This window comes from Miniopterus natalensis, chromosome 2, assembly GCF_054644295.1.
Source record: "Miniopterus natalensis isolate mMinNat1 chromosome 2, mMinNat1.hap1, whole genome shotgun sequence".
NCBI classification, from domain to species: Eukaryota; Metazoa; Chordata; class Mammalia; order Chiroptera; family Miniopteridae; genus Miniopterus; species Miniopterus natalensis.
In genome coordinates this window covers 95745730-96034087 of record NC_142082.1, presented here as the reverse complement: position 1 = coordinate 96034087, position 288358 = coordinate 95745730, and the positions used below count along the sequence as shown (strand labels likewise).

The window sequence follows — 288358 nt, the reverse complement described above, 5'->3', positions numbered from 1 at the left end:
CCCAGGGTGGGCGTAGGGGTTGGTGCATGGGCTGGTGCGGTGAAAATGTGTAAAGTTATTTAGGGACCTGGCTTGAGAGGTTCAGAGCCATCCTTCACCAGACAAGAGATGTGTGACTTGTTTCTCCCACAAAAATGGTTGGTAATTAAGTGTCCCCACCTATACGGTAGGTATGCTACTTGTTAGGTCATATTCTCTCATGTAACAGGATTAGTGGTAGTTCTTAAGATATGTCTCTAAGGTTGTGAAAGAAGAATCGAAACTTCTTAAAGACCCACCTTCTGAAATGTTTTATTAGAGGAGAACAGGTGGCACCTGGAATGGCCTTGCACTTAGGCGTGGAGAGATACACAAATCTGTTTTTGGCTTTTTCATTAGACAGACTTACTGCCTTAATGTGTCCTGTGACTTGAATGTTCATCCGGCCTTCAAGGTTTGACTGGTCGTCTCTGACCTCATGCCCCCATGTGGCATCTTTCCTGTCTTTTAGCCATCAATCCTCCCAAACAGACACTCCTGCCAGGCACATCTGCTTGCATAGTAAAATAAGAGCATTTTAAAAGCAGACTATATACTTATCTGGGGATTATAAACAGTTGAAGCCTTTCTTTGCGCTCCCACAACACCAGGTAAAGTGCTTTGCACATAGCAGGTGCTGCTCATGAATGGTTGCATACTGATTGGCAAAGCCCAGCCAGCGTAGCAGGTAATCCGGGAAACAACTTTTCCTTCTGAAGCAGGACTGCCCACGTTTTCACGCCTACCTGCAACACTGGTGCAATGCAACACTGTCTTTGTTAAGACATTTCAGGACAGAACTCACACCTTACTTTGTATCATTGTCTGTCCCCAACCTAGGACCACCACCCAATGCACAAACCACACCCTTGCTTCTGTATAATTGACGGAGAAAACCAATCGACTTCAAAAGGTGTCAAGTCAGTACACAGTTGCTGATTGAGAGAGTGAGTTCTCTAAGAAGGATGTGGGTGGGGGAGAAGGTAGAAGTCTAAACACTGAAGGCCTTTCAGAAAGAGGAATGGGAGCCAGTAATGGGAGAGAAAAGAGGGGAATGAAGAGGGGGAAGGCTAGCCCAGAAGGGAGACAGAGAGTGGTGGTGCAGCTGACTGGGTAGGGACAGAGAATCCAGAGAAATAGAACCAGTAGAAGGAAGAGGAAGAGAAAGAGAGAGAGAGAGAGAGAGAGAGAGAGGGAGGGAGGGAGGGGGGGAGGGAGGGAGGGAGAGAGAGAGAGAGGGAGGGAGAGAGGGAGGGAGGGAGGGAGGGAAGGAGGGGGGGAGGGAGGGAGAGGGAGAGAGGGAGGGAGGGAGGGAGAGAGAATGGGAAATTTTAAGGAATTGTCTCATAATTGGTCATTTTCTCTTTCTCTCTGCTATGGCTGGCCAATCCAGAATCTGCAGGGTTGGCCATCACGCTGGAGACACAGGCAAGAGTTTATGTTGCAGCTGGAGTCCAAAGGCCATCTACTAGCAGAACGTCCTCCTTGAGGAATGTAAGGTCTTCAACTGATTGGATGAGACCCACATTATGGAGAATTATCTGCTTTACTCAAAGTCTGCTGTTTTAATTGGTAATCACATCTTAAAAAATACCTTCACAGCAATAACTAGACTAATGTTTGGCCAAACATCTAGGCACCAGCCCAGCCCAGCCAGGTTGATACATAAAATTGACCATGACTGGTGGGTTCATTCTACTTCCTAGCTGATGATTCCTGCCACTGGCAAAGCTGTGGGGCCACCCCAGTGGACAAGGTCATTTTTCCTTCAAGGGGCTTCTGGTGGAGCTGAGGAGCCAGTCAGTCCACAGCAAGTGCTGTACCCGTGAGGACTGTGAAAGGGCGGCCAGAGCAACAAGCACCACAGATGAGCCAAGGACGTGAAAACAAAGCAAGGGTTTCTGAATAAAGAAGAGACTTGTTAAGATCCTAATTTTGTGATATGCTAATAAAAAGGAACTGCTACAAAATGTTAACAATTACGTTATAAGTTTTAAGTGATTTTACAAACAATTTTAATTTCCCTCAATGAATATGTGATACATTTATTATAAGAAAAATAAAGGTGGAAAAATAAACTAGAAGAGACTGAGGATATTCAAGGTTATGACTTTCTTCATCCTTTTAAAAAAAAATAACAAAGACTGTACTGGAGACATTGATCTATGAGTGCACCTTCTGGAAAAGAAGAAATCACCCACTGATAAGCTGTCAAATGAACAACGACGCATGTTTTTAGAGCAATGGACTGTATTTTGTTGTGTTTACTTTTCCCCTTGACCCTTCTCCAAATTTTAAGTCTCAGGATATGATAATTTCAGCATAGGTGTTTTACCAACAAAAGGTTTTTGAGTTGAGGGCATAGAGGTAGGAGTTAAGGAATTTAGCAGAGAATATTAGAATGCAGCATGAGTAAACTAACATGAATTGTGATAGTAAAGTAAAAATGGGCAATGTATTTCAAGTCTACGCCCAACTCTCCCTATTAGTTTCCAGGTGAATGTTTCTAGTCACTTACTTTCTACCTTCTCTTGACAATGGTCAAAGTCAGGGTCCTTTCCTGTAAAAGGCACTTGACTTGAGATTTCTTTTAAACTGTTTCCACGCAGGTTCAGTTCATTTAGGGACAGCAGTACTTGGCTCTGGGGTCCCTAACTCAACTTGCACTGAGTCTGAACATATTCTCAGTGGATTTTTTGTATTGTTTCAGAGACAGCACTCTGAGTGCTGGGTGAGATTAGAGAAAATGTTGGGGAAAAAGGCCCCACCTGGGGAGAGGGAGGGAGGAGCTGGGTGACTAGGAGTTTTCAGATCCCTCTGCTTTCCTGATTCCTTAAATCCTTCCTGAAAAGCTCCAGCATTAGGAATGTCTTCTTTCTCTCTGCCTCCTGGCCAGATCCAACCATACTCCAAGGATGAGATTATAATCATAATTTTCTTTTTTATTGAGATATAATTGACATATAACAATGTTAGTGTGAGGTATACAACATAATGATTTGAAATGATCACCACTATAAGTCTAGATAACATTTATCAGCACACATAGTTAGAAAATATTTTTCTTGTGATGAGAACTTTCAAGATTTACTTTCTTAGCAACTTTCAAGTAGGAAATATAGTATTGTTAACTATAGTCAACTTGCTGTACTTTACATCCCAGGACTTATTTATTTTATAGCTGGAAGCTTGCACCTTTCAACCCCCTTCATCCATTTTACCCCCCCCCCCCTAATAATAATGTTCTTGCCTTTTGTTAATGAATACCATGAGTCAGGTGTTTTCTCTACCTTTCAACAGTCCCACAAGGGCAGGGAATACTATCCTCATTTTATAGGGAGGCAGTTGTGACTTAAGAGGCCTCCCAGCTGGTCAGTGCGAGAGGTAAAATTCGGACCGAGCTTCGTTCATTCCCTGCAGGCTAAGGCTACCCTCTTGAATGCTCCCTCCTGGAAGCTGTCCCCTCTGCTCTTCCTGTGCGACTGTGGCATAACCTACCAGCTGGTTGCCAAGGTTCTGAATGCTCTCTGCCATCCCAGCTGTGCTATCCCTAATGACAGCCGTGGCCCCAGCTTCTACTTGTGACCAGTCCTGGGTGGGTTAAGTTGCCACCTTCAAGAGGCAAAGATGAACTGTGATGACACGTGAAAAGTCCTAACAGGACTGGGCACCTCAGCAGGTGCTCATGGAAGCCCCTTTCTCCCTTTCCTTCTTTTTCTACTCCATTTTTTTCTCTTCCTTCTTTCTCCTCAGTTTCCTCCTGGATAAAGTGGGAATGTTTAAGCCTTTTGCAGAATTTCTGGGATCTGAAATGAGGCCATGTGTCTAAAAGGCATGGTACAGTGTCTGGAATGTAACTAGGTTTTAGTCTTTGCCCCACTCCATTCCGATACATTACTCACTCACTCAACCAAAAAAGTCAGCAGGCGACAATCCACGTTTGTATCACCTTCACCTCCCTAACCCTGTTCTCTTTTGCCTTGCCAGGCTGTAATTTGATGCTGCTGAACGATGTGAGTTTGGGGAGACAGTGTCCAATCCCAGTGGGTGGGGCTGTTTGAGGTTTGGTGGCACCTTTGTTTCTGGCTCCCTGTTGTGTGAGACCACTCTGGGCCCCTGGAAGGGGCTTTCTGGCTGCTCCAGCTGCCTGCTGTCTGTGTGCCCAGGCTGCAGCGTGGAGTCAGCATCGGGAGACTTTACAGCATCCCCAGGGGCACATCAGGGGGCAGCCAAGCAGAAGCTGGGAAACCTTCGGAAGCAGTTAGGGGTCTAGACCTTAACTGCATCTCTGTCAGTTTAAAGATTTGGGTGATTTAATAGTCCGGAGAACATTTTCTGTCACAGTTATTCCTGCCCAACTCATCCTGTTTTGTTACTAGTTGCTTCTACTACTTAGGATAAAGTAATTCCATTTGAGAAGTGAACCTTGAAAAGGAAAGAGCAGTTTTTAGGGGCAGCTCCTGTGGGAAAGTCAGGTATTAAGTTAGCCTGCTCCTATTTGGTTGGGTCTTTGTTCTGTTACTTTATTTTGAAATATTATAAATTATTAGAAATAGCCCTCATCTCTTAATGTAAATATATAGAAAAGCCTATTCTTCACTCTTTCCATCTATTCTGAATCAGTCAAGTTTCTAAAGTATTTAAAAGAGATAGAGCCATTGCTTTCAACAGTCTATTGACAAACAGGACTAAACAAATATGTTTTGCCTAATAGAAATTCTTAGGAAATTGATGTAAAATTTCTGTAGCAATTGTTCTTACCCAAATAGATAGCTTCTAAAAGATTTTAACAGTTTGTTCTCTAGTTTGATACTTCCCCTAAATAGAAGCTTTACACTCTTATAATTTGCTTAGCAAATTTCTTTCTTTGTAAGTAGTGAAAAGTACAATTTTAATCTATTTGGGATATTTATCACTTAAAGTATTTTGAATTTGTGCAAGGCAAAACTAATGAGGTTTTATGCCATAGTCTTGTCCTCCTATCAGTAGTGAATGACCTTGTTTTTGCATTCTATTATATTCTATGATATATGTTTTCTCATTTATGCGACATACTGAGAGCTGACTGTCTCGTGCATGGGTTTGAGCAGCATGGAATTGCCTGTGCAGCCCAGACTCTGAGCTCCTCCTTTTCTTGTGTCTAGACAGCAGCTCATCTCTTTCTTCTCAGATCTAGTGACTTGATATTAGAACATCACAGACAAATACAGACTCATGTGCTGTTGCACCCTCTTTCTCTTTCTGTTATAGTTGAGAAGAGTAAGATAAGAGGAAACTGGAAAAGGTTTAATGCTGGATAGCCAGTTTTCCACAGTCCATGAAAGGAGTTGGCTTTATGAAAATTGGTGACTTCAAAGTAGAGATGATTCTCTTCCTCCCTGAAGACTTCCCCTTCTTCTGTGTACTCCCTCCCTACTAACCCCACACACAGTCTCTAGAGATGGGAGGTCTCACCTGGGTGAGTCTCCTAGGCATCCAGAGGAGGCTGGATATTTAGGTGTGGGAAGCAGGTTGGGGACAGTATCTGGCCCAATAGTGCTTCATAAATGTTCATGGACTGTATGAAATACATAAAAGGTTCAATGGCATCCTAAAAGCCTTTGGGGGACTTCTGGCTTCTGGTCCAACATGTAAAGACCTTGGGAGTTATCATTCTTATTCTGGCAACAAGAAAAATGTTAAACAAACTGAAAATCAACAAATCAGAGGGTTGAGGTCACAGGGCAGCCACTTCTCCAGAAGAGGACAGAGAGGCAGATACATAGAGTCACAACTCACCAAGGACAGAAGCTGCTACTGGAGCCAGGACTGCTCCTGTTACCCAACACATCATGTCCAGTTTTCAACAAAAAATTACAAGGCATCCTAAAAAGGCACAAAAAACAGCCTGAGATACAAAGCAAGTATCAGAACCAGGCTCAGAAGTGGAAGAAATTTTGGAATTATCAGACTGTGAATTTAAATAACTGATTAATATGCTAAGAACTCTAATGGGAAAACTATAAGCAGACAGATAGAAACCCTAAGAAAGAAATAAAGGTATTTTTAGAGATGAAAAGTGCTGTGACAAACAGACAATGCTGTTGGTGGGCTCATCAGTGCACTGGGCACAGCAGAGAAAGGAATCAGTGAGCTTAAGCATATGTCAACAGAAATTTCCCAAACTGAACAACAAAGAGAAAAAAAATGAAAAAAAGAAAGAACAGAATGTCCAAGAATTGTGGGAAATCACAAAATTCTACCATATGTGTAATGGGAGGACTAGAAAGAAAAAACAGAGAGAGAAAGGGGTAAAAGAACTATTTGAAGTAATAAGGACTAATAATTTCCCCAAATTAATGATGAACACTAAACCATAGACCCGGAAAACTTAGAAAACACAAAGAAGAATAAATCCTAAAAACTGCACACTTACTTAGGCACATTATATTCAAGCTGCAGAAAGTCAAAGACAAAATGAAAATCTTTATTGAAGCCAGAGGAAGAACATCCACCTTCCTTACAGAAGATAAGAACTCTATCAGACACCTCTTCAGCAAGATGCAAGCAAGAAGAGAGTAGAGTAAAATATTTAAAGTGTTGAAAGAAATTTAAAAAACTATCAACCTGGAATTCTGTATCCGGTGAAATTATTCTTCAAAATCGAAGGAAAAATACAAACACTGTGTGATTATATGAGGTACCTAGAATAGTCAAATTGATAAGGATAGAAAGTAGAGGGTGGTTGCCCTGGTGGAGGAGGGACGAAAGTTTCTGTTTAATGGGGGAAGAGTTTCAGTTTGAGAAGAGAAAAAAGTTCTGAAGATGAGTGGTGGTAAGTTGATGGCTGAAAAACACACAGATGTACTGAATGCCACAGAAAGGTAGACTTAAGAACGGTTGAAACTGTAATTTTATGTTATGTATATTTTACTACAATTTTAAAAAATGTTTTAATGGAGAAAAAAAGAACAAAAAGAAAAAGAAAAAAAGACTTTCTCAGACAAACAAAAATTGATGGAATTTGTCACTAATAGACTTGCCTTTTCAGAAATGTTAAAAAGAAATTCTTCTCAGAGAAGGAAAATGATATAGGTTAGAAACTTGGTTCTACATAAAAAAGAAGAGTATTAGAAAAGGCAATCTCATAAAAAGGGGGGGGGGGAGAGAAGTATAATTGATATGCTGAGAGGAGAAAAAAATGTAATTATATAAAATGCTAAATTAAAATCAGGGAAGACAGAAAGGAGGGGAAGATCAAAAACAAAAACAAGGGCAATGAATAGAAAATAGTAACAAAAATAGTTGCTATTAAATCAATTATATCAATAATGAATTTAAATATGAATGGTTTAAACAAAAAAGGGGCCACAGACTAAACCTGACAAGGTCATGGGAAGCCTGCATGGTGGCCTTACAAACTCAGACCTAAAGTAACCACACAGGATGGTTTGAAAACTTCCTAACTAAAAGCAGTTCATGGTGGGTAGTTCTAGGTTGGTATTTTTCCCTAACAAAGGTCAATCTGCACCTTAACTGAGCCTGTCTGTTGTCTTTTTTTGCATCTATGATAATATACCTGATAACATACCTTTGGAATATCAAAGTAATTTTCTTTTTCCAGACCCCTCAAAGCACAACCACTACACCAGAACAGAGACCAAAACCCCCTTATTGCTATTATTATCATGTTAATTGTTAACTGTTAACTATCTTATACACACAGATGTGAAAGAAGTATGTGCCCATTCCTTTTACTTTTTATCCAATCCCAGAGGTTTCCCCTCTTTGCTTTCTCCCACCTCCCTAATCTATCACCAGTGCATTTCATGTAAACCCCTTACACCTCCTTCTTTGATTGTAATGTATAAAATATGGTGCAAAACTGCCATTCTCTGGAGCATTATCTCAATCCATTGAGATTTTGCTTCCCAGCAATTATTGCTAGTTTGGCTCAAATAAACTCATAAAAACTCTTACAGGTTTGGAGGTTACTTACATTGACAATACCAATTAAAAGACAGAAACTATCAGACTTGGCTCAAGAAAAAATTGTCTGCAAGAAATCCACATTAAGTATAAAGACACAGATATTTACTTTTAATTTTTAAAGTAAAGAGGAGAAAATTATACCATGCTAATACAAATTAAAAGAAAGTTGAAATAGCTCTATTAATTTCAGACTAAGTGGACTTCTAGATCTAAATGTAAAATCCAAACTTTAAAACTTTTAGAAGATAGCTTAGGAGATAATTTAAAGGTAACTTTAGGTTGGTGATGACTTTCTAGATAAAACACTAAAAACATGATTCATGAGAGAAAATATTGCTAAATTGGGCTACATTAAAATTAAACACTTCTGCTCTGTGAAAGACGCTGCTAAGAGAATGAAAAGACAAGACGCAGATTGGGAGAAAATATTTGCAAGGCACAAATCTAATAAAATATTTGTACCCAAATCTACAAGAACTCTTACAATTCAACAATAAGAAAACAAACAACTCAATTTTTAAAATGAACAAAAGATTTGAACAAGACTCCTCACCAAATAAGATATAGAGACAGAAAATAAGCATATGAAGTGATGTTTCACACCATATGTCATCAGGGAAAATGCAAATTAAAATAATGAGATACTACTATGTACCTATTAAAATGGCTAAAATCCAAAACAATGAAAAGACCAAATGCTGACAGGGATGTAGAGCAACAGGAACTCTTTCATTGCTGGTGTGAATCAAAACTGGTGAAACCACTTTGGAAGACAGTTTGGTGGTTTCTTATAGTCTTACCATGCAATCCAGCAATTGTCTTCCTTGGTATTTACTCAAAGGTGGTGAAAACCTATGTCCACACAAAAACCTGCACACAGATGTTTATAGTGGCTTTAATCATAATTGCCAAAATTTGGAAGCAACTAAGATACATTGCAGTACATCCAGACAATGGAATATTATTCAGTGATAAAAAGAAATGAGCTATCAGGCCATGAAAAAACATGGAGGAAGGCTACATGCATATTACTAAGTGAAAGAAGTCCATTTGAAAAGACTACTTGCTGTCTCATTCCAACTCTAGGACATTCTGGAAAAGGCAAAACTATGGAGAGAGTAAAAAGATCAGTGGTTGCCAGGAGTTTGAGGGGAGGAAAGGTTAAATAGACAGAGCATGGGGGATTTTTAGGGCAGTGAAACTACTCTGTATAACACTGGAATGGTGGAGGCCTGCCATTGTACGTTTGTCCAAACACATAGAATGTACAACACCAAGAGTGAATCCTAATGTAACCTATGGAATTTGAGTGATGATGATGTGTCAATGTAGGTTCATTGATTATAACAAATGTCTCACACTAATGCAAGATGTTAATAATAGGGGAAACTGTGTGTGTAGGGGGAGAGGTGGTACATGAGAACTCTCTATACTTTCTGCTCAATTTTTCTGCAAACATAAAACTGCTTTAAGTAATAAAGTCTATTAGTTAAAAATAAAAAAAGTCCTGACTATTTTTATTATTAATTTTTAGTCCTCACTGGAGGATATGCTTATTGATTTTAGAGAGAGGGGAAGAGAGAGAGAGAGAAAGAGAGAGAGAGAGAGACATCGATGTGAGAGAGAACATCTACTGGTTGCCTTCCTGGACAACCCTGACCTGGGACCAAACTTGCAACCTAGGCATGTGCCCTGACCAGTAATCGAACCCACATCCTTTTAGTATATAAGATGACATTCCAACCAACTGATCCAAACCAACCAGGGCAAACCCTAACTCTTTAGCTTAAGATCTTGCATTAATTAGCACAAAAATACTCTGTAACTAATAGCATTTACTTACAAATAAAACATTAAAATGTTTGACAGCTTGTTCTCTTAGTAAATATATTCTTTATTACATTGCTTCCTGTAGTAATTTTCTTGTTCACTCATTTAACAAATACTTGAACACTTACTGTGTGCCAGACCTAACACAGTACTGGGCGATGTTGAATGAAGGAGTAAGTAAATGAGTGAGTGACATTGGCCTGTTGGAAAAGCTTAAGCCCTTTCTTCTTTCTTCTCTGCTCTGCCTCTTCTCAGGCCTGCCTTTACGTCAAAGGTGGTTCCACTCTCCACAAACAGGATTGTTCTTTGACAATTCCTATGTTGTAATGATTAGAGGGTTTAGAGGCATGAGATTTTCATAGCAAATCAACAAAGAAACAGAAGCAAGTGGACCTCGAGATAGTGCTTGTTAGAGCTCTGTTGGCTGTCACACTCCACATTTGCAGATCTGGGTTTCTCAAAGCATTGCTTTTGGATGAGCAAAGAAAATTCGGGCACAGTTATTTGTCTACTAAACAGTCACAATCTCATTCAAGAGAAGAGCTGAAAGCTAAGCCAAGTGATTTGCACAATCTGACCTGACTTCAGTCTTTGGTTCAATAGGCTGGACCTGTCTGGGTCCAACGGTGAATCTTTGACCCAATGTCTAAGCTAGTGTGTGTTCTTAGGCTCCTATGTCAAAGCTCCATAGTTAAACTCATCCAGGCGGATGGAATTCTCTATCTTAACTGATGAAATGAGACTGCATTCTATTTCTCTTTTTAATGTTTAACAAAAACTTTGCACAGTTACAGAAATCAACCACATCATCTTACTTCAGCTACTAGACTGGTCAATATTTGTCTAAGTCTTACTGTTGATGACATGGAGTATGTCCTTGACCTGTTTCTGTCCCAGCCCGAGCCAGAAAAGCAGTTTAACGTCATTCATCCCATAGCTAACATTTTTGTATTAGGGCGGCACCAAACTGTAATATCCTTTCCACAAGATTACAAAGTGGAAAGCCATTATTGCGTGTGTGGAAGGGTGAATAATATCTCATGACCAATGGGTAGTGAAAAGTTTGATTTCATTTGTCCCTTGTGTTCCCATTTTTCATTACAGCTGGGAAATGGAAGGCAGGGAAGTAAAGACTTTAAAATTGTATTATTATTTATAATGGTACATTTTATTACATAGCAGGGAAAGGAGAGATGGGAGAAAGGAAAAGCATAGTGATGAGTAAAAACTGCAAGTTGTTAAAGAATTTCCCCACATCCCCCCTGCCCTTTGAGTTCTCTGTCAATCTTCCTGTGACTGGCTCAACCCTCATCCTCCTTCACCACCCTCCTTTCCCCAGGCAGCTGCCACATCAATTCTGCTAACTTCTCTCATATCCCTACTCTCTATCTTTTGTTCTATTTTTATTTTTTTAACTTATTGATTTGAGAGAGAGAGAAGGAGGGAGGGAGAGAGAGAGGGAGAGAAACACGGATTTGTTGTTCCACTAATTTATGCATTTACTGGTTGATCTTGTATGTGCCCTGACCAGGGATCAAACCCGCAACTGAGCTACCCGGTCAAGGCTTCTACTCTTTACCTTTTCAATGACTTTATTCAGGCCCTTGTCATCTCTTCATTGGATGGGTCTTTCATTCATTTCATTCAGTTAACAAACACTGGTTGAGTATCTACCAGCTTGTGAGGCCCTGGAGACACAAGTGTGTGTGACAGACGTAGACCCTCTGTCATGGGACCTCCCATGGGAGCCTGGCAGAGAATGGAGACATTGAACACGTGTCCTGAGTATTAAGAAAAGGGAGGCTTGGTGCTCTGAAGGTGGATGAAGACAAGTGAACAAGGCTGTGGGTTGAAGGAGTGCATCCAGTGGCTGTGACATTTGAGTTGAAACCTAAAAGAAAGTTTTGGATGGTGAAGAGATTTTTCTAAACAGGTCTAGCCATACCCCCCACTCCTGACACCCGGAGCGCCTCTGCTCTCTGAAGGACAGCTCCACACCTCCGTGCGTGTTACTCAGACCGCACACTCACTTTCTACCTTTACCCATGCACTCTGATTGTAGTTTCTGTTTCCGTCACACAGTGTTCCATTAGGGCGCTTTGCAGTCTTTCATCCCCAGGTCTTTGTGCTTGCAGCTCCTTTCATTGGGATTTTGCTTTCTCCATTTTGAAAATCCATTCTTGTTCTTCGGGGCTCAGCTTAGGGGCTGCTTTTCTTGATTCTATAGTGATTTTCCCCCATTGTTCTTTGGGTTATTCATACAATTACTTTGTATTAACTGTTCTGCCACATGTTATATTGAGAGTTTATTTGCATGTTTTTAGGATAAAAGACCCTTGAAAATAGAAAAATCATCACCTCCTCTAGTTCCCAGCACCAGCACCCAGCACCAGCTCAAAGTGCCTTGTACAGAGCCGGTTTTCAGTGAATTTTTGTTAAATTGAATAAACACACTTCCTCAATCCAATTAATGATTTAAAAGACTCTGCCTACATTAAGAAATCATCTCTGCAAAATTACAACCCTATTGGTATGATATTGCTGTAACTTTTTTGCATGTAATTAAAAATAGTAGCTAACACCTAAGTCCATGTAATTTAGTACAGCATCAGGAGTGACACTGAAATGTTTTCTAAACTTGTGCCCAGTGAACAAGGTTCAGGAAGATGGCAAAGACTCCACTGTAGTTGTGATGGACAGTGAGCTCTACTCCTCCCTACTGGACAACCATGTGGACTATTTGTCTTGAGAACTATCTGGAGAAGTCCCTTTGTCATACTACCCAGCAATGCAAGGAGGAGGGAGTCAACGATGTCTTTATACTATTAACTGTTCTGTGCTGTATGGTTTATAAAGAGCTTTCACACACATTATCCCATTTGAAAACAACTTTCAGAAGTAGATGAGGTAGATGTTTTCATTTTACGGAGGAAAAAACTAAGAGTTCAGAAAGGTTCATTCATTTCTTCATTTAACAAATATTTATTGGATGTGGCTGGGCCAGCTCATGAAGTAAGGCACTCGTTTGGGCATGTATGGGTATTTGGACTCAACCTTCTGACTTCTAGCCCATGCCATGCTCTTCCCATCACCCCACATGAATGAATAAACATCAGTAGGAATAAAATGCCAGAGTGGGCAAGAGTAACTCAATTCTGTAAATTTTAGGCATTAGAGATGACATAGCTAGAGTCTGTTTCATACCTTGTCTCTCCTCTTAGACTGAAACTTGAGCTTCAAGTAAAGAGGCCTCTTATATCTGCTTTTCAGTATTCTTTGAAACCCTCAACACAGGTGGAATCTTCAGCATGATCCCACAAAATATTTCTAAGTTGAATTTTTTTGTGTGCCCAGGACCAGCCACCTATTTGAGCTACTTGAGAACTTAGTTGCTTAGATGTCTTTGGTCTGTATTTACTGGTCAATTGCTTTTTTTTTTTTTTTTTTAAGGTGTGGACCACTGGATTAATAGCCAAGAGTTGTATGTGAGATCCTGTTTAATATAAACTGGATAGTTTTAACCCCTTGATATAAGACATTTCCTCATGGTGGGGTCTTCATAGAGCCAAATAAACACTGAGACTCGAAAGGCATCAGCCTGCTCAGAAGTGCACAGGGCAGGAGTGCGAGTGTGTTGGCCAGGCAGTGGCAACTTCCCTCTCAGTTGAAGTCCATAGGTCTGTTCACCCACCAGCCTCTCTGCCCTGGATGATGGCTCAGGGGCAGAGACAAGTCTCATTGCCAGGTATGGGGGCTACCCTGAATCAGGAGCCTCCTTCCCCACAGGAGCCACTGATGTAACTTTCAGGGTCCCCACAGGAGCATGCTCCAGAGCCAAGGATGTCAGTTGTTCACATACTCCAGTCCTGATGCAGTTATCAGTCAGGTTGTCTCTACCACACTATGCTGGCTAGTGAAATTGTTACATAGTCCATCTCTATCTGTCTCCGGGAGAACAGAGCTCAGAAATTAATCACAGGTCACATTCTTACACAGGAGGGGAAGACTTTGTTAATCTTTTGCCCGCATCCCCATCAAGACCTAGATATTAATATTTTCTTTTCAGATCTCGGGAATAACACAAGGATGTATAAATGCATTTGAAATGTTTAAAAAAAAATGTAGGTTAATGCTATGATTTTGCCATCCTACTCTTGCTAAAGTTAGATTTAGGGTGTATAGCCCATGTCTCCGATGTCCAGAGGTAAGCCCTGTTTTCTTCAAAGCAATGTAAACGGCAGTGCTTGGTGACATGCAACCATCTGCGGGTTTTCACCGGCAGAGTTGCTCAACATTCCTGTGCTGTAGTCTGTGTACCTGTGTTGCAAGAGCGCACAGGGAACTCTGCAGAGTCAGCAACAATGCAGATTGCTGACGAGTCTGATGGTGGTATGCTGTCACAGAGGCACACCCAGGAACACAGCCCTGGCCTGGAGCCATACTGTAAGAGGGGTGCTGATTTCTTGTTCTCACTCAAGTCCAGCATCCAGGCAGGATCATAAGCCCTGAGTAGGTTCACCCTGTTTAGGTACATCTCTTAGCAAAGCCTGAAAGTAACTGAAGTCTCTATAGGGATTGATGGGAAGGATGGGGCCATGTGTTTATTGGGCATAAATGAATACTAAATTATTGTTGGGGAGAAAGGGGTGGGACAGAAGACAAGACCCATGATTATAACAATGCAGAGAATGAAAAATGTCGAATGGGGGATACAGACAAAAGACTATAGGGTTTTAAGGGCTGAGTATATGAAGAACATACTATTTTCAATCAGGCTTAGTGGCAGGTAAATCAAGAAATGGCAAGAAGTGAAGACTGCTTTGAGGTGACCCAGATATTGGGCAGTTTTGTGAACATGAAGATGGTTTGAACAGGCTCCCAGGGTCAAGGGGCTGATGAGGTACCTTCCTCATGGTACAATGGTTTTACCAATGGATATTTTCTTTAGCTTTTGGTGACCTACTGGGAACAGACAAGTGACTGTATTGTGACTGTGAGCTTGTTACACCCATTGCATTTGTTTACTTAGTGCTGGTATCTTATGATGTAACTGATTCAGGTCTTTAAGTTCTTTGAGATGGGAACAACCAGTTGTACTGTAGTGGCTTCTTGCACAACTGTAAATTATAACATTGGCGATAAAGACCCCACAAGCACCAATTGTGCATGGAGACATCAGACACAGTGCTTGGGAATGTGTGCTAAACATTACTCACAGTTTCTAACCCTAAGACCATCATGTTTTTATTTGGGAAGCCAGGGAGATCCAATCAACAGATGTGTCAGCAAAAGTCATTAGATGGATAGTGATGGCCTTTTGCACTGGAAGGATGTGGAGTAGATAGTGAGTTACAACTTCCTGAAGGAAGTAAAATGCAAAATAAAGCAATATTGTAATGTAACAAATTGGGGTGTATAGAGGGGATGGATGAAAGAACAGGGTTATTGGATTTGTGTCTGACTGCCTCTGTGATAAAGCCCCTATGAAACACATCAGTTCTCTCAGGGCTTGGCCTTGTTTTCCAATTTTTCACAAAGTCAGGTTATCTTTGGCATCTTTCTTTTGGTCCAGCTTACCAATAAAATTACTTCACTTAATTCTCACAGCCAGGAGTTGCCTGGAAGGATGACAAAACCACTTACCCACCTTTCATTTCTGCCCTTCACAACTGTCCCAGCAGATTTGGATGAGCTTCTGGGGTGGTCCCCTTAACCCTGGTCCTTCCTGGTATGACATTTATCTCTGTTTGATTGACAGAGATTTACACAGATGTGATGGCCTATGGTTACCAGTGACTTTTGGAAATATTGTATATACTCCTTTAGCTGTAGTCACCCTTTCTTAGGACTTGCTGACCAATTTCCCTTGCATATTTAACCATTATTTTGCATATGTGTGTAAATCACATGTTATCAAGTGTATCTTCTCAACTTGATTTTAAACTTCACAACAATCCTTGCACTGGAAGTTGCTATCTGCAGTCTACAGTCAAGAGTGATAAAAGTGCCCTGGAGAAGTGCTGTGCCTGAGGTGCACAGCTAGTACATGGCACTCAGCTAGGACTTGGACTCTAGTCATCATGCAAAGAGTTCTTCATCAGGAATCCATAGTCTGCCAGATCTCTGGTTTATGAGCTCCATGACCTTGTATACATAATTTGTTTCTACGTGTTTGTGTGAATTTTTCTAGGGAAAGTGTCTGTAGAATTCATTAAATTTTCTAAGAGATCCGTGTCTTCAGAGATGAGTGTGGTATAATGATGCCCACTACTATAGTTCACATCTCTGTCTTCCCCAGGTATTGACTCCTAGAGAAGATCAACTCTTTCTGGTTTAAATTTCTGGCCTTTCTGATGTCTCTGCAATGTAGTGTCAGATTCCATTTATCATGTGACTAATTTTGCCCAGACGATTGACTTCTATGATACTGGTTATAAAATGTTTCTAATTATGGTCTTTCTTTCCTCTGTCATGTGTGATACAGCATGTACCAGACACAGATGAAGGGAACACAAACTTTGAGCATAAGGATTGGAACCATAAAAGGCTGTACCTCCTGGAGTATTTTTTATACTTGGAAACAGCAGTTTCTCTGTTCGGAAAGCTGACACTTTATTATACTTCCTACAGTGTACTGTGCATAATAAGATCACAGCTTATCTCCGTGTGCCCACCCTTTGAAGCACCCCTCCTTGGGTGTTCACAGAGAACCAGCTCTGTCTTGGCTCTGTCTGGGCAATGAGAGCTTGAAAATTACCCTGACATTCCACAGCACTGGTGTAATTTCCTTAGCATTTCACCAGTAAAACTATGCCCTGGCAGATGATGTCTAAGAGCTAATTACCTGAGACCAGTGGAAAAAACAAGGTGGGTGGCCAACTGTGGGAGAGAGGTAGGTTCAGAGAAAGTCTGAGGATGACAGAACCAAGGAGTTCACCCTTTCTAAGCCTGGTTGTAACACCGGAGGGTGTGATGGCAGCCTGGGCAGAGCAGGGGGAAATGGCATCTGGACACAAGGAGTCACCTGGCTTCTTGGGGTTAACACAGGCTTAGTTCAGATCTCCAGGACCATTCTCTCTCCTGTTCCTTAGTATGTTGAGTGACAATCTCAATGGACAATATGAATTAAAAAGGGAGAAACAGAAAAGAGTAAATATCTGAGTTTGTATTTATAATGAGCCAAATGTCTGTAGAACTTGAGGAGAAGATGGGAAAGCGAGTTAAGCTAGCAGATTTAACTAATCCCTGGTGCCCTGGTAGGTCATTCCTAACCTCTTCCCAACTCCAAAAAAGGCCTATTTGTTAGTTATCATAAACTCAAAGGAGTACTTAGACACTTGAGAGGTGACTGTCCTCTTCAGAGCTGTCCAAGTAGAAGTTACAGAGTCTGGTCAACAATGGAAACTGTTTTACATCTTTTCTTTTCGAGTTATCATTTACATTGTTTGTCGCTGTGTAACAAACTGCTCCAAAAACTGAGTGATTTAAGAAACCAATGATTTGTTATTTCTCGTGACCCTATGGGTTGGTGGGGCTCAGTGGGATGGCCCCTGACCTTCCCATGTGGGGTCTCCTGTGCAGCTTCCTTATGCCAGGAGCTGGGCTGGGACCTGGACATCCAAGACCACCTTCCACCCTCCATCTCACTCTCTGAACTTGGCAGTGTAGCCTGAGTGTCTTATGTGCCAGATGATCCCCAGGTGAAGTCTGGAGCTGCCTGAGTCAGCTCTGCCACATTCTGTTGGTCTCAGTGAATCACAAGGGCAGCCCACAGTCAAGCAGCGGGACGCAGCCTTCATCTTCAGTCCATCATGGTTACCTGCTTTCAGAGCACATGCTAATGATGTGTAGAGCTTATCAAGCACATGTGCACAACTATCTAACATAGTCCATGGGCAATTATACCCTCACCCCTGAGAGGACCACATCTCTGAGCAGGAAAGGAACTTGCCTTGCATCCTGTGGTCAGTGAGAGAAGAAGCCAGACTTGTCTCCTGACCCCTGGGCTCTATGTCCTGCATATCCTCTGGGGTGAAGCCTTACCCAATGGGAGGGGATTGGAGTTTTGAAACCATTGGAAAGTCACTCTGCATCAGGGTTGATAAAAAGGGGAGTGATGATATGGGTAAACACTCTTGTTACTTTTTTGCTTGGCCCCTAAATGACTTCTGAGTGTACATGGGACACTAGTGTAGTCACAAGAGGTATGTGTCCCCCTGTCTGGGCCTCATGTCATCCTGGTGAGTATGACATGTGTGGAGGCTTGTGTGGTGGGCCAGGCTGGTCTGCCTCTGAAATCTCCAGATCTGTGTTGGTAAACCACTACCACTGTGTTGGTCTGAAGTTATTTTGCTCTTCAAACTAAACCTCAGGAAAATTCTGAGAAGGGAGGAAAGCTTTGAAATGAAAACACTTTATCATTTTCATTTTTCTCCCTAAACAAGGGTCTCCAGTTTTTCTTCCTTTGCCTCTTGTCCCTAGTACCTAGCTCTTCTAATCACCCCTTTTTGCTGCCACAGTGGAGACAGATCATTTCCTTCTGTGACCCAGTTATTAATAATGTCTGTTTCTACTTCTGTCACGGGATTGTGGTAATGTTTTCACCCCATGTTGTGCTCAGTGTTATCCTTCTTATTTAATGCACATGGTTTTACTGTCATTCTTGTGACAACGATGCTTTCATGGGGCTGATTTTAGCCTCTCACTCTCTTAAGGTCAATTATTTTAAAACATTTTCTCACAATGTTTTCTGTATATTTCACAGAATAGAAGTTGTTATATGATTAGACAGCTTCTCATGTGTGACCTACAGTGACGAATTTTTTAGTAAGTACATGGACCAATCATTTGTTGACTCTCTCAACAAAGATTAATCAGGTCCCTTCTGTGTCCTAAGCATTGGGTCATAGTGGTGACAAGACACAGTCCCACAGAACTTCATATTTTGTGTTCTGAAATGATGAGGTGCCATTGCTGAAATCTTGTGGTTTCTCAGAGTTTTCTTACAACAGTGACATGTATGTTTGACAGCTGCTGTTTTCTTTGCTTTAAGCAGGTATTAGGATCCATAACTAAGAATGTCACAATTTTAGACAGTCGGGTGCAACTAAGTGCTCAGAATGCCGGGGGTGGGAGGATGGGGGGGTGATAATGGAGGGCTGGCAGGTTTGAGAGTTAAAGACAAAGTTTTCGGTGAACTTGATCATGACTCCACTTCAATCTAGACCGTCTCTCTTTTAATTACACATCGGATAGATTGCAGGGTGATGGACGACAGGTGATTGGACAGAAAGCAGACAATCAGCACCAGTAAGGGACTGAAGTCTTTGCTTCATCTTGGGATGTCCACTGTGGGAGCTGCTGGCCAATCTACTGGCCACCCCTCCCTCCTGAGGGCCTTGGTTGATCATCCCAACAGAAAGCCATCTCTCTCAGCTCCTGTAGAACTTTACATTCCACCTAAGGCACTTGTTCCAACCTGCCCATTCTATAGTTAGTTTTGTACTTTACCTGTCCTAAGTTTGATTAAGTTCCTTCGGGACAAAAATTCTTCCTTTCACACATCTCTCCACTTGCTGCCATAACCATGTCCAACTGTCATCTGGGTTTCATTTAATCCAAGATTGCATAGATCCTTGGGAAACATATTTTAGCATTGTCTTATACAACCAAACTTGCCCATAGTGAGGCCCTTTGGGGACTTTCATAATAACCACATGCTTTTGGGTGGGGTTCAAAGTCTGAAAGCTCATTCAATTATGTATGAGCTTGGAATGGGGTTCTAATCTATAAATAAAGGAGATGAATTTTACAATTCTAGAGAAGCTGATTAACCCAATTTTACAAACAAAGAGAATTTAGCTAAAAACCTTCCAGACTTCCCCAGAGCTGTGTGTTTTATAAAGGTAAGTGAAAGGGAAAAGTCAGCAAATGGCTGGGATCCATTCGGACAGCTTACCCAAGCATTTCAGGTGACAAACCTTTCCTTCCCCTTAAATTTTCCTAAATTCTTCTCTATTATTAAAACACCATTTAGATCTAATTTTTAAGTCTTTGGAGGCTTTGAGTTTCAATCCAGTCTCCAGGCTCCAGGAATGTCATAAGATGTCATTAGCAATAATGATACTGCTCTAGGATTGTCACAGGTGATGCCCATGGCTCTTTTCAGCTTGAAGGTTCTATTGACCAGGTCTGTCTCATTTAAGATCAGATACTTGCTGTTTATACTGGTAAAGCTACATTCCAAGATTTAAATGTGTAAAATATGGGATTTAATTGCATTTCACACAATTTAAATACTAATGAAAATATTAACTATTTTAAAAGCTCTATCAAAATAATAAATGTACACAGTTTAAACATTCATGAAGAACCAAGGCTTTAACGGAATATTTCAGCCCTCTGCCCAACCCCTCTGCTCATTGCTATACTTTGCCCCAGAGGCAACCAACACCTTTAATTTCTTACAGCTCTCCTGATAATTTTCTCTATATTTCTAAACAATGTGCTTATTATGCTCTTTACTGTTTTATGGATTTTAGACCTGTTGACATTTTCATTATGATATTTGAAGGTTTAGTTCTTATCTAAACCCCACCACTCCCACCCAACGTACACATCCCTTCCCTCCATCCTCATAACATAATAATGGCTCATATTTTGCTTAAATAAATATTGGTTACTTACGTTATTTCAGCTATGTACATAATCACTTCTGAACTAAGTTGTGTTCTGTGTTGATATTTTCTTTCTCTGCCAACCTTCCCCCACCCTTGGAGTAAACAATGACTGTGTTTTCTATTTGCTTAGTTTTGTATGTCTCTATTGTTCAATTTTTTTCTACTCTTCCAACAAATCTGTCACATGCCCAGGAATAATTTTTTCAAACTCACAGACCTAATTCTGAACACTATCTGTTCTGCTTGTTTCGTGGCCTCTCCCTCCTTCCCACTACTCCAGTCTGGACAGGTCCTGGAGGGTGGCCACTAGTTGTCACCCATTGGCGCCTTTTGCCTCACTCCTGGTCAGAGCCTCTTCATTGAGGATTTCATGTCTTCTTCTTTCTTGGTTTATATCCTCGTCTTGCTGAAGTACATCTTCTAGTAGGTTCCTAAGAAAGGGAACGTAAATGGATAGGAAAATTTTTGTGTCCTCTGTGTAAAAAAAAAATCTTTATATTACCCCAAAGTTGATCTGTCTTACTATTCTCCACTGTCTTCTCCTTTCCTTTACCATTTTCTTTGTTTTTATGAGCTCATACTTTTTTTTCTTCACTGTCATTTAATTGACATTTAAGATAGGAGTGGAGATAAATAAGGACATTTAGGCTCAATTGACCATAAATCACAAATATGTGCATGTGTGTTTTATGAACTTATTATCTCAGTCCCACAGGTCTTCAAATAATTGTGCAAGGTACAGCAAGGTGTGCAGAGTAAGCTCATTTCTGTGCCCTGCCTACCCTGTAAGAGCGGCATGACAGCACAGCTATGAAAGATGATAAAAAGATAATCAGAGAAGTTAAGTAACTTTCCCAAGGCCACACAGTTCATGATCAGAAGAACTGAAATTTGAACCTAAGTCTGAATCAAAGACTGTTCTCTTTCTACTTTACCACACAATAACCAAAACCCAAGAGACAATGGCACACATCCCCATATATGGATCAGCACTAGAAGTTACCATGGCTGCTTGATGATTAGGATGGGTTTTGAGGAAGAAGCAAAGATGGGCAAGATGGCAAAGATATGTAGGAAGTGTAGTTTCAGGTAGAGTGAGTCATGGGAGTAGGTAGAAGGTGCTGGCAACACTGAGAAGCAGCAGCTGAAGGGCAGCATGTCTGCCAGGAGATGGGCAGATAAAAGAAAAAAGTGATAGAATCCAGTCCCGGGAGTGGGCAAGCTCCACTCCTGTAACCCTCCTGGCCTTAGCCAAGTTACTTCTCTAAGAAAGGGCTTCACTTGTAAAATTGGGATGACGATAGCTTCTTCAAAGTCTTATTTAGAAGATTAAATCTTATGTTCAAAATGTGCATTTTGTTATCTTTAAAACACTTAAGAAATAGAAAGTATTCTTATCAGCCTAGAAGGGCCAATGTGCTTTAAAAAACCTGGACTGCCAGTCTGAGGAATTTGTCCTATTTTTACAGGCAAAGGAGAAACAGAAAATAATTCTTATATGGGAGTGGTGGTCCAATGGATAAAACAAATCTGCTGACTGAGGTCTAACTTTGTGGTGTGGGGTGCCGCTGGCAGTAGCTCTGTAGTGTCCCTAGGGCAGCTGGGAAGTGTAGTGGCATCGAGCTCTGTTCACGGAGCAGTGTTTGTTCTCAGGAGGAGACCAGTGGAAAATTTTGAGCTGCAGTTAGAAACCAGGTGCATGGAAACTGAAGATGTTCCTTTAAAAGAAAAATCTCAGTGCTTTTTAAACTCAAATAGCAGCATCGACCATTATCTGCTTTTCTCTCTTGCCAGCTCTTGAGTTTTCTTGGGATGTTATCAGGGCAAGTGTCAGAACAATGTCCACTTCTGTTTTGTTTTTAACCTGAATTACAAATTACCCACCAGCTGATGTAGGCCAGGCAAGAAAGCTTCTCCTGAATGCTGGACTTATGCAAAAATGTGGAGGCTTGGTGGTTGTAGTTCTGGGGTTTTTTTGTGTGTTTTTTTATTCCCCTCTCCTTTTCCCCAGTGAAGGTACTTTTTATGTTCAGTTTTTGAGGACTACTGAAGATTGTTTGAGAACTTGCCTGCAGAGTAGTACTGACATTTTCTATTGCCAACTGTTATTTATTATTCTTAAAAAAAAAAAATCAAACAAGCAAAAGCTATCCCTCCAAACAAACTTTAAAACCAAAACAAAACACACAAACCCACAACTTTCATATAGTTCTTTCTGAAAAGCAAGATGCTTTTGGTCACCACTAAAACTTTTTAAAAACTTCACATTTCAAGATATAGTAAAGATAGACTTTATCTGATTATTTTTATTTTGGAACTATGTTTCTCTTCCTGAAAGAGGGTTCAAATTAAAAGAAAACCTTTTGGTTGTCTTCTTTTATCTAGTTCAGTTTTCAGGGGTCTGATAGGGTGTCTGATGTACGGTGTCCCCAGCACACTCACTGTATGTAGTTCATCTTCTCACCTCTTTGCTCTGAGAATACTTTGCCCTTGACCTGTTGTCCTGCTTACCAATGACATATGATTCCCTCTTTTCCACTACACAGCAGGCTGTTTGGGGGCAGGGCTGTGTGGTCTACAGCTTTGTAGCCCAGTGCCAAGCAGGGATTGTTGCCTGGCAGGAGCCCAGAGTCTATTAAACATGAGCTGAGCATCTGTGGTAGCAGGGTGTCCAGTGGCCATTAGGAAGAACACGCTGGCCGTATTGACAGCAGCTCTGAAAGAGGAGTCAGAAAGTGACCTGCACAAAAGCCCAGGGGCTCCAGGCCTGGCTCCATCTCCCCGGACTCATTTGTTGCACAACAGAGAAATGGCAGCTGGTTAGGTGTGTGAGAGTCCTCCTTAACTCTCCCTCATTAGTCTGCCATTTCCTGAAGGTCAGGGTCTGCTCTTAATCATCTTTTTATCCCTACATCTAGGGTGTGATAGGTAAATGGTGGAGGGAAGGAAGGAGACAGGGAGGGCAGAAGGGGTCTGGGTCCTTGCTACGGGGCTTGTTCCAGACCTGAGTTCCCACTGGCCCTTAGCGCGCCTTCCCAGCTCCCAAGACAGCAGCACAGGGTGGCCTATAGTAACTGTTCTTGGGAAGGAGTCACAGGGGGGGACCCACATTAACATGCCCTAAAAACCCAGTTCCAGTCTCGGGCTATTTCAAAGTGGAAGATGGCAAAAATGTTTTTGTTGAAAAGCAAGTTGTTCCTTTTCCTAACTTTTATATCCCAAGGCTAAAAAATAGCATAAAACAACTTTTAAAAATCTATTTCAATGTGTTCCATTGTTTCCTGAAAGAGGGTCATGAAGGATACAAGAACATTCATGTGATTCACTCATGAACGCATCATGAGCTCTTTCAAAAGAACGTTTTATTTAGGAAGAAATTATTAAGAACTTATGGCTTTAATACAAATTATATTTAAAATTTTCATACAGGTTTAATAGTTGGTACAATTTTACTTGCTATCTCCCCCTAATTCCCTGCAGGCAACATTCAGAAAAGGCAGGGCCATATGTACACAGGTATATAGATTTGCACACACACCTTTAAACTGCAGAGTCAGGATGAGAGTTTTTCCTATGAAATACAGGTGTTCAACAATCTATTCTAAGATACTTTTAATCCACTTTCATTATCAGATCATCTCTTCTAAATTTTATCATTACACCACAGTTCCAGGAGGAAAAACCTAACGTAAGCTCTGACTTGGTTTTTAAAAACACGCTTGGGATTTAATATTCTAGTAGAAGAAAGTTTGGCTTCTGATACTATCCTTAAAACAGAGGACATAGTATTTACTCTATTTCTGTAAGGTGAAGACAGATATTTCCTAAAAGGCCTTGTTATTTAGGCCAATGTTAGTGCTTTATGTATTATTTTACTCCCTAAGGTCTGCAATTCTTTGCATCCAAGTGAAATGCTCTGTTTACTGAACAACAGCCACCCCTTAACTATGCAGACTCTTCCAAAGCATACAGGGTGAGTATAAAACATTGGGGATAGACAATCAGAAGTCTTAGCAAAGCTAGCTTACCCATCTCCAGATGTCAAACCTAATAACATCAGGGTACGATCAGTACACAGGGATTATCTCTGAGCTTCTCTGCACTGTTATCAGTCTTCACTTTACGGAGGGGGAACAACAAAATAATAGTACCTACCATTTATCTATTCACACATGAGTGCTTATCCTATATGGGTTACATCCTTGTTAACCATTACATTTTACAGTCTTCCTGGTGAGACACACATCTATGGGTTCGCCTATTTGTAGCATTCTCATGGCTTACAAATAAAAATTCTAATGTGCTTCTTTAGGAGGATGTGTGATTCCATTTAGTGTTTGATAAATACAGCCCATCTTAGTACTTAATGTGGATTCTTTTTCTGTTTTTACACTTTTCCTAATTTTTTGAATAACTATTGTACTCCAAAAAGCTTTAATCAGCAACATTTCCAGTGAATGAGTCGGGACATGCCTCATTTAGGTGGAAACTAGGAAGTCACCAGCCTCTCTCCCTCATATGAGCCATGGTTCTGATACATCCCAAGGAGGAGATCAGCTTTTACAAGTTGCTGCAGGAAACAGTCATTTTTCCTTAGCCAAGCAAAAATTCTTTTGATTTTCTAAATCTGCTCTGTCTGATTCCATAGCCACTTGCCACATGTTACTATTGAAGTTTAAATTTTAATTAATTAAAATGAAATAAAATTAAAAATCCAGTTCCTTAGTCACAGTAACCACATTGCAAGTGCCCAATTCCCACATGCAGCTGATGGCTACCAGCTTGAACAGCAAAGATATAGAGCACTTCCATCCTCCTAGAAAGTTTTACTGGGAGCTGTCCAGATTATTTAGACTATCAAGCACCAAGTTCTACAGTTTAAACTGAGGGTGGCTTTGACAATCTAGAAACCAAAGGAGAATTGTCCTTCAGTGATTTTATATGAATCTGGGCCTCTGACTGCATCTTCTCACTGCCAGTTCCATTTATTTCCATCACTGGGAGTAAACAGTGTTCAGCTCATTAGCTACTGATGCAGAGTAGACAGTAAACAGCAGCTCCCGGCTGCTTTTGCCAGCTTCTCTCAGGTGCTCTGCTTGGGTGGCAAGTTGAAACCTTCAAGATGGCCTGGGTGCCCAATGCAGCTAGTCTTCAGCAAGCCTGGTGCAAGAAAGCCAGGGCGTTTAGTGCCCTCTTTCCAATGAAAACCCTTGTTCATTGTTGACCAGACTTAAAAGCTATTTTCCCTAGATTTATTCATGATCACATTCTAGTTTGCCTCATCTCCACTGTGTCCATATAGTAATAAAAATTTGGAGGAGTCTGTAGGTAGGATGGGAACACAGCCCTCAGGGCCACAGTAACTGTTCACAGATGCCACCCTGGCAGCAACCACAGGGGCCAGCGTTTGTGTGATGGAGGCTGGAAATTGCCCAGGGAAATTTAAGTTGTGTTTGAAGCTTCAATGCTCCAACCACCTAACATCTTGGCTTCTCTATATGTTTGAGAAACATGACTTCACCTTGAGTCATTGAACTAAGTTGAAAATCTTTTTTTTTTTAATCCTCACCCTAGGATAGGTTTATTGATTTAAAAAAAAATTTTTTTTTTGAGAGAGAGACACAGAGAGAAACATCGATGTGAGAGAACCATTGATTGGCTGCCTCCCATATGCACCCTGACAGAGGATTGAACCTGCACCCCAGGTATGTGCCCTAACCAGGAATTGAACCCACAACCTTTTGGTATACAGGACGACACTCTAACCAACTGAGCTACCCAGCCAGGGCCTTTCCCTCCAACTTTTATCTCCCCTGACTAGAACCTCCAGAAGCCTATAGCCTTCGCTCCCAGCTACACAGCCTCTTTCTCCCAGTCTTCCTTTACTTGAAAGAGTATTTTGTGTGTTTTCTTTTTCTTGCTTTTTATTTTCTTTCTGACCCATTACAGTCTGACTTCCACCCCACAACTCTATGGAAACTGCTCTTCTTAAGGCAACCCATTTCTTCCTGGATAGGAAATACAGTAGGATATTTGGTGCCCTTAATTTTTACCTTCCTCTGTCATTTGATATGGGATGTTATTTGCTTTTCAAAGGCATTATTCTCATGGTTTGTATGATAACACTCTCAGGATATCAGTCCCTCTTGGTGGAGTGTGTACCCTCCTCCTCATGGCTAGTTCTTACTCACCAAGATCCAGCTAGAGAACTGCCTCCTCCTGGGAGCCTGCCTTGACTGGGCCCTCCCTGCTGGGTTTGAGCGTCAGCACACTCCCATAGACCCAGGAGAGCAGAGCCACTTGTATGTTCTCACTCCAGCCCATTCTTCTGTTCCAGCCATTCACTGCATACCTGGCTATCAGGTGTTATTGTAGTGACTTATTGGCCTGGGCCATAGTTTTCTTCTCTTTCTTGTTTAAAAAGGCTACATAGACAACACATAAATATATTTTAGTACAAGTTCAAATAATGGAGAAATGTATAAGTCATACGTGGCAGTCCCGAAACGCCACCTCTAATCCTACCTCTCTTCCTGAAGTAATCTCTGCTGGTCATGATCTTCTTCCCAGGCCTTTCTGTGCACTCACAGTCATATTGTATATGTACACATTAAATCTTTTTGAGACATATTAGGGTCTCCACCTGTGTGCCACACCACATAGGCCATGGTTTTCTTACTAAAGGACTGAGTTAACTGAGCCCTAAGGTGTCTATTGCTTGTCTCTCCAAGTAAATGGATACCCAGATGTTTTGTGGGCAATTGTTTTCTAAAAATCTCACAAAGAATTTTACTGTATTTTCTAATTAAGAGCCTCTAGGAATAGTGTTCTTAATTTCACCTTATGCTGCCAGTTTACTGAATATGTTTATTACCCTTGGAGTCTCTTTCCAGACAGTCATATAATGCCCAAGTAATAAGACAAAAAATAGAACTATAGTACGTTTTAAATAAAAATTTTTTAAAGGCAGACTGCCAAGGGCAGCCCCTCAGGTGGATGTGTCTGGAGTGTTGACGCTGCCTTACATTCTCCTACAAATGGACCTTGAGAGCGAGTGTGGAGGTTCTAGCATGGAGGCAGCTACTCCTATGCTCTTTGCTGAAAACAGTCCTCCTATATCTATGAGGCAAGGTCGTCCTCTTCATTGAGTGCAGCTTCTGGGGATGCAGATGGAGTGGGTAGGAGGGGTGACACCAGAGCAGCTGAATCCACTCTGGTGGACAATGGATGACTGATCACCTTCATATCCAGAACTATATATTTTTGATTTAAAGAAATATCAGCAATTCTAAAACTCTGAAACATAGAAAAGGCTATTAATAGAAAAGATGATTCTTTTTATTTCTATTAAAAATAGATGCTCGGTTGGAGCATCGCCTGGTGCACCAGAAGGTCACGGTTTGGATTCCTGGTCCGGGCACATACCTAGGTTGCGGGTTTGATCCCCAGTCAGGGTGAGAACCGGAAGCAGTTGAACGATGTGTCTCTCTCACATGGATGTTTCTCTCTCTTTCTTCCTCTCAAAAAATAAAAAAGAAGAGGTGAGCTGATTATTCTTGTCATCTTGCTATTTTTAAAGGAAATAAAATAGTGTATCTTTGCTTTACAATATGCCAATCAAGATAGATTTCAAGGTAAAAATAGTTACTTGATGTTAATATTCTTTTATTCCCTCATTAGTAAAATAAGTTATGCTTATATATTCCCAGTGTCATATCAGCTCATCATTTCCAAAATTAGCCAAGTTTTTAGTGTGTTCGTATATTATCTATTGCTATTTGATTTTAAACCCTATCCTTTAAGGAGACTGGCCTATTTGGGATACTTACAAATCTGAAGATTAAACTATAATAAACTTGCAAAAGAAAGTTAACACTGTACTTATTTGTAACAGAGGGAATTTCTGTTCTTTTAAAAACTCAGAAAATCCTTGTGAACTGTTGGCAAGAATATAAAAAGGTGCAGCCACTATGGAGAACAGTTCTTTAAAAATTAAAAATAGAACCATATGACCCAGCAATTCTACTTCTGGGTGTTTATCCAAAAGACTTTAAAACAGGATTCCTTTTTTTGTTATTGTTGTTACTAAAGAGAGCTTTATTTCTTTTCCATTCTGGAAATATTTTATTTATTTTTATTGCTATATTGCCTGAATTAACACCACCAATACAATATTGAATAGAAAGGTGAGAGAGGGCATCCTTACCTAATTTATGATTTCAGGGTCAAAAAATTCAGTCTCTCATCATTAAGCATACATTGTCAATTTGAAAAAGTTCATTTCTTTTCGTATTTTTTTGAGAGTTTTTATGAATGGTTGATGGTTTTTGTCAAATAATTTTTCAGCATCTATTGACATATCCATAAATACTTTATCTATTTTTAACTTTCTTAACTTACATTGATTTGATTTGATTTTTTTTTTTGATCAAAGTATGACAGGTGCCCCCCTTTTTCCCAATTGACATCCCTCCTCCCCACTCCAGCCACATCCCCAGGCCTTCACTGCACTTTTGTCTGTGTATATAAGTTCTTTGATTAATCTCTTCCCATCCATTCCCCAATTACCACCTTCCCTCTGAGATCCCTCAGCCTGTTCCATGCTTCTATGTCTATTTTGTTCATCAGTTTATTTTGTTTATTACATTCCACATATGAGTGAGATCATGTGATACTTGTCTTTCTCTGACTGGCTTATGTCACTTAGCATAATACTCTCCAGTTCCCGCCAGGCTGTCCCAAAGGATAAGAGATCCTTCTTTTTCACAGCTGCATAGTATTCCATGGTGTAACGGTCCCACAGCTTTTTCTTTTCTTTTCTTCATTTTTTTTCTTGTAAAGCAAAATATTTTATTTTGTTGTTACCCAGGAAAGTAGGTGTTTGGGGTGGAATTGTCCCACCCAAAGGGCATATTTAAATCCTAACTTCCAGTAATTCAGAATGTGATCTTACTTGGAAACAGGATCCTTCCAGTGGTAAGCAAGTTAAAATGAGGTCTTTAGGGTGGGCCCTAATCTAATATGACTGGTATCCTTATTTTTATTATTATTTTTTTTAATTTTATTTTTGTTTAAAATATTACAGATGTCCCTTTTTCTCCCCAATGACCTGCTCCACCCCATCCCTTCCCCCTTCCCAGTCCCTCTCCCCACCATTGTCCGTGTCCTTGGGTTGTGTATATTTGCATATAAATTCTTTGGTGACTCTCTCCCCCTCCACCGACCAGCCCTCCTCCATCCCTCTGACATTCATCAGTCTCCTCTATGCTTCCATGTCATTGAATCTATTCTGTTCATCAGTTTATTAAGTTCTTTAGATTCCACATATAAGTGAGATCATGTGATATTTGTCTTTCGCTGCCTGGCTTATTTCACTTAGCATAATATTCTCCAAGTCCATCCATACTGTCCAAAGGGTACGAGATTCTTTTTCTTTACAGCTGCGTAGTATTCCATGGTGTACATGTCCCACAGCTTTTTTATCCACTCATCTACTGATGGGCACTTGGGCTGTTGTAAATTGCTCTGCTATGAACATAGGGGTGCGTAAGTTCTTTCTGATTGGTGTTTCGGGTTTCTTAGGATATATTCCTAGAAGTGGGATCACTGGGTCAAATGGCAGTACCCTATTTAATTTTTTGAAGAAACTCCATACTGCTTTCTTTAGTGGTTGCACCAGTCTGCATTCTCACCAGCATTGTACTAGGGTTCCCTTTTCTCTACACCCTTGCCTGCACTTATCTAACATTGATTTGTTGATGTTAGGCATTCTGGCAGGTGTGAAATGATACCTCATTGTGGTTTTAATTTGCATCTCTCTGATGATTAGTGACTTTGAGCATTTTTTCATATGTCTCTTGGCCATCTGTATGTTTTCTTTGAAGAAGTGTCTATTTAGGTCCTTTGCCCATTTTTTAATTGAATTGTTTGTCTTCCTTTTGTTAAGTTGTATGAGTTCCTTATATATTTTGGATATAAACCCTTTATCAGATACGTGATTGGCAAATATGTTCTCCCATGCAGCGGATTCCCTTTTCATTTTGTTGGTGGTTTCTTTTGCTGTGCAGAAGATTTTATTTTGATGCAGTCCCACTTATTTATTTTCTCCTTTGTTTCTCTTGCCTTAGGAGATGTATCAGCAAAAAATATTGCTTCTAGAGATGTCTGAGATTTTGCTGCCTATGTTTTCTTCTAAGATTTTTATAGTTTTACATCTTACATTCGAGTCTTTTATCCATTTTGAGTTTATTTTTGTGTATGGTGTAAGTTGGTGGTCTAGTTTCATTTTTTTGCATGTACCTGTCCAATTTTCCCAACCCCATTTATTGAAGAGACTGTCTTTACTCCACTGTATGTTCTTGCGTTCTTTGTCAGATATCAATTGGGCATAATGGCTTGGGTTGATTTCTGGGTTCTCTGTTCTGTTCCATTGATCTATATGTCTGTTCTTGTGCCAGTACCAGGCTGTTTTGATTACAGTGGCTTTGTAGTATAACTTGATATCTGGTATTGTGACCCATCCAACTTTGTTCTTCTTTTTCAAGATAGCCATGGCTATTTGGAGTCTTTTTTGTTTCCATATAAATTTTCAAAGTGTTTTTTCTAGATTTGTGAAATACTGTATATTCTTCCACTTGTTTATATCTTCCTCTATCTCTTTTTGTAATGTCCTATAGTTTTCTGCAGTACAGGTTTTTTACCTTCTTGGTTAAATTTATTCCTCAGTATCTAAAATTTTGTTGCAATGGTAAATGAGATTGTTTTTATAGTTTCTCTTTCTGAGAGTTCATTGTTGGTGTATAAACACCCATCAATTGATGGTATATAACACCCATCAATTTATGGGTGTTAATTTTGTTTACAGTTACCTTGCCCAATTCATTGATTGAATCTAGTAGTTTTTTGGTGGAGTCTTTATGATTTTCTATGTACAATACCATGTCATCTGCAAATAATGACAGTTTTGTTTCCTTCTTTCCAATTTGGGTGCCTTTTATGCCTTTTATGTTTTCTTCTTGTCCAATGGCTGTGGCTAGGACTTCCAGTACCATGTTGAATAAGAGTGTTGAAAGTGGACACCTCTGGTTTGTTCCTGTTCTTAGGGGAAATGCTTTTAGTTTTTGCTCATTGAGTATGATGTTGGCTGTAGGTTTGTCATATATGGCCTTTATTATGTTGAGATATGATCCCTCTGTTCTCAGTATGTTGAGAGTTTTTATCAAAAATGGGTGTGGGATTATGTCCAATGCCTTTTCTGTGTCTATTGATATGATCATGTGTTTTTGTCTTTCAGTTTGTTTATGTGATGTATCACATTTATTGATCTGCAAATATTGTACCAGCCTTGCATCCCTGGAATAAATCCCACTTGGTCATGGTGTATGGTCTTTTTAGTATATTGCTGGATCTGATCTGCTAATTTTCTGTTGAGGATTTTAACATCTATGTTCATCAGGGATTTTGGCCTGTCATTCTCTTTCTTTGTAGTGTCTTTATCTGGTTTTGGAATTAGGCTAATACTGGCCTCATAAAAAGAGCTTGGAAGTTGTCCTTGCTCTTGGATTTTTTGAAATAGTTTGAGGAGTATAGGTGTTAGTTCTTCTTTGAATGTTTGGTAAAACTCCCCTGTGAAGCCATCCAGACCAAGGCTTTTGTGTGCTGGGGTTTGTTTTTTTTTACTGCTTCAACTTCATCAGCAGTTATCAGGCTATTCAGGTTTTCTGACTCTTCTTGATTGAGTTTTATAAGGTTCTATTTTTCTAGGAATTTGTTCATTTCATCCAGGTTGTCCAGCTTGGTAGTGTATAATTAATTATTCATAGTATTTTCTTACAGTCCTTTGTATTTCTGTTGGGTCCGTTGTTAATTCACCGCTTCTGTTTCTGATTTTGTTTATTTGGGTCCTCACTTTTTATTTCCTGATGAGTCTGGCTAAAGGTTCATCAATCTTGTTTATCTTTTCAAAGAACCAGCTCTTGGTTTCATTGATCTTTTGTATTGTGTTTTTAGTCTCTATGTCATGTATTTCTGCTCTGATCTTCATTATTTACTTCCTTCTACTTACTCTGGGCTTTTCTTGTTATTTTTGTTCTAAGTTTTTAAATTGTAAGTTAAGAGAGTCTTTTAGAATTTTTTCTTGTTTTTTGAAGTATGCCTGAAGTGCTATAAACTTCCCTCTCAAGACGGCTTTCGTTGTGTCCCATAAGTTTGGGGTTGTTGTGAGTTCATTTTCATTTGTTTCCCCAAAGTTTTTTTTATTTCTTCCTTGATTCTTTGGTAACCCATTCATTGTTTAATAACATGTTATTTAGCCTACATGTGTTTGAGTGTTTTTTAGTGCTTTTATTGTAGTAGATTTGTAATTTCATTCCATTGTGATCTGTGAAGATGCTTGATACGATTTCAGTCTTCTTGAACTTGTAGAGACTTGTGTTGTGTCCTAACATGTGGTCTATCTTTGAGAATGTCCTGTGTGCACTTGAGAAGAATGTATATTCTGTAGCTTTGGGGTGGAATGTTTTGTAAATGTCAATTAAATCCATCTGATCTAGTGTGTCATTTAAGTTCACTGTTTCTATGTTGACTTTTTGTCTGGAAAACTTATCCAGTGAAGTCATTAGGGTTTTTAAAGTCCCTTACTAGGACTGTGCTGCTGTCAATCTCTCCCTTAAAGTCATCCAGAAGTTTTCGTTATGAATTTAGGTGCTCCTATATTGGGTACATATGTTTATCATGATTATATAAATTTGTTGGATCAATTCCTTTAGTATTGGGTAGTGACTTTTCTTGTCTCTCATTATGGACTTCAATTTGAAGCCTAGTTTGTCATATATGAGTATTGCTACCCCAGCTTTTTTTCATTTCCATTTGCATGGAAATTTTTTTTCTATCCCTTCACTCTCATCCTGTGTATGTCTTTTGATCTGAGGTAGGTCTCTCATATACAGCATTTATTTGGGTCATATTTTCTTATCCACTCACCTGCCCTATGTCTTTAATGGAGCATTTAATCCAATTATATTTAAGTTTATTTTTGATAGATAGTTATCTATTGTCATTTTAATTCTTAATGCCTATGTTTCTCTCTCTATTTCTACTTCTAATTATAGCAGTCCCTTTAATATTTCCTGAAATGCTAGTTCTGTGGCGATAAACTCCTTTAGCAATTTTTTGTCTGGGAAACTATTTCATCATCTATTTTGAAAGATAGTCTTGCTGGATAGGGTAGTCTTGGTTTCAGATCCTTGTTTTGCATTACCTTGAATACCTCATGCCATTCCTTTCTGGCCTGTATAGCTTCTGATGAGAAGACATCTGATAGCCTTATGGAAGCTCTTTTGTAACAGATTGCTTTTCTCTTGCTGCCTTTAAAATTCTCTCTTTGTCTTGAATTTTTGGCATTTGCTCCACCCACTGGGAAACCTCTTACCCCACTCTGTGGAGTTTACCCTTTGCTGTGGTATACAGCCTGAGGCTTATTAAGAGACTAAAGTGAATCAGCCTGTAGGCAGAGGCAGACCTCTAGGAGCTTTGAGTCTTTGCCTGATCTGCTCAGGGAACTGGGCCTTGGTAAAGCAGCATTTGGTGTGCATCTTGATCCTGTCCTAACACACTCAGCCCCAGCAGAGGGAACAACAAGCCAGCCCAGCTGAGGGAACCACAAGTCATGAGTTGTTGATAGCCCCAAACATGGTACACAAGGCCAGTCACAAAGACTGTCTGACACTGACCTGGACTAGAGACCCTCCAGAAAGACTGAGAGTCCTAGCATAGCCACCTAATACATAGAAACAACCCAAATAGGCAGCCATAATGGAGATACAAAAACAAGCCTCAAATGAAAGAACAAGAGAATTCTCCAGAAGAAGAACTAAATGAAATGGAGATAAGCAGTCTATCAGATATAGAGTTCAGAATACTGATTGTAAGGATGCTCAACAGCATGAAAAAAGATATGGAAACTATGAAGGAAATTAAGAATGACATAGCAGAAATAAAGAATATATTGGAAGGAAGATTAGAAGAAACTGAGGATCAGGTAATCAAATTAGAAGACAGGGTAGAAAAAGATAACTCAATTAGGACTTGAAAAGAAAGAACAGTTAAAAAACAGGAGGACAGCTTAAGGGAGCTGTGGGATGTCATGAAACATAGCAATAGTCACATTATGGGAGTGCCAGAGGGGAAGAGAATAACCAAGGAATAGAGAATTTGTTTGAAGAAATAATGGCAGAAAACTTTCCTAACCTGGTCAAGAAAAAAGCCACAGAAGTTCAGGAAGCACAGGGAATCCCAAGCAAGAAGAATCCAAAGAAGCCTATACTCAGACACATCATAATTAAAATACCAAAATTCAAGACAGAGAGGTTCTTAAAGACAGCAAGAGAAAAGCAACCTGTTATCTACAAAGAGCTTCCATAAGGCTGTCAACTGATATCTAATCAGGAACTCTACAGGCCAGAAGGGAATGGCATGAAGTATTCAAGGTAATGCAAAACAAGGATCTGAAATCAAGACTACTCTTTTCAGCAAGGCTATCCTTCCAAATAGGTGGCAAAATAAAGAACTTCCCAAACAAAAAATGGCTAAAGGAGTTTATCAGCACCAAATCAGCACTGCAAGAAATATTAAACGGACTGCTGTAATAATTAGAAAAACTAGAGAGTGGAACATAGGCATAAAGAATTAAAATGGCAATAAATAAGGACCTATCAGTAATAACACTCAGGACTTTAAGGGAGAGATGTCAACATCAGTACAATCATAGTAGGGGATTTGAACACCCCACTGACTCTACTGGATGGGTCTTCCAGATAAAGTCAACACAGAAATAGTGATTCTAAATGGCACACCAGATCAGATGAATTTAATTGACATTTACAGAACATTCCACCTCAACGCTACAGAAGATGCATTCCTCTCAAGTGCACAAGGGTCTTTCTGAAAGATAAACCACATGTTAGGACACAAAACAAGTCTCTACAAGTTCAAGAATATTGAAATGATATCGAGCATCTCAGATCACTAGGGCATGAAATTAGAAATCAACTCCATTAAAAACACTCAAAAACATTCAAACACATGAAGGCTAAATAGCATGTTATTAAACAATGAAGGGTTTCCAATAAGATGAAGAAAGAAATCAAAACTTCCTGGAAACAAATGAAAATGAACACACAACAACCCAAAACCTATGGGACACAGTAAAAGTAGTCCTGAGAGGGAAGTTCAGAGCACTACAGGCCTGTCTCAAAAAGAAAAAAAAAAAAAAAAATTTAATAAACTATCTAACCCTACAAGTTAAAGAATTAGAAAGCTCCCCTGTGAATCTGTCTGGGCCAGTGCTTTTGTTTGCTGGGAGTTTTTTTTATTGCTGCTTCAATTTCATCAGCTGTTATTATCCTATTTATGTTTCTGATTCTTCCTGATTCAGTTTTACATGATCTCACTCATATGTGGAATCTAATAGACAAAATAGATTAAGGAACAAAATAAATCCAGAGACATAGAAGCGTGGAACAGATTGATGAATATCAGGGGGACGGCGGGGTTGGGAGAGTGGGTGGGGGGAGATTAATGAAAGAACTTATATGCATATATGCATAACCCATGGACACAGACAATAGTGTGGGGAAGGCATGGGGGGGCAGATTTGGTGTGGAGGGGATCAATGGGGAAAAAAAGGGGGGCATATCTTTAATACTTTCAACAGTAAAGATAAATTTTAAAAAATAAAAAATAAAAATAAAATTGTAGCTTTAAAAAATTAAAATTATAATTAAAAATAAAAAAATAAACATAAAAATATTTGCCTTCAAGAAATAAATTTAAAGAGATTTCTCTTATTTTATACATTATGTGAAGAATTTAGATCTATTGGTTTGCACAAGTTCCCTCGTGGAAAAAAAATTGCTCTGTAAATCTCTCTTCTCAGTGACGCTTCTTTGGATCTTTTTAATACCTGAATTATATTACTAGTTTGACTCTTTTTTTTTTCATTGAAAGTTTAAAATTTTTTAAGCTTAGCCATTTTAGTTTAAAATTTTAGTTTTGAAAAATATTTCTGTGGAGGAAATAATACATTATATTAAAATTAACTAATCCTTCACACAAATTAATTGAAAAGTTAATTTGTTCTATAATCTTAATCCCCAAAAGATAACCATACTGAACTGGTGTGTACTCCTCTAAAACTTTAGTAAAGACATATGCAAATATATTCTTTTATTTCTTTTTTCAAAAAACACTGTACTGCATGATACATACTATACTTACTATACTTGTTAGCTTATTGTCATTTTCCATGCTGCTGTATGTGGACATGAATCACTCTTTTTATAGGTGCATAATTTGTCATTCTATGGATATACTGTATATTTTTTGGAAATATTTCCATATTAATAAGCATTTAAGTTGTTTCTATTTTTTCATTTACTAAAGATGTTTCGATAACTATTCAAACACACACACACACATACATACCCTTCTGCAGTTCTTCCAGAATTTCTATATCCAAAGGATAAAATGTTTACAACTTGATGAATATTTTAAATTGTTCTTCTTAATGAAAACACTAATTTTCTACCTCCTCAGATTCTCCTCTAAACTGATCATTATTAACTGTTTTACTCAGATGTTCTTTTAACTTGATTATTAGCTTTTTTATCTAAACTAATGTGATAAATGAAAAAATAGTGTTTTAGTTTGTATTTTTTTAATTCTAATAAGATTGATCCTTTTCCAAATGTTTATTGACCATTTTTATTGTTCATAATATATATATATATATTATGGAGTTCTTTGTACAGTGTTGGTATGACAAATATCTTCTCTTACTCTGTGGCTTGCTTTTTCAGTCTCTTAATGCTGTCTTTTGATGAACCAAAGTTTTAATTTAGATCTTAAATTAAGTAAATTGCTTAAATTAAGTAACTTAAGAATTGAAGGAATAATTATTAAAATAACCCAATTTATTATTAATTATTAATTATTAAAATAAACCCAATTTATTTGTTTTTCTTTATGGCTAATACTATTGGTGTCATTTGCCTTTCACATTTAAAACTACAGTTAAACCAGAATGATTTTGCTTATGGTGTGAAGTAGGATCAAAGTTCATTATTTCCATATAAATAGCTAATTGATTACCATTTATACTAAAAAAGTCCTCTCCTCACTGCTTTGTTTGTTTGTAATGCTGACTTGGTCATAAACCAAGCATTCATACTTAACTGTTTTCTTTTTGGCCATCTTCTATTCTGTTGGGCAACTGACCCACCCTTATGCCAATACCACAACTGCCAGAGCTAGTCCTCCCAGGCTATTCTTATTCAAGAGTATCTTGATTATTCTGAACCTCATGCATTTCCAGATAAATTTTAGAATCAGCTTTTCAAATTTCATAAAAATATGTTGGTATTGCATCTTGTTACTTTGGGGAGAACTGACATTTTTATAATATTGACCCTTTCAATCAAAAACATGGTGCATTCCTCTACTTAGAAATTTGCTTCATTTTCTCTTGGTGATGTTTGACAGTCTATGTAGAGTAGAGGTCTTGGCACTTTTGTTACATCTAGTCCCAGGAACAGTCAAGTAGCATTATTAGCAGTTTCTGTAATTTTCAAATTTGCCTACTTGCTGATGTGATGTTTTCATGGTCATTTGTGTTCATGTGGAGAGTGACAAAAAATTTGAGTTACCCACATTCCCCGCTGAGGTCAAGCAAAGTGACATGCTGCCTGTTTGCTTTAACTCTGTAAACAAGTGTCTTTTTCTTTTATTTTTCTTTCTTTATTTTTCTTCTTTTTATGTTAATCCTCTGCCAAGGATATTTTTCCATTGATTTTTAGAGACAGTGGAAGGGAAGAAGGGAGGGAGACACATCAATTGGCTGCCTCCCACTCATGCTCCAACCAGGGCCAGGATCAAACCTGCAACCCAGGTATGTGCCCTTGACCAGCATCTAACCCCAGACCCTTCAGGGAACAGGTGGGTGCTGTAACCACTGAACCACATAGGCCAGGGCATACTTTTCAAAGTCAATTTAGTGCCACATTCCCCACACTTTGGTATGTTTTTTTAGGGTGGTACAGGGATAACTTTGCCATTTAAAATGGCCCCAAAGATTCCGGAAGATGGTGGCATGGTGAGAATCACCAGAGCACCCCTCCTCCCAGACACGGTCTCATTTTACTAAGATACTATGTAGCTAGCTTGGAAAAACAAGAGAAATATACCTAAGTGGACATATTTTGAGTAGGGAGCACTGAAGAAACATCACAGAGTCTGGTAAGAGAAGGGGGCATAGAAAGTGGGAGTACCTCCCCCCTGAAGCCCATGCTGGGCTCCGAGCCCCTAAGGCTTAGAGGATGCAAAGCTCCCTCCCCTCAGGAGTGCTGATTGGCATCCAAAAACAGGGATCTCAAACCTGGAGCAGAGGAGAGGGGAAGGAGAGCCCCGCACAGAGTGCAGAGGGAGCCAGGGGAGCTGTGTGCCTGAAAGGAGGAGACTTTGTTTCCTAGGAAACAAAGCTTCTAATGGCGGCCTCCACCGGTGTCTAATGCACAGGGTGTGACCACAGGAAAGGCTGTCTCAAAGCTTGTGGCACCCAAGTAGAAAGGGACCAGAGGTCTGCAGTCAGCAGCTACATACAGGGACCCTAGGCCTTCTGGTAAGGCATTGTGTTGAGCCCCAGAAAGCATTTAGTCTGTGTGGCATGGGGAAAGGAAAGAGAGCCCTCCCGCCTCCAGAGATAGACTAGAGCTACCAGTAGGAGGGAGATTTCCTTCAGCTGCCTGAACTCTTGTTGGGGAGAGTCTGGGATTCTGGGCCAGCCCTGAGGTGTGTCGTGGTGGTGCACATGGAGCTGCCCCAGCTTTACTGATATCAGTGGTGCAGGGGAGCTGTGTGGAGCTGACTTTGGGTCCCCTCCTGTGGGGTGCTTTGGCACGGGGGCTGCAGGACCTGGCAGGGAAGACTCTCTGCTTATGTGTTGCTTTGTGCATTTTTGAGTTTTTGATCGCTGAACTGGCTTCCACCTCCCTGGCTTGCATTAAGTGGACAAACCAGCAGAAGCTGGGACTGGTGTCTATACAGTAGAGTGAAATACGTGTCCGGTGCGACCAGCCAACCAGATCTGAGAAAGGAGGGGCGGAGCACGCCTACTTCCCCTGAAGCCTAGGATCACCACCCCCAATAGGAAAGGGGTTGGTTAAGCTCACTGAAGCCCCAGGTATCCCCCACAAGGCACAGTCCTGAGGGGGAAGAAAGAAGAGCTCACAGAAGGACATTACAAGAATAAGACTCTAAGGGACTATTGTTTGGGAACTGGAGGAAAAGCTGGGGGCTGGACAGGCAAAGTGTTCATTGGAATGTTTTTTAATTGAATCCACTAAGCCCAAACTGCTGAAACTGCCCATACAGAAAAGGCAACAGACTGAAGTCAGTCTGAAACTGCAGCAGGCCAGTGTACGGGGAACTAGAATCAGAGGATAAGGTAGAGACTGAGGAGCTGGCTGTGGAGCAGAGACTAACTTCCCCACAGTAAGTGCCTGACAGTGAAACCTCTAAGTAAGGGGAGTGATATCCTGAGCTACACGAGCCATCCTGCACCCTAAAGACTCTACAGAAGACTCTGGAGTAATACCATGCAACTACAATGTTCCAGAATAGCTGACAAGTAAAAGTGGCTCACAGAGAGCCTCAGATCAGCCAACTACCTAAGGACACCAAAGCCAAACCTAGACAGCCCCTCACAGTGGCTGATACACAAGTACCTCCTAGGAGAACAGAAATCAGCATACAAAACAGTGAGCCGCAAACAACATAAGCTGCCCAAAAGAAACTCACCTGATTGACTTTCTTTTTCCTTAAAAAACAAAAGGAAAAAAAAAAGTTCTTTCTTTTTAAATTTTATAATTTTTTTTAAATTTAAAAATTTTAAATTAATCTTTTTAAAGGAATTTTATTTTGCTTAGCTTTTTTGTTTTGGTGTTTTTTTGTTTTTTTGCTTTATTTTGTTTTATCTTTGCTTCCACTATCAATATTTTCTTGATATTATCTGTTTAATTGCTGGGACTTTATCATTATAATGAATAAGTTCACTCTTTTCTCTATAGCTTCCCCCATATCCTTTATTGGACTCCCTTCCTGCCTGTGCTTTACCTCTCTCTCTATCCTCTCCATCCATAAGTTAACTTTTTTCTTCTTCTTTTCTTTCTTTCTTTTGTTTTTCTCCCTTCTTTCTTCCTGTCTTTTTGTTTGTTAGTTTCTTTCTTCCTGTCTTTTTGTTTGATTGTTAATTTCTGCTTATTTCTTTATTGTATTTTTATTTTTTATTTACAACTGTTCTCCTATTCTTACTCTCTCCCTTAATTTTTTGCTCAACCTTCTTTCAAAATCTTCTCTGCCTCTTTTACCTCCCAGTAGCTTCTCTATTTTTTACATTTTAGTTTAGTTTATTATTATTTTTTAAATTTCGTTACTATTAACAATAATATACTTTTCTCTCTCTAGCTTTACTTTTCTTTCTTTCTATTTGACCTTTTTTCCCCTTTAGAATTTGTGTCCTCGCCCAACCAGGTGTGGCTCAGTAGTTGAGCATCGACCTAGGATCCAGGCCATCGGGGTTCGATTCCCGGTCAGAGCACATGACCCGGTTGTGGGCTGCAGCTGATCAATGACTCTCTCATCATTGATGTTTCTGTCTCTCTCTCTCCCTCTCCTTTCCTCTCTCTGAAATCAATAAAGATATATTTTTTAGAAAAATAGAATTTGTGTCCTCCCTTCACTCTCCCAGTTCTATTTTCACTTTGGTTCTTTTCATTGTGACTGCCAAGATATTATGTAAGATTCCTCTTGTTTCCCGGAAGTTTAGTTATGTATTGTCCTGCCTTGCCAGCAACCATACAACAGCTCACACAGCGTGATTGGGACTGAGAAACACAGTTAGCCAATCTGAGAGGAGAGTCCTCCAAAGAGAAGTCAAAAACTATCTAGACCCAATCACAACAGGAGAGACCAAAGAACCCACAAAAGAGACAACCATAGAAGGAACAAAGTTAGAGCAAAAAACTCAGAAGTATAAGGAAAACACACCTCTGGGCTGCACTGTACTCACACTACAAAATCCTTCCCAATAAGGCTGGGAGACAGCAAATATATCTAATATATAGATACAAACACTAAGAGCTAACAAAATAGGGAGACAAAGACACAATCCCTAAAATAAAGAAAAGGAAAAATCGCCAGAAAAAGACTTTGATGAGTTGGAGTTAAGGAAGTTATCAGAAATAGAGCTCTGAGTAATGATTATAAAGATGCTGAAAGGAATTAATGAGAACAACAAGACACTTAATTGTAAGGTTGAGGAACTTAAAGAAAACATAAAAAAATAGATAAATACCATAAATAAGAATCAGGCAGAAATGAAGAATACTATATCTGATATCAAGAATACACTGGAAGGAATTAAAAGCAAGCTCAATGAAGCAGAGGATAGAATAAGTGACTTAGAAGATAAGGTAGAAAAAACCACTCAATGAGAACAGGAAAAAGAAAAAACACTTAAAAAGCATGAGGACAGTCAAAGAAGCTTTGGGACAACATGAAGCAAAAAAACGTTTGCATCATAGGGGTAACAGAGGGGGAGGAAAGAGAGCAAGGGATAGAGAACTTGGTGGAGGAAATAATGATAGAAAACTTCCCTAAACTGGAGAGGGAGAAAGCCACACAAGTTCAGGAAGCACAGAGGGTTGCAAACAAGAGGAACCCAAAGAGATCAACTCCAACACATATCATAATTAAAATTACAAATGTCAAGGACAAAGAGAGAATATTAAGGGCTGCAAGAGAGAGATAAGCAGTGACCTACAAGGGAACCCCCATAAGGCTGATAGAAGATCTCTCAACAGAAACTGTTCAGGCCAGAAGGGAGTGGCATGAAGTAATGAAAAGCAAAAACATGCAACCAAGATTGCTTCATCCAGCAAGGCTATCATTTAAATTGAAGGTGAAATAAAGAGTTTCCCAGACAAAAGAAGGCTAAAGGAGTTCAGTACCATGAAACCAGCTTTGCAAGAAATGCTAAAAGGAGTGCTCTAAGAAAAAGAAGGAATAGTGAGAGAAAAGTACATCAGCATAAAGGGGAAAAATGGCATTAAATAAGTTGATATCAATAGTAACCTTAAATGAAAATGGAATAAAAAGTCCAATCAAAAGACATAGGGTAGCTGAATGGATAAGAAAACAAAACCCAAATATATACTGTCTACAAGAGACCCACCTGAGAGCAAAAGATTCACACAGGCTAAAACTGAAGGGATGGAATAAAATATCCCATGCAAATGAAAACAAAAAAAGAGGTGGAGTAGCAGTAGTTATTTCTTACAAAATAAACTTCAAAATAAACACCAAAACAAGAGACAAAGATGGTCACTACATAGTACTAAAGGGATCAACCCAAAAGGAGGAAAGAACCCTTATAAATATATATATGCACCCAATATAGGAACACCAAAATATATAAAAAATTTCTTGGTGGACTTTAAGGGGGAGATTGACACCAACACAATCATAGTGGGGGACTTAAACACCCCACTGTCAACACTGGACAGATCATCAAGACAAAAAAATCAATACGGAAACACAGACTTTAAATGACACACTAGATCTAATGAATTTAATTGACATTCACAAAACATTTCATTCCAAAGCAGCAGAATACACATTCTTCTCAAATGCACATGAAACATTCTTAAAAATAGACCACATGTTAGGGCACAAAACAAGTCTCTACAAGTTCAAAAAGATTGAAATCATATCAAGCATCTTCTCAGATCACAATGCCATGAAATTAGAAATCAACAGGTATAAAAAAAACTCAAAAGCATTCAAACATATGGAAGATAAATAGCATGTTATTAAACAATGAATAGGTTACCAATGAGATCAAAGAAGAAATAAAAAACTCCTTGGGAGAAAATGAAAATGAACAGACAACAACCCAAAATCTATGGAACACAGTGAAGCAGTCCTGAGAGGAAAGTTTATACTGCTGTACAGGCCTATCTCAGGAAACAAAGAAAAAGCTCTACCAAACGATCTAACACAACAACTAAAAGAACTAGAATGATAGCAGCAAGAAAAGCCTTAAGGAAGTAGAAGGAAGGAAATAATAAAGATCAGAGCAGAAATTAATGACATAGAAACAAACAAACAAACAAAAAAAATCAATAAACCAAGAGCTGGTTCTTGAAAAAGATAAATAAGATTGATGCACCTTTAGCCAGACTCAGCAAGAAACAAAGAAAGAAGACCCAAATAAACAAAATCGGAAATAAAAGAGGCGACATAACAATGGACCCAAAAGAAATACAAATAATTGGAAGCAAATACTATGAGCAACTATATGCCAACAACTGGACAACATGGGGGAAATGGACAAATTCCTAGAAGCATACAATCTTCCAAAGTTGAATCAAGAAGAAGCAGAAAACCTGAATAGGCCGATAACAACTAATGATACTGAAGCAGTAATCAAAAAACTCCCAGCAACAAAAGTCCAGGACCAGATGGATTTACAGGAGAGTTTTACCAAACATTCAAGAAGAATTAATACCTATTCTACTCAAACTGTTACAGAAAATTCAAGAGGAGGGAAAACTCCCAAACTCTTTTTATGAGGCCAGCATCATCTTAAGACCAAAACCAGATAAAGACACTACAAAGAAAGAAAATTACAGGCCAATATCTCTGATGAACATAGATGCTAAAATCCTCAACAAAGTACTAGCAAACTGGTTCCAGCAATACATTAAAAAGATCATAACCACGACCAAGTGGGGTTTATTCCAGGGATGTGAGGCTGGTATACCATCCACAAATCAATAAATGTGATACATCACATAAAAAATACAAAGGACAAAAATCATATAATCATATCAATAGATGCAGGAAAAGTATTCAACAAAATCCAGCACCCATTTCTGATAAAAACTCTCAGCAAAGTGGGAATAGAGGGGTCGTAGGTCAACATAATAAAGGCCATATATGACACACCTACAGCCAACATCATACTCAATAAGCAAACACTAAAACCGTTTCCCTCAAAAACACTATCAAGACAGGGGTGTCCACTTTCGCCACTCTTATTCAACATAGTACTGGAAGTCCTTGCCATAGCCATCAGACAGGAAGAAAATGTAAAAGGCATCCAAATTGGAAAGGGGGAAGTAAAACTGTCATTATTTGCAGATGACATGATATTGTACATAGAAAACCCTAAAGACTCCATCAACGTACTACTAGATTTGATAAATGAATTTGGCAAGGTAGCTGGAAACACAACATCCAGAAATCAGTGGCATTCATATACACCAATAATGATCCCTCAGAAGGAGAAACTAAAAAAGCAAAATCATTTACCATTGCAAATAAGGATTAAAATACCTAGGAATAAACTTATCCAAGGGTGTAAAAGACCTGTACTGAGAAAACTACAGGACACTGAAAAAGAAATAGAGGCAGATATAAACAAGTGGAAGATTATAACATGCTCATGGATTGGAAGAATTAATATCATTAAAACGTTCATACTACCCAAAGCAATCTATAGATTCAATGCAATTCCTATTAAAATACTAACACCATATTTCACAGACTTAGAACAAACACTTTGAAAATTTATATGGATCCAAAGAGACCCTAAATAACTGCAGCCATCTTCAGAAAGATGAACAGAGTGGGAGGGATCACTTTACCGGATATCAAACTGTACTACAAAGTCATTGTAATCAAAACAGCCTGGTATTGGTACAACAACAGACATAAAGATCAATGGAACAGAACAGAGACCCCAGAAATTGACCCAACCCATTATGGTCGGTTAATATTTGACAAAGGAGGCAAGAGCATACAATGGAGAAAAGAGAGCCTCTTCAATAAATGGTGCTGGGAAAACTGGAAAGGTACATACAAAAAAATGAGACTGGACCACCAACTTTCACCATACACAAAAATAGACTCAAAATGGATAAAAGACTTAAATGTAAGTCATGAAACTATAAAAATCTTGGAAGAAAACATAATCAGTAAAGTCAAAGACATCTCACGTAGTGGAATTTTCACTGATACATCTCCTAGGGCAAGAGAAACAAAAGAAAATATAAACATTGGTACTACATCAAACTAAAAAGCTTCTGCACAGCAAAAGAAAACAGCCTCAAAATACAAAGGAACCCCAAGATCAGAGAAAACATATTTGCCAAGGATGTATCTGATAAGGGACTAATTTACAAAGTGTACAAAGAACTCATACTACTCAGCAAGAGGAAGACAAACAATCCAATTAAAAAATGGGCAAAGGACCTAAATAGACACTTCTCCAAATTGGACATACCGATGGCTAAGAGGCACATGAGAAAATGCTCAACATCGCTAATCATCAGAGAGATGCAAGTTAAAACCAAAATGAGGTATTACTTCACACCTGTAAGAATGGCTACCATCAACGAATCAACAAATGACGTGCTGGTGAGGATGTGGAGAAAGGGGGACCCTAGTACACTGCTAGTGGGAATGCAGACTGGTGCAGCCACTAAGGAAAACAGTATAGAGGTTCCTCAAAAAAATTAAAAAGAGCTGCTTTTTGACCCAGTGATCCCACTTCTAGGAATATATCCTAAGAATCCTGAAACACTAATCAGAAAGAATATATGCACCCCTGTGTTCATAGCAGTGCAATTTACAATAACTAAGATCTGGAAACAGCCCAAGTGCCCATCAGTAGATGAGTGGATAAAAAAGCTGTGGGACATTTAAACCATGGAATACTACACAGCCATAAAGAAGAAGAATCTCTTACTTTTTGGGACAGTATGGAAGGACCTGGAGAATATTATGCTAAGGGAAATAAGCCAGGCAGAGAAAGACAAACATCACATGATCTCACTTATATGTGGAATCTAAAGAACTTAATAAACTGATGAACAGAAATAGTTCAATGATATGGAAGCATGTATCAGACTGATGAATCTCAGAGGGATGGAGGGGGTGAGTGGGTGGAGGGGGAGAGATTAACCAAAGATCTTATAAGCATATATGCACAACCCAAGGATAGGAACAATGGTGGGGAGAGGGAATAGAGAAGGAGGAGGGGTAGAGTGGAATGGCTCATTGGTCAGGAAAAGGGACATCTGTAATATTTTGAACAAAAATAAAAAACAAAAACAAAAAATAAAATAAAGTATATACAAAATTAAAAAATAAAATGACCCCAAGTCATAGTTCTGAGTGCTGTCTGATGTTCCTAAACACAAGGCTGTGATATGGAGAAAATCCATTTGTTAGATGAGCTTTTGTCAGCCTCGAGTTACAGAGCTGTTGGCTGTGAGTTCAATGTTAATAAAGCAACAACATATATTAATTAGGTGTCTTTAAAGAGAAACACACATAAAACAGGTTATGTACTGATTCATTGATCAGAGGAACCTAAGGTTTTATTTTCCCAGAAGCAATAATTCAGTATTCACTAATCCAGTGTTTGCAGTAACTTTATAAAACAGAACTACTGCAAAAAATGATAATCAACAGATATTTTTATAGTATTTTAAATGTTATCTTTTAAATTTTTCAATCTAAAATTTTTTACTGGTATTAAAAATTCAATTAATTTTTTATAACTGTACTGTGGTTTATTAAAAATATTCAGCTAAAAGACTGCATTTGCAAGTTACTGATAACTCACCCTATAACAATTCTAGAAAATGTAAAGTATTTATAGTTATTCCTTTAAAATATCTATATTTTACAATATTGTTTTGCAAAATGTTGTAAGGTATAGAAAGATAAAAAATGTTCAGTCTTATTTTTAAATGGGAGTCAAACTTTCTAATACATTATTGTGTGACCAATTAAATACTAAAAAGTGGCAATATTTTGCAAACTAATGATATAATGAATAGTTTAGAAAATTGACAAGTAACTGTAGCAAAACAACAACATTAATGAAAACTTTCACTTTCTCCCCCAATGCATTAAATGGTTGACCTTGAACTAGTGAGTTACGATTTTTGAGAAATAGTTATATATTTTTGATCATGCAGTAAGTTTGATCTTTGGAGGGGGGCTAAGAATTTTAACACAGGAATAGATTTGTGTGACTACCACCACAGGCAGGATACAGAAGAGTTTGAATGCTCCAGTAAACTTCTTTTTGCGATACTCTTACAGTTGCCCTGGCCCTAAACCCCAAGCAATTATCCATTTGTTCTCCATTTCTATAGATTTATCTGTTTGAGTATGTCATACAAATGCAAGAGGCAAAAGCCTAAAGTTTTTCACAATCTAGACTTTGCCCCATGTGTCTTGCAAATCATTTGATTTTATCTTAATCTTATTTTTCTTTCAAAAACCCAGTCAATTGTAATTTCTCTGGAAAGTGTGCCTTGACCGCTCGTCACCATCATCAGGCTAATCAAGATGTCCATTCTCTGAGCTCCCATGACATTCTGTGCAAACTTACAGGAATTTTAACCTCCATTAGACACAAAGTTTTTTGGGGACAGGGGTTATGGTTATTCAAATTTGTTTTCCAATTACCTATCATATACATACATATGTATATATAATTAGTAATTAATTATTAAATATTGAATGAATAGATGAATAACTAAGAGAGATGTTAAAGAGGATAGCATTGAAGCTCCTAACCTTGGGTATCTGGGTGCTGGAGTTAAGGAAAAAATAAAAGCAATGGCACATTAGTAACTTCAAAATACAAGAATTTGAGAAAGTTTCCTAGAAAAAAGTCACAAATACAAAGTTGTGCCCAGATTCCATTATTTATTACATATTATAACTCCACACACGTATTCAGGTAGTCCAGTACAAATATTTTAATAAATATTTTCATACTTGATGGCCAGTTATGGTAGTAACCAATAGTCATTCAGTGAGGAGAGGGTGAATTTCCCAGGTCAATGATTTTCAAGCTATGTCCCATCTTAACTGTCTAAAGAAATACCTCCAAAGTCAGTAGGACTGAGTAAAAGACTCCAAATCCCTGACTTCGGTTTTAATCAGAGTTCTGCTTTTGTTTCAGTTTGAAGAAAGAATTCTATAGCTTAAAAAATTAAAGTTGGAGCACCATTGCCTTGGATGGAGTAGCCAATGTGGCCCATGTCCATCCTTGATGTGCCAACTTCTTCAAATTGTTTCCTTTAAGGTATTCTTTAATCAGATCGTTGGCATTTGATCCTGTTCACGGTTATAATCCATTCCTGTCATGCTTTCTTGAATTTCTGCCATGTTCTATAAACTACCATTAGTTTTGATAGTTCTCTGGAGGTCTGTCATGGCAATATGGTCTTCAGCGAACTCCTGAAACTCCTTCACTAACCAACAGACACTTAACCACCTCCATTCAGAGTTCTTTGCAGTGAAAATCCTTCTCAATAAATAATTGTGTTAGCAGTCAATAGTCCTTTCATTTATATTGTTCATTTTTTTTTATTTATAGTGTTCATGGTGTAGCATAAAATTATGAGACTTGTAAAAAACAGAAATAGTACCACTTGAATTCCACAGTCAAGTTTAACTTATAATTTGAATGCAATTATGATAAACTCATAGTGTCTTTAATCCATGGTGTCTAATTCTGAGTGGGAAGGGAGGAAAGTAATTGCCTTCAAAGGAGGGTGACAAGGGATTGGGAAAATTGGGTGAGGTAAAGAAACAGAAACTCCTAACAAGCAGGAAGAGTAATTTCAGTGGGTGTAGCATGTGGGAGAAGTAGAAGTCAAATAAGTTCTGGTCAAGAGAGGCCAACAGGAAGGTTCTAGAGGTGAAACAGGTCTAAGGGATGACAAAATCCAAGATGTGACACTGCTGGTGGGTGGCTGATGGATGAAGTGAAGGTAAATTGAGGAAGTCACCTTGTGAGGCAACTACCAATAACAGAAACAAAAGATGGGAAATCATTACAGATCCTATAGACACAGCTTATCAAGATCTGTGTGATGTTGAAGAAACTTTATAACTTTGAATGGATATGTTACAAAAGAAGAAAGATCCAAAATCAATCAGCTAAGCTTCCTTCTCAGGAAGCTAGAAAAAGAAGAGCAATTAAATCCAAAATTGGCAAAAGAAAAGAAATAAGAATTAGAGCATAAGTTAATGAAATTGAAAGCAAAAAATCAGAAGAGAAAATCAACAAAACAGAAAGCTAGTTCTTTGAAAAGATCAATAAAATCAATCAGCCTTTAGCCAGGCTAAGGAAAAAAGACACATAAATTACTAATAATTAAAAGAAAATAATAATTAGATATAAAAGAGGAGACATCACTTAAAATAATAATCAGAAATGAAAGAGTAAACATAACTAAAGATCCCAAGGGCATTAAAAGGATAATCAAGGAATACTATGAACAATTCTACCCCCACAAATTTGATAACCTATATGAAATGGACCAATTCTTTGAAAGACACAATCTGCCAGAACTCACACACGAAGAAACAATCTGAATAGGCCTAATCAATTAACAAAATTGAATCAATATTTAATAAAGTGCCATAAGGGCTCATATTTAAGATAGAAATTATACAAATTCCCTACTATGTCTTCCCAAAGACAGAAGCAGAGGGCTCACTTCCTAACTCGTTCCAAGAGACCAACATTAGCATAATAACAAAGCCAAATAGACACTAAAAGAAAAAACTACAGACCAATATCTCTCATGAATACAGATGTAAACATCTTCAACAAATATTAGCAAATCAAATCCAATAATGTATAAAAAATAATATACCACAACCAAGTTGGATTTATCCTAAGTATTCAAGGCTGGTTCAACATTTGAAATCAGCTAATGTAATTTCATTACATCAATAGGCTAAAAAGAAAAATAATATGATCATATCACTAGATGCATAAAAAGCATTTGTGAAAATCCCACACCCATTCATGATTAAAAACTCTCAACAAACTAAAACTAGAGAACTTCCTGAATTTGATGAAGAACATCTATAAAAAACTTATAGCTAACATCTTAATTACTGGTGAGAAACTTGAAGCTTTCCCATTAACATCAGGAACAAAGCAAGAATGTTCCCTCTCCTCACTGCTTTTTACCACCATATGAAAGTCCCAACTAATGCAATAAGAGAAGAAAAACAAATAAGTGATGAACAGATAGGAAAGGGACAATAAAACTGTCTTTGTTTGCACGTGACATGATTATCTATGTAGAAAATCTGAATGGGCAAAAAATTTCTGGAACTAATTTAGCAAGATCGCAGGATACAAACTTAAATTTTTCAGAATACTAAAGAAACTCTTTCCTAAATACCAGCAATGAACAAGTTGAATTTAGAATTTTTTAAATGCCATATATATTTGCATCCAAAAATGATATATTTAGGTATGAATCTAACAAAATATGTACAAAATCTATGTGAAGAAAACTACAAAATGCTGGTGAAAGAAATCAAAGAAGAATTAAATAAATGAAGAGAGGTTGCATGTTTATGGATAAGACTCAATATTTTCAAGATGTCAGTTCTACTTAATTCAATCAATGCAATCCTGGATAAAATCTTAGCAGGTTATTTTGTGAACATCAACAAATTGATCCTAAAGTTTATATGCAGAGACAAAAGACCTAAATACAGTATTTAGGGAAAAAACAAAATCAGAGGACTGATGCTATGTGATCCCAAGACTTACTATAAAGTTATAGTAATCAAGACAGTGTAATATTTGCAAAAGAACAGACAAGTAGATCAGTGGGCAGAATAGAGAGCCCAGAAATAGACCAATGTAAATATAGTCAACTGATCTTTGAAAAAGGAACAAAGACAACACAACGTAGAAATGACAGTCTTTTCAACAAATGGTATTGGAAAAACTAAACATCCACATGCAAAAAGATAAATCTATACACAGACTTTACATCCTTCACAAAAAACTAACTCAAAATGGACCACAGACTTAAATGTATAATGTGAAACAAACTCCTAGAAAATGACATAGGAGAAAATCTAGGTGACCTAGGATTTTGTGATGTCTACAACACTAAAGGCACAATCCATGAAAGAAATACTAATAAGCTGGATTTTGTTAAAATAAAAAATTCTGCTCTGTGAAAGACATTGTCAGGAGAATAAAAAGAGAGTCCATAGGCTGGGAGAAAATATTTGCAGAAGACACGTATGATAAAGAACTGCTTTCCAATTTATACAAAAAAAAAAAAAAAAACCCTTAAAATTAACAAGAGAAGGCAATTCAAGATGGCAATGTAGAAAGATCTGGAACTCAAGCTTCTCCCATGATCACAACAAATACACAAGACACAACAAATACACAGTTACATATGGAACAGTTCCCTGCAAAGAACCTGAGAACCAGCTGAACAGATACTCCACAATAAAAGACAAAAGGACCTGCTGAGATGGGTAGGAGAGGCAGAGACATGATCTTGCCAAAACCTCACCCCAAGCACAATAACCCACCATTGGGAGGGACCTCAAAAACAAAGGAAAAAGTACATAACTAGAGCAGCTAAAGATCTTACTAGACACCTCACTGAAGAAGATATACAGATGCAAATAAGCATATGAAAGATGCTCCTCATCATATGTCATCTGGGAAATGCATATCAAAACAACAATGAAATACTGCTCCATACTACTAGAGTGGTCAAAATCTGGAACAATGACAACATTAAATGCTGGGGAGGATGTGGAGCAACAGGAACTCTTACTCATTGCTAGAGGGAATGCAAAATGGTTCAGCCACTTTGGGAGATAGTTTGACAGTTTCTTATAAAACTAAACATAATCTTACCATAGGCTCCAGCATTTGTGATCCTTGGTATTTACCCAAAAGAGGTGAAAACTTATGTCCATACAAAAACCTGCACACAGATGTTTATAGCACTTTTATTCACAATTGCAACTGATATGTCCTTCAGTAGGTGAATGGATAAACTGTGGCACAACCAGAAAATGGAATATTCTTCAGCAGTAAAAAGAAATAATCTATCAAGCAATGAAAACACACAGAGGAACCTTAAATGCATGTTGCTAAGTGAAAGGAGCCAGTCTGAAAAGACTACTTACTGTATGGTACCAACCATATCACATTCAGTGGTTGTCAGGGGTTGGGGCAGGGAGGGATGAATAGGCAGAGCACAGGGGAGTTTTAGGGCAATGGAACTAGTCTGTATGATACTATAATAGTGGAGACCTGCCATTGTACATTTGTCCAAACCCATAGAATGTACAACACCAAGAGCGAACCCTAATATAAATTATGGACTTTGGATGATAGTGATGTGTCAGTGTAACACATCACTCATCAGTTGTAACAAATTCACCTCTCTGGTAGGGAACATTGATAATTCTGGGGGGCTATTATGTGTAGAGCCAGGAGGTATATGAGAAATCTCTGTATCACCTGCTTAATTTTTCTGTAAACCTAAAACTGTTCTAAAAAATAAAGTATATTTAAAAAACTTTTGTAAGCCTCAGAATAAGAGGGCTGGCACAAGCCAAGCATCCCAGGTTGGGCACGACTCCCTGCTGCACAGTGCTGCTGCAGCTGAAGGCAGGTCTCTGGGGTAAGATCTCTGCACCTGCTCCTGCCCTGCTGGGGAAACTGTCAGACATGTGTGGATGGTCATTTTGATCTGTAGCCTATCTGAAATACGCAGAAATCCAGGAGTCAGATGACTTTCCAAAGATAGCCTAGAATGGAAACTGAAGGATTAAGCAGGGAGAGGGGACCTCTCCTGTTCATTGCCTGGTGAGGGTAGCCTCAATGACCAGCCCAGTAATAGACTTTGAAATCAGTTTGGTGGGTCACAAACAGGATTTTCTACATAACTAGGATAAAATAGAGTTGAAATGGAATGCATGGTATTGTTTTGTACACTTTTTGTTTTAGATACTTCTGTGTGTGTGTGTGTGTGTGCGTGCGCGCGCGTGTCTGTAGTGGGTCACAATATAAAATATATTTCTTACTATAGATTAGGTCAGAAAGGGTTGAAAAACAATGCAGAAGGTGATACTAACAAGAGGTGATTGGAAGATTGTCAGGCTCAGAAAGCCAGGTTTTGCCTCTTTTCAGGATACTAGTTTTATGACGTCACATATTCCTTCCCGCTCTGCTTTTGCCGGTCGCAATCACTGTTTAAGTCTACCCCACAAGTCAGGAGCAAGTGGACCAAGGTTTGAGGGGTGTTTCTGTGTTCAGCATGCATGTTAATTAGAGGAGTGAAGTGGGGGTGGTGAGAAAGTGGACAGCTTGTAGCACCTGCTGAACAGTTCAGTGGCTTCGAACATCTTATTTGTCAGGGAACATACCTTCATACCATCTATGAGAAGTAGAAAGTTCTAAATGGCTGTTATCACTCCAACATTAGCTCTTACCCAATCCCCTCTTACCGCCGTAGAGGCCATTGGTGACTTCAGAATAAAGTCACTTTGATGTTAGAAGAAATACAGTGGTACCTCAGTTTTCAAACGTCTCTGTTGATGAACATTTTGGTTTATGAACACTGTAAACCCGAAAGTAAATGCTTTGGTTTTCGAACATGCCTCGGAAGTCACACATGCCACATGGCTTCCGCTGAGTGCAAGATCCTGAGGCCTAACTGTCAGTTGTTGATCCCTCGGTTTTCAGAACTTGAAGTCTTCCAAAACAGATTACATTCAAAACCCAAGGTACCACTGTAGAAGGATTCTGTTCTCATGTGCCCAAGGCCTGTTTGTGGCCTCATTACAATACTGAGCAGGGGCAGGGCTTGATTACAATGTGACCTGTTCTAAACCCCAAGTTCTGTGTTTATCTTTGGCCAGTTGGCTATGTGACCCCTGCAGGGCAGATCATTCAATGAGATTTGTTTTCTGAGGCTACAACATATAGATGTTGGCCATTTTCTCTTACATGCTGTGAAAATCCCTAAGATCAAGTTTAGGATATGATACAGAAGCTATTCTCCAGAGTAAGTACACCACATTATTACAACATGACCGATCTGAAGGAAGTTCACTTATGTTTTCCCCAGTGTGAATGAAAACAATTAATGTGGTTCACAAACTCCTTTTGTTATCAAACGCCAGAAGTCACCTGAAAATAATTTCTCTTCTGAGTTCTCCTGCTAAGAATATATATATATATATAGTTGTTGTTTTGTTAATCCTCACCTGAGGATATTTTTTCCATTGATTTTTAGAGAGAGTGGAAGGGAGGGAGGGAGAGAAGAACATCAATGGAGAAAAACACATCTATTGGTTGCCTCCTGCCCCGACAGGGGCCAAGGATAGGGCCTACAACCCAGGTAGGTGCCCTTAACCAGGAATTAAACCCTTGACCATTTGGTCTGAAGGATGACACTCTACCCAATGAGCCACACCAGCCAGGACAAGAATATATATATATTTTAAAGTATATATCTTTATTGATTTCAGAGAGAGGAAGAGAGAGGGAGGGAGAAAGATAGAAACATTAATGATGAGAGAGTTATTGATTGGCTGCCTCCTGTACTCCCCCGACTGGGAATGGAGCCTGTAACCCTGCATGTGCCCTGATAGGGAATCGAACCGCAATCTCCTGGATCCTAGGCCAATGCTCAACCACTGAGCCACACCCAGCCAGGCCAGAATATATTTTTTTAAGCAGAATCACATTTATACATTTTAGTGGACACTTGGGGGTTGGGGGTTTGGGGGACACAGAGAGAAGGAGGAAAGAAGAAAAACACTAGATTTAATACTAAGGATTAAATCTGAAAACAAAAACTACCAGCAAGGTGGAGGGGGAGTCTAGGCACAAAGAGCAGGAGAAAACAATACAAGAGAAAGACAAAGTAAAAAGACAGTATCTTCATTTAAATTATCATTTTAAAACATAAAAAAAAAAAAGTCTCCCTTCCATGGGGCCCCATAAGGCTGGCTTGGCACCCAGTAGAGTGAAGGTTGAGAAGTGGTTTTGGGAGAAGGTAAAAAAGCCCTTTGTGTTCTAATGAGGGAACTCCATCCTCAAAGCAGCAGGCTGATAAAAAAAATGTAAACAGTTCTTTCAAGACTTCTTGTACATTAAAGAGTTTGTAAAATTTGTCAGTGATTTTAGAACAAAATTTTAGTGTCTTATTTTGTACCCACTCTGCAGTGTCTAGTACTGGTAATTTACTGAGCTACTAACAGACTTGGGAAAATTTAAAATGCATCAAAGAACATTATCAAGAAAGTGAAAACGCAACCTTCTGGATGGGAGACACTATTTGGAAATCATCTATCTAATAACAGCTTAATATACAGAATCTATAAAGAACTCCTATGACTCAACCATAAAATACAAACAAACCAATTTAAAAAATGGCAAAGCACTTGAATAAATATTTCTCCAAAGAAGACATACAAATGCTCAGTGAGCACATGAAAACATGCTCTACATCACCAGTCATTAGGAAAATGCAGATCAAAACCATGAAGAGATACCACCTCACACCCATTAAAATGGTTATAATTTTTTTGAAAAGGAAAAGAAGTATTGATGAGGATGTGGAGAAATTGGAACCCTTGTGCATTGCTGGTGTGAATGTAAAATGGTACAGGATTGTGGAAAACAGTCTGACAGTTCCTCAAAAAGTTAAACATAGAATTATCACATAATCCAGCAAACCCACTCCTAGGGATATACCTAAAAGAACTGAAAACAGGGACTCAAGTATCTAATAGATACTTGTACGTGAATGTTTCTAGTAGCACTATTTACTGTAGCCAACATGTGGAAGCAACACAAGTGTCCATTTACAGATGAATCGATGAACAAACTATGGTATAGACATACAATGGAGTATTATTTAGCTTTTATAAGGGATGAAGTTCACACACATGCCACAATAGAAATAAGCCTTGAAAAATATGCCAAGTGAAATAATTCAGACCAAAAAAGACAAATATTGTGTGAGTCTATTTATATGAGTTACCTAGAATAGGAAAATTCATAGAGACAGAAAGTAGAATGTGGGGAGAGGGGAGAATGGGAAAGTAGGGATTAATGGTCATTGAGTTTCTGTTTGGGGTGATGAAAATGTATTAGAAATAGACAGTGCTGATAGTTGTACAACATTGTCAATGTACTTAATGCAACTCACTGAATTGTACATGTAAAACTAGTTAAAATTGCAAATTTTATGTTAAATATATATTTACCATAATTTTAATAGTTAATAGCATAATATTCCAAAAACCACTGAATTGTGCACTTTAAAGGGGTGAATTGTTTGGTATGTAAATTGTATTTCAATAAAGCTGTTTTTAGAAAAAGATGTGAAAGCAGAGATTGGGCAAAATAACTGCTGACTCTTGCTGAGTGCTGAAACATGGGACCTTTTTCACCTAACGGTGTCTGCAGTTGGGACAAGCTTGGTGTGTGTCCCTGGGGACTTTCTGGAGTTTCTGGAGTTGTATTTACTTTTACAGATACTGCTGAATTCGGCAGAATTTTCTACATCCACTTGTATTTTGTTTGGTATTCACTTTCTTACAAAAATGGACCACCAAACCCAAGAAAACAAAAGGTCCAATTACTACTCTTCATTTCACCCCAAAGCAAAACAAATTCAATTTCCAATTTTTTAAAAAAATAGAAAGCAATGTAGGTCCTGTATTACCTCCTCTTCCATAAAACAAGTGTTTAAGATGCCCAAAAGAAAAGCAGTTTTCTCCAAGGGCAAGAGACCTTACCTTTGAGGTGTTGGTGTCAAAGTCAATGCCACTCTCACATGGGTTTTGGGGCATATCCAGGCCCTGGTCCCAAGAGCTTTTCCACTTATCAGAATGAGGTTTCCATACCATCTGCAGCAGAATTCCCTGGGCTGCCCAAATTCTTGGTGTGACATCAGGAGTCTGCATTTCTTTCTTTTTCTTTTTTTTAATATAAAGAATGTTGGGAGTATTTTAAGTAAAACTTATGATTTCAGAAGTTTTCGAGAATTCCCAGGAATTCCAGGGAATTTGGAAACACTGCTTTCTACCTTATCTCTTAAATTTCAGGATCTGTTGCCTTCATCTCTGCCCTGACCCCGAGGTGCCATCCCCTTTTTTGTTTGTTTGTTTGTTTTTTTATCTTTATTATTGAAAATATTACAGATGTTCCCTTTTTACCCACACTGATCCCCTCCACCCCACATCCACCCTACTCCCAGGCCTTCCCAGGACCAAGGTCTGTGTCCATGGGTTATGCTTATAAACATATAAGCTCTTCGATTAATCTCTCTCCACCAATTCCCCCATCCTTCCCTAACCTCTGATATCCCTCAGTCTGTTCCATGCTTCTGTGTCTCTGGATCTATTTTGTTCATCAGTTTATTACATCCCGCATATGAGTGAGATCATGTGGTACTTGTCTTTCTCAGACTGGCTTATTTCACTTAGCATAATACTCTCCAGTTCCCTCCAGGCTGTCCCAAACTATAAAAGATCCTTCTTTTTTATAGCTGCATAGTATTCCATGGTGTAAAGGTCCCACAGCTTTTTTATCCACTCATCTACTGATGGACACTTGGGCTGTTTCCAGATCTTAGCTATTGTAAATTGTGCTGCTGTGAATACAGGGCTGCATAAGTTCTTTGTGATTGGTGTTTTGGGTTTCTTAGGATATATTCCTAGAGTGGGATCACTGGGTCAAAAAGCAGCTCCATTTTTAATTTCTTGAGGAAACTCCAGGCTGCTTTCCATAGTGGCTGCACCAGTCTGCATTCCCCCTAACAGTATACTAGGGTTCCCCTTTCTCCACACCCTGGCCAGTACTTGTCATTTGTTGATTTCTTGATGGTAGCCATTCTGACAGGTGTGAAGTCATGCCTCATTGTGGTTTTAATGTGCATCTCTCTGATGATTGTTGACTTTGAGCATTTTTTCATGTCTCTTGGCCATCTGTATGTCCTCTTTGAAGAAGTGTCTATTTAGGTCCTTTGCCCATTTTTTAATTGGATTGTTTGTCTTCCTTTCGTTAAGTTGTATGAGTTCCTTATATATTTTGGATATTAACCCTCTATTAGATCTGCCATTGGCAAATATGTTCTCCCATACAGTGGATTCCCTTTTCATTTTGTTGGTGGTTTCTCTTGCTGTGCCGAATATTTTATTTTGATGTAGCCCAACTTGTTTATTTTCTCCTTAGTTTCTCTTGCCCTGGGAGATGTATCAGCAAACATATTGCTATGAGAGATGTTTGAAATTTTGCTGCCAATGTTTGTTTTCTTCTAGGCTTTTTATGGTTTCATGTTTTACATTCAAGTCTTAATCATTTTGAGTTTATTTTTGTGTGTGGTGTCAGTTGGTGGTCTAGTTTCATTTTTTTGCATGTACCTGTCCAATTTTCCCAACTCCATTTATTGAAGAGACTGTCTTTACTCCACTGTATGTTCTTGTGTTCTTTGTCAGATATAAATTGAGAATAATGGCTTGGGTTGATTTCTGGGTCCTCTGTTCTGTTTCACTAATCTATATGTCTATTCTTGTACCAGGACCAGGCTGTTTTGAATACAGTGGTTTTGTAGTATTACTTGATATCTGGTATTGTGATCCCTCCAACTTTGTTCTTCGTTCTCAAAATTGCTGTGGCTATTCTGGGTCCTTTTTGGTTCCATATAAATTTTTGGAGTATTTGTCCTAGATCTGTGAAATATGTTGTTTGTATTTTAATAGGAATTGCATTGAACTTATAGATTGCTTTGGGTAGTATGAACATTTTAATGATGTTAATTGTTCCAATCCATGAACATGGTATATTCTTCCACTTGCTTATATCTTCCTCTATCACTTTTTGCAACATCCTATAGTTTTCCCAGTACATGTGTTTTACCTTCTTGGTTAAGTTTATTCCTAAGTATCTAAATTTTTTTTGTTGCAATGGTAACTGGGATTGTTTTTTAGTTTCTCTTTCTGAGAGCTCATTATTGGTGTATAAAAATGCCAATGATTTCTGGGTGTTAATTTTCTACCCTGCCACCTTGCTGAATTCGTTGATTAAACCTAGTAGTTTTTTGGTAGAGTCTTTAGGGTTTTCTATGTACAATATCATGTCATCTGCAAATAGTGACAGTTTTACTTCCTCTTTTCCAATTTAGATGCCTTTTACTTTTTCTTCTTGTCTGATCGCTGTGGCCAGGACTTCCAGTACTATGTTGAATAAGAGTGGTGAAAGTAGACACCCCTGTCTTGTTCCTGTTCTTAGGGGAAACACTTTTAGTTTTTGGTCACTGAGAATGATGTTTGCTATAGGTTTGTCATATATGGCCTTTAGTATGTTGAGGTATGACCCCTCTATTCCTACTTTGCTGAGAGTTTTTATCAAAAATGGGTGTTGGATTTTATCAAATGCTTTTTCTGCATCTATTGATATGATCATGTGATTTTTGTCTTTCAATTTGTTTATGTGATGTATCACATTTATTGATTTGCGAATATTGTACCAGCCTTGCATCCCTGGAATAAATCCCACTTGGTCATGGTGTATGATCTTTTTAATATATTGCTGGGCCCGATTTGCTAATTTTTGTTGAGGATTTTAGCATCTATGTTCATCAGGGATATTGGCCTGTCATTCTCTTTGTTCGTAGTGTCTTTATCTGGTTTGGGAATTAGGGTAATGCTGGCCTCGTAAAGAGAGCTTGGAAGTGTACCTTCTTCTTGGATTTTTGGAAATAGTTTGAAGAGGGTAGGTGTTAGCTCTTCTGTGAATGTTTGGTAAAACTTCCTTGTGAAGCCATCAGGGCCAAGGCTTTTGTGTGCTGGGAGCCCTTTGATTACTGCTTCAACTTCATCAGCAGTTATCAGCCTATTCAGGTTTTCTGACTCTTCCTGAATGAGTTTTGGAAGGTTGTATTTTTCTAAGAATTTGTCCATTTCATCCAGATTGTCCTGCTTGGTGGCATGTAGTTGTTCATAGTATTTTCTTATAATCCTTTGTATTTCTGTTCGGTCCGCTGTTATTTTTCCTCTTTTGTTTCTGAATTTGTTTATTTGGGTCCTCTTTGTTTCTTGATGAGACTGGCTACAGGTGCATCAATCTTATTTATCCTTTCAAAGAACTATCTCTTGGTTTCATTGATCTTTTGTATTGCTTTTTTAGTCTCTAGGTCATTTATTTCTGCTCAGATCTTTATTATTTCCTTCCTTCTGCTTACTCTGGGCTTTTGTTATTGCTCTATTTCTAAGTTTTGAAGTTGTAGGGTTAGGGAGTCTATTAGAAGTTTTTCTTGTTTTTTGAGGTAGGCTTGTAGTACTATGAACTTCCCTCTCAGGACTGCTTTCATTGTGACCTATAGATTTGGAGGAGTTGTGTGTTCATTTTCATTTGTTTCCAGGAATTTTTTGATTTCTTTCTTGATCTCTTTGGTAACCCATTCATTGTTTAAAAACATGCTACTTAGCCTCCATGTGTTTGAATTTTTTTAGTGTTTTTATAGTAGTAGATTTCTAATTTCATGCTATTGTGGTCCAAGAAGATACTTGATATGATTTCAATCTTCTTGAACTTGTAGAGATTTGTTTTGTGTCCTGATATATGGTCTATCTTTGAGAATGTCTCGTGTGCACTTGAGAAGAATGTATATTCTGTAGCTTTGGGGTGGAATGTTTTGTAAATGTCAGTTAAATCCATCTGATCTCGTGTGTCATTTAGGTTTGCTGTTTCCTTGTTGATTTTTTTTCTGGAAAATCTATCCAGTGAAGTCAGTGAAGTGTTAAATTCCCCCGGTATATTATTGTCTATCTTTCCCTTAAAGTTCTCTAGGAGATTTTTTTATAAATTTAGGTACTCTTATATTTCTAACTGCACCCCTTCTGATTTTATGCAAAGATTAGAACAAGTGGTGTGAATGCTTTTGTTTTTCATCTACACTAAGAGGTTGCAGGCTTTACTCTACAGAAGTGATGTGATAGAGTGACATTGCAAGTCCCCGCTAGAAGTACAAACCTGCTATATTGAGCCATGGTATAATGCTCTTTCTCTCCCAGCTCTCCTGTGTCTGCTTGGTGACTCCTGGTTGCTGATCTGCTCTAACTGCAACAACTTGAGGGGCTTAAGTTCTGTGCTCTTGACCTGACCTTGGGCCTCAAATATGTCCATCCTCAGCTTAGACCATTCCCTGTTTCCTGCCAGGTCTCTCCTACTCCCAAGACAGCTGCTTTGAGAAAGTCATTTCCAAACTCTGACCTGTGGTTCAGGAGGATTTTAAACAAAAAGGCATTACCTTCCTTAATGCCCAGCCCCGATGTTCTCACATTCTTTTAACAGCATGACAAAAGATTTGGTTCAGTCCTCTCCTCTTGGAACAGGTCTTCTAGATATCACATCAGGGCTGGACACAGAACTGCCCAGAGGGGTGCCTGCCCAAGGAACACTGCTCACTTGAGAGCTTTTTTACTGAGATAAAGCTGAGGTCATGTCTGTGTCTTACTCATCCTTCCACCTTGCACCTGAGCTCTTCTTTAAGGGGGGCTTTTTCTCATGTGCACCACCCCTTTTCCAGTCCCTGTCGTACACTCTTCATGAAATGGTATTTCTCTATCATTTTTTTGAAAGGAAAGTTAGTTATAAATGTGTGGTGAAAAGGAGCAACCTTACTAGAAATAAGTGGTGCCTCAGTTGGATGCTCTGCTTACTGTTGGGTATGAAGCCTTCCCAACCCCATTTTAACCATAATTACACTGCAGTACAAATGTCTGACTTAAAGAATGGAGGTGTCACACAAGACATGTCACATTTGCCTGAACCCTTGCAAGTTCCAATAACCCTCTGTATATCATCCTATCCAGAAGCTCCATCTCCCAGCAGAACTTATGTGAAACATGCCTTTAGTATCATCCAGCTGTCTCCTGACTCTTGGCGATTTCGTTTTTATGAATATCTTTAACAAATGTATGGATGCCTTCTATGCACCAGCTGAGTACTGAGTACTAATATTCAAGGCTGAACAAGGCAGATCTGGGTCAGTGGGTGCAGACAAGGAAACTGATCACCAGCGTGCACTGGATACTAGGCAAGAGGGGCTGTCAGGTCCTTGGGGCCAGGTGGGGGTGTTTAACAGTCTTTAGGACCCAGGAATGAGTTGCTGAGAAGTGGTATCCAAGCTGTACCCTGAAGGCTGAGTCAGATTTTAACCATTTTATCCCAGTCCCTAAATAAGTTACTAAGCTTAGCATTCTTCCTTCCTTTCTTTACACCTGAGATAGAAGGCTCTTCTAAATAGATAATTAATGAACAAATGGGAAAACCATTGAAAGGAATCTGGAACACTCAAATCACTTGGATTAATAAAAAATATTTCAGCGGTCAAAAGGTTTGAAATCCTGGGATGTCATTTGTCCCCCCAAAGATTGGAACCATTTCCTCCTTGGTGCTGTCATTAGCCTCATCTTCATAGTGGTATTTATAATAATGCATTTGCTGTAATGTTTTGTTTTGCTTTGTTTTGAGAAAAAAATTAGCCCCGTTAGGACATTAGATTATTTCCTATTGGTGACATTCTGTCCCTGGGAAACATTTTTTGCCCTGGAGACCAGAACCCCATTAAGTAAAGAGTGTTGAAGCCAAATGCAAGGTTCATTATTTGTGAAGGAAATATAAGCAGCAGTTTCAGAGCTGAGTTTGTGATTGTTTAAAAAAACCCACAGAATTAAAAGTCCAAAGATTCTAGTCCTTCGCAAGCAGCTACTACTTTGACTCTTGGTGCTAAACAAAAATGCTAAAAACAAAGAAACAAACAAAAACCCACCACTACGTCAGAGCATTCTATTAAACAATGTCATTATTTCTCTTATTTCTCCATATTTTATAATGCAAGTTACGTAAATGTTCATTTAGTATTAGTGATGATTGTTATCACAATTTTTCCTTTCTCAGCATTGTTCTAAGGAAACGTAAATGACATTGTTACGACAGTCCACTGACAGCTTCTCAAGCAGAAAAACCAAACACTTAGGCCTCACTTTACACAAATGACCATAAAATGTTGAATCAACATTCCCGATAACACATTGGCAGTAGAACAATGCAATGAGGGGGGTTCCTATATACCCAGGTCAAATATGCCCCCAAGAGAAATACAGGGAAAGTGTGGATGGGTATATTCTCACCCAATCCAGTATTTCATCAATATTTATTTTATCCATACTATTTCACCAAGTCAGTTTAAAAATATTTATGAGGCAAAAATGGATGGTTGTCTTCTCACCATTTATTTTTTAAGGTCTGCAGCCACTGCGTTAGAGCGGAATGGAGTGGAGAACTCACTATACGCTGGGGGTGTTGGGAGCCCTTCCCTCTACCCCACAGTGACATCTATAAGCACACGGATGAGAATGTCTGCATTGGGGACAGGTTCACTCAGAGCACAGACCCCTGAAGGGTCAGCGATAGCAGTGGTGGTCCCTGCTGCCACCTTGCCACATCTCACATGACTTCCTGCCCCTCAGAGCCAGCTCCACATAGAGATTGCTAGTCAATATGGTGTGCGGTTTCCATTTCTTTTTTCTGGTCTTTTCCTGGGCAATGTGCTGCAAGAATCTATATGTAGGACATGACCTACCAAATTCCTAAAGAGGCTGTTGTTTACAAGTCTAAGGATTTTTATGGAGGGCTATTCCACTGAAATTTATATTTGTAATTAAGTGGCTCTTGTGTGTGTTGTGCCTTATACAGGAAAACAGCTAAGGACAACACGGCAGAGAGCTGGAGCCAACTGTGCACACAGCAGAGAAGCTGCACATTGAAAACATCTTGTCCTAATCTCTGCACCCAGAAGACCTGCCAAGAGCCACTCTGACATTTCCAAGGTCTTGAGAGCTGCCTAGAGAACTAGCTACCCCTGTGCATCCAGGACAATGCGGGGTGAAGAGGTTTTCATTCTCAACCCTGCTGCCCTGAAGAAGCCCATGGGGAACGTGTCCCGCAGAGAGGAGGCTGCTCACTCCCACTTTCCATCTGGGTGGCCTTAGTGAGTTACTTCACTTCTCTGAGCCTTGGTTTTCTCACCTTTAATTGGTGGTAATTATAACTGCCCTGCCCACCTCTCGGGGTTGTTGTGAAAGAGTGTTTCAAAGGGTAAGTCACAATGCCAGTGGGAGTTTTTATCATTATTACTAATCCTAATAATGACCTTGCCAGGCAGGCAGTGCACAAAGTCACTTTATAAAGGAGGAAAGAGGCTTAGTGATCTTAAAGTGATTCACCTAGTGTCACAAGCTGCCTGGGGAAGGAACACAACTAGAATTCAGACGTCCTGATACCTGGTTGAATGCTGTTTTCCCTATAACATAATCAGGGGAAGAAAATATAGCTGACCCTTAACTGACATTTTGTTTCTGGTTGATAATTTAAACGTAACCAAGAGATATGATGATTAGATCTTTTTTTGTCTCCTAAACATTGACATAAGACTTGCAGAAGTGTGCTCTATTTCCTTCCATAGTAGTTTTTCCATCAAAACTATATATAGTCTTGTTCTATATAGAGATTCTTACAGCACAATACCTAGGGGAAGAGCACAGAAAAAACCCCAGAAAACCCAAGACAACTGGTAGTGGGTAGTAGCCACTAATTATCTTTTTCTTTTTTTTTAATCTTTTTTTTTAATTTAATATATATTTATTGATTTCAGAGAGACGAAAGGAGAGGGGGAGAGAGAGATAGAAACATCTATGATGAGAGAGTCATTGATCGGCTGCAACCCGCAACCTGGGCATGTGCCCTGACCGGGAATCGAACCCTGATTGCCTGGATCCTAGGTCGATGCTCAACCACTGAGCCATGCCCGGCTGGGCACCACCAATTACCTTAATAGCTTTGTAAACTTCTTTTTGAAAGCTATTTCTAAAGTCCCAGGAAAAGTGATGCCTAAATTATTTATCATCTATCTACTATCTATATCTATCTATCTATCTATCTATCTATCTATCTATCTATCTATCTATCTATCTATCTATCTATCATCTATCTATCTATCTATCATCTATCTATCTATCATCTATCTATCTATCATCTATCTATCTATCATCTATCTATCTATCATCTATCATCTATCATCTATCTGTCTATCATCTATCTGTCTATCATCTATCTATCTATCTATCTATCTATCTATCTATCTATCTATCTATCTATCATCTATCTATCTATCATCTATCTATCTATCATCTATCTATCTATCTATCTATCTATCTATCTATCTATCTATCTATCTATCATCATCTATCTATCTATCTATCTATCTATCTATCTATCTATCTATCTATATCTATCATCTATATCTATCTATCTATCTATCTATCATCATCTATCATCTATCTATCATCTATCTATCTATCATCTATCTATCTATCTATCTATCTATCTATCTATCTATCTATCTATCTATCATCTATCTATCTATCATCTATCTATCTATCTATCTATCATCTATCATCTATCTATCATCTATCTATCTATCTATCTATCTATCTATCTATCTATCTATCTATCTATCATCTATCTGTCTATCTATCTATCTATCTATCTATCTATCATCTATCTATCTATCTATCTAATCTATCATCTATCTATCTATCATCTATCATCTATCTATCTATCATCTATCTATCTATCTATCTATCATCTATCTATCTATCTATCTATCTATCTATCTATCTATCTATCTATCTATCTAATCTATCTATCATCTATCTGTCATCTATCTATCATCTATCTATCTGAATTTTGATCCAGCCCATGCTGATTGGGAAAAAAATGCCTATGGTTTATGAAATTCATCTCTTGCTGGACCCAAGATGAATCAGTCGTTATCTAAACATAATGCCTTCCTGGTACGTAGTAGGTTCTCTACAACTATTTGTTGAATAAATTAGCTACTCAGTAGAGCTGGGTCTTGTTAGCCTGAAAGGAATAAAAAAGATGTGGATGTGGAGCTGGAAGTCGGAGGCCTGGGCCCATTCCTGGCTCTGCTGCCTAGTAGCGGTGAGGCCCTGGTTTCATCCTGGTTTTGTCAGTTAGTGTCTTTAGCCTCTGGCTCTCCTTCTATAAGTGGTAAGGGCTGGACAGGACCAGCATGGCAAAAGATTTCCATTCAAATCCCACTTGCAGTCTGGGTGGAAGCTGGTGGAGGTGCTGGTTAAGGATTCTGAGGCTGTGATCAGGCCAAGGGGGAGAGTGCCGGCTGGATGACAGGGACCACCTGGGGAATGGATGCAGGGCAGCACGAATGCAGACATCTGTCATTGTTGGTCTGAATCATCTCCAGGACCTTGTAGTTTTATGAATCTACAACAAACGAGGGTCCTGGATTTGGCAGAAGTTGAATCTTAGAAGAAACTCAGGTAGCTCTGTGTCATTTATGTTAAAAGCTTCTTCTCCTAGGGTTCTGGGTTGCAAGAAATAAAGAATTAGAGAACTACGTTGGGACATAACCAGGCTCATGGTTAAGAGAGCTCTCTGCAAATTCTCCCAGAATCTCTGGAAGGGAAGGCAGTGCATACTCAAGACACTATTATCTCTCCCGATTATAGAGAGGGGATTTGAGGCACAAAAGGTAGAATTATCTGTCTTGAGTCATCTGTAGATCTGGGCACATATTTAGGTCATTTCACTCACTTATGCTTTCCTTCCTAGTGAACCGAGTTCTAACTAATTCAGGACATAAGCACCTCACCGCTTTCATTCTCGTTACTTGTCCTGGCTGCAGGGTCGGGCTTGCTGCTGCTCCATGAAAGGACTTGCTTATTGCTCTCACCCTGGTGACTCTCACCCCATCAACACTCTTCTGCTCAGGAGCTTCAGTGGATCAAACCCACAGCTTCCTAGCTCTCTCTACTATCTGTTTCTTTATGTCACAACTTAGAGAACCATCTGTTAAGGGTGCTGACAAACACATATTAGCCACTCTCAATGTCAAACTGATGCTATGGTCCTGGAAGGGATTTGTCACTTGGACAGAACCGCCTTTCAGAATGTGCAGACTCTAAGGTAATGTTCCTGGAAGCCCCAACATCACATGGCAGGAAAAACACAGGCATGGAGTGGAAGCTGGGTTTCAATCTCAGTTTTACTGTTTATTAGCTAAACGACTTGGTTTCCTCCTGAGTAAATGGGAAAAATGAGGATCATTGTGAGAAAGGACAGAATTATATGAAGTATCTGTTACAACGACACGCAGCATGGGGAGCCAATAGTGCTTGTTTCTTCTTCCGTTACAAAAAGAAAATTGTCACACAATAACTTCAAAATGTCACCCACCAAAATGTCCCAAAGTTACAAACATTTGGAGCACTCACAATTGTGTGTGTTGTTTTTAGCAGTTCCATCTGTAGTGATCATAGCCAGAAGCTTCCAGAGCTTGGAGCTGGCCAAGAAACTAGGTGGGAGGGCAGAGGGAAAACTGGCAAAGAGGAAACCATTTTAAATAAATCAACCCTAAATATAAACCAGTATGCTAAATAGGAGGTAAACCATGTAGGCCAGGAATGCTGCAAGAAACTCCTTTAATTGCTTAACCACTCCACTGAGATGTCATTAGAGGAAACCAGGGCTTTTGTAACCAAGAACAGGAAGAGAGTCCTGAGGTGGGGCGGCCACCTGAACCAGCAAAGTGATAGTTCTGGAGTCAGGCTGCTTTTCTGGTGTGGGCCTTTCTATCCTGCCACAGGGACCAGGGCTAGCTGTCCTGAGAGGTGCATCCCCAAGAGTGTGAGGGGTGAGCATATGATCCTAGACCCTCATTTGAGCTCCCTGTCACTCTGGGTCTGGGGCTGAGGCCAAGCTCTGTGAGGATGAATGGACAGAAGCTGCTGCCCTGGCTCATGGCCACCTCACCTCTCTCTGGTGTTTCCTTATCTGTAACGAGGGCTTGGACTAAGTGGAGGTGAAGACCCTTCCCTATGGAAGGTTGTGAGGGTTTCCACAAACCCCCACCTGAGTGACTAAGCTTGTAGCTGCAGATGTCCTGGTCTCTTAGCCCCTTTTGAAGAAAAGTTAACTGAGGCTCAGAATCCTTAAATACTGATTCTATGTGCTTTGCACTGAGAAGTTTCTCAGTAAAAGCTGACCTTGTAACTGAAAGAAAGGAAGCCTAATAGATGAACAGACACAATCAATCATCTTTGGTTAAGAAAGGCTGTGATGCCCGGCCGGGCATGGCTCAGCGGTTGAGCATCGACCTAGGATCCAGGCGAGCGGGGTTCAATTCCCGGTCAGGGCACGTGCCCAGGTTGTGGGCTGCAGCCGATCAATGACTCTCTCATCATTGATGTTTCTATCCCTCTCTCTCCCTCTCCTTTCCTCTCTCTGAAATCAATAAAGATATATTTTAAAAAGAAAAGAAAGGCTGTGATGAGCCAGGGTGCTGTGGGCAGATTCTTCCACAGCTCAGTGGTGGGGATTAGGTGTGTGTCCTCTGGAAAGCAATGTGATACATGCATATGGAGCCATAACAGCCCCCTACCCTTGACTCAGTGATTCCATGTTTTAAACCTATCATAGGAAATAACAGGAATTTTGATAAAAATTCATCAGAAAGGGCTCAGTGCATTCGTACTGTTTTTCAGTGTACATCAGTGTGTCAACAGGTTTGTGTCCATCGCTGCCCACCTGTGACCTGAGGGCTCTGAGGGCTCTGCCTCAGAGTCAGGACAATGGAGAGGCTCAGGCTTTACTTACTCTCTGAGCAAGAGCCTGAGGCACTCTGTGTGGGGCATCGGCAGGGATGTGGTGAGTACTGAAGATGGTACAACTTGGTATCTACTCTCACAGAGCTTCACATTTAAGGGGAGTCATGACTCAGGCACTTTCATGCCTGTGATACACACTGTGACAGGTGGCAGGACAGAGGTGTCTAAGTCAGGCCAGGGAGCAGACAGGTCAGAGGTGCGCAGGGAGAGGGGACAGGACAGGCAGCAGCCTAGACTGTCCAAGGGCAACAGTGGGGAGGGAGCAGAGAAGGCACCTGCTGGCTCCATGAAGAGTCCAGTGATTACTTGGGTGTCTGAGGACCACCCCTACACTGCCACTAAGCCAAGTATAGATTGGACAACTAATACCATTGAGACAGAAGTCCCTTTGTCAACTGACATGTCCCATGTCTAAGAATGCTTTTCCGGAGACCCCAACAAGTCCTTGGAGGTAGCAGCCTAGAAGAGAAAGAAGAAAACAAACAGTATTTACTAAGCTCAGTTCTCAGCACATGGAACAGATGTAAAAGTGCCATGTCCCAGGCCAGCCCAGGATCAGGGGCACTTGTGAATGGAGACCAGACAGTCACAGGGGGTGGGGTGAATCCTGGAAGAGAGGAATAGCTCCTCCTCCATGTTTTCTTTCCTCCTGGCTCCTTTTTGTTTCCCTCCCTCCCTCCCTCCCTCCCTCCCTCCCTCCCTCCCTCCCTCCCTCCCTCCCTCCCTCCCTCCCTCCCTTCCTTCCTTCCTTCCTTCCTTCCTTCCTTCCTTCCTTCCTTCCTTCCTTCCTTCCTTCCTTCCTTCCTTCCTTCCTTCCTCCTCCTTACCCAAGGGCATGGTGTTGGTTTCTTTATTGATTTTAGACAGAGAGAGAGACATCAATGTAAGAGAAAAACATTGATCAGCTGCAACCAGAGATCGAAACTGCAACCTAGGTATGTGACCTGACTGGGAATCGAGCCCACAACCTTCTGGTGTGAGGGATGGTGCTCAAAACCAACTGAGCCATTCGCCCAAGCTCCTTTTTGTTTTTTAGTGTGGTAAAAGGTACATAACATAAAACTTACCATTTTAAGGGAAAGGTTCCGTGGCCCTAACTACATTCACATTGTTGTGCAACCATCACCACCCTCATCTCCAGAACTTTTTCATCAGCTTCTTTTAAAAGGATTTTCCTGTCTTTTTCTTTCTCCTGCCTAGGCACCCAACTAATCCTAATGGAATTTGTTTAAAATTGTATTATTGGATGTACTGAATAAAATTCTTTGCAACCCTTCATTTTGAAATCTTTCATAAAAATCCCACCAGTGGATTCATTATAAGTTACTTTTCACTTTAAACTGGTCCTTGGTGGACTTTCTTTCTCACCTGGGAGAAGGAACAACCTGTCCACAAAAGTAATTTCAACCATTGGAGAGTGGACCCCATGTGCTGAAAAAAGAGACACAGATAACACAACTTCCATGTAGACAACACTGGACTTCCTTCCTCGAATATTCAGTGGGTGGGTGGGCAGGCCATACCTAGAAGACACATTTCACAGCCCCCTGCACAGCGACGTCCACTGGCCATGCAAGACCACTGCATGGATTCACAAATGGACTTGCTGTGTTTGCTGAGAACTGTCTTCCAAATGACAATTCAGTTATTCCAACACTATTAACTGTCTAATCCAGTGATTTTCAACCTTTTTCATCTCATGGCACACCTAAACTAATTACTAAAATTTTGCAACACACCAAAAAATATATTATGTTTTTTGCCTGTCAAAAAATAGGTATAATTTTGATTCATTCACACCAGATGGCTATTGTTGTATTGGCTGTTGTCATTTTTTATTTGACAGTCTAAGGGAAAAGAGGTCAGTGCCCCTGACTAAATAGTCAGGTATTGCATGTTGAAAATCGTTGGTCTAAACATTATAAATGAATTACCATATATCCTGAATTTTGTTTCTAAATTTCCTATTCTGGTCTGTTTATCTAGCTAGTCCTACACGACCACCATCTGTTTTATTATTACAGTTTTATAAAATGACTGAAATATTTTTCTTCACTTAAAACTTTGGTTTGAATATTCTTACATTTACTTGTACAGGTAGAATTTTAATCTAGAAACACATTACAAAAGCATCACATTGGGATTTTGATTGGGATCACATTAAACATTTATGAGTTAATTTGGGATAGTGTATTTTGCAAAATTAATTTTTTTCATCTAGGAACATGGAATATGGCTCTCCACTTAGACAAGTCTTCTTAAAGTTGATTGAGATAGACATGTCTTTTACAACCTAGTAGTAAGATTGACAATTTAAAAAATTATATTAACAAAACGTGATGAGTGTTGATAGAGGAAATGTTAAAATGTCCACAGGACTTTGCAAATCAAATCACCAAGTCACTGTATGATCATAAATCCATCATTAAGTGTGCTCATTCATGCTCACAGATGCATAAGCTCACACGTGTCACTAGGTGCCTGCCCATGCACTTGCCTGTCCCAGTTCCTCAACTTGGAATGCTGTCGTCATCCTCCATCCTCTTGCTTGCCCCTGCGTTGTCTACGTAGTGATTTTTTGTCCTACTGGGTCATCACTTTGATGCTTCTCTCAATTCCAGTTCAGGGCGCCCTGCTCAGTTCTATCTCTGTCCGTTGTGCTCCCACTATGGCACACACCTTGGATTCCAGTCACCTTTCCATGTGTTCTGACCCCGCACTGGGGGGACCCCCCTGAGAAGTGGCAGTGCTTAGCCCAGTTGTGAGGCCTTCACAAGTATTTATTGTCCTGGGCTAGAGGCTCTAGAAGAAATTTGCAGGGACGCTACCATACCCAGTGCTTTCTTTTTGTTTCTCCCACCTTCTCTACCAGTGAAAGCTCCATGTGGCCCAAGTTCGTGGGTCAGCAAACACTTCATTTCCACTGGCCAGTGTTGTCCTTGGCAGAAAATGGAAGAGCCAACAACCCTGGGTGGAAAGATGGAATAAATGTATGTGGAGGCTTGGTGGTAGGGGATCTCTAGAGCAGATTTGTATTTCAAAACAACTCAGGCTCAGACACTCATGTTCCACTTTCTTCCAGAACTGCTCCCTTTGCAAAACTCTGCTTAAAACAAGAAGAGCATAGAATAGACTGGCCCTGCCTTCCTCTCAGCAGGTGCACAGCAAGGGCCCTTTATATCCCTGGGACAGGCCCAGACTTCAGGGAGAAAGATGCTGCTGTGGCCCATCCAAATATTAGCTGTGGACACTTTCCCACTTTGAAAACATGAGACACCATGCATTCAGAGCCTTGCCTTCCAGAGAACACAATTGCATCTCCTTTTCTTCTTCCAATGGATTGAGGCTTGACACTGGCCATAACTTTATCTTCACATATTTGCTAAGGGTTTGCTAAGTCAGGGCTTATTACTGCTGTTCTTTGGGCAACGTCTGCTGTCCAGTGATCTTCTCTGCCTGGGCCCTCAAAGCAGGAGATAAACCACAGACACAAGAGAACATCCTGAGGGTCCACAGGACTTCTGCAAAGCTGATGAACTTCATCAAATCTGTGGGGGAAACTGGCCCTAAACTGATGTTAAACAAACAAGTGTTACCTCCTGCACCTGGTACTAAGATTGTTCCAAGGTCCAACTGCAATCTGTAACCAAAATCAATATTTTTCATGTTACTATCTGATCATACAAAGAAGGTCAATTTATCAAATTAGAAAAATGTTGCACAATGGGTCAACATTGAGTCATGGCTATTTTTTCTTTTTAATCCTCAGTCGAGGACATGCTTGGAGAGAGGAGGGTTGAGAGAGAGGGAGAGAGAGATATAAATATCATATCAGTTGCCTTCGGTATATGCCCCAAACTGGCAACCTTTTGATGTGTGGTTACAATGCTCTTATCAACTGAACCACTCAGCCACGGCTGGCCTATCAGGCTTGATTGTCATTTTCCTAGGGTAGGTTTTTGTTCATTCATTTGTTTTCATTTTAAATATGTTTTTAGTGATATTTAGAGAAGAGAGGGAGAGAGAGATAGAGAAACATCAATGTGAAAGAGAACATCTATCGGCCGCCTCCTGCACAACCCCTACTGGGGACATGCCTCCTACTGGGGATTGAGCCCCAACCCTGCGCATGTGTGACTGGGAATCAAACCAGCAACCCTTTGGTGCATGGGATGATGCTCAATCAACTGAGCCACACTGATCAGGGCCTCAGGGTAGGTTTTAAAGTCAAATTGGAGAGTATGTCAAGAGAAGTTAGGCTGCTATTCAATTCAGTGTATAGACTTAATTGAATTTTATTCCTTTTGACTTGGCACTGCTGTGGCATAAGGTTACAGAGAGAAGCAGGCATGGTCAGTGCCTGTCAGCACTAGCTATGAACCAGCTTTTAACCAAGGTGAGTCTATGTGTTTTTTCCATTGCTTTTCAGAGAATGGAAGGGAGGGAGGGAGTGGAGAGAGAGACAGAGAGAGAGAGAGATCAATATGAGAGAGAGACGTCAATTGGTTGACTTCCATGCACAACCGGACTGGGAGCAGGGAGAGAACAGCAACCCAGGTACATGACCTTCACCAGGAATCGAACCTGAGACCGTTTGGTGTGCAGGCCAACTCTCTAACCCCTGAGCCACACTGGCCAGAGCAGACTGCGTGCTTTTACCCACTGGAACAGTGAATTGAGATTGTAATTTGGATCATAAAAACCTCTATAATCTAAAAGTAGAAACAATCCAAATGATCATCAACTGATGAACTGACAAATAAAATATGGCTTCTCCATATAATACAATATTATTTGGCCATAAAAAGGAATGAAGTTCTTTTTTCCCCCCTCCCCCCTACATCCCCTCCCCTACAAGCCTTCACCACACTATTGTCTGCACCCATGGGTTATGCATATATGCATAAAAGTTCTTAAGTTATTCTCTCCCCACCGACTCCTCCATCCCCACCTTCCCTCTGAGATCCCTGTCTGTTCCATGTTTTTATGTCTCTGGATCTATTTTGTTCATCTGTTTATTATGTTTATTACATTCGACATATGAGTGAGATCATGTGGTAGTTGTCTTTCTCAGACTAGCTTATTTCACTTAGCATAATACTCTCCAATTCCCTCCAGGCTGTCCCAAAGGATAAGAGATCCTTCTTTTTCACAGCTGCATAGTATTCCATGGTATAAAGGTCCCACAGCTTTTTTATCCACTCATCTACTGATGGGCACTTGGGCTGTTTCCAGATCTTAGCTATTGTAAATTGCTCTGCTATGAACATATCGGTGCATAAGTTCTTTCTGATTGGTGTTTCTGGTTTCTTAGAATAGATTCCTAGACATGCGACCACTGGGTCAAATGGCAGGTCAATTTTTAATTTTTTGAGGAAACTCCATACTGCTTTCCATACTGGCTGCAACAGTCTGCATTCCCACTAGCAGTGTACTAGGGTTCCCTTTTCTCTACACCCTTACCATCACTTGTCTATCACTGATTTGTTGATGTTAGGCATTCTGACATGTATGAAGTAATACCTCACTGAGGTTTAAATTTGCATCTCTCTGATAATTAGTGACTTTGAGCATTTTTTCATATGTCTGTTGGCATCTGTATGTCCTCTTTGAAGAAGTGCCTATTTTTTATTTGTATTGTTTGCCCATTTTTAAATTTGGATTGTTTGTTTTCCTTTTGTTAAGTTGTATGAGTTCCTTATATATTCTGATAAACCTTTATCAGATCTGTCGTTGGCAAATATGTTCTCCCATACAGTGGGCTCCCTAATTGTTTTGTTGATGGTTTCTTTTGCTGTGCAAAGATTATATTTTGATGTAGTCCCACTAGTTTATTTTCTCCTTAGTTTCTCTTGCCCTGGGAGATGTATCAGCAAACATATTGCTATGAGAGATGTTTGAAATTTTGCTGCCAATGTTTGTTTTCTTCTAGGCTTTTTATGGTTTCATGTTTTACATTCAAGTCTTAATCATTTTGAGTTTATTTTTGTGTGTGGTGTCAGTTGGTGGTCTAGTTTCATTTTTTTGCATGTACCTGTCCAATTTTCCCAACCCCATTTATTGAAGAGACTGTCTTTACTCCACTGTATGTTCTTGCATTCTTTGTCAGATATAAATTGAGCATAATGGCTTGGGTTGATTTCTGGGTCCTCTGTCCTGTTTCACTAATCTATATGTCTATTCTTGTACCAGGACCAGGCTGTTTTGAATACAGTGGTTTTGTAGTATTACTTGATATCTGGTATTGTGATCCCTCCAACTTTGTTCTTCGTTCTCAAGATTGCTGTGGCTATTCTGGGTCCTTTTTGGTTCCGTATAAATTTTTGGAGTATTTGTCCTAGATCTGTGAAATATGTTGTTTGTATTTTAATAGGAATTGCATTGAACTTATAGATTGCTTTGGGTAGTATGAACATTTTAATGATGTTAATTGTTCCAATCCATGAACATGGTATATTCTTCCACTTGCTTATATCTTCCTCTATCACTTTTTGCAACATCCTATAGTTTTCCCAGTACATGTGTTTAACCTTCTTGGTTAAGTTTATTCCTAAATATCTAAATTTTTTTTGTTGCAATGGTAACTGGGATTGTTTTTTAGTTTCTCTTTCTGAGAGCTCATTATTGGTGTACAAAAATGCCAATGATTTCTGGGTGTTAATTTTCTACCCTGCCACCTTGCTGAATTCGTTGATTAAACCTAGTAGTTTTTTGGTAGAGTCTTTAGGGTTTTCTATGTACAATATCATGTCATCTGCAAATAGTGACAGTTTTACTTCCTCTTTTCCAATTTGGATGCCTTTTACTTTTTCTTCTTGTCTGATCGCTGTGGCCAGGACTTCCAGTACTATGTTGAATAAGAGTGGTGAAAGTGGACACCCCTGTCTTATTCCTGTTCTTAGGGGGAACACTTTTAGTTTTTGGTCATTGAGAATGATGTTTGCTGTAGGTTTGTCATATATGGCCTTTAGTATGTTGAGGTATGACCCCTCTATTCCTACTTTGCTGAGAGTTTTTATCAAAAATAGGTGTTGGATTTTATCAAATGCTTTTTCTGCATCTATTGATATGATCATGTGATTTTTGTCTTTCAATTTGTTTATGTGATGTATCACATTTATTGATTTGCGAATATTGTACCAGCCTTGCATCTCTGGAATAAATCCCACTTGGTCATGGTGTACGATTTTTTAATATATTGCTGGACCCGATTTGCTAATTTTTGTTGAGGATTTTAGCATCTATGTTCATCAGGGATATTGGCCTGTCATTCTCTTTGTTCGTAGTGTCTTTATCTGGTTTTGGAATTAGGCTAATGCTGGCCTTATAAAGAGAGCTTGGAAGTGTACCTTCTTGGATTTTTGGAAATAGTTTGAAGAGGGTAGGTGTTAGCTCTTCTGTGAATGTTTGGTAAAACTTCCTTGTGAAGCCATCAGGGCCAAGGCTTTTGTGTGCTGGGAGCCCTTTGATTACTGCTTCAACTTCATCAGCAGTTATCAGCCTATTCAGGTTTTCTGACTCTTCCTGAATGAGTTTTGGAAGGTTGTATTTTTCTAAGAATTTGTCCATTTCATCCAGATTGTCCTGCTTGGTGGCATGTAGTTGTTCATAGTATTTTCTTATAATCCTTTGTATTTCTGTTGGGTTCGTTGTTATTTTTCCTCTTTTGTTTCTAAATTTGTTTATTTGGGTCTTCTCTCTTTGTTCCTTTTTTGTTCTTTTTTTTTTTTTTTTTTTTTACATCATTCTATGCTACCTTTTTTCTTTAATTTATTTTTATTGTTCAAAGTATTACAGGTGTCCAACTTTTCCCCCAATTGACTCCCTCCATCTCTCTCCCACCCCCTCCCCAGGACTTCATCCCATTATTGACTGTGTCCATGGGTTCTGCACAAATGTATATAACTTCCTTGGTTAATCTATTCCCACCCTCCACCCCCCTTCCCTCTGCCCTATGAAATATAATCATCTGTTGCATGCGTCAATGTCTCTGGATCTATTTAGTTCATCAGATTCTTTTGTTCATTAACTTCTTCTTAAAAAGACCCTTCAACATTTCATGTAGTGCTGGTTTGGTGGTGATGAACTCCTTTAGCTTTTTCTTATCTGTGAAGCTCTTTATCTCACCTTCACTTCTAAATGATAGCTTTGCTGGGTAGAGCAATCTTGGTTGTAGTTCCACGTTTTTCATCACTTTGAATATTTCTTGCGACTCCCTTCTGGCCTGCAAAGTTTCTTTTGAGAAATCAGCTGACAGTCATATGGGTGCTCCCTTGTAGGTAACCAAATGCTTTTCTCTTGCTGCTTTTAAGATTCTCTCACTGTCTTTAACCTTTGGCATTTTAATTATGATGTGTCTTGGTGTGGGCCTCTTTGTGTTCCTCTTGTTTGGGACTCTCTGTGCTTCCTGGACTTGTAAGTCTATTTCTTTCCTCAGGTAGGGGAAATTTTCTGTCATTATTTTTTCAAATAGATTTTCAATTTCATGCTCTCTTTCTTCTCCTTCTGGAAACCCAATAATACAAATGTTGGGCCGCTTTAATTTGTCCCAGAGGCTCCTTATACTATCTTCATATTTCTGGATTCTTTTTTCTTTTTGCTCTTCTGGTTGGGTGTTTTTTGTTTCCTCTTGTTCCAAATTGCTGATTTGATTCTCAGCACCCTCTACTCTACTGTTGATTCCCTGTAAATTATTCTTTATTTCAGTTCCTGTAGCCTTCATTTCAAATTGGTACTTGATTATGTCATCGATGGTCTCAGTTGTTTTCATAATACTCTTACTAATATGCTTGAGCATCCTTATAAACATAATTCTGAACTCTGTATCTGTTAGCTTGCTTGGTTCTATTTCATTTAGTTCCTGTTCTAGAGATTTCTTCTGCTCTTTCCTTTGTGACATGTTTCTTTGCCTCCACATTTTGGCTGCTTCTAGTTGTTTGTTTCTATGTATTAGGTAGAGCTTCTATGTCTCCTGGAATTGGTAAGGTGGCTTTGTGTAGTAGGTGTCCTGTAGGGTCCAGTGGCTCAGCCTCCCTAGTCACCTGAGCTGGGCCTTCTAGGTTCTCCCCTGTGTGGGCTGTGTGCTCTGATCTCTTGTAGTTGAGCCTTGGTGGCTGTTGGCATCACTGGGAGGATTTGACTTCCAGGCCAGTCGGCTGTGGGGACCAGCTGCAACTACAGCCAAAGAGCTGCTGTGCTGGAGACACCCCTATGGAGCAGGATTTGCTTCAGGGGAGCTTTGGTGTTCACCAAGTGCACCCCTTGAGTATGTCACTCGCGGATATGCTATGGTTGTAATCCAGCATGGTCGAGTCTCACCACCAGGTGCACTGTCTCTGTGCCTCCTGGGAGGTGCAAAGTCAGCCTCTGCTAGTGCCTTGCCCAGGGCCAGCCAGCATGAGCTACAAAGCAAACCATAGTTGGCTGCTACTTGTGTTGGCTTGGCTGTCTCCCAAAGAGGCCAAGCTATGCACCAATGCAGGCTGCCACTAGTGCCAGGCTTGGGGCCACTTATCAAGACATATGGGGCAGCTGCTGCTTGTTTGAGAGATTTTAGGAAAGTCTTAAGCATGAGGCTGGAGAGGCCACTTGCACAGAAAAGCCACTGGAAATAGATTGGATGAGCTTGCAAGTAGGGAGGGCTGAGGTCTCTGGGAATCACCGGGGCAGGACCAAACGTGTGAGTCAGGTGCTGGCGAGTCAAATATGGCTCCTGCCTACCGGCTCTGTTGGGGGAGGACTTGCCAAGGGAGCAATGGCCTCTGCCAGCTCTTCTGTCTGGGGGAAAGCTGCCCGTCCAGCTCTCACCCCAATTTCAGGCAGGTTAGTTCCTCCCCAAATGTCCCACGTTCCTTTCAAGCTGCTGCCCAGCACTGGAGCTCAGAGGGAGTGCTCTGAGTGAGTCCGTGCATGGGCCCTTTAAGAGAAAAGTCTGGGACTCCCACACCCTCCATGACCCTCGGGGACAGCCCCCGCTGGTTTTCACAGCCCAAAGTTGTGGGGACTTCTCTTCCTGGCCCTGGACCCCTGGGCTGGGGGACCTGCTGTAGGGCTGGGACCCCTCACTCCTCCAGGGAACCTCCACTGCCAAGGTATCCTGCCCTGATTTAAACCACAGCACCAGGTGTGGGCCCATTGCTGAGTCTCCAGGATTCGTCCCCAGTCCACCCACGTCTCCGCCCCTCCTATCGGTCTCGATGCTCCTTTAGTTTCCTGTTAAGCTAAATTTCAGGAGGTTCTGAGTGATGGTTGTTCTGTATTTTAGTTGTAATTTTGATGTGGTTGTGGGAGGTGGCATTACAGCTGTTACCTACGGTGCCATCTTGTTTCGCTTCCCTCTCTTTATTTCTTAATGAGTCTGGCTAAAGGTGCATCAGTCTTGTTTATCTTTTCAGAGAACCAGCTCTTGGTTTCATTGATCTTTTGTATTGCTTTTTTAGTCTCTATGTCATTTATTTCTGCTCAGATCTTTATTATTTCCTTCCTTCTACTTACTCTGGGCTTTTGTTATTGTTCTATTTCTAAGTTTTGAAGTTGTAGGGTTAGGGAGTCTATTAGAAGTATTTCTTGTTTTTTGAGGTAGGCTTGTAGTGCTATGAACTTCCCTCTCAGGACTGCTTTCATTGTGTCCCATAGATTTAGAGTTGTGTGTTCATTTTCATTTGTTTCCAGGAAGTTTTTAATTTCTTTCTTGATCTCTTTGGTAACCCATTCATTGTTTAAAAACATGCTACTTAGCCTCCATATGTTTGAATGTTTTTTAGTGTTTTTATTGTAGTAGATTTCTAATTCCGTGCCATTGTGGTCAAAGAAGATGCTTGATATGATTTCAATCTTCTTGAACTTGTAGAGACTTGTTTTTTGTCCTGACATATGGTCTATCTTTGAGAATGTCTTGTGTGCACTTGAGAAGAATGTATATTCTGTAGCTTTGGGGTGGAATGTTTTGTAAATGTCAGTTAAATCCATCTGATCTAGTGTGTCATTTAGGGTCACTGTTTTCTTGTTGATTTTTTGTCTGAAGACCTATGCAGTAAAGTTAGTGGGGTTTTTAAAGTTTCCTAGTATGATTTTATTACTCTCGATCTTTCCCTTAAAGTCCTCTAGAAGTTTTTTAATAAATTTAGGTGCTTCTATATTGGGTGTATATATGTTTATCAGGGTTATATTCCCTTGTTGGATTAATCCCTTTATTATTATGTAATTACCTTTTTTGTCCCTCATTATGGTCTTCATTTTGAAGTCTATTTTGACAGATATGAGTACTGCAACCCCAGGGGTTTTTTTTCCATTTCAATTTGCATGGAAAATGTTTTTCCATCCCTTCATTCTCATCCTGTGTGAATCTTTTGTTGTGAGGTGGGTCTCTTGTAGACAGCATATATTTGGGTCATGTTTTCTTATCCATTCAGCCACCCTATGCTTTTTTATTAGGGCATTTAATCCATTTACATTTAAGGTTATTACCAATAAATACTTATCTATTGCTATTTTAATTCTTTATGCCTATGTTTCTCTATTTCCACTTCTAATTATAGCAGTCTCTTTTACATTTCCTGCAATGCTGATTTGGTGGTGATAAACTCCGTTAGCCTTTTTTGTGTGTGTGGGAAGCTTTTTATTTTACCATCTATCTTGAATAATAGTCTTGCTGAATAGAGTAGTCTTGGTTTCAGAATCTTGTTTTGCATTACCTTGAATACTTCATGCCATTCCCTTCTAGCTTGTAGAGTTTCTGATGAGAAGTCAGCTGACAGCCTTATGGGAGCTCCTTTGTAGGTAACAGATTGCTTTTCTCTAGCTTCCTTTAAGATTCCTCCTTTGTCTTGAATTTTTACATTTTAATTATGACGTGTCTGGGCATGAGCCTCTTTGGGTTCTTCTTGCTAGGGACTCTCTGTGCCTCCTGAACTTGTGTGACTTTGTCCTTGATCAGGTTAGGGAAGTTTTCTGCCATTATTTCTTTGAACAGGTTCTCTAACACTTGCTTACTTTCAACCTCTTCTGGCACTCTCATAATGCAAATATTATTATGTTTCATGTTGTCCCTCAGCTCCCTTAGACTGTCCTCCTGATTTTTAATTGTTTTTTCTTTTTGAGTGTCTGAATGAGTTATCTTTTTCTACCCTGTCTTCTAATTCAATTATCCGATCCTCAGCTTCCTCTAATCTGCTATTTATTCCTTCCAATGTATTTTTTATTTCTGCTATGTCATTCTTAATTTCCTTCATAATTTCCATATCTTTTCCCATGCTGTTGAGCATTCTTACAATCAGTATTCTGAGCTCTATATCTGATAGATTGCCTATCTCCATTTCATTTTGCTCTTTTTTTGGAGAATTGTTCTTTCATTTGGGGCTTGTTTTTTTGGTTCCCCATTTTGGCTGCCTATTTGGGCTTGTTTATATGTATTAGATAGATCTGCTAGGACTCAGTCTTTTTGGAGGGTCTCTGGTGCAGGTGGATGTCAGATGCAGTTTGTGAGTGGCCCCGAGTACCACTTGGAGTTATCAACAATCCTCACCTTGAGGTCTCCTATGTTGGGGATGGGTGTGGTTGGACAGGACCAAGATGCACACCAGAGTCTGCTTTTCCAAGGCCCAGGTCCCAAAGCAGAACAGGCAAAGACACAAAGAACTCTGAGGTCTGCCTCTGTCTGCAGGATGATTAATCTGATTCTCTTAGTGAGCCTCAGGCTGTAGAAACTCCACAGGATGGGGCAGCTGGTTGTTATCAGTCTCTTAACAAGCCCCAGGTTGTAGAAACTTCTCTGGGTAGGGCAAAAGGTTTTTCAGAAGGGTGGGACAATTGCTTCCCCCATCCTCACTCCCACCCCCAGGCAAAAGCAGCAAATTGTCTGCCTGAGAAAGATGTCCTTTGCAGTATAGTGGAATGACTTGGCACAGGAATCCAGATGGGTGTCCTCTGATCTCAATCTCCAAAGTCAGTAACCCTAGATTCTCCTCATTCAGCTCCAGTCCACCCTGCCCTCCCTCTGCTGGAGCCAAAGGTGAGGGGCTTCACATGAAACTTTGTGTGTTGGCTCTTTAAGAGGGTGCCTGTAGTTCCAGCTGTCTCTCCCTGGCAGACAGAAACCCTGCTACTTTTCACACCAGTTGTTATGTGGGCACCTTTCTCAGTTCTGGTGCTCTTGGCTGGAAAGCCCAGCCTGAGGTTTAGGCCCCAGAGTTCTCAGTGGGAACCTCCCACAGCTGAGATATCCCTTGGAACCTTCAGCTACTGCTGGTGGGTGACCAGCCAGCCCTCTCACATCTCTGCACTTTCTACCAGTTTCTATGAGGTTTCCACATTTCCTCGTTGGTTATGAGGGTGCTCTCCACCTCGTGTTCTGTGGATTACTCAGGATGGTTTTTCTATATTTTAGTTGTAATTACAGTTTGGTCCCAGGAGAGTGTCTGTGTAGCTTCCACTCAGTCTGCCACCATCTTTAATCTCCACCATTTTAATTCTTTATGTCTATGTTTCTCTCTCTATTTCTATTTCTAATTACAGCAGTCCCTTTAATATTTCCTACAATGTTGATTTTGTGGTGATAAACTCCTTTAGTCTTCTTTAATCTGGAAAGCTCTTTATTTCACCATCTATTTTGAATGATCGCCTTACTGGATAGAGTAATCTTGGTTTCAGGTCCTTGTTTTGCATTACCATGAATATTTCATGCCATCCCCTGCCAGCCTGTACTTTCTGATGAAAAGTCAGCTGACAGCCTTATGGGAGCTCCTTTTTAAGTAATAGATTGGTTTTTCTCTTGCTGCCTTTAAGATTCTCTTTTTGTCTTGAAATTTTGGCATTTTAATTATGGTGTGTCTGGGCTTGAGCCTCTTTGGGTTTTTCTTGCTTGGGACTCTCTGTGCTTCCTGAACTTGTGTGACTTTTTCCTTGCCCGGGTTAGGGAAGTTTTCTGCCATTATTTTTTCAAACAAATTCTCTATCCCTTGCTTATTCTCTTCCCCTTCTGGCACTCTTATGATGCAAATATTGTTATTTTTCTTGTTTTCCCACAGCTCCCTTAGACTATTCCCCTGTTTTTTTATTGATTTGTCTTTTTGGATCTCTGATTGAGTTATTTTTTCCTACCCTGTCTTCTAATTCACTGATCTGATCTTCAGCTTCCTCCAATCTGTTTATTCCTTCCAATGTATTCTTTATTTCTGCTATGTCATTCTTCATTCCTCACTGGCTATTTTTCATATTTTCTATATCTTTCCTCATATGAGCTGTTGAGCATCCTTAGAATCTATATTCTTAACTCTATATCTGATAGACTGTTTATCTCCATTTCACTTAGCTCTTCATCTAGATAATTCTCTTGTTCTTTCATTTGGGGTTTGAATTTTGTCTCCCTATTTTGGCTGCCTATTTGGGTTTGTTTCTATGTATTAGGTAGATCTGCTAGGACTCTCAGTCTTTTTGGAGGATCTCTGGGGTAGGCCGATGTCAGACAGTTTTTATACTGTCCTTGAGTAGTGTTTGGGGCTATCGACAACCCAGGGCTTGAGGTCCCCTCTGCTAGGACTGGGTGCGTTTGGACAGGACCAAGACGTACACCCAGGAATGAAGTTCTGGTCCACGCTACAATGTGGGTGACCCTGAAAATTTGATGCTAAGTGACACAGATCAGTTACCAAAGTCATATAGTGTATGATTCCATTTGTATGAAATGTCCAGAATGGGCAAATCCACAGAAACAAAAAGTGGATCAGTGGAGCCATGTTGGGGTCAGGGAGAATGAGAATGGTTGCTAATGGCTGTAGTGTTTTTTATGGAATGATAAAAATGTCCTAAAATATATTGTGGTGACATTGGCCCAAATCTGTGACTATATTAAAAACCACTGAATTTTATACTCTAAATGGGTGAGCTGTATGGTCTGTGAACTGTATCTCATTAAAGCTGGGTGTTTTTTTATTAATTAAAAACTTGTAGCCCGGCCGGGCGTCACTCAGCAGTTGAGCCTTGACCCAGGATCCAGGAGATCGGGGTTTGATTCTTGGTCAGGGCACATGCCCAGGTTGTGGGCCTGATCCCCAGTTGGGGGCGTGCAGGAGGCAGCCAATCCATGACTCTCTCATCATTGATGTTTCTCTCTATGCCTCTCCTTTCCTCTCTATGAAATCAATAAGGATATATTTAAAAAAAACCAAAAACTTGTATAGTTTTTGTTCTATATACAGGCCCATTTAAAACCCCATTTAATGTAATGAAGTGATGTCTTTTTAAATAAATTTTTTGTTTTTAGTTTGTGAAAAGTAAATTATCTTACCATTATGTCTCAAATTTACCCATTTGGTCAGAAGTGGGGTTTTAGACATGGTCAAGAGTATGAGGCCCCAGAAAGTCACACCACCGTATTCCCTTCCCCAGAGGACCAAAAAGGCATGAGAAAGAACAGCCAATGGCCTTCACACCCAGCAAAGGAATATCCTGACCTTGTTTTTTTCATATCCAGCCCACATCCATCTGGGCTACACCAGTGAGTATCTGACATCTCAGCTATAATAGGCTCTCCAGCAGCCATGGCTTATACTCCTCAGAAAAACCAAAGTACCCAACATAGCAACTCTCCTCTAAGACCTGGGATTCTGGTGGAAGCAAAGAACATTTTAATGTAATGCTGAGAATCACTGTGGGGGGGGGGGGGGAGTGTCATTTCAGACCTGGCCTTTCCTCACACTTCCAAGACCTCCATCACTACCCTTTTCTCAGGCATTGACTAGACTCCCGGTTCCCCATCTCCAATTTGTTGGTCCTCCTGTGTCTGCTCCTATTTTCATTCCTACTGTCACAGTGGGTGCCATGTCCTGGTTCTGGGCAGATAATTTATCCTTCCCACATCCTCAAGGACCTTGTACCTGCATTAAGTATACCCTTCTCTCTTCTGCATTGATTCTGTCTTCTCTGGATCATTCCTAATATGCTCCAGTATATAATCCCTCCTTTGTTTTTAAACTTCTTTTGATTCCAATCCTTTATCTCCTCTACCTTATCTCTCTGTCCCCTTCACAGATAGTCTCAAAAGAACTATCTATAATCACTGCCCTCACTTCCTCCCCTCCCACTCTTGCCATATCCAGTCACGACTTCTCTGTTCTCATTTTATTTGGCCTCTTAGTAGTATTTGGCATGATTCACAGCTCCCTCTTTCTTCACACACTCTTTCCTTTGTTTCTGTGACATCACACCCTCCTGGTTTTCATTTCTCCCTATTTACCACTCCTCCTTGGCCTCTTCTGCTTTCTTCCCTTTCTGGATCTGACCTATAAATGCTGGTGTGTCCCTGGTTTGTCCTGGGACCTCCCTAGGACTTTATTGCTAGTCTGGGTGGGGCTGGCAGGTAGGTCAAGTTTCTTGGTAATCCATGGGCTTACGTTTTAATACTCATATGGGGAGAGGCTGACAGGTAGTGGGCCCAAATAAGAGAGGATGTTAAAATTATAAGTGGACAAACCTGAGAATGTGCAAAGGACTATAATCCTAAATGAAAAGGTTGACTAGAAAAATATACAAAGGAAGATGACAAAAAAAGCTTTCTTGGGCTGAGAGTCTAAAAGACTTCAAAATAAGTGTGTTTTAAATGATAAAGAATAAAAATAAAGGAACCTAACCTAAAACAAGTAAACAAGCTCCTCCCATCAATGAAAAGAATAGAAAGATTTGAAAAAGACTCAAATAAAACTTCTAGAAATTAAAGCCATTTTCATTAAAATGAACACCTCTGGGATGAATTAAATAATGAATTAGGTACAGATAAAGAGCTAATTACTGAACTGGAAGATAAGCCAAAAGGAAATTACTCAGAAAGTATTGTTTAATGGCTACAGAGTTTTTGTTTCAGATGATAAAGAAATTCTGGAACTAGATAGAGGTGATAGCTGCACATCAATGTGAATGTACTTAATGCCACTGAATTGTACACATTAAAATGGTTAAAATAGTAAATTTGTTTGTATATTTGACCACAACTTAAAAAATCACCAAAAAATATAAATGTAATCATTAAAAGCATAAAATAAAATATGATTTTCAAACTAGTAAAGGGGAAATAAAGAGGGAATACACCCCAAAAAATAAAAAGAGAAAAAAGAGGGGCAAAGAAGAGACACAGTAAAAAGAGTTCAAAATAAGAAGGTACAAATAAATACAAATGTATCAGCAATGGGAATAAATATAAACAGACCAAACTCACTAGTGAAACAACAGAGATTCTAAATCTACACATTTACCCTATGTATTCCAATCACTTTTATATTTATATCTCTAGCCAACACTGTGTAACAAACTTCCATATGCAGGTTACTACTTCACATTGCTTTTTGGGATAATAATAAGCATCTCCAACTTAACAGGGACAAAACAGAAGTCTTAGTTTCTTCTCCAGATATGTTCCCTAATTTTCCTCTTACATCTTCCTCATCTGAGTAAATATTTTTACCATCCACCCAGCCGCTCAAGCCAAAAACCCATATCATCCTTGGTTCTTCTCATTTTTTTCACCATTCCTCCTCATCCAGTCCATCTGTCAGTCTCTCATGTTACTTCCCAAACACCTGGTCAGTCTGTTTCTTTCCATCTCCATTGCTATAGTCTGAGTCCAAACCATCCATAATTTCTCTAATCCCTCTGCACATCTCCTGATGTCTCTCTTACCTATCTATAAACTATTCTCTATATCAGGGATGCGGAACATCCAGCCTGCTGGCCGTATACAGCCCGTGAAATCATTTGGTCTGGCCCCGCCAAGGCAATTGCAGGAGGAACTCAAAATTCAATAAATCTAGGAGCTTTAGTCATAGCTAATTTTTAAGTTGATAATTTTGTATGGCCCACAAATGATCTTATAAATATCCAAATGGCCCTTGGCAGAAAGTTTCCCCACCCCTGCTCTATATGGAAGACAGAGTTTTTTTAAAGTATAAAATATTTATATTATCAATATTATATACATTATATTTTATTACAAAGCCAAATAATAAAATGACACTTATGAACCTACTACCCTACTGAAGAATTAGCAGAATGTTTCTGCAAAAATGAAATCTGAATGTTACCCTCCACCCCTTAAAATCTCTAACAGCTTCCCACTACACTTAGAGCACAATCCTGACTCCTTTGCTAACTCCCAAACTCCTTTTGGACTCTTACTGTCTGACCATGTTCCAATCACACTGACCTTTCTGCTCCTAGAATATGCCCCAGGGCCTTTGCACTCACAGTTCTTTATCTTGAGAGGATTGGCTCTTTGTGTCATTCGGATCTCAGTACAGATATAACCCTCCCCATGAGGCCTGCTCTGACTACCTTATCTAAATAGCATTTCCACTTGCAACCATGATTCCTGTTTTATTTCCTTCAGAGTGCTTATCACTATCCAAAGGTATCTAACTCATTTTGTTGTTTATTTTCTGTCTTCCTTGTATAAGCTCTATGAGAACAGAGACCTTGCCTGTCTTATTATTTCCAGGTGCATCCCTAGTGCCTAGGACACAGTAGGCACTCAACAGACACTTGAGTAAATATGCAAATAAATACACCTGAAATAAGTTATAATTTATGAGTTGTAGCTAACAGTCCCTTGTTAGATTTTTCTTTGAGCTCTTTGTTGTCAAGTCCACATTATTCTCATATGAATATTCCATTATAGTGATTTATCTTAAAAACTTTGAGAGCCTTATAGCCAGCATATTATTTTAGCATCCCCAAATCTAGCATGACTTGAAGCATTGGGGAAAACTTCAGGTCTGGAACTAAAGCCTAAATATCTCACTCTGGAGGGAGATCAGTCAGGACCATATTCTCTCTAATGAGTGACTTCTGGGGAGCTGGTCCAGTCCTGAGTATTTTCCCTGACTTCTCTAATGAATTTAGCCAAATTGTAAAATTCTAGATCATTTTTTGTGCTTTCTTGTGGTTATTAATAAGCATATGTCACCTTTCTACTCCCACACTGGCATAAACCATAGGCAGTTTTAGATTATGAAAGTATCTCACATTGCTCATCCCTTTAATAATCCTCTCCAGTGGTCTCCTCCATAAATTCACTTCTGTATTGAGCACCAACCAAGTACACAGTGAGCTACGTACTGGTAATAATACCATGCTGGTTCTCACACTTTACTGTGCATAACACTGACCTGTGATGTCTGGTTAAAAATGCACATTTCTACCCTGTTTGGGATGGCTCAGTTGGTTGGAGCATTGCCCTGTGCACTAAAAGGTTGCAGGTTCAATTCCGGTCAGGGCACATACCTAAATTGTGGGTTCATCCCTGATCAGGGTGCGTACAGGAGGCAACTGGTCAATGTTTTTCTCTCACATCGATGTTTCTCTCTCTCTCTCCCCCTCTCTCTCAAATCTATTTTTAAAAAACACAGAAAAACATCCTCAGGTGAAGATTAAAAAGAAAAAAGCAGAGATCTAGTCCTAGTTTGGCAAGTTTTAGGTAGGGCCCAGGACTTGCACTTTTTAATTCATACTATATCCAATGCAGGTGTCTGCCAACTCCATTCAGACAAACACCCAAGGGGAATTTGCTGGTATTTCTATGTGCATGGGAAACACAGCCCCTAATCCGAGTGTCCTGTGCAAGAGGACCCCAGCAAAACTCCCACAGAGAGGCTGGCTTTGCTTAAATAGTGAGCATCACGGCTCTTTCCTCAGCATCTTTGTTTACATAAAAATTCCACTCTATGAAGCTAATTTTTCTAAAAATATTAAATGGCTACATCCTGTCAGGGGTATTTTTTTAATTAATAAACTTTGTTAGAGCTGTTTCAGGTTTACTTAAAAATTGAACAGAAAATGCAGTGAGCCCTCTATGCCCTTCCTCTATGCACATTTCCCCTCCATATCTTGCATTCGAGCAGTGACTTTGTTATAATCGATGAGCCAATATTGATCCCTTATTATTTGCTGAAGTCCATAGTTTAAATTAGGATTACTCTTGGTGTTGTACATTCTGTGGGTTTGACAAATGTTTAATGGCATGTACCCACCATTACATGAACATTTGGATTGTTTCCAATTTTTGTCTATTATGGATAATGCTGCGGTGAACATTTGTCCACAAGTTCTTACATGTTTTCAGTTCTCTTAAAGCTACATATTCTGGAAATGTGCTCTGATCTCTTCCATGCTCTGAATGGAGCAACAAGCTGTGCACTGACTAGGGACATATTAATGGTGGGACAAAGCCCCTCCCCTCTTTAACTCCACTCTATGTTCCCCCTGGTCCATCCCCCTGTCCCTGCCTTGGCTCAGGCCCCTAGTGTCCCAGGCATCTTCTAACTACTCACCTGTCCACCATTTTGCTTCCCTTAAGTCCATCTAGACATCAGGGTGAACCATCTATAAAGCCAGCTAATGTGGCCCTGTCAGCCATCTGCTTTAAACCCCTCATGGAGTTGGTCATCTCTAGGATAAAGGCAGCACACTGAGGTCCACACAGGCCAGCGATGATGTGACCCTTACTTTCCTGCCTCTCCAGCTGCACCTGGAGCCTGGCACCTCCCGGGGCTTAACCCCACCTTCACAAAACTGCCTACACTTCTTACAAGTCCTCACTGTTCCAAGCTCTGCAGAGTACTTCCCATCTAAACACCCACTGCACATCCAGCACCCACCACCACTGGGATTCCACAGTCAACAGGACATACACCCATCCCTCTCTGCCTTTCTTCCTGAGATTATCTTCCTCCCAGTGTCTCCTATTTATCCATCCAGTCTCACCTCCCTTCTGGAATCTTCCATGATCCCTCAACTCATTTGCTACCTCTCATGGGACTGTTGCAGGAGAGCAGGAGATGGAGCTGGGGTCAAACCCCACTTGACCTCATTAACTGAGACTTCACCAAGTTAACGTAACCTTTAAGTGGCAAATTCCTCAGCTGCAGATGTGCAGGGGGCACTGGACACGGAGGAGATGACACAGGACAAGGGGTGGCACAGTGTTGAGGCACCTCAGGAAGCCTGTATTAAGCTAGTCCTCACTTTTACCACTACTTGAGCATGTAACATAATATTAATTTTCCCAATAGAATTATCACATTGTATTACTGTTTGTTTATATGTTCCTTCTGCCCTACTAATCTAAGAGATTCTGGAAGGCAGTAACTACTTATTATGACTAGCCCTGGAATCCCTCATTCCAGCACATTACTTGAAAGTAATTCATGGGTTTTCCTTCCGTGGATTATTTTAATTACCCCTAAGAAGATCTGGGAATCTCGCTGCACTGGGCAACACGGTGGTTTCCTGGTAGCCAACAGGATGATCCCAATGCACAGAGAAGGAACCTGAGTGACTGACAGGTGGGCCACACTCCAACACCTGTGGTGGTGACATTCAGCATCTGCCTTGGTAAAGGGCTCTCTTTTCATGGTGGTCTCCTCTCCCCCAATAAGCCCTCAAACCTCCTCCCTGCACTAACCAAAGTGCACACAGACCTGCTTGTTCCCTGTGGTAACAGGTGCCAGGGCCTCTGTGGGGCCAACTGACGTCTCCTACAGGCTGGTTCCCAAAAGGAGGGAGCCTGGGTCCTGGTCCAGCTTCTGATTTCATACTGGTGTCCTCAGCAAACCCTCTCATCAGGCTGAGTTCTTAAGCTTTAGTGCACAATAGAATTACCCTGAGGTCTTAAAAAAACTACTGATGCTCCCACCTGGGGACCTTCAAGGGCTTTGGAGCTCCCAGGGGCTTTTTTATTTTTATTTATTTATTTTTTTTAGCAGTGCTTAGCAAAGATTGGGAATCTGGGAGCTAAGCTCACAGAGCAAAGAGCATCTCCAGAGGTTGCCCTCCTCTGGATGTGTGGGTGACAAAGAGCACCAGCAACTGTCACCTCACTGTCACGGGATGGGAGTGGAGGGTTCCTGTCATAACATCCAGAACATTTGGGTGGTAGTCACCACAAAAACCCTTAAACAGAGAAATTACTGTTTGGTGGTGAGGTAGATTTTTCCATTATGGAATGCCACTGTTTGAAAAGCAAGCAAGCAAACAGAAACAGGGGGGAAAGGTGAGTTTTTAAAAATGAAGATGAAATTTGCCCCCAGCTCCTGCCTTGCTCTCCTTGCTCCTGCCTGCTACCTGAGCTGCATGGCAGTTCACTTTTCTTTTATCAATACTTCTATTTTGTGGGACACAGGAAGGAAAACGTGGTCCCTGACTCCAAGGAGCTTCCAGCCTAAGGGTAGAGACAGACTCCCAACAACGATCAATTCTACACAGTCTGGGAGGTGAGAACAAGGTGCTGTGGAGCAGAGGGGGAAGGAAGTTAGTCTGCTCCCACATTTGTAAGGCCATGTGCCTGGACCTGTGTGTTTCTCTTCTCCTGCTCAGGGTGGGGGCTCATTTGTGGAGTTACTCAAAGGAAGGATGCCAGATGCCCCCACCACGCTGATTCAGTTGGATAACTATTCCCCAGAGTCCCAGACAAATCAGTCTGTGCTTTGATCATGAAACAGTGGGAAAGTTTTATTTCTTCAGTGATTAAGTTAGATGCACAAGATATGGTTAATTATCAGATGGTGAGGCTTCCCCTCTCTCCTACGCAGTTGCCTTCTGGTAAGCATATCATTGTGTTGGCCCCAAACCAACCATAAGAAACCAGAGTGAGGGTGGGGAGCTATTTCAGTAGTTCCATACACATTCCTGGCTGCACAGCTAAGAGGCCATTTGGGCAGCTGCTGTTCTGGCTAAACATTGTGAGGTCCACACTCCATCATGAACTCAGTTAGAAGCACTCATAATGAAACCACTTCTCTTTTCCAGGAGATCGATATGCTCAGAGTCTGACATCACATGTCCTCAGTAGTTAAAGATACACACAGTCATTCAGAAAGAGTAAGGCAAGGGCTAAGCTTCAAAGAACAAATCCACCACAGCCTAGTTGCAGCAGGAAGAGATTTATTCTAGGCATATCCAACAGCTTACACTGCTGGGTGAAGGTTAGAGAAACAGAGTCAAGACTCGGAAAATTCTCCTAAGGCCACAGCTCAAGACCAGACCAGTGAAGAGGCAGCTATCTCTGCTGGAATCTGGAAGTTCCAGCCCTGAACTCCAGAGAGGTCACACTGTCAGGACTTGCAGCAGCTGTAGGTGCTCCAGGGCCCAGCTCTCCACCTCTTCCTCGCCGCTGGCTGGCCCTGCACAGCCCACCACCCGGCCGCCGCAGCAGAGAAGGGCCCACATCTGCTTGGGCTCCAGAGCCACTTGAGAGTGTTAAGTCAACCAAACACAGATCCTGAACTGTAACAAAGCTGGAAATAAGGATCTCACATTCGGTTTCTACTATGCAGTGACAGTAAAAAAATGCCCAATACCAGGCTGCATCTCCACACAGGCCCCTGTGAACTGGGAAAGGACAGGGACACTCAGACCTGACCCCAGACTTTAGAACCAGGACATCCTGTGTTGCCATGACTCCCTCCCCAGCCCTTGGTCTGGCAGGCAGCCTTCTCTCCTCTCTCACAGTCTACATAACGAGACATCTGTATCCTGCTGCTATCATGTGCCAGCCTGGATTCCCTCCCACTTCTCTGTTATTTTGTCCCATCCAGCCTTCAAAGTACAGCTGAAGTCTTCAGTGAAGACTCTTCAACTGCTCTGTGCTTGTGAGGTCTCTATCACTGAGTACTATGCCCTCTGGTTTCCTCCAAACGATTCAGCATGTATGTCCTCTCAGTGGTGAGGCCACTGATACCCCTACAATTGCTGCCTGTGTGATAATCATGAAAATGTTTTCCCCAGAAGCCTTAATGTGGGGTTGCTTAAGAAAGGACAACTGAAACATGAAGGATAAAAATTCACAGACCCATTGAGAGTATGTCAGACATGATTGCTGAAGTTTGAGATACTCTGTCCCTGGGTCCGGATTCTCAGTGCAGATTCTACACACAAGTGCAAAACCAGGTCTGTGAGCCCTTTCTCCATCCCTCTCCTCGCTGATTTGTATTTACTAGGACAAAATTGTGATTCACCATGAATTTGAACTAGAATAGCCAACTTTTTAAAATTTGTTTCTATTTCTTGCTCATTCCTGCCTTTTTTAGCCAAATTCTTAATTATGGTAAATATCACTGCTTTTTTTAAGCCCCACATATGATTAATGGCAGCAAAACATTATGACTCTGAATATTAAAATCTAAAGGGCAAGCAGTGACCAGAAAGTGGTTGTCAACAATTTTTGGATGGCCATTCCAAGAAATTACTCAGGAGATTACACTTTTTTGAAGAAGTGATAAGGAAGGCTTGGTGACTCACTCAGTTCTGGGGTTTGGGATATAAGAGTGATCCTTGAGTATATATAGGGTTTAGTGGTTTAAAAAAAGTGTTTCATACCAAAAATGCAGGCCTGTGGATGATGATGGAACTTCAGACACACAGTGCCCAATGCAGTGTTTGACTGAGTCCTGGGCCGCCATGTGGCAGCCTCTGCCCTCTCTACTAGCTCAGGAATTTGGTAAGTTGATGGCTTTCCATTGGAATGCATTTTCACTTTTCATCCAAGTCGGATCCTTCTTTGCCTCCCCAGTTGAACCCTCACCCCCACAGGGAGTTAGTACACATTTTAGTGTTGGCACTTTCACAGCAAGAAAGAATGAAAATCATCAAAAGTAGTAAATCTATGGGTACATATAAAAGGCTATTTTTCTTAAGTTCTTGATAAGCAAATTGTCTGTAAAATGTAGAAATAATAAAAATATGTTTATTGTATGGTTTATATATATGTAGAAGTAAAATGTATGACAATATAGTAAAGGGCTAGGGGTGTAAATGAAATAATAAGGTTCTTGCATTAGATGTAAATACTAAAGTTTGACTATAATACATTGAGAATATATAGTAAATCTCTAGAACAACCACTAAAATATGTTAAAAAAAGCTCTTTACCTTTTAAGTCAATTAAGGAGATAAAATAGAATACTAAAAATTACTTTTCACGTAAATCAAAAGAAGGCAGGAAAGGAAGAACAAACAGGTAGGACTAGGACAAATAGAGGACAAACAGAAGGTAGACTGAACTTCAACCCCATCACTCATTATACTAAATGGAAATGATCTGAACATCTGTATGCGGCCATGCTGGCATGAACAGTGAGAAAACTGGACAAATCATATAACAAGCCCTGTGCACTGCACAACTATGAGAAGAGTTTTTTTGGAGAGAGGCCTTTATTTTAGACTATCTGGTAACTTCACCCCAAACCCATAATTCAAACCATCTCCTTGGATAAGTCAGTGTCTGCTTGAATGACTCAGGTAAGTGGATCGTCTGTTGGGTCTGCATCCAGGTTTATCATATGGAGTGTGGAGTAGCAGATAAAAAAACCTGTGTCCTTGTAGGGAGAGGGATCCAGCCTTGTGCTGTCTAGGGGGTGTGTCTGGCCTTGACCCATCCCTGGTGTTTTGTGGCACTCCTGCTAATATCTGAGGTTGATAAAATTATGGCCCATTGTTTTCCACTGGCCTCGTGGCCTCCCAATCAAAGAGGGCCTCCTCTCAAGCACTTCTGGTGTCTCTGTCAGAGAAGCAAGAAGATTCTGTTGTATCTATCTGGTTGAATAAATGAAGGATTGAATGATTGAGCAAGCCCAAGAATATGCTCAAATATAATGTTAAGCTACAAAAAGAACATAAAAATAAAAATTTTACATAGACCTTTATTTCAATTTCTCAAAGAAAAATACATATGCATTTGTGTGTATTATACACAGTCACACAAGACACACACACACACACACACACACACACACACACACACACGACCAGAAAGAAACATACCATATAAGCACTGGTTATTTGGTGCAGTGAGACTTTGTGATTCTTTTTTATGTACACTTTCCTTTGTACTTTTCATACTTCCCTGTATTAAAAAAATATTTCTCCTTCTTCATAGCCATGGTGTCATGTATTTCTCCCTGGAAGACTGAACCTTAGAGAATGAATGGTCCTGTCAAGCTCACTTCCTACCAAACTTTCATTTGGTTGAATGCCAATTATATGTAAGTAAACCCAGGACCGTATAAACCCCAGCACCCCTCAGGAACACTTTGCCTGCAGTGAAGGGCACAGGATACTGCCTGTGGGAGTAACTTCATTTGGGGTTTTGCCCACCACGTCACACTGTTCACCCTTATAGTCACAATGGTGCCCCAGTCTCTAAGAAAGCTATGATCCTAGTATTCTTATGATAGACTGCTTTCCATTCTGTGATTAAACTTACATCTTTCCAACTAGTATCCCCATGATATTGAGAATGTAGCCTTTTAAATTAATCTTTGCATCAGTGGGAACTAAAATGCAGGGTCCTAGTAAAACAAAGGAACAGGCAATTCTCAGACTGAGAACATGAATTCCACAAATATTTATCCTTACAGTGATTTTTTAAAATTCTACAGCAAAGACTCAAATCAACAAGAAGTAATCTTTGAAGTAGCTCCATCAGAACAAATTCATGCACTACCTCAGTCTTTCCCTTCATCACTGTCTTTTATTTGACAAGGCTTGATTTCAGGAATCTGGGCAAGAAAGCTACACTTACAGCCAAAGAGATGTGGAATTCCCAAGAGCAATTCCTAGGAATGAGGCTGTGATATTATCTGTTCCTAGAGACGAATTCCCTTGCAAAGGACAGGCCTTAACTGATAGGAAGAAGCCAGCTTACAGTTAGTTAAACATATTTGTAAATGGAAGACAACTTGGAGATATTGGACACTGTTTTGGGGGTTCCCCAACTCTTTGCTGTTAACCCTTCTCCAGGCTGCATAATGGAAACACATTTACACTTTTCCTGAAAGTGAAGGAAAATCCAGGAAACGACAGAGAGGAAAGAACAGACTATGAAGCTGGACAGGTCTGAGTTCTGATCTCCTTTACACAATTGATAATGAAAGTACTTCCTTCCAGGGTTTTCTGGATCAAAGATAATGAACATAAAGTACCCATCAGTGTCAGGAACATGGTAGGTACTCAATCAAATGGTAGATGTTATTATTTGGGGAAAGAGAAGCTGAGATGAGACCCAGCTCTACCACATACCAGCTCTGGGTACGATATCTTAGTTCTACTGTAAAGTAGGAATAATAATGGCAAAGACAAATTAGATCACAGGTAATAAAACTAAAGCACTAGACATCACATGGTGTTATTCTGACCTTTGCAGTCTATAATTTACTATCTGATAAAGGGTGGCATTAAAGGTACTATGGTTTAGAACCAGATGAGAAGGTTTACAACAAATAAGGGCTCACTTGCAACAGCAATTCTGGTATTTTCAAAGTAAGAACGTTAATGTTATCTTCCATAACCCAGTGGGTTTTCAATTGTAGATAAAGACTTATGACATAAAGCTGTAGTTTAGGACCAAAGCTAGCCCTATAGTGGAATTAATGCTCTCTGTTAAACTAGAAAAACTAGTGGTTATCATGGCTTTTGGAAATACAATGTAAAGACTCCTGATTTGTATGTTTTGAAAACCCCAAATTCTCTTGTAGAAAACAGTAGGCACCATCAAAATATTGTGCTTTTTCAATCTGACAAACACCCTTTTATGATAGGCAAGCAACTTTTTTCCATTATGTATTATAAACAAGGTAAAGTGGAATAAAGAGAAAGGAGTTCCGGTCAAGATCGCAGCATAGGTAAATACAGTACTTGGAATATCCCACAACCATATCAAAATTACAGCTAAACTACAGCACAGCCATCATTCAGAACCACCTGAAATCTAGCTGAACAGAAGTCCTATAACTAAGGATATAAAGAAGCAGCTACTCAAAACTGGCAGGAGGGGCAGAGACAAGGAACAGGCTAGCCCATACCCTGTAGTGGTGATTTAAAATCTGGAGAGATATAGTGGATGCAGAGGTCCCCCCTGAGAAGCAAGGGGTACCAGCCCCACACCAGGCCCCCGAGCCCAGGGTTCCAGTTCCAAGAAGAGAAGTCCCCATAACTTTTGGCTGTGAAAACCAGGTCAGATTGTGGTTGAGTGAGTTGAAGGACACTGGAGTCCCAGGCAGTTCCTCTTAAAGGGCCCATGCATAGACTTACTTGGACTCACTCCCTTTGAGCTCCAGTGCTGAGACATCAGGACATAAGGCAAGGAACTTAGTTGTCTGGCATTGGCCAAGAGCTGGAGGGGAAGCTTTCTCCCGGACAGAAGTGATAGCAGAGGCCATTGTTCCTCTTCTGGGCCCTCTCCACACACAACCCGCAGGCAAGCGCCACATAAGTCTCCATCAACCTGGCTAACACCATTCACCCCACCCTGATGATTCCCTGAGACCCCACCCTACCCAACATGCAGACCCAACCTACACCATTTGCAGTGGCTTTTCCATACACAGAGCTTGTCTTGGCTCATGCTTTAAATTTTCCTAAAATCTCTCAAACAAGCAGCATCTGGCCACGGCATACCTTGTACCTCTCATAAGTGGTCCCATGCCCCACACTAGTGGCAGCTGGCCTTGGTTCACAGCTTGGCCTCTACTGGGCATCTCCAAGCCCAGCACAAGTAGCAGCCACCTGCAAATTGCTTTGTAGCTCATGCCAGGTGGCTCTAGGCAGGGCATAGGTAGCAGCTGACCTTGGCTACACCTCCAGGGTGGTCCCAGAGCCAGTGCACCTGGTTTCAGTTCACAACACTCAGATCACATCAAAGCACCACCCAAACTCCTCTACAAGGGATAGACTCAAGGAATGGACTCAGCAGGCACCAGAGCTCTGAAGAAGTCCTGCTTCATGGGGCTGGCCCCTGCACAGCTAATTCTCCACTATAGTGAAAGTCAGTCCTCGTAGCCAGTTGGCCTGAGGGTAAATCCCTCTCACTGACATGCCAACAAAAATCAAGGCTCAGGTACAACAGGAGGGTGTACACAGCCCACACAAGGGTGTGCACCTGAAGTGCTTAGCTAGAGCAACTGGAGAGGCTGTGCTACTGGCCCCTACAGGATACCTACCTTGTCTTCCTGATGGAAAGTACTATTTTCTTGAAACATAGTTGCCCCTTCAATTACATTTGGGAAATCACAAAATCATACTCAAGGGAAACTCTCAAGTCTGTTGTACAAGAAACACTGTGCAGGACTGGATTAGACTAGCAGGACATAGGAGAGGTGAAAGGACTGACTGGGAACCAAGGCAGAGGCTCCAGGACACAGATGTGATTCAACATGAGAAAAAACCTCCTAAGTCAAGATTACCACACAAAAGGTGGTAAGAACTTCTCTCTGCAGAGATTTGAGAGAGATCAGATGGGTGGTAGGACTAGAGTAATTAATGGCTGTTCACCAAAGTTACCAGGGGTTCCTGTTTAAAACACAAATTCCTAGGCCTTGAGCCACAGATTTTGATTTAGATGGTCTAGGAGATGGAAAAACTGTATTTTTAACAAGTGCCCCTGGGGGATCCAATTCACTCTGGGTGGTAGTTTCAGAACATTTGGTTTATACATTTCTTCTGCAAGCTTTGGAGGATGTCAAAGGTTGAACTGGGTGGTTGGTAATGGGTGGGGATGGGGGGATGAACAGTGCAGGCCAGTCTGAAACGTGTGGGTGTCATCTGAGAGCCTGGCTCAGCAATCAGTGAAACTAGGAAACGGGACATGACTTTCAAGCTGGTGTCAGCCTGGGGAGTGCTGGTGAAGGTTTAACCACCACCACCATCACACACACAGAGAAAAAAACACACCAAAAAAAACAGCTAATTTTTTTGCCTTGCCAAATTCTGGATATCCATACATTTAACACATTGTAGTGTATGGCCAATTTCAAGCTATCAATTTGACATCACTGAACACAGAGCTGGAAAGAGATGCCCACAACTGGCCCACATGGCCTAGGATGAGCCAGCTCTAGTCCACTGCTGAACCAGCATAGCTACCCAGTGGTCAGTCAATGGGAGAATCCTAGCACCTGGCATTCATCTAGGAATGGGTATTGAGAAGAGAGCTAAGAGTTGTGTGTTCAGGGCTCCTCCACTTGGAGTACCCCAGGTCCCAGAGTGGGTTCATGGTCCATTTGTGTGTGTTCAAGTACAATGGGTATGGATTATCAATACAAAATTTAGAACTGAGTTGAAGGCAGGGCTATGGACAGAAAAGGTGAAGACAAGGAATTTTTCTTTAAGGATAGAAGACAGATCTGAGAAGTCTCAAGGGAAGAAAGCAACAAAGAGGCAGAGATGACTGATGAAACCAAGTCTTGAAAGTGGGGTGGGAAGAGAAGATGGGCAAATCTGAACAAGTGGGTACAGATGGCCTAATACACCAGAAAGAGTCATGGACACACAGAAGAATCAGTGAGTCATGATCGAAGACATGTTCAAGTTGATAAATATTGAAGTTAGGTTCAGGCAGAATGAGGGCACACATAGCTCATCACATTATTTCTACATTTGTGTATATTTGAAATTTCCCGTAATAAAAAGTGTTTTAATCCCATAGACATACTCTTAAAACCTTCTTTTTGTGAAATACAACCTTACTACAGAAAATTTCATAAAACATAAATGCATATTAAATATAATAAATAACTAAAAGGTAAACACACATATGTAGTTACCACCCAAGTCAAGAAATAGAACATTGACAGCACTAGAAGCACCTACCCCATTTTTTTAATTTAATTTTTTTATTGACACTATTGCAAACTTCTCCCCCTTTGCCCATCTCTACTCCAGTACCTGCTCCCCACTCTGTTGGTCCTCACCACATTATTGCCGTTGTCCGTGGACTATGCATATATGTTCTTTAGCTAATCCCTTCACCTTCCTTTAACCAGTCAGCCCCACCCCCTTTTCCTCTGACATTTCTCAGTCTGTTCCATGTATTCATGCCTCTGGTTCTATTTTGTTCATTAGATTCCATATATGAGTGAGATCATATAAAACTGAATCGGGAACAACTCAGAAAACTAAATAGGCCAACAACAACTAATGAATTTGAAGCAGTAATAAAAAAAACTCCAAACAAAAGCCCTGGTCAAGACAGCTTCACAGGGGAGCTTTACTAAGCATTCTAGTTCTTATTACAGCAGTCCCTTTAACATTTCTTGCAATGCTGGTTTGGTGATGGTGAAGTTCTTTAGCCCCCCTTTTTTTTTTAAATCTAGGGAGCTCTTTATTTTACCATCTATTTTGAATTATAGCCTTGCTGGATAGAGTGGTCTTGGTTTCAGATCCTTGTTTTTCATTTCCTTGAATACTTCATGCCATTACGTTCTGGCCTATACAGTTTCTGATGAGAAATCAGCTGACAGACTTATGGGAACTCCTTTGTAGGTAACACATTGCTTTTCTCTTGCTGCCTTTAAGATTCTCTCTTTGTCTTGAATTCTTGGCATTTTAATTATGATGTATCTAGGCATGAGCCTCTTTGGGTTCTTCTTGCTAGGGACTCTCTGTGCCTCCTGAACTTGTGTGACTTTTTCCTTCACCAGGTTAAGGAAGTTTTCTGCCATTATTTCTTCAAACAGGTTCTCTATCCCTTGATCACCTTCTTCACCTTCTGGCACTCCTATGATGCAAATATTGCTATGTCTCATGCTGTCCCACAGCTCCCTTAAACTGTCCTGTTTTTTAATTGTTTTTTCTTTTTGGTTCTCTGATTGAGTGCTTTTTTCTACACTATCTTCTGATTCACTGATCCGATCCTCACCTTCCATTAATCCACTGTTTATCCCTTTCAATGTATTCTTTATTTCTACTATGTCATTCTTAATTTCTTAATAGTTTCCATATCTTTTCTCATACTGTTGAGCATCCTTACAATCAGTATTCTGAACTCTATATCTGCTAGATTGCTTATCTCCATTTCATTTAGCTCTTCTTCTGGAGAATTCTCTTGTTCTTTCATTTGGGGCTTGTTTTTTTGACTCCCCATTTTGGCTGCCTATTTGGGTTTGTTTCTGTGTATTAGGTAGATCTGCTAGGACTCCCAGTCTTTTTGGAGGGTCTCTGGTGCAGACTAATGTCAGATGCTGTTTGTGACTGGCCTTGGGTACCCTGTTTGGAGCTGTCAGTGATCCATAGCTTGTGGCTCCCTCTGTTGGGGCTGGGTGCATTTGCAAGGGATAAAGATGTGCACCAAGGTCTGCTTTTCCAAGCCCTGGGTCCAGAAGCAGATCAGGCAAAGACTCAAAGCACCCACAGGTCCGCCTCTGTCTTCAGACTGATTGTTATTCTTAGTCTCTTAATGAACCTCGGGTTGTAGACCACAGTAAGGAGTAAGCTCCACAGGGTGGGGTGAGAGGTTTTCCAACAACTGTGGTAATTGCTTCTCCCCCAGGAAAAAGCTTCCTGGATGGCAAACATCTGCCTTGGAAGGATGTCCTCTGCTGTATGGGGGAATGACCCAGCACAGGAATCCAGATGGCTGTACTCTGAGCTCTATCCCCAGAGCCAGCACCTCTAGATTTTCCTCAGACAGATCTAGTCCACTGTGTCCTCCCTCTGCCAAAGCCAGAGGTAAGTGGCTGTACATGAAACTTCGTGCATTAGACTTTTAAGAGGGTGCCTGCATTTCCAGTCATCTCTCCCTGGCAGACAGAAACCCTACTGCTTCTCACAGGCAGATGTAATGTGGGCACCTTTCTCAGTTCTGGTGCTTTGGGCTGGGTAGCCCAGCTTGGGGTCTAGACTCCAGAATTCTCAGCGGGAAACCCTCCCAGCTGAGATAGCCCTCCGGACCTTCACCTTCTGCCTGTGGGTTTCCGGCCAGCCCTCTCATGCCTCCTCACTTCTTACCACTTTAGTTCCTTGTTTATAAGGGTTCTCTTCAGCTAGTCTTCAGTAGATTATTCAGGATAGTTTTTCTATATTTCAGTTTGATCCTGGGAAAGTGTCAGTGTGGCTTCCACTTAATCTGCCACCATCTTGGAATCTCCCACGGTGAGGATTTTTAAAGTCTGGGAGTTTAGGGGAGGTGTTAGGGAAGTGCTTAGATCTATTTTTACCTTATGGGTTTTTTGCAGGATGGTCGTTTCATAATTTCATCATTCTTAAATTAATAGGTTGAATACACAGAAAAAAAAATCTATCCTATTCAACTATTTGGTTACCCTGAGGCATATGTGCATAGGAAAAGCAAGTGAAATGTTTGAGTCTTAATTAGGGTGCTTGTAATCACAGTGCTCTGTTGCTCCTCAAAGAGAAGGGATTGTGTAATATTTATTTCCAATCCTTGTCATGTTGTTTTTGCTATTGTGTACTCTTGCAGCACATTTCCCTAAGATCATGGAATAAATAGTGCTCCATCTGTCATCCCTCCGAGGTGAACTGTTAGGTCATGTCCTTTGTTACCATTTACAGGGCATGTGACAAGGTGTGAGCCAGGCTTCTGAGCTGAGGTCAGGCAATGAGCACTGCCTACCCAGTGCTCCCCATAGTGAGCCTTGGAGACCCACCTCCCTCAGGCTGGAAGGACTTTTTTGTCATAAAAATGAGGGCAGCAGTTTAAATCTTCAGCCTCTCCAATGCAAACAGGTCTGACCTGCAACCCAGATGCAAAGGTGCTATGGGCATTTTACACTCCTTCCCCAATGCCAGCATCCAAACCATGATTCTACCTGCATAGGAGTACCCAGTTTCTCCCTCTCCCTGTACCCCCTGGCCTGGTCTGGCCTACATTACAGAAGCCTCCAACATCCATCCTCCAACTTGGGCCATGATGCCTCCCTCAGTCCTCCAGGGTCCAGGCCTTCCTACCACAGTCTTTGATGTTCTGTGAGCTAAGAATGGGCTTTAAATTTAAATTGCTGGAGTGGGGGAGGGGGGGGCGGTGTCAAAAGAACATTTCATGATACATGAAAATTCCATGAGACTTCTAGTCAAGATGAAGGAGTAGGTAAACATTGTGCTCGCCTCCTCCCACAACCACATCAAAATTATAACTACATTATAGAACCACCATCATTGAGAACCATATGAATAGTAGCTAAAAGGAACTCCTATAACTAAGGATATAAAGAATCCACATCAACACTAGTAGGAGGAATCGAGACACCAAATGGGGTTGTCCCACACCACATGTAGTGGTTAAGAATTGGGTGGGATATCTCGGCTGCAGAAAGGAGCAAGGGGTCCCAGCCCCACACCAGGCTACCCAGCCTCAAGCACCAGTCAGTGCCAGGAAGAGGAGCCCCCAAAGAGCTGGCTGTGAAAATCAGTTTGGACTCCATCCAGATGAGATGGAAAGCTGCTATAGACCCAAGCGTCCTCTTAAAGGGCCCTATGCACAGAATCACTCGCTCAAAACACTCACCCTAAGCTCCAACAAAGGGACTTCAGCTCAAAAACCACCAAGGACATTGAGGGAGGGGCTCAGTTGTGTGCTTCAGGGCAAGGGCTGGAGGGATAGCAGCTCTCTCCACCATTTTGTTTCTTTTCAAAATGCAAAGCAATTAGATCACACCACTCCTGGACCTTCCCACTACATTTAAATGAAATCCTGACCTAATCTTAGGAAGTCTGTGTCCAGCCAATGCCCTCTCTCTCAATACCCTCTCAGTCCACTCCATCTGCCCCACACTGCCCCCCTGTTGCTCCTGGCCCTGCTGAGCCCTCCCCTCTGGCATGGGCTCCTACTATGCTTTGTACCCCCACACCCCATCCTAGAGTGTACAGGGCTGTCTCCTTCTTGTCACTCAGGTCTCAGAAAGGCCTTCCCAACCATTGCATAAGGCAGACATTGGGCACACACTGTCCCATCACTCGATTTCATTCTCTAATCAGCACTTATCACTTTCTAGTATGTTCCTTGTTTATCTATTCTTTTTCACAGCCATCCTCATTTAGAACACAAGCTCCCTGAAAGGAGCAACCTGGTTTTGTTTTGTATTGCATCCCCAGGACCTGAAACAGCAGATTCTAAGGCTGTTGAAGAGTAGGTGATGGCAATGGTTTTTAAGAATTTATCCATTCATTCTAGGTTATCCAATTTGTTAGCATATAATTTGTCCACAGTAGTCTCTTATGATCCTTTGTATTTCTATGACATCAGTGTGGGTTTTTTGTATTTTTTTTCTTAGAAGCACCTTTATTACAAAAGCTCTTAAACACTTCTCTACAAGTATTGCAGAATGGGTATAACTTCAATTCACTAATATAACATATCAGCTTTAATGTTTCCTCTTTCATTTCTGATTTTGTTTTCTCCCTTTTTTTCCTTAATCTAGCTAAAGGTTTGTCAATTAATCTTTTCAAAGAAACAAGTCTAGGTCTTATTGATATTTTTCCTATTGTTTTTCAATTCTCTATTTCATTTATTTCTGCTGTAATATATTTCCTTACTTCTGCTAACTTGGAGTTAGTTTGTTCTTTTTTGAGCTCCTCACAGTGTAAATTTAGGTTATTTGAGCTCTTTCTTCCTTTTTAATAGAGGCACTTATTACTATAAACTTGATTCTTAGTACTGCTTTTACTGCATCCTATAAGCTTTACAGATGACATGATCTTATATGCAGAAAACCTTAAAGATTCCACACAAAAACTATTAGAACTAATATACAAATTCAGTAAAGTTGCAGGATATAAAATTGACATGCAAAAATCAGTTATGTTTTCATACACTAACAATAAACTATCTGAAAAGGAAATTAAGATAACAATCTTGTTAGCAATAACATAAAAAAATAATATACTTAACTTAATCAAGGAAGTGAAAGACCTGCACACGGAAAACTATAAAACATTGATGAAAGAAATTTAAAGACACAAATGTTTGTTGTCTATGTACCCCCATGTTCCATCCTAGAGTGAACAGGGCTGTCTCCAGCCTATGTTTGTTGATTGGAAGACTTATTGTTAAAATGTCCATTCTACCCAAAGTGATATACAGATTCAATGTAATCCCTATCAAAATCTCAAAGGAATCTTTTACAGAAGTAGAAAAACAATCGTAAAATTGATATAGAACCACAAAGAACCCACCCTGAATGACCAAAACAATCTGGAGAAAGAAGAACAAAGCTGGAGGCACCATACTTCCTAATTTCAAAACTTATTATAAAGCTACTATATTTAAAACATTATGGTACTGGAAAAAAGACATATAGACCAATGGAACAGAATGAAGATCCCAGAAATAAACCCACACATGTGTAGTCAACTGATATTCAATTTAAAGGGTGCTGAGATCATACAACAAGGAAAGGACAGTCTCTTCAACAAACATTACTGGGAAAACTGGATATCCACATGCAAAAGAATAAAACTGGACCCTTTTCTTATACCATAAACACAAAAATCCACTCTAAATGGATTAAGGACTTAAATGTAAGACCTGAAACTATAAAATGCCTAGAAAAGCTTCAAAACATAGGTCTTGGCAATGATTTCATGAATAAGACACCAGAAGCGCAGGCAACAAAACCAAAAATAAACAAGTGAAACTATGTCAAACTAAAAAGTTCTGCACAGCAAAGGAAATAATCAACAGAGTGAAAAGGAAACCTGTGGAATGGGAGAAAATATTTACAAATCATCTATCCTGCACTTTTGTTCCTCCTCCCTAGATCTCTCCATGGCCCCGTTCCTCACTTCCTTTTAGGCTTCTGCTTAAGTGTTATCTTTCACTATGCCTTCCTTGATTACTTCTGTAAAACTGGACACTCACACACCCCACACTAATTGTATTCCCTATTGCTTTCCCCTGCTTTATTTTTTAGCTACATAACTGAGCACCTTCTGACATTTTCTATACTTTGCCTATTGATTGGTTTATTTTTGCTATCTCCCACTAGAACTACAGAAGCTTCATACGGGCAGGTAGTTTGTGCCTGTTTATTAGTGTATCCCCAACATTTGGAACAGTGACCAGCACACAGTAGGTGCTCCAAGAATGTTTGATAAATGGATCAATTGAAAATGAATAAAACTGCCCTTCTGTTTTATATTTCAGTGTTGCAAGTTTGATTAGCCTGGGAAAAGCACCTTATACTTCATCAGCTACACATGCACCTCCAAACCAAGCAAGAACCAGACATGAATATCAGGGACCCCACTGCTAGCCCCATCTTTGACATCTTTCTGTGACTTCCACAGAAACAATATACAATCTGTTCTTTTGGAGCTGGCACCACCTCCAGTCCTGAAGGAGCACTAAGCAGCTAAGCTGTAGCACACAGAAAGGGAAACCATGGGTCCTTTAAGCAGGGATAGGGACCGGGGCTTTGGGGAAAAAGACATTTGAAAGCAGAGACCAATGTGAGAGAAACTGTGTTACAAGGGGGAGGGAGACAGATAGCTTTGAAGTTCTGAGAAAAGGACTCAGAAACCAGTCAGGGCAACATCCAACTGGGCTGGTCCTTCTCACAGCCTCAGCAATGTCACGTAGCCCCTCATAGGATGGAACGAGAAGGCACTTCACCTCTGGGGTATTCTTCCCAAAACCTAATCCCAGGGTAACTAACCATGAGAAAACCCTAGACAGTTCCACACTGGAGATAGTCTACAGGCTACCTGGCCCAGACTCCTACAATTCTCAGGGTCATGGAAAGCAAAACAAGACTGAGAAGCTTCCACAGGCTAGAGAGGAGACTTCGCAATGCAATGCAGTGTGGTTTCCTGGATGGGATCCTGGGACAGAAAGAGAACATTAATGAGAAAACTGGTACATGAGCTTACATAGTTGCTAAAGCAAAAAGGCCCCAGGGATTACAAACTGAAGAGCAGAAAGGCCTCCTTTGTCTTACAATTTATCTCAAAGACTTGATTGCTTGGGGTCTGTCGGAAGTCACGCTCACATACCTGGCCTTCCGTTTAGCTCCCTGCTAGACCCATTCCTCACTCTATCCAGCAATTTCCTTAACTGTCTTCCTGTCCAGAGCCACAAATATGCTCTCTGCTGTTCTCACTTGTAAAGTCCAATTTTCTTCAGCCCTTAGATGAGAATCAAATCACCAGTTCTCTGGCATCCGCTCAGCCCATCACTTTCAGTAGCTGCCTCATTTCACACTGTGATGGCTGCAAGCAAAACCAAGAAGCACTTCCACTGACGTATCTCAGGACAAACCTGATAGCCATACAAAAATACGTTACAGCAAGTAGGGGAACAGAACTGAAACATATAAATGAGTTTTATCCCAAACTGTCCACACTCTGTCTTCCCCACCCACACCACCATAGGGGACACCAGGATGCACCTGCCTTGCTCTCCTACCGGCCTGAGCATTAAGCCAGACAGCCTCAAGTGGCCACTCCTTCTGGAACCCAAGTGGCTCATCAATGCCATGAAACCAAAAGGGCATGTCTATGTGACACCCACCAATACCTCATGTCCCCCAGCTAGGTCATTTGCATATCAGTGTTCCCAAACCTGGGTCCAGGGACTGCGGGCAGCCTTCACGTGCTCCTAAGGGAAGGAATCAGACAAGCACTGAGCACAGTGCAGAGGTTTTGAGGAGACGAGGGGGAGTATGTTGAAGGGAGAGGAGCAGAAGCTACTGGAAAAAGTAAGGTTTTGACTGTGGCCCAGAGAAATGGCCCACCAACAGGTCATAGAAGGACTGAGTCATCAGAGTTTAAGGAGAATTTACAACTTAATCAGATGAAGAAGGATCCTTTCAGGACTGACAACCTCCTTCATGTCTTGCCACATTATCTTTTCTGGGAAGTTTAATATCTGGGACATTTCAATTTCCTGGCCCTCCTCCTAATGTCCTTATCTTGTAACATGGCATAGTATCTGCACAGTTGCTGGAGCTGACACTCTGAGGCTCCGATGTCACTTTCCCTAGGTCACCAGATTACTCAGTCCTACCTCCAGAGTGATTTCCACACTCACCAGCCCCCATGCTAACCACAACTGGCTCTGCCTCCAGCTTAGTCCCTTCCATTGTCACAAGGAACTTTATGAAATCCTGATGACTGGACCACATAGGCCATTTAGGCTCTCCATTTCTTTACATAGGTCTTACCACTGATGCGGCCCCAAGGCTCTTGGCCACCATCTGGGTCTGGCCCTAGCTCTAGCCTCCCTTTTCACACCCAGGGAACCACTCCCCTTTTCCAGGGTGCCTAGCACTCTTCCCTGCTCTGCTCCCTCGGCCAGGAAGGCTGTCTTCTTACTCAAGACCCAGCTCAAAGGTTGTCTGCTATGAGGCCTTCCAGGGCACACCCAGGGGCAGGTAGTAATAATCTCCAGTGTATATGACCCTCTGGAGCACTGTCCTATTTTACTATAACATTTGACTGTCTTACAGTAAACTTTTGAAAGGCAATGACAATGTGCGAGATGCCTGGTGCATTACAGCTGCTCAGTGGATGTTGCTGCATAAATAAATATGGGGGGGGGGGAATGGGTGAAAAGGGGAAGGGATTAAGAAGTACTAGTTGCTAGTTATAAAAATAGTTACAGGGATATAAAGTACAGCACAGGGAATATAGTCAATAATATTGTAATAACTATGTATGGTATCAGGTGAATATTAGACTTATCAGGAGGATTGCTTCAAAAGTTATATAAATGTCTAATCACTACGTTGTACACCTGAAACTAATAATATTGTATGTTAACTGTAATTACTTTTTTAAACTAATAAAATAAAATAAATAAATGCATGTGATGGATGAGTGATGTGCATACTTATCTGGAAATACCACTTCCACATGGTTCCCAATCAGGGACACTGGTTCCGACACCACCACAGCCTTGGCTCCGAGGAAGACATCTCCTACTGGGTGAAGCTGGGAAGCTGGTTACCTGAAATGTAAAGGCTGGAGCATCATTTGGACTGGGAGCTGTCAGGGGCCCCATACAGGCATCCAGTGATCAAAGTCACTGTGACATGCTGGCCCTATGGGATGGGGGAACTTTTGTGCAATCTCCCAGAGTATTTGGAGAGAAAGTGCTAGGGACAGACTCCATGTCAAAGAACATGATGGGGTACTGGGTGAAGTTAAACAGGTATCTTTACTACAGAACTTGGAGTCGCTAATTTCCTATAGACATGAGTGCCCAAGGGGAGGCAGTCCATGGAGTTTCCCACAGGTGATTGCAGAGCCACAGGGCACTGTGGAACACACTTTGGAAACATTGGCCCAAATAGGTGGATTTTTACTGAATAACAGACAAAGAACCCAGAATGAAGTATTTGCCGCCTACTCATTTATCACAGTCATTCTAAGAAACATCAATCATCAGGATCAAACAGTTTCTCAGAAAGATCAGAAGAAAGAGGACACCAGTATGGAATCAAAAACTTTTATTCAGAATAAGCACTGGCAAAATGAAGGTAGTTAGTTGCCTCAAAAATGCAGGGCTACAGAGTACTCAGAAAGGGATTAGAAATAATTATAAAAATATTTTGCTACAGATTAAAATGACTTGAAGCTACAATCATTGTCTATAAAATGTAGGATATGTAATCACACTTAAAAATAAAAAGTGAAAATCTTGAGATGATTTGCTTGCCCAGATGGCAGAAAATCAACAATGCTCAGAACTCAAGAGCTGTTTTGACACCCACATCTACGGTATGGTCAAAAGTGACTATATCACTGCTAACCAGAGACCAAGCTCAGGACTTGTATGCCAAGGTACCTCTGTGGCTGCCACTGTTTCAAGCAATATGATTAAGTCCTTATAATTCCACCAACTAGGACTTCGAGTGAGGGGAGTGACAGCATTATAAAAAACTTCACTGGTCCTGGCCAGTGTGCTCAGTTAATTGGGCATCATCCCATCTACCGAAAGGTTGCAGGTTCGATTCCCAGTCAGGGAATATGCCCAGGTTGTGGCTCGAAACCCAGTAGGGGGTGTGCAGGAGGCAGCCCACTGATGTTTCACTCTCTCTATCCCTCTCCCTTCCTCTCTTTCTAAAAATCAATTTAAAAATCTTTTAAAAACAAAAAAACTTTATTGGGATGGCATCTGACTTTTCAGTTTGGCAAGTCTCATGAGGCACTGGTCCCTCCACTGTCTTCTCGCAGCTAAGTGCTCAGGATCATCTGGGACTTTCACACACATGGCCTGGGAACAGGGAAAGAAGAGAAAAGACAACAAGAAAAAAGAAGAAAAAAATAAACAAATGGGACAACATCAAACTAAAAAGTTTTTGCAAAGCAAAGGAAACTATCAACAAAACAAAAAGACAACCTACCAAATAAAAGAACATATTCATCAGTGATCCATCTGATAAGAGTTTAATATCCAAAAACCTCTTAACATAAAAAAAACAAACAATTTAACACCAAAAAAAAATTCAATTAAAAAGTGGGCAGAGGGCCTGAATAGACATTTCTCCAAAGAGGAGATGCAGATGGCCAACAGACATATGAAAAGATGCTCAACATCACTAATCATTAGAGTACAAATTAAAACCACAGTGAGATACCACCTCACACCTGTCAGAATGGCTATCATCAATAAATCAAAGAATTGCTGGCAAGGATGTGGAGAAAAGGGAACTCTCATGCACTGTTGGTGGGAATCGGTACAGCCACTGTGGAAATCAGTACAGAGGTTCCTCAAAAAATTAAAAATGGAACTACCATGTGACCCAGCAATTCCACTTCTGGGTATTTATCTATCTGGAGAAATTCAAAAAACTAATTCAATTAAACAAAAATAAACAAAAAAACCCAAAAAACTAATTCAAAAAAGAATCCTTGTTCATTGCAGAACGATTTATAATAGTCAAGTATGGAAGCAACCTAAGTGCCCACCAATAGAAGAATGGATAAAGAAGAGATGGTATATATATATATATATATATATATATATATATATATATATATATATATATATATATATTTATATATTTATATATTTATATATTTATATATTTATATATATTTATATATATATAAAAATAGAAAATTACTCTGCCATAAAAAAAAAAAAATGAAATCTTACCATTTGAGACAATATGGATGGATCTACAGGGTATAATGCTAACTGAAATAAGTCAGAGAAAGACAAATATCATATGATTTCACTTACATATGGAATCTAAAAAACAAAATAAACAAAGAAAATAGAAACAAATTCATAGATACAGAAAACAAACCGATGGTTGCCAGGTGGTAGGGGGACTTGGGAGAATGGGTGAAAAACATTAAGGAATAAGAAGTACATGGCCTGGCTGGTATGACTCGGTTGGAGATTCATCTTGTACACCAAAAGGTCATGAGTTCGATTCCCGGCTGGTGCACATACCTAGGTTGTAGGTATGAAAGGTAACCAATGTTTCTCTCTCTCCCCTCTCTCTCTCTCTCCACCCATTGCTCCCTCCCTTCCTTTCTCTCTGTAAAATCAGAAAATCAGTAAACATATGCTTGGGTGAGTCCAATTAAAAAAAAAATACAAACTGTCAGTTACAAAATAGTCATGGGAATGTGAAGTACAGCATAGGATATATAGTCAATGATAGTATAATAACTATATATGGTGTCTGGTGGGTACTGGACTTATCAGGAGGATCACTTTGTAAATTATATAAATGTCTAACCACTATGCATATACCTAAAACTAATATAAAGTAATACTGAATATCAACTGTAGCCCGGCTGGGCATGGCTTGGCAGTTGAGCGTAGGCCTAGGATCCAGGAGATCACGGTTCGATTCCCGGTCAGGGCACATGCCCAGGTTGTGGGCTCGATCCCCAATCAGGGGCGTGCAGAAGGCAGCCGATCAATGACTCTCTCATCATTGATGTTTCTATCTCTCTCTCTCCCTCTCCCTTCCTCTCTCTGGAATCAATAAAGATATGTTTAAATATATATATGTATCAACTGTAAGTAAAAATTTTTTTAAATAAAAAAGAACAAAGAAGCATGAAGAGGAGGTAATTTACCAGAAGCATAATTGATGGTCCTACTGTGCAAACTGAATTTGCTCTCCAAGACAAAAGGAGTGGAGTAAACCCTCTGTGAACACGAGCTTTCTGAATCCAGAGACTCCAGCTCCTCAGAGATAAGTCATAGTGAGCTTAGAGTTCACTGGTCACACTGCTCTGAAGATCTCCAAGGACCATGACAGAATTGTGGATGGCAAAGTTAGGGATGAGGGACCATTAAAACCGAAAACAAAGATTCTAGCTGCACATAAACGTCCCTGGGCACAGAGCTACCTCCCCCTCAGCCTATAAAATTCTCTGCCGTCAAGCCACATACCTGGTGAACCTTTTCAAGTGTGGGCCCAGAAAACTCTGGAATGGGTCCAAAAGTCTTGAGGACACGTTTTATGCCTTTACCGTATCTGTCACAGTAGCTTAACATACCTGAAACCATATGAACACAAGAATCCACAAAATCAGTCAGAACATTAGAGGACTCCCAACTAAGACCGATCCAGAGCGTCTTGCCCTGGGTCATATTAACTACATTCCTTTCTTCCTGTGAGTGAATAAAAGGAGGTGGGCAGTGCTCCTGGTTACCTGGCACTGAGGACTGAGGGTCCTCACCATGAGTCAGTCAGTCGTCAAGCTTTCCCTCCCATCTCAGAATCCTGAAAAGCAAGGGGTCCCTGGGGCCTGCCATTCTACCTCTCTCAGTGTACCTCACAGGACATTCCACTCAGCCTGTGTTCCTGCACTGATTTATTGATTATCCCATTAAGTCCTATATTCACCAAAAATGTTACCTAGAACAATGTATCTATGAGGTTACTTGTGCAAATGGCCTGAATGCATTTTCTGAGAATCAGATGTTACAGCTCACTTAAATCTGTTTCCCATTTCATGCTTGTTCCCTCACTTTTAGTCACCGCTTGACTGGGGTCTACAAGGCAGCAGATAATTTAACGCAGGCTCAGAGTGTGGCCAGTGGATGACAGCCCTGTCACCGGAGCCCGGGCTGCCTCTGTCCCCAGGCTGCACTGCTCTCCAACTGTTTTTGCAGCTGGCGCTGGGGAACCCAATCATCTTCTCAGATGCCGAGATAAGGGCCCTAGGATTTTGGTGGAGAAACTAATGAAGAGGCTCATTGGCCGGGAGAGAGGAGGAAGAAGCACAGTAACTTAGAAGCAGTTGTGGGCTCTGTGCAGCTGAAGCTAAGCTCTTCAGTTTGAGTCAGATGTACACAGAGAGAAAAGCAGAGTCTAGGGGCCTCACCTCCCAGCACGTGGAACGGGCCTGCTGGGACCTGTCTGCTCCTGGCATTCCTCCCCTCCCACTGCCTGGGAGGCAGCAGGGCTCAGCCAGTGCAGGCGTGTGTGGGGAACAAGTCCCATCAGAGGCCAGGCCTGGGTGTGCATAGACGAGGCATCTCTGAGCCTGGGCCCACTGGAGACACGGCTGGGCCACCTGCTGTGCCACCCTTTCAAGCTTTCCCTCAGGTTATACCTGTGTTAAATGAAGTGAAACATCTTTCACAACCAGAAAGACTCAGAGGTTGGTCAGTCAGGCTAAAAGGTAATAGGGGAACAAATGAACAGCAGAATTTGCCAAGAACCTCAAGCTTGGTTCTTATCCACCCCAGAAAAGCTGTTTTCAATTAATTTTAGATAAAAATCATCACAAGATATTCTTTAAAAAAAAAAAAAAAGAAACTTTTTTGCAGTTTAGTGGGGTTTTTTAAATTTTTTTTATTGATTTCAGAGAGAGGAAGGGAGAGGGAGAGAGATAGAAACATTAACGATGAGAGAATCATGGATCTGCTGACTCCTGCACACCCCCTATGGGGGATCAAGCCTCCAATCGGGGCATGAGCCCTGACCCAGAATCGAACCCGGACCTCCTGGTTCATAAGTCAATAGTCAACCACTGAGCCACACTGGCCAGGCTTCGGGGTTTAGTTTTGGTGGACCCACACTGTCGTAAAAGCCTGAATTCACTGAATTTCAATTTTATTTGCCTCAAATAGCTCTCCTTCTCTTTCAATGTGCTAAAGTAATATCAAGCTTGCTCTTAGAAGAGAAATTATTTTGAAGGGTAAAATATTCAAATATACCAACTTTTCTGACATTAGCACCTACAATTAAGTGGTGGACATTCTCTTCTTAAAATAAGGGGTTTCACTTCATTTAACACAGGTATAACCTGACAAAGATTCTGGAAGACTCCCTAAAGGTTTCAGCACTGGCTAGCTATCTTAGAGAGCTCAACATTTCCAGAACACAGAAAACCACCATTACATTTATTTCCTTTGGAAATTAAATATTTTCTTCACTTTATCTATGAGTTTATTTATTCAAACTAAGCGTGGTAAAATCTAGACACAAATACAGTTATTCCTTTTTGGGGGCAGAGACACAAGAGTCAAATGAGTTGGAAAGATATTAAATGAGAAGAAAATGGGAGGATTGGTTGGAGCTGCGTATTCATCCACGTGCAGGGAAACAGAGCCCAATGGTACCCTCCTGGGAACCAGTTCCATCTCCCTGTCGTCCTTGAGCTGCAAAAAGCCATGGATGCAATTCAAGGACTGTATTTCACCTCTGGATTACTTCACATTTTCTGAACAAGCGTTCACCTTTCTGTGCCCCTGTGAAGTCATCTGACTCTCCCAGGGGCTTTCGAAAACTTTTTTCCCTGCTTTTTATAAAATTTGTGGCTTTAAAAGGGCATTTATTTCTTTAAGATGGAATAAAATACAGTAAAACTCTTTATAATATAATTCATAATTTCCCCCCAACTTTTCCAGGAAACCAAATAAAATTCAGTCTTACAAATATAAAAACCCTTTCTATAGCATTCACTCAAGCCCATGGGGTAAGCAGCCCTGAGTCTATGGTGACCATAAGAGGCCACACAGCCGGTGTGTGGAGACCTCCACTTCATGGGTGGAGAACCAGACACCACAGGATGGCTCTCTCACTATCATAAAGTACAAGTTCATGGTTACTTAGTGTCACAATTATTTACAATGTCCCAGCAACATCAGTTATTTGCAGTATCTTCCCTTCCATTAGAGCAAAATAAGAGGTTTGAATGGGCATGTTCCAAAATACCGAGACACTTCACATTTTATCCCACAGCCTGTCCCTCCTCTGCATTACCGTGAAGTGAGCCTCCCCTATGTTTTTCCTTCTATGCTTCCATGCCCTCTATTCTGGTCAACCACGTACTTCCAACAACTCTCAGAGAGCTTAGCTTTTTACAAGACTTTGAACCTAATTTCTTAAGAGATGCTGATACAGAATGAGAAAAAATGAGAAAAAGAATTGATTATCATGAGATTGGATTTAGCTTCTCTTGCTGCTTTCTGACTTGTTCCTTGAAGGTGTTATTCCTTGTTATTGCCCTGAAGGTGAGCCACGACCCAAGGTGATGGAGTGGTGGAGGGCAATCCCATCTGTCTGTATTTACAGAGCAGGCATCTGTCTGTGTGGCCACTGTCGCAGTAGAGGCAGCTGCTGGGACACTCCCTTGGTGTTGTTTCTTGGAGAGCCTTACTTGCCACCCACACCAAAGGAGTCTGTTTTTCATACAGCCTAAGAACCAACACTCACGTGAATTCACCTGCCTTTAAGAGACAAAACTTATTAGGGAAGATCAAAAAGGCCCCAAAGCACAGTGACATTATCTAATTCCCACCTGAGTGAGACCTTGCTGGAGGCGGGTAGACAGGGTAGACAGAAATTGCCAGGAACAACTCACCTGTTTCACTGTAAATCACAGCTCCACTCAAATGAACCAGACCCACCAAGTAGGCATCTCAATTCAAAACAAACCAACAAACAGCCCTAGCTGGTTTGGTTCAGCGGTTAGAGCATCAGCCCTTGGAACTGAAGGGTTCCAGTTCGATTCTGGCCAAAGGTACATACCTCCATTGCAGGTTTGATCCCTGGCCGTAGTTGGGCTGCGCGCGGGAGGCAACCAATCCATGTGTCTCTCTCACATTGATGTTTCTCTCTCTCCCTTCTACTCCCTTTCCACTCTCTTTGAAAAACAATGGAAAAAATATCCTCGGGTGGAGGATAAAAAAAAATAAAACAAAAAAAACAACAAAAAGACAAGTATCTACACAAGTTTTCGAAGAAAGGCAAGATGGTGAACATTCATTTCAACTGGAGGTGATGTCCGGGGGCTGCCAGGTTCCAAGAAACAGTCATTTCTCAGGTAGAGCTGAACTCAGCAGGCACCCAAAAGGCTGCCAGGTATATGAGGGACCAGTCTTTGCTGACCTGCTAGTCTAAAAGCTTAGCAAGGAAACAAACCAAAGTCTTGAGATTTCATATTCCACAGCAAAAATGTGCTAATCTGTATGCATTCTGTATTTCTCTCATGTATTTGTGAATCTTTTGTGGAGAATTTTTTTTTTTAAACTGGAAGAGTAGGGAATTAAACAAAACTCTGTGTGAATATAAAATTTATTATGGACTTCATATGTCAGCCATCCAGCTAAGTGTCTCCATCTGGTTTAATTCTCACACCACCCCTGTGAGGTTGTTACTGCTGCTGCCCCATTTTACAGATAGGGATACTGAGGTGCAAAGAACACACTGGCACAGGGCTATTTAGCTTATAGGTGAAGTAGAGACCCAGGCTGACTGGCTCCATGAACCAGGTCCACTCTTCTGAGAGCTTGTCCTTTGTGGGTGTTACTTTTTAAAAGTAGCCCAAAAGGGAAGGAAGCATGCTGGCCTCCTGTTTTTCAGGTGCTATTTTATTAGATTAAAAACAAATAGGTCAAGCCTGTGTGGTTCCATGGTTGAGTGTCAACCCAGAACCAAGAGGTCACAGTTGGATTCCCAGTCAGGGCACATGTCTGGGTTTTGGGCTCGATCCCCAGCAGGGGGCGAGCAGGAGGCAGACGATGATGCTTCTCTCTCATTGATGTTTCTATCTCTCCATCCCTCTCCCTTCCTCTCTCTGAAATCAATAAAAATATTTTTAAAAAGTTAATACAAAATAAAAACAAATAGTCAAGTATTTTTACCCTTTCTAGATAAACTGTAGCCTTTAAGACTAATACCTAGTCTTAACCTGAGATGCTGGCTTTATGAAAACAACATCAAAAAAAGAACTCTCTCAACTCCAATCTTGATATATCCTGGGTGACACTGAGAGGAATCATGATCATTTCCACTGGTTCTGAGCCCTATCTTATAACTGTCTAACTCTGTTCCTTGGAATGCTCTGAAGTTGAAAACTACATCCGTCCACCATTATCATATTAAGCCAATTAGGTTTTCTTATCAAACCTGCTTTGTGTGAAAAATTGTTAATGGGCCTCCTTCCTATCTGCCATGTTGTTTGACTCCCGAGTTTCTGGTTTCATCGGCTTCAGTTTCTACTTGTTTGAGAGTCAAAGCAGTTCTCAAGTCTCTCCCTATCAGTTTCTCCTGATACCTGAATTATCTTATTTTTCTCAAGAAAAAAAGAAAAGAAAAACACAGTGGTTATCCAGCAATGTCTACATACATTTCAAATGCTTTAATATGTTCATCACATTTAAGGTTCTGGTTAAAAAAAACATTTAAAATTATCCAAGTCCGGCCAGCAGGACTCAACGGTTGAGCGTCGACCTATGATCCAGGAGATCGATTGATTTCCAGTCAGGGCACATGCCCAGGGGTTGCCGGCTCTATCCCCAGTAGGGGGCATGCAGGAGGCAGTCGATCAACGACTCTCTCTCATCATTGATGTTTCTATCTCTCCCTTCCTCTCTCTGAAATCAATAAAAATGTATTTTTAAAAAATAAAAAATAAAATATCCAAGACTTTATTTTAATGATACTTCAAAACTCTAGTTTCACTTTAATGAAGCTTGTGTCTTTACATTACCCTCCTACATTCAACTGTTATTCTATCACAAAAGTAACATGGGGTGCCAGGTGAGAGTCCCGTCTCCCTTCAGTTGCTCTCAGCTGGGTGTTAAGGAAGAATCAAGTCACCTATTGAACCACTTTTGCATGACATGCGACCAATCCACTCAAGGACACAGGTGTACACCTGCTGTGTGCAAGAATACATCTGGTAAAACTGTTTGTAATTATCCATTGGAAATTGTATTTCATTAATTACCACGGTGAAAATTAACTAAAATATTACTAAAACCTTGTGGAATTACAAAATCTAAGGCAGACTCCCAAAGGTCATCTGCTCCTACTTCTGACCTCACTGCAAGACTCCTGTCAACATCCAGTCATCTACACAGGTGAGGACCAGCCTCAGCAGCTAGGCTCATCTCCTTCCACATCAGTTCCACTTCCTAGAAAGTTCTTCCTGCCATGTCCTGATCCCAAACCTGTCTGCCTGCCATTTCCAGTCTTTCATTCTGGTTCCACCCCAACAAAAGTCGTGGACAGACGTACACACATACTCTGGTCACTTCTGGATCAGCTTCAGTTTCTTGATATTTTTGTTAAATGTAGATCATGGAGCTGAATAAAATATTCCTTTTCTCTTTCTGCATATGTTTTACAAGTTAATAATATAATTATTAAAATAACATATAATTATAGAAATTTATGACAACACAGAAAAGTAAAAAGGTAATAAAAGTTACTTATAATTTCAACACCAAAAGACAGTCACCAAATTATTTAGGTGACATTTCCCCAGATTTTTATACATGGCTTTTTTTATTCATTGTTTTAATTGGGTGTAGGTTTTATTATTTGTTTTTCAAATAATGTCTTCTTTTTAAATGGCTTAAAATCTGGTGGACAGTTTCATTCTTGGAAGTTTCTCACCCATCTCAAGTGACCTTGCTTTTAAAATCATCAGATCAGGAGCTCATACTTACTTCCCCCAAGCCCTTTGAGGTGGCTTCCAGGGTAACTGATGGCCCAGCCTGACCACTTTCCAAGGGCACCAGCCCCTTCTCCTGTAGAAGCCCCTCTGTCGTGGCACCCTACCTTCTATAGATCAGCAAATCATACTCACAAGCTGCCTGCATTTAGGCAGAAGGTAAGTCAAGCAGAGGTTCATGTGGTTATTTCCCTACTTTTTTTTTTTCTTGCCTCTAAATAATGCCCTTATCTTTCTCAAGAAAATACCACTTTATCTTCTATCAGGCTGAATGACATGTGACAAAGTCTCCATAACATTGCCCACCTCTCCTTCTAGTCCTCACTTAAGTGCTGTTCCACACAGAGCCCTGAGGTCCATAGACTTACATCCTAGGACACAGCCATCTGTCCTGCCCCTACCTGTGAACAACCAGGGCTGGCCATCCCTCCTGTACATGATACCGTTTCTATTCAGTTGTAAGAAAAGACAACCTTTAATTGTCTATGAAACCCATGAAAACACTACACTGCACAAAATTCCCATCTGAGCCCCTACCTTCTGCATTGAGATGCATGGTTTCCAGGGGTCCAATGAACGCATATCGCAGGCCCAGGCCTTGAGACATGATGAGGTCCAGGTCGCTTGGAGACACTATTCCTTCCTAAACAGAAGAAAGGGGGTGACACATGGGTGAGTCCTCCGGAAAGAACTTTTCTTACCATTACTTTTATCCTAAATGGGGCAGGATCCCCAAAAACTCTCCAAGCACTGTAATAGTGTTTTTATCGAATTTTGCATGATGAAACTATACTATGGAATCTGAAAAGAGACTATTTTGAGAAATGCCAAATACCAACTTGCTTTTTCCATAGCTGTAATCAACCTTTTCCCTTACTGTGCCCATTCTACTATCTTCCCTTCTCCACCCACAACCCATGGCTCACCTGCAGCCCTGGCAAAGGAGGAGAGGATGAAGGGAAAGGGAAGAAATAAACCGGGTACTAAAGGAAAAGGGCAAGAAGAATTGTCTACACATTTGTTAAGAACTGGGGCCGTAAGACTGGAGCCATCAAAAGAACTGTGAAGTTGCTCTCCAGGCTGTTCCTGCATGCAAGCCTGGCCTTGTTTAGCTTCTAGTGAGTTTATAAAGAATGATATTCTTTGATGAAATGCAGCCTAACAGGGTGTTTGTTTGCAAAGGTGGGGCCCTATAATCTTCTGCAAATGTGAATTGCAAAGCAAGGGGCACACTGTTGGGCTTTTAGGTTGTATGTCAAACTGACCATCAGTATGACCTGGTCTGTTAGAAATATTTGCATCATTGGGCCCTTCACTGACAGCTCAGAAAATATCTGAAGATATTTTCACCTTGGCCATTTCAACTGTCAGGAAGACAGACATGGGGGAGGCTGTCATGTGTTCCCCTAAGTCTTCACTGATCAGACCAGTAGAATGACTGTGAAATCTCCAGCTCCTATCCTGGGTGGCTTCTTTCACAAATAAAGCACTGTGGGCACAGACACGGCTCCTGCCTGGCAGCCATGCCAAACTGCCCCTGTAAGTGACTACTCACTGTGCTGCAGTGCTGATACCTCTTCCACCGGCAACACTGGTGGCCCTCACCAGCCCTAAGGAGGTGGTCCTCAGTGTAGCAAGGTCCCAGGAGAGGAGAACGAAGTGCTCAGCTGTGGAAATCTCAGTTCTGCCCTTACTCCCAGGTCACACCCCCACAAAGTACCCATCCAACTCCCAAGAACAAGCTCAGACATGTGGCCTACCCTACATGGCCTGTTACTCTGGGTTACAGAGAAAAGCCTTTACCTCTCCTTGAAGGGCTGCCAGCTGTCTTATCGGAAGTGTCTGAGGGGGCGAGGGTCATCACAGGTTCACCATGGCCCTGTGGCCAACAGGAAGGAGCCCTCTGCCCTCCAGATGGCCCTAGGGGATCTGGGCCAGGCCTTCCATGCTCAGTAACTGCTGTCCCTCCTCCTCCGAACCAGATGACTTCTCAAGTCCCAAACTTCAAAGTCACCCAAGAGGTAGAAAGGGGATTTGTATCCTCAGCCTCCATGACCTGCAGCCCAGCTGCTGAGGGAGAAACACCAGTGACTTCAGGTCTATGTGGATGTCTGGACCTCCCTGGTGTGGGGCAGTGGGTGGGACTGGAGCTGAAGAACCAAGAAGACAGAACCACCCACAAGGGGCCAGTGCAGTACAGGTATGAGGAGAAACTTCATTAGAGGAAACCATTCTCCACCTAACTTTGTAAGAGAGGTAAACAAAGACATGCAAAAACCATGAATATATTGTTCAGAGAATGATTACAAAGCAACCCCTCCAACCAACACCGTGACTATCTTCCTGATCGTATCCTTTCCAGAGACAAACACCTGACTTTTGTAATAACCATTTAAGATTTGCCATCTAAAGATGACAAATTTAGATTACTAAACCACAAAGTGTGCTTTTTGCATCTTCTTCAAAGTGGAATCATACTGTAAATTCTTTTGTGATGTCAACATAAGAAACGTTCAAATCTATATTTTTGTGAGTTTATTTGAGCCAAACTGGTGACAATTGCTGAGAAGCAAATCTTAATTGATTGGGATAATGCTTCAGAGAATAGCAGTTTTACACCTTATTTTATACATTGTAATCAAAAGAGAAGACACAAGTGGGTTCCATGAAATCCACTGGTGATAGATTAGGGCAGGGGTGGTCAATGTCTGGCCCTCGGGCCATATATGGCCTGCAAAATCATTTGGTCTAGCCCTGCCAAGGCAACCTCAGTTCCAGCCATCACATTAGAGGTGAGTTAATTAAATGACCAAATATAGCAGGCTAATTTTTAAATTGATAATTCTGTATGGCCCTAGAATGATGTTATAAATATTCAAATGGCACTCAGCAGAAAAAAGCTTCCCCACCCCTGGACTAGGGAGACAGGAGAAAGAAAAGAGGGGAACCTCTGGGATTGGATGAAAAGTAAAATGACAGACATATACATCTTTTACGTTGGTGGGTACAGGATAGTTAATAACAATGAGGGGATTTATGGTCTCCCATTGGTTATGCCCGAGGGGTCTGAAAAAGTGGAGTTAGCTTGACACTGCAAAGGTATATTATCTTAGATGCAAAAGACAATAGACAGGCTTAGTTAAGGTAAAGGTTGACTTTTGTCAGGGAAGATTCTAGCCTAGGATATGACTATCTGCCATAAGCTGCTTTTAGTTAAGAAGTTTTCATTTCAGACCATCCTATGTAGTTACTTTAGGTCTCTGAGTTTGCAAGGCCTCCATGCAGGCCTTCCCTGTGTTTGTAAGGTTAGCATGTGGCCCCTTTTCGTCCACAGTGACCTGCTTCTTTCACGCAAACTTATGCTTTTAAGCTCTGCCTATATGCATAGCTGTAGTCTGCCCATTCTCGCTGATGCATGAAAACCAGAGCTGGCTCACCCATCCTGCTGTGCATGAACCTCTGGGTCGTTTCTAGTTATCGAGTACTGTAAACACTGCTGCAGAGAACATTTTTGCTCCCTGCTCCCAGGGTGCATATCTGAGGCAAAACTGCTCTCCCCAAGCATACACATCTCTGATATGTGAGAAAATGCTGAGCTGCTTCCCGAAGTGGCTGCACTCGTGTGCCCTGCCTCCAGCAGTGTATGTGAGGTCTCATCACTCCACATCCTCATCAGCACTTGGTGGCCTCATGCTTGCAAACTTTTTCCAATATGGTTGGCTATTGTGAGACCTCACAGGGTTTCCTATTAGTTCTAAATCATCCTACTGTGAGTTCATCTGGACTCCTAACAGCAAATTATTCTGTTTACTTGAATGCTGACAAGCTTTACCCCCTTCACTTCAGATAGCACAGCTGTAAGGAGGGAGGGGCAACAAAGGGAGGAAATAATATACAGAAGCTCAAAGTGATGCCCAGAATCATTAAGAAACCCATGTTGAACCACAGGGCACCCTCCTCACCCTCCTCCAAGCTCTGGGGGCAGGAAGGGTGGCTTCTGGTTCCCTCTCCAGGCTGCCCACAGGCATCTGGGGTGGCACCTGGCACCCCAAGGGCTCCAGAATGCTGTGAAAGGCAGGGGCCCTGCAGACTCTCCCTCATCCCTGGCTACCAGGTCAACATTCCAACCCTGAAGTTCTCATGATGGCTTTCAAACTGTGAGGATGTGGACAGAGAAGCTGTCTCACACTTGCAGTGCTATTTGCCTTGGCTCTTTTATAACTGTGTTTAGTACTTTTAGGGCTGACTTCAAAAGGATTTCAAAATACCCAGAAAGGGAGCCACCCAAGGGTGGTGGTTTCTTTTTGATTTGTAAGTATCATGTGAACTAACAGTGACACCACAGAAAGCCTCAGAGGGACTCTCCATGCTACATCATCACACAGGGAGGAGCCACACCTTCTCCAGATTCCCAAATGTTCTCCACTCCCTCCTGGCTCGTCTACGGAAGGGCTCTACTTTTATCAGTTACAATTTATTAGCTGAACAAGTTAGAAATGGGATAACATTTTAATATCTTCTTTTCTTAACTCCTTCTTTCTGCCGCATTTGCATTATTGAAGTAGACTTCTCTAAGCTTGAGTTTTTACCCAGCAATTAAATCCAGAGAAAAGAAACAATTAGAAGTGGTTCAGCTGAGATGCTCACTCATTAAGATTTCACCTCACTGAGGAAGTTTATCCCTGCTGCACTCAGCAGTGAATGAAATGCTCATAGTAACGATTTTTGTTTGTTTGTTTGTTTGTTTTTAATCCTCACCCGAGGACATTCTTAGAGAGAAGATGGAAAAGAGAGAACACACACACAGTGTAAGAGAGAAACATTACTTGGTTGCCTTCTGTGCACTCTTGGACTGGGGAGCAAACCCACAACCCAGGTGTATGCTCTCACTGGCAAGTGAACCGGCAACCTTTTGGTGCACAGACTATGCTCAACCAGCTGAGCCACTCTGGCAGGGTAGTTAGGATGTTTTGAAGCTCAAGTTGCTTAATTTTGTTGTTGAGCTTCATTCTTCTGAGGGAGACCAGAGTTTGCCACCCCAAAATATGCCTTTTGGGATAGTGATGATTTCAAGCTGGTTATTTTTAAGAAACAGAAGACTCAGAAAGAAACTTGGATCCTTCCCCTTCACCTGCCAAAAGGGATTCAGATAGGAAAACCTGCTTCAGGAAGGGAACTTTAGCATATTCGCCTCAGCATATGTGAAGTAAGTGGCAGGCAGGGAGGATCCAAGCAAAAGTCTGTTTGTTGGACTTCCCTCCCTTCTGTGTCCCATGGTTTCCGGGTGGAAAGCAAAAATGTCTTGACCACAAGTTTGCTTTTTCTCATCTACCTGTGAATTGCCTGCTTCCCCTTTTGAAGTCCCAGATCCCGCCTCCCTCTCCTTGGTCCAGAATGGCATATAAGCCTAACTGCCCAGTATGTCCTCAGGTCCTGTATTCTTATGGAACCCATGTAATGTACATCCATAATAAATTTGTTCATTTTTCTCCTGTTAATCTGTCCCATGTTAATATGATTACTAGGTTGGCCAGAAGAACTTAGAAAGGTGAGAGGAAAATTACTTTTCCACTCCCATGCCACCCAGAGCCTTAGTGGCATCTGTGGCCTAAGTGTTAATATTGTCAGGATTAACTAATTACAATGGTATAAAAGGCAGAAACAAGTGCTTGAGTTGAGCCCATGGATGTGATAAACAATTCCTTGGAAACAGTACACTGCACACTGTTTAAAGGTTGAAATCCAACTCCACTTCATGGTGTTTGTGGTTCAACCAACATTTGTCTGTATAGCTATCAGTAGTTCCTCCATTTCGTGGTAAAATTCTCAAGTGACCGGTACAAAGGAAGCCCCGTGTTGTTAAAAGATTCCTAAAAGTTATACAGAATGACGAACGCTAAGATCACTATTATTTCAAAGCCTGGCTGTATCACATCTTAAAAAATCAGCAGACGAGCCCAGCTGGGTGTGGCTCAGCGGTTGAGCATTGACCTAGGATCCAGGAGATCGCAGTTAGATTCCCGGTCAGGGCACGTTCTCGGGTTGCAGGCTCGATCCCTGGTAGGGGGCGTGCAGGAGGCAGCGGATCAATGACTCTCTCATCATTGATGTTTCTCTCTCTCTCTCTCTCTCTCTCTGAAATCAATAAAGATATTTAAAAACAAAAATCACTAGGCGAGGAGAGCCTAGCCCAAGTGGTAAGGAATCCCCTTTATTGAAAAACTTCTAGCTTCTACTTCCTTTAGTTAAAATCTAAGACTTACCACAATCAACCAACTCATGGCCATGGCACACACTGTGCACCTGGCATGAATTGGAAGAAGGATAGGGAGAGATGTCACAAGACTACCATCCATTAGTAAGAAGCAAATACAAGATGGTAAATAAAGTATTAAATTACTGTGATACAAATTTTAAGTATAATTAATGGTCTGGGGCGGGGGAGAGGGGTATCAGTCACGGTCCTACCAGAGAGACAGAACCAGCAGGTTACATATGTGGAAAAAGACTTTTCCAAGGTATTGGCTTTTGCAGTTGCAGGCACTGGCAAGTCTGAAATATGGGGCAGGTGCTGAATGGTGGAAACCTCAGTTCTGCTCTTAAGGCCTTTCAACTGATGGGGTAAACCTTGCCTAGATTATTGTGAATAATCGTCTTTAATTAAACAGATTATAGATGCTAATCATATCTACAAAACACCTTTACAGCAACATCTAGCCTGTGTTTGACTGGGTATCTGGGCACTCTAGTCTTGCCAAGCCAATCGTCAGGGGATAGAATAGACGCGGTATCCTGGGTCTAGCACTTGTTTGTGGAGTGGTGGGAGGAGGAGAGAAGACACATCTACTGATTAACAACTGGCAAAAAGTTGATGGGTGCAGTGGTTCTTGATCTTTTGGATAAACACGGAGAAAGCAGGGAAGTCTTGCACAATTTAAGGATGAGATATTTGATGAATGAATCTCTTGTATTTCCTCTATTGATTACAAGTACATAGAATTATTTTTCCTTCTCTCTAATCATCCCATTCATAAATTAAATTTTCTTATTCAATTCACATGACTTTCTTGCATGCTCTCATTTTCATTTACTGTTCTCATGTTTCTTCCTGCCATCTTTCCTTGTCCAGTTCTTTTTTTTATTAATCCCCAGTTTTGGATCTCCTATTTTGTTTCGCTCTACTTTTCACCACACTTGGTCCTAAATTTTAAAGTTTTTCTCTGTAAATACTGCTATAACTTTGCCACTGCCATCACACAGACTTGCTACCCAGGAACATGGACTAGGTCATGTACAAGTCCTTCCACACCTCCCCAACCAGAGCTGTTTAGGAGTCAATCCATTGTCTTAACTGGGAAACAGAAGCCAGGAAAAGCTGTATCTTAAGTAAATGTTAGATAATGAAATGCAACTCACAGGCATGAAGCAGGTAGTGGACTTGTTCAGTGTCACTGAGGTCAGAGGCCAAGGAGAAAGGGCATCAGGAAGGAAGCCCAACTCAATCTCTAGTTAGAGCAAGGACAGAACAAACTTAAACTTGAATGAGCTCCCCATCTCCAAAGATGTTGCAAAGATGGGCTAGAGAAGAATAAACACTGGTGTAGAAATAACTCAAGTATGAGTGAGTTGGACTCTCTTTTTTTGGAAACATCCAGCCCTGGAGTCCTTGTGAATAGCACAGAGATAATAGAGTTATAGATCTTGAAGTTAAATGAAGAACTATCATGATGATTCATGGTTCTTCTGAGAAACTAACTAGAATTGTGAGTCTGCTCCCTCAATTTATATAGACTTAAACTGGCCCCAAGCAAGAGCAACAAGACCCGATCTGACCAACCCACCCACACTACCTTCAGGGAAAGATGAGGCAAATATAAGACTTTAATAAGCAGAAAATAAAAGACTGCTAAGTGCTGCCCATTGTTGCTCAAAGGCTGTGGTCGGGTTGGAGAGCTGGTCGGCCTTGTGCCAACGCTGACAAGTTTTCTTAGACACGGGGCACAAACATTCCTGCAGAATGACTCAGGCAAACTTTGCTAAGTCGTAGAAGAGCTGATTGAACACCACACTTAACTGATGCAACAGGACACTGAGTCAGAGCCATGAAATACGCACTGTCCAGAGCCCCAGGGGAGGCCACTCAGGGAGAGGAGATGGAAGTAGGAGGTGGATGTGTTGTCAGGCTGTGGGACACCATTCCACCATTCCACTGATGGCCAGAGGTGTGGGTGGAACCCTCTGGTGGCATTTTGGGTACACCTATCAAGTCATAGAAACATGATGGGGAGACCTGCCACTAGAAATTGTTCCAGAAGAGACTGTACATGCAAAGGGGCTCACTGAGGTATTATCATGGCAGAAAACTTGAGGCTACCTTAAGACAATATTAGATTTTTTTTTTTTAAATCAACTTAATGAAGTATCATGAAGCCATTAAAAATGAAAACCCCAGAAAAGTACTCTTAATAGAAACTGGACAGGGACACAGAAAAATAAAAGCCATTTAACAGGGCAGGGGAAACACAAGTGGTATTTTTCTCTTTCAATATTCTTTCAAATAAGGATCTTATATAGAAACGAATCAAAAAAGGGAAGAGAAAAAGAGGAAAGACTTCATCCTGATGCCAGGGACGTTCCAGAGCTCTTCAGGCCCCAGTGGTCATACTTGGTGTGTTTTTTCATTCTATGCTGTGCACATAACAATGCTTTCAGGGAGAAAAATAGTATTAAAGAGTCTGAAAGAATGGGAAAGGTCTTGACCTTAAAAGCAAACACAGCAAAAGGAATCCATCCTTTTGTGCAAATGTGAAGAAGTGTGTCAATTCAGCAAGGGCAGGGATCCCTTCATTGTGGGGTCTTCTGAGAACAAAGTGTTTTACAAAGAGGTTTGAACCAAAGAGTTTAAGCCCCACTCCAAAACCAGAAGCACAGTACATCCCCCTCTGTGTCTGCTCCTCCTTCAGAATTTCAGCGGGGCTTCTTGTCTCCTGGGTACCAGGTCACAAGCTTTGGAAAGCAGGGAAGGCCAGTATGAGTTGTTACCTGCAGCCGCCCTTCTCTGCCTTTTCTCTTGAGAACCCCTCTGCCTTCCTTCTATCCTCGATTTCAGGGGCCCATTATCTCCTGCCTATTAACTTTCCAACTCATACTGGAGGAGCTGAAATCCGTCATTTATATTCACCGATGGATTATCTGTTGGTGGTTGTTAGTAGCCTGGTGTCAGCAAAACAGCATTTTCATTTAGTGTTTTGTTTTGTTTTGTTTTAGAGTTACAATACTAACATAGAAGCTCTTACTTTAAACACTACTAAAGCAATCCCAGGCAGGCCAAGCAGGTGTTTGGGTTTTTTTTAATTAAGTATGTGTTTGATGTTTCCATTATGCTTGTCTGTTAATGCGGCTGGAGGTGTCTCTAAAATAATAAATCAGCACGATCTCTCCTTTCAATAGGGCTTTGTTGCTTGCCAATTTGACTACTCAGAAAGTTATCTCCCATAAAGTAATAAAAACAATTATAAAAGTGGACTACTTCTTAAAAAGACACTAGCTACTAGAAGGAGTTCTAATTAATGGATGATTCCCAGCCAGCAAACCAAGTTTTCAGAGAGAAGAGAATTCATTTCTGCAGTGCTCACATCCCCACTGACTGTTCTGGAGGGAAGTCACACTGTGCACACCTCCTTCAGCCACCAGCTTTCTTGGAAGAGTCCTGCCGTCCCTTAGCCACACATCCCATGCATGGTCTCATACCTTGAGTACCATCTAGATTGGGTCCCAACCAGATGGCTGAGTCTACATTGCCTATGAATGCCTATAAATGGCCTCTACTTAACTGACCCTCATCCAGTGGTCAGAGCTGCATCCTAGGTGTGGGTTCTGATACAGCTCTGGGACTTCTTAAAATGCCAAGACCCTTGTTATCTATTCAGTGCCTCCCTATAGATGAAAAGTATCACCCTCTCTCTGAACAAAAGGCCCCTGACAGAAAGCTCTCCAAATTTAAAGCCAAGGGGAAGCAGGTCTCACTCTATTTGGAGCATATACTGGTGAAGAAGTTGACACATCTGCTCTAAAGGGTCTGAAGTCCCCAGAGGAGTCCTGACTGAGCTGTAGCACAGAGAAGTGGGTGGAGGTAAGGAAAACGACAGTTGTGATGGGTCCATGGCAGGCTTTCGTAAACTGCACGACATGAGAGAGCTAGAGGAGTTAGAGCCAAGAGAACTCCTTAATGTCCTGGGCTGATGAACTTGCTGCCATAGACAAACCAACTCCCAGGCTCTGAGAGGCAAGAAAGACAGAGGCCAGGTGAACACAGGAACAATGGAGCTAGGGGTCTGAGCAAGGTGCAAAAGTAAGCATGCTCCATATACTGAAGGGCTGAGAGACAGTTCACTCAGCCTCATCCATACCAATGTCTGGGTATATTGCCAGGAGCTAGAACAATACAGAAATGCAGAAAAAATGTCTTAGAAAAAGTTTTTGCTGGGGTGAATTTTTGACCAGGTGGGAAAGGGCAAATGGAGATTGGGAGTTGGAAGATTCCATGTCCACTGTACCTGAACGTGAGCAGAACACAAAAGAAGGAACTACACAGAAAGAAACAACAACAACAAAAACAAAACTAGTAAAAGAAAGACAAACAAAAAAAGAAACAAAAATATAAAAGGAGACAAAACCCCACTAAACTTCACTGGAGAGATCTTCCAGACAAAAAGTCAATACAGAAACAGTGGCTCTAAATGGCACACTAGATCAGATGGATTTAATTGATATTTACAGAACATTTCACCCCAAAGCTGCAGAATATACACTCCTCTCAAGTGCACATGGGTCATTCTCAAAGATAGACCACATATTAGGAAACAAAACCAGTCTCTACAAGTTCAAGAAGATTGAAATCATATTGAACATCTCAGATCAAAAGGGCATGAAATTAGAAATCAACTACAGTAAAAACACTAAAAACATTCAAACACATGGAGGCTAAATAGCATGTTATTAAACAATGAATGGGTTACCAATAAGATCAAGAAAGGAATCAAAACTTCCTGGAAACAAATGAAAATGAACACATAACAACCCAAAATCTATGGGACACAGCAAAAGCAGGTAGTTCATAGCACTGCAGGCCTACCTCAAAAAGCAAGAAAAATTTTTAGTAAACTATCTAACCCTACAACTTAAAGGATTAGAAAGCTCCCCTGTGAAGCCATCTGGACCAGGACTTTTGTTTGCTGTTAGTTTTTTTATTACTGTTTCAATTTCATCAGTCGTTATTAGCCTGTTCAGGTTTTCTGATTCTTCCTGATTCAGTTTTATATGATCTCACTCATATGTGGAATCTAATAAACAAAACAGATCGAGGAACAAAATGGATCCAGAGACATAGAAGCATAGAACAGACCAATGAATCTCAGTGGGAAGGCAGGGTGAGGGAGTGGGTGGGGAAAGATTAATCAAAGAACATATATGCATAACGCATAGACACAGACAACAATGTGGTGAAGGCCTGTGGTAAGGGGGGATGCGGGGTGGAGGGGATCAATGGGGAAAAAAAGGGGGGACATCTGTAATACTTTCAACGATAACGGTAAATTAAAAAAGAAAAAGAGAGACAAAAATAAAAGGAGACCACAGGTCAGGCAAGGGCACAGCAGGACCCGAGTTGGGACCAGAGGTAAGACCTGCTGTGAATCCAGAAGCGATAGGAACCAATTGCCTTCCTGCAGAGTCCTGTGTAAAGCAGGGAAAGCTGTCCAGGTTGATTCCTAAAGGGAGGCCCAAGCTAGGAATGCAACAGGGAAACGGAGGTGGCTCATTTCTAGGATGTGAGGCTCAGGGCAGGGTCAGGGAAGGCGCCCAGAGATTCTCAAAGCTCAGTGTTGCCCACTGAGCAAGCCTTGCCGGCTGCCGCAAGCTAGTCCCTTACAACCACAGGCGATTCACTCTGACACTTTGTACATTATTTAAGAAAATTAAAACCCTAAACTCTTAAGTTTAAACTTTAAAATCCGTAACATGTAGAAACTCCTACAGCTGAGGGTGTGGTGTGGAGGGCAGGAGCTTGCTTCTCTCTTGGCTCCTTTTAACTCCTCTTTATATTCTGGCCCATCATTCTACATGACTCTTCTTGCCAAGTACACAGATGTTGTCACTGTCTTTACTTTACTCAAGTCTTGGCTTTTTCCTGCTGGACACGTTCCAGGGTAGCCATAGCCTGAAGCAGTGCATAGTGTCTCCAGCATTTCTCTCCAAAGAAAAACTATCACAGCCCCACCTTCCAGCTGCCTATAAGCAACTGATTGCCTTCAATGTGGTTTCTTGTGTTGAGACTCTGAAGCCACAGGAAAACTGCTGCCTCCTTGGTCTCAATATCTGTGAAATAAGTGATCGAGCTGCTCCAGTTTCTTTTTTTCATCCTCACTGCTCGGTTTTATATTGTTTTTCTTTCGAGAGTAGAAGTCCAGGTAGTGTACTTACTTGGTCACAGGGCACCTGCTCAGGGTGATACTTAAGGAAAGATGCTATCAATGGAATGATAGGGCCTCCCTAGACTGTCAAAAAGGTCAGGCCATGGAGGCAGCATATTGTCGTAAATGTGTAAGAAGAAAACATCCTGGGGATTAATGAGAATTGGAGAACTGGACCCAGGCTAATACTAGTTTATGAAAGGAGAGAAGAACCAAAGACAGTGTACCTCCACATGGCCTCAGCATGTGTGAGGGAAATGTAAGAGGTCATGATAGTGGTAAATTTACATTTTTAGATCATCTTTTCCCCCTAAAATATGTTCGCCCAATCAACCAGTATTCTTTGTGTCACCCTCCCACTCCATAAAGGAGCTTATTGTACATTCTAACTTAAGGGTAACAATTCCTAATATGCAGGTTGCTAGTTCCCTGGCCAACAACACAAGACACGAGTGCACCTGATTCCCAGCCCTGCAGCAGGAGGAGGTGGGCTCTCAATACAAGGAGACTGCCCGTTTTGCCTCATACCCTTGAGGGACCTGCTTCTGTTCACACAGGCCCATGATTAGTAAGAGGAAACCTGAAACAAAAGACTATATGAGGGTGGCTGGTATTGTGTAGCAGCCAGTATGACAAGAAGATGCTGTCTGGGATGTGGGGAGGTCAGCTCTGGTTTGGACGAGAAACTCACATCCTCTGGGCAGTGATAGCCTTGCATTCATTTGTTCTGGTGTGTTTGTTTTATTCAAAAGTAAATTAAATATTTTTTTAATCAATGTTCACATCTTTTTGGGGTAACCAGAGGTATTCAGTGTCGTAAAACTAGGACTGAAAACCATTGCTCAAAAGTGACCATGTGAGAGCCTTTACACAAAGCAGAAAGAAGCTGGTTAGAGCTACAGGTTTATCTATTATGAGCCTGAGTCAGAGGTAAAGAGAGTCACAAACAAGAGCCATAGAGAGACAGAAAAACATGGAAGGAGAAAAGACAAATATAAGAAGGTAGAATATATGGTATCTCATTGAAATTAAGATTAAGACTGCATCAGTTGAAAGTTAAATTAGTATTTAATGTTCCATTAAGGAAGAAAAACACTGCCAATAAAACCAAGATGTTGAAATGTTAAAAAAAAAAAAAATGTTTATCTTAGAACAGATGAAATATAATACATGAAGACTTTGAGGCCAAGGTTTCCCTGGGCAGTGAGCCAGGACTTCTCTGACTTTAATGTGCACATGAACCTCCTAGGGAGCTTGTTAAGATGCAGACTCCGATTCTGTAGGTCCAGGATGGGACCTGAGATGCTGCACTTCCAACAAGCTCCCAGGCCCACACTGCCATCCACAAGTCCCGGATCTCACCTGGACGTCACTGGTGTAGCTAGGATGTGCGCATTTCAGCCCAGCGCTACCTCAGGGGAGACAGCTGTTGCACACAAAAATTGTTTTAAAGGACTCAGAAAACATTGTCATCACCAATGTTATCATGATAATCCATTATATTTACTAAACTGTACTATATGTGAGGCAAGTTCTCAGGCCTAAACATATATATATAAAACCCCATCCAATCCTCATCATATCCCAGGTCATATCCATTGTCACCTCCACTTATAAATACAGACACAGAAGCACAGAGGTGGCACAGATTTGAATCCCTGCCTGTCTGTGGAATATGGATTAGACAATCTAACTTCCTGGGCTAGTGTCTTCATTTGTAAAGGCAAAAATAGCATGGTTTTAAGATTGAATGATTAGAAAATATCTGAAAATCCTAAGAAAGTAAAGTACTCTGTTAACTGAAATGATGAATAAAGGATCCCAGGTGGTTTCTGGTGTTGAGTCCTGAGTCCTAGGTCACTCTCATGAATTACACTCAACAGAAACCCCAACTGCATTTACCACCAAGAGCCTCATCTATTAATATTACTACATGATCTTTGGGATCTATTTTATTACCTGAAAAAATTCCTCATACACTTGGCATCCATGTCTGAAAATAAAGCTCAAAGAAAAAGTTCTGGAATCTCAAAGGGTCCCATCTGGGTCCCAAAGACCACCCTTCACTGACAAGAAACCATGAACTGAGCTTGTGCAGCTCAGGACTCTGGGCAACAGAGATCCAGCATAGGGATCACACTGCTCAGAAGGATGAGAAAGATCTGAGCTCAGCACTTTTCACATATCGTCACAGGCACATCAGACAAACTGAGAACCTGTTCGTGGCCCCATGACTCATGCGTGCTCACCTCCACTTACTCACCCTCTATGGAGCAAGGATTTATGGGTAGTACAAGCTCAGCTATTGTCTGGGAGAGTTTATCACTACAATACAACTTCCTGGATTGTGCTAATTAGCTTAAGAATATCACATAAAGTCACATTCCTGGCCAACAGGATCCTGTCACCCAGTAACACAATCTTGGGTTGCTCAATTGCAGCCAGACTTGTCCATCTGCCATTTCCAAGCTTACAAGGGCAGCTTCATCCTGATTCTGAAGCCAACTGGACAGGAAAAAACGGAGTGAGGTCTGTCAGACAACAATAGAACCCAGCTCCCAAATTCCCTCAGATTTCTGGGAGCCCATCTTGCTCCCAGACAGTCCCTGCCCTTGAGAAGCTGTGTGGGGACAGATTCACTCACCGGCGATGAGAAGACAGTGTGTCAAGGTCTAGGATGCAGTCAAGACAAAGTGCTTCTTATTCCTAGCACTTTCCCTTTCCCTAGAAATGAAACCTGCGGCTTGGCTCCCCTCTTGAGACCCACAGTTGACAGGCCAGCACAGGAGCCTCCCTGCCCTATCTTTCTTAAAATTTCTCTTTCATGCTTGGTTGCAAGTATTAAAATATGCCCTCTAGAGTTAGTAAGTGAAGTTGAAAACAGAAGAACCAATGAGAAAGTCAATGAAACAAAAAATTGCACCTTCAAAAAAAATCAACAAAATTGATAAAACTCTAGAAAGAGACAAGGATAAAGAGAGAGCTGACACAACACCACATCAGGAATGAAACTAGGGCTATCACTACAGACCCTGCAGCCACTGAAAGGATAATAAGAGAGTTCCACCAACAACTTTATACTCATAAATTCCACAACTCAGAAGAAATGGACCAATTTCTCAAAAACCACAAACAACCAAAACTCAACCAAGATGAAACAGAAAACCTGAATGGTTCTAGAACCATTAAAGAGGTGGAGTTTGTAATTAAAAACCTCCTGAAAAAAAACTCTCCAGGTTTAGGTGGTTTCACTGGAGAATTCTAACAAACAAAGAATAATTAACAAAAACTTTACAATCTCTTCCTGAAAATAGGACAGAAAACTTCCCAACTCATTTTATACATTATCACCTTAATATCTATGTAGTATTGCCTTCATATCAAAATAAAACAAAGATAGTAAAACAAGAAAGAAAACTACAGACCAGTATCTCTTCTGAACTTAGATGCAAAATATTCTCAACATAAGCAAACTGAATCCAGCAATGTCTAAAAAGAATGACACACCAAGACCAAGTGGGATTTATTCCAGGCACGCAAGGCTGTTCAACATGGGAATGTCAATCAAAGTATCCTCTGCATCAACAGAGTTATTAGCAAGTGGCAAAGCAGCTTCCTCTGCTTCTCTGACACCCATATCAGGACACCTCCAGGGCTGGGTGGAAATGCAGGCCGTCATTTGGGGCAGGCCCCTGCCTGTCCCACTCCAGCTCAGACACCAATGTGGAGGTGGGGCCCCTGGAAATCCATGGTTGGATTAGGTTTGTGCTGCTGTTTACACAGCCAATAGGGAACAGCACTCCTTGATCCATTGCTGACCAGCACCTAAAAAGTCAGGGCAGAATCACACAGGCCCCTATCTACTATATAAGATGCCTTAAGAGCTTTGGAATCAAATCATCTTGTATTTTTCCCACCCAGGCTGGATAGCATACCAGCCCTGGCTGGGGTCAAAGAGAAAATTCTCTGCCAAATTTCAACATGCTTTGTGAATCCAGAAAGTAATGAACCAGAGGCACCCATGTGAGTCCTTGAATAGGGCAACTCCTGCTCATCTCAGCTCACTCCGCTCACCACATCGAGGCTGAGCCTCACAGGGGCTTCCAACCACACATGAAACCCCTCCCAGAAAGAGCATGTCATGAAAATATAAAGTTTGCAAGGTCTTTTGACCTTTTTAACTTAAAATATATACAAAAATCTTCGGTTTTTACTGTAAAAGTTCCCAGATTCAGCTCCTTTTTACAATAAAGCTGCCCCTAAATGTCTTGAGATTAATTTGGAACACTCCAAATCTAATCAAGTTTAACTGGCTCTGAAATTGTGAGTCAAAGGGGTGTCATCTAAGCCCAGCCCTGGCTGGCTCCATGCACACACTGTGCAAAGATGTGCAAAGATGAAGGGGTGGCTCTGAGGGGACATTCTCACCTTTCCTGACTCAATACCTGAAGTGGAAACAGACCCCCAAGAAGCAAAGGTCTTCTTTCAAGAAATTCATGCAATAATGTCAAGAATCCTTAAACCAGCCCCCCTAATAAGCAGAAACATTGATCCACTCTTCCCAGAGGAAGTGAGGAAGGGGGTGATATCTCTATTGGGGTGTAGGAATCACAAGTGGCCATGTGCTCAACAGGATGTATCCTGCACTGGTGGAGTGAGACCCACAACTTCTCTGCCCTTGTAAGCAACTACTATGGGAACGGGTGCATGTCTAGTGTGCTAGTGGCCCTCTCGTGTCTGGGGAGGCCAAAGAAGCAGCTGTCCCTGAGTAATGATAGCAAAAGCATGTGCAATACCTCCTTCCATATTTCCTCCCCTTGAAACCTGACCCCCATAGGAGAGAAACTTCACTATCACTGTAAGACTTCCCAGCAGAGCTCAGGGATGCTCCATAGCTCTTCTGTTCCACCCTCACCCCAACCTGGACAGAGAGACCTGTGGTTTCTAGATCTGCCTTCATTCTCACTGTCTGAATATCAACTTTATTTTTTAAAAATTATTTTAATCTTCACCCAAGGATTTCTTAAAAATTTATTTGAGAGAGAGAGGAAGGGGGAAAGAGAGAAAGAAACAGTGCTGTCTCCGGACCAAGAATTGAACCTGCAATGTAAGTATATGCACCGACCAGGACTCAAACCAGCAACCTTTTGGTACACAGAACAACACTCCAACAAACTGAGCCACTCGGCCAAAGCTCAACTTAATTTTTTTTAAAGTGAATTATCTCCAAGACGTCCACCGAAGACAGTTCTTTGAGTTCTATCCACACTTTCTTAATCTCATTTCTGTAGCCTCTTCTCATTTTGTCACATTCACACTGTATCCCGTGGGATCTCAGTACTAGGTTCCTATGGGAACTCCATGCATGGGCATCCCACAGCAATCACTGCAGAGACACATGCAGGATTCCCTTTCTCAGGTGTATCATCCCCGAAAACCAGCAGACCACACTCTGTCTGTCATTAGCCCCTGGAGACCGGAAAGTTGAAAGAAGGGTGGGCAAAATGAGGCAATAACTGACAGAGCAGCCAAATTCCATGACCACTCCACCTTCCCACCTCTCCAACCAGTGAAGAGGACAGCAGAATCCTCCATGGCTCTTCTCACAATGTTTTACTGTTATATTGAATTTTTCTTGTGCCTATTATATTGTTCCCCTACTCTAGATAAGTGGAAATATTTTAAATAGCTCTCCAAAGGGGTGCTTTTAGTTCAGTGTTTCTTTCAAATGTCCTATCACCAACTGATGTTCAAAGACATTCTAAAATTGCTAAGAAATTAAAACTGCAAACTTCTGAAACTTTTTTCCTTCTGAAAATGATAACACTGGGGGCACAGGGTCTGAGTCTATGGGAAATGCAGCATGTGACCCAGAGACAGTTATGTGATAATGGTAAGTAGGGTCAAGAAACAGTCTATCACCTTGTCCGATATCAGATGATTCCGTGTAACAGAGTATCTTTGAAACAATGAATGCTGTGCTGACGGTTTATTTTCGTTGCCTTTTCACTGCACCTGAGAGAACAGCTAGCACTCTCCAGTGAGGAAACCTGACTGCAGCCATGGCACCCAGGAAGCTGTTTCCATTCTGCCTCCCCTCTCAGCTAGTAACCATCCCCAATCCCACCCCTTGCTCATCCGCTCTTCTACCTCTACTCACATTGGCCCGGCTTCTGCTCCCCACTTCCACCCTCCACCCATCAAGCTCATCCCTTGGCTACTTCCACCCTCCCTCAGACTGTCCCTACTACTATCCCCACTGACCGGAGCAGCCCAAGTACCTGCACCAGCCTCCAGGCCTCGCTGATGACCGCAAACTGGAGGCGATTCAGGACAAATCCGTCGACCTCCCTCAGGATCCTGACAGGGGACTGTCCGATCTTCTGCATCAGGGTGTAGGTCCTGTCCACTGTCGCAGGGGCTGTCTCTGGGTGTGGGACCAACTCCACCAGTGGGACAAAATACGGGGGATTCACCTTATGAGACAGGAGTGAAGACAGTCAACAGATAGCTCCAGAGTTTGGGCATCATTCTGCAGACCCTGTTCACCCATGTCAGATGGTCAGATTCCTCTGGGAAGGGCCTTGGACTCAGCTCCCAGTGACAGCAAACTTGAGAAACAGTACTAATTCACAAAGGAGAAAGAAAAAGAAGGAACTCCAGCACCAGACTGCATGGTTTTGTTTAAAGAAGCATGTCCAATAAAGGAGTTGAAATTTAGAGGTTCAGACCACCATCCTGTACATTACATCCATTCCCAAACCCCTAATCTCTAGGGGATTTCACTGCTATCAGTTGTATAGACTTCACACCAACCCAGCCACCCTGCTGAGCCACCTCTTCTCAGGACAGTCACTACAGGTCCTGCAATTCTACTGTGTCCATTAGAAAAGACTGACAGGATCTTCCAAAACTTTGGCTTTTCCTTAACTTTCCCATGTTGAGTTTCAAAGAGCAGCCTCCCCAGTTGAACCTCACCTATAAATTGCACAGCCCCGGAACCCCTCCACAGCCTAGACCTGGGTTCACAATGTAGGACAGAAGAGTCTGTCCTCAGGAGCAGGTCCTGACGGAAATGCTTGTTCAGCCCAATACTGAAACATTTGGCTCTGGTTTTCTTGGTTGACTTTGAGGAACCATTCTTGAAGATTCCCAGAGAGAATTATCAGATGTCCATAGACAGCACTGCTGAACACAACCCGATACCTCACACACTGTAGTAAACTTTCCCAAGCGTTGCTTGTAGATTGTTTTTCCTTTATACATGGGTGAAAATTGGTAGAACCTCATGTTACCAAATAACTACAAGAAGTATCCATTTTAAAATGACTCCAACGGAAAAGGAAAACAAAATGTATTTCTCCTAGGACACTGTGTAGAAGACGTGGCTGGTCCACACATAGCTATACTTCAAAGGCTCTTGCTCTCAGCCTGACTTGGTCACAGTTGCTCAGCGCTCTTAGAAAATGACAGAGGATGGTACCTGTTTTCAAAATAAATTGTAAATCAATGCCTCACCTCAATTACTTGTCTCCTGCCTTAATCACTGAATTCTTATAAAAACATTTCACCTTTTTTAAAGATCAGAATGATAAGAACTGGAAGTGTGTCTGTGTCAGATGAGCTTTATCTCACTGTACAGCAGGGATGCTGGGCTCAGGGTTTCTTCAGTGTTGTAAGCTTCATGTAGCAAAACACAGATGCAGTCAAACAGTTAAAAAGCATTTTCAAATGAACTTGCTAGTTCCCTATCTCCATCCTCCTCTCAGACTCTCCTCCTGCCCAAGCTCTCTCTGGGTGATGGTGCTCCAGGCTGCACCCATGGCCTCCCTGTGTCCAGACTTTCCAGGAGGGCTTATCAGCTCCTAGGGCTTGAGTACCACCAAGATGCTGAGACCTTACACAGAGCACAGCTCCCACTCCAGGCCTACAGTTACAGTTGTGCACTGGACACTTCCTCAGACATCTCACAACCTGTCATAAACTCATGTCTCTCTACTCCAACACCTGTTCCTCTTCCTAGCTTCCCATCTTGATAAGAACACCCAACTTAGTACCACAAGAAGCATCCTTGGTCCCTACCTCTCTCCCTTACCTCACCCACTTTCCATTAGTGACAAAAGTCTTCTCAATTACATTCACATCTCTCAAAAAAATCCATTTCCTCTGCTATATGCTTAGCTCGGGCCATCACTTCCAACTTGGGTTCTGACACTCTCCTTTCCTCACTGGCCGCCTCCTGCAGATTTCCTGTCACTACCAGGGTGACCCTTTGTAAGATGGAGCTGTGAAATCCACAGAGACAGAAAATACAGAAAGGAGAATGGTGGCTGTCAAGGGATTTGGGAGGGAAATTGGGAGTTGTTTTATGGGGACAGAGTTTCAGTTTTGCAAGATGAAAAGAGTTTTTGAGATGGATGGTGGTGATGGTTGTACAACAGTGTGAATGTACTCAATGTCATCGAACTGAACACTTAAAATGGTTAAAGTGGTAAATGTTATGTGTATTTTATCACAATGAAATTTTTTTTTAAATTAAAAGCAGAGCACTGGCAGGTTTTGCTCAGTGGTTAGAGCGTCGCCCCGCGCACCAAAGGTTGTGGGTTCAATTCCCAGTCAAGGGCATGTACCTGGGTTGCAGGCTTGATCCCCGGGCTGGTTGGGCATGTGTGGAAGGCAACCAATCAGTGTGTCTCTTTCACAGCGATATTTCTCTCTCTCCACCCCCTTCCACACTCTCCAACTCTCTCTAAAAATCAATGGAAAAATATCCTCAGGTGAGGATTAATAAAAACAAAACAAAACAAAATAACAACAATATTAAAAGCAGGACCCTGCCCTAGCTGGTTTTGCTCAGTGGTTAGAGTGTCTCCCCACAGAGGCATCCCAGGTTCAATTTCAGCCAAGGGCACATACCTCAGTTGCAGGCTCAATCCTCAGTCCTGGTTGGGGCGCATGTGGGAGGCAACCAATCGATGTGTCTCTCTCACATTGATGTTTCTCTCTCTCCCCCTCCCTTCCACTCTCTCTGAAAAGCAATGGAAAGAATATCCTCAGGTGAGGATTTTTAAAAAGTTAAAAAATAAAAAATATATTAAAACAGGACCCTGATCACACCACCTCAGCTCAGAGTCCTGCAGCAATTCCCCAGCACCCACTATAAAAGTCACAGCTACATGCATCCACCCTTTGTTGTGTCCCCAGGTTCAAGCTGATAGGCCACTGGCAAAGGACCTTCAGGTGCCTGCGGGCCTGGATGGGGTCATTCTTGCCACAGTACCTCCTCCTATGACAAGGAAACTTAATCTCTATTTCACACTCAAGAAGGATCCTGACAATCACGACAGGTACCCCTTAAATTTAACATGGTACAGATGAGAGGAGAAGAAGGAAGAGGAGAGAAAACCACTGTAAGTGATTTCACTAAAAATGAAAGAATGTCTACTTTCTGAAATGTTCTTCCCTTTCTGACAGGGACACAGAACTGGCTTTCTGCTGTTGGTCTACGAGGAAGACAGAGAAATAGCCCCTCAAGAAATGGAGAAAACGAAAGAGAAAAGGAAATGATTTCTTTAAAGGTTAGGCACACTGGTCCCCCGGCTGAGCCATGTTGGAGGCATAAGAGGGGACTGTGGCCCAGCTGGGCGGCACAGGGAGCTTTTTTCCATTCACCTCATGAAAAGCCTTGCCCAAATCTGGAACACAGCCGGGGGCATGTGATCCTGCGATAGCACAGCCCAGACACAGAGGCCTGTTTATTCTCTCTGCAGCTGATTAAAGAAGTTAACCTCACAGAGGAAAGGTAGTCTATCCCTTCTCCAAAAGATCCACTCACACCCCCACAGTGAAAGCACTCCTGTACAGGTGAACTCCTCCTCCTCTTACAATATGGGTACAGAAATGAAGGGGTTCTTGTTTACAGCTGGTTTGGAGGATTTCATCTCAGTATTTTGATAATTTAATGTTTGTCCTCCACAGAGAGAAAAAACAAAAGCAGCCCCTGTGACCAGGGAGCTGGCAATCTGGAACAGGCAGCAATGTGCAGTGTGCAGGACACAGAGACACACGCACTCTCCATATATAGCACACCCAGAGATGGACCATTCCAATGACCACCCGCAAGAGGACAAATAGGCTCAGGTTCAGGGGGGGCAGTGCAGCAGAAAAGGTGCATGCATGGCAGGGAGTGCTGGATGGGAGCACCCTGGACATCTGTGCAGGCACACCTGATTGAATCCCAGCAGCAGTCCAGCTCTGGCATGACTGGTACCTAGGTTAGAGCTGTGACTTTGGTAGCTGCTCCCACTCAGAGCCAAAATCCCTGCGGGCTGACGTGTGTCCTTCCAAGGCATTCCCATCTATGGAGCATCTGTAAGATGCAGGGCAACGCCAAGAGCCCTGGATGCACAAACAAGGCCCCATAAGCTCAACAGGACCATCACATCCTCAACTGCAATAAGCAAGGAAAAAGAGAAAACCTTTATTATAAAGTGCAGCTGAAACTATTGGTGGAAACCTAGGCTGTCTTGATGGACTGCTAACATAGATTCTAGGCACCAAGAGAGACTATGCCAAACTAAACCTTCAGACAGTCATTGGCAAACACTGCCCCACATGGCCATCACCAAGCCCTCTACACCTCTACAGGAAGGACAGGCAGACTGGGAAAGGCAGTATAAAAACATCAGATAGAAAGCATGTTGGGACACAGAAAATGGTTGTATCATCCATCTCCCCTCTTGCTGAGCCTGTTACTTTTCCCTCTCTCAATCCCATTTCAACTCCTGGGTGCTGAGAGAGCACAAACACCTACCAGTGCTGAGAGGCCCACTGGAAAGGTGCCCAAGAGAATATTTGTGATCTCAAAACTCACTGGAAGGTGACCTTTCTGTGCAAGGCTGGAGACAGCAATCTTTCAGGACATGAACAGCTTCCTCTTCCTTTATCCTGTTTCCTGCCCAGGTAGAGGAACCCAGTGAAGGGCACCGAGCTGAGGGCAGGTGCATGTAAGCTGATGCTCTGACCTGCTCCTGTCTGGCAGCAGTGCTGAACAGAAAACCCTGCAACTCCTCAAAGGTCACCAATGGGTCCTGGCCGGTGTGACTCGGTGGTTAAAGCTTCGTCCTACATACCAAAGGGTCACAGGTTTGATTCTTGGTCAAGGGCAGGTACCTGGATTGCAGGTTCAATCCCTGGCCTCAGTAGGGGAGAGTATGGGAGGCAACCAATCAACGTGTCTCTCTCACATCCATGTTTCTCTCTCTCTCTCTCCCTCTTTCTCTCTCCCTCCCTTCCACTCTCTGTAAAAATTAATAGAAAAAATATTCTCCAGTGAGGATTAACAACAATAAAAAATGGTTACCAACAGTTCTGGGTTCTGTAGGTTCTCCCAGTCCAGCTAAGGTTGAATTATCCAAGATGCTTTCTGTCCTTTCTAGAGGTCAGTGGAATGATCAAAAGGTGAATTTTTCACCAGCACAGAAGGAAAACAGGATAAAATTGCAAAGAGTGTCAACCTAGTGCTTTGATTTGCTTTATTTTTTAAAATTTATCTTTATTGTTAAAAGCATTACAAATGTCACCTTTATCTCCCCCACAGAAACCCTCCACCCTACTCCCAACCCCTCCCCAGGTCTTCACTACACTACTGTGTCCATGGGTTATGCATATATGCATATAAGTTCCCAGATTAATCTCTCCCCACCCAGCCCTGCCTTCTCTTTGCGATTCCTCAGTCTGTACCATGCTTCTACATCTCTGGATATATTTTGTTCATCGGTTTATTTTGTTCATTAGGTCCACATATGAGTAAGATCATGTTACACTGGTCTCTCTCTGGCTGGCTTATTTCACTTAGCAAAATACTCTCCAGGTCCCACCATGCTCCCTCAAAGGGTAAAGGATCCTTCATTTTTACAGCTCCATAGTATTCTAAGGTGTAAATGTTCGAGAAGGTGCTTGATATGATTTCAATCTTCTTGAACTTGTAGAGACTTGTCTCATATCCTAACATGTGGTCTATCTTTGAGAATGTCCCATGTACACTTGAGGAGAATGTATATTCTGCAGTTTTGGGGTAAAATGTTTTGTAAATGTCATCTAAATCTATCTAATCTAGTGTGTCATTTAGGGTCACTGTTTTCCTTGGTTTTTGTCTGGAAGATCTGTCCAGTAAAGTCAGTGGGGTGAGCCAGTGGGGTGTTAAAGTCCCCTACTATGAATGTATTGCTGTTGATCTCTCCCTTAAAGTCTTCTAGAAATTCTTTTTTCAGCCCATGTGAGTCTTTTGTTATGAGGTGGGTTCTCTTGTAGACAGCATATATTTGGGTCATGTTTTCTTATCCATTCAGCCACCCTACGTCTTTTGATTGAAACATCAAATCCATTTACATTTAAGGTTCTTATTTGATATGTACTTATCTATTGCCATTTTATTTCTTTATGCCTATGTTTCTCTTTCTATTTCAGCTTCTTATTACAACAGTCCCTTTAACACTTCTTGCAATGCTGGTTTGGTGGTGGTAAACTCCTTTAGCCTTTGTTTTTAACCTAGGAAGCTCTTTATTTCACCATCTATTTTGAATGATAGGCTTGCTGGACAGAGTAGTCTTGGTTTCAGGTCCTTGCTTTTTATTACGTTGAATACTTCATGCCATCCCCTTCTGGCCTGCAGAGTTTCTGTTGAGATATCGGCTGACAGCCTTATGGGAGCTCCTTTGTAGGTAATAGATTGCTTTTTTCTTGCTGCCTTTAATATTCTCTCTTTGTCCTGAATTTTTGGCATTTTAATTATGATTTGTCTGGGCGTGGGCCTTTGGGTTCTTCTTGCTTGGGATTCTCTGTGCCTCCTGAACTTGTGTGTCTTTTACCTTGTCTATGTTAGGGAATTTTTCCACCATTATTTCATCAAACAGGTTCTCTAACCCTCGCTTACTTTCGACCTCCTCTGGCATTCCTATAATATGAATATTGTTACATTTCATGTCCCACATCTCCCTTAAACTGTCCTCATGGTTTTTAAGTGTTTTCTTCTTTTTGGTTCTCTGATTGAGTGATTTTTTTCTACCCTGTCTTCAAATTTGCTGATCCAAACCTCAGTTTCCCCTAATTTGCTGTTTATTCCTTCCAATGTACGTTTTATTCCTACTATGTCATTCTTAATTTCCTTCATAGCTTCCATATCTTTTCTCATGCAGCTGAGCATCCTTATGATCAGTATTCTGAACTCTGAATTTGATAGACTGCTTATCTCCATTTCTTCTGGAGACTTCTCTTGTTCTTTCATTTGGGGCTTGTTTTTTTGTCTCCCCATTTTGGTTGCATGTTTGGATTTGTTTCTATGTATTAGGTAAATCTGCTAGGACTCCCAGTGTTTTAGATGGTCTCTGGTGCAGGCCAATGTCAAATGTTCTTTGTGACTGGCCTTGAGTACCCTGTTTGGCGCTATCAACAAATAAACGGCTTGTGGTCCCATCTGCTGGGGCTGGGTGCATTTGGAATGGATCAAGATGTGCAACATGGTTTGCTTTTCTAAGACCCTGGGTCCAGAAGCAAATCAGGCAAAGAATCAAAGCACCCAGAGGTTGACCTTATTCAGTGTCTTAATGAGCCTCAGGCTCTAGGAACTCCACAAAGTGGGGCTAGAGGCTTTCCAACAGGGTGGGGTAATAGCTTACCCCCCTCCCCACCCCCTAGGCAAAAGCTGCTTGAACAGTAAACATCTGCCAGAGAAAGATATCCTCACCCTGGGGAAATGACTCAGCAAAGGAATCCACATAGCTGCCCTCTAAGCTATATTCCCCAAGCCAGCATCCCTAGATTCTCCTCACACAGCTCTAGTTCACTCTGCCCTTCCTCTGCTAGAGCCTAAGGTGAGTGGTTGCACACGAAACTTTGTGTATTGGCTCTTTAAAAGGGTGCCTGCATTTTCAGCTCTATCTCCCTCAAACACAGACACCCTGCTGCTTTTCACAGCCAGATGTTATGTGGGCATCTTTCTCAGATCTGGTGTTCTGAGCTGGGAAGCCCAACTTGGGGTTTAGGCCCAAGAATTCTCAGTGGGAACCCCCATAGCTGAGATATCCCACTGAACCTTCAGCTGCTGCCTGTGGGAGCACAGCCAGTCCTAGCATGCCTCCACACTTCCTACCAGTCTCTATGTGGTCTCTACTTTATGTGCTTGGTTATGAGGGTGCTCTCCAGCTACTCTTCAGCTGATTATTCAGAATGGTTTTCCTGTATTTTAGTTGTAATTCCAGTTTGATCTTGGAGAGTGTCAGTGTAGTTTCTACTCAATCAGCTGCCATCTTGGATTCTCCCTTGATTTGTTTTGGTTAATGTCCTTTGGGTTTAAAATAATGTATAAAAGTAATGTGAGGTTGCCCTGGCCAGTGTGGCTCAGTTGCGAGAGCACTGATTGTCTGTCAAGGGCAGGTATCTGGGTTGCAGGTCTGATCCCTGTCCCCATCAGGGTTCGTGTAGGAGGAAACAATTGATATGTCTCAGTCACATCAATGTTTCTCTCTCTTTCTCTCTCTCTCCCTTCCACTCTCTCTAAAAATCAATGGAAAAAATATCCTCATTCCTTGGGCGAGAATTGAACAAAAGCAAAAAAAAGAAATGGGTCCATGAATAAAACATAAGTCAAGAAACAAAAATAATGTCAACAAACAAGTGCTAGTGAGGATGAGAAGAAAAGGGAACCCTTGTGCACTGTTGCAAATTTGTGCTACCTGATTCTATCTGATTTGCCCAGCCTCTTAGTGTAGCCTCTCCCTAGCCTTAACCTCCAATGGCCTAGTCGTCCTAAGGATGTGGCCATCATCCTATACTGTTATACTTCTGATGACCTGAGCTAAGCTAGCCTTTCTGTCCTAAAAGATCATCTAGGTTCTCCAAGGTCATGCTGAGCTCACAGTTGGGACTCAAACATCCTTCAAGTGATCCATGACTTCCCTCTCTGATTCTTCACTCAAACACATTAATCAAGATGATGCATTGAGTGCTTGCATGCCAACTTTAAACTCATTATCCAATATGCCTCATAATACACTTCTGGTGAATAAGTTTGCCCAGATAATTACAACTGACGGGTGGACAGGAACCAACAAGAAGGAGGCGTTCCTACTGAACTGAAATCTTAGGTGTGGGATTCAGAATCTCCATTTTAGCTAAACTTATCCTACATAGTATAAGTGAAAAATCTATAAAATCCTATTCAATGTACAAATTATTTTCATGTAGACTGTTCTTTGATAAGGGAGTTATTGGTTTAGTATTCTCTCTCCTCAGCAGGACAGTGAGTTACTTGAGGGAAAAAGTCTATAAGGAATGCTCATTCCATCCCATTATGCTTTAGGTACATAGATACAATCCTAAAAATTTGTGGATAAAATTCTTTTTAAAAATGCTAGTCTTTTACAACTCTCTAAATACAATCCCATTTACCATTGTAACAAAAAAATTAAGATACTTAGGAATAAACTTAACCAAGGAGGTAAAAGACCTGTACTCGGAAAACTACAGAACATTGAAAAAGAGACAGAAGAAGATATAAACAAGTGGAAGAATAAACTGTGTTCATGGATTGGTAGAATCAACATCATTAAAATGTTGATGTTGCTACCCAAAGCAATCTGTAAATTTAATGCAATCCTTATTAAAATGCCAACAGCATGCTTCACAGATCTAGAACAAATACTCTAAAAATTTATATGGAACCAAAAAAGACTCTGAAGAGCCGTAGAAATCTTGAGAAAGAAGAACAAAGTTGGAGGGATCACAGTACCGGATAACAAGCTGTACTACAAAGTCACTTGTAATCAAAACAGCCTGGTACTGCAACAAGAACAGGCATATAGATCAATGGAACAGAACAGAGAACCCAGAAATGGACCCAAGCCATTATGCTCAATAAATATTTGATAAAGAAAGCAAGAACATACAATGGAGTAAAGACAGTCTCTTCAATAAATGATGTTGGGGAAAATGGACAAGTACATGCAAAAAAATGAAACTAGACGACCGACTTATACCATACACAAGAATAAACTCAAAATGGATAAAAGACTTAAATGTAAGATGTGAAACCATAAAATCCTAGAAGAAAATATAGGCAGCAAAATATCAGAAATCTCACATAGCAGAATTTTCACTGATACAATGCCTAGGGCAAGAGAAACAAAGGAAAAAATAAACAAATGGGACTACATCAAAATAAAAAGCTTCTGCACTGCAAAAGAAACGAGCATCAAAATAAAAAGTGAACCCACTTTATGGGAGAACATATTTGCCAATGGTACATCTCATAAGGGGGGATTTCCAAAATATATAAAGTACTCATACAACTCAACAAAAGGAAGACAACCCAATTAAAAAATGGGCAGAGGACCTTAAGAGACATTTCTCAAAGAAGACATACAAATGGCCAAAAGACATATGAAAAAGTGCTCAAAGTGACTAATTATCAGAAAGATGCAAATTAAAACAACAATGAGGTACCACCTCACACTTGCCAGAATGGCTACCATTAATAAATCAACAAACAACAAGTGCCAGTGAGGATGTGGAGAAAATGGAACCACAGTACACTGCTGGTGGGAATGCAGACTGGTACAACTACTATGGAAAAGTATGTAGAGTTTCCTCAAAAAATTAAAAATTGACCTGCCATTTGACCCAGTGATCCTACTTCTAGGAATATATCCTTAGATACCCTAAACACCAATCAGAAAGAACTTATGCACCCCTATGTTCATAGCAGCACAATTTACAATAGCTAAGATCTGGAAACAGTCCAAGTGCCCATCAGGAGATGGGTTAAAATACAGTGGCACATTTACACAATGGAATACTATGCAGCTATTAAAAAAAGGAGGATCTCTTACCCTTTGAGACAGCATGGAGGGACCTGGAGAGTATTATGCTAAGCGAAATAAGCCAGTCAGAGAAAGGAAAGTATCACATGATCTCAATTCTATGGGACTATAATGAACAAAATAAAGTGATGAACAAAAAAGATCCAGAGACACTGAAGCATGCAACAGACTGACATATTTCAGGGGGTGGTGGAGGGTGAACCAATGAATTTATATGTATGTATGCATAGCCCATGGACAGACAATAGTGCGGGGAAGGCCTAAGGAGGAGGTGGGAGCAGGGTGGAGTGGGTCAATGGGGCACATCTGTAATACTTTCAACAATAAAGATAAATTAAAAAAATAATCAAAATTAATATGCTAAAAACCATAAAATTGTACAATTTGAATTGTGTGGTACATGAATTATATTTCAACAAAGCAGTTAAAAAATATTAGTGGATTAAACAAAATGTTGCTCCCCAAAAGCATAATGAGATATGATCACTATCCATGTTTGACATACTCACAGGATGAGCCACAATGCACTGCTTCACATGCACCAATCCAGCAAACAGCTGGGAAGGCAATAGGCACGAGGTGGAGCTGCTGAGGACAACATCATCACCAATGATTCCATCTAACTGAGCAAAAATCTTCTTTTTCAATTGTAGGTCTTCTGGAACACATTCCTGAGAAGGACATACACAAATCACTACTCATGACCACTGCACTCGGGCCCTGAGCAAATCATCTCAAGTTCTATTCATTCCAAAACGGAACCAATTAGAAAATCATAAGCAATATTTAAGAAAATACAAAAAGCTATCCCAAAATATGATAAATCTTGATAACTCTGGAAACTGGGTGATGCCTATAGGAGAGGTATATCCTTTAGTTTTGTGACCCAGCAATTCCACATCTGGCTATTTATTCAAAGAAATACAAAACACTAATTCTAAAAGATACATGTACCCCTATGGTGTGTTTTCTTAATCTTCACCTGAGGATATTTTTTTCCATTGCTTTTCAGAGAAAGTAGAAGGGAGAGAGAAAGACAAACATCAATGTGAGAGAAACACATCGATTGGTTGCCTCCTGCACTCACCCTGACCAGGGCTAGGGTTCAAGCCTGCAACCGAGGTACGTGCCCTTGGCTGGAATTGAACCCAGGACCCTTCAGTCCATGGGCTGACACTCTAACCACTGAGCCAACACCCTTATGTTTGTTGAAGCATTATTTATGACAGCAAAGATATAGAAGCAACCTAGGTGTCCATGGATAAATGACAAAGATATAGTACATATATACCATGGAATATTATGCAACAATAAAAAAGAATGAAATCTTGCCATTTGTGACAACACGGAATGACGTAGAGGGTATTAAACTAAGTGAAAGCAGTCAGACAGAGAAAGGCAAATACCATATGATTTCACTTATATATGGAATTTAATAACCAAAATAAATAAACAAGAAAAACAGAAACAGAATCATAGATACAGAGAACAAACTGATGGTTGCCAGATGGGAGGGGTGTTGGGGGAATGGGTGAAAAAGATGAAGAGATTAAGAAGTACAAATTGGTAGTTACAGATTAGTCATGGAGATGTAAAGTACAGAATAAGGAAAATAGTTAACAATATTATAATAACTATGAATGGTGCCAGATGGGTACTAGACTATTGGGGAGATCACTTTGTAAGTTATATAAATGTCTAATCACTATGTTGTGCACCTGAAATTAATATAATATTATATGTCAACTGTAATTGAAAAGTAAATTTTAAAAAATTAAACCTGTCATAATAAAAAATTCCTCCAACCACATGGGGAGGGAGAGGCTACAAACAGAACACACTCAGCAGCACCTAAGACAAAGTGCTGTGAACATCAGTGGCGTTGTTACCACATTTTCCCCTATCTCTCATCTTCATGAAATGAACAAACATGTTACATTCATAGTTCCCCAAAGGCTTCTTGAGCACCCATAGAACTTTGTTTCTAAAAAGCTAAAATTACTTGAATAGGGGTTGGGGAAGAGAATAGAGATGCAAATTTGGATTAAATACTGCAGATAACAACCATGCTGAAATTCTCATCGTGCAAAGTTGGGGTGGACATGAGATGACACTACCAAGTACCTAGAGCCAGCCTCCAGTGAGATGCGTCCCTGGGAACAGGATACCTGTGGTGGATCCCTGCCTCGGAAGCAAGTGGACCAGGAGAAGGATGCTTGCTGCTTCAATCCTGCAAGTACTAGAGGCATCCTTCTCTGCCTTCCACCAACAGCTCTGGGAAATCACACCAGGGGCCACTCCAGTCAAGGTGGTACCTAGTCACCTGGAGGCAACAACCCCTGCAAGGGGAAACATCACTATTCCAAACATCCCCTGGTGAATTCAGAATCGTGGTTCTCAGTATGGTCCACAACCATCAGCAACAGAATCAACAATGCGCTCATTAAAATGTATATTCTCAGGCTCTCCCACCCCACACACAGACCTACTGAATCAGAGTCTCTGGTGGTGGGACCCAGGCATTTGCATTTTAATCAAACATTCTGACAATTTTTGCTCCTAATGAAGTTCGAGAGCCTCTGTTCTGAGGAGTGGGTCCAAAGTGTGGTGTGCTACCAAATATATCCTCAGGGCTCTGTTCTTTCCCCTCCTCTATGCAGGACTAACCAACTGTGCCCTGATTAGTGTATTAACACTGTGGTAGTAGAAATAGCATAAAAACCAGTAAACAACCAGAAGTATACAAAAGTGGAAGTGTAATGCTGAAGTACTACTAGGTATTGCATCAAAACCTTCCTCAAAAATAAAGAATATATTTTCAGGCCTGATTTAATAATATCTAATAGTTAATAATAATATCTAATGTTTTGAAATCAGCTGTGTAAATATTATGACAAATTCCATTTCTATATCATCTACAAGATTTTAAATTTTAACTCAAAAGGGTAGGGCATCAATATTGTGTTTGTTTATATTTTTAAAAAATATAATCAAACCACGTGAAATTTTATTGAGAACAAAAGGTCATACCAGCACCACATCTGAAAGACAGGGAAAATGGAGTCATTTAAGATCTGTAAAGCCCATTGTGTTAAATTCCCTTATCAAACGGGAAAAAAGGCTACAGTAGCTGGCTGGTTGTATTGAGTAATTCGTGGATCAGTTATGTCTGCAAGTTGGGTTCAGTTTAAATAGAGCCTTGTAGTAAAGCCAGAGACTAAGAATGATGCAGATACTGTGTAAGCTAATAAAAGGGCCCTTGTGAATGGCCCTATTGTGAGCCTGTCATGCAGCTTCTCCCTTGAAACTCTACGCCCTTCTTCAGATCATTTGATTATCAGAGGCAAGAAAACCTGAACCAGAGGAAACCCAAACCTGCTGCAGTTAGTTATGTAAGGCGTTTTTACCAGCACATTGGCTTGAAGTTTTGTTGTTGTTGTTGTTTTTAATAGTAACCCAGTTGTGCTCAATTTGTTGAGCCAGGTTTATGATGTCTCCCTCATCCATGTCAAGCCTGAAGTTCATTTCCGATCTTCAATGGGGAGCTGACACCCCCCTTGTCTGAGAAAGGGAGCCTGACACACACTGTTAATCAGGACCTTCATCACTTGAGGTGGATTACAAAGCTAAGAGAGGCTACAGGCATTCTCTCTGTTCTAAGCGGGCTGAGAGGAAAGGCAGGGACAATATCACACAATGAGGCAGCTGACGGCCTAACAGCCAAGTCACCATGCTCTCTCTAAACCACAGCAATGTGACCAGGTGAGAACACCCCACCCAACCCCCAAGCACTTTCAAGTCTACGTTATCCAGAGTCCTTTCTAAAGAAAGCCACCAAATGTGAAGTGTTAGCAAAAGCTCCATCACTATGGAAAGTAATTAACTAGAGTTTGCTTAAACTCTAACAGCACTTTCAAAGCAATGACTATTATTTGTTTGTGTTTTGTTTGTTTTGAGGTGGGAGGGAGATGATATTCTCATGCAAAACCACTCCGGGGACAGGCTCCAATTTTAACAAACAAAACAAGACAAAACTTTGGGGATGAGGAAAACAGAGTGACAAGTATCACAACTATTGCTGGTACATCAAAAACGAGGTCATTCAAGTCAGCAGCATCTGATGGTTAAAAGGTGGGGTGGAGTTTAAACACCCCTTTTTCCCTTTCCGTCTTGAAAGGAAGAAACTAAATGATAGTATTATAGGTTTACATTAATTCTAACTTACTTATATTTTTAAAAGTGAATCATTTATAAATGTCCCTGTTTTATTAATAGTAAAGCAGACCTGTGACAGCACTCAACTCATTAAGGAAGCAGCAGCACCACAGCAAGTCAGCCCTGGATCACTCCCAGAGAGGAAGTGCTAGATAAGAACTCACATCTGAGTTTTACTCACTTGCTGTGCAACAACATGCATTTTTCCAAAATAAATATTTTCACGGGGAAAATGAAATTTCATTAATTTTTTTAAAATCCACTTAGGAATTTTAGGCATCCTGTTGCTAGAAAATCTACATTTGCTCATGCAAAATATCTGGAAGCAATCTTAAATGTGCTTTCCAGAAAGAAAGAAAAATTAAATTGGAAGACTTTAGTGCCAAAAGTATTTTATACGCAAAGAAGTTCTATTAGCCGATTTTAGGGAGAAAGACATGGAAGGAAAGAAAGAGGAGCTCAAATCCTGTTGTAATCATGGCAGAGGGCAATTCTTTCTCAAGTTGAAGATGGAAGTGCTCCACATGATAAAGTCTGTCTGTTAGCACTAATTAAACCTCTGGCTTCAATCAGTCTCATTATCACCAGCAGTCTCCCGTCACTATTTCTTCCAAGAGTACAATCTTAAAAATCTATCCGATTAATAGACTGTTATGGCTACACTTCTCAAGAGGTGAACATCATAACTACAAAAAAAAGGAAAATCTTGCTCTAGAAGAAATAGTATGTGTTCAGGAAAAAGAAAGGAAAACAAGTATAAGCTTTCAACATCACAGGCAGTAAATTGCTCTACACCCTGACCAGACACTCATTTTGTCCCTTAAATATCAAAACAAAGTTTTAAAAAAACACATATTATAATCCTAAACAGAGTTCTACAATAATATAGAACAAGTTACACCCAATCAAGAGAGAACTTGCCAAAGTAAAAATCAGTGTAGACCGAATTAGGGACATTACTTCCTGGGGCTTAGGTGTTAAGGTTAGCAGGATTATTGTGGTTTGCAATTAAAGAGCAGTCCTTTCTCAGGGTAACCACACACATCAACTGCTGTCCTAATGAGGTTTCTATTCCATCCTCATTCCAATGATTTTTTTATTCATACCTTTTATGAAATCACTCATTTAGAATTGGGTTATAATGTTTTATGTGAAAAAAAATTATATAATTAAAAATATTGCAGTTAAGCCTGCAAATAGCATATAGTTTTACAGCATATCCAAGTAATATTTCTCATGAGGAAAAAGTGAGATTTTTTAAATACAAAGTTTTTTATTTAACAAAGTTCTGGGAATAGCATGAAACAAAAGTTTAAAAAGGCATAAGGAATTAATTTTTGAGAAGAAAAACATAAAATAAATAAGTTGATATAAAAGACATCACATCAAATTACATCACTCACTAAGAGCACTTATTATCGGTGAGGAACATCTTTTTTTTTTTTTTTAATATGATTTTATTGATTTCAGAGAGAGGAAAGGAGAGGGAAAGAGAGAGAGAAATATCAATGATGAGAGTCATTGATCAGCTGCCTCCTGCAAGCCCTTTACTGGGGAGCCAGCGGGCAACCCGGGCATGTGCCCTGACTGGGAATCGAACCACAATCTCCTGGATCATAGGTCAATGCTCAACTGCTGAGCCACACCGGCTGGGTAGTGAGGAATATCTTTAAATTCCAGTTGACAAATGAGACAGAGAGAACTCTGTAAGTTATTTTTTTGTAATTTTTTGGATCTAATTTGGACACATGTATAATGCATTTCCATCTGTGACCTCTCTGTTTATAATACAGTAATTTTCAAAGCAGCAGAGAACTGGGGGAGAGAGAGTCTGTTAGTGAGATTCAGGGGGGGGAAACATGAAAATTAAAATACATTCCTCTTGCCCTACCTGGTCTGGCTCAGTGGTTAGAGCCCCGGCCCACGGACTGAAGGGTTGCGGGTTCAATTTTGGCCAAGGGCACATACCTCAGTTGCAGGCTCGATCCCTGGCCTTAGTCAGAGTGTGTTCGGGAGGCAACCAATCAATGTGTCTCTCTCACATCTATGTTTCTCTCTCTCTCTCCCCCCTTCCCTTCCATTCTCTCTATAAAATCAATGGAAAAAATATCCTCAGGTAAGGATTAACAAAAAATAAAATAAAATAAAAATAAAATAAAATGCATTCCTCTTGTTGAGAATAATTTAACTAGATATTTTTTGCCAAAACACTTTGTAATTGCTATGAGTAAAACAACAACTTGTGTTCAATATATTTCATTGCATGAGAACCAGTTTTATGAAAATGTTCTGATTTTTGAAAATTCAGGTTTAATAGTATCATAAAACTAGTTTTACTTGCAACCATGTATGTATGTTTGACTACAAAATAATTTTATAGTATTTGGAAGAGAAATAGCATCATCAAAGCAGTAGCTACCTGTATCTTGACAAGAGAAACCAAAAAGTGAAACCATTTATGCCTACAGTTGTGAAGTGCAACATAACTTTAAAAAGTCTGTGCTATGTATTCTAAAAGGCAGTTTTTCTCATCATAAGGTGATACACTCTTTCTAGTTGCTGGTACAAGGCATTTACAGGAAAGAAAATCATTTTAACTAAGAAGAGAGGTTTTCAACATTAGCTGGGCTTGCAAACTTCATGTAGGAATTTTATAACTTTTTTACAAGACATTAAGCTATTATTATTACTTTAAAATACAAATAATTATCTTTTAACTACAACGTTTGTTTCATTTAGTTCTGACAATCAGGCCTTATGTTCGCCTCTTCTTGATTCCTTTTTATCCACTTAATCTCTCTTCCTTATCTATGTCACTGAGGAGAACTACAACTTTAAAATTATTTTTTATTGAATTGAGAAAGGAAGGCAGAGAGAAGGGGAGAGGGAGAGGGAGAGAGAGACATCGATTTGTTGTTCCACTTGTTTATGCATTCATTGGTTGCTTCTTGTATGTACCCTGACCAGAGATTGAACCTGCAACCTTGGTGTAATGAAATGATGATCTAACCAACTGATCTACCCAGCCTGGGGAGAACCACAGTCTTTATTAATTGCTATCTATAATAATAAACATTCATTTCATTTTATTTTAAATTTCTTTTAAAAAATGGAACCGAGTTGCTTTCTCTGTAATGTTCCTTAAGTGATCTTTTCTGTATCAATAGTTGCTTAATACAAATGCTTAAAATAACCTTGTCCTCAGTTTCTAATGTAACTCTGGCCTGTGCCAATATAAGATGAGTATACCCTCATGGGCTCATACATAAATTATTAGGAGTATTATGCTGGCCTCTTCTTATTCTATTAAACATTCAGAAAGTCACCAAGCAGTGTGCTCCTTGCCAGACACTGTATAAAGAGGAATGTTCTGTCACTCCTAGGTCCTTAAATGAGTCCTCCCCAACTAACAAGCATGAAGTTTCCTAGGAAGTATCAAAGCCAAGCAAAGGTGTACTTCAATGACCTGCACTACCAGCCCATGTAAAACTGGTAAAGAGATGCTCAGAAGCAGTTCTGTTTAACAGCAGTTCTGATATTTTACCTCTCATTCAGAAAAAAGGTAAATTTAGAAAGATAGTTAACATAAATGTAAATATGTATTTCTTTGCTTAGTTATTGGTTTGTCTTGTGTGTGTTTATTGAAAAGTGACCTTTGGCCTTCAATAAAATTCAGCTAAAAACAGTTCCTCTTCAGATTTTCCCAATCGGTACAAAAACAGCTGTTAAAAAAAAAAAAAAAAGTAAACGTATATAACCCTGAAGAAAAAAGGTGGTTAGGCAAATTCATGTCAATTTTCTTTTTAAGTTAAAAACATATAGTGTGTACGCTAATAAGAATTTCTCTCATAAAAGTGATAGAGGCGGAGGGAAGATGGCGGCACTCTGAGAAGAAGCAGAGCGCCCTTGCTCCCAGCCATAGGCTTGATTTACGGCTAAAATACTGCGTAACCAGCTTGAAAAAACAAGAAAATTTACCTGAGTGGACACATTTTGAGCAAGGAGCACTGAGAAACACCACAGAGTCTGATAAGAGAGGGGGGCGTAGAAAGGGGGGAGTCCCCCCTGAAGCCTGTGCTGGGCTGCGAGGCCCGAGGGTAGAGGCTGCAAAGCTCCCTCCCCTTGGGAGTGTGGACTGGCAGCCAAAGGCTAGGATCTCAAACCCGGAGCAGAGAGAAGGGAAGGAGAGCCCCACGCAGAGGGCAGAGGGACCCAGGGGAGTGGTGTGCCTGCAAAGAAGGGACCATGCCTTCCCAGTGAAACAACGCACCTAATGGCAGCAGATGGGAATGGAGACTTTCACCAGGGATACTGACTGCAGGAAAGGCTGACTGGCAGTGTGGCTGCCGAACAGGAAGGGGACAGAGGGCTGCAGTCAGCAGCCACTTACAGGGACCCTCTGCTTTCCTATAAGGCACTGTGTAGAACCCCAGAAAGTGTTTGCACAGTGCCTGAGGGGAACGGGAAGAGAGCCCGCCCGCCGCCAGAGAGGCATGGGAGCTGCCTGCAGGGTGGATCGGGTCTCCAGCCACCAGAGCAGCAGAGATGGAGAGTTCGGGAGTTTTGACCCACTCTGAGGGAGGCAGGATAGCGCACAGGAGCTGCCCTCGCTTTACAGACATCAGCTGTGCAGGGAACCTGCGTGGGGCTGACTTTGTGACCACTCCTGCTTGGTTTTCAGGCACGGGTGCAACTGGACTTCGCAGGGCGGGTTCTCTGCCTATGTGTTGCTTTGTGCATTCTTGAGTTTTTGATTGCTGAATGGTCTTCCACTTTCCTGGCTTGCACTGGGAAGAAAGACCAGCAAAAGCTGGGATTTGTGTATGCATAATGGAGACTTTGAAAGAGAGCATCCTGTGAGATGAGCCAACCAGATCTGGGAAAGGAGGGGCAGAGCACACCTACCTCTCCTACAGGCTAGGAGCACCACACCCAACAGGAAAGGGGCTGGTTGGACTCACTGGAGCCCTGAGGCTCTCAGGGACTATTGTTTGGGAACTAGAGGAAAAGCTTAAAGCCAATTTACCAAAATTTTTTTGTTTGTTTAAAATATTACAAACGTCCCTTTTTCTCCCCAATGACCCATTCCACCCTGTCCCATCCCCCTCCCCAGTCCCTCTCCCCACCATTGTCTGTGTCCTTGGGTTGTGCATCTATGCATATAAATTCTTTAGTTACTCTCTCCCCCTCCACCCACCCTCCTCCATCCCTCTGACATTTGTCAGTCTGATCTATGCTTCCATGTCATTGAACCTATTCTGTTCATCAGTTTATTAAGTTCTTTAAGAATATTTTTTAATCAAACCCACTGAGACCAGGCCACTGAAACGGCCTATACAGAAAAGGCAACAGACTGAATTCAATCTGAACCTGTACCAGGTCACAGTGTACGGGAACTAAAATTGGAGGATAGGGTAGAGACAGGAGCTGGCTGTGAAGCAGAGACTAACTTTCCCACAGTGAGTGCTTCACAGTAAAACCCCTAAGTAAGGGAAGAGATATCCTGAACTACACTAGCCATGGTGCACCCTAAAGACTCTTCAGAAAACTATGGAGTAAGACCAGACAACCACAAGGGGGAGGCAAAATAACTGGCAAGTGGACTTGGTCCACAGAGAGCCTCAGATCAGCCAACTATCAGAGGACACCAGAGCCTAACGTAGACAGTGCCTGACACTGGCTGAATCACAAATACCTCCCAGGAGAACCAAAATGAGCATGCAAAACAGTGAGCCTGAGACAACATAAGCTGTCCAGATGAAACTCACCTGATTAACTTTTTTATTGTTCAAGAAAATAAAAAATTTTCTTTTTAAACTTTTTAATTGGTTTTAATTTTTTAATTTGTGTTCCTTTGGTTTTTGTTTTTTTTGGTTTTTTTGCTTTGTTTTGTTTTGGTTTTTTGTTCTACTATCAAAATTTTCTTGATATTCTCAACATAATTGCTAGGGTTTTATGATTATAACCAATAAGCTTTTCTTTTTTTGCCTGTATTTCTTATTGAACTCCCTCCCTGCCCTTACTTTATCTCTCTCTCTCTTCTTGTGCCAAAAGCAACTTTTTTTTTCTTTCTTTTCTTTTTCTTCTCTTTTATTTTCAGTCTTCCCGTCTTTTTGTTTGTTTCTGTTTGTCTATTTTATTTTTATTTTTTCTTTTTCAATTATTTTCCTATTCCGACATGCTACCCTTAACTTACTGCTCTTCCATCTTTCAGAATCTTCTCTCTGCCTCTTTTTCTCCCAGTTGCTTCTATTTTTTACATTTTATTTTAGTTTACTTTATTATGTTTTATTTTTCTTTACTATTAACAATAATATCCTTTACTCTCTCCCTATTTTTTTGTTTCTCTTTTGTTGTTTTTGTTTTTTTTTTTTCTTTTGTTTTATTTTGTTTGCTTTAGCATTTGTGTTCTTGTTTTGCTCTCCCAATTCTACTTTCTCTTGGGATGTTTTCACTGAGATTGTCAGGATATTTTGTAAGATGCAGCTTGTTTCCTAGCAGTTTGGTTGTGTTTTGTTTTGCCTTGCCAGCAGCTGTACAACAGCACACAAGACGTACTTGAGGCTGAAACACACAGTGAGCCAACCTGACAAGAGAGTCCTCCCAAGAATGGGTCAACAACAGTCTAGACCCAATCACAAAAGGAGAGCCTAAAGAACCCACAAAAGGGACACACCTAGAGTAAATAGCTCAGAAGTATAGGGAAAACACACCTCTGGGGCCCACTGGAAATACACTACAAAATCCCACCCCACAAGACTGGCAGACAGCAAATATGTCTAAATGTAGGTACAAACACTAAGAGCCACCAAAATGAGGAGACAAAGAAACAACGCCCAAACTAAAGAAAAGAAAAAATTATCAGAAAAAGACCTTGATGAGATGAAGTTAAGCAACTTAACCAAAATAGAGTTCCAAGTAATGGTTATAAAGATGCTCAAGGAAATTAATGAGGAGAAGAAGACACTTAATGGAAAGGTACACGAACTTAGTGAAAACATGAAAAAAGAGATAAATATAATAAATAAGAATCAGGCAGAAAAGAAGAATACTATATCTGATATCAAGAAAACGCTAGAAGGAATTAAAAACAGACTCAATGAAGTAGAGGATAGAATAAGTGACTCAGAAGGTAAGGCATAAAAAAACACTCAATCAGAACAGCAAAAAGAAAAATCACTTAAAAAGCATGAGGACAGTCTAAGGAAGCTTTGGGACAACATGAAGTGAAACAACATTCACATCATAGGGATTCCAGAGGGGGGGGGAAGAGAGCAAGGGGTAGAGAACTTCGTGGAGGAAATAATGGCAGAAAACTTCCCTATGCTGGTGAGGATAGCACAGAAGTTTCCAAACAAGAGGAACTCAAAGAGACCCACTCCAAGACATATTACAATTAAAATGGCAAATGTTAAGAACAAAGAGAATATTAAGGGCTTCAAGAGAGAGACCTATAAGAGTACCCCCATAAGGCTGACAGCAAATTTCTCAACAGAAACTCTTCAGGCCAGAGGGGAGAGGCATGAAGGTCTCAAAGTAATGAAAAGCAAGAACCTGCAACCAAGACTGTATTACTCAACAAGGTTATCACTTAAAATTGATGGTGGCCCGGCCAGGCATGGCTCAGCGGCTGAGCATTGACCTAGGATCCAGGAGACCGAGGTTCGATTCCCAGTCAGGGCACATACCCAGGTTAAGGGCTCAATCCCCTGTTGGAGCATGCCAGAGGCAGACAATGAATGACTCTCATCACTGATGTTTCTCTCTCTCTCTCTCTCTCTCTCCATCTCCCTTCCCCTCTATGAAATCAATAAAGATATATTTAAAAAAATTGAAGGTGAAATAAAGAGCTTCCAAGACAAAAGAAGGCTAAAGGAGTTCAGTACCACCAAAGCAGTATTGCAAGAAATGCTAAAAGGACTGGTTTCAGAAAAAGAAGTTTTGAGAAAAGCACATCAGCATAAAGGGGGGAAAATGGCATTAAATAAGTATATATCGCCTAGCTGGACATGGCTCAGCAGTTGAGCATCACCCTAGGATCCAGGGGATGGGGGTTCGATTCCAGGTCAGGGCACATGCCTGGGTTGCGGGCTGCAACCGATCAATGACTCTCTCATCACTGATGTTTCTATCTCTCTCTCTCCCTCTCCCTTCCTCTCTCTGAAATCAATAAAGATATATTTTTTAAAATAATAATAATAAGTATATATCAATAGTAACCTTAAATGTAACTGGAATAAACGCTCCAATCAAAAGACATAGGGTAGGTGAATGGGTAAGAAAAAAAGAGCCATATATACACTGTCTATAAGAGACCTACCTAAGAGAAAAAGATTCACACAGGCCGAAAAGGGATGGAAAAAAATATTACAGCAAATGGAAACCAAAAAAAAGCTGGAGTAACAATACTTATTTCTGACAAAATAGACTTCAAAATAAAGACCATAACAAGAGACAAAGAAGGTCACTACATGATACTAAATAGGTCAATCCAACAAGAGGAAATAACCCTTATAAATATATATCCACCCAATAATATAGGAGCACTTAAATATATAAAAAATTTCTTGGTGAACTTGGAGTGGGGGATAGACAGCAACACAATCATAGTGGGGGACTTTAACACCCCACTGTCAGCATTGGACAGATCATCAAGACACAAAATCAAAACGGAAACACAAAACTTAAATGACACACTAGATCTAATAGATTTAATTGACATATATAGAACATTTCATCCCAAAGCAGCAGAATACACATTCTTCTCAACTGCACATAGAACATTCTCAGTAACGGACCACATGTTAGGGCACAAAGCAAGTGTCTAAAATTCAAGAAGATGAAATCATATCAAGCATCTTCTCAGATAACAATGGCATGAAACTAGAAATCAACCACTATAAAAAATTCAAAAATATTCAAACACATGGAACTAAATAGTATATTATTAAACAACGAATGGATTACCAATGACATCAAGGAAGAAATCATACACTTCTTGAAAAAAAATAAAAATAAACAGACAACAACCCAAAATCTATGGGACACAATGAAAGCAGTCCTGAGAAAAAAGTTGATAGCAGTTCAGGCATACCTCAAGACACAAGAAAAAGCTCTACTAAACCATCTAACACAATAACTAAAAAAATTACATGGAGAACAGCAAGAAAAGCCCCAAGACAGTAGAAGGAAGGAAATAATAAAGATCAGAGCAGAAATTAATTACATAGATGCTAAACAAATATACCGAAAAAAAAAAAAAAATCAATGAAACTGAGAGCTGGTTCTTTGAAAAGAGAAATAAGATTGAGGAATCATTACCCATACTCACTAATAAACAAAGAAAGAGGACCCAAATAAATAAAATCAGAAATCAAAAAGGCGATATAACAATTGACCCAACAGAAATAAAAAGGATCATAAGAAAATACTATGAGCAACTATATGCCAACAAACTGGACAACCTGGGAGAAATGGACAAATTCCTACAAGTATACAATCTTCCAAAGTTGAGTCAGGAAGAATTAGAACACCCAAACATGCTGATAACAACTAATGAAATTTTTGAAGCAGTAATCAAAAAAGCGCAACAAACAAAAGTACAGACTAGATGGATTTACAAGTGAGTTTTACCAAACATTCAGAGAATAATTAACACCTATTTGCTTCAAACTATTCCAAAAAAATTCAAAAGAAGGGAAAACTCACAAGCTCTTTTATGAGGCAAGCATAATCCTAATTCCAAAACTAAATAAAGACACTATAAAGAAAAAATTATATGCCAATATCCCTGATAAACATAGATACTAAAATCCTTAAACAAAATACTAGCAAAACAGATCCAGATATACATTAAAAAGATCATACACCACAACCAAGTGGTATTTATTCCAGGGATGCAAGGCTGGTACAATATTTGCCTGCCAATAAATGTGATACATAACATAAACAAAATGAAGGACAAAAATCATATGATCATATCAATAGATGCAGAAAAAGTATTTGACAAAATCCAGCGCCCATTCTAATAAAAACTCTCAGCAAAGTGGGAATAGAGGGAACATACCTCCACATAATAAAGGCCATATACAACAAACCTACAGCCAACATCATACTCAATGAACAAAAACTAAAACCATTTCCCTTAAAAACAGGGACAAGACAGGGTTAGCCAATTTCACCACTCTTATTCAACATAGTACTGGAAGTCCTTGCTACAGCCATCAGACAGAAAGAAAACATCAAAGGTATCCAAATTGGAAAGGAGCAAATAAAACTGTCATTATTTGCAGATGACATGATACTGTACATAGAAAACTCTAAAGACCCCACCAAAGTACTACTAGATTTGATAAGTGAATTCAGCAAGGTAGCTGGATACAAAATTAACATCCAGAAACTGATGGCATTTTCATACACCTACAATGAACTCTGAGAAAGAGAAACTAAAAAAACAGTATCATTTACCATTGCAACTAAAAAAATAAAATACCTAGGAATAAACTTAGTCAAGGATGTAAAAAACCTGTACTCAGAATACTATAGGGCACTGAAAATCAAAATAGAGGAAGATAAGATATGAACAAGTGAATGACCATACTATGTTCATAATTAGAAAAATTAATATCATTAAAGTGTCCATGCTACCCATAGCAATCTATAGATTCAATGCAATTCCTATTAAAATACCAACAGCATATTTCACAGAGCTAGAAGAAATATTCCAAAAATTTATATGAAACCAAAAAAGACCCTGAATAGCTGCAGCCATCTTGAGAAAGAAGAACAAAGTGGGAGGGATCACTTTGCTGGATATCAAACTGTACTACGAAGCCACTGTAATCAAAACAACAGAGACCCCAGAAATAGATTCATGCCGTTACGGTCAGTTAATATTTGACAAAGGAGGCAGGAGCATACAATGGATTAAAGACAGTCTATTCAACAAACGGTGTTGGGAAAACTGGACATGTACATGAAAAAAAAAAGAAACTAGATCATCAACTTACTCCATACACAAGAATAAACTCAAAATGGTTAAAAGACTTAAATGTAAGTCGCAAAAGCATGAAAATCCCGGAAGAAAACATAGGCAGTAGAGTCACAGATATCTTATGTAGTGAAATTTTCATTAATACATCTCCTAGGGTAAGAGAAACAAAAGAAAAAAGAAACAAATGGGACTACGTCAAACTAAAAAACTTCTGCACAGCAAAAGAAAACAGCCTCAAAATACAAAGGAACCCCACGGTATGAAAGAACATATTTGCCAAGGATGTATCTGATTTGATAAGGGGCTAATTTCCAAAGTGTAGAAAGAACTCATACAACTCAACAAGAGGAAGACAAGCAATCCAATTAAAAAATGGGCAAAGGACCTGAATAGACACTTCTCCAAAGAGGACATACAGATGGCCAAGGGACATATGAAAAAATGCTCAGCGTTGCTAATCATCACAGAGATGCAAATTAAAACCACAATGAGGTACCACTTCACACCTGTAAGAATGGCTACGATCAACACACCAACAAATGACACTTGCTTGCAAGGATGTGGAGAAAGGGGAACCCTGGTACACTGTTGGTGGGAATGCAGAGTGGTGCAGCCACTATGGTAAGCAGTACAAAGTTTCCTCAAAAAGTTAAAAATGGAAGCCCGGCCAGGCATGGCTCAGCCGTTGAGCGTTGACCTAGGATCCAGGTGATCGGGGTTCGATTCCCGGTCAGGGCACATGCCTGGGCTGCGGGCTTGATCCCCAGTCGGGGGCGTGCAAGAGGCAGCTGATCAATGATTCTCTCATCATTGATGTTTCTATATCTCTCTCCCTCTCCCTTCCTCTCTCTGAAATTAATAAAGATATATTTTTAAAAAATTAAAAATGGAACTGCTTTTTGACCCAGTGATTCCACTTCTAGGAATATATCCTAAGAATCCTGAGACACTAATCAGAAAGAATATATGCACCCCCATGTTCATAGCAGTGCAGTTTACAATAGCTAAGATCTGGAAACAGCCCAAGTGCCCATCAGTAGATGAGGGGATCAAAAAGTTGTGGTACTTTTATACCACAGAATACTATGCAGCTGTAAAAAAGAAGGATCTTGTACCCTTTAGGACGGTATGGATGGACCTGGAGAATATTATGCTAAGCGAAATAAGCCATGCAGAGAAAGGCAAACATCGTATGATCTCATTTATATGTGGAATCTAAAGAACTTAATAAACTGATGAGAAGGAAGGAAAGCGCAGGCGGCCTTCAAATATAGCCCTGCAACCAGGAGCATGCAGCACGGGAGGGAGGGAGGACACTGGCCATAGCAGGCACTTCCTTTGGCCAGGAGGAAAAGAGAGCTGTGGTGGTGAGACCAGCAGAGTTGAGTAAACAGTGACTGAGCCAACAGATACCTAACAGAGCACATGGTTCTGCTGCACAGCTACCCACAGTAAGGCTGGGGTGTTTCTGACAAAGAGCCCTGCTGTCCCTTGAACTCTGAAAACTCACCTCCCATTGCCCTCGGTGTGGGGTCAAGGAACATTTTATCTGTAAGCCAAGAGCTACTGCAGTGGAACTGCTCTTCTCCTCTGTGACTGATCCCCTGGGTTTGGTGCTTGGGGCTGGACCCCATGGATTGCTAAGGTCCAGGGTCCCCATTACAGTGAGGAAGGGAAAAAACATTCCCAAGCAGCCTGGCAGTACTGTCTTATGGAAGCCTTGGAGATCAATCCTGGTAGATGACAGAGGGAAAAATACTGTGATTCAGCACCATCTATTGGAAAAGAGTAGAAAAACTTCTTAAGAGAAACCTATTATATAGAAGGGATATTCATACCTAGATAAAGGAGTGTAGCAAATGCCATGAATAACCACGGTAATGAGGATGATCAGAAAGAAAATGGAAAATCCCCAGGAAGAAAGCTGGAACACATGGAAATATGTGATGTAAATAAAAGAGATTTCATGATTGCAGTTCTGCCCGGCCAGGTGTGGCTCAGTGGCTGAGCCTCGACCTAGGATCCAGGAGATTGGGGTTCGATTCCCGGTCAGGGTGCATGCCCAGGTTGTGGGCTAGGCAGCCGATCAATGACTCTCTCATCATTGATGTTTCTATTTCTCTCTCCCTCCCTCCTTTCCTCTCTCTGAAATCAATAAAGATATGTTAAAAAAAAAGATTGCAGTTCTGAAAATACTAAATGGGATGTGAGAAAATACAGATAAGTAATTTAGTACATGCATAAAACATATCAATGAACAAATCAAGTACTTTACCAAAGAGATTGAAACTTCTTTAAAAAGCCAATGAGAAATCCTGGAAATGAAGCATGCAATTAAGGAGAGATAGGAATGAGCTATTAAGCACAGGAAACAAAGCCAACCAGATAGAGAAAAGAATTAGTGATATTGAAGATAGAAATGACACAGGGAAGAAGAGAGAGACCAGAACATTAAGAAATATGAAAGAGCTCTATGAGAATTATCTGACTCCATCAAAAGAAGCAATATTAGAAAAATAGGCATTCCAAAAGAAGACAGGGAAAAGGGAATGGAGAGTCTATTGAAACAAAGAGTGGATGAGAGCTTCCCAAATCCATGGAGAGAACTAGGTCCTCAAATCCAAAAAGCAAACAGAACACCTAGTTACCTCAATCCAAAGAGGCCCTCTCCAGGGGGCATTACATTTAAACTGTCCAAAATTAATGACAAAGAAAAAATTCTAAAAACAGCCAGGGAAAAGAAGAAAGTGACCTACAAAGGAAAACCCATCAGAATTTCATCAGACTTCTCAGCAGAAACTCTACAAGCAAGAAGAGAGTGGAACCAAATACTGAAATGTCTGAAAGACAGAAATGCCTAGCAATGAGTATATCGAGAAAAATTATCCTTTAAATATGGAGAAATAAAGATGTTCCCAGACATACAGAAGCTGAGGGATTTTATCACCAGAAAAACACTATTGTAGGAAATACACAAGGGAGTTATTCTAACTGGAACAAAGAACATAAGGTCACAACACTACAAGTAAGATCACCAAAAAAGTTACAGCATAAACAAGGATAATTTGTGACAACAAAAACATAAAAGGAAAAGGGGTAAAGATCTGAACTGACAAAGGAGGATAAACATCAGATGCACTCAAAAGAAAAAGACTATGTATATATGCAACTTTATTTTTTATAAACCTAATGGTACACACACATAAAAATCCCCAAACCAGGACATACTGCTTAAAAAAAGAGGACACAAAAGAAAGAAGTAGGAAACACCACCAAACAAAAACAACAGACAGCCCTAGCCAGTCTGGCTCAGTGGTTAGAGCTTTGGCCTGCTAACCAAAGGGTCCCGGGTTTGAATCGCGGTCAACGGCATGTACCTCGGTTGCAGTTTCAATCCCAGGCCCCACTAGGGACTCTTGCAGGAGGCAACCTATGTGTCTCTCTCACATTAATGTTCCTCCCTCTCTCTCGCTCTCTTTCTCCCTCCCTCCATCTATACCTCTCTCCCTTCCACTCTCTAAAAATCAATGGAAAAATATCCTCAGGTGAGGAGTATAAAAAACAAACAAAAACCCAGACAGAAGTAAAAAAGTAAAGAACCAATGGAGGCACAGAGCTACCAGAAAACAAAAGATAGAATGGCTATAGGAAATGCTCATACATCAATAATTACCCCAAATGTAAATGGTCTGAATTCACCAATAAAGAGGCACAGAGTAGCAGAGGGGATCAAAAAACAAAACCTGACCACACGCTGGCTATAAGAGACACAACTAAGCTGCAAAGACAAAGGTAGGTTCAAAGTAAAAGGGTGGAAAATGATTCCCCAAGCACATAACTTCCACTGAAGTGGAGGTGTAACCATTCTTACACCTAACAAAATAGATTTCAAGATAACAAAGATAACAAGAGACAAAGACAGACACTTTATAATGATAAAGGGGACATTACATCAAGAAAACATAGCTCATCATAATATACATGCACCCAACGAAGGAGCACTGAAATATATAAAGCAACTACAGAACTAAAGGGAGAAACAGATCAAGCCAATCATAGGTGGGGATGTTAGTACTCCATTGACAGCTCTAGACAGAGCAACAAACAGAAAATCAATGAAGAAATATCAGCCTTAAATGAAACGCTAGACCAAATGGACATAATTGACATTTACAGAGCCTTTCATCCAAGATTATACATTCTTATCCAGTGCATGTGGAACATTCTCAAGGATAGGCCATATGTTGAGTCACAGAACTAGCATCAACAAATTCAAGAAGATTGAAATTATACCAAGCATATTCTCTGGTCATGCCTTGACATTAGAAATCAACTGCAAAAAGGAAGTAAAGAAACCCACAAATAGGTAAAGATTAAATGACATACTACTAAAAAATGACTGGGTTAAAGAAGAAATAAAATATGAGATCAAAAGATATGTAGAGACAAATGAGGATGACAATACAACATATCAAAACTTCTCAGATGCAGCAAAATCAGTAATAAGAGAAAAGTTTATATCATTACAGGCCTATCTCTAAAAACAAGAGAAATCCCAAATAAACAACTTAATATCACATCTTAAAAAACTAGAAAAAAAACAACACAAGCAACCCAAAGTCAGCAGAAGAAAAGAAATCATAAAAGTTAGAGCAGAATTGAATGAAACACAGAACAAAAAGATTATACAAAAAATAAATAAAACAAAGAGCTGGTTCTTTGAAAAGATTAATAAAATTGACAAACATCTGGCTAGACTCAATAATGAAAAAGGGGGAAAGACCCAGTACACAAAATCAGAAATGAGAGAGAAGTCACCACAGATATAACAGATATATAAAGGATCGTACAAGAATATTATGAAAGACCATTATTAAATTCAGTAACTTAGAAGAAATGAGTAAGCTTCTAGAAATATATAACCTTCCTACACTAAGTCATAAAGAATTGGAAAATCTAAATGGACTGATCAGCAGTGAGGAAATTAAAACCACCATCAAAAAACTCCCCCCCAAAAAAGTCCAGGACCAGATGGCTTCACTAGCTAATTCTACCAAAAGTTCAAAGAAGACTTAAAACCTACCCTTATCAAACTCTTCCAAAAAACTGAAGAAGAGGCAATCCTTCCTAACACATTTTATGAGGTCAATATAACCTGGATACCAAAACCTGGCAAGGATGACACACAAAAAAGGAAACTACAGACCAATATCTCTGATGAATATAGATGCAAAAATCCTAAACGAAATACTAGCAATTTGAATATAGCAGTAGTTAAAAAAAAAAAATGCATCATGATCAACTGGGGTTCATTTCAGGGACACAATGATGGTTCAATACACAGAAATCAATCAATGTAATACAGCATGTTAACAAAAGAAAGGATAAAAATCATATCTTATAAATGGATGCAGAAAAAGCATTTGATAAAATACAATATCCATTTATGATTAAAACACTCAATAAAATAGAAATAGAAGGAAAGTATCTTAACTTAGTAAAGACCACATATAAACACTCAGCTAATATGATACTAAATGGTGGAAAAACTGAAAGCTTCTCCTCTAAGATCAGGAATAAGATAAGGATGTGCACTTTCACCACTATTATTCAATATGGTTCTGAAATGCCTAGCCAGAACAATAAGGCAAGAGAAATAAATAAAAGGCATCCAAACAGGAAAGGAAGAAATAAAACTGTCATGTTTTGTGGATGACATGATTCTGTATATAGAAAATCCTAAAGACTCCACCAAAAAACTATTAGAAACAATAAACACAAACTGTAAAGCTGCAGGATACGAAATCAATGTACAAAAATCTATTGACTTCTTGCACACTAACAACAAAACTTCAGAAAAAGAAATGGAAAAAAAAATTCCTTTTGCAATTGCAACCAAAAGAATAAAATGCCTGGGAATAAACTTAACAAAGAACACAAAAGACCTATATACTGAAAATTACAAAGCATTATTAAAAGAGATTGAAAAGGACACAACAAAATGGAAAAACATCCCATGTTCATGGATTGGAAGAATCAACATAATTAAAATGGCCATATTACACAAAGCAATATACAGACTTAATGCAATCCCCATCAAAATATCAATGTCATTTTTTAAGAAACAGAACGAGAAATCATCAGGTTTGTATAGAACCAGAAAAGACCCTGAATACCAAAGCAATCCTGAGAAAAAAGAAGGAAGCTGGAGATATCATGCTATGTGACTTCAAATTGTACTACAGAGCTATGATAATCAAAACAGCATGGTATTGGCACAGAAAAAGACACAAAGATCAGTGGAGCAGAATAGTGAGCCCAGATTAAAACCACATGTATATGGGCAGATAATTTTCAATGAAGAAGCCAGATACACACAATGGAACTAAAGATAGTCTCTTCAATAAATGGTGTTAGGAAAACTGGAAAGCCACATGCAAAAGAATGAAACTGGATTACAGTTTGTCCCCCAGGTACAAAAATTAACTTAAAGTGGATCAATGACTTAAAAATTATACCTGAAACAGTAAGTTACAAAGAAGAAAACATGGGTACCAAACTTAGGTAACTTAGTTGTAGAAAACATTTAATGAATTTGACCATAAATGCAAGGGAAGTAAAGGCATAAATAAATGAATGGGACTATATCTAACTAAAAAGCTTCTGCACAGCTAAAGAAACTGACAACAAAACAAGAAGAAGCCATCCAAATGGGTAAAGATATTTGCAAACATTAGCTCTGACAAAGGTTTAATTTCCAAAATATATAAAGAATTCATAAAACTCAACACCAAACAAACAACCCAATCAAAAAGTGGGCAGAGGACCTGAACAGAAACTTTTCTCAAGAAGACATACAAACAGCCAATAGATATATGAAAAGATGTTCAACATCACTAGCAATTAGGAAAATGCAAATCAAAACTACAATTAAGATACCACATCACACCTGTTAAGAGTGGCTATTATCAACAAAACAAGCAATAACAAGTGTTGGAGAGGTTGTGGAGAAAAGAGAACCCTTATTCACTGATGGTGGGAATGCAGACTGGTACAACCACTATGGAAAGCAGTCTGGCGATTCCTCAAAAAATTAAGAATAGAGCTACCATACAACCCAGCAATTCCTCTTCTGGGCATACACCTGAAAACTCAATAACATGGATTCATAAAGACATATGCACCCCTATGTTCACTGTGGCATTATTCACAGTGTGCCTGACATGGAAACAACCTAAAGGTCCTGCAATAAAGAACTAGATAAAGAAGAAGTGGTACATGTACACAATGGAATACTACTCAGCCATAAGAAAGGATGAAATACTGCCATTTGCAACAACATGGATGCACGTTGAGAATATTATGTTAAGTGAAATAAGTCAGTTAGAAAAAACTAAGAATCATATGATTTCACTTATATGTGGGATTTAAAACTGAAACTCACTGACGCAAACGGCAGTGTGGTGGTTGCCACGGGGAAGGGTATGGGAGTAAAGAGGGTCCTACTATGTGGGGACAGGAGAAGATATAAATTTGGATGGTGGGCACATAGTGCAATATACATATCTTGTAATACAGAAACCCACACCTGAACCTATATGTTCATATTAACCACTGTCATCCCAACAAATTTAATTTTTAAAATGTCTATACTACCCAAAGCAATCTACAGACTCAATGCAATTCCTATTAAAATACCAGTGGCAGATAAAAGATGGCAGCCGACTGAGTGGAAGCTACACTGACACTCTTCTGGGTCCAAACTAAAATTACAACTAAAATATAGAAAAACCACCCTGAATAATCAACTGCAACTGAAGACTAGCTGGACAGCACCCTCATAACCAAGGAGGAAAAGTGAAAACCACATAGAGACTGGTAGGATGTGAAGAGGCTTGAGAGGGCTGGCTGGGCTCCCACAGGCAACAGCTAAAGGTACAGAGTGATATCTCAACTGTGGAAAGTTTCCACTGAGGACTCTGGGGCCCAAACTCCAAGCTGGGCTTCCCAGACAAGAGCACCAGAACTGAGAAAGGTGCCCACATAACAACTGGCTGTGAAAAGTAGCCAGGTTTCTTTCTGCCAGGGAGAGAAGGCTAGAAATGCAGGCATCCACTTAAAGAGCCAACACACAAAGTTTTGTGTGCAGTGACTCACCTTGGGTTAGAGCAGAGGGAGGGCAGACTGGACTGGAGCTGTGTGAGTAGAGTCTAGGGTGATAGAAGCTAGGGATCAGATCAGTGAATTAGAAGACAGGATAGAAAAAGAATCACCCAATCAGAGATCCAAAAAGAAAAAACAGGACAGCCTAAGGGAGCTGTGGGACATTAAACATAACAATATTTGCATCATAGGAGTGCCAGAAGATGTCTAAAGTAAGCAAGGGTCAGAAAACCTATTTGAAGAAATAATGCCAGAAAACTTGCCTAACCTAGTTAAAAAAAAGTCACACACGTTCAGGAGGCACAGAGAGGCTCAAGCAAGAAGAATTCAAAGAAGCCCACACCCAGACACATCATCATTAAAATGCCAAAAATTCAAAACAAAGAGAGAATCTTAAAGGCAGCAAGAGAAAAACAATCTGTTACCTACAACAGAACTCCCATAAGGCTGTCAGCTGACTTCTTATCAGAAACTCTACAGGCCTGAAGGGAATGGCATGAAGTATTCAAGGTAATGCAAAAAAAGAATCTGAAACCAAGACTACTCTATCCAGCAAGGCTACCATTCAAAATAGATAGTGTAATAAAAAGCTTCCCACACAAATAAAAGGCAAACAGAGTTTATCACCACCTAACAAGCATTGCAAGAAATGTTAAAGTGACTGATGTAATAAGAAGAAATACAGAGAGAAATATAGACATAAAGAATTAAAATTGCAATAAATAAGGACCTATCAATAATAACCTTACAGACTTTAAGGGAGAGATCAACAGCAATACAGTGATAGTCGTGGACTTTAACACTAAATTGACGTCACTGGATAGATCTTCCAGACAAAAAGTCAACACAGAAACAGTGACTCTAAATGGCACACTAGATCAGATAGATGTAATTGATATTTACAGAACATTTCACCCCAAAGCTGCAGAATACACATTCCTCTCAAGTGCACATGGAACATTCTCAAAGATAGACCACATGTTAGGGCAAAAAAGAAGTCTCTACAGGTTCAAGAAGATTGAAATCATATCAAGCATCTCAAATCACAAGGGCATGAAATTAGAAATCAACTACAGTAAAAACACTAAAAACCATTCAAACACATGGAGGCTAAATAGCATGTTATTAAACAATGAATGGGTTACCAATAAGATCAAGAAAGAAATCAAAAACTTCATGGAAACAAATGAAAATGAACACACAACAACCCAAAACCTATGGGACACAGCAAAAGCAGTCCTGAGAGGGTAATTCATACCACTACAGGTCTACCTCAAAAAGTAAGAAAAATTTTTAATAAACTTTCTAACCCTACAACTTAAAGAATTAGAAAGTTCCCCTGTGAAGCCATCCAGACCAGGGCTTTTGTTTCTGGGAGTTTTTTGTTATTGCTTATATTTTACCAGTTGTTATTAGCCTATTCAGGTTTTCTGATTCTTCCTGATTCAGTTTCATATGATCTCACTCATATGTGGAATCTAATTAACAAAATAAACTGATCAACAAAATATATCCAGAGACAGAGAAGCATGGAATAGACTGATGAATCTTAGTGGGAAGGTGGGGGTGGATGGTGGGTGGGGAGAGATTAATCAAAGCATTTATATACATATATGCATATCTCATGGACACAGCCAATAGTGGGGTGAAGGCCTCGCATTGGGGCAAATGCGGGGGGGAGGGGATCAATGGGGAATAGAACAGGGAATATCTGTAATACTTTCAACAATAAAGATAAATTAGAAAATAATAATAAAATAAAATACCAGTGATATATTTCACAGATCTAGAAAAAAATATTCCAAAAACTTAAATAACAAAAAAAACCCACCCAAAATAGCCTCAACAATGTTGAGAAAGAAGAACAAAGTTGGAAGGATCACAATAACTGATATCAAACTAACCAAAACAGCCTGGTATTGGCAGAACAGGTATAGGGATCAACAGAACAGAAGAGAGAGCCCACACCTTTATGGTCAATTAATATAAGACAAAAGAGACAAAAACATACAATGGAATAAAGATACTCTCTTCAATAAACAGTGTTGGGAAAATTGGACAGGTACATGCAAAAAAAATGAAGCAAGACAATCAACTTAGACCATACACAAGAATAAACTCAAAATGGATAGAAGGCTTAAATGTAATTCACAAAACCATACAAATCCTAGAAGGAAACATAGGCAGCAAAATATCAGAAATCTCACGTAGCAATGTTTTTGCTGATATTTCTCCTAAAGCAAGGGAAAAAAAGAAAAAAATAAACCAATGGGACTGCATCAAAATAAAAACCTTCTGTACAGCAAAAGAAACCATCAACAAAATGAAAAGGGAATCTACTCTATGGGAGAGCATATTTGCCAATAATACATCTGATAAGAGATTAATTTCCAAAATATATAAAGAACTTACACAACTCAACACCAGGAAGAGAAACAATCCAATTAAAAAATGGGGGAAGAATCTAAATAGACACTTCTCCAAGGAGGACATACAGATGGCCAACAGTCATATGAAAAAATGTTCATTGTCACTAATCATCAGAGAGATGCAAATTAAATCTACAATGAGGCTTCACCTCACACCTGCTAGAATGGCTACTAACAATAAATGAATACACAACGAGTCCTGATGAGGATGTGGAGAAAAGGGAATCCAGGTGCACTCCTGGTGGGAATGTAGAATAGAGAGGCCACTGTGGAAAACAGTATGGCGTTTCTGCAAAAAATTAAAAATGGAACTACACCAATTTGAAAGTACAGACCTCTATTATGTTCATAGCACCATTATTTACAATAGCCAAGATCTGAAAACAGCCCAAGTGCCCATCAGTAGATGAGTGGATGAAAAAGCTATGATACATTACATAATGGAATACTATGCTGCCACAAAAAAAAAAAAAAAGGAAATCTTACCTTTTGTGACAGTATGGATTGACCTGAAGATTATTATGCTAAAGGAAATAAGCCAGTCAGAGAAAGACAAATACCATATGATCTCACTTACATATAGAATCTAATGAACAAAATAAACTGATGAATAAAACAGAAACTGAGGCATAGATACATGGAACAGACTGACAGCTGTCAGAGGGGGGCACTGGATGAAAGAAGATGAATGAATTAGCCAAAGACATATATGCATAGCCCCTGAACACAGACAACAGTGTGGTGATGGCCTGAGGAAAGGAGGCATGGAGGCTGGGTGGAGGTGGACAAGGGGTAGCAGGGATAGGGACATCTGTAATAGTGACAAGAATAAAAATAAATAAATAAAAATAAAATTACTAAATATGTTAAGCAATAGTATAACACAACTGAAGAGAGTATCAATGAACTAGAAGACAAGGTTAAGGAAATTATCCAGAATATAGAAAAAATTAAAACAAAACTTGACAGATCAACAAGGAGACTCAGACAAACCTAGCACTGTGTAAAATTTTAACACCTCTCTCTCAAATATTGATAAAAATTTCAGTTAGTACAAGAAAGAAATAAACAACGTACTTAATAAGCTTCATCTACTGGACAAATATAGAGACCCTTGCATCTAAAGACTAAAAAAAATACACATGCTTTTCAAGCACAGGTGGAACACTTAAAAAAGGTGCCTATGTACTATATTATAATGCAGGTTTCAATAATCCAAAAGGACTCATATTATATACGCCATTTCCTGTAACTACAATGCAATTAAGACAAAATTACAAACAAAAAGTTAGACTTCGAAAATTGAAAAGAAACTTTAAGTAGTTCATGGGACAAAACAAAATCCTCATGGAAGTTAAAATATACTTAGAACAGAGCAGAAATAAAATATTGCATATAAAAATTTGTGGATTGCAACTACAATAGTTTTTAAATGCAGATTTACTTTTTAATTTTTTAAGAAAAGGCCTAAATATTGATAAGCCAAGCATCCAATTTAAGAAATCAGAAATAAAACAGAATAAATCTAAGGAATACAAAAAGATGATAATAAAGGAAACAGAAGTCAATAAAATAGAATATAGGTCACATACAGGGAATCAATATCAAAATTAGTTCTTAAAAAAGATTTGTAACATTGCCAAACTTCTGGAGAAGCATCTTCAACCCAGCACTAAAAATTGTAGCTCCTCAAAGCTCAGTCCCAGATACTCTTCTCCTCTCACCCTATAGAGGCATACCTCATAGTTATGCAATAAAGCGAGTCACACAAATATTTTTGGTTTCCCAAGGCATTTAAAAGTTATATCCACATTATGCTGTAGTCTATTAACTGTGTAAGTATTATGTCTAAAAAACAATGCACGTATCTTAATTTAAAAATATTTTATTGCTGCCCTGGCAGCGCAGCTCAGTTGGTTAGAGTATCATTCCAATATGCCAAGGTTGTGGGTTCGATCCCCAGTCAGGGCACACACAAGTGTCCATCAATAAGTGCATAAATAACTGGAACAACAAATCAATGTCTCTCTCTCCCCCTTCCTCTCTCTCTAAAATAAATAAATAAATAATTTTAAAATTAAATACTTTATTGCTAAAAAATGTTAACTATCATCTAAGCCTTTAGGGAGTCATTATCTTTTTGCTGGTGGAGGTTATTACTAGATTTGTAAAAACAAAAGCAATGTCTATGAAGTGTAATAAAGTGAAGCACAATAAAACGAGGTACACCTATATTGTTACCATATGAAATCTCAACCAAGCCCGCAGCTTAGATCACTGATCTATATACTCGACTCATACATTTATTTCACCTTCTTTACATGGATGTTCCACAGGAGCCTCAAATTTACCTAATCTTGTTCCCTCTTCTAGTGCCAGCTGGTATAGAAGTTTACTAGTATAAAAATAAACTTTGGAGAGAGACAAGATGGTGGCGTACCCACTGCCTCCCACAACATCAAGATTACAACTAAAATACAGAACAATCATCACTCAGAACCTCCTGAAATCTAGCTGAACATAAGTCCTACAACCAGGGAACTGAAGAAGCAAGGAGACTGGTAGGAGAGATGGAGACACGGGCCATTCAGGGCTGAATGGCAGAAACCCAGTGGCATGTCCACACCCAGGTGCCTCAGTTTAAAACTGGAGGGATATCTCAGTGGTGGAGGTTTCCCAAAGGAGGGGTCGAAGTCTCACAATAGGCCCCCCAGCCCAGGGTTCCAGGGCCTGGAAGAGAAGTCCCCACAAATTCAGGCTGTGAAAACCATTGGAGATTGTGGCTGAGGAACACAGAGGCTGCTGGAATCCCAGGCAGCTCCTCTTAAAGGGCCAGCACATAGACTCACTCAGATGGGCTCTCTCTGAGCTCCAGCACTGGGCAGCAGCTTGAAAGGAACCTGGGACATTCAGGGAAGAACTAACTTGCCTGAAATTGGGGCGAGAAGTGGAGGGGCAGCTTTCTTCCAGACAAAAGAGCTGGCAGAGGCCATTGCTCCTTTGGTGAGCCTTGCCTCACATAGCCGGCAGGCAAGTGCCATATTTGAATCTCCAGCACCTGACTCACACCTTTGACCCAGCTCTGGTGATTCCCAGAGACCTCGGCCCTCCCTACATACAAGCTCATCCAAGCCAGTTACAGTGGCTTTTCTGTGCAAGTGGCCTCTCAAGCCTCATACTTAGGACTTTCCTAAAATCTCTCAAAAACCAGTAGCTAGCCTCAGCTTGCCCCATACCTCCAAATAAGTGGCCCCAGGCTGGGCACTAGTGATAGCCTGCATTGGTTCATAGCTTGGCCTCTCCTGGACAATGCCAAGCCCAGCACAAGTAGCAGCCATCTACTGTTTGCTGTGTAGCTCATGCTGGGTGACCCTGGGCAACTGACGTAACCCATTGATTAACCAATGTAATCAATTATAATCAATTGATGTAACCCAATTGATGAAGCAGATTAGATGACAAAGAGGATCAAATCAGTGATTAGGAGGACAAGGTAGCAGAAAACACCCAATCAGAACAGCACACCTAAAGTGCCCAGCTCCGGCGATGAGGGAGGCTGAGCTACTGGGCCCTTTAGGACACCTCCTACACAAAGCCACTCTACGAATTCCAGGAGACATAGCAGCTCCACCAAATACATAGAAACAAACAGCTGGAAGCAGCCAAAATGTGGACGCAAAGAAACATGTCACAAAGGAAAGAACAGAAGAAATTCCCAGAAAAGGAACTAAATAGATCCAAGCAAGCCACTAGATAGAAAGTTCAGGATAATGGTTACAAGGATGCTCAAGGATCTTAGAAAGACTATTAAGGAAACTAGTGACTTCATCAATGACATAATAGAGTACCAATTTGAAATGAAGGAGACACAAACTGAAATGAAGAATAATTTACAGAGAATCAACAGTAGACCAGAGGACACTGAGAATCAAATCAGCAATTTGGAGCATGAGGAAACAGAAAGCACCCAACCAGAACACCAAAAAGAAAAACGAATCCAGAAATATGAAGAAGCAAAGGAGCCTCTGGGACAACTTCAAGCGGCCCAACATTCATATTATTTGTAATGCCAGAAGAAGAAAAAGAGCAAGAAATTGAAAACCTATTTGAAAAAATACAGAAAACTTCCCCTACCTGGGGAAAGAAATCGACTTACAAGTCCAGGAAGCCCAGAGGGTCCCAAACAAGAGGAACCCAAAGAGGCCCACACCAAGATACATCATAATTAAAATGCCAAAGGTTAAAGACAAAGAGAATTTTAAAGGCAGCAAAAGAAAAGCAATTAGTTACTTACAAGGGAGCACCCATAGGACTGTCAGCTGATTTCTCAACAGAAACTTTGCAGGCCAGAAGGGAGTCGCAAGAAATATTCAAAGTGCTGAAAAGCACGAACCTACAACCAAGATTATTCTGCTCAGCAAAGCTATCATTTAGAACTGACGGGCAGATAAAGAGCTTCACAGATAAGAAAAAGCTAATGAGTTCATCGCCACCAGACCAGTACTACATGAAACGCTGAAGTGTCTTTTTTAAGAAGAAGCTAATAAACAAAAGAATCTGGTGAACTAAATAGATCCAGAGACATTAACGCACGCAACAGATGGTCATATTTCAGAGGGAAGAGGGAAATGGGGGTGGAGGGTGGGAAGAGATTAACCAAAGAAGTTATATGCATAACCCATGAACACAGACAATAATGGGGTGAAGGCCTGGGGAGGGGGTGGGAGCAAGGTGGAGGTGATTAATTGGGGGGCGGGGGGGGGGGGGAATGGGATACCTGTAATACTTTCAACAATAAAGATAAATTAAAAAAAAGAAAAAAAAGAGCCCGGCTGGGCATGGCTCAGCGGTTGAACGTCGACCTAGGATCCAGGCGATCGGGGTTCGATTCCCGGTAAGGGCACATGCCCGGGTTGCGGGTTTGATCAATGACTCTCATCATTGATGTTTCTCTCTCCCCCTCTCCTTTCCTCTCTCTGAAATCAATAAAGATATATTTTTAAAAAAAAGAAACTTTGCCTTGGTCGGGTGGCTCACGTTGTTGGTTCAATTCCCCGTCAGGGAACATACAGAAAGCAACTGATCAATGCTTCTCACATTGATGTTTCTTTCTCTCTCCTCCCTTCCTCTAAGAAAATCAATAAAAACTTATCCTCACGTGAGGATTCAAAAAACCTTAAATACTCTTTTAATCGAATGCTCTATGGGAAAATAGCATCATAATTCAAATACCCTGCCTACAAAGTTGTTTACAGTAGTAAGTCTTGTTATTTTGTAAAATGTTTCTAAAATACCAAATTTATGTGATAAAAATATTTGTAATCAGCAGTGTTAATTTTTAGTAGTCTAACACTAAGTAACAGATTTTTACTATAATTAGTATATTTAAGAAACTAAAAGATATTGAACAATTTTAGCATATATCTAGAAACTATAAAAAGAATCAAATGGAAATTCAACAACTGGAAAATATAATTAAGAAATTTTAGAGATGGACTTAAAAGCAGATGAGACTTAGCTGAGTAAATAATTAATATTTGAAAGGTACATCAGGATAAAATATCCAGACTGAAGCATGGAGAGACAAAGAAATAGAAAATACAGGGGGAAAAGCATAGGAAAAACACAGAAATGTTGAAAACTTCTAGCATACAGGGAAGTGCAGTACCAGAAAGAAACAAAGTAGGGGAGGGAGAAGAGGGTGGAAAGACAGAGAGAAAGTAGCAATACAGTAAAAGACAATCAGTTTCCAAAACTGATTTAAAAATTGTTGTAAGGTGATTATAATAATATGGACATGCAAAGAATGAGATACTGCAATGATTAAAGCAAGCCAGCCTATTTTTCAATATTTATTGAAACAGGAAAGTACGCAAGACATGTTAGGTGAATAAAAAAATAACAGCCTTCATTATAACTTTATAATAAACAAACATAAAATATTAGAAGAACACACAATAGTAATAGGGACTCTATTTTGGAGCAATAAGCATACTAACCATTTTCTTTATTCGTTTTAAAATTTTCTATAATTACTATGAGTTACTTGTACAATCAATCAGAAGAACATTAATTATTGAAAGCAGGATATGATTCTGTATTACAGTAAGATTAAAATTATGTCAAAATATATATCTAAAAATTGAAAATATGTACATGAGAATACTACCACTATTATAATCTTAGAGTGATGGAATTAAAAGTGATTTTTTTTTCTATTTTTCAAGTTTTTTACATTAACTTTAAGGCAGGGCAATGTTTAAGGACAGTGTCAAAAACTATAAAGAAGGTGAGATTTTGCCCTATTTGCAAGTCTGCCTGCCACGGTCTCATAGATGCTTGCAGAAGACACGAGACTCTTGGGTCAGAGACAAAGGACTGTATTAATCATAGGATATCAAACAGCATGAGCTTCACGTTCACACAAGTTCACCTTATCTCGAAGTCCCATGGGGGTGACGTGAAGGAACCCAGGTGGATTGTGGGTTTGTGTCCCAACTAAGGAACTCTGAGCTTAGGGAACACAAATCCTTTACAACTGGCTGTAAGCAAACCTACCTGACCTATGCCCCAGAGAGTGACGGCAAACAAAGCTGCCCTTTGCTCCAGAGGGTACACTCTCTCTCTATCTTCCAAGGCTATTACTTATAGAAACATCCCTGAAAAGCTAGTACATAACAAAAGGGTAATCAGTGCCTCTGCTAACAAGACAAATAGGGAATTGTATTCCAGCAGCCAGGTCCCCATGTAACTGAGAAAAGTGTTCTCTGGTCTCTTTTTCCCATGTACACTGAAAAGAAAAAAAGCTAATGAGTCTCACAATACATGATAAAGAGTGTTGGCCTCAGAATAAATTTAAGAATAAAGTAAAATTCCAAACCAGTCTTAAACCTCTAGTCTAAGAAAGGAAAAATAACCTTTACACTGAAGATTTTGAAGGGTTTCTCTAGCACTATCCCCAAATTAAAGGCTCTAATCAATACAAAACCCATCTTGGTAAAACAGTTAATGTGAACACACCCTGCCAACAGGAATGCATTTAGTGAGAACCTCCAAATTAACAAAATTGCAATCCTTCCGATTAAAAAAAGAAAAATCTGAAACCATGAGTCACAGCCTTAACTTAAAAGGGGATGAGTCCTGTTCTAAGAATTGAGAACCCAGGCGTGAGGACAAGCTGTGGGCAGCTTTTGTCATCCTATTGGTAATCAATTGATTCACTCACTTGGCCAGTTTTACCCTTTCTACTCACTGGGGAGGCCACTTGCCTCAAGAAAGAAGATCCCCTCTTCAACTAAAATGTGTGCAAGGACAGAGTACCAATAAGAGAGGGGCTGTCCCCCTAATTTTACCCAGCTGCCTATGTCATTCAAACTAGTCTACTGGGGATTTTAAAAAGGAGAGATTTACTGAAAACACTTCTGGTGTAAGAAGTAGTGTAAGTAATAGCCATTCTCATCTTGCATAATGCATACAGCTTCAAAACAACATAGCATATAGTTTTGTGTGTCTCACTGTGTTAACTTAAGCAATATTTTTGGCTAGTTATAGACCTGTATGAAGCCAGCTCAAAGGCAGAACCAACTGGCCCGGTTAATAATGTCTACACATCTACTCATTATTTATTCCAAGAACGGTATAAGGAAAATTCCTTGATACTCCTGTAATAAGCCAGCTAAATATTGCTTACTAAGTACTAAAAAGAAATGTCTTTCTTTTGCGACGGAACCATTTTATAATATAGTTCAAATTTTTTTTTTAGCAATCACATCTTCACATTTCTACCAAAAAGAATCAACCAGCAGCTAAAATTTTCTGCTCCATGATGCCAGAGCTTCTGGTGCTCAGAACAGATTGACAGGATTCTGTCCAATGCAGGACAGCTGACAGACAATCCTGCAAGATCTACTAATTTTCCAATCCCTTAGGACTACTATAAGTAGACATAAAGTTCTCAAAGGTCAAATGTCCACAGGAAAAATCTAAGGAAGATAATTGGAAATAATTGTGGTTCAACATCTGAGTCATTCACTATGTGACACAAATACAATTTAATTCACTGAAGTGACTGGGGGAAGAGAATTGAAATAAAAACCCTTAACCCTGGGGAAGGAGCAGGAATAGATATGTCTCCCCCAGGAGAAAGAGCGCCACATTCCCAAGCCACGGGGGATGGTTCCTTCCTAAGGCTAGTCTTAATCAGAACCACAAGGAAAGCTCCTGCTGCTGCTCCCTATCACCAAGCTAACAGATATTAAGTAACAAGTAACAGAAAAATACTTCTGGGAGAAGGGCAGTTAGAAAATATGGAAAGAGGTCCTCTCTGAGGGCAGTATAAAGGGAAGACAAAAAGCTGAGGGTGGAGCAGATATTGAGAGGAAAACACCCTATGGCCAACTGGTTCTCACCTTAAATATAAGGCATTGCAGAGAATTTAAAACCTGTCGTGCACCAAGGATAACCATAGCAATTCACAAACTTTAAATCTTGCCTAACTACTAACTAGATTAAGTCAAATCCCTGCACTGAAAGCCTAACAGCAGGAAAGGTGTGCCAAATCCCAGGGATAAAAACTGTTTACCTCACATCAACTGTCCTACTCAAGACACCTGGGTTGCAAAAACAAAAAAACTGTGAGGCATCCAAAAAAGCACACACCCAAGGGACAAAGCAGTCATCAGAACCAGGTTCAGATGTGATTCAGGTGATGGCATGATCTGACAGTGAATTTAACATAACTATAATTAATATGTCAAAGAGTCTAATGAAAAAGTAAACAACATGCAAAAGCACATGGGTAATTTCAGCAGAGAAATGGAAAGTATAAGAAAGTATTAAAGAGAACACTAAAAATGAAAAACAAAGTAACAGAGATGAAGAATGCCTTTGACTGGCTCACCAGTAGTCTCAAAACAGCTGAGGAAAGAAATCAATGAAATTAAAGATTACTCAATGGGAATGATACTAAATGAAGGGGGGGGGGGGAGACTGAGAACATACAAAGCATCCAAGACCTATAGGAAAAATATCAAATGGCCTAACACATGTTATTAGGATTCCAGAGGTAGAAGAAATATAAAATGGGGCAGAAGAAAATGTTAAAGAAATAATGGCTTAGAATATTTCAAAACTAATGAAAGTCGACCAAGAAGCTCAGATACCACAACGCAGGATAAATCCTTTCCTTCACTACTAATCCACACACATATATTATATTCAAACGCTGAAAAAGCTGAAGACAGAAAACTGTTAAAGACAACCAAGAGAAAAACGTCACACAATATATACAAGAACAAAGGTAAGAATTACAAAAGACTTTCTGGGAGAGTTGATGCAAGTTAGATAAATGGAGTAACTAAAAAAAAAAGTGCTGAAAGAAAAACTTTTTAAATATGCTTTTATTGATTGAAGAGAGAGGAAGGGAAAGGGAGAGAGAGAAACATCCATAGGCTGCATCCTGCACACCCCCTACTGGGGATTGAGTCTGCATCCCGGGCATGTGCCTTGACTGGAAATCGAACCGACAACCTCTTGCTGCGCAAAACGATGCTCAACGAACTGAGCCACACCAGCCAGGGGGAAATTTTAAAAGAAAGTTTGTAGGCAGAAGGAAAAAAAAAAATTATCATATAGAAAATTGGATGTAAACAAAGAAATGAAGAACACTGGATATGGAATAAGTGAAGATATAATACGTGTTTTTCTTTTCAATTATTCAAAAAATGTAACTGAATATTAAAAGCAAAACATTATAGCAATGCATTGTAATGGATTACATTAATTTATTTTCAAATGTTAAACAAGCCTTGCATATGTGAGATAAATCCCACTTGGTCATAGTATATTGTACTTATTACACCTTTTTGGATTTGATTTGCTAATATTATGTTTAGGATTTTTGGGTCTATGTTCATGAGAGATTTTGGTCTGTAGTTTTCTTGTAATGTCTTCATCTGGTTTTGGTATTAGGGTAATGCTGGCCTCACAGAATGAGTCTGAAGTATTCTCTCTGCTTCTGTCCTCTGAGATTGTAGAGAATTTGTATAATTTCTTCCCTGAATGGCTGGTAGAATTCACCAATGAACCCATCTGGGCCCAGTGATTTCTTTTTTAAAAGGTTATTATCAATTCAAGTTCTTTAATAGATATAGGCTTATTCACATCATCTATTTCTTCTTGTGTGAATTTGGCAGATTTTGTCTTCCAAAGAATTGGTCCCTTTCATCTAAGCTATCAAATTTGTGGACAAAGAGTTTTTCATAGTATTCCTTCATTATCCTTTTTATTGTCCATAGTATCTGTAGTGATGCCACTTCTTTCATTTCTGACATTAGTAATTTGTGTCCTCTCTTTTTTCCTTAGTTAGCTTGCTAGAGGCTTATCAACTATATTGCCTTTTCAAAGAACTAGCTTTTGGTTTCATTGATTTTTCTCTATGGATTTCCTGTTTTCAATTTTATTTATTTATGCTCTAATTATTTCTTTTATTCTACTTTGGATTTAAGTTGCTCTTCTTTTTCTGGTTTCCTAAAATAGAAGCTTACATTATCGATTTTAGATTTTTCTTCTTTTCTCATATATGCATTCAAGGTTATAAACTTCCCTCTAAGCACTGCCTTCACTGCATCCCACAAATTTCAATAAGTTGTCTTTATTTTCATTTAATTCAAAATATTTTAAAATTTCTCTGAGATTTCTTCTTGTATCCATGTGTTATTTAGAAGTGTGTTGTTTAGTCTCCAGGTATATGGGAATTTCCCAGTTAGCTTTCTGTTATTGATTTCTAGTTTAATTTCATTGTGCCCAAGAGCAGACAATGAATAATTATGAATAATTTCTATTCTTTTAAATTTATTAAAGTGTGTTTATGGCCCAGAATGTGCTCTACCTTGATAAATGTTCAATATGAGCATGAGAAAATATGTGTTCTACTGTTGTTGGATGAAGAATTATGCAGATGTCAATTATACTCAGTTGATTGATGGTATTAAGTTCAATTATGTCCTTATTAATTTTCTGGCTGCTGAATGTGTCCATTTCTGATAAAGAGGTGTTGAAGTCTCCAACTATGATAGTAGATTCATCTATTTCTCCTTGCAGTTCTATTCATTTTTGCCCCATGTAGTTTGACTCTGTTGTTAAGTGCATACGTATGTCTTCTTTATCATTATGTAATGCCCTTCTTTATCCTTGATAACTTCCCTTGCTGTGAAGCCTGCTGTCTGAAATTAATATAGCTCTCCTCATTTCCTTTGATTAGTGTTAGCATTTTTCTACTTCCATTTACTTATCTATATGTGTCTTTATATTTAAAGTGGGTTTCTTATAGAAAACATACTGCAATCTTGATTTTTTGATGCACTCTCACAATCTGCCTTTTAATCGGTGCATGTACAACATTAATATACAAAGGGACTACTGATATAATTTGTATTTATATATGTCATATTACTACTTTCTATTTGTTGCCCTTCTTCCTTGTTCCTATTTTGTCTTCCCCTCTTTCTCAGCCTTTTGTGATTTCTTTAAAATTTTAATCTTTTCAATTTGTTAATAATGTTACAAAAATACATGACTGTCTCATCCTTGTAAATAATTCAAATAAAGATAAAGTGGATCCCCATTCTCTACCTCCTCTAGTCAAATTACTGTGAATCCTTTTCCCTCCCTTTTTTTCTTTTATCTTTATTGTTGAAAGTATTACAGATGTCCCATTTTTTCCCCCATTGACGCCTCCATCCCACATCCACCCCACATCCAGGCCTTCCCTACACTATTGTCTGTGTCCATTGGTTATGCATTTATGCATATAAGTTCTTTGATTAACCTCTCTGCACCCACTCCACCGCCCCACCTTCCCTCTCAGAACTCTCAGTCTGTTCCATGCTTCTATGTATCTGGATCTAGTTAGTTCATCTATTTTGTTCATTATATTCCACATATGAGTGAGATCATGTGATACTTGTCTTTCACTGACTGTCTTATTTGTCTCAGCATAATACTCTCCAGTTCCATCCATGCTGTCCCAAAGGGTAAGAGATCCTTCTTTTTACACAGTGGCATAATATTCCATGGTGTACATGTACCACATCTTTTTTATCCACTCATATACTGATGGGCATTTGGGCTGTTTCCAGAGCTTAGCTATTGTAAATTGTGCTCCTGTAAACATAGGGGTGCATAAGTTCTTTGTGGCTGGTGTTTCGGGTATCTTAGAATGTATTCCTTCCATTTTTAATTTTTTGAGGAAACTCCACACTGTTTTTCATAGTGGCAGCACCAGTCTACATTCCTCCAGTGTACTAGGGCTCCCTTTTCTCCACATCCTCGACAGCACTTGTCATTTGTTATTTGTTGATGGTAGCCATTCTGACAGGTGTGAGGTGATATCACATTATTGTTTTAATTTGCATCTCTGAGAATTAGTGACTTTGAGCATTTTTTCCTATGTCTCTTTGCCATCTGTATATCCTCTTTGGAGAAGTGTCTATTTAGGTCCTTTGCCCACGTTTTAATTGGATTTTCTTCCTTTTGTTAAGCTGTATGAGTTCCTTATATATTTTGGATATTAACCCTTTACCAGATGTGTTATTGGCAAATATGTTCTCCCATACAGTGGGTTCCCTTTCTGTTTTGTTGATGGTTTCCTTTGCTGTGCAGAAGATTTTTATTTTGGAGAAGTCCCATTTGTTTATTAACTCCTTTGTTTCTCTTGCCTTAGGAGATGTATTGGCAAACATATTGCTTGGAGAGATGTTTGAGATTTTGCTGCCTACATTTTCTTCTAGGATTTTTATGGTTTTACATCCTACATTTGAGTCTTTTATCCATTTTGAGTTTATTTTTGTGTATGGTGTAAATTGATGGTCTAGTTTCATTTTTTTGCATGTATCTGTCCAATTATCCCAACACCATTTATTAAACAGACTGTATTTACTCCCTGTATTTACTCCTTTGTCAAATATTGAGTGTAATGGCTTGGGTCATTTTCTGGGTTCTCTGTTCTGTTTCACTAATCTTATATGTCTGTTCTTGTGCCAGTGCCAGGCTGTTTTGATTACAGTGGCTTTGTAGTATAACTTAATATCTGGTATTATGTAATCCCACCAACTTTGTTCTTCTTTCTCAGGATTGTATGGCTAATCTGGGTCTTTTTTGGCTCCATATAAATTTTTGAAGTGTTTGATCTAGATCTGTGAAATATGCTGTTGGTATTTTAATAGGAATTGCATTGAATTTATAGATTGCTTTGGGTAGTATGGACATTCTAATGATGTTATTTCTTCCAATCCATGAACACGGTATATTCTTCCACTTGTTTATAGTTTCCTCTATCTCTTTTTGCAACGTCCTATAATTTTCCCAGTACAGGTCTTTAACCTCCTTGGTTAAGTTTATTCCTAAGTATCTAAATTTTTTTGTTGCAATGGTAAATGGAATTTTTTTTTTTTTTTGTATCTCTTTCTGAGAGTTCGTTATTGCTGTATAAAAGTACCATTGATATGTGGGTGTTAATTTTGTATCCTGCTATCTTGAAGAATTCATTGATTAAATCCAGTAGTTTTTTGGTAGAGTCTTTAGGATTTCCTATGTAGAATATCATGTCATTTGCAAATAATGACAGTGTTACTTCTCCTTTCCAGTTTGGATGCCTTTTATGTTTTCTTCTTGTCTGACTGCTGTGACTAGGACTTCCATTACTATGCTGAATAAGAGTGGTGAAAGTGGACACCCCTGTCTTGTTCCTGTTCTTAGGGGAAATGCTTTTAGCTTTTTCCCATTGAGTATGATGTTGGCTGTAGGTTTGTCATATATGGCCTTTATTATGTGGAGGTATGATCCCTCTACTCCCACTTTGCTGAAAGTTTTTATCAAAAATGGGTGTTGGACTTTGTAAAATGATTTTTCTGGGTCTCTTGATAGGATCATGTGATTGTCTTTCAATTTCTTTATGTGATGTATCACGTTTAATAATTTGTGAATATTGTACCAGCCTTGCATCCCTGGAATAAATTCCACTTGGTCATGGTGTATGATCTTTTTAATATATTGCTGGATCTTATTTGCTAGTATTTTGTTGAGGATTTTAGCATCTATGTTCATGAGGGATAGTGGCCTGTAATTCTCTTTCTTTGTAGTGTGTTTATCTGATTTTGGAATCAGGCTAATGCTGGCCTTGTAAAAAGAGCTTGGAAGTGTTCTTTCCTCTTGGATTCTTTGGAATAGTTTTAGGGGGGTAGGTGTTAGTTCTTCTTTGAATGTTTGGTAAAACTCTCCTGTAAAGCTGCCTGGACTATGGCTTTTATGTGCTGGGAGTTTTTTTTATTACTGTTTCAATTTCATCAGCAGTTATCAGCCTATTCAGGTTTTCTGACTCTTCCTGAGTTTTGCAAAGCTGTATTTTTCTAGGAATTTGTCCATTTCATCCAGGTTTCCCAGCTTGGTGTCATATAGCTGTTTATAGTATCTGCTTACAATCCTTTGTATTTCTGTTGGGTCCATTGCTACTTCACCTCTTTCTGATTTTGTTTATTTGGGTCATCTTTGTTTCTTGATGAGTCTGGCTAAAGGTTCACTGATCTTGTTATCTTTTAAAAGAACCAGCTCTTGGTTTCATTGTTCTTTTGTATTATTTTTTTTAGTATCTATGTCATTTATTTCTGCTCTACTCTTTATTATTTCCTTCCTTCTACTTACACTGGGCTTTTCTGGTTGTTCTCTTTCTAAATCTTTACGTTGTAGGATTACAGAGTTTATTAAAAGTTTTTCTTGTTTTTTGAGGTAGTTTTGTAGAGCTATGAACTTCCCTCTCAGGACTGCTTTCATTATGTCCCATAGATTTGGGGTTGTGTGTTCATTTGTTTCCAGGAAGTTTTTGATTTCTTCCTTGATCTCTTTGGTAACCCATTCATTGTTTAAAAACATGCTACTTAGCCTCCACGTGTTTGAATGTTTTTTAGTGGTTTTCTTGTAGTTGATTTCTAATTTCATGCCAGTGTGGTCTGAGAAGGTGTTTGATATGATTTCAGTTTTCTTGAACTTGTAGAGACTTGTTTTGTGTCCTAACATGTGGTATACCTTTGAGAATGTCCTGTATGCACTTGAGAAGAATGTATATTCTGCAGCTTTCGGGTGGAATGTTCTGTAGGCGCCAATTAAATCCATCTGATCTAGTATGTTATTTAGGGTCACTGTTTCCTTGCTGATTTTTTGTCTGGAAGATGGGGTGTTAAAGTCTCTTTCTATGACAGTATTGCTGTTGGTATCTCCCTTAAAGTAACCTCCAAAAGTTTTTTTTTGTTTGTGTGTATATATATATATATACACACACACACTTAGGTGCTGCTATATTGGGTGCATATATATTTACCAGGGTTATATCCTCTTGTTGGCTTGATCCCTTTAGAATTATATCGTGACCTTTCTTGTCACTTGTTATCGTCTTCATTTTGAAGTCTATATTGTCAGATATAAGTATAGCTACCCTAGCTTTTCTTTTCATTTCCTTTTGCAAAGAAAAAGCTTTTCCATCCCTTCACTCTCATCCTGTGTGAGTCTTTTGTTCTGAGGTGGGTCTCTTGTAGACAGCATATATTTGGGTCATTTTTTTCTTATCCACTCAGCTACCCTATGTCTTTTTATTGGAGCATTTAATCCACTTATATTTAAGGTTATTATTTATAGGTACTTCTCTATTGCCATTTTACTTCTTTATGCCTATGTTTCTCTCTCTCTCTCTCTCTCTATTTCTAGTTCTTATTATAGCAGTCCCTTTAACATTTCTTGCAATGCTGGTTTGGTGGTGATAAATTCATTTAGTCTTTTTTTGTGTGTCTGGAAAGCACTTTATTTCAACATCTATTTTGAATGATAGCCTTGCTGGACAGAGTAATCTTGGTTTCAGATCTTTGTTTTGCATTACCTTGAATACTTCATTCCATTCCCTTCTGGTCTGTAGAGTTTCTGATGAGAAATCAGCTGACAGCCTTATGGGAGCTCCTTTGTAGGTAACAGATTGCTTTTCTCCTGCGGCATTTAAAATTCTTCGTCTTGAATTTTTGGCATTTTAATTATGATGTGTCTGTGCATAGGCCTCTTTGGATTCTTCTTGCTTGGGACTCTCTCTGCCTCCTGAACTTTTGTACCTCTTACTACTTTTTCCTTGGCCAGGTTAGGGAAGTTTTCTGCCATTATTTCTTCAAACAGGTTCTCTAACCCTTGCTTACTTTTTACCTCTTCTGGCACTCCTATGATGCAAAGATTATTACATTTTATGTTGTCTTACAGCTCCTTTAAATTGACATTTTTTAAAAAAATATATCTTTATTGATTTCATAGAGAGGAAAGGAGAGGGATAGAGAGACAGAAACATCAATGATGAGAGAGTCATTGATCAGCTGGCTCCTGAACGCCCGCAACTGGGGATCGAACCTGCAACCCGGGCATGTGCCCTGACCAGGAATCGAACCCCGATCGCCTGGATCCTGGGTCGAAGCTCAACCGCTGAGCCACGCACGGCCGGGCTGTCATTTTTCAATTGTTTTTCCTGTTTGGATCATTGATTGATTTTTTCTACCCTGTCTTCTAATTCATTGATCCAATCCTCACCTTTCTCTAATCTGATCTTTATCCCTTCCAATGTATTCTTTATTTCTGCTATGTCATTCTTTGCTACTCTATACATAAGTTTTGTTTTGTTTTCCACTCTGGCTTCTTTCAAAATTGCTTCTTTATCTTTGATTTTCTGTAAATGGTATGCCAAGGTGCGGGGCTGGGGGGGGTGAGGGCGTGTTGTTGTTTGTCATTTATCCTGCTTAGTTTTCTCTGAGCTTCCTGGGGCTGTGGAATTGGTGTCTGACATTAATTTTGGAAAATTCTCAGTCATTGTTTCTCAATGGTTTCTCAATTATTATTTCAAGTATTTCTTGTTTCTTTCTCTCTTTCCTGTCCTTCTGATGTTCCCATGTATGTTTCATCTTTTGTAGCTGTCCCACAGTCCTTGGGTATTTTGTTCTGTTTTTTTTTTTTTTTCCTTTCAGTCTTTGTTCCCTTTGCTTTTCAGTTTTCAAAGATTCTCTTGATACATCCTCTAGATCAGAGATTCTTTCCTCAGCTGTGTCCAGTCTACTAAAATTTTGCAAATCATATTTCTGACAAAGAACCTGCATCCAGAATACATAAAGAACTCTCAACACTTGACAATAAGAAAAAAGAAAAAAAAAAACCTAAGTCCCCGTTTTTAAAAATAGTCCAAAGATTTAAATAGATACTTCACCCAAAAGGATATGGATGGCAGACAAGCATGTAAAAAGATCCTCAACATTGTCAGTGATTAGACAAATGCAAATTAAAACCTCAACGATACACCACTGCATTCTGATTAGAATGGAAGAGAAAAAAGACAACATCAACTTCTGACCAGGAGGCAGAACAACAGGAACTCTCTGACAGGGCTGGTGGGAATACAAAATGGCACAGTCACTCTGGAAAACAGTTCTGTAGTTTCTTATAAAGTTGAACATATAGGTACGATCTTACTCCTTAGCTAATAGAAATAAAAATGTATGTAAATACAAAAACCAATACGTCAGTGTTTACAGCATCTTTATTAAAAGTCACCCAAATACAGCCCAGGCTGGTGGTGTTCAGTGGTTAGAGTGTCCGTCAGTGCACCAAAGGGTCTCAGGTTCAATTCCTGGACAAGGGCACGTACCTGGTTACAGGTTAGATCCCGGGCCCAGTTAGGGCACATGCAGGAGGCAATTGATTGATATGTCTCTCTCACATCAATGTTTTTCTTTCTTTCTCTCTCTCTCTCTCCCCCGCCCTCATCCCCCTCCCTAGTCTGCCCTCTCTAAAAATCAATGGAAAAAACATCCTCGGGTGAGGATTAACAGAACAAAAAAAGAAACAAGCTGCTGATTCACATAACAATGCAAATGAAACTTAAACACCTTTTGCTAAAGGAAAGAAGCCAGTCTACAAATTATATTATGCAACTTTTTAAAAATCAACCAGGATGTGGGGGAACCTAAAATGAACTTCAGACTGCAACAACTGAATTACATAACCACACTCACATGAATGGGTAAGAAAGGAGCTGAAAAATGTACAGCTTAGCAGCACTGGATGCTATCTTTTTCATCTTTGCCAATCTCGGAGGCAAAAATAATAAGCAGCTTTTCTCATAGGAGTTCAGTAAGTAAATAATCTATTAAAGAGTAGCATTTGTACAGGAAAATGTGTACACAATAAGTGTGCAGCCATATGAGTTTTCACAAAGTGAATACACTGTGTAACCAGCATACAGATCCTTTCCGGCAACCCAGAAGCCCTCTCCCTCATTGTAAGGGTGCTTCCCCAAGGGTAGTCACTGCCTTGATTTCCATAGCCAACTATTGTTTTATTTTTTATTTCCCTGAATTTTAATAAGCTTTATCATCTTTTATACATGTATTGACTATTTGGTTTCCCTCTTTGTGAACTGCCTTTGCCCATTTTGTTGTTGAGTTCTTTGTCTTTTTCTTACTGATTTATATTCCTTTCAATATGATTCGGACATTGCAAATATTTTTTTCCTGGTCTGCTCCTTATCTTTTGATTTTGTTCACAGTATCTCTTGTCCTACAGAAGTTTAACGTTTACAAATCCAGCATTTGTTCCTCTGGGCCCATCAGTTTTATATCTCACTTGGTAAAGTCCTCCTATCTTAATGTTACAGGACCTATACTATCTTCTAGAATATTTTAGCATTTTAAAAATGTTTATTTAATCCATCTCGTATTTATTTTTTTGTTTATTTTTATATATATTATATAGAAATTTTGACCATCTTTGTTAAAAAGATGGTGGTTCCAGATACCAATCTTTCTTTAGACAACAGGCTTGAGTACTAGGGCAAATGCTGGTATAACAATATCAAGCTGACGTGGTCCCGACTTCACACAGCTCATAATCAAGTAGAAAAATACTCAAATAAACAAATTACCACAATGTAGCATAATTCATTCCACAATAAGATCATGTAAATGGTTCAGCAGTAGGATAAAACCTGATAGATTCTGGTGGGAGCAGGAGAGGACAGGAAAGAAAGGAGTCACTTAAGAAGACCTCACAGAAAGCCTTCCCATCTGTCGTATAATCAGAACAGGACTTTTTCCCAAAGCACGGGTGTGTCTGTGGGCTTCGAAGAGGTCAGTTTGGTGGAAGAGATGAGGCAAGAGATAAGCAGGGAACACATCACAGAGGGGTTGGGGACCACACCAAGGGGCTCAGTTTATATCTTGTCAACAGTAAGAAATGAATGAGGGTTGGAAATGGGGGAGTATTGATCAGTAATGACCATTTAGAAAGAATCTAAAGCAATCGCAAAAGAGAAAAAAAAGAAGAGAAGGATTCTACAACTATTGCAAAAAGTGGAATCATTTATTGAATGTGAGGGGTCTGGGAGTAGGTAGTCAGGAAAAGAATGAATCCCACGCTTCTGGCTTGGGTGAACTGGCAGATGGTGGTGCCACTGGAAATCTCTTGAGAATCATGACACAGATAACTATCTTCTGAGTAGGTGGATTTTAGGACCTTTCAGCACTCATATAGTAAAAGCAATGGCCAAATCTGTTGCATGAAAACAGAGCAACAACATAAATGATGACAGGTTTGAGCACTGCCTAAAAGAAGGTTCTGGAATCCAGCCAGGCCAGTTAATGAAGAGAGTGCTGTTTTCATTGACTTGCCAACATGAATATTTTCTTAGCAACCTCCATTACCTGGGTGCCATTACATACCAACGTAAGCCATTTTGCAGCCTACATTTAAAACAAGAACTAAGTAAGTAGTCATTTTACTCTTAGCCATATTTTCAAAAAGAGATCACAAGTTTCACCCACTTGAGCTTATGTAGGTCTGTAAGCCAGGGAGGGCTCTTATTTCAAGGGAAGGCAGGTGAAACTTCAAGTTTGGCAGTTCACCTAATTCTGGTCAACTACAGAGAAAGAGCCTACTGAGTTCCTTCCTATAGCAACAGGCAAATAATGTCGTTTTTCTAATAGTTGTAGGAAATGTGCATTCACACAGCCTCATAATCAGAAATACAGCCAAGGTCAGTGAAATTGACCTTAAATGTGAAAAAGCATAAGTACTCATCATAAGAAAAAAATTTTTGTAACTATGTGTGGTGATGGATGTTAACTACATTTTCTGTGGTGATCATTTCACAATATATACAAATATCAAATCATTATTTGTATATCTAAAACTAACATAATGGCTGTAATGTTGTTGTATGTAAATTATACCTCAATTAAAAAAACTGACATTTACTTTTTCACTGTAACTGAGGCTCTGAGAAACAGACACAGATGACTACATGCTAGGTGAGTCAATTTCTGTTTTCCCTCTCCTAAAATAGAAAAAAATATACACCTAAAAGAAAAGCATAGGTAAAACTATTGTCATAAGTAACTCTAAAAGTAAGTCATTATCCTACTAATATTTAAAGAATATTTCAAACAATACCTAGTATGTGCTAAGCACTTTATAGATCTTTTTATTTGATTCTCAGAATAATTACGTATTTTTATTACCCATGTTTTGTAAGTAAGAAATCTGTTCCACACAGAAGTGAAATAACTTGCTAACCGCTCATGTAACAAGGAAGAAACAGGAGTCGGACGTGAACCTAAGCCCAGGTCTCGAATGCTACTCCCCATTAATGAACCCACCACAGTGAAGTGATCTGTGCACTTCAAATCTACCAGAGAATCCCACATGTGAGGCCTTTTTTTTTTAAAAAAAAAAAAGGAAATTTTTATTATTACAAAAGTAACACGTGTTCACTGTTGAAAATTTAGAAAACATGGCCAAGGACAAAGGCAAAGCTCATTCAAACTTCACCTCCAAAAGACAATCATTACTGGCACTTGTGTTTTTTCCCAGTGTTTTCCCTGACAAATCTCATTACTGTACAAACTGTTTTACAATCTGCTACTTGGAGAGCTCACTCCGAGTGAAGTTAAGACACATTGTGCTCAATTTTAAGCAAAAAGGAAATGCAAAAAGACTCCTCCTCCTTCGTATGCCACTTAGGGAAGCTGACCATTACAAAGATCTCAATGGCATATGTCTTTTGAACTGGAATTTGACCATTCCCTTTCTAAGCTATGTGTTAAATTTACTTCAAACTCCCACTTATTTCCCAAGCAAGGTGGGGGTTTCTCAAAGGCAAAAGCTGTGCAAATACTTGCCAAATTGAGAGCCTTTCCCACCCTATTCTTGAACAAGGGTATGTGACAGCCTGAGAGTGATGGGGTGTGATAGCCTGAATATTATGATTTACAGTTTGATTGTATAACTAGTTGTGCTTATTTCGTAGTATAATGCATGATATATTGTTACAAGTTTTTCCTTTCCAGACCTTTTGTGTTCCCTTTGGATTCAGCAGACCAGTTTATGGCTGGATGCAAACCCACAGGGTAATAAGAACAGCATAAGTCTAGAGGCACAGAACAGTCAGAGACATGTGCTGACCACAAGACTCAGAAACCATTTTGTCCCTGCATCACCAGATTGGTCAATAACAATAGCTGATGTCTGCAGACCTCGAGGGCGGCACATAGCTGCATTCCATTCCCAGTTTCAACTTACCCATTCCCCTTTATAATCCCTTCCCTTGCACCATGCTGTAAGACAGGTTTTGGGTTCTCGTATGCTCCCTGTCTTCTTGGTTGGCTGGCCTTCTCAATAAACACCTTATATGATTCAACCCTGCTTCCACTGAATTGGACACAGACAGGTGGCCTGAACCCAACTGAGGTTTCCCAGTAACATAAATTTGGCAACTCCACCAGGACTCCACTTTGAGCCCTAAGGTAAGTTCCTTCGGGAAGTGCCAAAGGACTGAGTGGCTGTCCGGATATGGGGAACTCCTTGAAAGCACTTGTGGAAACTCCCTAGCAGCTGCCAAGTTATTTAACTTGGGGACTTCTCTAGCGCCCACAAACTCTCCCAGTTGCCTTGCTGTTGGTTGAATCGGTGTTCTGGTGGTGCACCTGTTCTAGGCTGAAAGTCCTGGGCACTATAAGCCAGGAGTAGCATATTTAAGGTACCTTCTGTTTCTTGTGGATGTTGAAAACTCGAAAAGCATGGGAAATGCACTGGCAACCCCACCTGACAGCCCACTGGGCCGCATTCTGGCTGATTGGTTGACTTATGCTTATGATTCTGTGACTAAAAAGAAAATGATCTATTATTGCAATACTGTTTGGCCCATGTATGTTTTAGAATCTGGTGAACAGTGGCCACTGTTTGGATCTCTTAACTATTTTACTGTTCTGTCAACCATCAGGGAAATGGGGGAAGGTGCAATATGTTCAAGCCTTTGTCTCTGCATAATTGTACTCAGAAAGAAAAATATGGGAAATAAATCTCTTAAACCCCCCAAGTTTTTTTCTCCCAGAAGGGCCAGAGCTGCAGAAATGCCCTCAGGCAGAGGGAGGGGCACTCCCCTTGGGAAGAAAAAAAATGGTACTTTTACACTAAAGTCTCTGGAGGCCTGGGAGTTGCTGCCGTCCTGGGAACAAGCTGAGGGGTCTATTGTCTCCCTTCTCCCCCAACCTTTTCTCCAGCCTCCTAAAATTTGTCAAGGACATGTTATCCTTGTTACAAAATTTGCCAAGAAAATGCCTTGGGTAATTGTTATTTGACTTTAAAATCTCTTAGAGTTTTTAAGACATAATGAATAGATATAACTAAAGTAAAGGGTTTGGATAAAGTTTTACAATATAATTATATATATAAACATAGTGTTCCAAAGTCTTTGGCAACTTAGGTAACTTAAAACTTTGGAGTCTTACTGAGGTAAATAATAAAAATTATTAAATATCTAGGTATTTTGAAATAACAGGATACTAAAATATTAACTGGTCTGAGTTTGCCTACTTTGGGCTTCTTAATACAGGGAATCTAGAGGATGAATTTGAATCTGTGTTGCATTGTATTTGCAATATCTTTAAAAAATGTGAATGTACTGCTAACCTGAGGAATGTTAAATAATTACTTGTCACCTAAAAATTAGTTTCTAAGAGTTAAGAATTCTAACTAATTAGAAAGAAATTGTATGGTTTTGGTAAAAGAAGGCATGAGGCATGGAGATGCATTTTGAAGGGAAAAAAGAAAGTGAGTTGCTCTAAAGCTGGTTATTTCTGAATAGGTAAGAAGGTTTGTGAAAGTTGCAGAAGGGTTATAAAGAGAAATCTTAAAAGGAAATGATAGGCGATCTGAATAATAAATTTAGTTAGTAAGTGACTCTAAAGGGAGCTAATACAGAGTCTGTTTAGTCCTTTTCCAGTCTGTTAAAAGGAAAAAAGTCTTTCCTCTATTTGCTTAGGAGGAAAAAGTTTTATAAATTATTGAAATGGTTATACATTATATTAATAAGGGACTTGATTACTAAAAAAAAGGCCATCTTCCTAATCTTAGGAACTGAAGTTTTGCAAGCCTATGTTTGTATTTAATATCTCTTATTGTCACTTTGAATGGATACTCTAATGCTGTTTCATAATAATAATAATAATAAATGTCCTTTTGTCAAGTAAGTTGGACAACCTTCCCAGGGTTTGGATTTTAGGAAACTTTTTCTTGACCTAGAATTGGCCATAGGTAATCCCAATAGGCCCTGGAATGCCTCGAGGATTTTGTTTTCTCTCCTTATGAAGGAAAACTTATACTTAAGGTACATGGGAAGCTTTGTCAAGTAAAGAAGTAATAACAATTCTACTTATATACGTATATCATTGAGATAGATGTAAGAATCTCCAGGAGTATATAAATTCTGATATACTTTCATGTATAACTCTAATTGTTATTCTAGAATATTGTGTTTTGCAAAAATGCCTATTGTCAACTGCATTATAATCAAATCCATAACTATGTCATTTTAAATTTCTTCTTGTTATATAGAGAGAGTCACTGTTTTTGTTGTAATGCATTTGTAGAAATGTCACATCTTCTGAGGGATCCATGGAAAGGACTCTCACTTATTTTAAATTACATATCTCTGAAAATAAATTTTCAGTTCATCCCCTTCAAACTGGTTAAGAATTATTAGAACTCTGTAGAGTATCTGGATTTACAGAAGTACTGGCAAGAAAAATCAGGAGAAACAAAAATTGATTATGGGACTGAATGAACTGAAAATAATTATAATTTTTTTAACTTTTGTTAAAAGTATGTCTGATTTTTAATCTTTCTGTTTTTCAGACATAAGGAAACTTGTTTCTTTTCTTAAAGCAATTAGGTAAATTATATTTTTCTCCCTACCTGATCCCTCCAGAATTTGACAATTCTTAAAGAGTGAGTCATGACAATACCTTTATTTGCATGAATTCAGTAAGACCTCTGGTTTCATTGACCAAGACTTTGACTGGACTGTCATGTCTAAGAGAGACATGCCTGGCTCTGGATGTCACCAGAAAGCCTCAAGAAAATGAAGACTAACTTTGAAGCCAAAAAGAGAAAGCCTGGTACCTTGCTTAGTCATATGGTTCATGGCAGTATTTCCGGGTAAGGGAAAAAGGTTGCTTTCTTGGGAGACAGCAAGAAAAGAACCTTAAGACATTTGGGGACTTCAAGAACTTGAGGAATTCATCCAAGTCTATAGGTATTGCAGGCAAAACCTGATGGCAACTAGGTACCTCAGTGTCTTTGCCCTAAAGGTCTAGTTAAAGCTCAATTGTAGGATTCTAGCAAAGCAGATTTTTAAAAGCCTATATAGTCAAGTGCTATTCTTATTGGGTTCATACAGATAATCAGGCCAAATTGAAACCGAATAATACCGTAAAGAGATTGGTCTTAATTTGGCTCTTTAATAAAATGAGGGTGATTTTAGGGGGGAAATTGTTTCAATAGGGAAATATTAGAACTGAAATGTTCTTTTGTTCTTCTTGTTTTGTTTTCTCCTCCCACCAGACCATTTGTCATAATTCTTGTTGTTCTAGCTTTGCCCCAATAATACTAAAACTTATAACACAGTTTGTTTCCACCAGGTTACAAACCCTACTTGTATGCAGGGAAAACCACCTCTAGATACTATCACCACCTCCTTCTGTGCCCAGGCCTCACTGTCCCTCTGACAGAGAGCAAGGATCTCTTGGCTCTGAAGAAAAAATGTCACCCCCTTTCAGCAGGAAGTAGCTACAAGAAGAGACTCTGTGCCTCTTCTCTGATATAATTCAGATCCAATATCCTTAAGGGGGGATGTGGTAAGCAGTTAGACAGACATGAGCAGAGCAAGGACAAGGGGCCAGGTACAGAAGGTCATCAGGGCGGTAAGCCCCAGGTGCCCAGCAACAGACAACTGTAGGGTAGGGTGGGACCTCCCCACCAGGATGGCCTAACATATCGCTGGTCTTGCAATTTGGACCCCCTGAACTTTCCTCCCTAGAGATAACATATGGCCTCAGGAAAGGTTAGGAGCCAAAACTATGTCAGGAGACTAATCTACATTGGGACCAGATGCTATCAATTGCCCTGTTGCAAGTCCAAGTAGCCCCCAGAAGTGGGCTACTAAGTCCCTAAGAAATTGTTTTTAGCCGACCATTTCAGATCCTCCTTAAGACAGGAAACATGCAAATAGAACAAGATGTGCTTACTCAGAAATATATACAGCATTTAAGTAAATATTTAGCAATTGCTCATAACTTTGATTCCCCTATAGTCTCTCCCCTTCCACGTTCTCTCCACCCCTTTTCTGAAGGGGATCAAGTTCTTCTGAAGAAGTGGAAAGAGGGATCCCCAGGAGACCAAACAGAGAAGTGGAGCAGACCCTGGGATATAGTATTAACGACCCCACGGCTGTCAAGTTGGCTGGGATTAAACCTTAGATGCATCATACTTGCATGAAGAGAGCTCTGGAAGAAGAGAAGACCTGGAATGCACAACCGCTCAGTGACAAAGATATTGAATGTGTCAGATTTCTGTATTTTAGGAGGCAAATACATAGAACAGACTTTTACCTCATGCCTAGTAGGTGTCAGAACCCCTCTAGAGACTTTAAGGAATTATACTCTGTTTGAGAATACAGTAGTACCTCGGTTTTCAAATGTCTCCATTCACGAACATTTCAGTTTAGGAACGCGGTAAACCCGGAAGTAAATGCTTCGGTTTTCGAACATGCCTCGGAAGTCGAACAAGCTACACGGCCTCCCCTGAGGGCAAGATCCTGAGGCCTAGCTGTCAGCTGTTGATCCCTCAGTTTTCAAACGTCTGAGAACTCGAACGGTCTTCCGGAACGGATTACATTCGAAAACCGAGGTACCACTGTACACCAAAAAAATTACTTATGATGACTTATGTAACTTTGGTCCTGTTGTTGTTGAAAGGGATCGTACTATGTTTTCTATTAAAGTAGCAGGGGTGGCTTCCATAGGAGAGTATGTGTATTTTACAGGATGTTTCCTACTCTGTCTTTGAAATATCAACAGCAATTGAACTGTTCAAAAGAAAATTCCTCTATATCTTATGGAAATGGGCATGTTCGCCTTCCACCTGGTTGGTTCTTGCTCTATGGTTTAACAGCATATTCTTATGCACCTATGAATAGGGCTGGAGGCTCTTGCACAACTGGATGCTTGACTGTAATGTTGCCACAGAAGCCTCATCCTCAGCAAGTGCACCAGGAGCTCATACTAGGTGAAAACTGTGATGGTAAAGTATGTTTAGCCAAGCTGAATATATTTCTATGACCATATTTGTCACCCCAGTAATGGTAGGATTGCTAAATGCTGAAGTAACTAACCTTGCTTGTGCTATGGTAAAGCTTTAAACTATACTTCTCAAGCTATAGCAGCCATAGGTCAGGAATTAGGGCAAGTAAGGGAAGGCTTCTTTACCAAGGAATTTACTGCTCTTACTTCTTAGCTACCCAGCTGGGCTGGAATCTTCCTCATTTTTTTTGTTCTTTGTTGTGATTTGTCTAATATCTTGTTGTATTCAGCGTATGCCTCTCTTTTCTAGTGCATGTCAATTCATAAGAGCTAGAAGAGGTAATCATTGTACAGCAGAAGTGAAAATATTGGCACTACAACAATATGATTACTCTATGAACAAGATATAGAGATTAGCAAGACTGACAGATATCAGATCATTTACATAATCAGAGGAGGGAAATGATGGGGTGTGACAGCCTGAATATTATGATTTACAGTTTGATTGTATAACTAGTTGTGCTTATTTCGTAGTATAATGCATGATATATTGTTACAAGTTTTTCCTTTCCAGACCCTTTGTGTTCCCTTTGGATTCAGCAGACCAGTTTATGGTTGGATGCAAACCCACAGGGTAATAAAAACAAAGTCATAAATTTAGAGGCACAGGTCAGAGACATGTGCTGACCACAAGACTCAGATACTGTTTTGTCCCTGCACTGCCAGATTGGTCAAGAACAACAGCTGATGTCTGCAGAACTCTAGGGCTGCACGTAGCTGCATTCCATTCCCAGCCTCAACTTACCCCATTCCCCTTTATAATTCCGTCCCTTGCACCATGCTGTAAAACAGGTTTTGGATGCTCGTATGCTCCCTGTCTTCTTGGTTGGCTAGCCTTTTCAATAAAAGCCTTATTGATTCAACCCTGCCTCCGCTGAATTGGGCACAGTGACAGGCAGCCCGAACCCAGTAGGGGTTTGCCGGTAACACGAGGACGCGCCCTCTCTCCGTGTCTCAGATTATTTAACTCAGAGATGAGAGTTTCTAGAGTGACTTTCCCACACCCTTCCTAACATGATAGTTATGACCCAGAAATGGAAACTTGGCTTTTCATTGAAAGGTTCATCAATACTCAATAGCTGTAGCCTATCAAGCTAAAACGGAAGAAATGTCCCTGAATCTGTGAGCACACTTCTCGTATCTATAAGGAATTTGCACACATAGACTGTCCCAAATGAGCTCTGCATGTCCAAGTGTGCAGACAACCTCAGTGTGAAAGGAAACATGCAGCCGCGTGGTTCAGGTTTCATACTGTTGGCCACAGGAAATGACAAAGAGAAGAGATTAGAACATTTGTTTTTGTATTATGTGTAACCTTAGGCCAAGAATTTAAAAATCTAACCAAAACTGACTAAAAAAGCATGCTACTGAAATCAGTACTATAACCATTGGGGAGCCTTTCCCGCCCAATAGAAAAGAAACCAAGTTCAGCCTTTACAAAAGCACTCAGCAAAAAAAAAAAAAAAAAAAAAAGACTAACAACCCAATAGAAAAATGGGCAGAGGACATGAACAGGTGATAAACAGCAGAGGAAACCCAATTGCCTGTCAACATTTTAAAAGTTGCTTAATTTTAGTGTTTACTATGGAAATGCAAATTAAAACCATGACCTATCATTTCACACTCAACCAATTGGCAAAAATTAAACAGTGCGAGGATACCAAGTGCTGAAGAGGATGGAGAAATGAAGACAATATGGTTGGAAAATGTGTAAAATGATGTCCACTTTGGAAATTATGACAATACCTAGTAGAGCTGAAAATCCACAAATCCTACAAGCTAGAAATGACACCTTTGAGCATATATGCAAAGAACTCTCACATGTCCATGAGGAGGCTACACAGAGCCCTACACAGTACCATCATAGCTAAACTAAAACCATGAGTCCAACAAGCAGCAATGGTAATAACTGTGGCATATGCATATGAACTGAAATTAAAATAAACAAAAAGGAGTTAGTGTCAATAAGAATAAATTCCAAAACGCATAAGACTGAGTGAAAAAAGCAAACTGTAAAAATATATTTCTGTATGCGTTATGTAAATTACATGTAACATTTTAATACAACTATAAAACACACAAAATTTGTTTATTAATCGTCAGAAATGTATACTAACAGTACAAAAGTTTGTAGAGAAAGAATACCATTAAATTTGTGCTCATGGTTGCCTTTAAGGAAGGAAGGAAGGAGGAGAAATGCCATTAGGGAAGGGTTCACAGGAAACTTCAATTATATTTACAGAGTTTTGTTTCAAAGAAAAAGGGAAAGATTAGCGAGCAAATAACAAGATGTTGGGCATTTGTTAGTTCAAGTTGGTAGAAGAGTGCAAGTTGCATTATTCTCCATATTTTTGTTTTTAATTTTTTCTCAGAATTAATAAAAAATAAGGCAGCAGGGTAGAGTATTTGTGAATGAGTGCCAATATAACTTCGAGAACACATAGTCCCTATATCATATAGGTATTTCAGAGCAGAGAAAGAAAAACAGAAAACTTCCTAAGATGGTTTCAAAGCAACTTGACACAAAACCTTCCAAGGATGTCACCAGAAACCCTGTTCACACTGTGAAAACAGAGGCCCCTGACTTCTCACCCTATTTCTGGAGAAATACTTCCAAAAGCGTAGAGTGGGATTTTTTCTGTGCTTAACCATAGCACAGACATGTCACATATGTGTGTTAGTCCATCCTTAAAATAGTAACGGGACAGATAGACAGACATAAAGACAGAGAGGGAGATGCACTTACAGTGACATCTTTCTAGGTCAGTACAGATGGGGCTACATCCTTTTTTAAAGCTACATAATATGCCAGTACATAAATAACCCATGATTCTTCTACTCTTCTTTTGATAGACATTTAGATTGTTTTCAGTTTTCTATTATCACAAACAATGCTGTGACAAATAGCCTTGAATGTATACCTCTTGCAGATGAAGGCTATTTTTATAGGACAGAGTCCTAGGGATAAGAGAATAGCATCTGCCCATTTAAAACAAATGGAGTGCTGTGGGTTGAACTGTGCCCCCGAAAAAAGATATGCTGAAGTCCTTACCTCTCGTACCTATGAATGTGACCCTATTTGGAAATAGGGTATTTGCAGATATTATCAAATTAAGATGATGTGATACTGAATAAGTGTGAATCCTAAATCCAATAGCAAGTATTCCTATAATTAAAAGGAAAGGGAGATTTGGACAGAAACACAGAGGGAAGAAGTGTGTCTACAGGGAAGAAGGCCACATGATGATGAAGGCAGAGAGTGGGGTAATGCAGCCACAGGGTGGCGGTCACCACCAGACCCTGGAAGACACAGCATGATGGCCTCTGGAGGAAGCATGGCCCTGCCGACACCTGATGTCAGACTTCTAGCCTCCCAAACTGTGAGAGAATAAATCTGTTGTTTTAAGTCACCAAGTTTGTGGTGATTTGTCATGACAGACCACCCAAAGTCACCCAGAGTGGATAACAATATAATCACAATACTGCTTTATCAATATTTGAGTTTTCCAATTTGATAGGGAAAAGAGACTTAGATTTTCACATTTCACTTTGCCTTTACATATACTTCTGTGTGTGAATCAGCAATTCATAACACTTGACCATTTTAACACTGGATTTTTTTTTTTTTTTTAACATATCTTTATTGATTTCAGAGAGAGGAAAGGAGGGGGAGAGAGAGAGAGAGAAACATCAATGATGAGAGAGTCATTGATCAGCTGCAGCCCGCAACCCGGGCATGTGCCCTGACAGGGAATCGAACCCCGATCTCCTGGATCTTAGGTCGATGCTCAACTGCTGAGCCACGCCTGGCCAGGCATTAACACAGGATTTCTTATATCTTTCTTGATTCCTGTAGTTTGTACATTCGCCTTTGTAAAACTTTTTTTTTTTTACTGCTATGGATATTCTCCCAATCTCCCTTCTGCTTTTTTATTTTGTTTATTTATTGGCCTAAGGGGCGGGGGGGGGGGGAGGGTTGGTCTGTTTTTTTAAGTTTCTTTATCTTTATTTTTGAAAATATTACAGATGTCCCCTTTGACCTCCACTGATCCTCTCCACCCCACATTCACCCCACCCCCAGGACTTCCCCATACCAATGTCTGTGTCCATGGGTTATGCTTATAAACAAATTCTTTGATTAATCTCTCCCCGCTCACTCCCCCCTCCCCACCTTCCCTCTGAGATCCCTCAGTATGTTCCATGCTTCTATCTGGATCCATTTTGATCATCAGTTTATTTTGTTTACTACATTCCAAATTTAAGTGAGATCATGTGGTACTTTTCTTTCTCTGACAGCATTACTTCACTTACCATAATACTTTCTAGTTCCCTCCATGCTGTCCCAAATGATCAAAGATCCTTCTTTTTTACAGCTGCATAATATTCCATGGTGTAAATGTCCCACCGCTTTTTTGATACATTCATCTACTGATGGGGACTTGGGCTGATTCCAGACCTTAGAATTGTAAATTGTGCTGCTATGAACTTAGGGGTGCATAAGTTCTTTGTAATTGGTGTTTTGGGTTTCTTCGGATATATTCCTAGAAGTGAGATCACTGGGTCAAATAGCAGGTTGATTTTTAATTTTTTGAGAAAACTCCATGCTCTTTTCCCTAGTGGCTGCACCAGTCTGCATTCCCACCAGCAGTGTACTAAGGTTCCCCTTTCTCCACACCCGCGCCAGCACTTGTAGTTCGTTGATTTCTTGATGGTAGCCCTTCTGACAGGTATGAAATGATACCCCATTGTTGTTTTAATATGGAGCTCTCTGATGATTAGCAAGGTTGAGCATTTTTTCATGTCTCTTCGCCATCTTTATGTCCTCTTTGGAGAAGTGTCTATTTAGGTCCTTTGCCCATTTTTTAATTATCTTCCTTTTGTTAAGTTGTATGAGTTTCTTATATATTTTGGATATTAACCCTCTATCAGATCTGTCATTGGCAAATATGTTCTCCCATACTGTGGGCTGCCTTCTCGTATTGTTGATGGTTTCTTTTGCTGTGCAGAAGACTTTTATTTTGATGCAGCCCCATTTGTTTATTTTCTCTTTTGTTTCTCTTGCCCTAAGATGTATCCGCAAACATGGATTGGAAGAATTAACACCATTAAAATGTCCATACTACCTAAAGAGTAGTATAGTTGAGATTTTGCTACGGGAGATATCTGAGATTTTGTTGCCTGTTTTCCTGTAGGATATTTATGGTTTCATGCCTTACATTTAAGCCTTTTATCCATTTTGAGTTTATTTTTGTGCATGGTGTAAGTTGGTGGTCTAGTTTCATTTTTTTTGCATGTACTTGTTCAACTTTCCCAACACCATTTTTTGAAGAGACTGTTTTTACTCCATTGTATGTTCTTGCCTCCTTTGTCAAATATTAATTGACCATAATGGCATGGGTCGATTTCTGGGGTCTCTATTCTGTTCCACTGATCTAAATGTCTGTTCTTATGCCAGTACCAGGCTGTTTTGATTACAGTGGCTTTGCAGTATAACTTGATATCTGGTATTGTGATCCCTCCAACTTTGTTCTTCTTTCTCAAGATTGCCATGGCTATTCTGAGTCTTTTGGGTTCCATATAAATTTTCAAAATGTTTGTTCTAAATTTGTGAAATATGCTGTTGGTATTTTAATAGGGATTGCATTGAATTTATAGATTGCTTTGGGTAGTATGGATATTTTAATGGTGTTAATTCTTCCAATCCATGAACACTGTATATTTTTCCATTTGTTTATATCTTCCTCTATTTCTTTTTTCAGTGTCCTGTAGTTTTCCGAGGAAAGGTCTTTTATATCTTTGGTTAAGTTTATTAATAGGTATCTTATTTTTTCAAATGCAATGGTAAATGGGATTGTTTTCTTAGTTTCTCTTTCTGAGAGTTCATTATTGGTGTATAAAAATGCCAACGATTTATGGGTGTTAATTTTGTATCCTGCTACCTTGTCGAATTCATTGATTAAATCCAGTAGTTTTTTGGTGGAGTCTTTAGGGTTTTCTATGTACAATATCATGTCATCTGCAAATGATGACAGCTTTGTTTCCTCCTTTCCAATTTGGATGCCTTTTATATTTTCTTCTTGTCTGACTGCTGTGGCTAGGACTTCCATTACTATGTTGAATAAGAGTTGTGAAAGTGGACACCCCTGTCTTGTTCCTGTTCTTAGGGGAAATGCTTTTAGCTTTTGACTGTTGAGTATGATGTTGGCTGTAGGTTTGTCATATATGGCCTTTATTATGTGGAGATATGATCTCTCTATTCCCACTTTGTTGAGAGTTTTTATCAAAAATGGCTGCTGTATTTTGTCAAATGCTTTTCTAGATCTATTGATACGATCATGTGATCTTTGACTTTCAATATGTTTATGCAATGTATCACATTTACTGTTTTGCAAATATTGTACCAGCCTTGCATCCCTGGGATAAATCCCACTTGGTCATGGTGTATGATCTTTTTAATATATTGCTGGATCTGATTTGCTAATATTTTGTTGAGTATTTTAACATCTATGTTCATCAGGGATAGTGGCCTGTAATTTTCTTTCTTTGCAGTGTCTTTATCTGGTTTTGGAATTAGGCTTGCTGGCCTCCTAAAAGGGGCTTAGAAGTGTTCTTTCCTCTTGGATTTTTTGAAATAGTTTGAGGAGGATAGTTGTTACTTCTTCTTTGAATGTTTGGTAAAACTCCCCTGTGAAGTCATCTGGGACAGGGTTTTTGTGTGCTGGGAGCCCTTTGATTACTGCTTCAACTTCATCTGCAGTTATCAGCCTATTTAGGTTTTCTGACTCTTCCTGATTGAGTTTTGGAGGGTTATATTTTTCTAGGAATTTGTTCATCCTAAGTGTTTTACTCTAATTTTGATTTGTCACTTTGGCTTCAGATTCCACTTCAGATTTAGGAAAGCATTAACGACTGTCAAGAATATAAAAACAATCCTTCAGAATTGTCTGCAACATAGCTGCCTTCAGGGTGGCCCTGAACGAAAACCTCCTCAAATTTTTCTAAGCAACTTTGATCATGTTTTCTGGCCAGGAATTCCTTTGATAGGAATCCTTTAAGCAACTTAACAAATGTAAAATGTTTATGACACATTTAGTTTGCTCTTACTTTTAGAAAAGATACATCAACAACACAATAGTTCATGCAGAGGGGCAGAGAGATTTCTTTACCCGTCCTTTGTGCACATTTTAAAGTTAGACAATACCTATGCCTTGAGGGAGATCAGACTTTTAAATAGAGCAACTATTCACTAAGGATATCCAGAAATGACCTAAGGGCCAGATAAACACAGTTTTACAGCAGGACACAGTTTAGGAATAAACAAAAAACTAATCTGGAGTCACAGCAACCCGAAGCTACTCCCTACTCCCCACTGACTGGCTGCATGGTTCTGGGAAAGTCACTTAACCACCATGTTCCTCTGAACATCAGAGGAACAAGCATGGAGTCATTCAAGCAATGAACCAAAACACAGTGATGTCAAAGATTTTCTAAGGTTGGGCATAAATAAAAAGTCCCCAGGACCCCTTCAGGAGTAATGTGGAGTTTAGGCTTTGTTTGCTCCCTTATGAAAGCAAAAGTCCTAAGCTAGCAATAAAGCATCACTTTTACATCTTTGAAAAGATTTCCATGCTGACAGCAATGAAATTACATGCCTTCTTACCAGCATGGCCAAGCAGCCCTCCAAATGCCCCAGTCTGCAAACAAGAGGTGGGTGTGTGCAGGGGAAGGATTCTTAAACAAGACCTAAAAAGCACTGAGATATTAAGGGAGAGAATCGTAAATTTGCATTGAAATTTTAAGAAGATTTAAGTGCATAAAGATATGGTAAACAAAGCAAGACAGGCTGCAACCTGATTAAATATTAAAACAAAAGATTTGGTTCCTAAAATTTTAAAATGATTGCTGCAGGCATCTCACGTAGTGGAATTTTCACTGATACATCTCCTAGGGCAAGAGAAACAAAAGAAAACATAAACATATGGGACTACATCAAACTAAATAGCTTCTTCCCAGCAAAAGAAAACAGTCTCAAAATACAAAGGAACCCCACGGTTTGGGAGAACATATTTGCCAAGGATGTATCTGATAAGGGGCTAATTTCCAAAGTGTACAAAAAACTGGTATTACTTAGCAAGAGGAAGACAAACAATCCAATTAAAAAATGGGCAAAAGACCCAAATAGACACTTCTCAAAAGAAGACATGCAGATGGCAAAGAGACATATGAATAAATGCTCAAAGTCACTAATCATCAGAGAGATGCAAATTAAAACCACAATGAGATATCACCTCACACCTGTCAGAATGGCTACTATCAACAAATCAACAAATGGCATGTGCTGGCAAGGATGTGAAGAAAGGGAACCCTAGTACACTACTGGTGGGAATGCAGACTGGTACAGCCACTATGGAAAAAAGTATGGAGGTTCCTTAAAAAATTAAAAATGGAGCTGCCTTTTGACCCAGTGATCCTAATTCTAAGATTATATCCTAAGAATTCTGAAACACTAATCAGAAAGAATATGTGCTCCCCTATGTTCATAGCAGCACAATTTACAATACCTAAGATCTGTAAACAGCCCAAGAGCCCATCAGTAGATGAGTATATCAAAAAAGCAGTGGAGCATTTACACCATGGAGTACTATGCAGCTGTAAAGAAGGAATTCATACCATTTGGGACAGTATGGAGGGTCCTGGAGAATATTATGCTAGGCCAGGCAGAGAAAGAAAAACATCACATGATCTCACTTATATGTGGTCTCTGAAGAACTTAATAAACTGATGAACAGAAATGATTCAATGACATGGAAGTATAGATCAGACTGACAAATCTCAGAGGGATGGAGGGGGGTGGGTGGGTAGAGGAGGAGAGATTAACCAAAGAACTTATATGAATGCATATATGCATAACCCAAGGACACAGACAATGGTTTGGAGAGGGACTGGGGAGGGGGAGGGGTGGAATGGGTCAATGGGGAGAAAAAGGGACATCTGTAATATTCTGAACAAAAATTTTTTTAAAAATGCTGCAAATCAGTAAGAAAACTCTAAGGATTTTGTTTAAATGGGAAAAGTGTATGACAGGCACTTGACACAAAAATAAGGAAGAGGAGGAAGAGAAGGGGCAGAGAAAGGAGAAGAAGCTCCAATAATCAATATCTCAAATAATAAAAAATGTGGAATTAAAACACTGCACACAAATCAGACTGGCAAAAAGTTATATATCTCTCAAATATTTCTGATGCAAAAATAAATTAGTATATAGCCATGTTCCACATAATGATCTTTCCATCAACAACAGACCGCATGTACAACAGTGGTCCCTTAAAATTATGATGGAGCTGAAAAATTCCTATCACCTACAGCAGCAATTTTCAACCTTTTGTTTGTTTGTTTAGGTGTGGTTTTTTTTCTGTTTTCTTTCTTTTTTTTAATTTATCTTTATTGTTGAAAGTATTACAGGTGTCCAATTTTTTAACCACAATTGACCCCCTCCACCTCGCTCCCACTCCCTCCCCAGGCCTTCATCCCATGGGTTCTGCACATATGCATATAACTTCTTTGGTTAATCTATTCCCACCCTCCACCCGCCTTCCCTCTGCCCTATGAAATATGATTGTCTGTTGCATGCGTCAATGTCTCTGGATCCACTTAGTTTGTCAAATTCTTTTGTTCATTAGCTTCCTTAAAAAAGACCCTTTAACATTTCATGTAGTGCTGGTCTGGTAGTGATGAACTTCTTTAGCTTTTTCTTATCTGTGAAGCTCTTTATCTGACCTTCAGTTCTAAATGATAGCTTTGCGGGGTAGAGAAATCTTCATTGTAGTTCCATGTTTTTCATCACTTTGAATATTTCTTGTCACTCCCTTCTGGCCTGCAAAGTTTCTGTTGAGATATCAGCTGACAGTCATATGGGTGCTCCCTTGTAGGTAACCAAATGCTTTTCTCTTGCTGCTTTTAAGATTCTCTTTGTCTTTAACCTTTGGCATTTTAATTATGATGTGTCTTGGTGTGGGCCTCTTTGGGTTCCTCTTGTTTGGGACCCTCTGGGCTTCCTGGACTTGTAAGTCTATTTCTTTCTCCAGGTAGGGGAAGTTTTCTGTCATCATTTTTTCAAATAGACTTTCAGTTTCTTGCTCTCTTTCTTCTCCTTCTGGAAACCCAATAATACAAATGCTGGGCCGCTTGAAGTTGTCCCAGAGGCCCCTTATGCTATCTTCATATTTCTGGATTCTTTTTTCTTTTTGCTCTTCTGGTTGGGTGTTTTTTGTTTCCTCATGTTCCAAATTGCTGATTTGATTCTCAGCATCCTCTACTCTGCTGTTGATTCCCTGTAAATTATTCTTCATTTCAGTTCCTGTAGCCTTCATTTCAAATTGGTACTTTATTATGTCATCGATTTTCACAGTTGTCTTCGTAATACTCTTACTAATATGCTTGAGAATCCTTATAAACATAATTCTGAACTCTGTATCTGTTAGCTTGTTTGGTTCTATTTCACTTAGTTCCTTTTCTAGAGATTTCTTCTGTTCTTTCCTTTGTGACATGTTTCTTTGCCTCCACATTTTGGCTGCTTCCAGGTGTTTGTTTCTGTGTATTAGCTAGAGCTGCTATGTCTCCTGGAATTTGTAGAGTGGTTTTGTGTAGTAGGTGTCCAGCGGCTCAGCCTCCCTAGTCACCTGAGCTGGGCCTTCTAGGTTCTCCCCTGTGTGGGCTGTGTGCTCTGACCTGTTGTAGTTGAGCCTTGGTTGCTGTTGGTGTCACTGGGAGGAATTGACCCCCTAGGCCAATCAGCTGTGAGAACCAGCTGCAACTACAGCCAAAGAGCTGCTGTGATGGAGACACCCCTATGGAGCAGGATTTACTTCAGGGGAGCTTTGGTGTTCACCAAATGCATCCCTTAAGTGTGTAATTCATGGATGTGGTAGGGTTGTAATCCAGCGTGATCGAGTCTGACCACCAGGTGCACAGTCTCCTGGGAGGTGCAAAGTCAGCCTCTGCCAGTGCCTTGCCCAGGGCCACCCAGCATGAGCTACACAGCAAACAGTGCTTGGCTGCTACTTGTGCTGGGCTTGGCATTATCCAGGAGAGGCCAAGCTATGAACCAATGCAGGCTGCCACTAGTGCCAGGCCTGGGGCCACTGATCAAGCCTTATGGGGCACACTGCTGCTTGTTTAAGAGATTATAGTAAAGTCCTAAGCATAAGGCTCAAGAGGCCACTTGCATAGAAAAGCCACTGGAAATGGCTTTGATGAGCTTGCAAGTAGGGAGGGGCGGGGCCTCCATGAATCCCCGGGGCAGGGCCAAAGGTGTAAGTCAGGTGTTGGAGATTCAGAGATGGTGCTTGCCTGCTGGCTCTCGGGGGGAGGGCTCCCCAGAGCAGCAATGGCCTCTGCCAGCTCTTCTGTCTGGGAGAAAGCTGCCCCTCCACCTCTCGCCCCAATTTCAGGCAGGTTAGTTCCTCCCCAAGTGTCCCAAGTTCATTTCAAGCTGCTGCCCGGCGCTGGGCTCAGAGGGAGCAGGTCTGAGTCCATGCCCGGGCCATTTAAGAGGAGCTTCCTGTGACTCCCATACCCTTGTGACCCTCAACAACAGTCCTCACTGGTTTTCACAGCCCAAAGTTGTGGGAAGCTCTCTTCCCAGCCCTGGAGCCCTGGGCTGGGGAGCCTTATGTGGGGCTGGGACCCCTCACTCCTCCAGGAAACCTCCACCGCCAAGATACCCCTCCCAGGTTTAAACCGCAATACTAGGTATGGGCCCGCAGCCGTGTCTCTGCGATTCAGCCCAGGTTCGCCCATGTCTCTGCCCTTCCTGCCGGTCTCGATGCTTTTTCAGTTCCCTCATTGTAGGGCTTCTGTTCAGCCAGATTTCAGGAGGTTCTGAGTGACAGTGGTTCTGTATTTTAGTTGTAATTTTTTGTGGTTGCAGGAGTAGGGGAGTACAGCTGTTACCTGTGCCGCCATCTTGTTTCCTTTCTCAACCTTTTTTTAATCTCATAGTGCATTCTGTGGCAAACCAAAAAATTTATTATATTTTTTGCCGATCTGACAAAAAATATATAGGTATAATTTTGATTTGTTCACACTGGATGGCTATTACTGTGTTGGTTGTTGTCATTTTTTAATTTGACAATCTAAGGGAAAAGAGAGCAGTGCTCCCTGACTAAACAGTCAGGTATTGTATGTTTTAAAAATTCTTGCAGCACAGTAGCTGAAAATCGCTGACCGAGAGACATCATAACTGTCATAACATTGTAGTACAACACATTACTCATATGTTTGTGATGATGCTGGTATAAAGAGACCTGCTGTGCTACAAGTCATGTAAAAGTACTATATACCATATTTTACTGTACCTTTTCTAGGTTTAAATGTTTAGAAGATCCAAGGTGGTGTGAATTGAGTGGAAGCTACACTGACATTCTCCCAAGACGAAACTAGAATTACAATTAAAATATAGAAAAAACACCCTGAATAATCAACTGTAACCGAAGATGAGCTGTAGAGCACCCTCATGACCAAGGAGAAAAAGTAGAGACCACACAGAGAATGGCAGGAAGTGTGGAGGCAAGAGAGGGCTGGCAGGACTCCCATAGGCAGCAGCTAAAGGTCCAGAGGAATATCTCAGCTGTGGGGGTTCCCACTGAGAATTCTGGGGCCTAAATCCCAAGCTGGGCTCCCCAGCCTAGAGCATCAGAAGTGAGAAAGGTGCCCACATAACATCTGGCTGTGAAAAGCAGCAGGGTTTCTGTCTGCCAGGGAGAGACAGCTGGAAATGCAGGCACCTCCTTAAAGGGCCAATGCACAGTTTCATGTGCAACCACTCACCCTTGGGCTCTGGCACAGGGAAGGTAGAATGGACTAGAGCAGTGTGAGGAGAATCCAGAGGGGCTGGCTGGGGGAATACATCTCAGAAGGCACCCATCTGGAATTGGTGCTGAGTCGTTCCCCCATATGGCAGAGGACACCTATCTCAGTCAGACATTTACCTTCCAAGCAGCTTTTGCCTGGGGGGTGGAGAGCAATTGCCCCACCATGCTGGAAAACCTATGATCCCAGCCCTTGGAGTTTCTACAGCCTGAGGCTCATTAAGAGACTGAATAACAGCCTCTGTGTGCTTTGAGTCTTTGATTGATTTCCTTCCGGACACAGGGCTTGGAAAAGCAGACGTTGGTGCACATCTTGGTCCTATCCAAACACACCCAGCCCTAGCAGAGGAAATCAGAAGCTGTGGAGTGTACAAAACTTCAAACAGGGTACTCAAGGCCAGTAATAAATAGCATTTGACATTGGCCTGTACCACAGACCATCCAAAACACTGGGAGTCCTAGCAGATGTATCTAATACATACAAATAAATCCAAATAGGCAACCAAAATGGAGAAACAAAAAAACAAGCCCCAAATGAAGGAACAAAAGAATTCTCCAGAAGATCTAAATGAAATGGATATAAGCAATCTATCAGATATAGAGTTCAGAATACTGATCATAAAGACGCTCAACAGCATGAAAAAGGATATAGAAACTATGAAGGAAATTAAGAATGACATAGTACAAATTTAAAAAAAAAAAAATTGCAAGGAATGAACAGCAGATTAGGGGACGCTGAGGATAAGGATCAGCAAAGTAGAAGATAGTGTAGAAAACAATTGCTCAATCAGAGATCCAAAAAGAAAAAAACAATTAAAAAACAGTTTAATGGAGCTGTGGAACAACATAAAACGTAACAATCTTCGCATCACAGGAGTGCAAGAAGAGGTTGAAAGTAAGCAAGGGTTAGAGGACCTGTTTGAAGACATAATGGCAGAAAACTTCCCTAACCTGGTCAAGGAAAAAGTCACACAAGTTCAGGAGGCACAGAGTCCCAAGCAAGAAGAACCCAAAAAGGCCCACACCCGGACACATCATAATTAAAATGCCAAAAATCCAAGACAGAGAATCTTAAAGGCAGCAAGAGAAAACCAATCTGTTACCTACAAAGGAGCTCCCATAAGGCTGTCAGCTGATTTCTCATCAGAAACTCTAAAGGCCAGAAGGGAATGGCATGAAGTATTCAAGGTAATGCAAAACAAGGATCTGAAACCAAGACTACTCTATCCAGCAAGGCTATCATTCAAAATAGATGTTGAAATAAAGTGCTTTCCAGACACACAAAAAAGGATAAACAAATTTATCACCACCAAACCAGCATTGCAAGAAATGTTAAAGGAACTACTGTAAAAATAAGTTGAAATACAGAGAATCAGAAACATAGGCATAAAGAAATAAAATGGCAATAGATAAGTACCTATCAACAATAACCTTAAACATAAATGGATTAAATGTCCCAGTAAAAAAAATTGGGTAGCTGAATGGATAAGAACACATGACCCAGATATACGCTGTGTACAAGAGACCCACCTCAGAACAAAGGACTCACATAGGCTGGAAAAACAAAAAAACTTCTGGAGAACTTTAAAGGAGAGATCGGCAGCAATACTGTCATAGTAGGGGGCTTTAACACTGCACTGACTTTACTGGATAGATCTTCCTGACAAAAAATCAACAAGAAAACAGTGACTCTAAATGATACACTAGATCAGATGGATTCAACTGACATTTATGGAACATTCCACCCCAAAGCTACAGGATATACATTCTCCTCAAGTGCACATGGGACATTCTCAAAGACAGACCACATGTTAAAACACAAAACAAGTCTACAAGTTCAAGAAGATTGAAATCATATCAAGCATCTTCTCGGACATTTACACAATGAAATACTATGCAGCTGTAAAAATGAAGGATCCCTTACCCTTTGAGACAGCATGGTAGGACCTGGAAAGTATTATGCTAAATGAAATAAGCCAGTCAGAGAAGGACAAGTGTCACATGATCTTACTCATATGTTGAATCTAATGAACAAAATAAACCAATGAACAAAAAAGATCCAGGGACACAGAAGCACAGAACAGACAGATGAATCTTAGGGGGAAGGCGGGGGCTGTGGGGGGTAGGGGGGTGAGTCAGGAGAGTGTAATATAAGAATTTATATGTATATATGCTTAACCCATGGACAAGGACATGGGGTGAAGATTGGGAGGAGGGGTACAGGGGGGAGGGGATCAATGGGGGAAAAAGGACCATTTGTAATACTTTCAATAATAAAGATAAATTTAAAATATATATATGTGTTTAGATACACATACTTATCATTGTGTTGCGATTGCCTATAATATTCAGTACAGTAAAGTGCTGTACAGGCTTGTCACCCAGGAGCAGTTGGCTGTACCCCACAGCATAGGTGTGTAGTAGGCTGCACCATATAGATTTGTGTAAGTGCACTCTGTGATGTTCACACAAAGATAAAATTGCCTAACCACACATTTCTCAGAACATATCCCCATCATTAAGCAGTGCACGACTGTACTTCAGCAAAGTGTGTGTGTGTATGTGTGTGTGTGTGTGTGTGTGTAAAACTGACATTGAACCAGCTATACAAGATCTATGCTTAATTACATATCCTAATTACGCACCTGAGTATAAGAAAAAAGGTGCTAGAATATTCAATGTAGCATTCTTTATAATTTAACAGTTTACAATGTTTACGCACCCACCGGCAGGGGAATGAATATACAAGTTGTGGAATATCTGCATTAATCATGGGCAATGAAAATGAATGAACTCTAGTTACATGTATCAAAATGCATAAACCTCAAAAACATAAATGTAAAAAAGCAAGAGAACTCTTGTAGTAGTATAACATTTTAAAGTAAAAAACTACACAGTATAAACCAGACAGGGCAAATACTATATATGTGTACAGCTAATGTATACATGTAGTAAAAGACACTGTTAGAAAACATAAGTGACAAATTTCATATCCTGATATCTTATAGGCAAAGGACAGCTACACCAGGGAGCTTTATTTGTAGTTATTTCCTTAAATTGTATGGGTATACACAGATCTTCGTTATACTATTCTGAATATCTTTTTGTATGACTATGATACTTTATTAAAATGCTAAAAGGTCCATATTAAAAATACCTAGAAAGATAAATACTTTGTAAAGGTATTATACCTTTACAGGATTGTTTTCTTTTATTCTGAATTTTCCTAAAATGAAATATGTAACATTTGAATTTGAAAAGGAGTTAAAGATGTCTAGAAGTTTCCAGTTTTGTAACCAGTGAATACTCTGGTTCAGATATCCCCTCCTAACACACTTGTGTTGCAGGTGTGCCTTCGACAATCTCCAGCATAAACCAATGGCCACTGTAAGTCACTCCACTGGCTAACCAACTAGACAAATGAGAAACTGGCCCATCAGGCTTCTTTTAAGAGGCACAAATACTATTTTCTCCTTTTACCTTCTTTTCCAGTCTATAGTGCTATGAGAACTCTATCCCTGGTTTCTAGAAACATGAATATGAAATAAGAAAATGAGACAGCACTTATTATAAGCTTCACTTTCGTGGATAGCATCCCTGCTGTAATTCCACTCACGTCAGAGGTTTCTCAAGAAGTACTCAGTGTCTACCAGACATTTGACACTAATTTACTTTCTGATGCTTTTTCAGGTCTCATGCCTAAAATACCTTGTGGGAGTCTAAAAATGTATATGCACTTTCTTCAGGAGGTTGGCTGTCCAGGAAAAAAGTTCATATTTAGGTATTTTCTTTTCAATTTCTTAATTTCTATAATTCAAATTCAGGCCCAGCACTCCTTTGTAAATACAAATTAACTCTAAAGTTCCATATATGAATCTGCAGACAAACAAGCAGTTTCCCAGACCTTAACCTACAATAAGATTGTACAATTACCAGGAAGTCTTTCAGAAGTTCAAGTTGGGGTCAGCAAGCAGTTATCATATTTACTAGTCAGAATGCTTTCAGCTATGAGTAATCAAAAATAATTTGAGCCCTGGACAGGTAGCTCAGTTGGCTGGAGCATCGTCCTACACCCCAAAAGGTTGCAGGTTCAATTCCTGGTCAGGGCACATACCCAGGTTGTGAGGCGCATACAGGAGGCAAACGATTGATGTTTCTCTCACATCAATTTTCTCTCTCTCTCTCCTTTTCTCTCTCTAAAATCAATAAACATATCCTTGGGTGAGGAATAAAAATAATGATAATAATAATAATTGGAAATGCCCTAAGCAATAAAGAAACAGATTGGCTCACATCACAGAAAGTCCAAAGTAGGAACACATGATTCAATTAACACATGGCTGAAACATTTCCTGCTTTGGAAACCTCTTAGCTATACATTCCTTCTTGTATCTGTTTCAGCCTCAGGCTAGTGGCAAGATGACTGTGGTATTCCTTGTCCTCACAGCCAAGCATAACAATGTTTAACTTCTTCCTGTGGCTTTCTCAGGAGAAAGAGCCCACAGTCCCAGGGCACCTCTCAGTCAGCTGAGCCACTCAGTCTGACACCACCGCCTGAAAGAAAGCTGTGCTGTCATCAGCTGGGCCTAATGCCTTGCAAGGCGGTGGGAATCCTCCCCTGGTTGACTAGACAGCTAAGGCCACTCCTACATCTGAGACCACTCCTTTACACCAAATGCTATCTCATAACAGAGGTGGAATGGGTTTTGAGAGGACAGTCACAATATGCATTACATAGCATAGAAGTTTAAGACTGAATTCAATCTTTTACACCTAATGGTCCTCAAGAAGGCTATCAACAGCATGGTACCTGGAAGTTGGGTTTAAAGCTAAATCTGTCTTCCCTAGTCAACAGGGTTTCTCCTCTCTCCAATATCTTGAGAGCATTCAGTATTCCCACTAGGCAGCCCACGTCTCCAATATCAGAGAAGCAGCAAATGAGAACAGTTTCAGGAGAAACATTAGGACCCCTTCTGGCCCTTGGAAAACTCGACCATTCCCAACACACCACAGGCTCAGCCCTGGCAACAAGTTGAGCAGAGTCTGGAGCACCAACCTGTTCCAAGTGAGCAGCAGTGTCCCCCACGGTACACAGACAGCCACTGTGAGCCATTGACCGAGCCAAGGTAGGGGACAGCCAGGACCACTCAGCCTGGGGTGGGATGCACCAGCCTGCAAGGTGCTCAGTATTAAGAACAGTGACATCATCAGGACTCCACGGATTTTCTCTTTCTCCAGTGAAAGACACCAAAAAACAACTCATTGTTCTCATAATAGACAAGAAGAGATCAGCTATACTGAACCCCAAACTTCATTTCTTCCAGAGTCTCAAGACAACCACCATGAAACCATTACACACACATACTCTGGGAAATCAAAAAGATCTACAACTATTTTTAAAAGTTAGAGTACACAGCTTCTAGCCCAACAGTCCCACTTTAAGGAAAATGTCCTAAACAAAATTGCCCTCGACACAGAAGCTGTCTCAGGTATCAAAGAAGTCCTTATGTTGAAATATCAAACCAGCCCCGGTGGTGTGGCTCAGCTGGTTGGGCATCATCCTATGCACCGAAAGGGCACAGGTTTGATTGCTGGTTCAGTTCGTCAGGGCATATGCCCAGGTTGCGGCTCCATCCCCGGCGGGGGGGTGCAAGAGGCAGCCAATCAATGTTTCCCTCTCACATCGACGTTTCTTTCCTTCTCTCTCTCTCCCCTCCCTTCCTCTCTCTCTAGAGGAGGAGGAGGAGAGGAGGAGGAATATCAGACCAAGTGTACAGCAGTGCTAAACAGCGATGTATTCACTTAAATACACATGGAACACATATATATAATTGTTCCCTTTAGTGACAGCCATGTACTAAAACAAACAAAACATACACATGAGAAGAGAAAGGAAATCCAAAACTGACAGTACAGCTTGTATTAGGAAGCTAAATTTACAGCAGTCCTTCCCACCCCCCATAACAAGGACAATCACAGCTAACACCACATCGCTGTAGCTCGTCTAAGCACTTCACCTGCGTTAGTCATTTCTTCCTCACTAGAGCCTTATTGGGTAATTTCTATCATTATCTCCAAAATTGTTGGCTATTAGTTGGGGCAAGGGGTAGCTACTTAGGGTCAAAGCTTCTCCTTCCACTGCCTTCTCCTCTAAACAGAATTCTGAGGAGCCTGGGGGCAGGGTGGGGGTCCTCCAATGCAAGGTGCAGGGTCACATGGGCAGCCCTCTGTGAGGAAAGGAAGCTGAGCTCTGCCATGGGGTTGGGCTCTATGCAATGCTCCCAGTTCCCAGTCAGTACTAGAGTGGATCTTGGGTTGCCTGGGGGAACAGATGCATCCCATGACATCTGCAATATTGATGGGCCTGGGCAGAGGGAAGTGGGCAAGAAGCGGAAGCCAGCTGAGTTCTCAGCATCTGGGAGGTGGACCCCTCTTTGGACTCACTTCTGTGTCTCTTCTTGCCGGCAAAATGTTAGGATTTTCAGAGTCAAATCTAGGTCTGGAGGGGAGCGGCAGGGGAGCAAAGTCAAGGGCCTATTCTACTTAGGTAAAAAGGGAGGTAAGTGAGGTGATATAAAATTCAATTTTCAGTCTGATTTTTGTTTTCCAACTTTTAATTGAGATACAAATACGAGAAATATTTCACTATCCTCTCCATTCTAAGAAGAACCGTGCAAGAACCATGGCATATGGCAACAGCCTCTTGGCCTCAGTATTAAGGAAACATAAAGGAGAGATGAAAACCCAGGAGAGTCAAACTGTTGCCAGACCAGCTCACTGTAGCCAGATAATCTGACTCTAAAGAGCTGCTATAAATTTACATTTCATATGAAAATGTTTAAAACATCAGTGAGTCATTCAAACACACACACAAAAACGTTTAAACTGTATGTGGCCGGATTCAGCCCTTGGGTCACAGCCTAAGGTCTCTGAACTGGACTTAAGCCAGAAGAGCCTTAGGAGGCCTTGTCATCTCCCAGGACCCAGCCTGGGAAGGCAGGGTAGGAGACCACGCAGGACAGGGACAATGCCCAAGTCCAGGGTCTCTACCCTGGGTCTCTATTACAGAAATACAAACATAATGTAGTTACCCTTGAGAGTAAGGTGGGGGTGAGGAAGCACAATATAAAATTATACATAAAATTCTACATGAGAAGACAATAAGAAAGATAAAGATGTGTAATTTGTGAGGGTAACAGGACTCAAGATAATTCATTTTTCATTTCTCATTTTTATCACTGTTTATATAATAAAATAAGACTCTCGCTTATTCCAACATCTCAGGAAAGTATCAAAATCTTATCAAGTTAACTGGGTATAAGTAGCAGGGTAATTTAGTGGTCAATTCCCATGATGCTATCAGTAAAAGACATCAGTTTCCATTTCTTAATCTCTAAAGAAGGAGATTCCCTATTTATGATTAGGGAGACAGCAGGCATTTAATAAAAATATCTGCGTACAGGCAGAGAAGCATGGATATAACGTCCTGAATTCTACAAAGAACAGCAGTTTGACCTCGACTACAGCTACTGAAAACTGCTCCACTGAAGTGCACACAGCAGTGGGAGTTCTAAGGTAGTAAAAATACAGTTTCCATCTTTTCTTACACTTTCAGCCATAATAGCAGCTTTAAAGTTCTCCTAGTCATCTCAGAGCATACCTCAAGTCCCACACTGGTCTTGACAACAAGTAGCTTCACAGGGCAACCTGCCCTGCCCCCTCCCCAGGTTGTGCTCAGGAAACGAGATGTAATCTTTCCTCTGATATCTGAGTTAGGAAGAGAGAGCCGTGTTCCCCAAGTGACGAATTAATAAAGCTAAAAACATTAAAGTTGTGTGTTGCAATCAAAACAATTACCAAAAGCTAGCCCCATCCATATTTGACAATATGCAGAATTTCTGCATGGAATTCCATTTATGTAAATGACTGTCATTAGTAATATTTTCCCACAGCCAAACCAACTTTCAAGGGTCAGCTAGAGGAAAGAATGAGGGAGACACTTGGGAAGAAGTTGTGCTCTTGGCCCCCTTGCTTAGATCATGAGGTACTGCTGCTCAGAGGTGTCCACAGGAAACACAGAAACTCTCCTCTCCCCTCCCACGTCCCTTCCAGCCAACACCCCAGCCCCAAAAGGTCTTCTGGAGAAATCCTCTCCGGTATTTCCCCACATCCAGCAGGTTCCTGCTTAGGCTTGCTCTGACCTCCTATACTCTCAGTAAAGGGAAGGGGTTCCTTGGCAACCTCAATCCTCTCAATTTTGGAGTTTTCTTACTCAGCTCCTGAAGAATCAGGCATAGGGCCACCTTGCCTTGGGGCCAAGCCAGCTCAGAACTCCTGTTCTGTCTTCTCCAGCTTCTCACAACCTGGACCCTTGTGCAATGAGACAGATATTAAGCCTCATCCTTCAGCCTAAAGTTCGCCATCCCTTCTCCCAGTTCCATAATAAAAGAGGCAGGAGGTAGCTAAGTCCTCTCACTGCACCTGCTTCCAAGATAGCAAAGCAGAAAGTTCTGTCTAGCCGAAAGAATGGCCTACACTGGGCTGAGGGAATGGGGAAGGGCAGAGACCCAGATAAGAGAAAGCAGAGGCCGCAATGAACGGCATGGGGTTCTGGGAAAAGGCTCTCCCCATAGGCCAGGCCTCCCTGCACTCCCTTGTGTCCCTCCTTCCCCTGGAAGGGTTGTAGAGCATGAAGGTTATAAAGGACCTGAATCAAGTGCTGTCTCTACCACTTACTGCCTGTGGAGTCTTCAGCAAGGTCATTAATGTCTCATCTGTAAACACATCATCCACTTGGTCATCAGCAAATGTTAATACCAAGTTCATGCCATGTGCCAGACACTGTTTAGGTGCTGGGGACCCTGCAGTAAACAAAACAACCAAAAATACATGGAGGTAGGGAGGTTACAATGATTGGGAGGCCAGAGGGGTGAGCGGAACAAGGTAAGAATAAATAATAAATAATAGTACCCACCTCTCAGGGCCATTTTGGATATGAACAGAACCATTATGGATAAAGAACATGACACAGGATCTAGTAAATGGTAAGGGGTCAGCACACGGCATTTACCATTAGCAGTAGATCATTGGCCAAGAGGAAAGAAGATCCATGCTGGCCTTGGGGGTCCCCGGGTGTTGTAGGGCTTACTCAGGCAATGCGCAACATCATGGGGAAAAACCCAGGACCCTTGGGGGGGAAGAGTCCCACCTACCACCTACCAACTTCCTACCAACTTATGTGGCACTTCCTACCAACTTAAGTTAGTGGTTCATTTAAAACTGTAAACAAAGCAAGAAAATGTAAAAAGCCCCAGGACAGCCCAGCCGGGCATGGCTCAGCGACTGAGCATCAACCTAGGATCCAGGAGATCACGGTTCGATTTCCCGATTCCCCGTCAGGGCAAATGCCTGGGTGTGGGCTTGATCCCTGGTCGCAGGTGTACGGGGGCAGCCAATCAATGACTCTCTCATCGTTGATGTTTCTTTCTCTCTCTCTCTCCCCCTCCTCCTTCCTCTCTCTGAAATCAATAAAGATATATTTTTTAAAAAGCCCCAGGACAAGTCCATGCAAGGTAGGAGTAAACAGCAGGAAGAGACCCTGTTAAGGGAAGGCTTGTGTAAACTTTCTCAGTAAGTGTGAAAGGTGTAAGACAAACAGGCATTGTCCAGGAAGGCCACACCACCTCATCCTGGTGAGGTCCCTTGTCCATGCACACACTTTGCAAATGTTAAACCAGGCAAACATATCGTCCCTCCCACCCTCACAACATTTATCATTAGTCAAAGGAAAAGCTACCTCCTCAGCCAAAACAACGAGAACAGCCATTCAACGGTCCAAGATGCATTCCTTCATACAATGTGCAATCCATTGCTGGCTAATAACCAGGGCTTCAGAGCGACAGGAAGTTCTCCCAAGCAACAGGGACTGACACAGCAACTCTTGAACAACCCAACTCCTAAAAGGTGAAAGTCACCAGCTTGAAAGAAGCCTTTTGATTTTTTCCCCCCACTGTTCAAACAGGTATACTGGGCAACAAGTCTCTGAATATTGACTTTCAAATGAAAATAAACATGACCACGGCAGTTCAGAGTCAGCAGATAAATCCCAGGGTGCCTGTGCCACTGGGCAAGCAGTAGGAGGGCTGAGAGCTGCAAGACAAAAAAATTGTCTGGGGATGCTTTCCACAGCACTCACTCCTGAATGCTGGGGTCGCTGGATTTTTATCCACATGGAGTTTTGCCCCAGGTGTTCCTTATTTTTATTAATATGAGTTATCTGACAGATTCCTTCATATGCTTTCTATTATACCTCTTACAAAAGGAGGCCTCTATGATGTGTTCTGAATCATACGTAGTACCTAATGTTCTTAATAAATAATGACCACCCATCACCAATGCAAAAAGTGAAAACAGTTTGGGAAAAATAACCAGGGGCTAGTATTTTAATTGCTAAAGTATTTACTATTTTCCAAGCCTTATATATGCATGCCATGGCTACTTTCAAATGGAATTATCATGTTTTTAACTGAATGATAACATCAAAAATTATTTCCTTAGTTGGTATTTTATATTCCATTTAGTGCATTTCATACAATAAAAATGTTTATATGAGACACTTATTTTGACTTTGGGCATTATTTTAACAGCACACAACTTTTAAAGCAAAGGGACAATTAAGTTTCTATCTATGAAAAGATATGTTTAGATATAGATGGATGGACAGACAGGTTTCTATTTCTACCTATATTATATATAATCAATATTATGTCATTTCTCCAGTTTTTATTATAATATCACCTGATCTTTCCAAAGAGCTGTTCAGTGTCCTTTTAAACAGAGATTTGAGCTTGCATTTTCTTTAAGTTTAGGGGAAAGTAGTGTCACTCATTCAGTTTTACAGTAATTTTAGAAACCACATTATGAATGTAAATGTTGGGACAATGACATGTTTGTTGTTACAAATTTGGATAATGAAGTATCTGTCTTCATTTATCAATTTAATAAACATTTTAAAGATCTATATGCCAACTACTAGCAGTCTTAGAATCAAATTGTCTTCGTAGGTTGCCCTTAAGAGGGTAAGGGGGATTTACAATGTCACTTAATAATACATCACCAAGAGCCAGAAAGGGGCTGATATCTAGTAATTTCAATTTTAATGAACCTGCTCTTATAAAGGTAACTCAAAATATGGAAGAATGATATAGAGGGATGGTTAACCAAGTTTTATTTATAATAGCAAAGTATTGCGAGTAGCCACAAGATTGTTTCTAAGTGATACCTGATTTTCATTGATTGCATTCTGTTGGCTCAGGGACCTCTGTAGAGAAAGAGCATGGGAGCTGGATGTGGACAAATGGATTCATTTAGAGCTGTGAAATATGGTGTCTTCTGATATCTATATCTGGTGTGTTTTTTTTGTTATAAAATTTATAGAGTAACATCACCAAGATGATGGAATAGGAAGCCCCAAACCTCAATCCCCCACAGAGACAGAAACTTAACAATATACAGTCCAGAAAGCCTTTATGACAAAACTAGAAACCAGTGAGGAAGTCACAGTAACCCCAGGTGAGGACAAAGCCAAGAACAAGTGCCCTGAAATGAGTAAGAAAAGCTACTGTATTTCATCTGCAATAGCCCTTCCCCTAGGCAGTACAGCTCAATCAATCAGGAGAACACACTCGACTCATGGCTTCTCACTTGGGAGGGAAAGAAAAGAGTAGAATGCACATCCAACATTCCAGGGCTGCCTGAGGGACTAGTTACTGTCTTACCTGACTGACTCAGCATTGATAGGGAACTGGCACACTTTGGATGCTTGGGGCTACTGAGAACAAAAGGGAGCTTAGTAGCTTGGGGAGGTGCCAGAGAACCTGCAGTACTACACAGACACCCACCAGATGAGCAAAAGATGACAATCTCCTGAAAAAGGTTCAGTAAACCTCTCTAATTGTGAAATTACATGAACAAGCCCAGAGAAGGCACATCCCCAGAAAAGGATTAATACCACCCCAACCACCCCCAAAAATCACTAGCCAGGCTGATTAGAGAAAGTCTTCCCCTGTCTGAAGCCAGTACATAAGGTCTGGAAGAGGAGCCCGGTGCTTTTTTTAATGCACAAATCACAGTAAAAAAATAACAAGGCACATAAAGAAACAGGGAAACATAATCCAGTTAAAAGAACAAAATTAATTTCTAGAAATTGGCCCTTAAAGAAAGGAAGAGCTATGAATTACCTCACAAAGAATTCAAAATAATCATCTTAAGAAGCGCAATGTGCTGTAAGAAAACACAGACAACTGAACAAAATCAGGGAAACAATGCATGAACAAAATGAGAATATGAAGGAAGAGACAGAAACAAATTCAGGAGGTGGTGAATAAAATAACTGAATTGAAAAACTCACTCGAGAGGATTAACAAACTTGACCAAGCAGGAGAAAGAATCAGCAAACTCAAAGACAAGTCATTTGATATTATTAAGTCAGAGGAATAAAAAGAAGATAAAAAACAAAAGAAAAGTGAAGAAAGCTAAGGAAATTATGGGACACCACTATGTGAATATAGGCATTATGGGATTTTTAGAAGGAGGAGAGAGAGAGAATGGGGCAGAAAGCTTATGTGGAGAAGTAATGGCCAGAAACTTCATAAATCTGAGGAAGAAAATGTACATACAGATTCAAGAAGCTTAAAAGACTCCAACTAGGATTAACCCAAAGAGGCTTCCACACATTATAATCAAACTGTCAAAAGTCAAAGACAAAGAAAGAACTTTGAAAGCAGCAAGAGAAAAGTACCGGCCATGTGAAAGGGAGCTTCTGTAAGATCATGAACAGAAATTTCTCAGCATACAGGCTAGGAGGCAGAGGGAATATATATTCAAAGTGCTGAAAGAAAAAGCTGACAATCAAAAATACTATATCTAGCAAAACTGTCCTAAAAAAAAATGGAGAAATAAAGAGCTTTCCAGACAAACAAAAGCTGAGGAACTTCATCACCAATTGACCTCCCTTACAAGAACAGCTACAGGGAGTCCTTCAAGTTGAAATGCTAGACACCAACATGAATGCATATAAAAATATATAGCTCTCTGGTAAAGGTAAATATATAAATTCAGAAACCTGTAATATTACAACTGGGGGTGCCTACATTATTTTTTATTCTGGTGTACAATCTATAAGATGAAAGCATAAAAATAATTATAATTGCAAAACTATGCTCATGCAAACAAAACACAAAGATACGTAATTTGGTAGATTGATAACATAAAGGGAGGTGTAAAGGAGCATAGTTGTTCCATGCAGTTGAAGTAAGTTGTAACAGCTCTTTTTTTTAAGATTTTTTCTAATTGACTTTTAGAGATAGAGAGGAAGGGAAAAAGAGAGAGAAACATCAATGCGAGAGCATAGCATCGATCAGTTGCCTCCTGCACGACCCCTACTGGGCATCAAGCCTGCAACCCAGGCATGTGCCCTACCCGGAAATCGAACTGGCAAACCCCAGGTGTACAGGATGATGCCCAGCCAACTGAGCCACACCAGCCAGGGTCAAGTTGTTACAGGTTAAATTAGATTGCTATAGGATGCGGGTTGGAGGGAATCAATGGGGGATGGAAAAAAAAGAAAAAAAGAAAGAAAAATAGAGGGGACATCTCTAATACCTTCAACAATAAAAATAAATTTTTAAAAGATAGATTGCTGTAAGATATTTTATGTAATCCCACAGTAACAACAAAGAAAATACCTATAAAGAAAATGCATATAATAAGAAAAAAAATAGCAAAGTATGTCACTACAAAAAAAAAAATCAATGAAACACAAATGAAGATAGCAAGGGAGAAGAGAAACAAGTAACTTCAAGACATACAGAAAACAACAAATTGACATACAGGTAAAACAGTGGAAATGCATTGCATTAAATGCTTACATTAGAAAATAGAGGTCTCAAACAACTATCTAAGGTTATATCTTAACTAGAAAGAAAAGTATAAATTAAATCCAGTGCAAGCAGAAGGAAAGAAAGAAGGCTAACAGCAGATACCAGTAAAACATAAAGCAAAGTAACTAGAGAAAAATCCATGAAACCAACAGCTGGTTCTTTGAAAATATTAGTAAAATTCATAAACCACTAGCCAAACTAATTAAAGAAAAAAGAGAAAAATATATAAATTACCAACAGGTATTAGGAATAAAGAAGACTCGCCCAGCTGGGCATGGCTTAGCAGTTGAGCGTCGACCTAGGATCCAGGCGATCAGGGTTCGATTCCCAGTTAGGGCACATACCCGGGCTGCGAGCTCGATCCCCAGTCGGGGGCCTGCAGGAGGCGGCCGATCAATGACTCTCTCATCACTGATGTTCCTATCTCTCTCTCTCCCTCTCCTTTCCTCTCTCTGAAATCAATAAAGACATATTTTTTTAAAAAAAGAAGACTCACCAATAAAAATCCCAGGTAGTAAAAGGACAAGAAAGGAATACTATAACTTTATTCTCATAAATTCAAAAATATGACATGAGCCTGCCTTGTGACAAATAACATGGACAAATTGCTAATACATTTTATGAAGCCAGTATTACCCCAATATGAAAACCAGATGAAGAAATGACAAGAAAATAGCCCTGGCCGGTACAGCTCAGTGGTAGAGCGTCAGCTGCTCATCAAAGGGCAACCAGCTCGATTCCCAGTCAAGGGCACATACCTGGGTTGCAGGTTTGTTCCCAAGCCCTGGTAGGGCACGTGTGGGAAGCAACCAATTGATGTGTCTCTTTCATATGGATGTTTCTCTCTTTCTCTCTCCCCCTCCCTTTCTACTCTAAAAAAAAAAAGGAAAGAAATGACAAGAAAATAAAACTTCCGATGAATAGCCCTCATAAACATAAATGTGAGAAGCCTCAATGATTTTAGCAAATTCAACCCCAAAAATATAAAAAGGATAATATATCATGACCAAATGAGGTTTATGATGGGCATGCAAGGTTGGTTCAACATTCCAAAATAAACCAATAAAATTCATAACAACAGAGTAAAAAAGAAGTTAAATTCAGTTAAAAAGGAAAAAATAAAACTCTATTCACAAATATAGCTGTCTACACAGAAAATTCTGAAGAATCTACAAAAGAGCTACTAGAACTAATGAGTGAGTTTAGCAAGGTCACAGGATATAAGATCAATATACAAAATAAACTATATTACTACATACTAGCAATGAATAATTGGAACATCAATGATGAGAGAGTCATTGATCGGCCGCCTCCTGCACGCCCCCGACTTGATGAAAATTAAAAACTGCTGCTTTTCAAAAGTCACTATCAGGAAAACAAAAATATTGGGAGAAAATATTTGCAAAACACATACCTGGTAAGTGATTTTTGTTCCGAATATATACATAAGGAAATCTCAAAATTCAATAATAAGAAACCCATCCAATTTTTTTTTAATAAATAAAAGGTTTGAACAGACGCTACACCAAAGATGATATGAATGGCAAATAAACAGAGGAAAATACACTCAATGTCATTAGTGAAATGCAAATGAAAGTCACAATATGATGCCTCTAAATATATTTATGAGAATGAGGAAAAAAAAACCACCCTCATAACACCAAGATATACAGCAACTGACACTCTTCTACATTGCAAATGGTAGAGCCCCTTTGGAAAATAGTGCTCTAGTTTCTTTCAAAGGTAAACATATACTTGCCATATACCAAGCAATTCCACTCCTAGGTATTTACCCAAAAGAAATAAAAACAATGTTCATTTTAAAAAACGTGTACACACTTCTGGTGGGAATGCAGACTGGTGCAACCACTATGGAAAACAGTATGGAGGTTCCTCAAAAAATTAAAAATGGAGCTGCCTTTTGACCCAGTGATTCCACTCCTAGGAATGTATCCTAAGAATCCTGAAACACTAATCAGAAAGAATATATGTACCCCGATGTTCACAGCAGCACAGTTTATAATAGCTAAGATCTGGAAACAGCCCAAGTGCCCATCAGTAGATGAGTGGATAAAAAAGCTGTGGGACATGTACACCATGGAATACTATGCAGCTGTAAAGAAGAAGAATCTCATACCCTTTGGGACAGTATGGATGGATCTGGAGAAAATTATGCTAAGTGAAATAAGCCAGGCAGAGAAAGACAAACATCACATGATCTCACTTATACATGGAATCTAAAGAACTTAATAAACTGATGAACAGAATAGACTCAATGACATGGAAGCACAGATCAGACTGATGAATGTCAGAGGGATGGAGGAGGGCGGGTGGGTGGAGGGGGAGAGAGTAACCAAAGAATTTATATGCATATATACACAACCCAAGGACACGAACAATGGTCAGGAGAGGGACTGGGGAGGGGGATGGGACGGGGTGGAATGGGTCATTGGGGAGAAAAAGGAACAACTGTAATATTTTAAACAAAAATAAAATTTAAAAATTAAAAACAAAAAAGTGTACACAAATGTTTACACCAGCTTTATTCGTATTTGCTAAAAATTGGGAACAACCCAAATGTTCTTCAACTGGTGAATGGACAGACAAATTGTGGAATACTACTCATTAATAAAACGGAACAAATTACTGATAACCACAACAACATATATGAACCTAAAATTCATTTTACTCTATGAAAGAAGCCAAACTCAAAGACTGCATATGGTATGATTCCATTTTGTGTAACATTATGAAAAAGGAAAAACTATGGGGGCAAAAAATAGACTGAGGGCAGCCAGGGCCTGGGGAAGAGGGAGAGGACAGTAGCTGCAAAGGGCACTGAGGGCACAGTGAGTAATGGGAATGCTGTAAAGCGTGAAAGTGATAGTGGTGCCTAGATTGTATGCATCTGCCAAAACACATAGAACTGAACAGTAAAATTGGTGAATTTTATTGTATGTAAATTATACCTCAGCAAATCTGACTTTATAATTTTTTAAAAAAAAACATGGAATAGGAAAAATGAAATTCTAGTTTCAATGTACACTCCTATATATATTCTCAGGGTTGGCATCCCACATGCCCTTTGCTACTTGAACACCCCTTACCTCCACCCGCACCTGCATCCTACCAAAAGAAGGATTACTCTGAGCATCAGTGAACCAAAATGAAAGTCCACCAACCTCCCATCCTTTAAGGAAATATGTAAATTTTAAAATGGTGTTAGTAGCCCGGCTGGGTGTGTCTCAGTGGTTGAGAGTCCAGGCAATCAGGGTTCGATTCCCCGTCAGGGCACATGCCCCAGGAGGCAGCAGATCAATGACTCTCTCATCGTTGATGTTTCTATATCTCTCTCTCCCTCTCCTTTCCTCTCTCTGAAATAAATAAAGATATATTTTAAAAATTAAAAAAATAAATAAATAAAATGGTGTTAGTATTTATGAATACAGCTTCCTGTAATTACTAACAAAATCTAAAGTCCTTATCAAAATGACTAGCACTTTCTAAGTGTTAAAAGTAATGTGCTGATGCAAATTCTGATCATCTGCATGGATAATATAATTTTTACTTCTAGATTTCAGCTGTTGTCTAGATTTTGTGTAAGGATATTCCACTTAAACTTCATAATTCTATAAGCCATTCCCATGGCTCCTACAAGCTATTGCAGTCTCAAGGCTTAAATTCCAGAGATTAGATAAAGCCTCTGTACCACAGCTAATGAGCCTTAATGCTCTTTAAGCATCAATGCTTTAGACAGGCTTTTCAGAATAAAGTTGTTTTTCCAGAGTAGTAGGTTTTCTTGCCAGGCAAGATTTGATCTCAAAGTTGCACTAAGTTCTAGCAATTCAGGTTTTCATTCTTGCACAACGCCACACTTCAGCAGAGTATTAGGAAACTCTGACCCATGCTCCTGCCTGCTGGGGTTTGGGTAGAAGACAAATCAATCATGGAGATTTACACTCACATTTCTGGGATTTTCACCCTTGGGGATGCAGCATCTACAATTTAATTGTCGTTGAAGAACAGTAGCAGCAACGTGGTTTTGTTCGCTTGTTAACTCACAAGCTCTGCCTCCTGCTTTTGAACAACTCCCTAAAGTAATGATAATTTTATTTTCATAAGAAAAAATGTCTCCAAAGAGCCTAGATTAACTTTTCTTTTTATAAATCATAAAAAGGAGTTCTAAGAATTGATAAAAAGGTACAGCTAGCAAGAAGTTTCTGGGCCCTAAGATAAGGAAGCGTAACAAGGCCTGGTGAGTAGATGCCCAACAGGTGACCATGGCCTTTCAGTCCTTCAGCTTTAATGTCATTCTTAGGTTAAACATCACATGATAAACATAACAACTGTTTTCAGTTCAAAAATTATACTTCTTCTATCTGACAGAGTCCTGGGTAAATAATGCTGTAAGAAAAATTCTAAGTTTTAAATAAAAACCTTAATATAAAATACTACTTAAACAGTATAATGTCAACTATGTTAGAGAAAGAGAGAAAATAAATAGGAGAAATGGAAAGAAGTACAAACAAAAAAATATTAAAAGACTTTTTGAATAATGGACCTAATCAGTATTTTCCTAAGCCTTATTTTTCTTTAAAATATATTTTTAACATTCCTAAATTGTTAGCAACCTAATATAATTTAATAAACACATGGTATAATATTAAGCAGGCTTTGATTTGGGGGTTTTATTTGCTTGTTTTGTAAAAAAGTGAAATATGCATTAGTTGCAAAATTTGGAAAATTAAATTTGCTGCACGTCGGATAGAGAAATGTGTAAACATGCCCCCAAAAATCAGGCAAGGCAACGGATGGAAATGAAATGTCCTGTTTTTTTTCCTTACCAATTTTTTCTTCTGATTATTTTCACTCTCCTTCTAAACACCTTCCTTGGAGGATTCTAATCAGGATATAGAATAAAACCCAAACTCCTCATTTCTTGAAGAGAACACTTAAATAGCGCTGCTTTATGCCAAGCACTTTATATATATTAACTCATATCATCTAAGTAACTCTTCAGGTTGGCACTTAGCATTCCCCACTTGGCTCCACTTAACCTCCAGCCTTTCCCCACCTTTCCAACTGCCATTCTTCTCACATTGACTGGACCACACTCACAGGTACCTCAAGTTCTCTCTGAGACACTGTCCCCCACCTCTGCCCCGGCCTCAACTCCAAAAATCCACTTGTCAAAGGCTAAGGTGGGCTCCAACCCCACCTTCATTAACCCTTACCAATCCTCCTGGTCTGAACTGCTTCCTTCCCCATTATTCTTTGTGGTACTAGGAGTACAAATTATTTCTTTTTTTCTTTTCCAACGATTAAAATATAATTTCCAAGAAATTTTAAACCATTTGTGAAGAACACAGTCTCTTACAGGAATTAAGCCTAGTAGAGCTTACATCGTCTTTCTCTAGTGTCCTCTCCCAGCACTGCCTAACTCAGAGTTGTGCACAATAAATGCTGTTTCATTTAATATATGAAACAAAGACTGGCCTTAAAGAGCAGTTTTTATTACCTACTACACATAGAACAACTTATATTGTCCCATATCATCTGTTTATTGCCAAAATTGTACACAGATGGCTACATTATAAAATAATTTATTTTATAAATTTATTAAGCATTATCTATGTGACAAGTACTATGCTAAGCATAGTACTTTTATATGCATTATAAGTTAGAATATTCCCCAAAAATTATTCCATAAAAGAAATACTAGCTTAATATTCAAGTCATTTTAGAGTTATATTGTTGAGGTTCTCCATTTTTTGAAAAATAATATACTGTTTGGGGAAGAAGCATTAACCTAAACTAATTCAGTCATGCTAGTGTAGAAACCATCTGACAGAATCTATTTTTTAAAATGGAACCAGGAGACAAAGAAATTTAACATTGGCATATTAATGATTCCTGGGGCATGAATTTATAATTGCTAGGGCTGCAAAATTTGTAAATAAGCTTTATAAAGATCATATTTATTAAAAAAAGGAACACAGCAAGTTGTTATATTGTGGGACTACAAATCACAAGCGTACCACTGCAGGGAGAAAAAAAACACCTACAGGTCTGAGAATTCGTAGCTGAGTGAAGATAAAACTTCCAGTGCCATCATCATATATGGATTTTTAAAAACTGTGCAGCAAACATCTCAGAGGAAAGCAAAGATGTGCTCTGGAAAACTCTGCTAAGAAAAGAGATTCAAAAGGTCATTCTAACAGGAACAAACACTGGAATCAGATTGTGTTTGTCCTGTTAAGAGTGCAAACAAAAGTGTTTATGTGAAATGTGAAATTAGGAATATTACCAGGATAGGTCACATGTTCATACTTCAGATCACATTATATGCGTAATTATATTTCATTTCCATCATGTAAATATTACGTATCAAATAGACCCCAAAAAGGACTGTTCTAATCTTCTCACTGGAAAAACAGAGCCTTGCCTTACATTAGGGTCTCCTTAGATATGAACACAGACGGTTCTTCATAAACACCCAGTGCGCGGGGTATGACGGCAAAGTCACGCAGCTGTTCAGTACAAAGCTGCCTGACTTAAAAGTCTGTGTTCTCAACCACCGCCTCCATGCGGGAGGTTCGGTTCGCAGTGTCTGTGTTTGGGGAGGATTGCTGGACATAAATTGTGTCTCCGTCTCCAGCAGCAGCAACGTAAGAAGCACACACTTTCTTAAACACTAAGCACGTGTGAAGAGCCTTCTGTGCTGAGGCCATGCTGGAAAGCTTCCATACTCTCTAGAAGCAGGACCTCTTACAACCCCACCACTACCTCAGTGAGGGGTGAAACAGGTGGCATGTGAAAGCGAATTAAAAAAGCCTCCGATCCCTCTGAAGACTCCTCAACTCTACACAGCCTTCACCACATAAAACAGATAAACATACTAGAAAAAGTTAAGGAATTAGAAAACAGGTCCCTGCTTACATTCTGACACACATTTGTTAGATGAACTGGAGAAATTTTAGAGCCACAAAGTTGAGAGCCTAGGATTTCCTGTATTTGACTTGAATCTCAGGATAGCAGCTGGCCATAAAACACATGTGCTCAATCTTTTGAGTTTGTTCCCAAATTCTCAGCTATGTTATACACCTAAAACTAATACAAAATAATATCGAATGTAAACTATAATTGAAAAATTTTTTAAATTTTTTTAAAAAAGGAATATAATCTCTCATTCAATAGGAAAATAAAACAAAAGTGTTAGCTGTCCAGAAAATCTATTTTTGCTCAAAATCCTAACACCTCTGAAAGATAACATCATCCCAGTAGTTTAAAGAGAACCCATAAGGGAGATGTTTTGAGGATAATGTTTCCTATCACAAAAATTATAATTCTGCCCTGGCTTGTGTGGCTCAGTGTTGGCCCATGCACCAAAGGGTTGTGAGTTTGATTCCCAGTCAAGGGCACATACCTGGGTTGCAGGTTTGGTCTCCCACCCCAGTCGGGATGCATGCAGGAGAAAACCAATCAATGTGTCTCTCTCACATTGATCTCTCTCCCTCTCTCTCTTCCCTCCCTCCCTTCCACTATCTCTAAAAAAAAAAAATCAATGGAAAAAATATCTTCAGGTGAGGATTAACAACAACAAAAAAATCATAATTCTGACCTTCAAGATATAAGAGGTCCACACTTTTTTTTTAAATCCTCACCCTACAGTATTCTTTTTTATTGATTTTAGAGAGAAAGGAATGGAGAGAAAGAAACAATCGGCTGCCTCCCAGGGATTAAACCAACAACTTAGGTACGTACCCTGACCGGGAATCTAACCCACAACCTTTTGGTGTATGGGATGACACTCCAACCAACTGAGCAACCCGGCCAGGGCAAGAGGTACACACTTTTCACTGCCTTTTTTCTTCCCCTGTTCTTCCAAGAAGGTAGGAAGACGGCTCTTCCAGCCCTTACGGAATTGAGCACAGGTCCTTAACTCACCTGAATGTGCATAGCGCCCTCTACTGCTTCTTGAATATTCGAGCAACCAGTGATGAGTGACAGCTGCTGTTCTGAGGTCAGAGAGCCTTTCAGAGAGCCTGACTGCTCCAGCAACTTCATGTCTTTTCTAAAAAGAAGAGCATAATCACTGTGAGTATTCAAAAACAAATTTTAAAACAAAAAAGACAACATCCCTCATCAGTAGGGAAATACCAATCAAATCCACAAGGATAGGCAACTTCACACCCATTAGTATGGCTACTATCAAAAGAAGAGAAAATAAACCAAGTATTAGTAAGGATGTGGACAAACTGGAACCCCGTGCACTGTTGGTAAGAATGTAAAACATGTGACAAACAGTCTGGTGGTTACTCAAAAAGTTAAAAATACAACTAGCACATGATCCAGCAATTCCATTTCTGGGTACCTAACGAAAAAAATTGAAAGCAGGGACTCAAACAGATATTTGCACACTCATGTTCATAAAGGCATTGTTTGCAATAGTAAAAAGACAGAAACAAGACCCTGGCTGGGTAGCTCAGGTGGTCAGAGCATTGTCCCAATATTCCAAGGTTGTGGATTCGATCCCTGGTCAGGGCACATACAAGAAGCAACCAATGAATGTATAAATAAGTGGAACAACAAATCGATGTTTCTCTTTCTCTCTCTCTCCCTCTCTCCCCCTCTCTCTCCCTCTCCCCACCCCACCCCTTCCTCTCTTTCTCTAAAAATCAATTTTAAAAAAAGATAGAAACTACCCAAATGTCCACAGGCAGATGAATGGATGAACAAAGTGGGATCCATTCATACAATGGAACATTACTGAACCTTAAAAGGAAGGAAACCCTGTCACATGCTACAACATGGATAAACCTCGAGGAAATTACACTAAATGGAATAAACCAGTCACAAAAAGACAAATACTGTATGATTCCACTTATATAAGGTCCCATAGAGACACAAAGTAGAAGGGTGGTTGCCACGGCTAGGGGAGGGGAATTATTGTTTAATAGGTGGAGTTTCAGTTTTACAAGATGAAAAGTATTATGGAGATGGGTAGTTGTACAATAACGTGGATGTATTTAACATCACTGTACTGTACACTTAAAATTATGATGACAGTAAATTGTGGGTATTTTACAATTAAAATTTTTTTAATTTTTTTTTCAGAAAGGATAAAACAAGGCCGATGGGAGGTAAAACTAGAAAGCAGGAGTTCTTCATCCTTACCCTCAGTCAGTCCTTGGGGAGAAAGGTTGAAAGAAGGTATGTTCTAATCAGGACCAACCAGCTTCCTGGTGTATGACCTGTGCTGGGTATAACGCTCTGCTGTCACCATCTTAAAATTCTTAATAAATATTGAGCCAAATGCCCACATCTGCGTTTGCACTTGGCAACACAAATTATGTAGTCAGTCCTGCTGAAAATTCATGATGGGCTAAATAAGCAAGGTAGAGCGCATACACAAACACACACACACGCTTGCCTAAGGAGCAACTTTCATGCTTTCCAAAAAATTGTGGAGATTTTTCTGCCAATGAGTCAAATAATTTTTACATGATTTCATGTCATGATTTTTATCTTGAAGTTGTCAAAGTCCTTCAGCCCAAGAATACATCACTTCATCTCCTGAATTACATGCAAAATAGTGTCTTCAAATCTGACCAGTTCAGCTCTCTGTGCTCATATCTGGTCTCTCACGTGTGCTGTCATTTTTCAGTTGTGGCTTCTGAGCCAGTTCATCAAGAAGCTTCTATTAGTTGTACAGAGTATTGTACAGTGTCTTAGTAAGATTCAAAATTTAAGATTTATCAGTTTGATACCTAAGATCAAGAAAGAAATGATTAAGTGCCAGTAAAGAGATATTATTTTATACACCATCGAGGAAATTGCAGAAAAAAGGGTCACAAGAAAAGGTTACCCTACTAAGATAAAAAGGGGAAGTAAGGGTTTCCAAGTCCTAGGGTTTCTGGTAACGTCCAGCAAACCTCCCCGAACACAGATGCATTTTTTATTCAAATTACCACAGTGAGGAGAGCTCCATATGATTCAAAGATCATTTCTTTTCCATTTCACAACATATTTTTGATCCATCTTTCAAAAATTTTTATAATTACACAATCTTATACATATTCTAAAAACCATTTAAGCCCTGGCCAGTGTGGCTCAGTTGATTGGAGCATCGTCCCATACACCAGAAGGTGGTGGGTTTGATTCCCAGTCAGGGCACATGCCTGGGTTTTGGATTCAATCCCCAGTCGGAGTGTGTGAGGAGGCAACCCATCCATGTTTCTCTCTCACATCAATGTTTCTCTCTCTCTCTGCGCCCCTCTACTCTCTAAAAACTCCATTTACAAAAACAAAACAAAAACAAACAACAGCCCTAGCCAGTTTTTCTCAGTGGTTAGAGTGTTGATGTGTGGACTGAAGAGTCCTGGGTTCTATTCCAGCCAAGGGCACATACCTTGGTTGCAGGCTCGATTCCCAGTCCCAGGGCCACGTGCAGGAGGCAACCAATCTATGTGTCTCTCTCACATTGATGTCTGTCTGTCTCTCTCTCTGTCTGTCTCTCTCCGCCCTCCTTCCACTCTCTCTGAGAAGCAATGGAAAAAAATATTCCCAATAAGGATTAAAAAAATAATAATAATGAAAACACATTTAATTGTACTCTTTAAACAAGTTGATTGCATGGTATATAAATGATATTTCAATAAAGCTGTTGTTTTTGTTTCCCATTGCTCCTGTAACAAATTACCACAAACTCAGTGGCTTAAATAACGCACACTTACCATCTTATAGTTTGGAGGTTAGAAATCTCAGGTAGACTAATATCAAAGTGTTGGTGGAGCTGTGTTCCTCCGGGAGGCTCTGAAAGTGAATCTGTTCCTTGCCTTTTCTACATCCTAGAAGCCACCTGCTTTCCTTGGCTTTATGGCCCTCTTCCACCTTTACTCCAACTTCTGCATTTATCATCAGACCTCCTTCTTTGAGTCTCCTGCCTCTCTCTTTCCCCCATAAGGACCCTGTGATCACATTGGGCCACCCAGATAATCTCCCCATTTTGATATGCTTAACTTTATTATATCTGCAAAGTCTCTTTTCAAGTAAGGTGACATATTCACGGGTTTCAGGATTAGACCCTGTACATCTTTGGGGAGCCATTATTCTGCCTACCATTTCTGTTTTTGAAAAGTGTAAAAGACATATAATATGGAATGTATATAAATTTCCCGTAAAATTACTGTCCAAAATTATGCTTACAAAACAGAGAGAACCTGATTATGATTGACTCTGTGCTTGGCAGATATTATTCCCCCATGTTCTGAATTTCACTGGCTATTAAGAAGTCTGTTATCAATTTGTCATTCCTTTATAGACAGTCTGTCTTCTCTTTCTGGCTACTTTTCAGACTTTTTTTGTGTTCCCTGGCATTTTATAGTCTCACTATGATTCATCTAGGAAGAGACACCCTTTGTATTTAGGCTGTTCAGGACACTTGGTTCTTCTAAAATGAGGATCCATGTCTGTAGTTAATATGAAATCTAAATCATTATGTCTTCATAAATTTCTCCTTTCCCTAGTCTCTCTAAATCTTTCAGACCTCTAATGAACTACTTCACATTTTCCATTGCTTCATCTCCTGAATTACATGCTAAATAGTATCTTCAGATCTGACTTCAGGTCAGTTCACTGTGCTTATAATACCTGGTCTCATGTGTTTTGTGATTTTTGGTTGTGAGCTGAACTCTATCTGTGGGAATTCTTTCAGTCTTGGATTAATGGTACATTATTCTGGAGACAATATGTATTTTGCTTCTAACAGGCACTGGAGACACTAATAACCAAGGGACTAACCTTAATTTCTTGGCGTGGAGTTTTTAATATCACACAGGTAACATGAATTTGGGTTTCAAAACTCTAAGAGGGCTGATTTATGTATAAACTCTCAGAGAAACTCTTTCTCCTCTCCACCAGAGTCAAGATCAAGATAGATGAGCTTCCACACATGGATGAGTTATATTCTTCTTAGTTCTCCATTTCACTAACAATGTAGCCCTTTGAATACTAGCATCATTCGAGATCTCCAATTTGATCCCCCATCATCTACAGACTAAGGTTTGCTGTTAGAACCAAAGGTCCAGATTAGTAAGATAGGAAAATACTTAGAGCAGCTGTAGTTTTCACACATCCCTTGGTTTTGTGCTCTCAGACTGGTCTCTGAGAATTTATATTACTTTCTTGTCAGTTCAGCTATGCATTATAAAGAAACTATGAACTATGTACATCTCCATATTTTTAAGTGTTTCAAGTTGAAAGAATTTTCATGATATTTGCTTTGCCATATTGTCAGAAACTAAACTCTAGATTGTTTCTTTAAAGTCTAATATTCCTAGATACTTGGTATAGTTTATATTTCATGAGAAAAGGGAAATATTCACTGTCTTCATTTTTGTAATTCAATGTGAATATGAGCTATACTATACAAATAAATTTATATAATTATTAAGTGATTTCATTATGGTTCTTGTTCACATGTACAGGAACAAAAATATTACTGATGTTAGGATTGTTAATGCTAATGTCTGCTCTTTTGTTTCCTAGTTTTGCCCATTCAGAAAAAAGATATATAAATAATTCCGGAATCTAATAAACTTAGCCTTAAAAACAACTACAGATATTTCAGTGAAATGCATCAAAACACAAATAATGCTTCCTTTTTTTAGTCTAGCTTGTTCACTTTGGTAACACAGAAATCAAGGCCCAAGTTGGTTACAAACTCGCCCTTGGAGCAGGATGGGATGGAAACCATCTTCGAACTCTTTCTCTTAAATATATTAATAAGAACCTCTTCCTCTTCCTGACTCTTCCTGCGAAATTATGATTGCTCTCTCATTTAAAAAAGAAAACTCCATCTGGTGGAATTTATTTATAGGACTAACTGGCACAATTTATTGCCTTAAAATCTGAAGATTCAAGGTACTCAATATACTGAAGAGACTACAAAGAGAGGAACTTGCATCCACTTCCTCATGAATGCTGCTAACACGTGAGTCCCAACCTGCTGAGCCTGAACTTAGACCACAGGGCTCATGTGTTCCCTTGAGGGAGACCCAGTGTACCCAGCAAACCTGCCATCTCCTTTCACAATTTCATTACTAACAGGCTGGGTCCCATGTGAGCCAATACTGTGACTTCCCAGACTGGGCCAAGATGGGAAGCTGACCCAAAGGCAGCTGTGTACAAGCAGACCTGCAGCCTGGCTCCAGAGGGCAGCCCAGTGGGAGCCTGTGTTAATGGCACATGGCCAACCAATCAGCTCATCCCTCTTGGACAGTTTGAAATAAAGACCTAGAAAGTAGACTGGTCAAGGGCAGTTTGAGCAACAGATGGACAGCCAGTGGCAGAGTCACAATGGTAGACCTTAGAAAAGCAGGTCCTGAGACAAGGACCTGCTATGAAACAACCCCCCCCCCCCCCCAAACTACTGCGAGTTAGCAGAGCTTCTGTCTGACTATCAGAGGCTCAGGTATCCCTGAACAATGTCCCATTTCTGTGGCAGCTATGGCTTCCTGTATTCCTTACTCCCTCACAGTCTCACAAATGATCCTCATCGACAGATGTAATCTGAGTACTTTCATCCTTGACAACCTGAAAGAGCCTAGCACCTACTTTGCTTGGAGATTCAATGGGCCTATGGGCTGAAGGAAATGACAACACATCTAAACTGCTCAGTTTTGAACTATATGATTTATGCAGATTAGACCTGCAGCAACAGCTAAGCCTAGGAATCAATGGCACTGGTAAAAGTTAACTACATTGCCAATAAATATAAGCAGAATACAAGTGTTCATATCTCTGTAGAACTGTTTGTGGCCACTACACACACACAAAAAATCACTTTAATTCAATTGATAAGTATTTGCTATCACAGAGAAACAAGAAAGAAATTTATCAGAGTACCCTGTTCCTTTTCTAGAACTATTTTCTTTTCAAAACTTATTTTGAGAAATTTAAAAAAAAATGGAGAAAGAATAATAAACATCCCCATATTTCTACCATCAAGAATTAACAACAACCAATCGTGACATATTTGCTTCTGGTCATTTGTTAAATTTAAAATAAATTTTAAAAAACCACACATTAAAGTTCTAGCCTCCAACCTCACAAAACTGTTTTCTGCTGAACTCAGATAGGGTTTTTAATGCCAAAGCCCAATAACATAATGATTAACAATTTTGCCCTGAATAGCTCATGTGCTCAAAGGCAACTTCTTTAAGCTTCAACAGGCCAAAGCAAACTTTTAGACTTTCTTCCAAATGTCTTGAGTCAGATGAGATCAAATCAATGGCAGTACAAGGGAGGCTCTTGTTCCTTTGATGACCTACTGTTTTTAGACCTTCCCTGGGACATCCTAGGCAGCAGGGAAGAAGGCGGCCATGTAGGGACAAAAAGCCAGCAATGCAACAGCCACACCCAATAGCCTCACACAAATTAGACTCAAATGAAGAATCTACCTAAGTGATTTGGCCTCAAGGCCCTTTTCCCCCTGGGCTGGACACAGGCAGAGGGGACGGATGCATATTAACGCACTGGACAGCTGCACACTGGGTCCTGAGGGGAACCCAGATTAAAGGCTAGGAGGAGCTTTCAGACACACTCAAACAAACCCCTTGCATTCCCTTTAAGATCCACAAAGCCATATGCCACAATCAAGCCCAGCCATCTGGCAATGTTAGACTAATTAGACTAGTTGCAATATTTTTCATGGAGTATTTGGAAAAAACTTCTGCCTCAAGTTTTGCAGAAGACATACATAAAACCCTAGAAAAACTATATGACTCCCAACTGGCTTTCAGCAGCCTCACATATGCCACAATATTCAGCCCTACACTGTAAATAGTAAAGAACCTTCTAGTTCAAAGCGCATTAGTAAGTGGTTGTCGCATACCAGTGATACCTCTAGAGGTCAGCCTAGCACTAGGACTCAAAATAGTACTTGCATCCTTCAGCACATTTACATTTTTACTCAAAATTAGAGAAAAGGAAATGTTAATGATTAGTGTCGGGTAGGATATAGGTGATTTATTTATATTTATATTTTTGAAGTTTTATTGAAAAGGAACATTCATTAAGTTAAAAAGATAAAGACAATGGAGAAAGTGGAACCCTTGTGCACTATTGGTGGGATGGTAAAATGATGTAGCTGCTGTAGAAAATGGTACTGTACTTCCTCAAAAAATCAGAACTGGAATTACAATATCACCCAGCAATCCCACTTTGGGGGATATATAAAAAAAAAGTGAAAGCAGGGCCTTGAAGAGATATTTTTACATCCATATTCATAGGAGCATTGTTCACAACAGCCAAGCAAACTAAATATCCACCAGTGGGTGAATGGGTAAATAAACTGTGGTATAAACATACAATGGAATATTATCCAGCCTTAAAAAGGAAATCCTGACTCATGCTACAACATGAATGAACCTTGAAGACATTATGCTGAGAGAAATAAGCTAGTCACAAAAAGATAAATACTGTGTGATGCTGCTGCATAGGGTTCTTAAAGGAGTCAAATTCATAGAGACAGAAATTATAATGGAAGTTGTCGGGGTAGGGGTAGGAAGAATGGGGAGTTGTTTAATGGGTATGGTGCTTTAGCTTTGAAAGAGGAAAAGTTCTGGAGATGGATGGTGGTGATGGTTGTACAACAATGTGAATATACTTAATATCATTGAACTATACACTTAAAAATGGTAAGGAAGGTAAACTTCATGTCATGTATTTTCTTTACCACAATTAAAAATTAAAAAGATAAAGACAATGTTTTCTTTATTAAAGGAATGGTTGCTTTAACTGGCATTAAATTTTGTTTAAACTTGAATCTTCTAGAAGGTAAAAGAGGGTAGAAGTCAAGCAAGGACAAAACTCCACATGAACTACAATTCAGAAATAAATTGATTTAGGGACGATTTTGTAAAAAAAAAAATCTTTTTGACTAGAGTTGTTCCAATTGATTTATGTAACAATCTAGGCCTTGGACTTCCAATTACACATGGCGAATAAAAGACAGTATTTATCTCTTCTCCTGCCAGAAACCTCAATAAAATCAGACTTGAGGGAATCATCCTAACTAGACTTATTGTGACGATCATTTCACAGAATATACAAATATCAAATCATTCTATTGTACACTTGAAAATAATATGCTATGTCAATTATACCTCAATAAATTTTTTTAAATAAAAATATAGGTCCACAGGTAAAAGATACCAAGATACACAATAAATAAAGATCAAATTTTTGAGAAGATGGGAAATAATGCAAAAGCAGTAAGGTAAATGACCAGCGGAGTGAACAAAGCTGATATTTATGTACGGGGAAAGGAAAAGGCCTGTGAGAAGGAAGTCAAAGTGTCTCCCAAAGGAACTGGCAAAGGTCAGGGTTTGCAGATACCGTATGTGACACAGCACAATTGAGGAGCCTGGAGCCCATGAGTCCCTCCCCTCACTGCTCATGCAGAAACTCAACTAAAACACACCAGACACATAAGAGGGCAGGCATGACACCCTATATAAACAGGGAGTTGAGCCCAACCAGCGTGACTCAGTGGTTGAGCATCGCCCTACAATCCAAGAGATCCCAGGATTCAATTCCCAGTCAGGGCACATGCCAGGGTTGCAGACTCAATCCCCAGCAGGGGGCATGCAGGAGGCAGCCAATCAATGGTTCTCTCTCATCATTGATGTTTTTATCTCTCTCTCCCCATCTCCCTTCCTCTCTCTGAAATCAATAAAAATATATTTTTAAAAAAAAGAAAGAGGGAGTTGAGATCAAGTATACTCACTGAATGGTGAGAACCACACCCCCCCCCAAACATACACACCCCCTCCAGGCACTTTCCTTAGATGAGCAACAAGAATGCTGGGTGGAGAGTAGCAGATCCTCTTCTGGAGATAGTGTATGTAAAGGAGAAGAGACATAGAGGTACTGATGCCTGGAAATCTCTGTGAGAAAGCTGGAACCCTGCCAACTACTCTGAAAAGATACCCAGGGGCTCTTAGCCTGATCCATGCACACAAATCCCATAGAGTTTGTCAGTGCCTCTCTCTTAACAATATACCATTACCCCTCACCATAGAGCCTCTAACGTTAAAGGTAGAGGCCAAAACAAAAACAAAATTCAGTATGGAACTATGAGGAAACCACTGCAATGCAAGGAATGAAAGAGTAAAACAAAAACTATAATATCCTCAGAAAGATAAAGAAAATATTACATCCAGGACTCAGTAATAAGATAGAGTAAGAAAGAAATAGAGAGAGAAAGAAACTGCAAGTTAAATACATGGTAGTTCAAATGGAAATTTTAATGAAAGGGCTGGAGGGTCAATCTGTGGAAATATCTGAGGAAGAACACAAAGACTGAGATGGCCAACAGAAAAGAAAACAGAAAGTTAACACTTTTCTATGTGGTCCAACATCTGACTAGTGAGAGTTCTAGAAAAAACTCTGCTTGGGAAGAAAAATAAATAACTGAGATGAAGCCATCGAAGCCATCATTGGAACTGTCCTAATAACAGCCAAGTGACAGCATGATCTGTGAACATACAGATACGTCAGGTTGAACAACCCAGCTGAACCCTTGGCCTAAAAGAGAACAGGGGGGAAAAGGGGGTGGGATAGGGAAGTAGAGAGAAAACTGATCAAAGAAATAATACAAAAATATATCCCAAACAGAAGGATATGTTTCCAGACCATATATGAAGTCTATCTATAGGGAGACATGGGATAGGAGACTGCGAGTCTCGGTTATAAACTTGGTAGTGAAGTGACATCAGAGGAATGGCAGTGTGAGAGATTCCCTTGGCCTCTCCCCCTGAAATTTCACCAAGTTAAATAACTATAATTCAACAAAGAATTCCCTACTCAATACATAGGAATGTTGTGAGAGACCCACGCATTGAAACATCTAAAGGTGGGCAACCAGGAATAAATGGGGAGATGAGACGGAAGGAAAGTGCACACACAGCCTTCCAGCTGGGAGCTCATGGCTAGGCCTGGAAAGGGGAGGAAGCTGGCAGTAGCAGGTGGCTCCCTTTGGCAGGGAAGAACGGAGAGCTGGGAGGAGGGAGTCCAGCCGGGCGAGCAGAGCAAACAGTGCCTGATCAGCAAATGCCTGACAGAGCATGGGGTTTTGCCACACAGCTCTCCACTACACAGCGGTGGTTTTTCAGACAAAGAAACAGAGCGACAGAGCCCTGCTGCCCCTTGGACTCCCAAAACTCATCTCCTGTTGCCCTTGGTGTTGGGTTGAGAAGCACATTATCAGTAAACCAAGAGCTACTGAACCTCTGTTTCCCTCTGTGACTAATCCCCAAGTGGGGTGCTTAGGGCAGGAACACACAGAGGTCCAGAATCACCATGAGGGTGAGAGCAAAACAAACTCCACCACCAAGCAGTGCAGCTGTACTGACTTATGGAAGCCCAGGAGGTCAAGTCTGGGAGACCAAAGAGGGAAGAAAATCTTGTGATTCAGCGCATCTACTGGAAAATCGTAGAAAGACCTCTTCAGAGAAACCTGCTACAGAAGGCCATTAATATAGACATATATACATGCCTAGACAAAAGAGAGTAGCAAATATCATAAATAACCACAGTAATGAGGATGATCAGAAAGAAAATGAAAAATCCCCGGATAGCAAGCTGGAACACATGGAAATATGTGATATAAATGACAGAGATTTCAAGATTGCAGTTCTAAAAATACTCAACCAGATGTGAGAAAATACAGACAGGCAATTCAATGCACTCAGAAAACAAATCAATGAACAAAACGAGTACTTTTACCAAAGATATTGAAACTTTTAAAAAGAACCAATCAGAAATTCTGGAAATGAAACATGCAATTAAGGAGATTAGGAGTGAGCTACTGAGCATAGAAAACAGAGCCAACCAGATGGAGGAAAGAATTAGAGATATCGAAGATAAGAATCTAGAAATGACACAGAGGGAAGAAGAGACAGACCTGAGCATAAAGAAAAACGAAAGACCTCTACAAGAACTATCTAACTCCATCAAAAAACGCAGTATTAGAATAATAGGCATTCCAAAAGAAGCAGACAGGAAAAAGGGAATGGAGAGTCTATTGAAACAAATAGTGGATGAGAACTTCCCAAACCTATGGAGAGAACTAGATCCTCAAATCCAAGAAGCAAAAAGAACACCTAGTTACCTCAATCCAAAGAGGCCCTCTCCAAGGCACAATATATTTGAACTGTCCAAAATTAATGACAAAGAAAAAATTCTAAAAGCAGCCAGGGAAAGAAGAAAGTGACCTACAAAGGAAAACCCATCAGAATTTCATCCAACTTCTCAGCAAAAACTCTACAAGCAAGGAGAGTGGAAACAGATATTCAAATATCTGAAAGAGAGAAATTACCAGCCATGAATAATATATTCAGCAAAATTATCCTTTAAATATGAAGGAGAAATAAAGATGTTCCCAGACATACAGAAGATGAGGGATTTTATCACCAGAAAACGACCACTGCAGGAAATACTCAAGGGAGTTATTCCACCAGGAACAAAGAACATAAGGTCACAATACTACAAGTAGGATCACCAAAAAACTTACAGCATAAACAGGGATAATTTGTGACAACAAAAACATAAAAGGAGAGGGGATAAAGGTCTGAGCCAGCAAAAGAGGATGAATATCAGATGCACTCAAAAGAAAAAAAACTACTGTATATATGCAACTTTATTTTTTATAAACCTAACGGTAATCACACACAGAAATCCCCAAACAAGGACACATAGCTTTAAAAAAGAAAAAACAGAAGAAAGAAGTATGAAACACCACCAAACAAAAACAACAGACAGAAACACAAAGGAAAAGTACCAGTGGAGGCAGAGCTACCAGAAAACAAAGGATAAAATGGCTATACGAAGTCCTCATACATCAATAATTACCCTAAATGTAAATGGTCTAAATTCACGAATAAAGAGACACAAAATAGCAGAGTGGATCAAAAGCCAAACTCAACTATATGCTGCCTACAAGGCACACATCTAAGCTGCAAAGACAAAGGTAGGTTCAAAGGAAAAGGGTGGAAAACGATTCTACAAGCAAGTAAAATCTATAAGAAAGGTTTAGCCATAGTTATATCTAACAAAATAAGATTTTAATATAACAATGATAACAAGAGACAAAGATGGACACTTTATAATGATAAAGGGGAGACTATATCAAAAAAAACAAAACACTTCTTAATATATATGCACCCAACAAGGGGGCATGGAAATATTTAAAGCAACTACTCACAAAACTAAAGAGAGAAACAGATCAAAACACAATCATAGTTGAGGACCTTAATACTGCATTGACAGCTCTAGATAGATCAACCAAAGAGAAAATCAATAAAGAAATACTGGCCAAAAAGATGGCGGTGGACTAAGTGGAAGCTACAATGACACTCTACCTGGACCACTCTGGCATTACAATTAAAACATAGAAAAACCATCCAGAATAATCAATTGCAACTGAAGACTAGCTGGACAGTGCCCTTATAACCAAGGAGGAAAAATGGAGACCACATAGAAAACAGGAGGAAGTGCGGAGGTGTGAGAGGGCTGGCTAGGTTCCCACAGACAACAGCTGAAGGTCCAGAAGGATATTTCAGCTGTGGGGGGTTCCCACTGAGAACTCTGGAGCCTAAACCCCAGACTGTGCTTCCCAGCCAAGAGCACCAGAACTGAGAAAGGTGCCCACATAACATCTGGCTGTGAAAAGCAGCCAGGTTTCCGTCTGCCAGGGAGAGGCAGCTGTAAATGCAGGCACCCATTTAAAGAGCCAACACATAAAGTTTCATGTGCAGCTACTCACCTTGGGCTCCAGGAGAGGAAAGGCAGAGTGGACTGGAGCTGTATGAGGAGAGTCTAGGGTTGTGGGCTCTGGAGATAGAACTCAGAGGGCACCACTCTGGATTCCTGTGCTGAGTCATTCCCCCATACTGCAGAGGACATCTTTCTCGGGCAGATAGTTTGCTGCTTTTGCCTGGGGGGAAGCAATTGCCCCACCCTAATGGAAAACCTCTTGCCCTGCCCTAAGGAGTTTCTACAGCCTGAGACTCATTAGAGAATCAGATTAATCAGCCTGCAGGCAGAGGAAGATTTCAGAGTGTTTTGAGGCTTTGCCTGATCTATTTCTGGACCCCAGCCTTGGAAAAGCAGACTTTGGTGTGCATCTTGGTCCTGTTCAAATGCACCCAGCCCCAGTAGAAGAGACCTCAAGCAGAGGGTTGCTGATAGTTCCAAACAGGGTACTCAGGGCCACTCACAAACTGCATCTGATATCGGCCTGTACCAGAGACCCTCCAAAACAACTGAGAGTCCTAGCAGATCTACGTAATACACAGAAATAAATCCAAATAGACAGCCAAAATGGGGAGACAAAAACACAAGTCCCAAATGAAAGAAGAAGAGAAGTCTCCAGAAAAAGAGCTAAATGAAATGGAGACAAGCAACCTATCAGATGTAGAGTTCAGAATACTGATTGTAAGGATGCTCAACAGCATGAAAAAAGATATGGAAACTGAAGGAAATTAAGGATGACATAACAGAAATAAAGAATACACTGGAAGGAGTAAACAGTAGATTAGTGGAAGCTTAGGATCAGATTAGCTAATTAGAAGATGGTAGAAAAAAAATCACTCAACCAGAGATCTAAAAGGAAAGAACACTTAAAAAACAGGAAGACAGTCTAAGGGATCTGTGGGACAACATGAAACATAACAATATTCATATCATAGAACTGCCAGAAGGGGAAGAAAGGAAGCAAGGGATAGAGAACCTGTTTGAAGAAATAATGGCAGAAAACTTCCCTAACCTGGTCAAGGAAAAAGTCACACAAGTTCAGGAGGCACAGAGTCCCAAGCAAGAAAAATCCAAAGAGGCACATCAAAATTAAAATGCCAAGAATTCAAGACAAAGAGAGAATATTAAAGGCAGCTAGAGAAAAGCAATCTGTTACCTACAAAGAAGCTCCCATAAGGCTGTCAACTGACTTCTCATCAGAAACTCTACAGACCAGAAGAGAATGACATGATGTATTCAAGGTAATGCAAAACAAGAGTCTGAAACCAAGACTACTCTATCCAGCAAGATTATCATTCAAGATAGATGGTGAAATAGCTTCCCAGACGAAAAAAGGCTAAAGGAGTTTATCACCACCAAACCAGCATTGCAGGAAATGTTAAAGGAACGGCTGTAATTAGAAGTAGAAATAGACAGAGAGAGAAACATACACATAAAGAATTAAAATGGCAATAAGTATCTACCAATAAAAACTTTAAATGTAAAACAAATCTTTACAAGTTCAAGAAGATTGAAATCATATCAAGCATCTCAGGTCACAATGGCATGAAATTAGAAATCAAACTACACAGTAAAAACACTCAAAAACATTCAAACACATGGAGGCTAATTAGCATGTTATTAAACAATGAATGGGTTACCAATAAGATCAAGAAAGAAATCAAAAACTTCCTGGAAACAAATGAAAATGAACACACAACAACCCAAAATCTATGAGACACAGCAAAAGCAGTCCTAAGAGGAAATTTCATAGCACCACAGACCTACCTCAAAAGCAAGACAAATTTTTAGCAAACTAACCCTATAACTAAAAGAATTAGAAAGCTCCCCTAAGAAGCCATCCAGACCAGGGCATTTGTTTGCTGGGAGTTTATTACTGCTTTGATTTCACCAGTTGTTATTAGCCTATTCGAGTTTTCTGATTCTTCCTGATTCAGTTTTACATTATCTCACTTTTATGTGGAATCTAATAAACAAAGTAGGCAGGAACAAAACAGGCAAGGGTGGGGGAGTGGGTGGGGAGAGATTAATCAAAGAACTTATGTGCATATATACATAACCCATGGACACAGAAAATAGTGTGGTGAAGGCCTGGGGGGGCGTGGGTGTGGGGTGGAGGGGATCAATGGGGTAAAAAGGGGTGGATATCCGTAATACTTTCAATAATAAAGATAAATTTTTAAAATAAAAAAAAAAAAATATGGGCCTTACCCTAGCCAGTTTTGCTCAGTTGTTAGAGCATCAGCACATGGACTGAACGGTCCTGGGTTTGATTCCTGCCAAGGGCACAAACCTCAGTTGCAAGCTCGATCCTCCGCTCCAGTCAGGGCGTGTAAAGGAGGCAACCAAACTATGTGCCTCTCTCACATCAATGTTTCTCTCTCTCTCCGCCCCCCTTCCACTAACTCTGAAAAGCAATGAAAAAAATATTCTCAGGTGAGGGTTCAAAAATAATAATAATAATAACTTGAAAAAAGAAATATCGGCCTTATATCAAACACTAGACCAAATAATTGACATTTACAGAGCCTTTCATCCCAGAACATCAGTTTATACATTCTTCTCCAGTGCACATGGAACATTCTCAAGGATAGACCATATGTTGGGTCACAAAATTAGCATCAACAAATTCAAGAAGATTAAAATTATACCAAGCATATTCTCTGACCACGATGCCTTGAAATTAGAGACCCACTGCAAAAAGGAAGTAAAGAAACCCACAAACATGCGGAGATTAAACAATATACTACTAAAAAGTGACTAGATCAAAGAAGAAATAAAATATGGGATCAAGAGACAAATCAGAATGACAGTACAACATACCAAAACTTCTGGGATGCAGCAAAAGCAGTAATAAGAGGAAAGTTTGTATCATTACAGGCCTATCTCAAGAAACAAGAGAAATCCTACGTAAACAACCTAACATCACATCTCAAAGAACTAGAAAAAAAAGAACAAAAGCAACCCAAACTCAGCAGAAGAAAGGAAATCATAAAAATTAGAGCAGAATTAAATGAAACAGAGAACAAAAAGACTATACAAAACATTAATAAAACAAAGAGCTGGTTCTTTGAAAAGATTAATAAAAATGACAAACCCCTGGCTAGACTCACTAAGGAAAAAAAGGGAAAAGACCCATATAAACAAAATCAGAAATGAGAGAGAAGTCACCACAGACATCACAGACACACAAAGGATCATACTAGAATATTATGAAAGACTGCATGCCACCAAATTCAATAACCTAGAAGAAATAGATAAGTTCCTAGAAATATATAATCTTCCTATACTAAATGATAAAGAATTGGAAAATCTAAATAGACTGATCAGCAGTGAGTGAGGAAATTGAAACAACCGTCAAAAAACTCCCAAAAAATAAAAGTCTAGGACCAGATGGCTTCACCAGTGAATTCTACCAAATGCTCAAACAAGATGTAAAACCTACCCTCCTCAAACACTTCCAAAACACTGAAGAAGAGGCAATACTTCCTAACACATTTTATGAGGCCAATATAACCTAGATACCAAAACCTGCCAAGGATAACACAAAAAAGAAAACTACAGACCAATATCTCTGATGAATACACATGCAAAAATCCTAAACAAAATACAAGCAAATCAGATACAGCAGTACATCAAAAAAAAAAATACATCACGATCAAGTGGGGTTCATTCCAGGGGCACAAGGATGGTTTAACATACACAAATCAATCAACATAATACACCACAGTAACAAAGAAAGGGTAAAAATCATATGATCATATTAATAGATGCAGAAAAAGCACTTGATAAAATACAACATCCATTTATGATTAAAACACTAAATAAAATAGGAATAGAAAGAAAGCATCTTAACATAATAAAGGCCATATATGATAAACCCTCAGCTAATATATTCAATGGTGAAAAACTGAAAGCTTCTACTCTAAGATCAGGAACAAGACAAGGATGTCCACTCTCACCACTGTTATTCAACATAGTTCTGGAAGTCCTAGCCAGAGCAAAAAGGCAAGAGAAAGAAATAAAAGGCATCCAAATAGGGAAGGAAGAAGTAAAACTGTCACTTTTTGTGGACATGATTCTGTATATAGAAAACCCTAAAGACTCCACCAAAAAACCATTAGAGGCCTACCCGGTTTTTGCTCAGTGGTTAGAGCATGGGCCCACAGACTTAAGGGGCACGGGGTTTGATTCTGGCCAGGGGTGTGTACCTCAGTTGCAGGCTCAATCTCCAGCCCTGGTCAGGGAGAGAGGCAACCATTCTTTCTCTCTCTCCACCCCCTCCCCCGCCTTCCACTCTCTCTGAAAAGCAATGCAAAAAATATCCTCCAGTGAGGATTAAAAAAAACTATTAGAAACAATAAACAAATACAGTAAAGTGCAGGATAGAAAATCAAAGTACAAAAATTCACTGCCTTCCTGTATACTAACAAAACTTCAGAAAAAGAAATGAAAAAAAAATTCCTTTTGCAATTGCAACCAAAAGAATAAAATACCTAGGAATGAACTCAACAAAGAATGTGAATGGCCTATATACTGAAAATTACAAAGTATTATTAAAAGATTGAAAAAGATACAGCAAAATAGGAAAATATCCTGTGTTCGTGGATTGGAAGAATCAACATAGTTAAAATGGCCATATTACACAAAGCAATATACAAATTTAATGCAATCCCCATCAAAATCCAATGTCAATTTTTAAAGAAATAGAATGAAAAATCATCAGATGTGTATGGAACCACAAAAGACCCCAAGTAGCCAAAGCAATCCAGAGAAAAAAAGAATGAAGCTGGAGGTATCATGCTACCTGACTTCAAATTATAGTACAGAGCTATGATAATCAAAACAGCATGGTATTGGCAGAGAAACAGACACACAGATCAGTGGAATAGAAGAGGGCCCAGATATAAAACCATATGTATATGGGCAGATAATTTTCAATGAAGGAGCCAGAAACACACAATGAAGTAAAGATAGTCTCTTCAATAAATGGTGCTGGGAAAACTGGAAAGCCACATGCAAAAGAATGAAACTGGATTACAGTTTGTCCTTGTGTACAAAAATTAACTCAAAATGGATCAAAGACCTAAGTATAAGACCCAAAACAATAAGCCACATAGAATAAAATATAGGTAACAAACTATGGACCTTGGTAATAGAGAACATTTTATGAACTTGACCCCAAAGGCAAGGGAAGTAAAGGCAAAAATACATGAATGGGACTATATCAAACTGAAAAGCTTCTGCACAGCAAAAAAAACTGACAACAAAACAAAGAGGCAACCAACCAGATGGGAGATGATATTTGCAAACATTAGCTCCAACAAGGGTTCAATTTCCAAAATATGTAAAGAACTCATAAAACTCAACACCAAACCAACAACCCAATCAAAAAGTGGGCAGAGAACCTTCCCACTCCTCTCCCAAGACATACAAACAGCCAATAAAATATATGAAAAGATGTTCAACTTCACTAGTAATTAGGGAAGTGCAAATCAAAACTACAATGAGATACCACCTCACACCTGTTAGAGTGGCTATTATCAACAAGACAAGTAATAACAAATGTTGAAGAGGTTGAGGAGAAAAGGGAACCCGCATTCACTGCTGGTAGGAATGTAGACTGGTACAGTCACTATGAAAAGCAGTCTGGTGATTCTTCAAAAAATTAAGAATAGAGCTACCATACGACCCCACAATCCCTCTCTGGGTATATACTCGAAAACATGTATTTGCAAAGATATATGCACCCCTATGTTCATTGCAGCATTATTCGTGGTGGCCAAGACATGGAAACAACCACAGTGTCCTAAAATAAAGGGCTGGATAAAGAAGATGTGGTAAATGTACACAATGGAATACTACTCAGCCATAAGAAAGGATGAAATACTGCCATTTGCAACAACATAGATGGACCTTGAGAGTATTATGCTAAGTGAAGTAAGTCAGTCAGAAAAAGCTAAGAACCATATGATTTCACTCATATATGGGATACAAAACTGAAACACATGAACAGAAATAGCAGTATAGTGGTTGCCAGAGGGAAGGCGGTGGGGGGATAGGGTAAAAGGAGTCCTAATATATGGTGATGCGGAGAAGATTTGACTTTGGGTGGTGGGCACACAGTGCAATATACAAATCCTGTAACATAGAAACTCATACCTGAAACCTATATGATCATATTAACAAATGTCACCCCAATAAATTTAATAAAAAAATAAAATAAGCTTGGTAGTAATAGTTGTCTTTATGCATGTATTTCTTTAATGAGAATTTTTAAAAATGTAACAATCTAGGCTTTTATCTATTTCAGAACAGCATTAATGTGCTATCTACTATTTTGTGACCTCTTTCTTTCAGTCCTTGGTAGAGTGGTACTCTGGCCTATATTTACTCCCACTTCAACAGAAACCAATTAGAAAAACAGAAGGCCAGGATTTCTTCCAGGTGGGGTGACCAGTGTGTGTCACCTATCTGGGTGATGATGCTGTTGCTGTTCCCAGTCCCCTGACCTGGCTCTATCTCAAGTTCAGAGCCCCAACCAGATTGTCTGAGTGCCACAGGGCTCCAACCACACACTCTCACTACATACACATAGATTAAGTTCATGCTTCACAAAATCCCAAATGAGGTCCCTGAAGTGTGAAAGTTGAGGAACAACATCCAACAGTGCAGCGCATCTCCTGCTGTGAAGTATCACATAAACACTTTTCTCCCATTTGTTTATTTCATTTTTATTATTTTTACTGTTTCTGAAGTGGGGAGGAAAGAACACCAAAATTTTATTAAAAAGAGAGCCCCAGACTTTGTGCGACAGCACAGTGTTTTTAAAATCATGACTCATCTCCAGTTTCCTGAGGACTACTCATACAGTTACCAGCTCAGCCCCTCAGACATCTGAATCTGAAAACCTCTCAGTGAAGTACAGGGTGGGGGAAAAGTAGGTTTACAGTTGTTCATAGGGAAAATACAATAATTAATAAATAATAATATAAAACTAAACTCTGTGTTTCTCATACTGTAAACCTACTTTGCCCCACTCTGTATGTAAATTAAATACGCCGTAGAAAAAAAGAAAATTCCCTCCATTTGTCCCCCAGGATGGCTGAGGCTCTGAATGCCTGGACCCACAGCCCTAGTCACTGTCCCTGCTTTCTCCCCTCTCCTCTCTGAGGCTCTCAGAAGTTCTCTTCCCTTTAGGTTGGTGGTACCATTGGGATTTGGGGAGAGTGGAGATAACTCAGGGAGTGAAAGGTCTGCTTAGGCCTCACATTGTCAATTTCAGCAATGTTTTCACTGGAGAATCCACACCTTTCACACCAAGTAATCTTCACAGCCTACCTTCACTGTTAACGTGTATGTGTCTACATGAGAAAGCACACAGGATCATATATAAGCATGTACCTCAAAATGCTCAACAGTAACTCTTCATCCTGCCATCTGAAGATAATCAAAGCATCCTGATGTGCCCCCAATTTTTTAAATGTACAACCAGCATACATAACTTTCACAGATCAGATAAACAAAGGTATTTCTGTTGGGGGGAAAAATAAATAACTGAAATGAAGCCATCATTTGAGCTGCCCTGATGACAGCCAAGTGACAGCATGACCTGTGAACACACAGATAAGCCAGGTTGAACGACCCAGCTGAACCCTTGGACCACGGGGGTGAACTTTTAACAAGAGGACTTCCGATCACTTCTGAACTTTTCTACACCCTACTTCTAGAAGCACTTCAATTAACCTCCAATTAAGGGTTTTCTGCACTCTTCCCTCCTAGGAGCATGCTTGTGCTTTCCTCTCCCTTTCCTTTTCCCCCAACCCCAGGCACATTACCTTTACCCTTCTCTCTCCTAAGCTCTGTAACTTGTTTCCTGGGCCCATTTCTTCTACCACTTACTTCTATCTCTGTGGGGAAAAAAAGTTTTCTGCCCAGGAAATGGTATAGTTACCACTTAGATGAATCTTGTTTTTTGTCCTTCAATAAAACTGAAAAAAAGTCTCCATAAATGTCTTATACATTTTTCTTATATTTATATCTAGATTGCATACATTTTTTGGTAATTGTAGCAAATTTTTAAGTGTTTTCTAACCATATATGGTCAATGTATAGAAACAATTTTTTTCCACTGAAACTTATTTTCCCCAGCCTTGGAATTTTACCAACAAAGTCTATATTCAAATTTCACCCTTTTAAATTTCACCTAATAGTAAAGTACTCACTATCAACTTGGCTAGAACTGCTCAACTTCTCCTGGAATCTCCTATTACTATACATCACTCATCTAGTTCCCTGGGGGGGGGGGGAGTAAGTATTTTAGGTTTTGTGGGTCATATAGTCTCTTGTCACAACTACTCCCTGTAAAGTGAAAGCAGCCACAGATTATACGTAAATAGTGGGTGTGGCTGTGTTCCAATAAAACTTTATTTATGGCATGACAAAGATTGGAACTGCCAGTTCTGCCTCACTACCTACAGCAGTGGAATTCCCACAGTAGCGGGACAGCTGTAGCAAGACAGAACCAAGAACCCCAGCACCTAGAATCAGTAGAGGTAGCAACCTAACTGCGGCCAGTATATCAGTTCTCTACCATCTATTGTCACAATCTTGGGGGTTAAGAATTTTGGGGGGGCTCTGTTTGGCTCACTTGAGTGGCTACAGTCAGATGAAGGGTTGGCTGGGGGCTACTGATCTGAAATGTCTTCACTCATCCATCTAGCTGTCAGTGTTGGCTAGTACTGGCTGACAGCTGGGCCACTTGTCTCTACTGGCTAGACTGAGCTGACTGACAGGATAGAGGATGGAGGATGGATCCCAACAGCAATGTACCATTGGCCAGTGCAGTCCCTGGGCAAGCCTGGAGTCAGGGAGTGGGAGCAGCAAAGTCATGTGGCAAAGGGGGGTGAGAACAGGGATAGGAACAATGTGTGCCCATTCTGTGATCTATTATCCTCAGCTATTCCAGCCAGTGGTATGTAGGAAAACTGAAAGTCAATTTCAAACCAGAACAGACTAGTCCAGGGGAATCCAGATCAAAGCTGAGATCAAGATGTTTCAGCAAGTGTGCAGAGATCAGAACAAGTTAAAAATAAGCCCCAAGGCCCAGTTACTGGGAACACCAAATACAGGAGAGAGCAGTTCAGTTATTCAGGAGAGTGAGTCCACGGCAGCCACCTCGTTTCAGAGGTCACTTCTGATGGTTTATTAAATCTATATCTATTTAGAAAGATTCATTTTTAGGTGGATTGAGTACCATAACAACCATCTTCAGCTGGTAAAGAGGTGGCAGTAAAGACACTGAAGAGAGCAGGCTTACCAAAAGAGGGCGATTTCTGATTGGGACTCCAGCCAGATAAGGCAGCTTATTCTGCCCCAGAGTGAGTTGGTCACTGAAATGTCAACATGGCCACACCAGGAAGTCCTAGTCCCTCAAGGGCAAGACTAGCCGCCTAACTATGTGGCAATGAGCCTGGATACAAATCATGCAAAGTAAAACACTCCTGATCTATGGGTCCATGTAAAAACTTTGCTTTTTTTTCTTCTTAAAATACATTCATCTTCTCAAATTCTTACTTGAGACCTAGTATACGCCCAGCACTAGGCATATAATGCAGAACAAAAACCAAGTATCATCTGCCAATGAAGTTTTCCAAGGTCAAGCTACCTTTCTGTTCTGAGATTTAAATATGTTAAGTTTTGCCCTGGCCAGGTGGCTCAGTTGCTTGGAGCTCTGTTCCATATACCAAAAAGGATGCAGGTTCGATCCCCAGTCAGGGCACATACGGAAGGCAGCCAATCAGTGTTTCTCTCTCACATAGATGTTTCTCTCTCTCCCCGCCTTCTTCTCTCACTAAAAAAATTTTTAAAAAAAACATATCCTCAGGTGAGGATTAAAAAAAATTAAGTATGTTAAGTTTTAAGTTACTCATTTTGCTAACACTGGTAGGAAAAGAATGGTGTTGGATAACAGCTTTTCTATTTTATTTTTTTATTTCACTAAGATCTTTGGGCACGGTATGAGTTGTGATAATTTCTTAAATCTTCTACTGTTTTAGTATTTTTTAAAAAATCAACCTCATCGAATTTAAGTTCATTTTTACAAGTTCAGAATCAAGATGCACCATTTCTACTCAGTTAAGATCAATGTTTAACAGTTGTCACACACAGAATTTTTATGAAGAAGTAATGAATTTCAACATTTTATTTTCTACTACAGAATGTTCAGGTGAATCTGAATATGGGAAGTGAACCAAACTGCAAAGGTGGGGCAGCTGGCAGGAAAAAGACTACGAAAAACATGGCCAGAAGAACTGCCTTTTGAGACTCAAGAAAAGGTTCCCATGACTCTGTTAAAACAATTACTGAGCCGGTGCCCATGATGTTCCAGGCTCTATGGACAAGAAACTTGCACACTGCTATTTCTGTGCCCACATGTCTCTCACAGGGATCCTATAACATCTGAATAACAAGGAGTACTGAGAGTCCTCGTGAAGCTTACAGCCTAGTGTAATGGATGAAGAGTGTGATAAAAGGACACCCACTGGGCATGATCTGTTCTGACCCATCAGTCAATTCAACCCAACCAGGGAAATAGAATTTTTATATTTGTTAACAAAAGGTTCTGCTTATACCTTACACCAAATACGTGGTCAGGAACATTTTAATCTTGGGTTCCTGAACAAGTAAGGACTATAGCCAATACACAGTGTTGCTGTTGACATGAGCTAATGCTATTGTTAACCTGCAGGTTGACACAGTTTACTGACTGAAAGAAGCAGCAATGATTCTTTCCCGGCAGAAAAAATTTTGAAACTCAGGATTTACTTTACTGACCAAAATAATTACAAAATTAAAGTTTGAACTCAAGTCTCTTAACCTGATCTCTGTACAGGAAAGGCATTTTGAAAATCTTTTGATTTAAAAAGGGAAAGCAGGTGGCTTTATTTGAGTCACAAGACCAAAAATTTAGTACTTCCTAGGAAGGCAACATGACACTCCTCAACCTGATTTTCCTGAAGCTCTTTGCACATAATAACTTGAAAAGAAAGAGGTAGTCAGTTAAAAGATACCCTGAGATTCCCTACTTTCAGCCAAAGAGGTACAACCAGTTCTGCATATGTACATTAACTCAGCTTAAATGTGAATGAGTTGTAAAGATTAGGTCATTGATATTGAGGAAAGAGCTGTGTTGTACTCTTTTTAAGTCTTAGATACGTAAGAATTCAGTACATTTGCTTTTTCTATAATAAGGCAGCTAATAGTAAGAAATTATTTTGGAATTTTTGGCTTAAAAGTCTTATAAACTGATATCTAAAAATTCAATCTAATCAGGCACCAATAACATTAAGAAACACTAGCTTTTCTGCCCTGGCTGGGTAGCTCAGTTGGTTGGAGTGTCATCCTGTTCACCAAAAGGCTGCAGGTTCGATTCCTGGTCAGGACAAATATGGGAGGCAACTGATCGATATTTCTCTCTCCCCCCCATTCCTCTGTCTCTAAAAATCAATGAAAACATATCCTCAGGTGAGGATTTAAAAAAATAAACACTAGCTTTTCATCACGCAAAGTAGCAGAGTAACAAGAAAACCTTCAATCTAGCCTTAAAAAAAAAACCAAAAAAAAACCTACCCACAATCTCCCCATGCACTCCTGATGCCTGAAAGGACTTCAAAAGTGGCCAAAACCTTTAATGATACACCTAAAAAAAGGCCTAAAATACAAATACCCCAAGATATGGAACAAATAACTTTTCAATTAGATATCTTAGAGTTTTTTCTTGGTCACTTTGAGATGAATTGGCTTCATGAAATAAAAGATGAAATGATAATAGTGTTGAAAAGTGTGAAGCAAAGGTCAGCAAACTATATATATATAACCCACTAGCCAAACCTGCCCCACCACCTGTTATGTGGCCTGTGACATAGAGTTTTTATATGTTGAAATGTGTTTTTTAAATCAAAAAAATAATAATACTTTGTGACATGTTAAAATTATATGAACTCCAAAGTTCACCGTTAATCTATTAAATTCTCTTGGAACACAGTCACACCCACTTGTCTACATCTTGTCTACAACTGCTTTTACTCTACAAGGGGTTACTACAGAGACCATATGACCCGAAAGGCCTAAGACACTTACTATCTGGCCATTATAGGAAAAATTTGTCAACCCCTGGTCTGGAGCCCAGGCTGGGCTGGCATGGCTTAATCAGAGGTTCAGGGTCCCCTCTTCCCAGGCTGTTCTCTCCTCTAACACCAGGCCAGCTATTGAGCTAATATCTCTCAGCTCCAAACCCACTTTCCAAAATGGGGTCTGCTGTGCTCTCACTTACACAAATTATTTAATGTTGGAATAAAAGAAAAATTTAACCAAGCAGATGTAATTTTACTTATTTAGGAATGCCATAAGTTCCTTAAAGTTCTGTACAACTGTATTCCCCTTAATGGTTTTTTCCTTATCAATAAATTATTTCTTATTGTTCACTACATCACCTGCATGAAATCAAATATTAAGTTATTTGTGTTCCATACCTCGATGCCTTTTAAAAACACTCTTACTCCATCTGAGGAAATCCTCTTCTTCTTGGCTCCTTTTCTATGATTAGTCAATGTTCCCTCAAGAGGTACATACCACTGATCCTTGAACAATGCGGACGGTAGGGCATGATACACACCCCCAGTCAAAAATCCACAGATAACTTTTGACTCCCCAAAAACTTAAATTGTCCCTTGGTATGCATGGAGACTGGTTCCAGGACTCCCACAGATAACAAAATCTGTGGATGCTCAAGTCCCCTATATAACAGCATATGTAGACACAATGCATAGTCGGTCCTCAGTGTCCTCAGGCAGGCTCTCAACCATGGATCAAAAACAGTACAGTACAGGTATTTACTGAAAAAAACCTACATGTAAGTGGACCCATGCAGTTCAAATCTGTGTTGTTCAAAAGTCAACTGTAATTTCTTCTATTACAATAGAACATATGGCTTTTGAGCTGCTTTAATTGAGGTTTAAATTTTATCTAAAGACTTTTAAAGATTTCTACTTCCAACACTATGGTAGTCCAGAACCTCTGAAGGGCCTCCTGTTTACATCCTGTATAAAAAGAATTTATGTATTGGGGATTCACAAGTACAGCAAGTAAGGATAATTTTCAAGGCTCCCCTTTTAATCAAAAAAAGAAAAACAGAAAAAGAACTCAAAAAAGATATATAAATGGCAAATAAGCATGTGAAAAGGTGCTCCTTTTCAAATTAAAATGAGATACCATTATGCACCTATCAGAAGGGCCAAAATCCAGAACACTGACACCACCAAATGCTGGGAAGGGTACTGAGTAACAGAAACTCTCATTAATTGCTGTTGGAAATGCAAAATGGTAAAGCAACCTGAGAAGACAGTTTGATGGTTTCTTACAAAATTAAACATACTCTTACCATATGATCCACCAATTACACTCCTCAGAATTTACTCAAAAGATATGAAACTTCTGTCTACACCAAAACCTGCACACAGATGTTTATAGAAGCTTTATTCATAATTGCCAAACTTGGAAACAACCAGATGTCTTTAAGTAGGTGAGTGAATAAGAAAACTCTGGTACATCCAGAAAGGGAATATTAGTCAGCTAAAAGAAATGAGCTATCAGCCCTGACAAGAGAGGGGAGAGAAGCTGGAGACTGAGTTCAATCACCAATGGCCAAAGATTTAATCGATTATGCCTATGAAATAAAGCCTCCATAAAAACCCAAAAGGACAGGGTTCAGGGAGCTTCTGGGTTGGTGAACATAAGGAGATTTGTGGAGAGTGATGCTCCCAGAGAGCATGAAAGCTCAACACCCCTTCCCATAAACCTTGCTCTATGCATCTCTCCATCTTGCTATTATATCTTTTTATAATAAACAGGTGACCTAGTAAGTACATTGGTTTCCTGAGTTCTGTGAGCTGCTCTAGCAAATTAATCAAACCTAAGGAGTGGTGGTAGGAACCTCTGATTTACAGCCAGTTGGTCAGAAGCCCAGGTGACAACCTGGCATCTGAAGTGGAGGACAGTCTTGTGGGACCAAGCCCATAACCTGTGAAATCTGATGCTATCTCCATGAAGACTGATTGTAGGACACCCAGCTGGTGTCAGAGAATTGCTTGGTGGTACAGGGGGAAAAAATCTACAAGTCAGAATCTCAACTATTTAACATGGAGACCAAGAAACTTTTTCTGTAAAGGTCACATAGTGATATGTTAGGCTTTGTGGCCACATAAGGTCTCTGTTACCTTTTCCTCTTTTTTTACTTTATAATCCAATCTTAGCTCATGGGATACACAAAACAAGCTGCAGGCCAGGTGTGGCCAGCTGGTGGTGTCTGGGGACCCCTGATCTGACACACCGTATATTTCACTAATTCATTTTGGACGATCTACTTCTCACTCTTCCCTCTCCCTGTAAAATATGAATCCTCAAGATTAGAGATCTCAACCTACTGTATTTACTACTGAATCGCCAGGGCTAAGATGAGCACAGAAGAGGCGCTCAATCAGTGATTCTTTTAATGAACGAAAGTAGGAATAAGTCTGTCAGGGGGAAAATTCTTTTATTTAAAGCCCCCCAATGATTTTTTAAAGATTTTTTTTTTATTGACTTTGAGAGAGAGGATGGGAGAGAGAGAGAAAGAGAGAAACAGTGACGTGAAAGCAAAGCAACAACCAGTTGCCTCCTGCGGGCCCCCTGCCAGGCGTCAAGCCCACAATGCGGGCATGTGCCCTGACCAGGAATCAACCAGGCAACCTTTCACTGCATGGGATGATATCCAACTAACTGAGTCACACCAACCAGGGTAAAGTCCCTCAATGATTTCTGTAGTGGAGGCCATTGGTGTTCTACCCAGATCTCTGAAACCCTTTAACCAGCAGTGAGTGCCAAACCCCCAGCTTTTGAATTCTTTGTTGCTAAAGGCTTACACCTGCCCTCTCCCTCAGAGTAGATCAGACCCAGACCAGAAAACTGGAAGTACCTGGGAGTTCACATCGACCAAGGAGGGCCCCAGACAATGACTGATACAGGAATATGAAAGCTAAGCTCTTTGCCTTCAGGGGTTAAAGACTTTTACAGAGTACTTCATGTTCCAGAAATCCCCTGGAATCTTGATGAGCCTGAGACTTCTAAAACCATGTCTTCAGTTGGCTTCTTTGTCTTCCTTATCCTGTCCCCTCATTCCCACACTGGCTTCTGGGAGCACTTCCTTATCAAACCCTGGCCTAGGAACCCTCATCTCAGGAACTGATTCTGAGGATCCCGATCTAAGGCAACATAATATAAAACAATGTATATTAAATGCTCAAAGATTTAAAAAGTGGAACCACAAAGGATGAGCAAATGATGAAAAACTATTGAAAATAAACAGGTATATTTGGGAAAGTATGAAATATAACTTTTAAAACGAAAATTTAATTATTGAAATAAACTCAGTGGATGGTTTAAACAGCAGATTAGGCACAGCTAAAACTAGAATTAGTGAACTAGGAGAAAGATCTAAAAAGTGTAACCAGAATATATTCCAAAGGGACAGGGAGAAAGAATATATAAAAGAGAGGTTAAAACAGTATACAGATGATGTATTGTAGAATTGTGCACCTGAAACCTGTATAATTTTGTAAACCAGTGTCACCCCAATAAATTCAATAAAAAGGAAAAAGAAAGTCAGGGTAAGACAAAGACAAAAAAGAGAGAGAGGTTAAAAGATGTGAATAAGTTTGTTCAATATACACATAATCATGATCCCAGAAGGAAAAACAGACCCAGCAATCTCATTCTTTGGTATTTACACTGCAGACACTCTTACACTTATGTACTGGGAGACATATGCCCCAAACTGGAAACAGCTCTAATGTTCATCAAAAGGATAAAAGAGAAATAATTTATAGCAAAGTCACAGAGCAAAATATTATATAGCAATGAAAACAGATGTACCACACCTACAAGAAATAACATGGATGAATCTCAAAAATATTCTTATAAAGTACAAAAATGAACAAAACTAAACCATATATTGTTTGGGGATACAAATATATGATAAAACTATCTTTTAGGCAAGGTAATAGTAAGTACAAAATAAAGGATATTTGTTGCTTCTGGTAGGAAGTCAGGGGGATCAAACCCACAAGGCGCACACAGGGTATTGATAAGGTTCTAGGTCTCAAGTTGGGTAGCAGGTTTATTAATGTTCATTTTATTATATTCTTCATAAACTAGCAGAGGTGATCTATTTGGTTGCATATATCAGATATTATATTAAAAGTAGTATTTGCAGAATCTCTATAAAGCCAATAGTATAGAAGGGTGCTGAAGAGCTCAGACCCACCCTTAATGTATACACAGACCAAAGCTAGACCTAACTTTTCTCATAAAATAATTGCAATAATATCTGCTTCAGTGGGTTTACTATGAGAATTAATATTGTAAAATTACTAGACTATAAGCTCCTTGGTGAAAAGGGCTATATCTGTTTTGTTCCCCTGTGTATTATTAGTGAATAGCACATGCCTGGGATGCAGTAGGTATTTATGTTAATTCCTCTTCCTTCCATAGCAGGGCAGAATAAAGCATTGGTGGCTATATAGTGGTTGTTTCATTTTGGAATTTTTGTTTGTTTTTTAGATTGACATTTTATCTTGAAATTGGCTACATGTCACTATATGTAACAAGCAACTTGACTTCTCTGGATTTCAGGTTCTTAATCTCTTACACAACAGAATTAGACTCAAGTATATAATTTCTTGATGCCTATAGCCTGACATCACACCCTATATATTAGTCTTTTCAGAAAGTAAATGATAAAGAATGTTACAAAAAAATGCAAATTCGAGTTACACATTCATGGACAGCTCCTGAATAAAATGACAACTGAGACGGTCAAATTGTGTTCAGTGACCATCATCTCAGGTGGGTGGGCATCTGGGCACCTTGCCTTCTGGCACACTGCATTAGCTTCTTCTACCCAATGTGGTTATGCCTAAAACTCACCCCTCAGCATCTGGTAAGCTCACCTACTCTTACAACTTTACTACAGTTACCACAGTTAAACTGGGTCCTGCTGTCATTAGATTAATAGGTCAAAACAAACCTGAGGACCTCTGCTCCTAAGATGTAATGCCCATGCAGCTGTGGTTCTCACATGGTGAAAGCCAGCTCACCAGCTCACCAGCCCACAGAGAAGCAAGGATACCCAGGCCTGCAGCCCTGCAGGACACAGCAGAAGTTTACAAACTCATTCAGACTGGAAGCCTGAGATCCACGGTCAGTTTCCCTACTCCCATCATACATCTTTACAACCCTAAGGGTCCTTTCCTCACAATTTGAGCCTCTTCTTAGTTCACTACTCCACTGCTGCAGGCCTGGCCTTTACCAGTTCAATAGCACTGTAACAGCCATGAAGTGAAAAAGTGAAGTCACACATGCTGATGGCCTTGAGAGCGCGATAAATAAGACCTGCTGAGAGCAACAGAGTCAATGTTCCTCCCAGAGTTGCCAGCTGACTTACCTGATGTTTTCTAGGGCGTTTGTTATCTGCTGTTGCTCAATATCACACAGTTTCACCTTGAAGCCTCCACTGGCAAACAACATAGCCCAGCTTCGCCCAATGATGCCACTAAAGGGAGAGAAAATCAAGAGAGGCTCCTAGTTAACTAAGTAATAGAACAGTTTTTTACTCCTAAATCAGAATAAATTGTTTTAATTATACAATATCCTATTCTTAAAATATTTAATATCTTAAAATTACACATTCTATAACATTTGAAATGTTATCTGTTTCCACATAGGAGTTCCTGAATCCTCAACTCCAGTCCAGCATTAATAATGCACATGGATCACCACCAGACAGGTAGTTAGTACGTGCCACATACTGAAACAAAAAGTTGGAGTAGGGAGGTGGCAGGTTGTCATGGACGTGACAGGCCCCTATGGGAACCTCCATCTGACCACTGTCCTAGGCAAGTCACTTATTCTGAAGGACAGGTAGAATTTCCCATCTCCTCAAATAAATAACTGCTATCACCACCGGCACAGGAGCATGTAGTAGGTGCCAGGCAACATTAAACATGTTATGTCTCACCTCCGTTAATCTTTACAGCAATCTTACAAGGTTAGTGCTATTATTATTTCCATTTTATACAAAGAAAAACTGAGGCACAGGTGGATTAATACGATAGACGCTCTAAGTGCTAGAGCTGAGATAAATCCCAGCAGCCTGATTCTTGAGTCCTTACCATTACATTCTGCCCACTGTTTCAGATTATTGAAAATAAAAGGACAGAGGAACACGTTAAATGACATTACAGGGTTACATTCAGCAAATTCCAGAATGTGGGAAGTTTTACAAATAACCCATGTTCTTCAACAAGTAAACTGCCAGGACGCAGACCATTTCTGAGTTATGTTTGCAGAACAATGTTGAGGGAAGAGAAAATATATCCCTTGAGGACAAAGAGCAAGCTTGCTTACCTCCTACTATAAAAATGGTGGCTTCCTCAAGTTCCATGTCCCTCTCCTGAAACACACTCACTGAATCTGCAGGTCTCCACCTGGCCCCTCCACTTCACCTCCATGAGACTCGGGGAGAAGGGAACCAACGCAAGTATAATGTTCATGCTGCCTGCTCTGATGTGATTAATAAAGTTCTTTGTCTCTGACCCTGCAGTCTCATGTCCTCTGCCAGCATTCAAGAAACAATAAACAGCTAACTTACTAGCATGAAGGTAGCCTGAACGTACAGTAGGGCAAGCTTTGTCTCAGTCATGGTGTTATTTCACTGCAGTAACTATATAAGCCACTTTGGGAAGGGGAGGCTAGAATAGCAGTCACAGGGTGGGCTCCAAAATGCATTCTCCCCACTCCTCCATCTCCCCCTACTTCCTCCTTATTCAGCTAATCTGTAGTTCAGGTTCTGAGCACAGGAAGGGCCTGACACCAGAAATAGTTACAATCCCCATAGCTTCTGTCATAGCTTTTGGACCCAAGTGATTGAAAGAAAGAGCTTGGCACACCTCCCATTAACTTGAAAAATCCTGCTAATGCCACAGAAGCGCTATCCGAGCTTCAAAGCTCTCACGGGATGCTCACTTGAGCTAAGCCTTTAATACATACAAGAGATCAATGAGTGGAGCTACAGTCTTCTTATAAGGTATCTTATGTGAAACCATTTAGTGAAAAAACAGAGTGAAAACAACTGAAATAACCTCTACTCAACTTCTGGAGAAGGGAGTGGAATTTTACAGTATATTTTACTCAACATTTTTCTGCAATATTGAAATCTTGTGCAATTAAAATTTATGTATCATGTTCCTATAATTTTTTTATGAAATGTTCTGTGCTCTAGACCTGCACTGTCCAATATGGTAGACTCTAGCCATGTGCAGGTATTTAAGTTGATTAAAAATAAATAAATTTTAAAACTCAGTTTATCAAGAGTACCAAGCACATTTAAAGTACTCAACAGCCACATGTGATAGTGGCTACCATCTTAGACAGCAAGGGTATATATAGAGCATTTCTGTCTTTGGACAAGGTTCTACTGGCCAGAGCAATCTAGATCATCTGAAGAAAAAAGAAACCCAGAGTTGGAGATAGTTCCATGCATGAAGAGATTTTTCTGTTCTTCAAACACACACACACACACACACACACACACACACACACACACACACACTCCAGAGCTGCAAGGTGGTTGGTTAGAAGGCCAATTAACATTCATGCTGGTCACCCCAATTGACCAGCCATTGACCTTAAACATTTTCCTCCTATTGCCCTTATCATAATGTTTGAAACATACAGTGACTTATTTAACTGTAAAAGAAGCCCTTAATGCAGCCTAAATCTAGAATTCCTTCACAGTGGTGTGTCCACTCTGTGATAATCATCAAGCTGTATACATGATTTCTACACTTTGCTGTAGGTAAAACATAAGTCATAAAGATATTTCCTAAAAAGAGAATTCTTTTCTTTGCCACTTTGCGGTTTAAGAAAATACCATACCCTGCCCGGCCCATGTGGCTCAGAGCTTGAGAATCAATCTATGATCCAGGAGACTGAGGTTCAATTCCAGGTCAGGGCACATGCCCTGGATGCGGGCTCGATCCCCAGCAGGGGACATGCAAGAGGCAGCTGATCAATGACCCTCTCTCATCATTGAGGTTTTTATCTCTCCTTCTCCCTTCCTCTCTCTCAAATCAATAAAAATATATTAAAAAAAAAAAAAATACTATACCCTTACAAAATGACTCATCCATACATGTAAAAGCTTTTGCTCACATGCTGATCAGGTACCTGACCCTGATATCCTCAGGGATGAGAATATCAACCTCTAAAACCACCTTAGCATCAGACCCTCAATCTACTGGGTGCCCTGACATCCTGTGTTCACTACACAGTGAAACTGAGAGAAATGGTGGAGAGGAAAAGGGAACTGCAAATGCCAGGTATGGGAAACAGGAAGAGCTGACGGGCTGAACAATGGTAGAAGGGTGAGGTGCTTCAATTGCTATTTTTATAAAAGCCCAAAGTGCTATAGCTGCTTTTACAGAAAAGACTTTCTATAAAGGAGAACATAACAGAGTCATCTCATTAGTTAAACCTCCTCCCACAACTTGATTTGCTTTTTCAAAATAAGTCTGAGCACCTCTCAAATGAATCTGCATTGCAGTGGTAGCCACAAAAGAGGGGGAGAAGGCAGCTTTTTGAAGATCTGCTTTCTTAACAAGAGTTACATCAATTACTTAAACCTGAATGTCCAGAACAGAAGCCACCAGCCAAACAGAGCTGTTAAGCATTTGAAAAGTGGCTAGTGAAAAAATTCATAAACAGAAACCTCATTTAAAATGAAGTCAGGAGGCCAGAGGGGTTGCTCTCATGCCCCTAGATGGTAGAGCCCAACAGGAAGAACTCTTCATCACAGCTCTCCCAACTTCTCCTTTGTTCTCAGAAAATGCCTGAGTTTTGCCAGAAGACCACATGTCCCAAATTGCAAGTCCCTATTATTCCTGAATAAATCCATTTTGCTGGAGAAATATTTGGCTATCTGTTTGCTTAAAGTCAAAACCAGTCTGAAGTGACATGCACTACAGGTATAAAATACACACTGGATTTTGAAGATAATACCAAAAAAAAAAAAAAGTAAACTATTTCATTAAAATTATTTTATAGAAATTACATGTTGAAATAACTTTGGAAATATTATGCTAATTAAATATATTATTAAAATTAATATCACCTTTTCTTTTAACTTTTTTAAGGTAACAAGAGAAAATTTAATTATGTATGTGGCTTGCATATGTGGCTTACATTATTTTTCTAAAGAGCAGTAGTGACTTAAACAATTACCTAGTGTTATAATTCAATCATTTATCACAGTTGTTAATTTATAACAGGAAACATAGTTCCACCTCCAGATATTCTACTAAGCTAGAATCATACAGAAGTCAGTCACATCTCCAAGGGGGCTGTAGTCATCTATAAATGCAGTTGGGGGTGGGGGAGTGTTCACACTAAAACACTAGTTTCCAACCTTTCCATCAAAGATATTTTTTACAATACTCCAACACACGAAGGTCCTCATATTTGAATAGTGTAAGCCAAATAAACTAACTGATTTTAATAACTTTGTTTATGGCAAAAAAAAATCAACATGAGACAAATGTCCAAGAGGAAATAATATTTATAATATATAAATATAAAAATGCCTACAAACCCAGAAGTAAAAGATGAACATAACAAACATGAGAGGGGAAAGGCCTGAAAAAAGTATATGAACAGGCAATAACTAACTTGAAAACAGATTCTACTGCTTTAGTCTAATAGCAAGTAACATATATATCAGAATGACAGAGATTAAAGACTGACAATGCTTTGTGTTGATGACATTGTGGGGAAATGGGTACACACAAACTACTGGGGAGATAAAAACTGATGTAAAGTATCAGGAGGCAGTCTAACACCCTGTATCAAAACTGTGTTTATAGTATTTGACCTAAAAATTTTACTTCTAAAATTAATTTTAAGTTCATATGGGCAATGCACAAAGATATCTGTTCATAGTAGAATTTATATTAGCAAAAAATTAAAAGCTAACCATTTAATATTCATAATTGGTTAAGTAAATTGAACACAGATAAAGCGAATATAACAAATTTTTAACAATTGTTGAACACAGGTGGGTGTGTGGGTATTCTTTTTTCTGTACTTCCACCTTTTCTGTGTGTTTGAGAATTTTCATAATAAAAATTTGGGGAGAAATTAGTTATAGTCCATATATCAGGCATTAAAGACAAAGTTGGTTTATTTTTACTGCAGTAGGTTTCATGGCCTGTATTGCCCACATTCCCCTATAGGGCCTACCAGAAGCAGAATGCTAACACCTGGGAATCCACTACCAACCCTTACCACACACCCTCCCCACACACACATACTCAGTTGTTGATGACTAGAGGTGAAGTGAACACATGACCTGAAGCAGCCAATAAACTGGCTTACCAGTACCCAATGATTATCCGCATAGAGAAGCTGAGCCAATCAGATTTTCTCTCCTGAAAATCAGGCCCAAAATATAGAAACTGTAAGTCAGTGATAGGAACTAGAATTGAACCATTATGATGGTGGGGTTGCAGGAATGTGCAAGATAAAGAAGTGAGGGAGGGGGCAGAAAAGTGAACATGCACAGGCAAAGGGAATGTACAGAGCTGACTAATGTAAAGAGAGGTATAAAGATTGCACAGACTACACAGGCCCAGAAGGAAAGTTCACCGCCTTGGTTTCTGTTGGGCTTTCTTGTCCTCAGTACTAATTTACATCAGGCCCAAAGGCCATTGGCTTCCTGTTCTTAGAGTCTGGGACATCTTATTAACTTTTTCTAAACCCCTAGATGCCTGAGGATCATATAATGGACCCTTACCATTCTGACTATTCTAATATGCTTTAAAGCTCTTAAATTCACAAAAGTGGATTGTTACACAGTAACAAAGCATCAGGACAAAAAAGTTGGTTCAATTCTAATTTTATCATTAGTGGCACTTAGCTTTGAATAAATCTACCCTAGATACTTTTTAAAGTAACTTTCCATTCTACAGTCACTTATTTACTTGCTAAAAGTTGAAGTAAAACTGTCCCTACACTCTTGATATAAGTAGACTATGGGATATTTGTCAATAAGAACTATTAAAAATTCCCTAGGAAGAACAAATTTAGTGTTTGAGCTGACTCAAGTAATTAGAACACCCTATGGTTTTCTCTGTGTCTCCATATATACATCTGTGTTTGTGCATTTAAATGCAAAAATTAGCAAGAAAATATCTACAGTAGCACTTTGAAATAAATTCATGCCTCAGAAAGTTTCTTACAAAAAATATACATAGTCACCTAAAGTAAAATTTTGGAATAGAAAAAAAATAAAGACTAGTTCAAGGATGCATTACTTGATATAAAACAATGTTCTAGTAAGCCCTTCACATTGCACATCAGGTTTTTTTTTCCAATGTAATCGCTGTTATAAACACTCAAACATCTGTCTACTAGGACCAGGAAGGTACAGGTTCTACTCTAAGGGGAAGGTCTTAGAAGTAGAGCATTTTCTGGAGGAGATGGCTCCTGAGCTCAGTCCTGAAGGACTGAAGGAGTATGCCCAGTGAAAAGGAGAACCAGTAATATGACAAGGTTGGTCTTCTCCCCCATACAGATTCCTATTTTCAACCAAGCTCAAGGTCTAAAATGTGGGTGAACACATTGCCATATTAGCTGTTGACCTTAAACAAATAGCCTGATAGTTCTCCAGCAAAATGGGTTTATGAACAACAAAGAATTGCAATTCTAGACATGCAGTCCAAGGGCAAAGCTCGTGCAAGTCCAGAGGAAAAAGGAAAGGGGGAGTTAAGAGGGACTGTTGTAAACAGAGTCCACTGGTAATGGCTTTTCATTGGCTGAGCTGTAACAGTATTTCATTGGTTGAGTGGTTGCCCTAGGAGAAAATTCTCCTGAGCAGCAGAGTAGAAAAACTTCTTCCCTAAGCATGGTTCTTCCCGTTTGGGGTAATTGACATTGAGGGATAGGACATGAGAGCTCCCCCCTACAGGCCCTCCTGACTCCAATTTACATGAGGTGTCTGTTTAATAAACTTCAGTTATTCAGTTATATACAGGAATAAGTTCCTCTGTAGATGTGTAAAGCCAACAGAAATGTATGCCTGAGGTCTCCACCCAAATGCAAATTTGTCTACAGGATACCCATTTCCACTACCATTTTTTAAAGTTGTCATTACCAGATTTTCCCTCTCTTTATGTTCCTGCAGCCCTTCACTCCTTTCTTAACTTTTCAAAAGCACACTCTTACTCTCTCAAGCCCACCATTCTGAAGGGGCTTGCCTTGGGGTTCACAGAAAAGCTAAGTGGTCCTAAGAAAGAGTTGCCTTTAAGAAAAGATGAGTGGATAAGAATTAAATAGAGACTATATTTCTAGCAAGGACTTCTAAGAGGGAATCTGATATTGATAAATCTAGCATTGATGGAAAAACAATGGCCCAACAGGTTCCTGAAACTGAAATATGTTATTTTTTGGTCTACTGAAATCCAAGAATGAAACTCAACCAGGTTTTAGGGAATTTAAATGGATGTTATTTTTGGAATCACCTATGGGAGTGAGAGAGAAAGGGAAAGAAAGGGGAAGAGAGGAAAGGGAGGGAGAGAAAAGGATGACAGGCAGGAAAGCAGTGCTACCCCTGAAGCAGAGATAAGTGTCCTCGAGGTGCTGAGAGTGTGGGGATAGACAGGAATAGCTATCCTGTGCTATGTCCCGTGCCCATTATAGTTTGTGCTATCCCCTAATTCCTTGTCACCCTCCCTCAAGGAATCAGAAATAGGCTGACTGGCCAATGGCAGCTCCCACCCGGAACTGCACTCCTTCGCCCTGCTGAGGTGCAGAGGCAGCGCCACTCCAGCCCTGGACATCAAAAATGCAAGGCAAGCGGAGTCACCATACCCAATGCAAAGTGCACTTACACACATACATATTTTTTATATTCCTTTACTAGGCAGCCACATATACCCACGTGCCTGGAAAGGACAAGGACAGAGTTAATGCCCCTGCTCTGCGAGCAAAAGAAAGCTGACAAAAGGCAAACTGACTCCTTCCTTTAAAAGACTGTAAAACTGACGGGGGGTAGGGAGGGAGCGGGGGACGGACAGGCGAACACCTTAGTGGCATAAAGGGTCACAAAGCCACCCCAAATAAGGTGCTTCTAACTATCAACAGCAGGTATCAACATGCGGATAGTATCAACATATGGACAGAGTGATACGAGAGCTTACCGATGGTAAGGTACACATAAATGCCTTTTTAAGTAAAAATAACAGGAACTATAAAAGGAGGTGGGAGCACCAACCCGAACAATTTCGATGGAATTTAGGCTGACTGACACACCTTAGCAAACTGGGCTCCAAAGTTCTCCGTCGCCAAGCACCAGTTCCCACCCCGGCGGCACCGTGGAGACCAGAACGCGCTCCCACGCCCCCCAGGCACCGGACACCCCCTTCTGGGCTCTTCCCATCTCCGTCGCTTATTGCCTGGGACCTGGGTGCCTAGACTGCTTAATCTCGGTTTTCTCTTCCATAAGTGGGAATAGTTAACAACTCAGTTCTTCAGACAGACTTCAGGCTCACACTGAATGACCCGCAGGTTCACTTGGGCTCGCTCGCCAGCTGCATCACCCGACAGTCCCCTAAACCGTGTTTGCGCGCAACCTGCTCCATCTGCTTTCCGGCCCTCCACTGCGTCTGCGCGGAGAGAACCAACAGGGTGCTCCGCTCTCCCTCCGCGGGTCCCGCAGGCGCTGCTTACCTGCCAACTATGACCACGAGCCCAGCCGCCGAGGTCGCCATGCCTGAGCCGGGCTGGCAGAGAAACTGCGGGCGCAACTGCCAGTCTCTGGCTTTGGGCGCAGCGAACGCCGGGGCGAGGTGGGCGGTGACCCGCGCCCATTGGCTGCGCTCAGAGTCGAGCAGCCCAGGTTGGCTCTGGATTGGCTGCGGATTGGCTCAGGCGGGACCAGGGGGCCGACGCGGCTCCTAGCTCCGAAAGGGCCGGCAGGGGACAGAGCCTCCAGCTTCGTCACGCCCTGCTGGTGCGTAGGAGCTGGGGCGGAGCTGGCCGAGCAAAACCGGCTGTAGGGAATGCCGGTGGGAAGCGCGGAGACCAGACACGCAGAGTTCAGTAATTCATTATTTTTCTTTTCTCTTTCTTGTACGTCTTTATTGTTGAAAGTATTACGAATGTCCCCCTTTCTCTCCATTGATTCCCTCCACCCTGCACCCTCCCCGTAGTCCTTCACCATTGTTTATTTTTCAAGTTTCCACAGTGCATCCTAAAATCAGTGTGGCGGGGGGGGGGCACCTCCAGGCTGGCACAAGGCTCGACCAACAAAGGACCCCAAGGAAACTATCACTAGGATTTCATGTTTAAAGGTATCAATAGCCCATCAGTACACCCCAACTCAGGCTTTACACTAAGAGCAGTTACTGCTGAAATTACACTGACCCACTGTCGCCTTCCCATTAGGACAGCAGAAAGGAAAGCTTCAGACCCATGAACCTATAAAACTGGAGACTGGTTTGATTCCACTACAGTAAGCTAAGGGGATGTGAACTGTGGGTGCTATCTGAACTATACCTCCTCCTTCAAAGGAAATGTCACCCTGCCTGATGCCTGGGCCTTTTTGGAGCCCAGGAGAAAACAGATCAAGAAGAAAGGGCATCACACATAACATGACAGCAGTTTGTGTCCACACAGCACACAATGCAGGGAAGGGCCACTGTCATCCGGTTCAGTATGATTATTACTCAACTGGAAAACACCTCCACCACCAGTAGACTCATGACAAGTGGAGCTTTTCCTTTACTTGTTTTCCCCAGCCAGGAACATGGAAAAAGGGATGTCAGAGGGAAGGCTAAGATTTGAAGAACCACTTTACAAATTATCAATAAACATTTGAAACAGTGCTCAACTCAAGAAAAATGAAAAGTACACAACAAACATAAGTCATCCCTCACCCATCAAACTGGCTAAAAGTACAAAGATTGATGATGTTCCCATATTGACAACCAAGACTCTTTACTGCACAATTGAAGGCAGGCCTAAACTGTCACAGGCTTTCTGAAGAGACATATCACAGTATCTTGTTAGGAGAGCTATCACCATGAGTCCTGAGCATCCCTGCACATTCCTGCTGAGTGTCAGATGCAAGGTTTATCCATCTACTGATACTGAACAGTTTATGTAGCTATTCACAGAGGCAGTTAAAGGGGTAAAGCCACCCACAAAGTGATTATAACAGGGTTGGAGAACCTTTTTCTGCCAAGAGCCAATTGGATATTTATAACATTCACAGAACATACAAAATTATCAACTTAAAAATTAGCGAGAAATTCCAGGATGGCTGCAGATTAAGGGGAAGCTACACTGACACTCGCCCAGGACCAAACTGGAATTACAACTGAAAAACAGAAAAACTGTCCTGAATAATCAACTGAAGACAAGCTAGAGAGCACCCTCATAACCAAGGACCTAAAGTGCAGAGTGCATAGAGACTGAGATGAAGTGAGGAGTCTTGAAATACTGGCAAGGCTCCCACAGGCAGCAGCTGAAGGTTCAGAGGGATAGATCAGCTGTGCAGGGTTCCCACTGAGAACTCTGGGGTATAAACCCCAAGCCCAGAGCACCAGAACTGAGAAAGGTGACCGCATAACATCTGGCTATGAGAAGTAGTGGGGTTTCTGTCTGCCAGAGAGAGACAGCTAGAAATACAGTCATCCTCTTAAAGAGCCAAAGCACAAAATTTTGTCTGCAGCCACTCGCCTGAGGTCAAAGTGGACTAGAGCTGTGTGAGGAGAATCCAGGGTTAGGGGTCTCTGAGGATAGAGCATGGACTCCTCTGTTGAGTCATTCCCCTAGACTACAAAGGACATATTTCTGAAGCAGATCTTCACCATCCAGGGAGCTTTTGCCTATGGATAAAGCAATTGCCACACATAATTAGAAAACCTCTAGCCCCACCCTGTGTTTACACCATGCTGTGGTCTACAGCCTGAGGCTCTTGAAGAGACTAACAGTCAGCCTACAGGCAAAGGTGGATTGCTGGACACTTTGAGTATTTGCCTGATATGCTTCTAGACCCAGGGCTAGAAAGCAGACCTTGGTGCACATCTTAATTCTTTCCAAATGCACCCAGCCCCAGCAGAGGGATCCACAAGTTGTTGATAGCTCCAAATGGCACTCAAGGCCAGTCACAAACAGCTTCAGATGTTGGCCTGCACCAGAAACCCTCCAAAAAGAGAGTGTGTCCTAGCAGATCTACCTAATACATAGAAACAAACCCAAACAGGCAGTCGAAATGGGGAGACAAAAAAACAAGCCCCAAATGAAAGAACAAGAGAAGTCTCCAGAAGAGGAGCTAAATGAAATGGAGATAAGCAATCTATCAGATATAGAGTTCAGAATACTTATGGTAAGGATGCTCAGCAACATGAGAACACATATGGAAACTGAAGGAAATTAAGAATGACATAACAGAAATAAAGAATACATTGGAAATAATAAACAGTATATTAGTGGAAGCTTAGAAATAAAGAATACATTGGAAAGAATAACCAGTATATTAGTGGAAGCTTAGGATCAGATTAGCTAATTAGAAGATGGTAGAAAAAAATCACTCAATTAGAGATCCAAAAAGAAAGAGCACTTAAAAACAGGAAGACAGCCTAAGAGTCTGTGGGACAACTTGAAACAACAATAGTCACATCATAGGACTGCCAGAAGGGGAAGAAAGTAAGCAAGGGATAAACAGCCTGTTTGAAGAAATAATGGCAGAAAACTTTCCTAACCTGGTCAAGGAAAAAGTCACATAAGTTCAGGAGGCACAGAGAGTCCCAAGCAAGAAGAATCCAAAGAGGCACATCAAAATTAAAATGCCAAGAATTCAAGACAAAGAGAGAATATTAAAGGCAGCTAGAGAAAAGCAATCTGTTACCTACAAAGAAGTTCCCATAAGGCTGTGAACTGACTTCTCATCAGAAACTCTACAGGCCAGAAGGGAATGGCATGATGTTTTCAAGGTAATGCAAAACAAGAGTCTGAAACCAAGACTACTCTATCCAGCAAGATTATCATTCAAGATAGATGGTGAAGTAGCTTCCCAGACCAAAAAAAAGGCTAAAGGAGTTTGTCACCACCAAACCAGCATTGCAGGAAATGTTTCAGGGACTGCTGTAATAAGAAGAAGAAATAGAGAGAGAAACATAGGCATAAAGAATTTAAATGACAGTAGATAAGTAATAGATAAGACAATAGTCAATAATAACCTTAAATGTAAATAGATTAAATGCTCCAATCAAAAGATGTAGGGCGGCTGAATGGATTAGAAAACGTGGCCCAAATATTTGCTGTCTACAAGAGACCCAACTCAGAACGAAAGACTCACATAGGATGAAAGTGAAGAGATGGGAAAATTTTTTCCATGCAAATGGAAATTTTTAAAAAGCTGGGGTAGTAATACTCATTTCTGACAAAAACAGACTTCAAAATGACCATAACCAAAGACAAGAAAGGTCACTACATAATACTAAAGGGATTGATCCAACAGGAGGATATGACTCTGGTAAACATATATGCACCCAATATAAGAGCACCTAAATATATATAAAAAAACTTCTGGAGGACTTTAAGGGAGAGATCAACAGCAAAACTGTCAGAGTAGGGGACTTTAACATCCCAATGACTTCACTGGATAGGTCTTCCAGACCAAAAATCAACAAAGAATCAGTGAACCTAAATGACACATTAGATCAGATGGATTAATTAACATTTACAGAACATTTCACCCCAAAGCTGCAGAATGTACATTCCTCTCAAGTGCACATGTGTCATTCTCAAAGTTAGACCACACGTTAGGACACAAAAGTCTTTACAAGTTCAAGAAGACTAAAATATCAAACATCTTCTTGGATCACAGTGGCATGAAAGTAGAAACCAACTACTATAAAAACATCCCAAAACATTCAGACACATGTAGGCTAAATAGCATGTTATTAAACAATGAATGGGTTACCAATGGGATCAAGAAACAAATCAAAAGCTTCCTGGAAATAAATGAAAATGAACACACAACAACCAAAAATCTATGGGACACAATGAAAGCATTCCTGAGAAGGAAGTTTATATCACTATAGGGCTACCTCAAAAAACAAAAATAATAATAATAATAATAATAATAATAAACTAACCCTGCACCTTAAAGAATTAGAAAGCTCCCCTGTGGAACTGGACCAGAGCATCTGTTTTCTGGGAGTTTTTTTTATTACTGCTTCAATTTCATAAGTTGTTATAGGCCTAGCCAGGCTTTCTGATTTTTCATGATTCAGTTTTGCATGAGCTCACTCATATATGAACTCTAATGGACAAAATAAACTGATAAACAAAATAGATCCAGAGACATAGAAGCATGGAACAGGCTGACAAATGTCCAAGGGAAGGTAGTGGTGGCTGAGTGGGGAAGGAGAGATTAACCTAAGAACTTACATACATATATGCATAACCCAGGGGCACAGACAATAGTGTGGTAAAGGCCTGTGGGGAGGAGGTGGATGCCAGGTGGAGGGGATCAATGGAGGGGAAAAGGGGACATCTGTAATACTTTCAACAATAAAGATAAATAAGAAAAAAATAGCTATGAAAAAGCTCCTAGATTTATTGAATTTTGAGTCCTGCTTCAGTTGCTTGGCAGGGCCAGACCAAATGATTTCATGGGCCGTATGCGGTCTGCGGGCCGGATATTCCCCACACCTGCACAACTACTCACTCTTGGGGTCGAAGGAGAGTGGTTTGTTTGCTGCTCACTACAGTGTTGGCTTTTTGTTTTAAAAAGTGCTGGTCCTGACTGGGGGAAGATGGAGGCACTGGGAGAAGAAGCAGGGCATCCCTGCTCCCAGCCACGGTCTCTATTTACTCCTAAAATACTACATAACCAGCTTGGAAAAAACAGAGAAATATACCTGAGTGGACATATTTTGAGTAGGAAGCACTAAAGAAACATCATAGAGTCTGGTAAGGGGGGTTGTAGAAACAGGGAGTGCCCCCTGAAGCCTATACTGCTCTGAGCCCCTGAGACTTAGAGGTTGCAAAGGTCCCTCCCCTTGGGAGTGTGGACTGGCATCCAAAAGTGGGGATCACAACCCCAGAGCAGAGGAGAAAGGAAAGAGTGCCCTGCACAGAGGGCAGAGGGACCCAGGTGAACAGTGTGCCCGTGAGGAGGAAACTGCACCTTCCTAGCTAAACAAAGCTTCTACTGGCGGCTGCAACCTGCTTATTATGCTCAGGGTGCTGACCATAGGAAAGGCAGTCCCAAAGTGTGTGGCAACTGAGTAGTAAGGGACCAGAGGTCTTCACTGAGCAGCCACACACAGGGACCCTCTGCCTTCCTGTAAGGCATTGTGTTGAGCCCCAGAAAGCATTTAATCTGTGTGGCGCCAGGAAGGAGAAGAGAGCCCTCCCACCCTGAGCTCCTGGTGGGCAGAGCCTGGAATTTTGGACTAAGGGGTGCCGTGGTGGCTCATGCAGAGCCACCCCAGCTTTACTGAGATCAGCTGTGCAGGGGAGCTGTGTGGCGCTGACTTTGGGCCCCCTCCTATTGGGTGCCCCCTCCTGTTGGGTGCCCCCTCCTGTTGGGTGCCTTTTGGCCCCCTCCTGTTGGGTGCCATGAGGGCAGTGGGACCTTGCAGGGTGGATTCTCTGCTTGTGTGTTGCTTTGTGCATTTTTGAGTTTTTGATCACCGAACTGGCTTCCACCTTCCTGGCTTGCATTGGGTGGACAGACCAGCAAAAGCTGGGATTTGTGTCTGCATAGCAGAGTGTTTGAGGTGCCCGCCTGGTGCAACCAGCCAACCAGATCTGGGAATGGAGAGGCAAACCATGCCTACCTCTCCTGCAGCCTAGGAGCACCACCACCAACAGGAAAGGGGCTGGTTCACCTCACTGAAGCACCAGATACACCCCATAGGGCACAGTCCAGAGGGGGAAGGGATAACAGCTCACAGGAGGACATTACAAGAATAAGACTCTCAAGGACTATTTTTGGGGAAATGGAGGAAAAGCTGAAAACCCCTCTGGGGGCTGGGCAGGCGAAGTGATCACTGGAATATTTTTTAATTGAACTCACTGAGCCCTGGCTGCTGAAACTGCCCATAGAGAAAAAGCAACAGACTGAAGTCAGTCTGAAACTGCCGCAGGCCAGTGTACAGGGACCTAGAATTGGAAGATAGGGTAGAAACTAAGGAGCTGGCTATGGAGCAGAGACTAACTTCCTCACAGTGAGTGCTTAACAGCAAAACCTCTAAGTAAAGGGAGTGATATCCTGAGCTATAATAGCCATCCTGCACCCTAAAGACTCTTCAGAAGACTCTGGAGTAAGACAAGGCAACTACAAGTTTGCAAAATAGCTGACAAGAAGAGGTGGTCCACAGAGAGCCTCAGATCAACCAGCTACCTAAGGACACCAGAGCCAAATCTAGACAGCTCTTCACAATTGGCTGATACACAAGTACCTCCCAGGAGAACGGAATTCAACATACAAAACAGTGAGCCACAGACAACATAAGCTGCCCCGAAGAAACGCACCTGATTGACGTTCCCCCCCTCCCCCCCCCCGGCCCCTTAGGAAAAGAGAAAGGGGAAAAAGAAATTTTTCTTTTTAAATTTTATAATTTTTTTAAAAATTTTAATTTTTTTGTAAGAAATTTGTTTTTCTTAGCTTGTTTTTTGTTTTGTTTCTTTGTTTTGTTTATTTGCTTTGTTTTGTTTTATCTTTGCTTCTACTATTAAGATTGTCTTGATATTCTCTGCTTAATTGCTGGGACTTTATCATTATAAGAAATAAGTTTACTACTTCTCTCTAGTTTCCCCCATATTTCTTATTAGACTCCCTCCCTGCCCTGGCTTTATCTCTCTCTCTCTCTCCTCTCTTCTTCTTTTCTTTCTTTCTTTTGTTTTTCTCCCTTCTGTCTTCCTGTTTGATTGTTAGTTTCCATTTATCTCTTTATTGTATTTTTATTTTTTAATTTTCAACTATTATCCTATTCCTATTCCCTCCCTTAATTTTTTTCTTGCCCTTCTTTCAGAATCTTTTCTCTGCCCCTTTTATCTCCCAGTAGCTTCTCTATTTTTTACATTTTAGTTTAGTTTATTATTATTATTTTTTAAATTTTCACTATTTACAACAATATACTCTTCCCTCTCTAGCTTTACTTTTCTTCCTCTCTCTTTTTTTCCCCTCTAGAATTTGTGTTCTCCCTTCACTCTCCAAGTTCTATTTTGGGTTGTTTTCATTGTGACTGCCAGGATATTATATAAGATTCCTCTTGTTTCCTGGAAGTTTAGGTGTGTATTGTCCTGCCTAGCCAGCACCCATATAATAGCCTATATGATGTGGTTGGGGCTGAGACACACATAGTTAGCCAACCTGAGAGGAGAGTCCTCCCAAGGACTGGTCAGCAACAATCTAGACCCAATCACAACAGGAGAGCCCAACGAATCCACAAAAGGAACACCCACAAAAGGGACATGCCTAGAGCAAAAGCCTCAGAAGTATAAGGAAAACACACCTCTGGCCTCCACTGGACTCACACTACAAAATCCCTCCCAATAAGACTGGGAGACAGCAAGTATATCTAATATATAGATACAAACACTAAGAGCCACCAAAATAGGGAGATAAAGAAACAACCCCCAAACTAAAGAAAAGGAAATATCACCAGAAAAAGACTTTGATGAGATGGAGTTAAGCAAGTTATCAGAAACAGTTCAGAGTAATGGTTATAAAGACGCTCAAGGAAATTAATGAGAAAAACAAGGCACTTGATGTTAAGGTTGAGGAACTTAGTGAAAACATGAAAAAAGAGATACATATCATAAACAAGAATCAGACAGAAATAAAGAATACTATATATGATATCAAGAATACACTGGAAGGAATTAAAAACAGGCTCAATGAAGGAAAGGATAGAATAAGTGACTTAGAAGATAAGGTAGAAAAAAACACTCAATGAGAGCAGGAAAAAGAAAAAACACTTAAAAAGCATGAGGAGAGTCTGAGGGAGCTTTGTGACAACATGAAGTGAAACAACATTCACATTATAGGAGTCCCAGAGGGGGAGGAAAGAGAGCAAGGGATAGAGAACTTGGTGGAGGAAATAATGATAGAAAACTTCCCTATGCTGGTGAGGGAAAAGCCACACAAGTTCAGGAAGCACAGAGGGTTCCAAACAAGAGGGACCCAAAGAGATCCACTCCAAGACACATCATAATTAAAATGGAAAATGTCAAGGACAAAGAGAGAATATTAAGGGCTGCAAGAGAGAGACAACCAGTGACCTACAAGGGAACCCCCATAAGGCTGACATTGGATCTCTCAACAGAAACTCTTCAGGCCAGAAGGGAGTGGCATGAAGGTATCAAAGTAATGAAAAGCAAGAACATGCAACCAAGATTGCTTTATCCAGCAAGGCTATCATTTAAAATCAAAGGTGAAATAAAGAGTTTCCCAGTCAAAAAAAGGCTAAATGAGTTCAGTACCACCAAACCAGCATTGCAAAAAATGCTAAAAGGACTGCTCTAAGGCAAAGAAGGAATAGTGAGAGAAAGGTACATCAGCATAAAGGGGGGAAATGGCATCAAATAAGTATATATCAATAGTGACCTTAAACGTAAGTAGAATAAATGATCCAATCAAAAGACACAGAGTAGCTGAATGGATAAGAAAACAGGGCCCAAATTTATGCTGTCTACAAGAGAGCCACCTGAGAGCAAAAGACTCACACAGGCTGAAAGTGAAGGGATATCATAAAATATTCCATGCAAATGGAAAGGAAAGAAAGCTAGAGTAGCCATACTCATTTCTGACAAAATAGACTTCAAAATAAAGACCATAACAAGAGAAAAAGATGGTCACTACATAATACTAAAGGATCAATCCAACAGGAGTAAATAACTCTTATAAACATATATTACTCAATATACGAGCACCTAAATATATAAAAAATTTCTTGGTGGACTTTAAGGGGAAGATTGACACCAACACAATCATAGTGGGGGACTTTAACACCCCACTGTTGTCAGTGGACAGATCATCAAGACAAAAAAATCAACAGGGAAACACAGACCTTAAATGAATCACTAGACCTAATGGATTTAATTGACATTTACAGAACACTTCATCCCAAAGCAGCAGAATACACATTCTTCTCAAGTGCACATGGAACAGTCTCAAAAATAGACCACATGTTAGGGCACAAGGCAAGTCTCTACAAATATAAGAAGATTGAAATCATATCAAGCATCTTCTCAGATCACAATGCCATGAAACTAGAAATCAACCACTACAAAAAAACTCAAAAATATTCAAACACATGGAGGCTAAATAGCATGTTATTAAACAATGAATGGGTTACCAATGAGATCCAGGAAGAAATCAAACACTTCATGGAAAGTAACTAAAATGAACAGACAACAACCCAAAACCTATGGGACATGGTGAAAGCAGCCCTGAGAGGAAAGTTCACAGCATTACAGGCCTATCTCAAGAAACAAGAAAAAGTTCTACTAAACCATCTAACACAACAACTAAAAGAACTAGAATGAGAACAATAAGAAAAGCCCCTAGGAAGCAGAAGAAAGGAAATAATAAAGATCAGAGCAAAAATTAATGACATAGAGACTAAAAAAAAAAAAAAATACAAAAAAATCAATGAAACCAAGAGCTGGTTCTTTGAAAAGGAAAGTAAGATTGTTGCACCTTTAGCCAGACTCACTAAGAAACAAAAAGAGAGGACACAAATAAATAAAATCAGAAATGAAAGAGGTGATATAACAACTGACCCAACAGAAATACAAAGGATTGTAAGAAAATACTATGAGCAACTATATGCCAACAAACTGGACAACATGGATAAAACTGACAAATTCCTAGAAGCATACAATCTTCCAAAGCTGAATCAAGAAGAGGCAGAAAATCTGAATAGGCCAATAACAACTAATGAAATTGAAGCAGTAATCAAAAAACTCCCAGCAAACAAAAGTCCAGGAGCAGATGGATTTACAGGTGAGTTTTACCAAACATTCAAGGAAGAATTAACACCTATTCTACTCAAACTATTCCAGAAGATTCAAGAGGAAGGAAAACTCCCAAACTCTTTTTATGAGGCCAGCATCATCTTAAGACCAAAACAAGATAAAGACACTACAAAGAAAGAAAATTACAGGCCAATATCCCTGATGAACATAGATGCTAAAATCTTCAACAAAATACTACCAAACCAGATCCAGCAATACATTAAAAAGATCATAACCACGGCTAAGTGGGATTTATTCTGGGGATGCAAGGCTGGTGTAACATCCGCAAATCAATAAATGTGCTACATCACATAAACAAAATTAAGGACAAAAATCACATGATCACATCAATAGATTCAGGAAAAGTATTCAACACAATCCAGCACCCATTTCTGATAAAAACTCAGCAAAGTGGGAATAGAGGGATCATATCTCAACATACTAAAGGTCATATATGACAAACCTACAGCCAACATCATACTCAATGGTCAAAAACTAAAACCATTTCCCTTAAAAACAGGAATAATACAGGAATGCCCACTCTCACCACTCTTATTCAACATAGTACTGGAAGTCCTTGCCACAGCCATCAGACAGGAAGAAAACATAAAAGGCATCCAAACTGGAAAGAAGGAAGTAAAACTGTCATTATTTGCAGATGACATGATATTGTATATAGAAAACCCTAAAGACTCCTAGATTTGTACATCCAAATACTACTAGATTTGATAAATGAATTTGGCAAGATTGCTGGATACAAAATCAACATCCAGAAATCGGTGGCTTTCTTATACACCAACAATCAACTTTCAGAAAGGGAAACTAAAAAAATATATTATTTACCATTGCAACTAACAAAATAAGATAGCTAGGAATAAACTTAATTGACTAAGGATGTAAAAGGCCTGTACTCGGAAAACTATAGGACACTGAAAAAAGAAATAGAGGAAGATGTAAACAAGTGGAAGAATATATACCATGCTCATGGATTGGAAGAATTAATATCATTAAAATGCCCATACTACCCAAAGCAATTTATAGATTCATTGCAATTCCTATTAAAACACCAACAGCATATTTCACAAATCTACAACAAACGTTTTGAAAATGTATATCGAACCAAAAAGACCCCGAATAGCTGCAGCCATCTTACAAAAAAAGAACAGAGTGGGAGGGATCACTTTACCATATATCAAACTGTACTACAAAGCCATAATAACCAACACAATCTGGTATTGGTACAACACCAGACATATATACCAATGGAACAAAACAAAGACCCCAGAAATAGACCTAAGCCATTATAGTCAGTTAATATTTGACAAAGGAGTCAAGAGCATACAATGGAGAAAAGACAGCCTCTTCAATAAATGGTGCTGGGAAAACTGGACAGATACATGCAAAAAAATGAAACTAGACCACCAACTTTCTCCATACACAAAAATAAAATTTTCCCTGATACATCTCCTAGGGCAAGAGAAACAAAAGAAAAAACATGTGGGACTTATATCAAACTAAAAAGCTTCTGACAGCAAAAGAACATAGCCTCAAAATACAAAAGAACCCCACGGTCTGGGAAAACATATTTGCCAAGGATATATCTGATCTGATAAGGTGCTAATTTCCAAAGTGTACAAGAACTCATAGTATTCAGCAAGAGGAAGACAAGCAATTCAATTAAAAAATGGGCAAAGTACCTGAATAGACACTTCTCTGAAGAGGACATACAGATGACCAAGAGACATATGAGAAAATGCTCAACATCGCTAATCACCAGAGAGATGCAAATTAAAACCACAATGAGGTATCACTTCACACCTGTAAGAATGGCTACCATCAACGAATCAACAAATGGCATGTGCTAGCAAGGATGTGGAGGAAGGGGAACCTTGGTACACTGCTGGTGGGAATGCAGACTGGTGCAGCCACTAAGGAAAACAGTATGGAGGTTCCTCACAAAATTAAAAATGGAGCTGCCTTTTGACCCAGTGATCCCACTTCTAGGAATATATCCTAAGAATCCTGAAACACTAATCAGAAAGAATATACGCACCCCTCTCTTCATAGCAGCGCAATTTATAACAGCTAAGATCTGGAAACAGCCCAAGTGCCCATCAGTAGATGAGTGTATCAAAAAGCTGTGGGACATTTACACCATGGAATACTACACAGCCATAAAGAAGAAGGATCTCGCATCTTTTGGGACAGTGTGGCAGGACCTGGAGAATATTATGCTAAGTGAAATAAGCCAGGCAGAGAAAGACAAACATCACATGATCTCACTTGTATGTGGAATCTAAAGAACTTAATAAACTGATGAACAGAAATGATTCAATGACATGGAAACTTGGATTAGACTGATGAATCTCAGAAGGATGGAAGAGGGTGGGTGGGTGGAGGGGGAGAGAGTAACCAAAGAACTTATATGCATATATGCACAACCCAAGGACACGAACAGTGGTGGAGAAGTGGATGGGGTGGGGTGGAATGGGTCATTGGGGAGAAAAAGGGATATTTGTAATATTTTGGACAAAAATTAAATAAATAAAAATAAATTTTTAAAAAGTGCTGGTCCTAGGCCCATTGCAAATGCCAAGGCCATCTGGCCCTCTACGTATCCCCATGGGAATTGAGGGCTCCAAAACCTAGTGTATATATATACATGTGCAGACACGCTGGCTATTGTTGTTGCTGTGACTAATAAGGTTATCTCTGACCTAGGAGTCTCATGTCTTCTGTAAACTTCCACAAAACTCTGACACATTAACTTGTTAGTTTGCAATAAGGTGAAGAATCTCAGTCTCCCCCCTTCCTACCCTCCCACCCTTACAGTGCCTGAAACATCAAAATTTTAAATGTATGTACCCTTTGACTTTATAATTCCAGTCATACGAAAATACTCACAAGTGGACACCAAGATAGACTGAGTTGTTATTTTCAGCATAGTTTTTCATAGAAAAATATTGAAAACATGATGAATATTTATCATGGGCAGAAGAAACAGTTTTGAGGATTATAGTACAGAAGACCTATGCATGTGGCCAAGATGCTCTTCAAAAGACACTGTTGAGAAAAATAAAAATACCAACCACACTGGGAGAAACTATTGGCAAAACACATATGTAGTTAAAGCTTGTGTCCAGGACATACAGAGAAATCTTGCAACTCAATAAAGAGAGAAACAACTGATTAAAAAGTGGGCAAAATATTTGAAGAGACAGTTCACCAAAGAAGATGCCCTAGTTGGTTTGGCTCAGTGGATACAGCATCGGCCTGTGGACTGAAGAGTCCCATGTTTAATACTGGCCAAGGGCACGTACCTCAGTTGCAGGCTCAGTCCTTGGGTAGGGCATGTAGGGGAGGCAACCAATTGATGTGTCTCTCTCACATCAGTGTTTCCCTCTCTCCCTCTCCTTTCCACTCTCTCTGAAAAGCAATGGAAAAAATATTCTCAGGTAAGGATTAAAAAAGAAGATATATTAACAGCAATGAAAAGATGGTAAACATAATTAGTCATCAGAAAATGTGAATTAAAGTCACAATGAGACACCGCTGCACACCAGGTAGGATTAAAATTAAAATCACCTTGCGTTGGTAAGGATGTAGAACAATGGAATTCTTGTATTATTTCTCAGAGGAATGCAAAGTGGAAGACTCATTTGGGAAAATTGTTTTGCAGTTTTTTCTGAATTGGAGCATACACTTAACATATGGCTCAGCAACCCCACTCTTAGATATTACACAAGGGAAATAA

General features: G+C 40.1%; 1 protein-coding gene across 1 annotated transcript; it reads right to left on the bottom strand.

Annotated features, from left to right (window-relative positions):
- Window positions 1–109429: 109429 nt before the first annotated feature.
- CRYL1 (crystallin lambda 1) lies at window positions 109430–266079 on the bottom strand. The gene is made up of 7 exons (XM_016203550.2): window positions 265955–266079; window positions 235543–235669; window positions 148737–148898; window positions 137632–137826; window positions 119418–119523; window positions 112357–112463; window positions 109430–110211 (listed from the first exon to the last, which is right to left on the bottom strand). Exons 1-7 carry the CDS (start codon window positions 266035–266037, stop codon window positions 110098–110100), a joined length of 894 nt encoding a protein of 297 aa, XP_016059036.2. The 5' UTR covers window positions 266038–266079; the 3' UTR covers window positions 109430–110097.
- Between the last annotated feature and the right edge of the window lie 22279 nt (window positions 266080–288358).

Excerpts from the sequence above, each read along its gene's own strand:
- CRYL1 (XM_016203550.2), bottom strand. The coding sequence starts at position 266,037 with ATGTTGTTTGCCAGTGGAGGCTTCAAGGTGAAACTGTGTGATATTGAG. Across the intron at positions 148,899-235,542 it reads AGGGCGCTATGCACATTCAG|GAATGTGTTCCAGAAGACCT; the intron begins GTGAGTTAAGGA and ends TGTCCTTCTCAG. Across the intron at positions 110,212-112,356 it reads CACTTGAAAAGGTTCACCAG|GCCATGTGTGTGAAAGTCCC; the intron begins GTATGTGGCTTG and ends CCCTGTTCCCAG.